General features: G+C 49.7%; 2 protein-coding genes and 1 long non-coding RNA gene across 8 annotated transcripts; 1 reads left to right on the plus strand and 2 right to left on the minus strand.

Moving 5' to 3' along the window:
* Positions 1-21,397: 21,397 nt before the first annotated feature.
* TBX5 (T-box transcription factor 5) lies at positions 21,398-157,426 on the minus strand. Of its 6 annotated transcripts, none has more exons than XM_030959250.1 (9): positions 157,326-157,426; positions 58,014-58,189; positions 55,832-55,926; positions 53,233-53,352; positions 52,098-52,245; positions 49,954-50,106; positions 41,686-41,777; positions 31,624-31,850; positions 21,398-23,249 (listed from the first exon to the last, which is right to left on the minus strand). In XM_030959250.1, the coding sequence occupies exons 2-9, from the start codon at positions 58,158-58,160 to the stop codon at positions 22,672-22,674; spliced, it is 1,560 nt and encodes a 519-aa protein (XP_030815110.1). In that variant the 5' UTR covers positions 58,161-58,189; positions 157,326-157,426; the 3' UTR covers positions 21,398-22,671. The 6 variants fall into 6 exon arrangements, with proteins under 6 accessions (XP_030815110.1, XP_030815109.1, XP_030815108.1 ...); XM_030959249.1 differs by lacking the exon at positions 157,326-157,426 and adding an exon at positions 85,701-85,785; XM_030959248.1 differs by lacking the exon at positions 157,326-157,426 and adding an exon at positions 65,541-65,570.
* Positions 49,385-51,242, plus strand: LOC115909722. Its single transcript, XR_004061165.1, has 3 exons — positions 49,385-49,431; positions 49,970-50,079; positions 50,832-51,242. It is a non-coding gene; the product is annotated as an uncharacterized LOC115909722 (long non-coding RNA).
* Positions 157,427-163,536: 6,110 nt separating the features above from the next.
* TBX3 (T-box transcription factor 3) lies at positions 163,537-174,708 on the minus strand. The gene is made up of 7 exons (XM_030958972.1): positions 174,135-174,708; positions 172,053-172,320; positions 170,667-170,813; positions 168,462-168,538; positions 166,932-167,089; positions 164,910-165,613; positions 163,537-164,337 (listed from the first exon to the last, which is right to left on the minus strand). Exons 1-7 carry the CDS (start codon positions 174,527-174,529, stop codon positions 163,891-163,893), a joined length of 2,196 nt encoding a protein of 731 aa, XP_030814832.1. The 5' UTR covers positions 174,530-174,708; the 3' UTR covers positions 163,537-163,890.
* Between the last annotated feature and the right edge of the window lie 111,448 nt (positions 174,709-286,156).

Here is a 286,156-nt window from a genome sequence, read left to right on the forward strand (position 1 = left end):
ATCTGGATCCCTCTGCTAGGATCTGCATCCCTTTCCTGGGATCTGCATCCCCACGTTGGGAATCTGCATCCCACTGCTGGGAACTGCATCCCTCTGCTAGGATCTGCATCCCTCTGCTGGGATCTGCATCCCCATGCTGGGATCTGCATCCCTGCTAGGATCTGCATCCCTCTGCTGGGATCTGCATCCCCATGCTGGGATCTGCATCCCTCTCCTTGAAATCTGCATCCCACTGTTGGGATCTGCATTTCTCTGATGGGATCTGAATCCCTCTGCTGGGAATTTGCATCCCACTGTTGGAGGATGCCCAGGTGCTTCTCTGGCCAGAGCTGTCCCTCCAGCTTTTCCCTCCCTGCTGCATGACCAAGCTCAGCACTGTTTCCATGTCAATGCTGGAGAAACCCGAGAACGCTCCGGCTTTGAGCGCTTCCATCCTGGCCTGCACAGAGTATCCCAGAAGAATGCAGCTGTCTCAGGCCAGGATCACTTTTGTAAAGCAGGAGATAGACTCTTTTCCTGATTTATTTATTCATTGCCTATAACAGCTTGTCCACAAACATCCCAGCTTGGTTAAATCTTTGACATGTAAAACATTTCCAGAAATTCTTGCTGCCAGCCGACAAGACAAATGGGGAAGACTTGGCTTTATTAATTTTTTTTTTTAAAGACTCCTCACTTTTCTTCTGTTTTCTCCTTTCTAGTGTGACTTTGTCTCTGGCTTTCCCAAAGCAAGGCACTCATTTATCAGGCTTGCAAATTCTTAGGGATTGGCAGACTCCGTGGCTTTTCCTCTTGGCTCGGCCCTGCAGCCACCATATGGAACGAGTTGCACATTTTCACTCCTTATCGGGGTTTAGGATGGAAATATTTCCTTGGTTCTTCTTGGGGCATTTCTGCAATTGCACACATGCTGTGAGTGTTTAACCCTGACACTGCTGCTGAGGAGCTGCTCCTGTTCAGATGCCAGCCAGGATTGAAGTGGGAATCATTTGCAGGGAGCTCTGCCAGTGGTTTGACTCTGCTCCTGGTTACAAATGGCTCCTTCAATAGTTTTGGTTGCAAATAGCTCCTTCAATAGTTTTGGAGTTCCGTGCACAGAGCAGAGGAGAAGCTGGCTTGCTGTCTGTCTGTCTGTCTGTCTCTCCGAAGAGACGACTCTCTCTCCCTCTGCACATTGAGCCAGTTTTGCTGCTGCGCTGTTGCAGCAGTGATGTCTGTGAAGGTAAGGAAAGCTATTCCCTCTCCATGCTGCCTTTATGAAGGTGGGTGACAGCTGAAGACACACAGCTTTTCAGGCACAGAACTTCCATGCACGAATCTCCCACTGCTCTGCATCTGCTGGGGGGTTTCTGTCTGCTCCCTGGGAAGCCACATCTCACTCAGGGTTTGTTCCAGCACAGGCCACCAGGCAGCCCAGCTGTGGTAAGAGGGGCTGAGCCCATCCAAGGCAGGCTCTCTGCATCCCTGGGGTACAAGTGCAGTGCTCAGGCTCACTGCTGGCCTGGCAAGCCCAGAGGAAGGTGAGGCAGGGTTGGATTGGAGCTCCAGCTCTCTCAATCCAGTCACATCCACAAACAGTATCAGGAGGTAACTTCTTCCACTGCCAGGGTGATGGTCCAAGACACTTCAGGAGATGCTGCAGCCAAGCCCAGCCCCAGGCAGAGACCAGGCATGGCTGCACCATTCCTGATTTACCACAGCTCTGCCCCAGTGAACAGGAGCAGGATCTCTCCTGCTCTCCCCTGTGCCCTTTCTCATGGCAGCAGCTCCTTTTTCTATTTAACTGTTGCTTCCAGCTCCACATCCAAGGCACAGATCTTTCCTCATCAGGCATCCAAGCCTAGAAACCCTTGGATAAGATCAGTGGTGACAGATGGGTGCACTTCTTTTCACAGCTTCAGCTGTACACCAATTTACACATTAAAAGGGAGCTGAAAATGAAGGATAAAGTCCCTAAATCTACAGAGAAGAATCACAGCAAAAATGAGAGACTAAATATGATGCAAGATCTTAAACCTCAGTGTCTCTTCCTCAGGGTCTCCTTCATGGAAGTGAGAATCTTCCACAACAAAGGCCTGGGGCTGGATCAGTGCAGATCTTGTTGCATTTGACAACTTGCTGCAGCTCAAATACATCACTGGACTCTGTAAATCCGGATTTTTACACTTGTCAGTTCTGCTTTTCTCATCCTATGTGGTTCCTGGCCACGTCCAGCCCAGTTCCCTGCTATCCCAAACCAGCCCACAGTGGTGGAATACACAGGCCTGCAGTGGGAAGGGAATTGAACACCACTTTTAGGCTCAGGAATGCTGCCAGGAGCTTGTAAAACAATATTATAAACAGAAAGCAGGCTCTGGTGTCCATAGATCTGAGATTGGTTATTCTTGGTCAAATTTCTTCCATATTATTATTATTATTATTATTAAATTACTTGGTTTGCTTGTCTGGCCTGTGAGGATTTCATGTGAGCCCCATGTTTTTCCATCAGGCTCAATGTGAGTCCCACGTTGATTTCCTTGTTCAATCCAGTGGTTTCAGCACTAGCTCCAGTGCCAGCACTTCACCTTTAGTGAGCATACATCACCATCAGTCTCCAGAGTTGTTAAAAACCCCAGGTTTCCATGGAAATCATTGCTGATACTTGTCTGCATGTCTGGTTTTCCTTTCTCTGTGCCCACAGTTAATGGAGTAGAAAAAAACCCGACGTGAATCCCAGTGTTTTAAAATTTCTCTCTTCGCAGTGGAAAGACAATAATGTGTAAAAAACTGAGAAGAGGGATGGAGTCTGATTTTCACATGCACAGCCCACGGCAGCTGCTTTTTCAGGAGCTGAAGCCCCACTGATGCTGTGGCCACAGAGGTGCTGCTTTCCTTGTCCTGTGTAAGAGGGACAGCAAGTGCAGAGTTTGCCTTTCTATTTTATCATATACACCAACAAATTTCCCTTCCTTTTGCCCCTTCAGGAGAGCAGAGCAATCTCAGATCTCCTTGGACATTTGGGCAAAGTCAGAGGGAAAAAAAACCAAAATAATTTCCAACTTTAACCTCCATTAGAGGAAGGCCAAATATTTTATTCATTCATTTATTCATCTTCATTCAACTTCCCACGTGTTGTCCCCTCCCAGTCCAGCCCCTCACACAGAGGGAGAGTTTGGGTTGATTCCTTGCAGGCAGATGGCATTTCCCCACCTCTGCAAGCCTGGAGGGGCACTGGTGGCACCGTCCAAGACAATTTTTCCCTCATGTTCAAAGGATTCATTTTCTAAATCACCTCCCAGCCCTTTCAGCAAACAGGAGGCTCTGAAAACACTCTGAAAGCTTCTCTTCATCTTGGTGCATCTGTTCTGTTTCTGCTCCATCTGGCCAGAGCACAGGTACACAGCCCAGCCCTGGCCTTTGGCCGACATGCTCCTTCCAAGGAATTTTTGGACGCTCAGTGAAAAATCCATCCAAAGCTCACTCTGCAAAGGGCTTTTATTTCCATTTGAGTCCACTTCAAGGGGCTGCAGTGGGCTTAGCGATGTTATTTTTGTTCCCCTTTCCAAAAGGATAGCAGAGCCATCCAAAGTTTGGATTTAGGGAATTATTGGGCAGCTGCTGAAAAGGAAAATAGGAGGAGCTGCCTCTCTTCCCTTGTGTCTCAGGAGCTGAGTCCTGACCACTAATTGTACACCAGATTAAGTCCTCACTGTCATTGCCTAATTCCAGCTCAGACTCCTGGCCTGACTTCACAGGGCTGGATGAGGCAGGAGCAGGAGCTGGCAGAGCCAAGGGATGCTGTTCTTCATCCAGCAGGAGGAACAGAGCTGTGGGAGTGACACTGGCACCTCCTGGAAGCAAGATGGGAATGCTGGCTGGGAGATGGCACCTTCAGGGAGCCAGCACAGAGGGCACAAGCTGCCACATCCCAGATAATTCCTGAAGTAGAGCTCCAGGTGGTTCAGGAGAGACAGAAGGAATCCTGTCTACCTGCAATTTAAAAACAAAATCATCATTCCAGTCCAGGAAGGACATTTCTGCCAACTTTCCTCCAGGATCTGAGTTCACAGAGCAGGTGTTTTGGCTTCCCACAAAGCACTTCAGGGAAGGAGTGGATGAGAAGTGTGGGAAACTGGAGAAGCCAAGGTTTTCCAGCAGGAAAGCTCCACAAGGAGGTTGGGAAGAGGAAAGAACCTCCAGCTTCACCCTTCTGTGCCTTTGCTGCCAACAGGGACACAGTGACACTGTGCCCCAGGGCTGGGGACAGGGCCAACAGGAGGGCTGGGGGCACCCTGGCAGCAAAGGCACAGAGAAAGAGGGAAGAGGAGGAGGAGGAGGAGGAGGAGGAGGAGGAGGAGGAGGTGAAGCACATCCATGTGCTGCAGATGAGAAACTTGAAGCTTGCTTTTCCAAAATAAACTCTTGGCCTTCCGAGGCTGACATCCTGCCTCCCAAAGAGCCAAGACAGGATTCCTCCCGTGGAACCAGCCACCCTTTCCATGCACAAAAACTCTCCTCTTTTTTCTCCCTCTCTGGGGCCAGAGGGGAGGAAGTCTTTAGTTCTAGATTCAAAACTGCCAATGGCTTTTCCAGGCCTGGGAGATGAGAGATCTCCCCACACAGAACACACAGCCTCTGCCACGACCTGGAATTAGACAGGAATTTCCTCTTTCAAGACCATTTCAACCACTTCCTTGTATTTTATTCTCCTGTCTTTGATCCTGGGTGGGGTGCAAGAGGGAGAACAAGGCTTGGATTGTAGCAGAGATTTAGGAAGCTCAGCTCCAGACTGAAGCACTTCTGATCAAACAGCAGCTGCCTCTTTGCTGCCCCACCCAACAGTGAATTTTACCTGTAGAACCCTTCCATGTCCCACAATTTTATATTTTGCTGAGTAGCTGATCGTGCCTGACTCTTGGTGACATCCAGGTTGTGAGGCAGCAGCTCATCCAAGCACAGAGGATTGGAGCCAGCTCCTCGAAAGCTTTTTTGTGGTTTTTACAGCAGCCATTCCCTTTTCCCTCATGAATTGCCTTTCCTGTTCATCTTTGAATGCAAGAAAAACCAAAACCATCTCAATTTTGACTCTGGAGCAATGTTTTTCTTTCTCTTCACTCACTTGGGCCAGCGAGAAAGTTTCCACAGATTTTCCCAGGTCTCTTCTTCGAAAACAGAGCAGAACAATTCATGGAAAGCAGTGCTTGTGTTGCCTGCTGCTGTTTGCTTTGGAGGGCAGGAGCGGGGTGGAAAAAGGAATTAGATATCCTCATGCAGCTATTGAGCTCCTGGATTCACCTCTGGAAAACAGCTGAGCAGGTGCAGCACTCAATTCACTGCTGGAAAATGAAAAAGCACAGGGGAATGAGCTCCACCCAGCACAGGAGCACTTCTGGGGAAGGCATCTCTCAGAACATCAAGCTAACTTTGATGCTAAGCACGTGCCCAGCAGCAGAGATGGTTTGAAATTTGTTGCAGACAGACACCATGATCTCATCCTATCTCATGGCCAAGGTCTGGATGTTCCCTTGAGGTTGAAATGAATGTTTGATGTTCAGTATTATGGAGTTTTACTGGTCTGTGGGAAAAGGTTTTGGCTTCACAGAGGCTCTGTCCCTGTCCTGAGTACCTCACCAAGAGCAGGGAAAGCCAAGAGTCTGGGAAGCCACATCTGCTGGAGAAGCTCCCTGCTCCATCCAGCTAACCAGTCTCTCTAGGTGCTGCTTTGGAAGGGTTTGTCATCTGAAATGAACAGTAAGAAAAAGCAACAGAGCCCATGAGGGGCCACAGGTGATGACCCAGCAGCCACCCAAAGCTCCTGCTCTCCCAACAGAAAGAGGAGTTTGTGTTTATCATTGCACCTGGATGATCATGGAACCTCCTGCTAAAGGATCCATAGGATGATTTGGGTTGGCAAGGACTTTAAAGCCCATCTCATCCCACCCCTGCCATGGCAGGGACACCTTCCACCATCCCAGGCTGCTCCCAGCCCCAGTGTCCATCCTGGCCTTGGGCACTGCCAGGGATCCAGGGGCAGCCCCAGCTGCTCTGTGCCAGGGAACGATTCCTCCTGCACACTCTGTATAATATCCATCATTTTTCTGACACTGGTGACTCCAGAGCTTCCTTCCACCTCAAATGGAAGGGAGGTCTGGCCCAAATTGCTCCAAAGCCTGGCTGTGCCAGTGGTCCCTGTGCTGTTCCCCCTGAGGCCTCAGCCCCAGCGAGTTTGGCGACAGCAGAGCTGCTGCAGCTTTGAGGAGCACATTGCCCCCGTGTCCATCACAAACCACAGAGAATTTGCTCTCACTTTGCTCCAGGGGGCTGCTGGAGCCCACAGCCAGGCCTGGGGGAAGCCTGGGCTCCTCTTGCAGAGCTCTATCTCTCTTTCTATTTCGAGTGCACTTTCAAGTGCAGGAGGCTGTGTGTCCTTATCACTTCCCAGCACCAGGGGCAGGCAGCCCTCAGCCCCTGCCAGAGCAGCATTTAGGAAACAGGCCGAGGGGACACGGTTTTTATTGTTGCTGTGATTATTATTGTCTTGTTGTTGACTTGTTCTCTGCTTTGAAGGAATGCAACCACCCCCAAGAGCAAATAGCAGAGGAGAAGCTGCATTTGTGTTGCTCCAGCCACTGTTTCCCATTTCTGTTTATCTTTCTGTCTCGGCCTACGAGAGGCTCTGAGCAGAAATCTGAGTCTGTGCCAGCTCCCTGTCCTCACCCAGAGCCAGAGCATTGTTTTGCGCTGCTGGGGCATCCCTACAAGCACCACATGCTCCCTCTGTGTTTTCTGCTGACCTGTGGAGCCTCCAGGAGCTGAAGGACACATGTTTATTTTTAAAAAAGCCTGGATGAGTTGCTTAAATTTGAGGCCGAAATTTTAAACTGCTTAAATTAGATGCCAAGGACTCCCACAGCCCTGAGTGCAAGAACCCCAGATCTCTCTCAGGGGCAGAGCTCTCTCTCTGGGCTGTTTTTGGGTTAAAGTTAATTCAGATAAAGTTAATTTTCAAGGAAAGCATTGGTGGGGAAGGGGTCACACTGCAGCCATCCCCTTCTGCCCTGGGAGAGCACTGCAGATCCTGGGACACACAAGGTGAAGGCTCCCAGGTGTATTCTGAGTGCTCAGAATCTTTTCCTGCAGGTTGATGGTTATGGTGCTTGTAGGAAAATGCAGGAGCTGGGTGCAAGAACAGGATGCAGCTACCAGGGACATTCCCCAGAAAAGCTTTATGGCCTCTGCTCTGTCTGGGGCTGCTCTGCCCAGGAACTGAGGCAAGGCAGCTGCACATGAACCCACCAGAGTGGGAATCTGCTGGAAAAGGCCCTTTCAGGTTGGAACGAAGATCAGGATACAGATCAGGACACAGATGACAGGTGACAGTTCTCAAACAGAGCTGTGAGCCCCAAAACACATCCCTGTTCCCTGTTCCTGAAAAGCTTTATGGCCTCTGCGCCATCTGAGCCTGCTCTGCCCAGGAACTGATGCAAGGCAGCTTCACAAGAGCCATGCCAGAGTGGGAATCTGCTGGAAAAACCCCTTTCAGGTTGGAATGGAGAGGATCAGGACACAGATGACAGGTGACAGTTCTCAAACAGAGCTGTGAGCCCCAAAACACATCCCTGTTCCCACTTAGAGCATGGCATTCCCCTCCTTTCCCTGTGAGATTCCCACATGCAGTTCTTTTCCTATAAAAATGTCTAAGTGCATCTTAAAAGCGCATGAGACCTTTGTGGCCTCCTTGGCAACTGCCTCCACCATCTGACTGTGCTGCCAGGGAAGAGTTTTGTCTGGAATTCCTTTTTTTTTCTAATGGTCTCACTGCCTTTGGACCTTCCCAACATGAGTATGGGCCATTGACCATGTGGAGTCTCTTCCTAAATGGAAAAACTTCAATTTAGGGGTTTAGGTACCTCCATCAAAGGGAACACTTTGGAAGTGGACTTATCCCAGTTCACAGGGCAGTGGGATCCCCCCTCACCACCACAAACCAAGGCAGACATTTTTTGGCATGCCAAGGTGATGCCATAGCTGTATCTGGCTGAAGTTCCAGTTGATTCCTTGCTCCAGGGAATATGGGAATATGTCCCACATTCTCCTGCTAGCTGTGGCTTTTATCCCACTGTAGCCTTAGAACTGAAGGCATCAGAAGATTTCTGGGATTTGTGAGGCAACTTTAGGCCTTCCTCCTTTCTCTTTTGTCCTAACAGCCTGGCTTTTCATTATGACCTAAAAGCCATTCTGATATTTCACTGGATGGCTTCAGAAGTGCCCATTTTTGTGCCAAAAGGAGAGATTATTGATCAGTGATTAAAGAGTTCTCATTGTTTAGGCTCTGGGGAGCAGAGCAGAAGGAAGCAGCAGGTACCTGGTGTGCAGTAAGAGCAGAAGTCCCTAAAGCTGCTGGCCTCTGCCTCACTCCCTTCTGGACACATCTCTCAAACCTCCACCTCCAAAAGAGAAATTCCAAGAGATACGACCTTATCAAAGGACAGGGAACACAGCCCAGCCCTTCTGATTGCCCAGAGAATTCCAAATGGCATGGAAACAAATAAAGGCAGAGATTACATTTCAGAAATCTCCACTGAGCCATTTGAAAGGCAGTGCATGTAGGGCTGCACATTCCAGACTCTCAAGCACTGCAAGCTCCAGGGATGCTCAAAATCCTTCATTTTGCCAACATTTATGAGGCATATCTTGAGGCCATTGATCACTCCCAAAAGCCAAAGTTATCAACCTCTCCTATCTGCTGCCTGTCTTTATCCAGCTGGAAAACACTGTGTGCTCATTTAAGCATCCTTCAGGCACGGTCTGGTTATTCATCACATCTTAAAAAGGGGAATTCAGTGCCTTGGCCACAGTGTAAGCACTTAAAAGAGCAGGGATGGATCTCTGCAGCTCCCAACAGCACCCCCTGATCCCAGCTCCACCATCCAACACACAGGGGAGCAAAAAAAAATAACCCAAAACTCAAAGGGGCCTCCTGGGAGTGAATCCCTAAAATAATCTTCTCCCAGCTGAAGCAGGGAGGATCCAAGCACAGGGAATTGCTCCCTGCTGCCAGGAAGGAGGAGCAGGAGTGACTGTTTTAGGTAAATAATTACACGGACAGACAGATGGAGACAGACAGATCTGTATTTCTATTTTTCCACACATGTTTGTATTGAGTTGGATGCACTGAGAGAATTCTCCAAGCAGGTTTCTGCCCCACAGCTTCTTTGACCTCTTTCTCTGTTTCCCCCTCTCTGAGTGAGTAATCTCCCTCATGGAACCTTATCAAGTGATGTTTGACAGTCTGGGAACTCGATTGCATCCAGGAGCTTTCTGTCCTGCACCATAGCAGCAATATCTCCCAAAAACTCCTACTAAAGCCAGGCCCACTCCTCATAAATCACAGGCACACATTGGCTGTCTCTTAATCAATCTTCCCCAGGTGTTCCCTCACTCAACCTCACCACCAGCATCTTGAGGCTTTTCCTGGAAATTCTATTATTTTTTTTTCCTAAAGCATGCTCAGGGCTTTTGGATTTTCTCTTTTCTCCCTGGTAATGTCCTGCTATCAATTTGCTTTTTGCAGAAGTCTCAAGGGTCCATAGGTACCTTCTACAAATGTCTGATGAGTTAGAAACTCCCCTCAAAAATATCATGTTGGAATCTCTACCTCTGTTTGGTTGCCCACCAATCAAGCAGATTAAAAAAAAAATTATAGATAACTTAAAATACTTTATATAAATATATAAAGTCAGCTCACTTCACTTTTTTTTCCCTGTCTCCACAACATCTCCAGGAGCACTTCCCTGGTAGCCAGACAAAGCTTTTCTTCTTAAAATAGTTTTTATTCTCCAGGAAGAAAAAGTGATTTTTCAACAGAATGATAATTTTTTACCTTAAATTACCTGGTCTATTTGAAGACAGTTGATAAATCACTAAAGAAGCAAAACACTTCTCTGCCTTGAATCATCTTGTAATGAAAAAGATTAATTTTGTCATAGCTTCATTGCTGGACAATTTTTTTTTTTGGCTTTTAAGTGTCTCATGAAAAACACACTGTTTGTAACAGGCCTGCTCCATTTCAGCTTGTAGAAAAATAATTTTAAAAAAATCAATGAAAGCATTTTAAATTTCTATTTTAGGTCTGAGCTCAGGCTTAGCAGCAGCCTGACAAAGCCATGCAGGGCTGGCTGAGGTCCAGCCAGCAGAGGGGACGGGCAGTGAAGGTCGTGGATGCTTGGAAAAGCTCCCAGAGACATCCCCCAAAATTCCCTGAGCTTCTCTGCCTAAACACACAAGGTGATACCAAAAAAACCCCATCCCTGAGAGAGCTTTGAGAGTCTTCCACAAAAACAAGTCAAGATATGCTCCATGGGTGCTCCTTGTCCATTGTCTCCGGCTTTTCCCTGTCTGCAGAGGCTCCTGGAGAACCCTCAGAGCACTGGGACGTCCCTGTGCCAGCACCTGAGCTGTCCCAGCCAGGGTCACAGAGCCCCTGGGCACAGGGGACGCTTCCCAGGGACATTTGAAGTGCTTGGGCACAGCCAGGGACCTTCTCCAGGGCTGCACGTGGTGCCCAGGCAGAGCCAGGAGCTTCCCAAATTCCTGTGCTCAGCTGGGACCAGCCAGGCCCTCCGCAGCGGTGTAAAACACAAAAAGTGGCACAAATCAGGGGGAAAAGCCCTTTTTGTGTGTTGTATCTATTGAACACCAAATGTTTGGGTCAAAAGCTGGACAATTGGCATTTCTCAGCTTGACTGTTTTGTTTTCTGGCTGAGAACAAACCCTGCTGTGCACAAAGTCACATCCCACTCCCCTTCTCTCACATGAGACCCCTGGAGCTGCCTGAAACCCCAACAACCTGAGCCTGTTTAGGATGTTTGAACAAACAGGATTTCCTAGAGGGAAAAAAGACCCCAATAAATCCTATTTCTAAGCAGCTTTAATAGAGAGCCCAGCTCCTCTGCAATGGAGCCTGTTGTGTCTGAAGTATCAGGCACTTGAGATAGGCCAGGGAAGTCGTGGTCCCTGCCCTTTTTATATCTATTGCCTAGTTCTGGAAAGCATCCTGTGAGGAGCCACTTGGACTTTAATAGGATGAATCATTGTTAAAACCAGCATGTGCTTGGAAATGTTTACATGAGGGGGCCTGAAGTGGAGATACCACGAGGAGAAAAAAAAGAAATTCAGCTGAAAGACACTCGTGTGGAGGGGTTCAGATCTGCTGGTTCCTTGTTTGAAATCCAAGTGTCACCTCAAGTGGAGAATTGCTAAACCCAGTGTTTGGGGATCTCCAGAAGTTCTTTCCCCTGCTGATAAATGACCCCAGGACCAGCAGTGCCTGATGCAGAGGGAGGGAATTCAAAGGAATCGACATCTCCTGGCTCTGGGAGCCATGGGATTATTCACCTGGTGGGAATGGCTCCTGGAAGGGGATAAACCTGCAATGTGAAGCCCCCAGAAATCACTGAAAAGCAGCAAAGAGCAGCAAAAGAGCAGCCTGGCAGTGCCTCCCTCCTGAAGAGCATCCAAAGCACAGCTATAACACAAATCTCACTCCAGCAAGTGATATTTTCCTCTGCCACCTGCCTTTAGGAGAAATTCCCATCATCCCCTCCCATTAATCCACGTTTTTCTTGCTTTATCTTCCACTCAAGGCATCACACTGAGTATCTGAGATCAGATAGAGCCTCGGGCCAAAGTTTAGGAAGCGTTTTGAGGCTGTTTCTTGCAGGCACACGTGTTATTTTTAAACACCATGTGCACCCAGGGTACTGCCAGATAGGCTGGGTATGTTTGAGGGCATGGTAGAACAAAGCTCCTGAGGGTTGGGGGTGAGATTCCCACTGACTCCAGCAGCTTTGAGATCAAACCCTGCAGGAGATAAACCTTAGGCCCCTCACAGACTGCTCTGGGATCTGGGAGCTTTGCCCTTGGCTTTGAGACTTTGAACCAGGGCCAAGCGATTGCAGCTCCTGGTTTAGGGGAAAAGGAAACAGAAAGGAACTACAGGCTTAAAGGATTAGAAGGAAGAGCTAAAAATAAAGTACCAGCAATGCCAGACCCCCAAATTTACTGCTTTCCTGCAAAGAGGATGGGTTTTCCTGTTGTTTTAGTGAGGGGAATCAGCTTTCTGCGTGACTTGGAAGAGCAGGACACCGAGGGAAAGCTGAGTGCTGTTACTCTGCAGGAGTTGTTCCTGTTGTTCTTCCTTCTTCCTGGAACTCATCCTCTGGCTGAACATGAAGAGCAAATGGGTCTTGGGGAGCATTTCTCAGCTACTTCAGCTGATTTCAGTGAAGGCTTGCAGCCCATCAGTGCCAAAAGATGGCACAGTTAAAGATAATTGTGTCACTGTCATATTTTCTGACAAATCCCCTTGCCCAGGAGTCTTCTCCTGGCAAGCTGAGAAGCCTCAGAGAAAAAAGGAAAACAATAATTATCTCATTTGCTTCTCCTGTGTTTTGCTGCTTTAGAATGTAATTAGATTGTTTATCCAACATGTGAATTATTTTAACTTAATGACCAATCATGGTCCAGCTATGTTGGGACTCAAGTTTTTAATTAGTACCTTGTTAAGCCTTCTGTAAGTATCCTTTCTCTATTCTTTAGTGTAGTTTTAGTATAGTATTCTTTAATATCATATCATAATAAATTAGCCTTCTAAGAACATGGAGTCAGATTCATTTCCTTCCTGCCATGGGGGACCCCGAAAATATTGGGCATTTCTGCTGGGGGAATATCCCTGCCTTGATTTTTCCTGCCGTGCTGCCCATCTCCTCCTGCCTTTTCCTTCAGCCCTACATTGTCCTTCCAATCTGGTTGATCCCCTCTTTTGAGCCCTGGATGACCTTTTTGGGGTTTTCCAGGTTCTATCTCCTACCCAGTCCTTTTCCAGGGACCACAGCTCAAGGAGAACAGGAGCAGGTGCCACTGGGACGGGCGATTGAGGCTCAACTTGAGGGAATTTTCTGGGAATGAAAGGAAAAGTTTGAGCGTGGCTCTCTGCTGCTCTGAGCACACAGTTGGCTCTTGAGAGGAAGCCCAACACTCAGCCCTAAAAACTCTACACACGCAGATATGTTACATATTTATCCGAGGCAGAAATTGGCCAGGAAATGGCTATAAAACACACATTTTGAATAAAAGGAGGGAGATTTATGGCTCTTTTGTGAATCTGAGTCATATCTCTCTGCATCCCCCAGGCAGGAATACTCTAATCACTAACATACCCCAAACATGGACGCACAGTGGGCCGGGAATTGCTTCCTTCTGGCCACAGCTCCAGCTAAAGACGTGATAGGGATTGAGCTACTTTATCTGACAGTTGGTAAATGAATTGCCAATTCATTCTGAGCTCGGAGGGGGAGTTTTTCCCCTTGAAAAAAAAGGGTCCTTTTATATATGTCTTTGATCAGGCAGGGCCTTGACAAATTATTTTCCAAGGAATTTCTTGAGCCCTAATGCCATGAGAAGGAGAAGGGGGGGTTGGGGGGGAAAAAAAGTATTTGCTCTCAAAGAGAAGCTTTTATGTCTCCAAAAATCACAGCAATGTAAAGGATTTTCTGCCATTTCCCCTCATCCCCTTGGCTTCAAGGGAGGCAGGCAGGTAGCTTGAGGATTTTTCCATGCCATGGAGGCCAGGAGGTGGATGGGGAGGAAGCAGTGCCAGCTCTCCCAGGCTGATCCCTCCCTGGTGAGGGGGAGCTCGGTGAGCTCCAGCACTGACTGAACATAAAGGTCAGGGCCATCAGTGACACTGAGAAAGAGCCCCTTCAGCACCAGCACGAGCCAGGGGAGCAGGGGACAGCTCAGGGTCGTGGCACCACAGAGCTGCTCCTTGCCACGAGTGCTTTGGAAAGGTTGGGAATCAAGGGAGCATCTCCCTGCCAGGGTCACTCCGAAGTGTGAGGAGAGAGCAGCGTTTGCTTGTCTCTTGCTGGAGTCTGGGGGGGATTTCCTGGCTTTGCCATTCTGTTCCTTTTATCCTACCATTTAATCCCTCTCCTCCAGGCGAGGATCATGTCCTTGATGGAATCCCAAGTGAGTTGCACAAGCCAGGTCTGGACAATGGCTGTGCTTTCTATTATCCCTAATGCACAAATCACTTATTCCCCTGTTATGGCACTCTTCTGTCCAGAAGGAGAACAGATCCCCACATTGAGCGCAGCGTTCAATTAATACATTTCTGCTACGCTGAACAACATCAGCATGGATTAAGCAAAAAAATAAATTAAAAAAAAACCCACATGACTTCTTTCTCTGACCTAACTCTGCCCATCTGTCTAAAAGAATATTCCTGGTGGAATTCCCAGTAGCAGCCCTGCTATGGACAAGACTGATGGATAAAACCTTCTGGTTAAGGAATAGTTGATGCAGGGAGTTAGGAGCAGCTAAATTTCCTCAAGAAACGGGCCACTGCAGCTGTGGTTTGGGACCTTCACAAGCTAAATTCAACCACCTTCAACAAAAAACCCAGAAGAATTTCAGGTTGAGTGTTGAGGATCCTCAGTGAAATGCCATTGAGCTTGGAGAGTTTCTCCAGCCAATTCGTTCTCACAATAGTGCCTGTCCAACTTTTCCTGGCTCCCAAACTCTCCAGGTGAAGCCCTAATTTAGGTTATATTTAGCTGCTGTCCCATCCCAGCCTGCTGCAGCTCTCAGGCAGAGTTACCTGTCCTGAAATTCTCCTGGAATCCTGTCCTCCTGGAAAGAGCAGGATTCAGCTAATGATCCAAGGAGGTTCTGCCCCATCCATCAATAACTGATCAAGCTATTAAAAAACCCTAAAAGCTGCCATGACCAGGGGAGAAAGGGCATCTCACTTTCCTGTACTTTATTAACAGCTGTGTCAGTTGAACAAAGATCCAAACAAACCAACCTTAAAAATAATCCCATATCACATTCAGGAATGCCCTAGAATGGTGATAATCCTGCTCAGACCCAGAGCTCCCTTCCTTATGGGTAAAAACTTTCAAGTAAAGGCACAGACTGAACCCCAGTGCCTGGAAGACAGTGGGGACATTTTTTATTATTATTTAAATTATATATTATATTAAATTATTATATTAAATATTATTATTGATAATTATTAAATCACATATTATATTAAATATTTTGGCTATGTTTTATTATTAAATAATAGTAAAAAATGAACAAATAATAATAATAGATAATTAATTATTAGATAATTAAATATATAGTAGCTGTATTATAACACAGCTAAGAATGAGTTGACTCTGTTTGGTTCCTGACTTCCCCATGTTTTATTCCTTCTTTGAATACTCCTTACAACTGAGCAACAAGTTGGGATGCTGGGGTGGCCAGCAGCAATATTTTATGCCAAAAATTATGCAGCTCTGATATTCCCAGAGGCAGCAAATAATAATGATAATGATGATGATAATAATGATGGTGATGATGATGATGATAATAATAATAGTAGTAGTAGTAGTAGTAATAATAATAATAATAATAATAATAATAATAATAATAGTAATAGTAATAATAATAATAGTAATAATAATGTGGTTTGACCTTGCCCAACAAAACCACATTTATGGATACAGGTACCCCCAAGCCCTCAGTCCCTTAAAGGGTTCACCGTGCACTGCTGCAGATGTTTGCCTCTTCCTCCCTCCCAGCTTAGGGCTGTACTTTCTGCTCATAATTCAAGCACCATTTATTGCCCTGAGTAGATTACAGCTCATTTCTTCAGGCTCTGGTAGCAGCAAACACCCCTGAGTGAGAGCAGTGCCCAGGTGACATCCACAGTGACCAAGTCCCATATTCTCACCGCATCCTTTCTTTTTCCTTTTACTCACTTGTGCTCCCAACAGAATCTCCACAAGGAGCTGATGCAAATCCTCCTCTAAACCTCAACCTCCTCTTCCCCTTGCCTTTAATCCCTGTGCTGGGAGGGCTCATCTAGGTGGGACACCTTGGGATTGTCTCCAAGGGGCTTTTCCCAGGTGTTCCCAGGAGAAGTTTGAGCCAGGACGTTCAAACCAACCCTTCTGATTGACTCTGGAAGATGTTGTACCTTTATTTCTTGCCTTTATTTGTCTCAGGAACACTTTAAAATCCACTTTTCTGTAGTTGAGTCCTTAAAGGTTCAGGGCAAAATCTCCAAATCCCACAGCCAGAACCAGGCACTGAGTCCGAAGGATTTGTTTCAACCAAAAAAAGGAAGTAGGAGATATTGGAGCCCCTGGGTGTGATGGATTCAAGTGAAATACATCCCTCTGAAATGACTTCAGATTGGAAAATTTCCTTGGAAATTTTAAAGGAGTAAAATCTAAATGTGAATGAAGTATTGCCCCTCTTTGGGGGTGGGAATTTATTCAAACCACTCTCGGAACATTTGCCACTCACTTCAACTTTGTCATTTTTATTTCTCAAAAAATAACACAGCAAAGGCATTGATTTTAAGAGAAAAATAATTTTAAAAAGCAAACAAACAAATTTAAAAGGCCCCAAAACGAAATATTTTTTGGCCCATGATGAGTTCCAGCTCCACCTCCCAAGTCATGGTTTCTCTGCCTCACTTTTTCTCTCCAGTAAAATCTTCCTCTTTACACTATGTTCTAAAATCAAACAAAAAATCAAAAACAGGGCAGTGGGGGAAAGACTCAGAATCCTTTGAGAACCTCATATATTCACTGGTGTCCAGGCGCTGGAAATTTTAAGAGAAAAAACGAAACCACACTTTTGCAAATCACATGAGACCCATCATAAAATTGTCAGAGTTGGCAGCACTGTAAAGTCTATGATATTGTGGGCTGGATTTATGGACAAGAATCCTGAGGCTTTGGGATATTTTTTTCCCTCAGCCCTCGAGGCACAACAGCAATTTTTGGGAGGCTGGCTCTGCTGTGGGAGCAGCCTGAGCAGCAGAGGGGTGACTTTGTCCCTTCCAAGCATCTCTGCCTGTAGGAAAAGCTTCACCAGCATAGATTTGGGGGCTGCTGGTGAGGAAAATTCATCTCAAAACCCACCCAGCACTGTGGCTGGTGAAACCTGAAATGTGGGGTGATTGATAGGGGCGGACAAAGAGCTCTCTGTGCCTCCCAGGGCATCAAAATCCTCCCCAGGTACCCGGCAGGGAGTGTTTGAGCCCAGGGAGGCAGCTGGAAAAACAGCATTGTGACCACAGGCTGGAATTGCTGCTCTCTCTTTCAGAGGTGTTCTCAGCATGGGTTGGGCTCTGTGCTCTGAGGAATTGCTCAGCCTGCCAGTGGGATTCACATTCTCTGAACCTGAGAGAAGCAGTGAGAGAAGCAGAGAAAAGAGTGATCAAAACCAATTCTTATCTCATTTGCTGTGCCTATGTTGTGCCAAAGTAGAATGCAATATGGAGATTCTTTACCCAAAGTGATGGTGTTTTGTTTCCTTGGCCTATCAGGGCCAGGCATGTGTCCAGACTGTTGGTCAGCAGACAGTCACAGGATTTTGTTCAGTTTAGTTCTTGGGCAGTTTCTGTTTAGCTGTAGTGTAATGTAGTATAGAATAATATAGTATAATAAAGTAATTAATTAGCCTTCTGATATCATGGAGTCCTCCACATCATTCCTCTCTTCCACAGGGGTTGCCTTGATTTACAATACCTGCCCTTGTTTATTCTGCTTCATCCCTAAAGGCCTGTTTGCCTTCTGCCTGCTGATGTCCCACGGCTCCTTTCCTCACCAGGTTCCCTGCTCATGGGGAGGAGGGGTCTCCACTGCCTTCTCCCCCCACCTCAGCAGCTCTCCTGCTCCTCTGGAGCTCCCTTTGGAGTCCAGGTCCCTCCTCACCCCGGGGTGAAGCTCTCCTGGACTCTGGTTCCATCATCCCTGTCCCCAGGCCTGGGGCAGGAGCAGCCCAGCCCCAGCCCAGCCCCAACACCCTCAGTGGGGTTTATGGAAAACACCAGAGGACTGTTTGGGGATGGTCCTCCTCGTGTTTCAAGGTTCTTATCAAAGAATCATGGAATGGCTTGTGTTGGAAGGGACCTTAAAACCCATCCAGTGGGCTTTAAGGTGTCCCCCATGGGCAGGGACACCTTCCACCATCCCAGGTGCTCCAAGCCCTGTCCAGCCTGGCCTTGGACACTGCCAGGGATCCAGGGGCTTCACTGGGCACCCTGTGCCAGGGCCCCACCACCCTCACAGGGAAGAATTGCCAGTTTAGCTCTGAGCAGGGTGAATTTTGCAAGCTCTTTGGTCCGATTCCTCCACTGACAAATGTAATTTTCCCCCTAATTTTGCTGTTTATTGTTATTGTCAGCATTATTACCATTGGCTAAGAAATAAATCCATAAGAAAAGAAATCCAAGAAATCACATCAAGCTCTTTGGAACATTAAAATCACAGTCAGAGGGAGAGGACAACCTTCTTCTTGACAGCTCCTGGTGTTGTTTTGGACCATCTGGGGAAAAGCAGAAGCTGAAGGTAGAGCAGGCACATCCACATCCAGGCTGGGATCACTTTTCCCTTCACATCCTGACTGCTCCCAGTCCTTCTCATGGAAATGGAATTGCCATATGGAAATGCCACGCTGACAAACTCCTTCAAAAGAGGGGGAAAAGGCTGTATTGGATCCTCCCACCACCTTTTCTTTGCCTTGATCCCAGATTTTACTGCTGTGACTGTCACCCCGATTTTTTAAGTTTTTCTAACCCTTCTGATTTTTACATTCTTGCAACAAACTTTCTCACACACTTTATGTAAATAACTTATTGTTTTGCATTCTTTTATGGAGGAGGAGAAATTTGATGGACTATTGGTTTGTCCAGTGTCATTGGAGAGGTGGCACTGTCACCCTCCAATCCACTGTCACTTTTGGAAATCTATAAATGCTGGAGTCAGAAATTAAAAATTCTTTCTTTACCTTGTGAGAGCTGCGTGTCCACGTCGTGTTATTTGGTGTCCTATAGTGACATGTGACAGGTGATGATTCTGCCACTGATGGCCTCCCTGCTCCTCATACCAATGTGGCTCCACAAGGCTGGATCCTCAGGGGTCTGCCTGGTTTTCCAACCCCAAAACCCATCACAGAATCTCAGCATAACCCCAAAGAGCCAAAACCAAACCTGAGGTGCTCTGAGGAAATGAGTGGAGTTGGAAGCTTGAGGCTTTCCTCCCAATGCTTAAGAAGTAATTTTCCAAGGGAGTTTAGTTTTCCTTAATCCTCTTTGAGATGCCTGGCAGGCATTTCTGGGGAGTCCTCTTTACTTCCAGGGTAACCACAGCCCCTGTAATGACATGGGAATCGCTTGGTGGGGATTAGATGATTACATGGTCAGCAGTGGGACAGCCAAGCTGGGAAAGGACAACTCAGATGACAGCTAAATAGAGTGTAATTGTTGTGTTCCTTAACTCAAAATGCAATTTACTCATCAATCTTGGAGCACTGCATGTTCTGTGTGATTTAATGCAACGTTTGGGTGATTCCCTGGGGGTGGCTCCATGCAGACAAAAAGCTTTGCGAGAATTGAGGTCCCAGCCCTGCCCCACATGTGGTGCCTGCATCTCCTTCTGCCCACAAATGTTGTTGATACCCAGGGCGAGCTCCAGCATCACATTTTGGCTGTGTCTGACCCAACAATCACAAAATGTTTTGCAAGCATGAAACAGTAAAAGCAGACATCCAAAAAAAGGAAGTTTTATTGGAGGCAGTGCTGGGAGAGGCCCAGAAGACCCCACATCCCTGGGACAGCAAGGTGGGAATTTCTCTGTGGAGTGACCCAACTGATCCTGGGTGGGAAATGCAGCACAGAGAGCCCCCAAGGCCTTGAGCATGCAGGCTCAGAGATAGAGATGGATAAAGTGCTTGACCTAAGCCCTTGGAGAAGGCTTGAAGGTTTAGGATAGGCTAGTGAAACAGACACAAAATAAGAATAAAGATTTGTAGTTTAAGCAGAAATACGTTTTAAGCAAGTAGATCTAGGCCTCATATAAGTGAACAAATATGCTAAGCAAGATAGTAGAATACAATTAAAGTTTAGCAACAGAACTTGTTATAGAGTTGATAAAAGGTAGAAGATACAGCAATAAGTTTCTGTAGAGTTATGTGATTGCATAGAAAAAGCTGCATTGGGGTAAATCATACAAAACAGCAATTAGCAATTGGTAATGAAGATGTTAGCAAGCTTTGTGGAAGATGGTGATTGGATAAGAAATCTATAAAAGACGTTGTAATGAGAATTATAATGGCTTCTGATGCAAGGCCTCTAATGTATGGCTTCCAAAGTGATGGCTTTGGATGTGACAACCTTACGGTCTCACCCTTCCAGGAGACTGATTTTGCAATAAACCATTTTTTAAACACCTCTTCAGCCAACCCCATCTTTCTGTGTGCTGAACAATCCTGCTGCCTTTCTGTGCCTTTGCAGGGTGTCCCTCAGTGTCCCCACCATGTGGGACAGGCTGGGGACACATCCTCAGCTCCTTCCCAGCACCTGGCCATGCTCTTCCTGAGGTGATCCTGGCCCAGGCTGGGGACACCTCCTGGGCTCCTTCCATGCTCTTCCTGAGGTGATCCTGACCAGGCTGGGGACACCTCCTTGGCTTCTTTCCTTCCGTGCTCTTCCTGCAGTGATCCTGGCTCAGCAGCCCCACAGAGCCAACCTTTCTGTTGGGCTTCCCAGCTTCGATCTCTTCATTGCTCTGGAGCTGATTTCCCCACCTGGTTTCCAGTTCCCAAAGCATCTCCCCTCCTTCACCAAGGCTAGGACACAACCCCACACCTCCCCTGGGCCAAACACCTCCCACCAGCCTCACTCCCCTGGGAACAGGGTGGAAGTTCCACCTCACTGGGGGTTCCCAATGCCACCCCAGCACCCACCAAGGTCACTTTGAAATCTGCCTTGATGGGAAGGTGACCCCAGGACAGCAGGGCCCTGGGGGACCCAGGCAGCTGGGAGCAAAGGCCACAGCTCGAACTCAAGCTCAGCCCATCCCTACCTTCCCCCCTGTGGTGTTGCACCTCCTCTGCTACAGCAGAAATCAATAAAAATTCAATTACAGGCATCAACTTGAAGCAAAAAAATCAGGTAAAACCACCCCAAACCTGAAAACACATTAAAAATAGGTGTGCACTCCCTTGCCATTGAGAGTGTGTGGTATTTGTTAGCCATAAATTGGCACACAAAAATGGGAGAGCACAGTTAGGTTGGGATTATTTTTTGCTCCTTAGCTCCATGGCTTTGGGTATTTGTCTGTGTTCCCTCCAAGGTCAGAATTCCCACACATTCCCACCCACATTCCCAGAGGCTGACACGCAGGTATACCTCTTTAGTTAATTAGAATTACTTTTAATTAAAAATATATGTAAATTATATAGAGTGTGCACAGCTTGGAGAGGAAAAAAAAAGAAGAAAAGAAAGCAAACTTCCATTTCAATAAAAATTTGAACCTCTTGGAATCAGAGCTGCTTTTGTGACATCATTGGAGTTATTGGAACTCCCACGTATAAATAAATAGGACCAGGAAATTTTACACCTGAAATATTCTGCAGTAGACATTTTTCCTTGCACAATTTTGCTTTTCCTTCTCTTTTTGCCTCCACTGCTCCCAGCCTCTCATGATCACTTTCTGCCCCTTTTAAACACATTTATTTAATATCTCACTTCACACACCCAGACTGATATCCCTTCTTTTTAATTTTTTTTTCCTTTTTCTTTTGGAGAGGAAGCAAAGGAACACAGGAGAAAATGAAAGCCTGGGATTGCAAACAAGCGTCATCATCGTTTTGGTGAGCAAACATTTTCCTCTCAGTGTCTGCATCCTCTCCCCCCTCTCCCCCTGTGGCAGCTGGCTCAGAGCCTGGCTTTCCACATGCTGGTAAAAATCCAGCAGGACTCAAGCTGGGGATGTTTGCAAGCTTGGAAATAACCCCATGCTTCTGTCAGAGATGGCTGAGGGACCAGGAAAGACCAGGAGATGGGAAGGGAAAAGGAGTGAGAGAATTACAAATGGGAAAGGAGATGAGGGGATGGTTTATGGAATGGTTCCTGGAGAGAATTTTGGGGAATTTGTAAGGAAACACAGCTCCCTGTGGGAGTAATTTCACTCTTGGTACAATGCCTGGGTGAGGTAGGTACTGGATTTATTTATTTGGGGTTCTCAGTACCTCTTTCTGTTGAAAAGTAAAGATAACACTACCTAAAAAAAAAACCAAGAAACACCACTCCAAAATTCACCCTTGGGAAAGAGGCCGGTGTCTTTTTCTTTTTTTTTTTTTCTGAGAAAATGGAAAGAAAAAATATATATTATTATTTATTATATAACATTGTCAACATCAACACCACAAAAAAAAAAAGTAACATCCTAATTGTTCTCATTCAAGCATTCTGACCGTGGTGAGAAAGGCAGCAGGAGTTTGGTGTCCCTTGGAGAACAAAAAGAGCAGAAGGGCAGGGAGGGGACGAGGGTGGTGGCAGCAACACAAACTGGGTGGGACCGTGGAGGGACAGAAGTGTGCTGGGCTGTTGGCTTTTCTTTTGAAACAAAAGAAAACAAAAGGGGGGTCAGGGCAAGTCACAGCGAGGCCGATGGCTCCCAGCCGTGGTTTCAGTCAGTGTCCGTCCCTCTCGAGTGCTGGTGGTGAACATTCACTTCAAGGAGTCTTGCAAAACGCTTTGTTATCAACAGGGGGATTCTTTTCCTTTTCCTTCTCCCGTTTGCTGGGATTTTCCCGTGGCTCTGGCATTCCCTGCCCCCCTGGTTAGCTGTTCTCACTCCACTCTGGCACCATCCCCACGCCGTGCACCGAGTGGTACTGGTGGGGCGACAGGGTTCGAGGCACGCCGTGGGAATACAGGAATTCCGCCGGCTGGAGGCTGCTGGGAGGGGACTGGATGCCCGTTTGAGGTCCACACTGCCTCACGATGGGCTGGTGAGAGCTTTGGTGCTGGAACATGCTGTGGGTGTCTGCGATTTGGGGCGACGTGTGGTTGGCCACGCTGCCCAGGCGGGGCATGAGCGGCCCCGAGGTGAAGTGGGCAGAGAAATGCTGGTAGGGTAACCTGTCCATGGGCTGCATGGCAGACACTGTGCAACTGCTGTACGAGGGCACGCTGGGCCACGTGTTACAGCTGATGTCCTCCAGGCTGGGCACGGGCTCCGTGGGCGGCGCCGAGCTGGCGTACATGCAGGCCTGGCGCTGCGCCGACTCAGTCCTGTACGACGTGTTCAGTCCCTGCTGCTGAGGGTAACTGGACCTGTAGAAAGGGTCCTCGTCTGCTGGAGAGGTTTCCATGTAGGGCTTCTTGTAGGGATGCTCGGTGGTGGAACATTCCTCATCTGTTGGGAGAGAAAAGTCCTGGTAGCCACCAATGATAACGTGCCCGCGGCTGTATGTCCCTCTCTGCAGGACAAGCTGACACTTCCCTTGGTGTAAATCCTCATCATTTCCCTGGAACTGATCTCATCTATCCTGTGGAAACCAAGCCTTGCACTTGGCCCTCTCTGCTAGAGTGGGGAAGTGATTATCCAGGAGCTCTGGGAGGCAAATCAAGATGCTGGAGGGATCCTGAGATTTTTCTTGCTTGGTGATCCCCCCACATGCTCCCCATCTCCTTCCTGCTGCCACTTTTACCTGAGGAACAACATCTGCCTGTGACCTCTGCACCTACCAGGATCCCCACTCTCCCCCCAGGAGCCTGAGAACTAATGCTGCCAACTCAAATCCTTTACAACAAAATATTTCCATGATAAAATATAAATGATTAAAAAAGACAAAAAAGGAGATCACAATAAAAATCCTCCCAAGAGAGCACCAGTGATGGCACGGTTGGGACAATCAGATTTGGAGTTTGACAGCCCCAGCCTTCAGCTGTGCCAAGGCAGCTGGGCACATAAATCCTCACAGGGCCGTGTGCTGGAGCCAAGGGGAACAAAGGAGAAAAGTAAATTTCACAGCTAGAAACAACAAGGCACATCTTGCAGAGCCCTTTGTTTCCTGCAGCATCCCAGGCCAGCAGAGGGAAGGAGATAAACAATTTAGGTGAAATCTCCAGGGTGAGGCCAAATGAATAAATGAATGTACACTTATTTATTCATTCACAGGGTCATCAAATGAAATCCAGCTCTGCTGGAATGGATGGCAAAATTCCCAGGGATGAGCACTTCACCAAGAGATTTTAAGGACAGTGTGGCAAGGGAAGGGGAGCTGTTCTGACATGGATTAACTTTGCTTCTTCAAAAACAAGATTTCTGGTGCAGGCAGGAAAACATCCCACTTGGTTAGAGCTGTCCTGGCTGCACCCTTTGAACAGGGGTCAGATTTGAAAGAAATTTGGAACAAGTTACCCTTTACAGTTTTTCTCCACTGACATGTTTTGGGCTGTAATTTTTTCCACCCCCAAAATACAGTGGGGAAACAAACCCCAAACAGTTGCCCAGAAAGGAGGACTGAGAGCATCTGCCCCACAAGAGGCACAGAGGCCAGGCTGCTCTGAGGGGAATGCTCATGTCACACCTTCAGCAGGGCAGGTGGGCAGCGCAGGCATCTTTTGTTTCTTCTAAACACACACATGCACATAACCCTTATAGCCCTGAACAGCCATGAGGGCTCTCCTGAAAGCTGCACCCTCTCTGCATGTAAAATAACCCCTTGCTCCCACCCAGGGGTCTTCCAAGTCCAGCTGGAGCAACTGCTGCTGTTCATCCTGATCCAACAATCCCACAAAGAGCAGGTCCTGAGGGACACCATGGGGACATCCCCACAGTGGTCCTTGGCTCTGTAATAGCGTAAATTCAGGTGGAAAGCCACAGTCCCATTTTGTTCTTCCTGACAACATCAAAGCCTGGCTCCTTCACCTCACCAATGGACAGCCCTGATTATCAAGTTTCTCCTCTGCCTTCTCTGTACATTGGGGTGGGAAGCAGGATGAGATAAAAGAGCAATTCCATCCCATGTTTGAAACCAGCTGAAACAATGAGCAGGGAGATGCAGGAATGTGTCATTGTCCTCAATCCAGCTCAGGTCCAGTTTTTGTAGGAGCAGGGGAAAGGATGGGGTGCCCTGAAAGCCAAAAGCTGGAGGCACAGGTCTAACCTCTCTCCTGATCTCAGCTCTATGACAGGAGGCACATCTGGAAGAGCAGCCTGAGCTGGAGCTTTTATGGACAGTGTAAAAAGTTTGGATTCCTGACCCACCGCTGAGTAATAAGAACACTGGGGTGGAAAAACAATGTCTTGTAAAATGCAGCATTGTTCTGCTAATAAAGTTTTCAGCATTAAACCGCATCACTCTGCTGGCACCAGAAATCATTGGCTTGGGGTTTGACTGTTTATTTTATTTTGATTTTTTTAAATATACAACACAAACCAGTCAAACTCTGTTTTTCCATGGTGTAAAACAGCCTGACTTACAACCTGAGCTTGCTGATTTTTCCATTTACCCCAGACATTTCACTGCCTGCCACAGCCCAGCTGGGCAGAGCTGCAGTGTCACAGAACCACTTCCAGAATCCATCACAGGTGAAGAGGAAACAACAAGCCAACCAGGATTTCAGTGGAAACCCCATAAGTGCCCTCTGTCCTTCTGTAAGCTCTCAGGATCACTCCTGGTCCCTCTAGAGCCAGGTTCCCTGATGTTTTATGTGGAAAGGGATTTTAAGGTGTGTATGGACCTTGTTCCCATTTCCAAACAGGACCTAGGCACTAACAAAGGATTCCAGGCTGCCCTAACAGCTTCTGCCTGTCCTCCTGCCCCTCCTCCCAGTGATTTTCCCATTTATGGAGCCTCAAAGTGCTAGAGAGGGAAGAGAATGGTCCATGTGCATCCTGAGGTGGGATGATGCAGAGCAGAGAGTCTCAGCTTGTGCTGCCTGGGGGATTTACAGCAGTCCAGGCTCTCTGGTCTTGTCCCACCCCTCCTCACAGAGGAGATCAGAGCCAGCACAGAGCAGATGGAGGGCATCCCCAGGGTGTGTGGAGCAGCTTTAGGGTGGAAAGGGGACGTCTTCAATGACAAAAGGAGCACAAGACCAACAGGTCTCTCATGCAATGCCAAAGGCTGCAGCTTCAATTCATCCTGGCTCTGGAGCCTGGACAGTGCAGCTCAAGCCTGTAACCCTGTCCCTGAAGGTCCTCTTACCTCCTCCTATCAACATAAGCAGACACTGGGGATATGTAACTGCCTGCTCAGGGTTTGATTCCCATGTTGGTTCCCTGACAGCAGCTCCTTGTCCTTTTCCAGGTGCCACTGAGCCCTCAGAGGAGCTGTTGGCTATCCTGAGAGATATCCTGACCATCTCCCCCTGTTGCTGCTATTCTTGGAAGCCAAGGGTGGTGATCAGCTCTAGGGAGCAGCCCCTCAATGCTGCACAAACCTCAAAAAGCAGGAGGTGCTGCCAAGCAGGGGGAGCTGCCAGAGCCAGGGAGAAGCTGCTCTGAAGTGAATCCAAGGAAAACGGAGCCTGAAGAATGGGCTGGAAACTGGCTCCCTCACAAGGAATTTGATGATCTATCTAATGAAGGAGCTTGAGTGAGAGCATGAGCGCTTCCAAGGTTTCCGGTATTTACTACTTCCAGCTGGGCTGTAAATACCACGCAAATGGCTTTTTAAATGGAATTTTCCCAATTCCGAGATTCGGGCCACATAGAATGAAATGCAAACATGGAAAGCCTCTGGACTTCAGGGTGTGCTGGGCCTCCCTCTTCCCCCTTGGTGTAAATCAGGAGAGCTCCTTCCCCACACATGACACTCATCTCCCCAGGGTGGAAGACAATGAAGAATGGGACATGACTCCTTTGGTTTTCAGAGCTCACCCACACTTCCAGGGCATTACAGGAGGTTCATCCTGACTTTGTCAGGGACACACAATGGGTGATTATCACTAACTCTGTTGTTTTATCCAGTCTGGATTCCAGCATGGATCTGGCACGAGCCTGGAGAGCCAATATCAGGCTGCCAGAGTGACAAAGTTTGTCCAAGAAGAAAAGGACAAGGCAGATTCAATCAAAATGAATGTCTCTAAAGGGAAAATAAGTCCTAAATCCTGGGACATGGAACCTAAGACATGCCAGCCATTCCAGCTATATCTCACTGTTTGTGATATGGCTGTGTTGTATTGAACACAACAGGGCTGTGGGACAGGGACAATCCAGCCCCCAAAAGCTGGAATCTTTTCCACAGGCAGCAAGCTGCCAGCACTCCCTGCAGAGGCACAGCAGGCGCCTCTGACAGGAGAAGGGGGTCAGAGAATGCGTCAGGTTGGAAGGGACCACAGTGGCTTATCTGGTCCAGCCTCCCTACTCCAGCAGGGTCATCCCAGAGCACACAGCACAGGATTGTGTCCAGAAAACTCTGGAATATCTCTAGACAGGAGACTCCACACCCTCCTGGGCATCCTGGCTGGAAAGGTGTCTTGCCTCAGTTCAGGTAGAACCTCCCAAGCATCAGTTCCTGCTTGCTGTCCTGCTGCTGGACACCATGGAGCAGAGCCTGGCCCATCCCCTGGCACCTCCCTGCAGACACTGATGGGGTCCCCTCTCAGCCAAGCCTGGCCCAGCTCCCTCAGCCTTTCCTCATTAGAGATATCAAACTACAGTGCCACAAGAGTGTGGCTGCTCAGCAAGAGATGGGTGCACCCCAGCTCCCTGAACATCTCCTCCCCATGCAGGGAGTCCCTTCCTCACCCTCAGTGTCCCACAGCCACCCTGCCCTGGGCTCCACTGCATCTCTCCAGCTGCAGCACAGCCTGAGCCTTGGCCATCTCATCTCATCTCCAAACATCAGCAGGGTGAGCAGTGTGTCCTCCAAGGAGATATCCCATGCCTGAGTTTTGTCCTACAGATTGTTTGAGTGAAAAAACAAAGCTGGGTGGGATGTGGGAGAAGTTGGTTCAGTCATCAAAGAGGTCTGTGCACACTGACAATGCCTGTTTCTTGAGGAGAAGGTGGAAAGGCATTGCTGTACCAGCACTGACCTCATCAGAGCAGGAAGGAGATGAAAAATGAATCCTTCCTCAGGGTGATGTCCAAGTTAGGGGGCTGAAGGACATGGTCCTCACCGGTTGGAGCCAGTGGATTCTGCCACATCCCTCTTCTCCCTCAGAATGCCAACTTGACAACTTTTATAACTTCCCCAGGGAGAGGCTGTTCCAGTTGCCTCCTGTTCAGCATCACAAGCATCCCAGAAATCTGCCAAGTGGTTGGGATTGTGTAAGGCTGGGAGGGAGTAGAGGTTTAGAGGGATGACTATTTAGTCATCAGGATATCTGAGAGAGAGGATAATACAAGGGAAAACAAGGCCCACTATCCTAACTGGGATATGGGGCTAAATGAAAGACACAAGGCAAGCTGCCTGCTGGTGAGGCCTTTTGGGCTTCTCCAAGCACAACAATGGGAGAGGGAGAGGTGGAGAACAACCAGAAAAAAAGACAAAGCTCCAACTGCTCTTTGTGTCAGCCTAAAAATCCACATCAAGAGCTGAGGGCACTCCTTGATGAGATCCAGGATTGGAGGTAGTCCATTCTCTCAAGACCAGTGACTGTCACATGCCATCAGCAATCCCAGTGTGGGGCTGGGATACAAGGCAGGATGACCCTTGTCATTCCCCATTCCTGGAACAGCAACCCCACTGCAGTGCACTGGGGTCATTCCCAATGCTGTGACCCTGCCCTCCCACCTGCACACCAGGAATCACCAGATTAGGAGCTCTGGGATGTGTCCTTCCTTCCTTCCTCAGCCAGGAGAGCATCACCTCCCTGAAGCAGGGGAGCCTTCAGAGATAACATCCCCTGCAGCTCTGCTGCTCTCCCCTAATGTAATTCCATATCAGATCTCCACAGTGAATCCATCTTGCCTTGACAGCTAAGAACAACACTGCCAGCCACAGAGACTTATCCTTGCCTTAGGTCACCAGGAAAGCAGCAGTTGAACAAGGTTCCTTTGAGTTGGGTGAACACAGACCTGTCCCTAAGTGAGTCTAACCCAAGGCTTGGCTCTGATTGAAGAGGAGGCAGAGAAAGTTCAGGAGATGTCAAAGCTGGAAGGAGACTGGCTTGGAATTCACCCCAGAAGATGCAGACAGCAGCTGGTGTCAAAGCCAGCTGAACTGCCCTCTGCCCCCGAGAGCACTTATCCGTAACCACAGCCTTGGGAAAGGAAATAATCCGCTTGAGATAAATCCTAAACTGCCTGAGGAGGAGCCAGTGCTTGGAGAGTGGATAGTCCAACACAATCAATAAGATTTCCACTCTAGAAAATGGACAGAGGGACTGTAGGAGCAGACAAACTCTTGCTTTTGTTTTCTGAGGTGGTGAGGCTTGATAACTGTTAAGCACAAACATAGGAAAGCAGGAGAACTATGAGGGAAAACTCAGAAATGAGAGACTGGAACAGCAAAAAAAAAAAAAGGAATATCATATATAGGATTATTTTCCCATGTCCAGCAAAGATCCTTGCTGGTGCTGGAAGGAAGTTCCACGCTCAGTGACATGAAACCTTGGATCACGCTCTAATTTATCCAACCCAAATCGCTCATCTCTAGTGAATTTTTTTTTTCCCTTTTAATTAATTTCACTTCGCAAAGAGCTGCTTGGCAGCCCAGGCTGGCTCTCTGGTTCCCATTAACTTTGTGTTTCTTTCCTCTAAGCCCTGGTGGCTGTTTTCCATTTACCAAAGGCACGGGGAGGGGAGAGCAGAAGGCTCAGGGAGGAGAGCGGAGGCTCAGGCTGCCGGGACACCCAGCCTCGAGGAAGAAGCCTCTGGTGTCGGGCAGGACGCTGCTCCTCTTTGATTAAAGCCTTTGGCGGCTCTGATAAAAGGCCCTTAACTGCTTGTGCCACTCAGGGCATGGCAGAGATAAGGAGGGGAGACGAGGCCTCGCTGGGCCTGTCCCCGCGCTGGGCCGCGCAGGCCACGAGGGCCGGGGAGCTTTATTCCAGGGCAGATAGCCGTGCCTTTTGTGACAATAAGAGGAAGTGAGATAATTGGGGGATTGAGGGAAACCACCCATGGAGACAGCACTTAGCGGGAATCCCGAAACTGGAAGGAAACCTCTGTTGGTTCCTTATCACGCTCCAACGCGGAGGCGAATGATGAATTGCCCCGCGGGGCAGGGACACGCAGCAGTCAGGGATTGTCCCAGGGGCTGGTTGTCATTTGGGCCCGCTTGTTTTGGTTAGTTTTGGAAAAGGGGGAAGAGCAGAGGTGAGAGCTCAGCTCCCAGGACAGAAGAGTTGAGAAAGGGCTCCCAGGAGCTGCAGCTCCCAGTGCTGAGGAGGGATCACCTTCCGCCACCAGCAGTGGGACTTTGCAGCACCCCAGCACCTCACCCCACAGCAGTGCAGCGGTTAAACAGGCCACACACCCCACCTCTGACCTGGGGGACACTTTGGGCATCTCGTTATTCCCTGCCTTACAGCCAGCATTCCCAATTCCAATCCCTGCTCTGGCTCATTCCATGTGAGCACAGTCACCTGGAGGGGACAGAAAATGCCACCTGTTTTCCACTGTTTACCCCAGGAAAATATTAGGATTTCTCAGGGATATTTTTTTACTTTGCATACCTGTACACAACCCATGTGCTCCTACAATATCTGGGGAATTCACCAAGGACGTGGGAGAGATTTCCACTGCCCTCCTGCCTCCTCTGCCAGCACTTCCCAGCCCTCCCTACCTTAGACTGTGTGTCTGCACATCCCAGTGCTCCAGGGGTTATGTTGCTAAAAATAATGACATGTGTCTGACTGATAGGGTGGTGCAGGGAAGTGGGAAGGGCTCTTCTGTGGGGAGAAATTCCTGCTGCCTTGGTGCTTGCTGCCTTCTGGTAGCTTCTCCATAGAGAAATCCCGAGAAGGGCAACAGGGTTGGCAGAAACCAGCCCCTGCCCACCCCTTGCTGCATCCAGCCCTGGAAATCCCCTGTTTGTTTCCAAGTAAAACTGATCTAAAGTTCTTGCTATCTCAGTCCTACAAGTGGTGCTGCATTGAAGCATTCCCACTGCTCTGGGAGAGGAGGGCAGAGACCACAGACCCCTCATGCCTGCCCAGAACAATTATCCCAGCACTATCAGGGGGCTGTTCACACCAGGATGAGCTAAGCAGTCATTGGAAAGCCCTCACAGTTTGATCCCTGAAGCTCTGTCAAAGCAGAAGGGAAGGACCATGGATATCATGGCTTTCAGTCCCAGGCACCCTTCATTAGCCTGAGCATTTCTGCAGACAGAAAATTGTCTCCCAACTGTGAGACAGCCCTGAGTTGAAAGCTGGGCAAAATACAAACTGTCAAGGTATCTCCACTTGGAGATTAACCCTGTCTGAGGGGCTGCAGATAAGTCATCTTTATCTCCAGCACCAGCTATCTTTCCAAATGTGGATTCATGGTGGGTGAAAGGCACTGCCAGCCCTCCAAACAACTCATTCCCAACCCAGCAGAAATGGGATTTTAGAGTTTCCCAGCCCACAACCCTCATGCCTTGCTCATCCTCCAGCATCATTTGTTGCGTGCTATTTTTGCCAAAATAGCGACTATTGGAGGAGGGAGACAAAGGAAAGTATTTTCTCACTGAATATCTAAAATACTCTCTTTCTTTCACTTTGATGTTTTTCTACCCACAAAAGCAGTTATCCTTGGAGCTGTCCAAGGGGAAACATCAGGAAACAATGCTGACAGTCACGTTGGGAGGGGGAAAACACGAAGCAGGGAGCAGGCAAGCTCTGACCTTTTCTCTTGGTGCAGTGGTAGATCTGGCCGTGCTCCTGGGAGATGGGGTAGGGGTTGGCAGGAGGCAGCAGGTCCTGGGAGGTGCTGGACACCCCGTTCTCACACTGGTACTGGGAGCCCAGGTTGGAGGAGGCAGAAAGGACCCTGGTCTCACCACTGAAGGGGCTGTGGTTTGAGGACACTTTTTGTCTCACTGTGCTCCTGGGAACAACCGGGTACTCTTTACTACAAGCAAAGAAACAGAAGAGAAACAAGTCAGCAAAGTAATCAATTAATAAATAGATCAGAGGATTAATAAATGAAGGCAGCACATTAGTGTCATGGAGTTTGTTTTGGCTTCCAGGGAAATGCAGATATCCCTCCCTGGAGGCTGCAGCCCTGTCACATTTTATCCATGCAGAACTTGTTATTCCCTTTCCTTTTAGTCCCCTTAAATTCATGCCTTTTCCACCACCACTATTTTATACACACACATAAAATACATAAATGCAGTTTCAGCAAAATAAACATGGTTTCTATTTACATATTGTAGCATTTATAAGCCACATACTGTTTGTAATGTATTTGCAATATGCACATGCATGTAAATACAACCAGCATTTCTGCCAAGATGACTTGGAAATTAATTAAATATTTAGGTCTACTTTTTTTCCCCTTATAGTAGTTGTCCCCATTCCTTTTGCCTGGAGTCTGTCAGCCTGCTTGCCCTGGATGGGGGATCCCTGCACCACAGACCAAGCTCAGAAAAGAGAAATAAATAAATCACTGAGATTTGATGCACACCAGAGCCTCAGCAGAGCCAGGATGGGAGGGAAAGCCTGGATTGTTCTCTTGCCCCCAGATCTGGTTTGAAGTCAGGATGCTTTGCCAACACAGGCTGGAAATCCCCTCTCCTCAAAGACCCTCTGGTGTTTTTTGGAGATGTTTCTCCAAACACATTGGCAATGTGACAACCCCAAAGATGATTACTTCTCTGCAAGGAGAGCTGAAGCTGAATACGGGGTCTCAGGCACTTCAGGTGAGGTAAAAATCTCCTCCTGAACCTAAAGGCTTGCTAAAATCCATAAAGATCAGGTAGTACAGCACCCCAAAGTGTCACCAGGCTCAGACCAGTCACAAAGTGCTGATTCCAACACAAGTTTTTTCCTCTGAGTCTGCAACCATTGGACCAAGCTGGCTTTGAGGTACCCCCTCACCTGTCCAAAATCATTGTGCTGGAGCTCCTTAAATGCCATCCACAGGCTCACCTGGCCACTTCCATGCAGAGGAAGAGCCCTGAACCTGCAGTGACATCCCTCAGGGAGGATCTATCACCGTAGAACTCAGGACTTATTTACAAAATTTAACAATAGCAATCATATAAACCTAGGCCAGCAGGGAGCTTTCATCCAAACCACTGCTGTGCTGGCTGCCAGAAACATCAGCAACCGAGCTGGAATGGAAGGGAAATTCACCCAGGAGCTCAAACCCAAAGAAATGTGGCTCTGGTTGGGCCATGAAAGCTTTCCCAAGCCCAGGAACTGGGGGCTTGCCAAGGACAGCCTGCTCCAAAGGTGGGGTTTCATCCCCTGGAAGCAGCATTTGCTCAGAAATAGAATCCAGGCTGTGCACGAGGAAGAAAAGACAGATGGATTGGGAGGAAGTAGAGATTTATCCCTTGGATAGTCAGGGCAGCAGTGGATGCCAGGATATGTGGTAGGATTCAGAGGACCTGCCTGTGGACACCCAGCACTTAATTCCACCAGGAGATTTAGCTGGAGCACAGCTTTGGTGGCTTCTGGGGAAGGTCAAGAGCTGTGGCCATCAAACCTCAGGGATTACCCTCAAATCTTCTAGGTTCTAAGGGATCTCCCAGCCCTCCCTGGTGATAGTTTTGAGCTGCCGGTTCCACCTTCACATCATGATCCTCAATGAAAACTGTACCAACAGAACACCCCTAAGCTGCATCCCCACCTTGTTTCCCTTCCAAGGAGATCACCTGCAAGGAGGTGACTCCTGGATGTGCCCTTAGCTCTCCTTCCAGAGGAGAGGCTGCATGGATTTGCTGGGTTCATCTCTCTTAGCCCCACACAACCAACATCCAATTCCCAAAAAATGACAGAGCCTCATGTTGTTTCCCAGTAGGAACATGAGAGCTCATAGGAGAAAGAGGGACATCTCATGGGATGGTGCCAGGGCATGTGACACTTAGGAACATCTTTCACTGGTAGATTTGGCCAAAACGGGTAAATCTGGATGAAATCCTGGAGGTGTTTTCCTCAGTGATTCCATGACCCTTTTAAAAGGATGTCTCTTCAGAACGTGATCTCCATGGGGGTTTCTGGCCATAAATTCTCAGTGGGACCCCATAAAGGTCAGGCTCTTGCTGTTCCAAGCCCCACACAAACACTGGGGATCCATCCCCACCCCGGATACTTCTCACCCAAACCAATAGAGAGCTGAGAGCAGGAAAAAGTGAACAACCTGATTACGGCTTTTATTTCTTGATGAAAAACTGTTTTCCTAGAATCATGAAGGTAGAAGAGACCTCCAAGGTCAAGTCCAACCTCTGATCAACACATTGCCAATTAAACCAGAGCACTGAGTGCCACATCCAAGTGGTGGACACTCCACCACTTCCATGGGCAGCCCATTCCAAGGCCTGACCACCCTTCCAGTGAAGAATTCCTCCTGGTGGCCAAAGGGAAGCTCAGCTCCTTTCAGGCCAAGCAGGAGCTGTTTGTCTGCAACGGCAATACTTGAACCCCAAGTGCCAGAGTACAGGGGTGTTGGGTTCCAGATTCCTTCCAGAATTTCCCAGGGAACAGGAGGATCTCCATGGCCAGAAGAGAGGGCTGTGGTGCTCTGGGGGATACAGCAGGAGCTGGGAGTCACTCAGGAGAGGGAACAGGTTGGAGTCAGCAAGTTTCCAAACAGCAATTCCCGGGAGGTATCGCAATAACTTCTCTCCAGACTGAAATATTTCCATTTCAGTCAAAACATGTTGGGTGCTATTTTTGCCAAAAATTCAGCTACTGCAGAAGGGAGATGAAGGAAAGTGTTTTCTCACTAAATATCCAAAATATTATTTTGCTTTCACTTTGATGTTTTTCAAAGCACAAAGGCCACTATCTCTGTAATTCTGCATATTCCTCCTTACAGGAGCTGAGCTGAAGTAAATCTTTTGTATCTTCTAAAGCAACAACCATCTCAAAATATTTCTATTTTTTCCTGAGCCCACTCAACATGTAGAGTGCACACCTATAATTTTTAAAGACTGAAGGACAAACTGAAATGGATCTTTTTTTTTCCTTAAAGTCACTATTCCTAAAGTAGTGATTGTCATCCTGAGCTATAGTTTAATAGAATGAAAAATTTGTCATATCCAGAAATTTTGCTGTCCAAAAAAAAAACCATAGCAAGGTAAGAAGAGGGGGAAAAATGTATTAAAGCTTGACTTAAGCAATGTAGGATATTGGCCACATAGCAAGGATGATGTTGTTGATGCTTCTGGTCCAGAACATTAGTTTTACATGGGGTGTTAATAGACTACTTTCATTTTTACATAAAAATTGCATAACTAAAAGAAGTTTTTTTTTTAAGTTCATTGGGAAAAGAATTTATGAGGAAAAACCTGTCCCTGGTCTATTTAAAGTCTGGTGGAAGCTAATAATGAATATTTAGTTACTATATTAAAATAGCAGAAGGGGACAGGGAGAAGCAGCACAAGATGCTGTGTAATATTTTGATTTTTGTTAAAATTTGGGAAAATAAATCATGGATGAGGTTCATAGATATTTGTGGTGAAGTCTGGACTCTGTTCTTGCCTCCACCTGGCCAGAGGTTTCCTAAATCCACAGGGCTGGACAGCAGCTCTGCAGAACTTCCCAGCAGCACCCACACTTCAAATTCCTCAGAGAACTCCCACCCCACAGATCAGGCCTGACAAGTGAATCCCTCCTGCAATCCCAAATCTCAAATCCCACCTCTGCCAGCTGCAATTAGAAACTCACTCTCATTTTCTCTCATGACAACTTCCACTTTCCCTGGCCAAGTGATGTTCTCACCACGGCAGACCCAAGAGTTTTGTAAGATCACCTCTGCCACCAACTCACAGCCCACAAAGAATGCAAAGGAATGAATTCAAGATGATTTTGCAATCTCGGAATCAGAAAACTTGTTGGCCACTATAAATTACTTATAAGTGGAAAAATTATAAATACAGACCTGCACAGAACAACATCCAATTCACTTTCTTGCTTATTACTACACTCTAAGAGCATAAAAGTTTTCCATATATTTTTGTGTGCAGACCTGAAGTTTCCTGATGTACCAGCCAAGGCATAGTAAATGAAGCTGCCAGAAAAAAAACTGGTTTAAAATCTCTTCAAAAATCCACAGTTTAGAATCAGGAAGATCCTGCATTGAAGCATCCAATCCCTACTGGCCCTAAATAAGTTATTTTAGAAGATGGTCCTGATATTTCTGCAACAAAACATTGGATACCTCAAGGCTTTCCAGAGCTGCTGTAGCTCATGGCAACAAGGCTTCCAAAGACTTATTAAATATCAGATCCCAAGGATGTGTTGGAGGTCAAGGTGAAGCATGACATGGGAAAGGATTTCCTTTCCATGTTTTTACAGCAGCCTTGGAAATCCCTGAACTTTCTAAATCTTGTTCACAATATCAAATCTTAGTGTAAAACCTGACCCAAGGATGAACACTGGGATTCCTCTCCACTCTTTCCAAATTTCCAGGAGATTTTAACTCCTCCTTGGGCAGTCCCAATAAAGGACAAATATTTGTCACCCCATCAGTGCTGTCCCCTCTACCCAGCACAGAATCAACCCCCAATTCCAGATGTGCAAACACAACTCAATGGCTTTGGGGTTTATAGCTCCCAGGCCACCAATTGTGGTCCTTCCTGCTGAGGCTCAAGAGGAGGGAAGAAGTGGAAGTCAGCCATAACAGACACAGCAAAAGGAAGAAGTGGGGAAAAAAGTGCCTGGAATAAACAGATCATCTCCCAGGGAAAAAAAAAATCAAACCAAACCCAGTTGTCAGTGTGCATTCATTTCAGCTGATTTCCAGCATATTGAAATAAAATTGAACCACTCTCAAGAGGCTGTCTGGAAGGGGATGAACTAGAGCAGGAAAGGAAATGGTAGGAGAGGAATTACGGAGGACTTCCTGCAGTCTCAGCCTCTGATTAAACACAACCCCTCTCTGTGTGGGGACTGTGGAGCAGCCCCACAGAGAGTAACACCCGAGACTGGGTGTGCAGCAGCACAAATCAAAATATCCACTGAGGAATATAAGAGTCTGTTCAGTGCCCCATTCTCCTCCAACACAGCAAATGTCCTGACCTTCCTGCCAGGACCTGAGGGGCTCCAAGATCCCTGGGCTGGGATGGGAATCTCAGGCAGCTGAACAAGGCCAAGTGCTGGCGCTGTGCTGGGCCAGTCCTGGGGTCAATCCAGGCTGGGGATGAAATGATGGAGCAGCCCTGGGAAGAAGGGATTGGGGGTGCTGGTGGGGGAGAGCTGGATGTGCCCCAGAGCCCAGAAACCTCCCATGTCCTGGGCTGCCTCCCCAGCATCAGGGGCAGAAGGGCAAGGGAGGGCTCTGCCCCATTCAGAGCTGCCCCAGCCCTGAGCCCAGCACAGGGAGGACCTGGAGCTGCTGGGGCAAATCCAGGAGGCACCAGGATGGTCAGAGGGATGGAGCAGCTCTGCTGGAAGAGCTGAGATTGCAAAATGTCTCTGGAAAAGAGAAGGTTCCAGGGTGACCTAAAGAGAGCTGGAGAGAGACTGTTTACAAAGGCCTGGAGTGACAGGAAAAGGGGAAATGGCTTCACATTGACAGAATAGGTTTAGATGGGATATTTGAAAAAAATCCACCCCTGTGAGGGTGGGCAGGCCCTGGCACAGGGTGCCCAGAGAAGCGGCGGGTGCCCCTGGAAGTGTCCAAAGCCAGGCTGGGCAGGGCTTGGAGCCACCTAGGATGTGGAAGGTGTCCCTGACCATGGCAGGGGGTGGGATGAGATGATCTTTAAGGTCCCTTCAACCCAAACCATTCCATGGTGATCCTGTGGTCTGTTAGCAACTCCTCTGAGCAGTGCAGCCCAAAGCCATCTCTGCAACCAACCCAAGAACCAGCAATGGAAAGAACCAGGTAGAGACCAAGAGCTTTCATTAGCAGAAATAAAAAGATAAATTTCTCCAAAGAAAGATGCTGGAGTAAGAGGAACACAAGAGGAGCTGGAGAATGGATGTGGGCCAGAGGCAGCACCTCACCCCTTCATGCTGGGCTGAGCTGCTGCTGATCAAACCCTGCTGCTGAGATCCCCAGAGGAAGGTCAGTGACAGAAACTGCAGCTACCCTGCGTTTCTTGAGTGGCTTTCTCACTTCAAAAAAGCTGTGAATAAGGCAGGTCTGCCCAGCTTCCCTTTGCATTTCATCTGAATTCTGTCAAATTCTGCAGAACACACTTCAACCAGGACCAGGAATATTTCCTGGGGGATGTGTGCTGGAGGAAAGCATCCCCTCCCCAGCAGAAGTTATAATGCCAAATCTCACACTGAAAACATTTCAGACAGAGGGTGACCCCTGGGAGAGTTCAGTGACAGAACCTGGGAAATGGAAGTGGATTAAAGATGCAGCGAGAGGACACAAGAAGAATGAGGTGGTTTGCAGCAGACCAAGACTGATATGCTCGAGTCAGCCTGGTGCCCACCAGTCCAACAGGATGTTGGAAAGCCAGGGAGCACCAGAGCTCATCCATTTCTTCTGCTGGCACCCCAAAATGCACTGTCATCTCTGTCACACTGGCTCTGACTCATGGAGCTGATTTTGTGTCCTCAGTGCCTGGCCCTGTTTCTGCTCTCTATGACACATGGGAATCTCTGGAATAATTCCTTTGGAGCCAAGAAGATTGCTGTGGATCAATGCCAAAGGCAGCAAACTGGCTCGTGATCCCTGACAGAGAAAACACAGCCACAATGTCAGACTGTGCTGTCACTCCTCCCTGTCATGTGCAGCATTCTGGATTTTTTTGTCACTTTTCAAGGGCTCAGAGTACCCATCCAGGGAGCCACCATTTCATGGCATCATCATCCCCCTTAAAACCTTCCCAACAGAACTTTCAAGGGTTGAACTGCATTAATTTACAAAATTATTTAAATTACAAAATAACCAGACTACCAGAAGCTCCTCAGCCCCCATAAGAACCACCACAGACAATGGGAGCTGGAGATGAGCAGCAAGAATTGGTTACAGGGTTGACCAGAATTGCTCCTTCACAGTGCTCCAGACCCACGCATGCAGTAAAACTCACATCCCTCTATGCATTTTCCTTCCTTTTTAATGTTTTGGGGTGTTTTTCCATAATCAATAAAATAAAAAACTCAATTTCATGCTCAGAAAATTGAAAGCTTTGAAAAACCTCCTCTTCCCAGAGGGTCCATCCTACCAAGGAGGCTGCTGAAGGCACCTCTTGTGCTTCAGGAAAGAAAGGCAGTGGGAGGAAAATGAACATTCACCGGAATTTGGATCTCTGTGGAGCTCGTGGCTCCTCTTTTTTAGTGCAATCCTCTGCTGCTGAAAGTCTTCATACCACTCCTGAGTGAAGTTCTACCTGGACAGACTTATTGCCATCTTTCTGGGAAATAAGAGGAAAAAACCAATATGGGAGGCCCTGGAAAGGAGAAAGCCATGGAGAGGGATGGACCCAAAGCCATGGTGAATGTCAGGTCAGCAGTTTCTGGTACAAAAGGCTCTGAACTGTTATAAAAATGTGGGGGTTTCCAGATACTTTTTTATAATGAAGGAACAGCACTAGACATGCATCCCACCATATTCTTCAAGGGCATAAATGGGCATAATTCCCCTAAATCCAGGATAGACTGACTGGTCCATCACTGGGAAACAATGTCATAAACATACATTTATATATTAAAATATGTAACATATTAATTTAATTACATTTTAATATATATTTATATGTTAAATCTATATAAACCCACAAAAGGCAGGGCATAGTTCTGCAACATTCTCAATCCTGAATGGTTCTTTATCTCATAGACACAACCTATTTTTTATAGCTACAATTTATTTATATATATAACTGATTTTATATATGGTTTTATATATTTTCATATATAATTTTGAATATATTCATATATCTACATAAAAAACCCACAAAGGTGGGCACATATTTGCAAGCTTGAATGGGTCTTTATTTTACTATAATCATCTTATCCTGCCCTCCCTTAAAAAAAAATGCCACCTTTGTAAAGGCACACAGCCGTTCCTCTGCTAAGTTATTAAAATGAACATCAGAAATGATCCAGTAAAGGCAAGGATTTTAACCCTTCCAGCCCTGCCAGGCCTGAGTGGGTGTATTTATATATTCCAAGTGTTTCTGTTCCCTGCATCAGCGACCGCAGCCCCTGCATAAAAATGCCAATCAATTTTTAGCACGGGCTCAGCGTGGCTTGATGCCATGCTCTTCATATGGCACTGAGCCCTTCCTAAGAGTCCTCCCTGTTCCACCTCCTCCCTCCTGCTCCAAAAAACCCCCCCCTTGAATCCAAACCTTCAAATCTTTCCAGTGGCTGTAATGAAAGGGTGGTTTGGCAGCAAAAAGAATATTGGCAGGGAGGAGAACACATCATCACTCAAGTTCCAGTAGAAGCTGGGAGACTGGCACGGGGTGGGGGGAGCTATTTCAAGGGGTAGTGCCACCATAAATAAATAAATATTGACAGATCCTGCCAGGATCTGTTGGAAAGGGCAGGCAGGGAACACAGGGCACATTCAGGAGCCCACGGAGAGGATTTCGATGCAGCAGATTAAGTTCTGCCTATACCTTTTTTATACATCTATCTTGGCTTTTCTGGGGCTGAGTATGAACATGTTTGTACACAGGAGGACGTTTGCCCAGTTTGGGTGCGTTCCAGGTGTGTTTTCAGGATTGCAGGAATTATTTGGTGCCTGACAGCACAATTTTCCTGGCTATGGAGAGCCACGCTCACATCATCAACTACAACAAGCAGAAGTGACCACCTACAGCTGGCTCCTGGGTGGGCAGTGGGAAAAACCCTCCCATCAGAAGGTCCCAAAGCAGGTCCCTCCAGCAGCAGCCAGAGAATAAAGGATCTGAGTGGCTCCTCCCCTCCTGGAAAATGCTCTATTGAGAATCTCCATCTGTCTTAGTTAGGATCGTGGGTATGGCACCATTCCTGCAAAACGTTTGCACCAGGAAGCAGCTTGACACATGGAGAAAGTTCCAAGTGAAGGGAAAAGCACGAAGTTAATTACCAGCAGGGCCTGACATTTAGAAAAGGACATTAAACAGGATTTTCAAACAAGATTTAGGCTTGCTTTTCAGCTTAAGTACTTGCAGCCAGACCCGAGATTCTAAAAGGCCTCCTCAGCCACCTGGCCCTGGAGATCCCAATATTTTCTAACATTTCCTTCTTCAACCTGAAACCACCACACCTCTGCTCCTGCTCTGCACATCCAGAACCGAGCAGGCAAACACTCCCCTCCTGCCAAAGCCCCTCCAAAGCCAGCAACAGCAGAGCACAGGACTCTCCACCACCACCTCCAGAGGCAGCTGGAGTAGGCTTAAAAACCCTACTCCCAAAACAAGGCTGGGAGCTTTGTCTTGAAAGCACTGTCACCTGGGAGAAAGGAACTCTCTGGTGGCCAGAGCTACTCCAAGTTTTTAATGGGTCTAAGTCCACGTGCAGCCTCAGAGAGGAGAGTTTAGTACAGAACTAAAGGTTGTTCTGGATGGGGATGTGTCTGAAAGAAATGCAAAGTCCCCGTGGCCAAGACAGCATCCTACAGGTGAGCTCCTGCCTCTGCCACCCAGCACTTAAGGAATTCCCCTGGGAGCAGAAGGTCCAGGATTTTGGCCCCATGTCCTGGGAATATTTCAGCAACCTGATGTAGAACACCCAAGCAGATGCCAAGGCAGGGAGTGACACCATGTCCTGGGTCAAGGATGTGCCAAGCAAAGCCCAGGTGGCTCTGGTGACCCTGGGAGGGTCCCCATGAGGGTGGCACACGTTACCTCTGCATCCTGGACATCCTGTGGAGCTCCATGTCGTCACTGCCACGGAAGCCTTTGGCAAAGGGGTTGTTCTCAATCTTCAGCTGGGTGATCTGAAAGGGAGGAAACACAGCAGGGTCATGCCAGGGACAGAGGGGACAGTGGTTATTAAACACAAGGCAGGTGGGATGGGAGGGAAAGTACAGCTTGCAGGAACTCCAGTCATCCCTCAGCTCAGGCACTGACCACTCCAGATGGGCCTTTCCCTGGAATGTTCCACAGGAAAAATATCTCCTGTCAACAGCCTCTTGCTTCTCCCAGCCTTGTCCCATAACTAACATGTGGGACTGCTCACACACATTTTTCTCTGGAGAAAATCTGCTTTCTGAGAGTTTCATTTGGCTATTGGGACAGAAAGGGCTTCACTGCTCAGAGGACCAGGGATGGAAGTTGGGTCTGAACAAATCCCAACAAGTATTTTCTCATCAATGCACAGGCAAGACCAAAACCTCCCCTCTCAGACCCTACACCCTCTCTCCCAGCCCAGTGAATCTCACCCTTTGGATGTTTCAGACCAGCTGAATGTGCTCCAGGTGCTCTGCATCTGCTGTCCTGCCCCACAGCTGGGAGCACTGCATAGACTCATTGCCTAAATTACTTTGAGGGCAACTTCACCTGTGACCATCAACCCAGGAGGAATTTTTGTCTCCCCATCACTTCCAGTTTGCTCTAACTGAGAGTCTAAAGTTTAGCCAGATTAATCCCCTCAGTCTCAACTTTGGTCCTCTTAAAACATCTAAATTTAACATTTAAAGCAGCTTCTAGACAGACCATGCCCTTACCCAAGGACTGTACTGCTCCAAGAGGTTCAATCCCTCCTGCACTACTTTTCCTGAGGGTTTTGGTTAGCAGGGCTTGTCATTTAAGCCAATATTCATTGTGGACCAGCAACACCCTCAGCTGCCTTGTGGATTTTGTAAAAACTCCCTCTGCCATGCCAAATCTGATGCAAATGCTTTGGTGCCTTGGCAGAAGAGGACTGAGCCTGGACCAGGTGTGATATTGCTGCAAAGCCCCAAAATTTGGGCAGAAGAGGGGAAATTTCCCTTTTTTTCCCTCTTTTCTCCATGCCTGCCTGGCAGTCTGAGCTCTCAGCAAGGACTCAGGAGAGACCCTTGCCCAGGAGGAAAGACAACCCCATTTTGCACTGGAGAGCTTCACACTCTCACCACGTTTTATGGAAACCCCATCCTTCCTTCCCATTGAGAGCTGGCCAAGGGGAAGGAAAGAGCTCAGGATCAAGGGAGGGAGAACAGAGAGAGGTTCATGCTCACAGAGTCAAGCACAAACAACCAGGCCCACCTCCCTGCCAAAATCCGGAGAGGAAAATCTGGCTTGCCCAGTGTCAATAGCAAACCTCGCCAGGTGTATGCACAACCAGATTATTTTGCTCTTTTCTTGTCTTTTTGCATATTTTTTTCCAAGGACCACTTGTTTATTTGCCATTTTTTGCCTCATTCAGCCCCAACTCCTCCCAGAGCCCCCCACCACACTTACACTTATCTCCACAGGCATTCCCATTAAATCAGGACCATACTTCAGCACATAAACAAGCCCTTGGCACTTTTGGCACTTTTTTTTTTTTTTGTCCCTCATTCCAGATTTCAAAGAGAAGGGTAAACAAACAATCTTTTGGGGTCAATTTGCCAGTTGAGCCATTCTCTAGCAATAAAACAGAGGTGCATTTTGTAATTAAAAGCCCTGAATTATTACACAACCAGCTGTGTATTTTGCAAAGCAACTGCCTATCGGTTTGAAGGTGGTGACTCTTCTAGAATGAATAATAGGCATTATTCAACATTTTGAATGTTCCTGAAGCCCTGTAAATGTAGGAGTTGTCCTCCCTTGCCGACCCCAATGGCAATATTTGCTCACATAAGTGAAGTCCTTCAGTGAGTGAGGATTTACAGGATTGGCACCAGCACACAAAGGCACAAAGGGCCGGATTCATCCCAACCTGACCGAAGGCATTTTAACCAAGGCGCCTGCACTGGGAGCCTCAGCTCCCTGCTGGAATCAAGGGAGGGACATCGGGACTGCCAGAGGGCTCTGGGGTGGGTGGCAGTGCCTTCACAGGTCCCCAGTGCACTCTGGTCACTGGAGGAGGAGCCAGCAGTGCTCCAGCCCCTCGTTTAAGCCCCTCAGTTGAATGCCCCGTTTGATTCTTCAAGCTTTTAATGACCCACAAAATAGCAGCCAAAATATCAAAATGGGACCTCAATATTGCAAATCTGGTGGTTTAGGAGAAGAGAAATTCCCTAACCCACACCAGGAACACACTTACAAGGAAAGGTGTTGATGCTGGTGGCCAAAAGCCCCAAGAGAATCACAGCCAACTTCAGCCTGCTTAAAATTAAGGATCTGCTGGATTGAAGGCATCTAAAACCCAGGGACTACAGGTTTAGAATTAATTCTCAGACCTTTGGTGTGTTTCAGGTGGATTGGACTCCCAGAACAAAGTTTCCCCATGTGACACCTCATGGCATCAGCCACCACAAAGCCAGGAGAGCCCAAGCCAGATTTAACAAAACCGTACACAACAAACTAAAAAACAGAGAAAAAGCTGGTGAATCCCTGCTTTAGCAAACAACCTGTGGAAGATATTTCATTTGGCCACTTTTTTTGCCTGACTTCCAAACTATTCCAGAGGTGGAAAAGCAAACTCAAGGGTGGAAATAACCTTCTTCTGGATCAGCTTTGCCACAGCAAAACTGAGTTTAATTGACTATAACTCACGGGGGGGCAGGGGGGGAGAAAAGCTGTCAGAAAGTCAAATGACAATTACCTCATGAAAAATAAAACAAAATACAACGTCCTGCGAGGTCATTAAGACAGAGTGCCCAGGGCAGAATTGTACAGCACAGGTTCAATAAAACTGAAGGGCTTTGTTTGTGTATTTGTTACTGACAGCAAAGTTTCACTGGTTCTGAAGCTGCCACAGACCCTTGGAGACCAGAGCTTTGCAGGGTGAAGCCTCCCAGATTTCCACTTTTCAGGGCTTGTCTGACCTATGGCTTCACCTTCACTTTAATGGGAAGTGACAGTTCCCAGTGGAATTGGGAATCCCAAAGGAATCCCTGGGCTGCTCCCCTGCACTCCTTTCTCTGGGCTAATTGGCCACAAAGCTCCTCTGCTGAGACCTTCCCAATAGCATCCTTAGCTCCAGCACGACAAAATCTAGCATTGCATGGAGTTAGGTTGAGGAAAGATGCTTTACTTCTTTTTCTTTTCCACAGACATGCATTTATATGGGATTTGTGCCTAAGGGCTCATGAATAGCATTATGGCCAAAATCAAAACTACCATTTTGTAGTATTTTTTATCAAGAACTTAATATTTTTCCTCAATTGTTTCTCACTTTAGAAGTTGGAACTAAGTTAAAACTTTGTCAGGGGGGATGTACTCCACACCAGGTGCTCTGGGCTTTATTTTATTTACGTATTTTGCTTGCAACTTCTTTTTTTTAAGCACTTAAGCTAAGGGAAAACACTTCACCCTGATCTTTTTGGGCTCTCCTGAAACTAAGAAAGGTTGGGCATTCTAGAAAAGGAATGTTCTGCAAGGAATGTGGATCCTGAATTTCTGAGTTCTCACTCAGGTCTACTTGGAGAACTTAAAACTGATTGGAGGGGGGAAAAAATCACCATTTAGTGATGAGAAGGTGCAGGTGATCACCCTTGAGAGGTGCAGAGCACTCATGGAGCTCCCCTCTCCGTGGGATCCAGTTCTCCCTGGCCTGCAGGTGCCCATGGTCCTGCTCAGGGTGGCACAGAGGGACCTGGAGCAGCTGTGCCAGGGCTGGAGCTGGCAGTGCTGGGAGCCACAGGAGCTGCAGAGCACAGAGACTTCTCTGCCAGGCTCTCACATGGCCCAGGTGGGGACCAAGGCAGGATGGAGGAGGAGTGGGAAGGAGAGAAACAGCTGCAGACAAGGTGGCTGCTGAGCCCAGGGACACCTGGGCCAGGCAGAGGAGCTGGATGGGGAGCTGGCACTCAGAGCCCCAGGAGGGGGGAGTTGCTGGCAGAGGGGAGAAGATGCTGAACCCAAAGCAGTGAAGGAAATGGGAGGTGCTGGGGTGAGACACAGGGGCTCACTGAGGAGCCTGCTGCCTGAACTGGGACACGGGGACCAAGGATGGGAACAGAGACCTGGCACAGAGTTCTGGGGTTAGGAGGTGAATCTGCAGGCAGGATGGATGCCAGATCCAGAGGGAGCCTTGGCCAAGCTTGAGGAGAGGGGCTGCTTTGAGGACCAAAAGGGTCCAGGGGCTCAGGGCTGGCTGAGCACCCCATCCCAGGGCTGGCAGGGAGCAGGGACAGGACTGGGGACAGAAGGAGACAAGGCTGGTTCAGCCAGAGTTGTGAAGGGCATGAGACCCCTGGAAGGAAGCACTGTCCCAGCAAGGCCTGGAACAGCAGTAAGGATCATGAGGAGCCCCAGAGAGGGTCAGGGAGAGAGCAGCAGCTCCCTGCCATCCTCAGGTGCCCCAGGGCTGCACAGAAGCCACCAGGGCTGGTGATGAAGAGGAGCTACTTAGTGTCACCTTGCTTAGCCCCAGGGATCTCTGTCTCTCCCAGCACTTGGGGGACCCCTCTTTGGAGAAGAGTCTGCCCTGGGTAAGGAGAGGGGCTGTCCCCTCTTGGCAGCCAGATGGAGAAACGCAGGGACCATGAGCCCAGGCAGGGCAGGGAGAGCCTGGGGACTGCGCAGGGGAATGCCATGAGATGCCAGCCAGGCCACCACAGTGGTGGCCTCTGCTGAAGGGGTGGAGGTGGCCACCTGCAACCTGAGACAGGGAAAATGGAGCTCTGAGGAGGAGAAAACACACCCAAGGACCTGCCCACCTCCAGCCCTCAAGGACAGTGACAAGAAGCCACATGCTCAGAGGGGACAGGCAGCTCTCCAGAACTCCCTGAGTGGAGCACCAGCTGACTCACCAGCATGACTTTAGCACTGGGTCTTTTTCTTCTCTTCCCTCTTTTTCGTCCCCTTTTCAGAGGAAGGATGAACCTCTGTATTCAGAAATCCCACCAGATACCTGGCAGTGAATCCAGTCTTCAGCCCTGCCCTGCCCCTCCTTGGTGAACGCAGCATTTCTGGGTGCCTGGAACATCCTAGCTGGGGCTAACATTTCCTTAAAAGAATTTTGGCTACCAAGAATGTTAAATAACTTAGGGTGGGGGAAAGAAAATCAGCATAAAACCGGATATCCTGAGGGGGGGAACCAATATAAAGCCCAAGCCCAGCTAAGGGGGAAAGTAGGTTGTAAAAATTAATGAGAATAATTGTTGTGAATTCTTGCTTTTGAAAGAACCCTCGTGAGGGGAGAACCTTAATTATTTCTGTCTATTAGGTTCATTTCCTGGTCCTAAGCAGAGAGCTCATACCTAATAAATATCAGCCAGTAACACAATGATTTAAGCTACAGCAAAATGGTGCTTAAGTGCAGGGAAAGTTAATATTTGGGAATCAACCTGATTGCAAGCACCCATTGTGTAAAGGGCAAGGAAATGAAATGTGCATGTGACCTTTTTTAACACTTCAGTATTTCTGGGGTGTTTTTAAGGGTAGCAGAGAGGGGGGAGGTGACCAATGGAGCTGCTGACAACCACCCTGAAAACTTCACCAAAATTCTCTTCATAGCTTAAGCCTCTTTTTGGGGAGTAGGGCTGAGGAGAGGGAGATCCCAGGGTGCTTAAATATCTTTTCAGGCTGTCTAAAATATCAGGGGAAATAAGCACAAGCCCTACATTGGGATTGCAGCTGTGCTCTTGAAATAAATTGACCTATCTGGAAGCAGGCAGGTATTTCTATAAGCTGTGTAAGCATGGACTCAAATGCATTTTGGGGTGAGTCACACAATTCATTCTGTAATAGAATTCAGCTCTAACAGAGCTCTTGAAACCTAAACCCCATGCAGGGATGAATTTTGTGTAAAATACATGGGTGTTTAAAACTCTGTGTAAAATATGTCAGAGGCTGGCTGGGGTGGATGGGAAAGATTGCATGAGGGATAAGCTACAGGTGAGAGAGAAAAATGGGAAAAAAAATCAGCAAGAGCTGGGGATACCCCACATGTAGGGGGTTGCCATCCTTTACGGGAGGGGGAATGCAGCATGTGTTACAAGAGCAAAATCTGGTTTTCCAAGCAACCTCAGCTGTGAAAGCTGAGCTCAGGTTTCAGCTGGTGGAAAAGACCCCAACTCACCCACCTCAGCTGGGAGATGTTTCTCCTTGGCATTTGCATCACCCCCAATATCATTCCCTGGCTGCACTGGGGTGAGCTCCAACTTTTATTCCCTTCCCTGCAGGGAGATGCCTTTTAGGGAAGATCATCCCCTGGTTTATTTTTATGGCTCTATCTTTCCCAGTTGGGATTTTATCTTGGGGCTCCAGCCACTCTTCCCCTGTTCCCCCCCTGACTCGAAGCAGCACAGGGAGGAATGTGTGTGTCAGGGGGCAGAGGGATGTCAGAGCCTGTAAAACGTGTCAGGGGTGTGTAAAATGTGTCCTGGTGTTTCTGTGGGGATTCCTGCCTGTGTCAGATACACAGATGTCATTTCTTATCACACAGATGTTGCTGATTTACAATCAAATATTCCTGCTCCTCCTAGCATGGCAGTTTTCCCAGACTACTGTACTTACATGTTCCTGCTTTGCTTTAGTTTTATTTGCATGATCATTTCTTTTCCTATAAACCAGCCCCATTTTTCTTCAAAGGAGAGCAGCTCCATTCACGTCTGTTTTGTGCTCGGGAAATGCCTTTAAAGCAGGCAGTGTGTCCTGTTTTATTAACTCCCACTTCTATTAATATTATATTCTTTCTGCAAATCCATCAAGCAGAAGTTAAACTTGATTTTATAGCATCCACAGTGGAGTTATAATTTAAGGCATAATTTGGCAAGGACTCGATTTGGATTGGGTTTGCTTGTCCCAACCATGCCAGCAGCTCCTATTTTAAAGGGCAGGGAAGTATTTTCCTTTCTCCCTAGTTATGGTGAAATACTCTTTCTTCTCCAGCCCAGCTCTGCTCTCTGCAGCTTGCTGGTCAGCTGATGATGGAGGAAATGCAATCATTTCACACAGCTTTAGGAACCTGCATTTCCAGGAAAGCATCCAGGATTTCTTTGGGGTGCTAAATGACTTTTCTCTGTTTGAGAAACAATTATTCTATCGGGTACAAAGGAGCCATCCTACCTGCCTGTACGTACAAGTTTATAATAAGTGCCTTTTATGTGATTAGGAGAGGAATTTGCTTTTTTGCTGAAAGAAATTGAGTTTTCATGGGGCTGTGGTGAGGGACAGTTGGTGAAAGATTCATCTGTGGAGAACCACCCTGCCTTCAACACTCAGCCTTCCTCCTCCTCCTCCCTGCTGGGTGGGGAAGCCCAAACCCAAGCAGGGAAGGAATGGGAGCAGCGACAGCACCAAGAAAACCGTAATTCCACCCAACCCAGCAGAAGGCAAACCCATCCCGTTATTCTCGTGCTTTGTTTGCCTGATCCCGGGGCTGAGCCTCCCTTTCCTGCCCGGGCCTCCCGGCTGCCGAGCCCGCAGCCCGCCGTGGGCAGCCGGGTTATCAGCGCCCGGCCGCGAGGGGAGCGCCCGGCTCCCTCCTCCAGATTAGGAGCCTTTGACCCACGGCGAGGGGGGGAAGATAAAGCAAACTTCCTCGGTTGGTCGTCTCCGTGTGAGCAAAGCATCCTGGTGAGCTCATTCCCCCCTCCCCGGCTCGTCCCGAGCCTGGCTTTGGATGCTTTGTGCGGCCAGGAATAACAGAGGGGATGGGGTGGGAGAGAGGAAAGGGGAAGGGAGGAGGAAAATGGGCGAGGGAGAGGAAAGGATGAGGAGAAAGGACAAGGGGACAAGGAGAGGAAGGAAAGAGGAAGAGAAAGGAGAAGGAAGGAAAGGAAAAGGAGAAAGGACAGTAGGACAAGGGGAGGAAAAAGAAGGGGACAGGGAGAGGAAAGAAAGGGGAAGAGAAAGGAGAAGGAAGGAAAGGAAAAGGGCAGGGAGGGGAGAGTAGGACAAGAAGGGACAAGGAGAAGAAAAGGAAGGGGACAAGGAAGCGGAGAAGGGGAAAGGAGAGGAAAAAGGAGAAGGAAAGAAGAGGAAAAGAAAAAGAGGAAGTGAAAGAAGAAGCAGGGAGGGAAGAGGGGCGGAGTGTCCTCAGGAAGAGGCAAGGAGCGGGATGCGGTTTGCGGGGCGGGGGCCGGCCCAGCCCCTCACCTTGTGGTTTTGGTAGGAGGTGACGGCGATGAAGGCAGTCTCCGGGAAGACGTGGGTGCAGAAGGCGGTGTTCTTGGAGCCGAAGCCGTTGTTCTCGTCCGCTTTCACGATGTGAAGCCGGGGCTGGTACTTGTGCATGGAGTTCAGGATGATCTGGGCAGGGGGAGAAGGAGAGGACATGCCGTGGGAATGGAGGGGGCACAGCACGGCGCATCCCCCTTCCAGGGCAGGAGGAGAAGGACGCACACCAACAGGAACCCGCAGCCCCTTCCCCAAAATGTTTGCCCTTTTCAGGAGCCCCTTCCCCAAAATGTTTGCCCCTTTCAGGAGCCCCTTCGAAGGGCAGAGGGAGGTGCTGGGGTAGGGACACGGATCTCTCCAGAAACTCGCCCGGGAGCCCAGCAGGGCCGGGAGGTGCTGTCAAAGGTTCTTCCTCACCTGCTCCTCACACACAAACCCCTGAGGGGCCAGAGATGCTCCCCCAACACCTGATGGGGGCATCTCAACACCCCCATCCCATCCCAGGGGGATAAAGAGCGAAGAAAGGGCGAGAGAAGAGAGCTGGGGGGATTTGGGGGTTTAGGGACATCCCTCCCGCCAGCCACCCGCACAGGACGGTGGCGGAGCCGGGAGGGGCTGTGGGGGGTTCCAGATAAAGAGCGGGCCCTGCTCGGTACCGGGTTAATCCCGGGGGAGGATGGGGGACGGCGGGGGGCCGCTCGGGCCCGATAATGACTGCCGGACCCTGGCGACAGAGAGACGCAGCGCGTCCCGCCGCCGCCTCCCCCGTCCCGGGGGTTTAAGCAAATTGCTTTGACATCCAGGAAAGTCGTAGACATCAACGGTGAACGATCTAATGGTTTTTAATTTCATTACAGCGACTCTAATTGAGAGGCTCCTGGCGCAGCTCCTCCTCTGAAGTCCCTTATTGTCCCTTCAGCGTCTTCGGTTTGTTTGGAGGGACTTTTTCCCCAGAGCCGCCTGTTCCCAGCGGGGATGCCTGGCCCCTTCCCCCCGGGCCGGATCCACCCCCCGGATCCCCAAAAGCACCCCCGGGGCTGGGATGGGTTCCCCCGGCTGCGCTGCTCCCCTCCCTCTTCCCGCAGGAAAGGTCCTGATCCCTGGGAAGCGGCCCCTGCAAACTCCTTCTGCAGCAGCTCCGTTAGAATTAAAATAAAATCCAAATTATAAAAAGAAAAAGGAAATCAACCCCCGCAAATGGAGGTGCAAAAGAGAGCTTGTAAATGATGCTCAGCATTGGGGTGGGCTCGGGACTCTGCTGGCTCCTCTCCCCCAAAGCCCTCTCACTTCTTGGCTACCACGTGGGCGAGGATTTAATAGCACAAAATTTATCATTAAAAAGCAGAGAAGAAGAAAAAAAAAAACAGCTTGGAAAAAATGAAACTGAAGTGTTGAAACGAGACTGGAGAAAAATCCACTCTTGGAAAGGGCTGGCAAGATCTGGAGTCACATATTCGTTCAATTATATATTTTATATATATATATACACACGTATATATATTTTATTCATACACGCACATATATATTTGCTCAGAGGAACTCGCATCTTTGGAGACCTTCGAAGGAGGGCTGCTCCTGGCTGCAGAATTCACACAAATTTTCACGGCCCCACAAGTCTCGCAAAGACTTTTTTAGCGCCCAAGAAGTTCTAGCGGGACTTCAATTTCTCTAATTGTCTTTAATTATTGTTACTTTTCTTTCTTTTTTTTTTTTTTTTCCTGATCGAGGGATCCACATCGTTTTAGATCCTATTTCCTCTGCTAATTGTGCCTGATTGATTTTACCTGTTAGGCAAATTCCCGGAGGCAGCGGGCGGATTTTAACGATTGGGGACTCCCCATGCGATTAAAATCAGTGACCAAATTCTCAGTGAAGCCAGGAGAGTTTCACCCACTCGCCAACTCCAGGCCCCGGGAATCTGCCATCAATTCGCACCAATTTAAGGTTTATGCTTCTATTTTTGGGGGGTCCTCAGTGGGGTTCATCCCGCTCTCTCAGGGGTGCAATAACACCCCAGCAGCCCTGGCTTTGAGGGTGGGTGACACTGGCTCGCCCTCGGTGGCAGGGGACACCCCCATGGGTGCTGGACAGCACGATGCCCTTGTCCCAGCCCCGGCACTTACATGTCCGAAGGGATCCAGGTGGTTGTTGGTGAGTTTGAGCTTCTGGAAGGAAACCAGCTGCCTCATCCAGTGCGCTCCGGTGGCGGGGGAGTCGGGGTGCACGTACAGCCTGCCGGGCATGGCCGGCTCTGCCTTGCCCGTCACCGACCTGCGGGGGACACGGGGCTGAGCTGCGGCCTCCTGGGGACGGCCCGTGGGCTCCTGCTCCCTTCAGTCCCCTCCCGTGGGCTCCTGCTCCCCGTCCGTCCCTTCCTGGGGCTCCTGATCCCGTCCATCCTTCTTTTGGGGCTCCCGCTCCCCGTCCATCCTCACTTGAGGTTCCTTCTCCCCCCTCCGTCCCTTCCTGGGGCTCCTGCTCCCTTCAGTCCACTCTTGGAGCTCGTGCTCTCGTCCATCCCCTCCCGTGGGCTCCTGCTCCCGGCCATGCCTTTCTGGGGCTCCTGCTCCCCATCTGCCCCCTCTTGGGGCTCCTGCTCCCCCGTCCGTCCCCTCCTGGGGCTCCTGCTCCCTTCAGCCTGGGTCGTGTCTTGTCCCAGCCTTGGGTTATCTGCCCCCTGGCTGTCCGCGCCCTGGGGCTCCTGCTCCCCGTTCGTCCCTTTCTGGGGATCCTGCTTCCCCATCCATCCCCTCCCGTGGGTTCCAGCTGCCCCTCCGTCCCCTCGCACCCAGGTACCCCGTGCAGGGGAGAAAAGGCATTTCCAGCAGGGCTGGCTCGGGGAATTACTGAGCTCTTTGGCACCTTTCCCGTCGGAGATGGCTCTCGCCGCTCGCCCGTTTAACCCCATCCTTCCCCCTTTCCCTAATTAACGGCCAGGAGTAAAAAAAAACAATCCTTAAAGATTTTCCTGCCCGGCGATATTCCCTTCCTTAATGTAATTAAACCATCAGCTCCACAATAGCAAATAACCTCATAGTCGAACAGAATTCGTTAATTGCGACAGAATTCCTGCGGTTTTTCCTTTTCTTTTCTGATGCATTTCTCTCCCGTTTCTCCCAGGAACACCCCACTACGCCCAGGTGAGGCTCCTGCAGCCCAACATTTTGCACGGAAAAAGAAGGACGAGCCGCTGATTGAAGGATTTCTCCCCCCCGGGCAGCCCCAGAGGTCTCGTCCGTGTCCCCCACGCGTGCCTACCATTTATTATCCGCGAATTTATATCTGTGGTCATCCGCCGGTACAATATCCATCAGCAGGATGTACTTCGTCTTTGGATTGAGTCCAGTGACCTTCACTTTGTAACTGGGGAACATTCGCCTGTTGAATAAATAAATAAATAAATAAAAACAAAGTTTGCCAAGGTGGTTTCGTGTGTGCGAGGAGGTGACATTGAGGGGAACATTTAACAAAAGGGTTAAACCCCGTTCCCGGGTGGATCTTCCCCACCGTCCCCTTGGCATGTGGGACAAGTTCGGGTGGTGCTGGGTCCCATCCAGGCGAACCGGGTGATTTATCAAAGCAAAATCGGAATTTCGAGGCTGGCGGGTTTGTTTATTCACCTCCTCGTGTATCTGTTAATCCATTCGTATTTTCACTAATTATTTATTTCACCAAAGTTTTAAATCTCCGGGTTTTTTTAACAAATCTGAGCGTGAGAACTTTTGGAAGCAAGTTACTTCCCTCCCTCCTTAAACTGCTGGAACAGGAGAGGAAATTTGCCAAAAAAAAGTTTTAAAATAAAAGTTATAATGTAGATACTCCTATAAAAATTATATTTATATATCTTTCTATAAATGTATATGCTTATAGAAATATGTTCTCATATATTACATATACAGAAATATAAACATTTAAAATACATTTATATGAACACCTCGAGGTTCTAGGGACAGATACAGAGCAAAAAAACCTGCACGCACTCAGGTGGAAGAGAAAATCCGTGAACAGCCGTGCGATCACCCCGAGACAGCAGCAAGCACACCTGACAAATCCTTGGAAACCCTCGGATACACACAAGGCAGGGACTTTTCGAAGTATTTTCCATTACTGCAAGGCAGGCACTTAAACCACTGCTGTTATTTTAGTTCGAGCTTTCCAAATATTTAAAAATAAAGCAGATGAAAATGGAGCCCTGGACTTAAAACACGCATAAACAACAAAAAATATATATAAAAAAAGTCCCACACCTCTAAAAATACCGCGCTCTTCTCCGAGGCTCGGGATCTTATCGCTGCCGTGGGGCACCTGGGCTGGGCTTTAATTCGGCTCTAAAAAGTTGTAGGGGGGGCGAAAAGCGCCCAACGAAGGAAGCGTGTGTTGAACTTAAACTTTTTAAAGGGAGAAGAAACCAAATTCCACCTGGAGATTAATCTGTAACTCCATGGAAAACACCTGAGCGGCGGGACCAGGGACTTCAACGAGAACCACGGGCAAGGATGTAAATAAGGAAACCGAGCCCGCATCTCCCCTCGAGCCCTGCCTGTAAATGTCTCTTTTATTGTTCTCCAAATGAGATCTCTGTCCACAGAGATTTTTGTTTGAAATTTCTGCAAGGTGGTTTCTGTCTCCCTTCGAGAGTTGGAATTTTTTTTTTGTCCCTGTGAACCGGGGTTTTTTTGGGGACATCCCAGCACCGACTCCATCCCATGTCCCCTTGGACACAAACCCTTTTCAAATCCATTTTTGCAGCAGCAAGGTTCAAGGGGAAGGCGAGATCTATTTGCTAAAACTTTATCCAACCAGCTCGATATTTATTATTCCCCTCTTCAGGCAAATTTTGGATGCCCAAAGCAAATACCAGCTGACAGAGCAAAATGAAAGTTTCATTCTGCCTTGTTGATTGCATCCCTACAATCTGAAACTATTCCTACACGTGGAGGATTTTTCTCTTTTCCTCCAAGAATTCTAATTGAAAATCACAACGAAAAATCCTCCCTCGGGCTGCCCCCAATTTGTTGATAGGACTGGAGAGACTTTTTTACTGCGTCTCGCTGGCCACTCTTCAATTTAACAACCTCCACCACGTTAATATCCAGGATAATGTTAAATCCCCTCAAAAATACCCTCGTCCGCATATAAATATCTGCGGATCAGGTTTACACAGCCGGTCATGGAATCGATTAAACCCCAATAAAGTTGGATTTGCGAGGCTGCATATTTTGCCGCACACCCACGCAGATAAACACCCGCATAGAAACACACCCACATGATATTTATTTGCGGACGCATCTATCTCTGCATCTAAACAGCTTTATTATCTCTCTATAAACAGTAGCTGAAGACCGCCTAAACTTTTAAAAGGGGTGAAGTGGCTGAGATGGGAATATTCGCTCCAGAGTGAGCAGAAATAAATAAAAAACTCTGTAAAATGGCATAAAACTTTGGGGGGAAGCAGAAGAGCCAAATTGCATTAATAATAAATAATAATAATAATGGCCCACCGAGCCGCTCTAAACAAAGTTTGCTTTCTGGCCAAGTGGTTGCAACTCGCGTTCGCCTGGAAAGTTTCCAAAGGCCTGAAGTCGGAATTAATGACCCAACTGTTCTGGTTGAGAAAGAAGCCAGAAGAAACAATTTCTGCCGCCTCTCTGCAGGCAGGGAGGGCTCTGCACGGCCGGGCAGTGACACACACACACACACACACACGCACACACACACACACACACACACGGGGGCTCGGACACGAGAGGTGCGACCGTCCCCGGGCCAGGGAGGTGCCCGGTGTCCCCCATCCAGGCGGGGGTGTCCCCCCGTCCCCGCAAACACCGAGGGGACCGCGGAGCCCCCCTGCTCTTACCTGCCGGCCTTTGTTATGATCATCTCTGTGCCCACTTCGTGGAACTTCAGCCACAGCTCGCGTTCGTGCAAAAACACCTTGATGCCCTCCATGCCCTGCGGAGCGGGGAGGCACAGAGCGTCAGCCCCGAGGGCAGCGGGGGCAGCCCCGAGCGGAGCGGGACAACCCCGAGCGGAGCGGGGACAGCCCTGAGGGGAGCGGGGACAGCCCCGAGGGCAGCGGGGACAGCCCCGAGGAGCGGGAGCCCCGAGGGACAGCCCCGAGCGGAGCGGGGACAGCCCCGAGCGGAGCGGGGACAGCCCCGAGGGCAGCGGGGACAGCCCTGAGGGGGGCAGGGAGCAGGGCGCCCGAGGGGCGGGGACAGCCCCGAGGGAGAGGCTGAGGGGAGCGGGGACAGCCCTGAGGGGAGCGGGGACAGGCCTGAGGGGAGCGGGGACAGCCCTGAGGGGAGCGGGGACAGCCCCGAGGGGAGCGGGGACAGCCCTGAGGGGAGCGGGGACAGCCCCGGGGAGCGAGCACAGGCCTGAGGGGAGAGGGGACAGCCCTGAGGCAGCGGGGACAGCCCGAGGACCGGGGACAACCCCGAGGGCAGCCGGGCCCCGCACGGCCCCGCCGGGAGCTGGCAGGGCAGGGCCGGGCTCTGCGGGCCGGAGCTCGGGGCATTCCCGGGATAAGCCTGCCCAAAGCCGGCCGGAGGGTTTGCAGGCCGGAGCGTTTGCAGGCCGCAGCGCGGGGATGCCGCTCAGGGCAGGCCTGGAGCGGGGTCCTGCGGGGCTCTGGGGCGGGGGCCGATGGCAGAGAGCCCCCGGAGCCGCTCCCACCGCATCCTCCCGGAGAAATCCCCGGCGCCCCGGCCCGGCCGCTCCCAGAGCCAAGCCGAGCAGACTGACACCGTCCCACGAGTGATTTACAGGCCAGAGCGGCGTGGCGTGTCACCCTGCTCCCCTCGGCCCCCGATTTTCTCTTTCCCACCCTGTGCTTGGGTCAGATGGCACCGTGGGGACAACGCATCCCTGCAGCCGGGCTGGGAGGCACAGGGGACACCCCCGGCCGAACCAAGCGCTTCTCCCCGTCACTAAAAATGCCCCTCAAACTTCGGGGATCGCTTTCTAAACTGGCCCTGCCGAGCCTTCTGGGCACCCCGTGGGCAGCGGGGTCCATCGCGGGTAGGTGCCGGGGGACCGCACAGCAGGGAGCGCGGTGAAAATCGTGAAAATCTCCTTTCCCCGCATTTCTGCCCTCCCTCCCCAGGGCTCCCAGCACGGGGAGAAGCCGAGGGCTGGCTCGGAGCACGGAGCCCACGCAGCGCCAGGGGGGCCTGTGCTGAGGGAGGGCATCAGGGACCCCCCAGGTGTCGCTCTGGGGGTGCCCACGCGTGGCTCAGCCTGCGCTGAGTGCCCGCTGTGCCCGCCCGGGGCTCCGAGGGGCGCACAGATGTGGATATGTACAAAATATACACATTTATATAGAAAGGCATCTCCGCCCTGTGGGTGCCCGCCCGTGCATTTGCCCACTCGCGCACGGACACTGGTGGGTGTGGGGGTGCCGCTGCAGGCCGGGCTCCCTTCGTTGTGTTTTGGGGTCCTGCTCCCCTCTTGCTCCTCTACACCCCCAAAACTCTCCCAGGCACATCCCCGCAGCTTTGGTGCTGGAGCACGACCTCAAATAACACGGCAGGAGGGTGAGCCCACGGCCAGGCGAGGCTTTACCCACGCGTGGGGCCTAAACTCGCCCAACCCCGCAGCTGGGGAGGGGGCAAACCGCGGGGAAAAGGGGGAAACGAGCGAATGGACCAGGGATGGGATGGGATGGGAAAGGGGGAAACACGCGAATGGACCAGGGATGGGGTGGAAAAGGGGGAAACGAGCGAATGGACCAGGGATGGGATGGGATGGGAAAGGGGGAAACACACGAATGGACCAGGGATGGGGTGGAAAAGGGGGAAACGAGCGAATGGACCAGGGATGGTGTGGGAAAGGGGGAAACGAGCGAGTGGAACAGGGATGGGGTGGAAAAGGGGGAAACGAGCGAGTGGAACAGGGATGGGGTGGGAAAGGGGCAAATAGAACAGGGATGGATGGAAAAGGGACAAATGAACGAGTGGAACAGGGATGGGGTGGGAAAGGGGCAATGAGCGAATAGAACAGGGATGGGGTGCAAGGGGAGCAGCGTGGGCGCTTACCTGCTGGGTGAAGGCTGCTTGGGGTGAGGTGGGGGACTTGCTGGTGTTCCCCAGCTGCGTGTCCTGCTTGCCCTCGGCCTGCAGCTCCTTGGCCTCCGGATCGGCCGGCGTGCTGGGCAGCCCGAAGCCTTCCTCGCTATCCGCCATGTTACGAGCTTCCTTCGCCGAATCCCCCACTGCAGGCACACGTCGGGAGAGAGCAGAGATAAGAGACGCACAAGTCAATGCTGACGTTTAATAAAAGATAGAGTTTGATCGGGCGGGGTGGCTCCGAGCGAGAGCAGCGCCGGCCGGGGCTGCCGCGACCATCCCAACACTCACTTTAACACTCACAAGGCCCTTTAACTTTGGGAGAGGGAGAAATAAAGACTTTTATTTATTATCGCAGCCCGCAAGGGATGATAGGATTTGGGGGGGGCTCGGGGGGGGTGTGGGGAGGGAGGGGAAGGGGGAGGCGGTATTATTGAATGCATCTTTTGGAAAAGGTAAACAGCGCGTTTTTCGGGCTGCCTGGCAGCACGCGGGGAGCGGGGCACCCCAGGGGCTGCGGAACGAGCAGCGAGGGGCACAAATGGCTCCGGAGCCCCCACCTCCAATCCCCCGACCTCCCGAGGCTTGGCCACCTCCAATTCCTCCCGAATCGCTGCGGCCCGGGGGGTTGAAACTCCCAAATTTGCTCGCAGGGAAGTGGAAGCGTTCACCCCGCTCCCGTTTGGAGCAGGAAAACACCACTGACACACGAGGCCACTTCTAGCACCCAATTCCCAAGGAAAAGTCAACTTTTTGCACCTCTTATAAAGCAGGGAAAATTTTAAAAGCCTGTTCTTCTCTTAGGCCGGGCAGTTACAAGAAAAGTAAAGGATGGACGAGAAAATTACAATATAAAAGTGCAAATAAATCAATCGGACAAACGCTGTGCGAGGTAACGAGGACTCGGGCTGGTGAACGGGGGATGGAATTGGGGCCGGAGTGAACTAAGCCAGAACATTTAGGATAAAACTGCACCAGCAGAGTAAACGAGCTTAAAAATTACAAGGTTTATATCTGATGTGAGTAACCGCAGTGAGTTTTAAAACTGTATTTTGACTTAGTTTTAAAGGCTCTATCAGGAATGGTAAAAGTTTCATAGCAACACACACAAAAAAGAAAAAACAAAACCCAAAAAGATAAAAGGCATTAAATGATCTGTTAGGTTTTTATTGTTTTTAAGGAGTTTGGAGTTTTAGCTGCTTTAAAAAATATTTCTTGCATGTTTCAAAAAAGGGGATTCAGTTTTGAAAGGCCAACCATATGGAGGCAATATTGGGTTTAAATACATGAGAATGTTTTTTAATGAGTTCTTCGCCCTGCAACGATATTTGAAAGCTGTTCAAAATCAAGCAGGGAGAGCGAGAAAAAGGCAATTCTCCTTTAAAAGCGAAGGAAAATTGGGAATGGAAGGGAGGGGGGAGAAAATGATCTTCCCCGCTAGTGGTGGGGAAGGCACACACGGACGGATATATCATTTAGAAGGACAAAAAGCGAGGGGACTGCAGGTCCGCACCCCTGGAGCTGCAGCTCGTGCAGGCACGGCCCGTGCCGGTCCCTCCCTCCTTCCCTCTCTTCCCAAAGGATTTTTCCCGGCCACAGAGCCGAGGGCGAAGCGAAAGCGCGGAAAGTGCGCGGGGCGCTGCGGGAGCCGCCGCGCCGGGCCCGGGCCCAGCCCGTGGGGGCAGAGCCGCAGCTCCAGGGACCATTTAAGGCTTTTCTCTTCCCCTCCTCCTCCTCCTCCTCTTTTTTTTTTTTTTTTTTTTCCTCCTGGACTGTTGTGGTGTCTTGTTTGTTTGGGTTTTTTTCCTTGCTTTGGGAAGTGCCGCTTATGCATTTTTTAATCGCTTTCCCTCCAGCTTGGAGCTATGGTTCCCCTAGAGCTGGCAAGGTTAGGGGGTAGAGCGAGGGAAAATAATAATAAAAAACACTAAAGCATGTTTATTAAAACAAAGAGGGACCCAGCCATGGCAGCGCAGCCCAGCCCAGCGAAGCCTCCTCGATGCTCTCCGTGCCCAGACATAATTAAGCAGATATAAAAATATTCATAATTTTAAAAACAGAGGGTGTGACCGCAAAAAATAACCCTACAACTAAGAGCATTTAGCGATCCGTGGCTTCTATTTTCTTTTTCTTTTTTTTTTTTTTTCCCCTTAAAAGAGCTTCTGAGAAGAAATGGAGCTTGACAGAACCAGGCCGCGGTGGCTGGATGAAAAATGCATCTCGCTTTGCTAAAGTAGCGCCGAGTGGGTTTGCGAGAGGAAAAAGCACAAGGAGGGGGGAAAATCTTAAAAAATAAAAATAAAATAAAATCAAATCACCACCCTCTGCTTTTATTCCGCCCCCCCCCAGCCCGAGGAGCGCTGGGCAGAGCAGCCCCCGCTGCTTTCCCCGCGCCTCCCGAGGCCTCGCGGTGCCCCCGGGCAGCCGCTCTCGCTGTGCCTCGCTCACGCACCCGCACACACGGAGGACAGACCGACCCCGACGGACAGACATGGCAATGGAAGAGCCGTTACCTTGCTCGTTGAGTTCCATGCAATCAATGCATCTCCACATATATAATGTGTGGCTCTATTTCCCCCGTTTGCAATGGAAATTACAATGGGATCAGGCTTCTCGTGTGCATATTTCCTTTTATTTATTTATATTTGCGGATCAGCATGTGAAAACCCAGCCTGGAAGAAAAAAATCTATCCAATGCAAGCCTGCTTCTCTCTGTCTGTCTCTCTCTCTCTCTCTCTCTCTCTGCTGCTCTCCAAACACTTCCAGGTTGTCAGACGCGCTAGAAAGGATCCTGAGACCAAGATAAAGCCCCCACCCCCACCCTTTTCTCAGCCTGATCTGATGCAGTTCTCCCCAGCCGACTCTTGCTGCTGCCCAGCTAAAAATAATTTAAAAATTAAAAATAGTAATTAAAAAATTAAAAAAAAAAAGAGAGAGAGAGAGCGCGAGAGGGCGAAAGAGCGGAAAAAGAAAACAGCACCCTCTTGGAAAAAAAAAAGAAGAAGAAGAAAAAAGTTTCTGGCGGCTGGTGAGCCCCGCTCCTCCGGGCAGGTTCGCGGCGCTGCCGCCGTGCGCGGAGCCGGGCGCGGGGCGCGGAGGAGCCGAGCGGAGCGCGGAGGTGACGTGGGCTCGTCCAGCTCCGCTCGCCAAGTGCCGGGACCCACTGCCCAACCAGCTGGGATCCTGCTCCGGAGAGACTCCCTCTCCCACAGCCCTCCCTCCCGCCCCCTCCCCCCCAAACCTCCTTTTCCAGCCTATTTTTCTGGCCGGCAAACAAGAACAAGGCACAAAGACAATCATCAAACTCCCCAGCAACCCTCCCCCTCTCCTTTACCTCCTTCCCCGCTCCCTCCCTCCTTCCCTCCCTCCCTCCTCCATCCATCTCTCCCAACCAAAGAGAAAATTCAGCGTCTGGGAATATCCTGCCCCCCAGCCCTAAATAGATCGCTGGCTGCGCTAACCTCGCGCCACCCCCAGTTCCCCCTCCCGCCCTCAAAGGCAGCCCGGAGGTGTGGATTTAAACCCGGCTCGAAATTTGCTGCTGCTCACAGAGGCCTTTTATTGGGGGGTGCGGGGTGTTCCCCTAAAATAGATTTTCCTAATGAGTGCAACCCCCCAAAAAAACCGCGGCGCAGCGGCACCGAAGGCCCCGGGCTGTGTGCGCGGAGCTGTGTCCCTTGTCCCCGCTTGCGGCCGCATCCAGGCTCCTTCCCCTGCCCTTTGCCATCCTCTTCCTCACCCCTGGCCGCGCTGCCACGGCCGAAGGCCGCAGCCCCCCGGAGCTCAAATAATCAAGCCGTCAGCGTGGAGAGGGGCTGGGGGTTTATCTGCATCTTCCTTCGCTCTCTCTCTCTTTTTTTTTTTTAATGTATTATTGGGAGGGTAAAGTTGAATAGGTCAGCGCAGGGTAAACAGCCTCCCTGTCGCATTCTGCAGGCTGAAGAGAACCAGATTGGCGAGGCGGATTTTTGATAAGACTCGGAATAAATGGCATGGTTCAGATCTGCTCTGCCCACCCTCCTCCTCCTCCTCCTGCTGCTGCCCCCACCCTCTGCTCGCCGCTCTGTCCCATCCAAAAAAAAAAAAAAATCCCTCACTCTTTTCTGCCTCTCAGACAATTTCTTTTTCTGTTGTTGTTTTTTTGGCGTTTCGAGGAAGTTTTCAGCAAATCCACCCTCGCTCCCAGCTCTCGCAGGGCGCGATAACACCGGAGCCCTCTGAAAGTTTGAGGTGAGGAAGGGGAAAGTCTGGGGGCTCTGAGCGGCTCTCGGGGAGGGGGGTGCGGCTGCGGGTGAAGTTTGGCATCTCCCAAACCTTTCCCATGTGCACGCCAGTCCCAGCAGCTACTTGAGAAGAAACAGCCAACAGTAAACGCTCGCAAATAACAATAATAAAATAACTGCACTTGTAGCCGCAAAGAATAAGCCAGAGAACGTTACTTAAACAAACAGAGCGAAGCTTGTCCCATATTTCATTATTTTTCGAGGGGAAAGGAGCTGTGGAGCCCTTCCAAACACAAATAAACCAGGCAGCAAAGCGGGCGCTCGTTGCCCTGCGGGGAAGGCGGCGAGGAAGCCCCGGCCTGGGGCGAGCGAGGGCTCCGAGGAGCCTTTCCCTGGCCTGGGCTGTGCTCCGAGAGGCGCAAACCCGGGGGGAAAGCGGGGAAAGGCAGTGGGAAAGGCGGGCAGGAGGTGCGGGAAAGCCGCGGAAACACGCGGGGAGCGCGGCCGGCCCCGCACCGCGCGTGTGCCACCAGCATCCCCGAAAGGACAGCGGGCTTTACTTAAAAAATACAAGCAAAAGCAACGAGGAGAATGGTTTCTGGCAGAGAAAAATAGCTTCCCTCCCCTGGGCGGAAAGGAAGGGAGAAGTGAAAATGCTGAAGTTCGGAAGAGCGAACCCGAGCACGGCCGCTGCCTAGAAAAGCACTCACCTCTCCAGTGCCAAACTAGCTCTCAAACACCTTGAAGACAAGTTGAAAACGATGCAAATAAATCGAATTTATTTCCGTCTGCAGGTTGGGGGGGGGGAGAGGAGTGGACAAGGAGGGAAAGCAAAAAAAAAAAAAAAAAAAAAAAAAAAAAAAAAAAAAGAAAGCAGCTGGGGAAAAAAAGAACGGCAAATTCAGGCTCCCCCAGGACTGGAAGGGCAAGGAGAGGAGCCTTCCAGCTCGAAGCCGGTTTGTGGTCTCAGACAAATTAAATATTACTGTTTATTACCAGCCATACTCGGATAAAATAAAGAGAGTTCAAGGCGATAGCTGCTATCTCACGAGCTTTGCTCCTATAGGACACGGAGACGTCACCAACCACGCAACTGGCCTATTCTGTCATGGTTGACTGCAGCAGTAATGGAAGGTTAATTTGTATTATTCTCCTCTTTTTAAAGCTCTATCAGGGAGATTCCTGTGCCTTTTTTTTTTTTTCCTCCCAAAAGAAATCCATTCGGTGAAATGCAAAATAACCGTGGCTGGGTGTGTGCGACCTCTATATGATGTATGTTTATATATATATAAATATAGATATTCACCAGGCAGACTTAGACATGCGGGTGTGAGGGGTTTTAGATCATATCCGAGCAGGCACGGAGCCGCTGGAAACGTCAGGGAAACCCCCTCATCCTCGAGCAGAAAAGGGAGAAAACAGAAGCAAAACTCCCTCTTCACTGCAATTTAAATAATCCAACGGGATTGGCATTATTCAGCTGAATTTCTTTTTCTAAACAAATAATTCAGTGAGAGTGAGCAGGAAACTTGTCCAATGAACTCTCAGGCGCCTCTGGAAGCAAGCACGCTGGGCTATATATAGTAAATGATAACCTGGTTATTTGCACGGATTCAAGTGTGCTTCGGGAACCAATTATTTGCTCTGATTAAATAAAAAAATATAAGGGAAAAAAAAGGGGAAAAAAAAGTAGCAAGTCCAGGCGATTATTTGCCAAATGAGATTGACATGGGGGAAAAAAAAAATCAAAACCCTCCAGATCCCTCCAAGTGCAGCCAGAGGCGCCGCTGGCGCTGCCCCGTGTCCCAGCTCTCCCTTAGTCTGGAGGAATTTTAGGATGCACACGCGGTGGTAGCAGGAAGATTTCACTCTAATTACAAAAAAAATTTTAAAAATAAAAGGAAAAAAATAAAAGGAAAAATAAAAGGAAAAAAATACACACACACATAGAGAGAAAAAGGTGCTAAAGCGTTTTTTCCTCCGACAGAAAAAGAGAGGTGGAGAAACAGGGAGCGAGGAATTAAAGAGCAGCAGCCAAGGAGAGCGAGGAGCCGTGCGGGAGCCAAGGTGAGTTCCCAGCGGGCATCGCCGCCCTGCCCGGGCCGAGGGGCTGAGGCAGCACCCCCGGCCCTGCCCTGAGCCCCCCGGGCCCGGCTCTGCGGGCTCCGGGGGAACCAGGCCCACAGGAAAAGCACCAGCAAGGATGGAGGAAAAAAATTATAATTAAGGGGGTTAGGGAGGAAAAGGCCCCTTTAACCCTGGTGCGCCCCGTTTGCTGGATCTGGCCGCGCTTGTCAGCTCGGCGTCCTCCCAAATGTCCGGGATGGAGGGAAAAAAAAAAAAACCCTGAGAGAAGGGAAAAACCCACCGAGGATGGTTCTCCGAGCGCCCAAGGTGCTGGCAGCGGAGCAGGATAGGACCTCACGTGAAATGAGAATTCAAATATTCTCCCCCGCAGCCGGCATCACCTCCTGGTGTCCCCTGAGGTCCCCCCCAGCCCTGCGGGACGGGAATCGCTGCCCCTGCCCGCTCCCGGCCTCCGCGGCTGGAGCAGCGCGGATCCCGCTGCTGCTGCTGCCGGCGAATGAGAACGGGGAGCATGAGGGGCCACAGAACCGGCACACGCGGGGATGCAGATAAAAGCACCCGAAAATACAGGTATTTAAGGGAAATACAGGTATTTAAGGGAAATGCAGGTATTTAAGTACAGATGTGCACATATGAGTGCGGACACCCCATTTGCAAACACTCCCCCGCACACGATGCCTCTTCTCTCAAGCCTTTAAGCGATTTTATATCCCATTATTCCATCTATTATTTATTTGGTATCTTTAGACTAAACGTGCAGCGTGACCGCACGAGTGCTGAGATCCAAGGGTTCCTCGTGAATAAACGCGGCTGTTTGTACACGGAAACACCCCCAGGCACAGCGCAAAAATCGCCTGTGTGGATGTGCAGGTGATGAGATCTTCACAAACACTTGCCCAACAGCTCGAGCCATCCCTGCCCCATCCCCTCTTGGTTTTATATGGATATTTCCATTTCACCCGGGGTTTAAAGAGGGATTTTTGGGTGCACACAAGCCTTAATCTGCCCCCACCCTCCTCACAGCTCAGTGGGAGTGGGCGCAAATCTGCGCGCCAGCAGAAGGCGGGCGAGCGACCAGCGTGGATGCGCCGCCTATGCACCCCATATATATAAATATATATTTATATATTATCTAGAAATACAAATTCTCCAGCAGCCACGGCCCCTAACACCGTGCGGCACTTACCTGGGTGGGGATGGCGGGTGCGTGGCTGTCCCCCCCCGAGTTTCCGTGCAGCCCTGCGGGTCTCGATCCTGGTTTTTCAGCTCCCCGGCAGCACCGCCCGGCCCCGGCGGGCTTTAGAGCCCCTCATGGCCGGAGCCCCGTGCAGGGTGTCCCTGGCTCTCCCCGGAGCTCTCTCCGTGCGGGATTTGCTGCAGGGAGGGGATGGATGGCCGGGGTGCTGGCTCGCAGTGGGGTCGAGGTGTCAGCAGTGAGAAATAGTGCCGAGCGTGAACTCGCTCTCCCCCCGCCCGCCCTCCACACCCCTTTAAAATCACTTTTTGGGTCGGCTTAACCAAATCGAAGAGATTTTTGCGTTTCTCTCGCGGCTGCTCGGCGGCCGCCCTGCCCAGGGACGCCCGGCTGGTCAAATACAGAGACATCAGCACTTGTGGCTTCCCAAAGCTCTTTTTTTTTGCTCCTTGCCATATTTTCAGAGAAAATCAGCTTCCTCCTAGCAGGGATTATTATTTTTCCTTTCCATTTTTAGATAATTTACTTCCCCTCTCGGACCAGTTCTCTCTTTGCCTTTATTTCCCTTTTGTTGGCCGCTTTTCGCTTTGGCGAAATACGCACCTGGGAGCAAACAAGTGTTTAAAATAATCCTCCTCTCTGGAAGCATTTTTGTCCATTCACTTATTGGGGTTTTTTTTAATATGTGTTGGATTTTTTTTTCCTCCCAATTTTTCCTATTTTCTTTCCCCTCAGTCATGGCGGCAGGGGCTGACTGCATTGATCTGAGAGCTGGTATCAACAAAATATTTGTATAAAAGTCCCGCCAATACAGTTCTGTCCTGTCATTATTTCCATTACAAAATCCTGCATTTAGTGCTGGAGAATTGCTTTAGACGAGCCTTCGGGGGTAGATACCTGGCTCGAGCTTTTTCTTTTTTTTTTTTTTTTTTTAATTACAGGTGAATAGGCGTTTTTCTTTTAAAGTTTGTGGTTTGGGCTGTTTTGGATTTGGGTTTTGTTGGTTTGTTGGGGTTCTTTTTCCCGCCCTTCTGGCTACCTTAAAAAAAAAAAAAAGTTTGCAATTAAAACCCTTTTCCCCTCCCTGAGCCCATTAATTTCCCAGGCGAGCTGCAGGCTTTAAAACAGTGACGAAAATGAAAAAGAAGGAGCGGGGCAGAGGCAGGGCTTGGCTTGGCGAGGCGCGGGCACGGCGCTGCCCTTCCGCACCTCCCACGCGTGGGGGTGAAAATCCCTTTTCCTCCTGGATCCCCAAATTCATCCCTAATGGAGCAGGAGGGATCCATTCCCTTTTCCCCGTTCGCTCCAAAAGGGAGAAAATTCTCTCAGGGAGGGGAGTCTGGGCAGACAGGGGTCCACCACTCCCTCCCCAGTTTTTCCCCATTTGCCCAGGAACAGAGGGAATTGGGCTGAATTTCTCTTTGTGCCCATTATCGTAGGGGATTTTTTGGCACGGGGTGCCCGTGGGATCCCCGCTCCAACCAGAGCGTCAATCAGGGCCTTATCTCAGCCTCGAGGAGAAAATAAAAGCTGATAAGGCCTTCTCTCCCTGGGAAGAAACGAAATGGGGGCAGAAAAGGGGAAATCCTCAGCGCCCTGTGCCTCTCCCTGAGAGCGATCCTGCCCTGACCTTGGAGGGGGTGGCAAAAGGAGCCCGATCCCGCAGGGTTTGAAGCAGGCACCGATAAAAGGCCCCACAGCATCACCTGTGGATGTTTTTCCTTCCCTCGCCCTCCCGGGCAGAGGAGCCCTGGGCGGGGGAGACCCCCCGGGCATCCCCAGTTTCCTCATCCCGGCCCAATTTCTTCCTCCCTTTCTCTCCAATTCATTTTTCTTCTCCTCTTTCCTCTTTTCCAAGCCCTGTCGCCTCTTTTCTTCCCCATTTTCCGTTTCTCCCCCATTTTCTCGCCCCCTGCCCTGAATAACGCCGGGCGACAGCGCAGCGCGGCCGCTCTGGGATACCCAGATTTTCCTTTGTATTCCCGGCTATCCGCGAATTTTGGGAGCGGGAGACGCTCCCAGGGAGATGGGGGGGTGGCTGTGGGCTCGGCCTTGGACGGGTATCATGACAGGCATCCTAAAATCCATTTTTATCTCTGCTGGAAAAACACAGATTATATCAATAACCCAAAGAGTTCTTGAGATTTCTTTTGTGTGCGTCTTCAGAAAATGTTAAATACTAAAAATGATCACAGAATGAATAGAAGAGAAAAAAATGAGCATTTCCCCTCTTGTTCCAGGGCTGGGTGAGGTCCCAAACTGCAACTTCAGGGCCCTGAGCTACCCGAGTGCAGAAGAGAAATGGGTTTTGGAGGGGCAGAGCCCCGCGGATTATCAGCGATATCTGGGAGCAGTGGGATGCCCTATCCTGCTTCCCGAAATGCCAGGGAGTTAATTCTGAGGGTAGCAGGTATCTTCTCTGGAGAGCTTTTCCACACAAACAGAAGTACGAATCGGGGCTGAATATTTGGGTGGTGCTCGGTGTGGTAAATCTGATTTTTTTTATAAACCCGCGTGTGCTTCCATCCGTACAATCCTATGGATTTATACCTGTTCCAAGGATATCAACAGTTCGTGTTGAAACGTGCTTCTCTGTCCTGTAAATTTGAGCGCAAAAAAATTCTGTTTTCACCCCACTGCAGAAAATTTCAGGAGCTCGTTTCGTTCCTGCCTGGGATTTTTGGGGTGCAGCCTGGCGTGTTTACCTGCCCCGTGTGTGTCTGCCAGGCTGCCACCACAGGGGCCGCGGGTTAATGCTTTTACCAGCCCATTTTGCCTTGAAAATCGTTCATTTCCAACGAAATATTCCTATTAGAGGGGAAAGGAGCGCTCGAATCTCTGCACAAAAAAAGGTCCCAAAAAAAGGAGCCCGGGTGGGACCTGCGGAGCCGAGCCCGGGTCCCCCCACAGGCTGCGGGCACAGGAGCCACCAACCTCCCCTCTCCGGGGGCTCGAGGAGCCGCCGTTCAAGACAATGTCTATTTTCTGTCATTAATAACTCGTTTCTTCCTTAAAAAAAAAAAAAAATCTCGTTTGGATCCAAGATTGTTTTTATGATTCAGTCGGACAAGACGGAACACATGTTAGTTTAAGCAGGTTCATGAAATAGCTGTAAATCAAATAAAGTTTACGAGTTTAGCAGGAAATACTGAAAAGATGAGGGGGAGGGAAAAAAAAAATCCGCCGAGGCAGAGAGCAGCAGGCTGAAATAGTCGGTGGAGTTTTGTCCTGCTCTGTGTTTCTCTCTGTTCTCTTGTGCATCTTGCCGATTAAAGGCCTCGAGACCCCGTGTTGGCGCCAAGTGGCATGTTATTAATCAGTTATCCCGAGGTTCAGTCCACAGAAGAGAGAAATTTAATCACCAGAAACCAGACCCGACATAAAAGAGAAATCTAAAATCAATTCCCTCCCGTCGTCCCGTCTCCCCCTCCCCTTCCCCACCTCCGAAGCGAGCAGAACGAGCAGGAGCAATCAAGATCGCGCTCCCTCTGCCTCTTAATTGCGGCGGGAGAACCGCAAATTTCTCCGAGCTTTCCCTCGAAAAGAAATTGAAAAAAAAATTAAAAAAAAAAAACTACAGAAAAAAATTCCCAAAGACCCGCAACAAGTTTGTCCTTGATCTCGCTATAAAAACGTGATGGGGGAGAAATATCCCAAGCGGAGCCTTTTATAACGGAACCGGGGGCTGTGGGGCGGGGAGGGTGCGGGTGCAAATCCCATTTATCGCGGGGGAAATGATCTTTGAAGGCTCCCAGGCCTGGCGGGGAGGGGTCCCCTCACCCCAGATGCCCCCCAGCCTCTGCCTCCTTCCCGCTGCCCGGGTTTGAGTCCAGGACGGGAATTCTGAGGGAAAGGGGAGGTCTGGCTTGGTGTCCCCCCAAAGCTGAAGGCGCTTGTGGACACCCCACTGTTCTCCCCACTCAGCCCTTCCTGCCAGGGCGTTTTGGGGTGGGAAATCCCAGATTTGGGTTAAAATAGGGAAATAAATCCTCGGCCCTCCTTGCTGGCCCGGCACAGGGCATGGAGGACGGTGCCACCCTCGGGGAAGGACCGGAGGTGACAGCAGGGCAGAAAGGATCAAAAAAAAACCCCCCAAAATAAGCTCGCTCGGAGTGCGGGGAAAAGGGAGAGCGGTGGGGATGGGCCCTGCAGCTTCCACGCGTGTTTCCATGGGGGTCACCTCGTCCCCGTTCCCTCCCGGCTGCCGGGGTCGCGCTTGTCCCCCCGGGCTGCCTGAAGGGCACCCGGAGGAGCCGAGAGCCGCCCCGGGGCTATATTTGGAAAAGAATTTGGAAACCCTTCCAGCAAATGTGTGCGAAAGGTACCGAGCCCCTTCCCCGAGCCCCCAAAGGGTCGCCCCACGCCCCGTGGCACCGCTGCTCCTCTCCATCCCCGGGTTTGTTCCTCGAAAGAGAAACCACCCCACAAAAACCCCAGCTCAAAGTTTCGCCTGCCCAAACCCCAAGAGAGGAGATTTCACCCCATGCCAGCCAAGGCTCTCACTCGGTGCCAGCCAGATTTGCTTGTTCTGCCCTAAAAAACAATAATAGCGGGATGGAGAACTGCGGGCCTGGATCTGGGGGGATGAAGGGCGAGGGGGGAGCAGCTGCCTCTCTGCCCTCTTTCCAACCCAGCAAAACCGCTTGTTTTTTTTTTTTTTTTTAACGAAAACCATATTTTCCCCGCATTTTTCTCTTCCCCAACAGCCTCTCAAAAACCTAGAAAGCAGCGCTGCGACTTGGGTTGCCTGATGGGTTTCTTTTCCCCCCTCCACGCTCTATCTGCTCGTTTTCCTACAGCCCAAACAGCCTGGAAACCACAGAAAAAATAATCAAAGTGCAGCATGTTTTCCCACAGTAGGAATTCATGTTAGCACTCTTTCCACGTCTTGATCCTCCATTTGCGTGCGGGGATCCGGGCGGAGATGCCTTCAGATGCACAGGCACAGATGCAGGAAGAGATTTTTGGGGTGTCCAAAAAACACCCAGCCCCAGCACGGCCTCGGGGGGAGGATGGATCCCCGTGGATCTGAGGATTTCCATGTAAATTCGGGAATTTCAGTGCACAAGGGGGAGTGCAGCCAGCTCCCACCCACCCACCCAGCAGCCCGTGCCTTCTCCGTGCCCAGGGTGCCCCTTCCCCACTCGGAATTGCCCCAGAAACTCCTCGGCTCCTCTGCCACCTGGCCGAGCCCCCCCATCAGCATCACACCGGGAAAAAAGGGTGAAAATAAAAGGAAAAGGGAAAATTTGGATTCTCCATCCAGGCAGACCGCGGCCAGGAGAGCTGGTGGGCTCCGGGGGGAAGAGAGGCGAGGGGAGAGGGCTCGTTCTGCGGCAGAAAAGGTTTTTCCAAACCCCCCTGGCTGTCAAGCCCATCCGAAACTCCTCCTCTGTCTGAGGAGCGGCTCCGCTCCCCCCTCCCGGCTCCCGCAGCTGGGCGGCGTAGGTAGCTCCAGATAAGTGAAAGTGGTATTTTTATAGGCTGATAAAAGGGACTTATCTCGGCTTTCCCGAATCTGACAAAGATTCCCTAATTGGTCATTTGCCCACAGCAGCCTTCCCCAGCCCAGGGCCCGCCTGACGCTATTTTCAGCCTCCAGCGGGGGTGTCGCGCCCCAGGTACCCCCTGGGCTGCTGCTCCCCGGCCTCTTCCCAAATCCAACCGGCAGCTCCTGCTGGCTCCCAGCCACCCGCACGGGCTGCGGGAGCCGGGGAATTCCCGCGTTCAGGAATCACAGAGTGCATCTCCCACACAGCATCATCTCACAGGGTGGCTGTGCCTCCGACCACCCTCTGTGTCCCGGCTCGGCACACCCACAATCTGATTATCCGGCCTTTTAGCGACACCAAATACATTTTATCACACAAATACGTTTTATCGGCTTGGAAAAAAAACATCCCTATCACATGTAAAGGCACATTCAAGCAGGCAAAAGCTCTGCACGGACAGAAAACGGGGGTGATGCTGAGTTCTGCTCCAAAGCTTCCTCCTCCAGCCTCCAGCTGCCAGGATGAGATGGAAAGGGAATCCCTGGGATTAAATACAAACGGCAAAGCAGAGAGAACCCACTTCCACCGCAGCTTCCCAGGCAGCCCAGGTCCCCCTGAAACAGGTTACAACCACCTCACCACCAGACTCTGCTCCACACATCAGCTGAGATTTTTTTTCCTTCCAATGCATTTTAGTCAGCAGACTACTAAAAACAAACAAACAAACAAACAAAAACCAACCAAACAAAAAAAACCGACCACAAAAATCCCCCCAAAACCACCAAAACCATGACAAAAACCCCCAAAAAACCAAACTGAGGAGGAGGAAACGCAGAGCTTGCAGCCAGTTGGCACCATAAGCCTTGAAGCGAGCTGGGAAGTCACCCACTAAACTTATTTCTCATTTTCCTTTTTTTTTCCTCTGTGGAAGGGGGAAGGGAATCTGGATTAACAGCCCATCTGACCTACCAGTGGTGTTGGGACATGAATCAAACACAATCAAAGGCCCCAGTGTCAGCATTGGCTTGACCCCTACCACTGCTCGGGCTGGGAGCTCGGCGGGGCCGGTCCTGGCCAGGGCAGGGTGAACCTTGCCCAGGGTTATTGGTGCCTGCCCAGGGCTCTGCCCAGCCCAGCCCAGCCCCTGGCTTGGGGCTGCAGCCACCTCAGCCCAGAGGGGTGCAGGGCCCGTGGGGATGGAGCCAGCTCTGCCCCACCATGGCAGGGTGGCCCCGCTCCTGAGTGAAAACAGATCCCCCCAAAGCATCCACTCCAAACCATGGGGAAGAGGAAGGGAGGTGTGGGCTTACAGGGGTTTTCAGTCATTTGGAGGGTTTTGTTTCTTTGTTTTTTCTTTTCATGCCTTTTTCCTTTCCAGGACTTTTTTGGTCTGATTTCCCCTTGATTTCCCCTGAGTGGGCAAGGCCCAGCCCAGTGGGAAAAGCCAAATCTCAGTGTCACCCTGGGGATTTGGGACTCACATCCCACAACGTGTCTCCAGACCCAGCCTTGAGCCTCAGCAGGTGCTGAAAAATGCTTTATTAAAGCCCAAATATCCCATGTCATCTTCAGACACAGGATGGCATCTTTAATACCCTTTTCCATCACAGAAAGGAGGAAAGAGGAGGACATCAATTATTCCTAAATGAGGTGTGCAGCAGAAGAGTTGTTTGTCTGTAGAGGCTGATATTGATAGGGGTATCTCAGGGAAAAAATCTGGTTATTTTTCGTTTCAGTGGACCTTCCCCACACTCAGACACAAAAATCAGTGAGGGATCATCAGCAGGGAAATCTGTTCTACCCTGGCTCTGCAGGAGCAGGCTCCAAAGGGGATGGACATGGTCCTGTCAAAGTTTCAAGCTCACCTTCCACTTAAATGTCATTTTTAATGGAAGTGGTGCAAGCTTCCCTTCTCTCCACCAAGCCCAACATGTGCTATTTTTATTTCTTGTGTGCACGCTTTAACTCAGCACTGACTTGTGCTTTTAACCTGTTGTTCCAAATATATAGAAATGAAATACTCCTATTAAAAAAAAAATAGATGCCAGCACTCTCTCCACAAGACTTGGCTCTCCAGCTTTACCAGGTGAGCTGGCATTAAATCCTGTTGCTGTATTTTCTGCAGCTGCTGGGTGAGAGAGGCTGATTTGGGAATGCCCAGTGAGAACTGGGTCTGCTGGATCTGCTGGTGCTCCTCCTGTCTCGAGAAGGGAGCCTGCAGCAAGGCTCCCATCAAAGCCAAGCTCAGCATGCTCAGAAATCAGCCTGAGAGGGAATTCAGAGTGGGGATGCCCACCCAGAGCAGATCTGGGGCCAGGCAGGACTGTGAAGCTGCAGCTGCTGGAGCAGCCTTGGGTATCGCTGCTGGACAGGCAGGGATGCTGCAAACACCGTGCTGGCCACAGCCCTCCCTCTGCCAAAGCTTTCCTGCCACCAGGTTCCAGTGGAAATTGGATTCCAGAGCCCAGCTGCTGCCCCAGCTGCCTGTGAGACACCTCCTGTGGCCAGAGAGGCTGCTCAGCTCAGCCAGAACAGAGCCCGAGGTCACAGGGATGGACAGGAGGACAGGAAGGACAGGAAGGACAGATCTCCCCATGGCAAACCCCACAGCTGCAGGGCCAAGACCTCACCCTAAGGATGATCCAGCCAGGATCATCCTGCCCCAAATGTTTGTCCATGAAATGGACAGAAAATAGATCTGAAAATACAGACCTGAACTTATCAGTTCTCTGCATGTGTCACGACAGAGCTGTGAGAAAACATCAAGAAGATTTGGTGTGGGATGCAAATTCCCACATTTCAGACAGTTTGGGAGGCCTTGGGTGCAAGAGCTGCTGCTCATCCTGGCCAGCAGAGTCCCAGATGGATCAGTGGTGTCTGTGCAGTCCCTAGTGCATGATGTCCTCATTGCACATCTGTCCTCAGGGCCAGCAGCACATCCCACACTTCCAGAGTTCCCCAAATCAGCATCCAGTCATGTGAGCCCTGATTCCTTTCCTAGGTAAGGCAAAATTTCAGGGTGTCTGACAGAAAATTCCAACACCTCTGTGTGATTTTGAGCCCTTTTTTGAAAAATTGTGAACCAATCTGTAAAATGACAGAGCAGTCTGATGCCTTTTGTGACACCATTTGGGTGGGAAAAGTGCTTTGAGATTTCATGGTGAACTCATCCTCACTGAAAACAAGGAATTTCAGCATCACAAAAAGGACAGGAAGAGAGCAAAACAACCTCCATCCATTCCCTCCCAGCCCCTCTTAATTCTATCCAGAGCACAGAGCTGGCTGCTTCAGCAAGGCTGGAAGCTCTAATTTGGATAAATCTTTCTGGCAAATGCTCTAAAATCCATCTGCTTCCACAGCCACGGTGGAACTGCAGCCTGAGATAGCTCTGGCTTCCACTGCTGCCTGAACTGAGAGCAGAGATTTCCCTTGATTTCCCTTGATTTTCCAGAGATTTCCCTTGCAATCAAAGGGTGGAAAAGAGAGAAACAGCCTTGGGACTGGAGGAAACAGGAGAAAATCTGCCTTGAGAACAAGTTCTTCAGGCTGGTTGGTCAGGCTGAAGCGGTGCTTGGGGTTTTTACAAGCCCAGTGCATCAGAGAGGGCTCCAGCAGAGGCACAGAGTGGCTGCTTTGTGCTCAACCAGCCACGATGGATCTCCAGCCCTGAGCCAGGTCCTCAGGCCAGGACCTTGAGGAAACCCTTCACAAAGCCTTGTTTCCCTTTCAGAAGCCTGACTTTGGTTCTAACCCATCAATCCAAGGCACCACAGCTGGCAGGGGACTCATGTAAGGAAAAAAAGCAGCTCCAGGGAAGTCAAACCTAATTTCCAAAAAATCCTGGGGTGTTACAGGGTTCTCCCTCCAGCACCAGCCAGGCTGAGGGGATGGAGATCCCTCACTCATCCCAGCATCTCTGCAAAGCTCTGCAGCCTTTCCAGTCCTCCTTCCATGGAAAGTCCTCAGTACACATTTGGAGCAGTTTACAGGATGATGATGACAATGTGTTTCTCCTAAATAAAATCCATTTTTAAAGAGTACATATGCAATTACTTTGTGTTTTGGCCTGTATTCAGGAAAGAATTTCCCCTCGGGTCAGATTTGGCAGGGACTGATGGGGTTTTCTTGCTTTTCCTCTGTAGGGTGGGCCATGGTCCACTTCCTAAGATGGTCTGGACATTTTCACCTCACAATTTCTCTGCTACTGCTGGGACCCAGGACACTGGCAATGCCCTTGATCTCTCCTGCATGTTCAAGGTTTTGTGGCTTTTGGTCTTTTGTACTAAGGGTCTTAAATTTGTTATAGGGTGTTGGGAAGTGTTTTATGGCCTGCAGCCTGCGGTGGATGTGCTGGGGACCCCTCTGGATTAAGCAGCTCTCCCATGGTCACCTGGAATTGTGAGAGCCTGTGCTCCATGAGGCAGGTGGGCCCTTGCCAGGCTCTGCCAGCCCTCCCTGATCCTGCAGGAGCAGGGCTCTGCCATGACTGCCAGGAGCTCCACCCCAGCAGGGTCAGCTGGGACATCTCCCCTCGCTCTCATTTGAGGTGTGACTCCCATAAACCAGGGTGAGAGGGGGGATTGGTTCCATAAACAAGGTGGAACTCCTGGGACTGGGAAATTACAGAACCTGCCCTCTGCTCCTGTCTTGCAGGACACTTCTCCTCCTCCAGACCACACTGGTTACTCCAGGCCCACCTGAAGTCAGAAGAAAGGGCTTTTATCTACTTTTGGAGCAGAGAATCCTGCATAGCTCATTCTTAAATCACTAAATTTCAGCCCAGGCAAAACCAATACCTGTGGATCAGGGAAACTTTAGGGTTGAGGCATCGTTCTAAAGCTCTGCCTGATCTGAGTTCTTCTGGGGCTCATGTTCCATTTACATCTCACCAGCACCAGCAATTTTGTTTAAATCTCCTTCAGATCCCTACAATCCCCCACTTAGCTCCAAAATCACATCCAGAAACACAAAATTTCCAGTGGATTTAGGACAGGATTGCTGGTGGGTTTGCCTGGGATCAAAGGCTGAGTGCTCAAGACCTTGGCCATGTCCTGAGCTCCACTGCTCAAACCGGCTCTGCACAGCCAGGAAATCTCCCCAACCTGGCACCAGAAACACCCCCTGCTACTAGACCCAATGTGCAGCACAGACCCATTTCCCCTTTATCCTCCAAAGAGAAAAACAAACAAGCACACAAATGCCAAAACGTTAACTACTCCCCAAATTACTCAGCCTTCTGCTAATTAGTCAAAATTTACAGCAGCTGCACTACTGGAAGTGAGCTCAGCCTTTAGCCCTGGAAATTCCTGGGGAGGATAATTTTCTACAGTTTTTCTGGACTTACAGAAATCTCCAGGAATGTTCCAATATACTAACTAACTTCAGCAGCATTTCTAAGCCTTCTTTATTCTGCTCCTGCTGGGGGAACCATGGAGCTCACAGGCATGAAATCCACGAGTGCCTTCCCTCTCAAAGGCTCCTGTACACAGCAAATCCAGGGATGTGCGTCCTGAGAACCACAGAGGAGAGGCTGTGGAGCTCTCTGCCTGCTGTTTACTCCTCATTCATCAGCTCTTCCTGACCTGCGCAGATCAATGCTCAGAGCCTGCCAGGGGTTCCCCACTTTTGGATTTTGTGTCCCAGTTTCCTGGTGGAATTAGCAAGCAGTGATGTTCTGTGTGCATCCTGAAGGCTGGGGCTCGACAGAACACAATGCAGTGTGGGGGTGTTTTGGGAGGATGAGCTCTAGATCTGTTTGTCACTGCTCTGGGTAATACAAGCCTGGATAACACCATAATTCACCAGGCTGAGAGTGCAGCATCCATCAGGGTTTGCCATCACCCACCTGCCTGATGGGTCTCAGCGAGACAACAGGGCTTCTGTAAGTAAAATGTAAATAAAATATAAATAAAATGTGACCACCCATCTGCCATGGCATTGCCCAGCAGATCATTTGGCCACACTGAGTCCCCAGCTATTCTAACAGACTTCCCTCCCTGAGTAATCCTCACCCATTTAGAACCCACTTTCTTCTCCAGAATGGGAGACAAGCTGATAAAAAACTCCTGTGTGCTCCAAGAGTGGATCCTGAGGAACAGCAGGTAGGCAGCCAGGTAGACAGACAGACAGACATGATGATAAGCCATACATCTGGCATGCGAGGATCATGGCAGTGGAATTACCATTCCCCAGCCAAGTTTCACGCTTTGGGGAGTTGTTTTGACATGCTGTCAATGCTGCACCAGAATAACCTGATTTATTTGCCCTGTTCTCTTTGAAAAGGTCTATTTGGTGCCATTTATTTTGCACTCACTTACTCGCCATCCTATCAGGAGGCGGGAGGTCAGCAGGGTCACTCCTGAGAGAGTATCACATTCTGTACAGAATAGAGAAAACTCTCCAAGTTAGTGGGAAGGGAAGAATTCATGCTGGGGCCTCCTTTCAGCCTCTGCTCTCCCACAGTGGACTCAGAGACCTCTTCCCTTCCCACATCCTTGCTCTTCCTTTCAGATGGAAAAGCCAGCTCCACTGTCACTGATATCCCACCAGTATCAATCCCTCCTCTGCTTCAGTTTTGCTTCATTTTCACCTCTGCTGATCCTTGGCTGGGAATTCTCAACATGTCCTTCATGTATCACACAATAAAACCCTTCAGTCTTTTCTGTCTTTGCATCTGAGATGGATGTCGGGTCCCAAGTGGCTGCCAGAGGAACTGGAGGCACAGCAGCAGACAGCAGAGAGATGCATTGCTCATTTCCACAGAGATCAGCATCATTACAACAGCCTGAGGCATTTTTAGGGATAAAATATCTGCTGAGTACCCATGCTGGTGTACACACACTTGCAAGCACAGTGCTCATGCTCGTGTCCAGTTTGGGTCAGTGGCCACACTGGGTTTGCTCTGGATGGCAAATCTCACATCCCTCCAGGCCCTCCTCAACTAGGCAGGAACCATGGAAGCAAAAAACGGTTGTGGCAACAGATCTGGGGCTGAACCCTGAACCCATTCTGAACCCACCCTGAACCTGCCAAGCACCACAGCAAAGTGAGCTCTGTGACCACAGTGCAGCAGCTCCAAAGGCAGATGACAGAATAGAGAAACCATCCCTGAGTTACAGGACCTTTTCCTTCTTCTGGAGCATGACATGGATGGGCCAGGAGTGGGAATAGTCAGAGCCTGATGGCTCCATCAGCAGCAGAAGGAGCAGCCCAGGGAAGCAGAGAGCACAGGCAGCAGTCCAAGGCACTGGAGCTCAGCAGCAGCAGCCCAGAGCTGCTCGGTAGCAAGGCAGGATCTCCCTCCCTCTGGATAAATCCTGTTTTATCACTGCCTCCCGCACACAACCTGCCTTTTGCACTCTTCCCATCGGTCAGGAGCGTTCCCTACACGAGGTTCTAACAGCACAGTTTCAGCTGGCACCTTTGCTTTGTTTAGCTCCTTAGCTGGGGAACATCGGGGCTGAGCGGGCATTAGCTCACGGAATAACAGAGCTCCGTGCACAGCTGAGAGGCAGCCCTTGACACTTGTCTCCTTCCATGCTCACAGCCCTGCACTCGTGCTGCTCCAGCCTGGAGGCCTCCATCCAGTTAATCACCCTCACACTTGATAGCTCCTGCCTGCCCCGCTGTGCTGGTGCTCCCAAACACACGGAGCTGCTCCTCCCCACCCAGGAGTGAGCAGCTCACAAGCCAGTGGAGCACTGCCAGAGTTATGTATGGATGAGATAAGCACGGGGGCAAAGCATCGGCATTTGTGCAAAGGCCTCCTTCCCCTCAGCAAAGGAGAAAAAATGACCTCATTGGCTCAAAAACCCCCCAAAAACCTCATTAAAAATAAGAAGCCACCAGTCAAAAGCAGAAAGAATATACTACTAGGAATAGAATTTTCTTTCTGTTTTTAGAAAGAATAGCAGCCCAGCAGGAGCAGTCCAAGAACCCAGGATCATGATCTAAAGTAACATAAAAATAGCCCCGGAGTCCAAGGGAAAAGAGGGAGATATTTCCAGCCTGCACGCTGCAGAATTCCCTCTGGAAACGCAGACGGGTTTGCTTCATTTCCTCTTCAGCTTTTGCTGAAATATCCAGCAGCACAAAAGCCCCCTCTCTGCACTGAGAACACAACTGTTGAGTGCATAAGCTCTCCCCACATCACACCAGGCACTTCTCCATTCAGCAACCAGCCTCCTTTGACTCCCATCCCTGCTTCACGAGGAGGGAAAGCTGAACTGAAGAGCTGAGCTTGACAGCCCTTTATTTGCAAACCTGCTTGTCTTTCAAAGGCATTTCAGCTAGAAAACTTCAGTGAATGAGAGAAGAAACCCCTCAGCAATTCCTGCATCTGTCCAGAGCCAGGACTTCCCCAGAGGAGGAAGGGAGCCCGTGGAAGAGGTTTCTCCTCCCGTTCCCTGCTGACACGGCCTCTTTCCCCGTTCCCACTATTCAGCCCGAGCTCTCCCACATCCTTATGTAAATTCCAGCTGCTTTTCCAGTCTCTCCTACCCAGACCTGTCTCAGCTTCCCCTCACTGAGGGCTGCTTGCAAAGCTGCCCAAGGACCATTTCCGAGTACATGTGCTCCTCTTAAATTAATGCAGTGGCTTAGAAGCAAACAAACAGAAAAAAATCAAAAAAAGAGAGGGAGGAAAAATGACAGCTGAGCTTACAGATGAGTTTGCAGGACATGAACTGGGAGGCAGGACTGATAACCAGCACTGTAAAACTTGGTTTTACAAGGGAGGGAGGTGTGGGCAGCCTTCCTCCCCATTTCACAGCCCGAGGAGCAGGAGGGGATGACGGCCACATTGTGGTAAAACAACCAGGCTGGTTGAGAACCCCAAACCAACCTCTCGAAGACAAGAATTGAGTGAATACTTCAGTACCCTGCTAATTACTCCTTTTATGATGGTGTTTCTGTTACCCCGAATGGAGGCTGCGAGGGGATTAGTAAATAACGCTTTCCTTTGTTAACCCCTGTCTACTTTTCGCTGCTCCGACACCCTCCAAGACAAACAGAAACCACGCGAATAAATAAAGGCTTCATTAGCTCCGCGAGGTGTCGGAACTCGAGCGCTGAGAGAACACCCGCAGGATTCCCTTTGCGGGATCTCTTCCCAGCAGGTCCCACAGTGACAGCAGAAAGGATCGCTGGGTGTTTGTCCTTCCTCTGGCAGGGTGACAACAGCTCCCGAGAGATGCAGGATGGATCTCTGCCCTGCCGAGCAGAGCACGTCCATCCTCCATCCACCTGAGCTCAGGGAAAGCCGCACGGGCTCACCCTCCTGCTGTGATCTCAGCCTGCTCCATCCACCTCCATCTCCCAGGATGAGCTCTGACAGCACCAAGCCCACCTCATCCAGGCTTTTTTCTCCATTCCCCACTCTGTATCGACATCCCAGCCCTGCTCCTTGCCAGTTTGCTCTTCCCTGGAGCGAGGCAAAGAGGGAAAAGGGAGTTTGAGTGCCCAAACCTCAAGGTCCTTCTGAGAGCTCTCTCCTGCCGCAGAAAGTCCCTTCATCTTCCCTGAGATTCACATAAAAGCGGTTGAGGTTAATATTGGAGAAGCCAAACTATAAACTGAGAATTAGGCTTTAGCCTAAATAAATCATCACCTCCGAGGCCGGGTCTGCAGCTGGGTGGGGAGGGAGGGGGGGAAGCCCCTTCGGACTTCCCGGGACGGGCAGAGAGGGGATGCGGCATTTAGGGGCTGAAAACGGGACAGGCAGAGAAGGGATGCGGCATTTAGGGGCTGAACACCCAGAGGCCTCATCCACGTTATGGGATCAACCTCCTCGCTGTTCCCCAGGGGGATCAGTGCTGGTTTTAGGGGGTTCCTCGAAGGAGAGCCCCCCTCCCCATCCCTGGCACCCCGGGGCCGCTTCCTCTCTCCCTGCGGGAAATGTCCCTCTAATGATTCCCCTGCCCCGCTGCTCTGCAGTTTGTCAAGCTGCCTGACTTCAAGCCATCCTGCATCTGTTTCGCCTAGAGAGCCACGCTCGCCTACATTTTAATAAACCCTATAATTTACACATTTCCCTCGTACCCTGTAATTTCACCACCCCGAGACGCGGCGAAGGGAGAAAGCGCAGAGCTGGGAGCAGCTTGCAGAGAGCACTGCCAGAGAATCGAGAAATAAGTAGAAGGGCTTAAATCTGCAGCAGTAAAATAATCCAGGGGAGGGAGCCAACAATGACTGAAAAATAAACATCTCCCCCTGCGAAAGCCCGCGGCCAGCCCCGCTCCTCGCAGCCTGGCGCTGCCAAGAGATCGGCTGCGCTGGGAAACGCGCCTGAGGACTCCAGGAAAAAAATGGATGTGGGTTATATGGACCCCTTTTATAAGGCAACTGTTAGCGGTAACTGAGTTTAAATTTATATGTTCAATAAAGCCTCTTCCCCCCCCCCCCACCCCTTTCCAAGTGCCAGAACCACTCAAGGAAGCCGACACACGCTTCCCATTTGAAAATGTGTTATTTGAGCATTTTTATTCCCCGCTTTTGTTCTCGGGGCTGCAGCCCCTCCGAAGGCGAGGGGGGGGGGGGCATTTCTGCGCCGAGATCAAAGCGGCTCCGTGTATACACACACTCGTGCAAATTATGTATTTGTGATCAAGTAACGCAGCATCAGGGAAAGCCAGGCGGGCATGTGGGAGAGTGAGATATTTACACAGGCCTGGCCAGAGGCAGAGGCATTATTTTAAGTGTTTTTCGCCGGTGCCAAATCATCTGTTCACATATCCGTGTGTGCGCGTAAAGATGATGGAGAGAGCAGCTCGCCAGAGCCAGGAAATTCAGCATTAACCCCCCCAATTCCCGAGTGTATCTTGCAGGGGTTCCTGACATCCCCCAAATCTGGGTGTCCCCGTTCAGCGAGTCACGGTCGCGCAGGACCCAGGACTGCAGCAGGTCACTCTCCCTTCCCCAGCGCAGCTTTACAGCCCACATAAATGGATGTATATATTTCCCCTATAAAGACACGACTTAACCAAAGGATCTCGGGTTCTTCGGCATCAGGGAGAATAAAAATTTTTTAAAAATTAAAAAAAAAAAAAAAGGGAAAAAGCGAAAAAAGACAAGAAAACTTCGCTGTGCCGCGCTCCCCAAACGGGAAACGAAACTCTGTCACTGGAGTCTCGGGGCTGGAAGGGTGGAAAGCAGAAGGTGAGAAGGGAGCACGGCGGGATCTCACGGGCTCTCCCTGCCTGTGAGGGATGGTTCCCTGCTGTCGGGGTTGCTCCCTCCTGTCTCTGCCAGCTGGACGAGCAGAAAAGCTCCCCCAGCCCACCCCGGCAGTGCCGGTGCAGCGGAGCCCATCCCGGGCAGCCCAGCAAAACCGGCTCGGAAAGAGGAGCCAAATCTGGCAGCGTGTTTACGATGTAAAATTCCGATAAAACTCGCACTGAAATGATTTCGAACTCAAGTCCGGGCGGGAAGGGCTCGAATCGATTGGAAATGTCCTTTCCAGATGGGTGGCTGCCGGAGGAGCCGGCGGGAGGCTGGGTGGGGAGAGCTCCCCCGGGGATTGTGAAGCTGAAATCTCCGCTCTGAGCCAGCGTGAAGCCTGGGAGGCGCGAACACAGCGGAGCAGCTCCAAAATGAGGCGCAAAATCGTGGAGAAACGGGGAGTGCCACCGAGCGAGGGGGGAAGGGGACCCCGATCCGCAGCGGGGCTGCCCGGGACAGGGACATGCAGCCCCGCGGAGCATCCCCGGCGCGGCTTCTCCCCCCGCTCCCCCCTTCTCCTTCCACTCAATCTGCATTATTATTAGCAGTATTTTATCCTAGGAAAAACAAACGTCTCCCTCCCTTCCCACCACACGCCGGGCTGGGGGGGTGAAGGGGTGGCAGGCCCAGATAACAAAGCAGCTGGTGTGGAACGAAGTTGTAAGGAAATAATTGATATGTAATAAGGCTGAGTGAATCTATCCCAAAGAAAATATTGCGTAAGCGGCTATGATTAAACATGCCCGGGCGAAAGGCGCTCTCATAAAGGAGTAATGGAGCTAAGGAAACAAATGATCATTGGGAATGTTAAACACAGAGGGGCATTTCATCACACAAACATAAATCCAGCTTGAAAGAGACTTAACGGGAAAAAAAAAAAAAAAAAAGCCCCCCTCCCCCGCCCCGTTACCCTCAGGTTGTGCGACCGACGCTGTTTGAAGATGCTGGAAGTGCGGGAGGGGGAGAGAGGGAGTTTGGAGGTCCCGCTGGAGAAGAGGGACCCGATCCTGCCTCATGGGTTCAGCAGACCCGAGCCTTCATCCACGCAGCCCCTCCGCTGCCCAGAGCTTCCTTTGGGTCACCCCCAGCCCCGCTTCCTCCATCCCCCCAATTCCCCGTTTCCCCCTCCCCACCACGGGATATCCCTGAGGAGGCAGCGCATCCCCTACCGAATCCCGGCACTTTCCCCATTTTTATTAAAAAACAAGAAAAGGAAAAAAAAATCCAATATCACCCCAGAGAAACGAGAAAAAAAAATTAAAAATAAACAAAATAAGAAAAATATAAATTGCCAGCGCCACGCTTCCTTTTCAGAGTGTTCTCCCGGATCAATCCCGTTTGCAAAGCCAAGGAGCGCGGCAGCACGGTGGGAAAGTGGCGGAGTTTATTCAGTTTATTGCAGAGCCAAAGCTTTGGGGCTGGCGGCTGTACAGAGGCAGCTTGGCCGCAGCCCTGGGCGGCAGGCACGGCCAGCCGGCCTCGCACACCCGGCAGCACTGAAATCATTCCCTGTCCCCTCTGCTTTCGGGGGAATTTTGGCTCAGGGAAAAGCAAGCCCAGCTCAGCTCCCTCCTGGCTGCAGCACCGGCTTGTTATGAAGCATTTAAACCTATTTAAATTATTATTATTGGGGCTTTTTCCTTCCTTTTCTAAGCCCAGCTGAGGTGGGTGTTCGCACCCACACGGGGCTGCCGTTCCCCCACGTCCGAGCTGCTTTTGGGGGCTTCAGGAATTTGTTTTCGTTCGAATTAAATCCGGGAAAGGAGAGGGGCGGGAGATATTTGTATAACAACTTGAAATAATTTACCCGAGAAAAAGGAAATCTGGGCAAGAGTTTATCAGGCAGTTCCCTTTGCCAGCATGTTTAAAATGTATAAGTAATTTTAAAGTGTGTCTTCACTTAATATATTTTCCCCTTTCTCCTTCAGATGACAAGGAAGACCAGTGATTGCAAGATGTCTACAGATAGCGCCCTTTAAGAGTTTCCACATTGTATGGTTGGGGGGAAAAAATGTGTTTGCGGTTCCTCCGTCCCTGCCGACAACTTTCTTAGTCTGGGTTTACGGCCCCTATTGTTCGGGCTGAAGGGCGGATTTAAATTACACCGTTCCCCCCAGCCAAAAGCGGGAGGGGGGAGAAATTCAGGAGCGTTCTAACGGGAGAGAAAAATATTTACTCTGAAAAAACTGGGGGACAAAAAGGGAACAAATTCCCCCAAACTGCGTCCGAAGTGACTCCCCGTAAATCCGGGTTTAACGGTGGGGCTGGGTTGGTTTTAATGAGATATTTTGGGGGGACATTGGAGAAAATCACTGAAAGTTTCGGGTTTTTTTTTTTTTTTTTTTGAGGAGGATTAAAGCGGTTTGTAGGGAATATGAGGAAGGCATCCCTGATTTTGGAAGACGAGTGTTGCGAGGGGAAGGAGCTGCCTGGCCTCGGGCAAAGCCCGGCTCCCGTTAGGCTCGGGATTAAAAACCAGCGATCGCTGCCAAATTAGAGCCGCTCGGGAGAGAAATTACAAGAGAAAAAAAGAAAACCCACCAAACTCACAACTTTTTCTTTTTATCTCCCCTATGAAAAAAGAGGCGAATTCCCTGTTTTCCACACAGAGAACATTTCTCTTTTCCTCTCCGCCTAATTTAAATCCCGAATCTCCCTCGCCCTGCACTTGCTGGGACAAACCCGGCGGTGTTTTTGGCCAGGGAGAGCTCCCGGGCGGGATTGAGTGTCTGGAGATTTTCCACAGGTCCTTCTCCATCTCGGGGATGTTTCATTGCTGATTTCCCCTTCGCCTTTTCAGAAGAGGGTGCGGGCAGCGCCCTCCAACTATCCCGAGCTCAAATCAAAGCTTTGAAAAACCTTTAAAGCCAAAGGAGGAGCGGGCCAGCTCATTCCTTCGGCTTCCTGGCCAGTATTAAGGTTATCTGGGGAAATTAGCCGGGGTTTCTGCAGCACGGAGCAGCCTCGCCAAGAGAAGGATGGAGAAAATTGCCCTGGGCTCCTGGAAAATCTATTTTTTTTCGGAGCAGGCAGCAGCGGCAGGCAGGGATTTGCTTGGGCACAAACACCTATAGCGGGATCAGGCTGCAGAAATCAAATTTCGCAGATCCATTTACCCACGGCTTTCCCACAGCAGCAGTCCAAGCCCTGAAATCGAGAGCAAAACGAGGCTCTTGAACTGCCAAATATTTGGTTAATTTGGCTGAGTTTAGGCGCAAACATCATTTAGGATCCTGAATTCATTTTATCCTCACACTGGCGAATATAAACCAGAAGTTACTCACGTTTTAGGCTTATTTAAAAGCCCGTCCTAAAACCAGCCCCCCCAAAACGGCGTGGCACTTGTTACCCTCGCTTTACAAATTCGATGTTAATTCTCCAGTCCCCGTTTTACTCCAAATCACCCCAGTGCAAATATTTTTTTCCCGATGTAACGATTTACCTCATTCCCACCACTGCTTTTCATTTTCGTGAACCTCGGGAGATGAGCGGGGAGGAACCTTGAAGCTCTCGGGCAACGGGAAAATCACCAAACCACATTTTATTCTGATGGATGATAATGATTAAAATGGAAAACAAATCAAACAACAATCCAAAACCAACTCAAAGATTTCGTTCATCCCCGTGTCTCCGAGTTGTTTCTGGGAGCTGAGGATGAATGAACCCCCTGCCCCTGGCACTTGCTCAAGATTCAGACACATTTTGTGTCACCCGATGGACACACAGAGCCCCCGGGCCGCGGTTCTGTGGTTTTAATTATTCACGGGGTAGGAGAGAAGCAGAAATAGAAAAGAAATATATATATATACACACAAAAGTATAGTTATATATATATATAAAAGTATAGTTATATTTTTATATATAATATAAATATGTGTATATTTCTTTGCTATTTCTGTATATGTATATATATGTATAGTTATATTTATTTATATATATATAAGTATAGCTATTTTAATATATATATATATAGTTATATATTTGTTTATATAGTTATATATTTATATTGTATATAAATATATTTATACTGATAGCTACTTTTTGGGCACAAGCAGATCCCTGGAAGGGCCGGGGAGGGGGTTCGGGTTCTCCAAACCCACGTGTGTTCCCATCCCGGCTCCCAGAGGGAATGGTGAGGGAATGGAGCGGGAATGGAGTGGGAATTGTGCAGGAATGGTGAGGGAATAGTGGGCAATGGAACGGGAATGGAACGGGAATTCTGTGGGAATGCCGCCGCCCCTCCGCATCCGGGCTGGCTCTCCCTGCTCGCCCCATCCCCACGGCGGGGAAGAGCCAGCCCCTCTCATTCCGTGCCAAGTTCCTAAATCACAGCGCCAAACAGCGCATTGGAAAATAAAACCAACCAGAAAACAATACATAAATAATATTTGAAAAAAAAAAAAAAAAAAACGCCAAAGCTTTGTGCTGTCTCCAATCAGGGGGTGCTGGATCCCACCGACCGCTCAGGGAAGGGGAGGTGGAGAAAGGGGATGGGGTTTTCTTTGATGAATTCCTAAACAACCCCTATTATTAATTTCTTCACCAACCAAGGGTGAATAGGGGCTCCAAATGGCAAGATTTGCTTTTCAAAGAGGAACGTGAAATCAAAACACCTGTTCTACATTAGCCCTCTCTCGCTTCCACCTCCCCTGTAAATGAAATTATTTAAATAATGAATATATATATATATATGAGAGAGAATAGGCGTATTGTTTTTCTCCCCTGCCATATGTGATCAGAGCTGGCACACCGGGTATCTCTTCAGGTGAATAAATTCATATTTATGAAGAATATGAAGAAGCGCCATGGTGAGTTCTACCAGAGCATCTTTAGGCACACTCACACCCAAAACTTCACGCCCAAACCTACCCCAAAATCCCCCCCGCCTCCTCATCCTCTGCTGGGGATGGCCAGCAAGCCCAGAAGAAGCAGTGATCAAACACTCCCAGTCTGTGCACCCCAATTTCCCTGCACACACGGGTGGCTCCCCAAACAAACCTCACTGCCCGCACGGGTGGGCCCTGCTGTGGGATCCACCCCACGCACATCAGGCCGTGCCCAGGGCCTCGGGGACCCCCCCATTCCCCATTCCCCATTCCCCATCCCCATCCCCATTCCCCATCCCCATTCCCCATCCCCATCCCCATCCCAGGTGCCATCCCTGGGTACCAGCCCAGCCCAGCCCAGCCCAGCCCAGGGGTGTCCCCAGGCGGGGCGGGCCGGGGGGGGCAGCGGAGCCCCTTTACCTTGGCGGGGGGCTCGGCAGAGCTCTCATGGATGCCGAGCAGCCCTGGCAGAGGGCCCGGCCGGCTCTCGGCCCTATTTCCGCTCGGAACTACGCGGGGACACTGCCCGGCCCGATAAGGTATCGCAGAGCCGCGCTCAGCGCCTCGCTGCGAGCTCCGCGGCCCCGGGCTGGGCCAGCGGGGAGATGTCGAGGCATTTCTGGGAATAATCACATCACACAAGTGCTTACATTCCGGCTTCCTTTCTCTTTATCCCTACCACCAAGTTTGAAGTCACACCTTCTACCGGATTGTTTAAGGTCTCGGGGTTGCAGGGGGGCGGCTGGCAGGGAAGGGGGGGGGTTGCTGGTTGTTAATCTCGAGGGTTCCTCCAGGCCAATAAAAGGAACGTGGTCAGAAATTTCTTCTTTTCCATAGAAACCTCTCATTCTCCCCCCCACCCCAACCCCTAACCCTTCCTGTTTGTTTTTTGGTTTTTTGTTTTTTTTTTTTTGCCTGGACTTCAGGTCCTGCAAATTGAGCTGCAAAGTTACAAAAAAGACTTTGTTTGCCCCATAGAGCCACGGAGGGGTCCTGGTGTACACACAGACCTTGTGGGAAATGCACCTGGAAAGGAGAATATGTAAAAATATTTTATCCACCTCCACTGGGACAGGTTTCCTGAAATGCAACTTTCAGGCCTTAAACCTGCAGCATCCAGGAGGTTTGATAAATGTGCTGATATGAAAAGGATTGTCAGTAAACACTGGGGTGTGTGCACACAAATACTTCTTTAAACATCTGGTACACACCATTTACATATCCAGGCATTGATCTTAATTAACTTGAGATCTTAAAAGCCTGAACAGGGGGATTTTGACTGGGAGATGGGTAAAAGCAGCTCTGGAAATTCACATTTTCCAGCAGAAAATCCACCAGAATCTCTTTCACTGGGCATTTTGCTCTGTTCCCCCTCTGCTCCCTGTCCAGATTGCTGTGGCTTTGTGCCACCACCTGTTGAGCTCTGAGCTCCCCTCATTGTCCCCTTCATTTGGATCTACTTGGGATTCCTAAAAATCAACCTGATCCCCCTGCTCATATCTCCTAGCAGGCACTGAGCTTGTGCAGCAAGCAGCAGCAGAAGACACAGAATGGTTTCTATATTTTCTTTTTTTCCTTAAGAATTCTGGGTTTTACTGCTTGACAAAAAGGCTGATTTTGGGACTGATGTTGAAGCATCCAGCACTGACACACTTCGAAAAGGTAAAATCAAGCAGATGGAGACAAGTGATTTCTGCCTGAGGGGCACTGTCAGAGGGCAAACCTTTGGCAGTGCCCTTGAGCCCCTTGTCACCCTTCCCATCCTTCATTTAGGTCACTTTTTTCATGCTGCAACCACCCTGGGACTGCCTCTTCTTTGTGCAGCTCTTGCACCAAACCAGACCCCCCCTCACAGAGAAATTCTGCTGTTTTCTAATAAATAACCAGAGCATGTGTGCACCATGCCTATGGTCACAGAAACTTGGCCTTTGGCTGGGATTTCTGGTTGTCACCTCCTGCCAGCAATAATAACAATAATAATAACAATAATAAGAATGTTGCTTTGTGGATTCAGAGCTGCCAGAAAGGCACCAAGCCAAGTGTTACACTTGTGGGAGGTATCTTGCAGAGTACTCCAAGGATCTTTTGTTAGGTCTGGCCTTATTTAATATTTTCATTAATGACCCAGTAAATGGATTACACAGCCCATTAATAAAATTGGCAGATGCTACCCAGTTAAGGGAGCTCATGAAAGGCAAGAGTAGATTAAAAAGGGAAAGCAAAATGACAGAGAAAAGCAGGAAGAAAGGACAGAGAAGGAGCCCAAAATTATTTGTGATGATGAAATTCAGGGAAAGGTGTCTGGAGGATCATTCAAACCCCAGATTCTTTAATTGTGGTTTTATCCACAATCCAGTAAAAATGAATTATTAGTCCCAGAGAGAGATGGGGCAGAAGGTGAGGCTGGAGCTTGCAGGGAGGGGTGGCAGGAGGGCAGGGACCACAGCAGGAGCGCTGCTCACACACGGAGTGGCACAGGGGACTGCACCCTCCTGCTGGCCAAAACTACCAGAGGGACACTGGAACACAACAAAAAGAGCTGCTGTGCTGAAAAGGGTAGGAGAGACCCTTAGTTTTGAGGGTAGGGTTCAACAGCAAGGCAGGGAAGCCCCCAGATATTTTGGGGTTCCCTGTGCTCCTAGCAGGTGTCATCAAATCAATCTGGATCAGTTGGAGTTTGGGAGAGTGGTGCAGGAGACACCAGATTGCATAAATAAGATAAATCTGACAATCTTGGAGCTTGGCTGCCCACTTTTCTCTCTCAGCTTTTCCAGGGGCATCTCATAGAGCTCTAAAAAAATAACGTAACCATGAGGGGTCTGTGAGGGGCTGCAGGAGGAGGAAAAGCACCTCATCAAAAATCTGGGATTCCACAGCTGAACCCTTCTCCAGAGCACTGGCAGCTGGTGGGATCCTGCTGGGTGAACAAGAACTTGGCCCAGGAAAGAGGACAAGACACAACAAAACGTGGGTAAATTAAACAATAAATGGGAAAATCCTCCCCAGGAATTCTGCTGGCCTGAGAAGGGTGGAAGGTGCTGCAATTCTCTGCTGCCCAGAGACTTAAAATGATGGAAAAAATCTCCTAATTGATCAGGTGTAAAGTGAAAATAGGGCAAAAAGAGGATGGACAATGGGTGTTTCTACCTCCCTTGGGTCCCATAGGAATTTCAGGAGGTGCAGAAGAGCAGTGTGGCCTTCCCAGTGCTTACACAGAGCAGCTCAGACCCTGAACAAACACACAGGGCTGGGGAGCCCCTCTGCCAGAACAGGTCTGTGGATTTAAACTGAGCCAGGGACATGACCACAAAGCACCAGATGTTCCAAGATGGAAATCAGAGTGGATCCAATGGCACCAGGAAAATTCTTACAGCACAGGCTGGGCTGAGGGTTTGATGCATTAAATACTCCAAGGCTTTGGGGTTGAGTTTGCCCTTCTTAGCAGTTTTACACAGATGAAATTCTCATGCCTTAAGCTTTTGCAGGTTATTGGGCAGAATTTTGGAGGATGTTATGCCAAGGATTGTAGCTTGCCCCAAACTGTCACCCTTTGTCCTAAATAACTATGATTCCACTACTTCCAAAGGGAAAGAAGGAATTAAACCCCAGCACTGGGTTCAGTTTACCACTGCTTTACACCTGTTTGACATCACAATCCTACCTGCTCCAAAGAATCAAACCTCTATTCTACTCCTGCCCATTTCATTTAGACACAGGTCCCTAAAATCCTGAGTATTTCAGCATTTCCTCTTTTCTTTCAGCACTTGCTGTTCACCTATTTGATTTTTTCACTTTCCACTGGGTCACCACTACAAAAATCTTGGCCAAACTATGTGAAGCCATGAATATGATTATGGCCTGCTAATGTAAACAGGCAGGAAGGGGTAAAATAGGTTGGTTTTGTGTGTGTGTGTGTGTGTGAGAGAGAGAGAGAAAGAAAGAGAGAGGGAGAAGGATCCAGATCCAGTTTATAAACATCCATCTCCAGTAATGAGTCCTCTAGGAAGAAATGAAAAATAGCCCAGGCCTGGTAAAGTCAATTAAGTTGCTTTTAAATAAGAGGTTACCCAGAGAGGCCAAGAGTTAACATGTAAAGGCTTATTGCCAGTGCTGTAAAAAATAAAAGGAGGCTTGAATATTTGAAGACATTTGGTTGCTATTATAAACAAGTGGATCTAATAGTGTGGGTACATTCATAGACTAACTGTAGAAGTTGGGCATCTTACAAGGACACATTGAAAGGAAAAAAACTCCAAGGTTCCCTGGCTAAATAATTCCAAATGGGTCATTATAAAACCACTGATACAACACGTGTGGTTGGGACCCAGGGCATTTATAAGGAAAGCTTTTCAAACCCCCCAATAATGAGCAGCTAACAACAAGAGCACAGCCAAAGGTGTGTGTAATCTGCAGGGAACACATGGCAAAGCTTTACCCTGCAAATTCTTCTAATGGCCTGGAGAGCAGATGGCCCTGACGCCACCTCCAGCCCTTTGCAAAATTCAACTGAGCTTTATCCCAGTGCTGGGATTTGGAATTGGATAAGGGAGCGCAGTGACAGCACCTTCCAGGGAGGGAAGGGCTCTACTCAAAGAGATGAGAAAAGGAATTAATGACAAAAGGAGAACATAGATGCTCCTCTTTTCTGCTCCAAAGCCCAGATTTTTCTCCTTGGGCCAAATCCCCATTTTTGGGGGGGTTTCAAGGAGATTACAGTGGGCTGGTAACACAATCTGGGCCAGCCCTGTAATTCCTGCAAAGACAAACAACCTGGACTTGGCACCCACACAGCAAAGTCACCTTCTCACAGAGGCCAGTGCTGACCCACTGACCCATTATAAAGACTAAGGCTTTTTTTTCTTTTTTTTAAATGAGCAATTCTGATATGGTGATGAGAAATTTCATATCTGTTTAGATTTTTTAAAATGTATTTGTAACTTTTAAAAGGTGCACATTATAAAATCTGTGTATATATGCAGAGGAGCTCCCCAGGATATCCCAAGCTGCCAACTCCTGCCTTTGGAAGCAGCAGAAATGCTGTTCTCTTCTCCAACTCCTGCAGGAACATTCCCACAGCATCCCATGCTGTGTGACATCCCTCCACTCCCATGGAGCTGCTTTTCCAAAGGAAAACATCTTAATTTGAGTGACAGACTTGACAAAGCCACAGCATCCCTCCCTAAAGGCAGATTCCAGAGATGGATCAGAAGTTCTGATCAGCACAGACCCTTCCTGTCCCAGCTCAGAGCTGGCCCTATCCCAACCATTCCTCCCCTCTCAGCCCACATTTAAATATCTCACACTCATCTTCAGATCATACAATTACAGAGAAGAGATGTGAAAGGGAGGTCCAAGCAGACACGAAGGACCACGTTTTATGATCCTAAAGAGGCAGAATGACCCTCAGTGAGGACGTTTTTAGGAGCATTGATATAAATTGGAGTTAAATATTAAGCTGCTCCTGACTATCCCACAGCAGCAGGACGTCTCTGCCCCTGTCAGAGCCAGAGGTGAGGCTCACATGGGAATTCCCAGGAGCCACAGCATCCCCACACAGGATCCAGCATCAGAATTCCTCATTTTGGAATGAAATTTTGAGCAACCTGTCCCTCAGCATGGATCCCTGAGCTGCTGCTCTGGCTCTGGTGATGCCTCAGCTTTAGCTTTTCTATTTTTCACATTCTGTGCTGCTTTAGTGTGTGGGTCTGAGCTTCATATCAGGGCATGGTGAGCTCTGTGCACAGAGCAGGGAGACAAAACAATTCCTGCTCCAGCTGGGGACCAAGGACAAATGATCCAAATCTCAGGCCCAGGAGCACAAACAATGGGGACTGAAGAGAGAAAAACAAGCAGGGTGGGACTTCATAACCTAAAGCTGTAAGTGGACAATGAACTCCAAGATGCAAATGGACCAGAACTGATCAAAGTGAGGGATCCTGTGACCAGCTGTGCATTTTGTGACCATTTTGGTTCACCCTGGGTGTAGCCCTGGCTGGGCTCTTGTGCTGCCCAAGGTGGATCCATTGAGGAGATCCTTTTAATAAATCCCTGCTTTACTCTTTAAAGAATATTTACTTTATCCTCTCTGTCCAGCCCCTGCTCTAGGTCAGCCTTCCCAAGGCATCCCTGGAGCTGATTTCCTGCGGGCTCAGCAAGCAGCAGGACAGGGATCAGGGCTGCCCTGCCCTTCCCCAGCCTCCCTGGCTCCCTGTCAGCTGCAGGGGATGGGAGAGCAGCAGGGACAGGCTCAGGGCAATGAACGTCACCAGGGGGAGGTGGGGGCAGAGTTCAGCAGCATTTCCTTCATCAGAGCCTCGATGGGGACAATTAACTCAGCACCTTGATGAGGAGAGTCCTGAGCCCCCCTGGCCCTCAGAGGGAGGGGGATTCCAGCAGGAAGCATTGTTCCATCGTGAGAACAGGTCACAGGGTCTGCCACTTTTATAAATTCTCCTCCATTTGCATATTGGAGCTAATTGTGCAATTACAGCTTTAGGTTATGAAGAAGTCGAATCCTTCTTGTTTTTCTCTCTTCAGCCCATGTTGTTTGTGCTCTTGAGCCTGAGATTTGTCTTTGGTCCCTAGACAGAGAAGGAATTGTTTTGTGCACAGAGCTCACCATCCCCTGATATGAAGCTCAGACCCACACACTAAAGCAGCACAGAATCTGAAAAATGGGAAAGCTAAAGCTGAGGCATCACCAGAGCCAGAGCAGCAGCTCAGGGATCCATGCTGAGGGAGATATTGTTCAAAATTTCACTCCCAAATGAGGAATTCTGATGCTGGATCCTGTGTGGGGATGCTGTGGCTCCTGGGAATTCCCATGTGAGCCTCACCTCTGGCTCTGGCAGGGCACAGGTGAGCAGCAAGGAGCGCCCAGAGCTGGGCAGACACTGCCTGGCTGCTCTCTGCAGTGTGGGATGGCAGAGGAGGAGGCAGGAGTGCAAACCTGCCTCTATTTGTTTAAGCCAGCAGTAAATTAATGCTGCAAATCTGCCAGGCTAACCCTGTGGTTTCAGGGAGATTTTTCTGGCTTTCTGGTCTGGGGTATTATACACACAGGTTTCCTTTCTAGCCCTTGATAAACACTTCTGACCAGCTACTCAGGAGGAGCAGGGTGGGGGGAGCATTCCCAAATCCCAGTGTGGAAACCCCGGGGCCTCCCCTCTCCTGTAAACAGTGCCCTTGTCACCAGAGCCCTGCACCTGGCTCCCAGGGTGCTTCCTGTGATTGGGGGGGGTCACCTGGCACTCAGCAGCACGGAGGGTCACCCTGGGTGTCAGCAGCTCTGTACCACCCCAGGGAAGCCCTGGAATTATTGATTAACTTGCTCCAGTGCTGCCAAAAGGGTCTGGAGGCACCGGGGTGAGAGTGTCCAGTCTGGGGAGATGCCAATGAAGAATCTCCATAAGATCCCTAAAATCTGGCTCCAGAAATTGCTCAGAGCCCCCCTGCTACCCCCCAGAGACCCCAGCAGCACCTCAAACCAGCAGGACCAGCCTGGAGCATGGTCTGGGCACTGCTGCACATCCAAAGCTGTGGTGAAGGGCTCCACCCTGCAGCAAACTTGGGGAATAAGGAACTAAATACACCCTCCTTTAATCTATTCTGTAGGTGAAAATCACTCTGTTTTAGGGATTTGCTCAGTGTTACAGGGTACAGGTCCTAAATTTGGGGTCATTCCCAAAGATGGCAGCTTGGTGCAGAACAAGTGCTCAGCCTGCTCCCCTGAGGGAAGGGGACGAGTCCTGCATGCCTGGACCTGCCTCCAGCAGCTGATTTATCTCTCTGATTCTCTCCATTCTCAGTTTTGGGGTGTCTGGTGCCATTTCCATGCTGTCACTCCTAGAAACAAAGTTCCTGTGCCTCCTGGATTTGGAACAACCCACTGGGTTCAGAGAATCCCCAGAGGAGCATCATTAGAAAAGCTGCACCCACAGCAACAAACCTCTGCACAGACAGCAGAAAATCCCTCTCAAGAACGAGTCTGACAGCCAAATTTCTTCATTTGTCCTTCCCAAACCTCTCTTTAAGGCCTGCTGTGGCAGGGGAGGTTGCTGAGGAGGGGGAGCTCACTCTGTGGAAGGGCTGCTCCACCCCTGCCCACGCTGAGAGCAGCCAGGAGGGACCAGAAACATGGAATAAAAACATTTACACAGCAGCCAGGAGGGACCACAGGGCAGAGCTGTCCTCCAGAAACATGGAATAATAAATTTACACAGAGCCACGGGGCACAGGGAGCTGAGATCCCACCAGTGGGGCAGGGAATGTCCTTGGGATGGTGGCAAACAGGGGGAAGGAGGTGCAGAAACTCCAGGTGGCTGCAGAGGGCTGGCACACAGCCCAGCAGGGAGCTGTCCCTCCATGCCAGCAGCCAGGCAAGCCCAGGGGGGTTCCTGGGCAGCTCCTTCTCCTCCCTTTTCCCTGGCACAAGCAGCCCAGCCTCCCTGGCATGGCTGGGGATGGAAATGCTCAGCGTGGCTGTGCTGATCCCAGGTGGGATCTGCCACTCTGTAAAACTCCTAATGTGAACCTCATCTCTTCTTTCCACACACACAGAGTGTCTCCTAAACCCCCCTTGTCACATCCCTGAGCAGGAAAGAGAAGAGAGAGATTTGTGAGAGTTACACTTTGGCTGCTGGGTTGGGCTGGAAGGAGCTGCATGGTCTCACAAATCCTTGGATTTTTGGGGACAGAAAACCTCTGTGGCACAAAAAATCATTTTGTGATGTTCAGATGTTTGAGATACTCAAACCTCATGGCTGGGAAGCCCTGCCTGGGTAGGGGAAGGAGCAGGAATGTATCTGTGCACGTGTGAGCATCATCCCTGTGCTGTGCCTGGGTTCCGTGCTCAGGTGGTGCACAGGGACATGGATGGCTCAGCCTCAGGGCCAGGCTGGCCCTTAAACCCCTGCTGTGAGCTTGTCTTTCCCCTCTGCAAAAGGGAGAGAAAAAAAACCCCTCTTGTATCAGCCAGGAGACAAAACCCACTTAGTATCACATCAAAAAAAAAAAAGGAAAAGTGCCCCTAGAGGGAGATCAGTCAGCGAGGGGCTGTCCCTGTGCTCCAGCTTGGATTAGATCCTGCAGCAGGGAATAAACAACTTTCACCTTGCTGTGACCCCAGGGATCCTCCAGCCCGCCTGGGCAGCTCTGCCAGAGTCCCATGGAGCTGCAGGAGCCTGGCGGGGAGCCCTGGCCGTGCCAAACCAGGAGCCCCCTGTGCCCTGGGATACCCAGGAGGGAGCCCTGGCCATGCCAAACCAGGAGCTCCCTGTGCCCTGGGATACCCAGGAGGGAGCCCTGGCCATGCCAAACCAGGAGCCCCTGTGCCCTGGGATACCCAGGAGGGAGCCCTGGCCATGCCAAACCAGGAGCCCCCTGTGCCCTGGGATACCCAGGAGGGAGCCCTGGCCATGCCAAACCAGGAGCCCCCTGTGCCCTGGGATACCCAGGAGGGAGCCCTGGCCATGCCAAACCAGGAGCCCCCTGTGCCCTGGGATACCCAGGAGGGAGCCCTGGCCATGCCAAACCAGGAGCCCCCTGTGCCCTGGGATACCCAGGAGGGAGTTCTGGCCGTGCCAAACCAGGAGCTCCCTGTGCCCTGGGATACCCAGGAGGGAGCCCTGGCCATGCCAAACCAGGAGCTCCCTGTGCCCTGGGATACCCAGGAGGGAGCCCTGGCCATGCCAAACCAGGAGCCCCCTGTGCCCTGGGATACCCAGGAGGGAGTTCTGGCCGTGCCAAACCAGGAGCCCCCTGTGCCCTGGGATACCCAGGAGGGAGTTCTGGCCGTGCCAAACCAGGAGCCCCCCTGGTCATGCCAAGCCAGCAGGGACCTGTGCCTGTATGGCCCCCAGCAGGCATCTCAACCCCGAGCTGCTTTTTTGACTGAAAATTGTATTTTTCTGCTGAAAATTATATTTTTTTCTGAAATACAGCCCGTGGAAGAAGGCAGGATTTTATTGTGCTTCACACAGAGATAAATAAAGTAATTTTGAGTCTCGGGGATGAAACAGGTATTAAATATTTGGCTTCCTGGCTGAGATACACGGATTCAATCTGCCTGGATTTTACTTCCAGGCTACTTGTCAGGCATCCTCCCCCAAGCCAAGGGGGAGGGATCCATCTGAGCCTCCAATTAAAGCCCAGCTCTCCTTAAAGGCACCATTGTAGGCAAAGGGGGAAGAAAAAGAAGAAGAAGAAAAAAAAGATAATTCTGTCAGCACAGACGTCTCCTACGCTGAGGGGTTTGCAAAGAAGTAACAGCTGAGCCTCTATGAGCCCATTTGCAAAGTTATGGACTGTAAATAAACAGAGCAGAGCAGTTCCCCCACCTAGGAGATACCACAAGGCAGTGGACAGCACTGACAAGCCCGAGCCCTGCTGTAACTGGCTTATCTTTCTAATCCTCTGGATTATTAATAGTAGTGGGGCTGTGATAGAGTCCAGAGGCCACCCCGTGACAGACACCACCGTGTGAAGCATCCCACAGACACACAGGGAGGGGCTGGCCCTGGCTCCCCAGAGCTCCTGGCCAGGAGGATGGGACAGGGCAGGCACAGGAGGATGAGGTGAGGAGCCTGAGACCACAGGGCACATCAGCAGCAGAGGAGAAAACAAATCTGCTCCCTCCCACACTCTTTGTCTAGCCCACCAAGCTCAGAGCAGCATCCTTGCTGCTATTGCTTCCCATTTTCACCCCCACAGTCCTTCAGCAACACAGAAAGGGTTGGAAAACACCTCCCTTGTCTTGGTCACACCAAAAGCACTCCAAGTCAGAGAAAGGATCAGAACCCTGTGGGATCAGCCATAAAGTGGCCAGCTCAGTGCCTGATCTGATGGAAAATCCAGTTTCTTTGCCATATTTCATGGAGTTAATCCACCATCAGCTCAGCTGAGCCTGCCCATCCCACAGGCAGACCCTGCTGGGTGTGAGCAGTCAGCTGCCCTGGGGATGGAGGGATGAGAGGCAGGGGACAAGGGAACAAGGGAACAGGGGGCATCCACGCAGTGGAAAAGGCTTTGACCACCTGCTGCCTTCCCAGGCTGACCTCAGAAGAGCTCCACCAGCATGGCAGTGTCACTGTCCCAAACCTCCTCCTGCCTTTTTCCTCAGCTCCCTCATCTGAAGAGCAAAACCTTCCTCCTCCTCAGCCCACCCCTCTCCACAGGGGCTGCCCTGGAGCTGAGCTGGGCCCTCAAGCCAGGCTCAAAGCTAAGGAGAAAAACAACAAAGCAAGCTCCATTCAACTGCTGCTGCTCACGGTGTGGGATGGGAGTCACTGCTCCACCTGGTGCTCCCTGCTTTCCTTCCTCCAAAACACCTGGAGCTGGTGGGATAGAGGGGCTGGGCCTGAGGAACAGCAGCAGCACAGAGCATCTGATGGGACACCAGGTCTGGGGTTCCTGATATGAGCAGAGCTGGAAGCATCGGCCCCTGCCATGGCCCTGCCCAGCCCTGGGGCTGATCCCATGGAAGGGCCACAGCACCTCATGGCTGAGCTTGAGGACAAGAAGGAAATGGATCAGGCAGGACAGATCCCTCTAGGATGAGGTTTTCAGGCCTTTCATCCCAGTTGGATGTCCCAAAGGAAAGCCTGAAGTTCAAGAGGAGCTGACATCAGTGTCAGCTCAGTGTCTCTGCTGTCTCCTGCCCACCTCTGTCCCACTCCCTGATTTAGAGGGAACCCTCATGCTCCAAGCTCTGCCCAGACCTCTGGCACCACAGGAACCTGGGGAAGAGGCCAGCCCTTCCCATGGGCAGATCTAATCTGCCCACAGGTGTGTCCCCACCTGGCTGCTGCTCTGCCACCACACTCTGGACACTGCTCCCACCCAGCTGATGGCTGAAATTCCACATTGCTCTCTCACTGCATCCTTCTGCCCAAAGCCAAGGCCCTGCTCCTAATCCACCGTCCCCAGGAGCATTTCCCCTTGCCTCCTGCTGGTTTAGTTTAGCTCCTGCCTGGATGCCCACAAAGCCCTGACTTTCCTGCTGGCTCAGGGCTGCTTGAGCAGTTTCCTCCAGAGGCAAATGGGTGCATTCAACAGAGCAATAAAATCCCAGAGACTTTCTGGGCATGGGGCCTAATCCAACTCCCAGGGAACACGAGGAGGAGGGTTTTGCTCTTCAAGTGAGGGGGCTGAGGGAAAAGGCAGGAGGAGGTTTGGGACAGTGACACTGCCATGCTGGTGGAACTCTTCTGAGGTCAGCACTGGGAAAGCAGCAAGTGGTAAAAGCCTTTTCCCCTGCTTGGATGCCCCCCTGTTCCCATTCATATTTTCTCAGTGCTACCTTGTGCTTCCTAAGCAAGCCATAAATTCAGTCATATGGGTTTTCTCTGTCCTACTTCTCTTTTTTTTTTTTTTTGACATCCATTTAATGACTTTTCTCTTTAATATATGGCAGGCCTTTTCCTTCTAAAATACCTGAGGTTTAGGACAGGTAGTAAATGGAGACCTCTCACAGAACCACTGGCCCAGAACCCAGTCTTATTGGCACTTAGAAAAGGAGATCCATTTTTCCCTCTCTGCTCTTCAATTAGCTGCAATGTTTGCCTTTAAAACATAAAATTAGAAGCCTTTTTTAGAGGCACAAAGCAATATTATACTGCAAAACACATTTTTATTCTCCCCTCCCTGCTACCAGTCCAGCACAGCAGATATATGAGACAGCTGGTTTCTTGGCACCGCTCTCTTCTGAAGATTTAGGGTCCAACTTGCAGTTCCTGTGAAAATAATGACCTCCCTTGCTCTTTGTAGGCCTGTGCTTGATCCTGCCCATATTAGCAGGACCTTTCAGGTCGAATACTACAGGATTTAGTGCTGGAGAGCAGAGGTACCCAGCAGGCAAACCTCTCTGAGTCCGTGCAGTGAATGCGCAGGTCAGCATTTCCCATGTACCTGAGAGCTGCTTTCTCAAGGAAAGGCTTCACACACCCACCCAGGTGTCTTCTCACTGAGGAATCAATAACAGGGGTGGAGAAGGCTCTGGGAGTGGGTGCCACAGGGATTGAGGTCCCAGGGATGCAGGACACAAGGCTGGGTGTAGTGCCAGCCCTGAGTGGTGCCAACCCCAACCCAGGGGCAGCCTCAGCCACCACTGCCTGATCACCACAAATCCCTGGGCCAGGAGCCACAGCCACAGCACCAGAGGGCTGCACACAGCCCACAGATCACAGGGTGGCCCCTCTTGGTTAGAAAAACCAGAGCACAACTTAGTGCTCCTGCTGAACTCCAGCACAGACACACAAACCCTTCCTGCTCTGCTCCCCCCTTTTGGATCCCCAGTCCAAAGAGCTCTGAGCCCATCCCTGCTCCAGGTAGGCAGCTTCAGCTCAAACCCCAGCAGCTGATGCTGTTGGCTCTGGAGATCTGTGCTTTGATTGCTGGGAGGCTGCAGAGCCCACCCAGACTTCTGCAAATCCCCAGTCGTGTGCTGTTACAAAGGTGAAGCCAACCCAGCTCAGAGGAACAGCTCAAATGTTTGTACTCATGATATCCAGCTGGTCCATGCCATTCTCCTCCTGGCATCAGCCTTGCTGTCACAAATTCATAAATAAACACCATCTAAGACAAAAAGCAGCTAACATTCATATTTTCTTAAAGTGGTTCAAATCAGCCACAGCACAGGAGAGTGAAAAATGTCCTGGGATGGCAGCTATTGATCTCAAGAGGCAGTGAATGGTGCTCCATGTTGGATCAAAGGGGAGCACGGAGCAGAGAAGAGCCACTTTCTCCACCACACACTGATGATTTTCCAGATGTCTCTTGTGGGAAATAATGGCACTCAGCACTGTTAACAAAAAGCAGCCAAATCACAGGAAAGGGAGGCTTGACTCTTTTATCTCACTGGTGTTACTCATCCATCTCTAGAGCAAGCTGATAGCAGAATGACTGATTCCAAAATTACAGGAAAGAGCAAAAAAGTCCATGAAAGCACTAAGAGGGATCAGCAGATGTACCTGCCCCTAGAATCCTGTCTGTGCCTCCAGTCCCTGTCTGCCTGCCTTATCTGCTGGGCTCTGGGCAGAGCAGCACAGCCAGGTCAGCAGAGCTGCAGGACCCCCGTGCTCCTGGAGAGCCCCCAGGAGAAAACAGGACATTGGCTCGATTGCCAGCTTCAAGTAACCAAAATCATCCCTCTTTCCCTTCTAAAAGAATTTCCCAGGATACAAAAAGCAGCTGATTTTCCTTAGTTTTTCTTTATTTTTACTGCTTTTCAAGTGCTGTTGCCTCTTTAGCCTGAAGTGGCAGGAGGGGACACCTCTGTCAGCCAAAACACCAAACCAAAAGACAGCAAAACCTGGGGGTGTTGGAACCTTTAAAGTCCCGTGATTCTGAGCTCCTCCACACTCTCTCTCTTCTACCAGCACCTGAGGGTTTGTTTGCAGGTAGCAGGAGGTGTTTTGTGCTGTGGATGCCCCAGGAACACTTGTGGGGCTGGATTTCCTGGGAATGCTGGGCTGAGGTGGCTCCTCTCAGCCCTTCTCCCCATCTAACATAAAGCAGGTGTTGTGCTCTGCCCCTCCCAAACCTTTTCAACTCCACCAAGTGCTTCAAGTCCCTGATTTTTGGGATACAGAGGGACTTTACTTTGATGCTCCAGCTCTTCTCTGGGGGGAAATGATCGAGGCAGCTCAAGTCCCATGCAGGTGGTGAGAGGAAAAGGGCTCGACTTTGGGGCTGTCCTCCTTGTCCTCACCCGGGTTTGGGAGGGTTCAGCACTTCTCCCTTTCTATTTAGGTGCTTCTGAGTGCCTGGAGAGGCATAAATTTACGTTTGCCCTTCCAAAGCCTTAGTGAGGAGCTTGACATTCAAGAGCTGGTTGAAAAAACATGGGATGTGTGTATGTGTGTGTGTGTTTGTGAACACTGCTCATTGAGAGCTCCGAGCTTTCCACTCCCTCTGAGTTGTTTTAAAACTATGCATTTTCCCCAAAACCATTCACCCAAACCAAACCAAACCGAGCAGGCTGTTTTCTGTCAAAGTCTCAAAAACACCAAGCCCGCTGTAAGACACGTCTTAAGAATCCCTCAATTAATGAAAATGTGAAATCCGAGGGAAAAAGAAAAATCTTCAGGAAAACTGAGGAGAAGTTAAAAACAACTCCTTCAGGAAAGAGAATTTTAATTAAAAATAATATCCCGGTGGATAATTTATGTTTCTACCTAAAGATTTAAATTGCAGAAGCAGCAAAGTAGATTTTTTTTTAACGCCATCAACATCCGAGAGTGGAAAACACCAGATTTCAAATTCATGTATTCTATATTTGAACATCTTGTTTCTATTTAACAGAATAGGCCTTTTTTTCTCCGGATTTTTCTCTTTTTTTGCCATTTTTCCCCCCCCCTTCCTTTATTTTTTTTTTTTAACCCAACATATAATTCATCCTAATATATTACAAATGGCACACTGAAAGAGCAAGCCCGGAAAATATTAATAATTGAATTCAAATGAGTTTTCCCTAAAAGTCTAGAATCGAGGGGAGAAATTCTTAAACGTATTTGCGAGTGGAAAATGGGGAGGAAAAAAAAATAATCGAGACAGAGAGATTTTTCCAGGCGTTCTGAGAAACGAACTGTGCTGTGTGGAGTCTCTCCGAGCATGACAGAAAGGGGATTAAAGCAGGTGACACTTTGAACTTAGCTTAGATAAGTGACCCTCAAAATCAACAGTCCAAAAGTTTAGTACACAGATTCCCTGGACACGTCTAGTCGGGTCTTCGTCAAAACCTTCCCGACTTCAGTAAGTCAAATTAAAATAAAGAAGACAGGTTGCTCGGGTTATCTCCTGCTATTGTTTTAGCCACTTATTAGCGCTAATGGACAATTAGTGGTCGGCGCAGATATTTTCTGCAATACGAGGCAAAGGGGATAATTCTTTGGTTGCTTCTGTGTGGGGGAAAATCTCATCTGTGGTCAAATGTATAAAAATAGCAGCCAGCAAAGAAGTGTGAAAGACACCAGTTAAACAGCCCGATTTCCAATTTCCAAAGAAGAATATAGTTGAAAACAGATCCGGCTACGGAGTTTTAAGGAATCCTCCCGATGCACTTGAAGCACAAGGAAGTCTGCACTTTATAAACAACCAAATATATGCTCGGGATAAAAGGCGAGGCTTTTTGAACTCCTAGCTGGCGTGTTAGGAAGACCTTTAATGACATTAGCAGTTCTTCAAACCCAGAAAGGCCACATTATTTCTGATCCTATATGGTCACCACATGTAGCTTTATAAAGAGGGGGAGAGAAAAAAAATATAGCAACAAAAAAAACCAAACAAAAAAAAAAAGCCCAAAAAACCCCGACCCTCTCTTCATGCCAATAAATAACTTGCCAGAAGAGAAAATATTTACCGCTGCTTTTCAAAATTCTTTACGCGTGCAGTAAAATCCTCCTCGGAGAAAATGAGCCCGTAAAGGAACCCGAGGCGTTTCCTCCGCGCTCTGCCGCGCCCGCTCCGCTCCCCTCTGGTCCCCCCTCGTTAACACCTCGGCCTTGGGGCTCTTCCCAACGCCAGAGAGGGATCCGGGATGCTCCCACACGGCGCATGGAATAAAAATAACAACCAGAATCAGAAGAAGAAGAGGAAGAAGAAGGGAGATGATACCTGAGGCTGAGCTGCGCGCTTTGCCTCCGCCGCCCGGCGCTGCTGCCCCGGGAGCAGGAGATATTAATGAAGTTATAATTGAGGGATAACAGACCCGGCAGCACCTTCCGTGCTCGGGCGGGCTGCCTCGCCTTCTTAAGCGGCGAAATAAAGCCGGGTTTAAAGCGAGGGGAGCGTTCCTCCCCCGCCAAGCCAAGGGTTCGGGAGGAAAAATTGTTATTCCCTGGCTCCGAGCGGCGGCACAAAACCTCCGAGCCCAGCCCCGCGCCTTTCAGGGAGATCAATGGTTTGTTTCTGTTTGGGGGGAACGCTTTCAAACAAACACACAATAAATCACCCCCGGCTCCCGGCCCGGCTGCTCTCGGCCCGCGGAACCGCTGCTGCTCCATTCCCATTCCCAGGGCACAGCGAGGGGATTGGAACAGCCCCGAGCAGCTCCAGGCACCGCGGGATGATGCTTCCCCCAAAGCTCTGCTCGCCCTCTTTTCCCTTCTTGCTCCAAACCCGCGTTTTCTAATCACGCTGCAGGTTTCTTTCTATATTTTCCCCTCTTAAATGGGCCAGATATGTGGGGTTTTTTGGTGCGCACGTGTACTTTAGGGTTTTTAATTATTATTATAAAGAATCTCCTTTTAATTATTATTTTTAAAAACGCCGAAGGACCCCAGCTTGAACCCAGCGGGATTTTAGCCCGGATCTCATCTTTCCCAAGCGGTGAAGTCCAGTGGGGAATTCACTCACTGCCGCCGCACGGGCAGCTCGAGAAATTGGTTTCTGCGAGGAAAAAACCCCAACAAACAAACCCCTGATCCGGCAGAAAACTTTATCCTGGCACCCAGACTGTTTTCCATCGAGTAATTCACCAGGTTGTCTTAGTACAAACGAGGGGAAAAAGTGTAAATATACATAACGAATTAAACAAAAAATTTCGGTAACCCGTGGAATTTTTGACCGTGCAAATAAACGCTGAGGGCAGGAGAAGGCGGTGGTGCGGCACAGGGCCTGTTATCCCTACGAGCTCACAAACAATTGTAGTTTCCCCCTTTTTCCTCATATCCAGCCCTAAAGTCTCTGCTCAGGGAGGGATCTGGGGGAGGACGGCGGCTCCGTCGCCTGGAGAGGAGAGACAGAGGCAGGCTCGGTGGGTAACAGCAGCCAGCACACACCTCCACGAATAATTCTTGATTTTCTAGTTATTATTTGCCCTTTTTATTTTTATTTCCCCTGAGCTCCAGCCCTCTCGTTTGGAGCCGCTCTCTCCACGACTGCCTGGACACAGGTTTGCTTTTTGCCTCTGTGTTCTTGGCTCCTATAAAATACTTACATTCCTATAAAATAATATTAATAATTATTAATACTATCCTTTCCTTGACAGACCGTCCGACCATCCTGCCAAGGCAAGAGCGCCCTGCTCCATCCCCGGCAGCTTCCCACGGCGGAATTCACTTTTCCTAAGGAATTTACAAACTCTAGATACCCCGGGCCAGGCTTTTTTTGTTTAATATTGCACAAACCTAAAGAAGGGCATGCCCCAAAACTTTACACTTCGAACGCTGTAAGCGTTAAGATTCTCTAAAGTTCTTTGCAGAAGCCCTAATTATTCAAATAGTAAATATTTCATTTATCCTCATGGTATTCTTCCTACGTTTAATTTTGTTTGGGGTTTGTTCTGTTCATTTTTCTCCTGAGTGAAAGGGATCCAGCCCCGGGAGCGCTGAGGTGACCCAGCCGAGGGCTGGGAAACCTTCATGGACAGTGCCTTGTTCCTTCCCAAATCCCAGTTCAGCCCAGCAAACTCTCCAGCTCCTCTCCAGGAACAGGAAAAAAGGGAGAAAAGCTCTTTGCCAAACTATTCGCCGGCGCACTTCAAAATAAATGAGTTGCCTACTAAAACTTAATGTTATACAAGATGTCTATTTGTCTATATTAGATTTTAAGCAGCTGTTCGCATGCTCAGATCCACTCCCCCTCCCGCAAATTTCACCGAAGAAGGGGGAAAGCAAAGAGATAAAACAGAGCGTTGTTTATTTTCCCGGCTGCGCTGGAGCGGAGCCTCCGCGCTCAGCCTGCGCCTCTGCGCACAACCAGCGCTTTGCCCAGAGCAGCCTTTAAATTGGTTCTTTGTTCCCTGAAGGGGAAAAAAAAAAAAAAAAAAGAAAAACCAACGGAGAGCCGGGGGAAAAGCAGACAAAAGAGGAGCCCCCGCGGGCCGGCCGCCTGTGTCTGGCCTTATCGAAAGCAGCGCTCAGAGGAGATAATTCGGGCCGTGAGAGTGGGGTGCTTTGGGCTTGGCTTGGGTTTTACCCCCCCTCCCACAGGCAGGCTCCCGGCACTGCTCTGCCCAGCTCAGCCGGGCCGTAAAAAGGGGAAAAAGCCAAAATTTCAGTCGTGAGAAATGAGTTTTACTGCTCGAAACGGCGCGGTTTGCCGGGGAGCAGCGGGTCGTGGAAAGCGACTCCCTCCTCCAAAACCCATCCCAAAATCTCGGCCCATTCCTCATCACAACACTCCTCTCTCAGTCTGGCTTTTTCCTGCTTCCTTTCCGTGTCTGTGGGACAAATCCTCAGGGAATGCAGCTCCCAAAGTGCAGAATGTCTGTCCCGGGATCAGCACGGGCTGTGCACGCTCGGTGCATCCCCACCCTACACACATATTTGCACATTTCCTGCCGTGTCCAGCTCTTCCACCACCATTTACTCCGCGTTTTCTCCATCCCTCATTCATCTCGCTTGCCAATTTAAACCGTTTTCCTTCAGCTGCAAGGATTCTTTTAATTTTTTTCCTATTTTTTTTAAAGGAAAAAGGTATTTTCCAAGCTGCTTTCAGGCAGCTCCGGATCTCGCCCTTCCCATCCTCTCCATTTTTCGCTTGGCAGGATTGGACCCCTAAAATTCTTCCCTCTCATTGTTGGATAATTAGAGAGCCGAGGTCTGGAGGGGATGGTAATAGGGGATTTTTTATTAAACCAACTGACATATCAAGGGGGGGCTGGGGAGGGGAAGATAAACTTGCCGACACACAAGCCCTTCTTCGGGGTTTTAAATATGCTTGCTCGAAGCCAAAATCTGTTGCTTTTTACTCGGAGAAAAAAAAAAAGAGAGGGAAAAAAAAAAAAGAAAAAACGAACAAACCAAACAACTACAAGCGGGAGGTTAATAGCTCAAATGAGAGAGTCGGGCACAGAACGCAGGATCGACTCCCTCCCCCCATTAAAAGCCTTAAACGACTTTACATTTTATACCCCGAGCCGAGTACTCAAGAACTCTGAGAGTGTTTGTAAGACTAGAAAGATCTATTGAGAGACTTTCTTCTTTTTTTCCTTTTTTTTTTTTTTTTTTAATAGCGTTTTAATGTTTCCCAAGACTTCATATTAACTCGAGAATCACTGCAGGTCGATTTGTAAGTGTCTGGACACTATAAAAGTGTTTGTAAAGCAAAGTCAGTTGCGTGCATTAAAATAAGGAGGTTCCTTTGTGAGATTTCATGCCAGGCCAGGAGCCCTTTTAAATGCTATTCAACTGCCTCATTAGAAGGAGCTAACAGGAGTCAGGCCTCCTCTTTAACCCCCCTCCGCCGTGTCCTCCCCTCAAATCAGCCCTTTAATACATAGACGGGCAGATTAGGGGCTTTTAAAAGCTGGCTCTGTCCCGGATAGCCGGTTTCCTATCCTGCTATTGTGACAGCTCTTCCCTGCTATCAATTACATCCCACCCCTCCAGCGGCTGCCCCGCAGCTCTGCCCGGCCATCGCTGCTGCTCTCCTCCGAGCAGCGAGGTGAACATCCCATCCCTTCCCATCCCATCCCTTCCTTTCTCCTCTCAGGCCCGCCAAAAAAAAAAAAAATTAAAAATAGTATGGCTGGCCCCGAAAATCCGTTTCCGAATAGATTAACAACCCCTCCTGTGTTAACACTAGCTCTGTTCTTTTTCTTATTAGATGGAGGAGATGAAGGAGGGGTGGGGGGGGGGAAGGTTGGTCACCATTATCTGCACTCCACATGTTCTCTGTGGGTATATATAAAATATAGGAATGGAGTCTCCTTTAAGTAGTCCTTTTATGACTTGTTTTAACAGAAAACACAGAAGAAGCCAATGTTTGATATTACAATATAAAACACATTTGTGGTATGCTAGGGGCTGGTTTGCTCCTGCCTCCTTCCCCCAGTTCTGCTCCTCACCCAAATCTGCTGCAGACCCCACTCCTCTGAGTCAAGTGGGCAAAACTTTCCACCTGAAATGGGGTCCTGCCTGCTCCAGAGCCAGCAGAGGCTCTTGAAAGACAATTTGGGCTTGTCTCTCACGCAAATATGAGCCTCCAGTTCTTTATTATTATTATTGCTACTAGGCATGATGTTGGAACCATAATTCTCCATTTCTATCAAGCTTGGGGTTCAAAAACCCTATTGGAGCCTCCTAGAACAGAACTACCTAAAAATCTGAAACCAAAGCCAAACATGTCCTAATAAAAACCAATCCAATACCAAACCCCTGGTCCATCATGACATAATAATTAAGAAAAACCCCAGGCTGGCCACAAATAGAGCCAAAAATGCCACGTATAGCCCTGGATGTGTGGGCAGAAGTGTCAATGATGAGAACCCGCTTGGGGCACTGGGTTTTGTGAAGGCTCCCAGGGCCGTGACTCAAGAGTGATGTTTCACAGAGGGTGAGGGCTCTTCTCTGCTCTGAAATTAAACTCAGCCTCCCTAGGAAAGGATCAGAATCCTGAGGTCTCCTCCTCTTATGCTGGGACAAGGATTTGAGGATGAAATTAGGGCCAATTGCAAGCCATTGGAAGGAAATGGGTTTGATGACATCAGGTGTTGGAGGAAAATCACTTTCCACCCAAGGGAGGAGGATCCCTGTCCCTGAGGAAGCCCCAAGAAGTTCAGACACCACAGAAGGATGACAGAGGACATTGGGGTAAAATAGAGCAGAATTTGCACTGATTCACCCCCAAAACTGGGCTAGTCCTGCAGTGGGAGGGGATCCTGGTGCAGGTGAAGTGTTACAGGCTGTGACAAATAACCAGCATTGGGGTTTATGCTGGCCCTAAAGAACAGCAGCCCTTCTTCACAGCCTTTCCAGTCCCCTGCCCTCACAGAGAAATAAAATTTCTGTTTTTCAGGGCAAAATATTCCTTTGTGTTCCTGCAAGCGCAGCCACCGAGCCCTGCTGACAGTCGTGTCTTAGCCTGAAGGTCCCAATTCAGCAATGCACCCCATCAGCAAAGCACTTCAGCACCTGCTTAACTTTGGGGCTGGATTAAAACAGCCTCCAGAACATGCTTTCAATTTATTAATAGTTTGAAGCAGCAGGAACACATTGCAGGGGGTGGAATTTAAAAAGCAGGCTGCACCAGGATCAGTATGGGGGGAGAGCAACATAATAATTAAAAAGATAATTATTTAGATGGGGAAAAAATGGATTAAAAAAATAAAAAGTATGAAAAAGTCTCCTAAAATAGATATATTTTAAAAGAAATGCCTGTGCCTGCCCCCTCCCCCATCAGCATATTTCAAGCACTTTGGATGTTTGTGTCTGTCTTCCTTTCAAGGAACCCTGAGCACATGAATGGGCAGAGCAGCAGAATGAATGGGACACTTCAAAGAAAATGAAAACCATTACTGGGAAATCTGTTTATAGAGAGAATGAATGATTATGAGAGAAGATGCCAGGAGAGAGAGAACACAAGTGAGGGTGCTCTCTGCACAGTGCACAACATAACTCAGGGGGGCTCAGACATCCCTTTAGCAGCACACCCTTGGATCAATGTAGGGTTAAAAACCTCCCCTTCCAAACTTCCCAGCAAGCCCAGAGCCCCCTCCAACCCCACAGGGAATGGCAGCATTCCCAAGCCCCCATGCACCTGCTCCTGAGCCCCCAGTGGGGTGATGCCCCCTCCCTCCCTCCCTCCCAATGTCAAGATAGGATATGAAAAGAAATTATTCCCATTGCCTGGTGCAGATGAGAAATGGATAAACAGCCCGTCACTCCTGTCCCAAGTGGGTAAACTCCATTTAGCCTCGACACCAGCGTGCTGAGACCCTGCCCTGGGAACTGCAGATTTTATCTGAACCTCACAGCACCAGCCCAGAGTCCCATCCATCTCCCCTGCTGCCTGTGCTCGGCCCGCAGAGCTCTCCCCACTGCATGAGCGCTGCTGGTGCAGGTTTCGTGCTGGTTTGGAGCTGGTTTGGTTCTGGCTTGGTGCTGATTTGGAGCTGGTTTGGTTCTGGCTTGGTGCTGATTTGGAGCTGATTTCAAGCTGGCTTGGTGCTGCTTTGGTGCAGGTTTGGCTCTGGCTTGGCACTGGCTTGGCTCTGGTTTGGCGCTGCTTTGGTACCGGCTTGGCTCTGGTTGGGTGCAGGTTTGGCACTGGTTTGGCTCTGGTTTGGCACTGGCTTGGCTCTGGTTTGGAGCTGGTTGGGCGTTAGTTTGGTTTGGCACTGGTTTGGCTCTGGTTTGGAGCTGGTTTGGTGCAGGTTTGGCTCTAGTTTAGCTCTGGCTTGGCTCTGGCTTAGTGCTGCTTTGGCCCTGGTTTGGCACCGGTTTGGCGCTGGTTTGGCTCAGGTTTGGCACCAGTTTGGCACTGTTTGATGCTAGTTTGGCTCTGGTTTGGCTCTGGCTTGGTTCTGGACCCGCATGCAGCCTCTTCTGAATCCATCCCACCCAACTGCTGGCAGGAAATCAGCACCTGGGCATTTCTTTTTGGGGAAAACAGGAATGCAGAGGGCTGGCTTTTCCCATCTGGGCACAGATGGAACAACCCGTGCAATCTTCCCCACAGATTTCCACACCTCCATTCAGCATCCAGAGGCAGAACAATCAGTCAGGCCCTATTTAGAACAGAGCCTTACCCCAGAGCGAGGAGATGGCAGCAGAAAACAGCCCTCAACCACCCCTGTTGTTTTTGGCACAGAGAGGCAGAAAATATTTGTCCTTCTTTGAATGCTAAGAATATTTGTACCATGAGCAGCGTGGATTTCACAGCGCTCTCAGGAGATGAACACCAGCATCCCTGGTGGTTTGCAGGACAGATGCAAACATCAGATCTCTGAGAGCTCCACCAGTGATGCCAGCACAGGATGGTGGAGCCACCAGTTTTTCCCAGTTTTTCTGATTTCTGCAGGAGAAAAATCCTTGCTAGATACACCCAGGAAAACAGAAGACCCCAAGGAAGATTGTTCCAATGTGAAGACACCAATCTGTGTTCCTTAGGGTCAGTTTAGCAAGGCAAGGGCAGAGCTGGGCCTCCAGGACCTCCAAGCAGCATGAAGCTCAAGGAAAAGCAATAACTGCCCTGGGAAATGCAGCTGGGAAGCTGCCTGGACACTTTCCTCAGAGCCTCTCCTGCCTTGGCATCCCCCTGTTCCTCCTCTCCCCATGGGATCTCACTTTGGCAGGGCACCAGAGCCCACCCAGCTCTTTGGGAGGAGCCTTTCCTATAGGCAGGCATCATCACCTCCCTGCCACTCCAGTCATCCTCCATTACATTTGGGCTTGAATAATGCAAAGTGAAGACTGAAACAGGCTGAGCTCCAGCAGGGCATGAAGGCAGCAGCACTGTGCCAGCAGCTTTCAGTGCCTCTGTGCTCCACCTGCGCCTCCCAGGGGAAGGACAGGGAGCACAAGGCACTGCTGGGTGGGCTCAGGGGGAGATTCCCACTTGCAGAGCTCATTTCTCACATAAAATCCCCCAGCCTCTTCCCAGAGCTGTAAGAATTTGGTCTATGGAGATATGTACCCACCAAGAGATTCTCACCTATTGTTATCTATTTAAATATTTGATTTACGGTGCCCATTTGTAGATGAAGCAGATAAAGTGCCCTTTCCATCTCTGTGCCAGATACACATGGGCACAAGGCATTAAATAAAAAAAAAAAAACAACACAGAACCCTGAAACAGCACTATTATCCCAATTCTTCTTCCACGTTTGGATGCTGGCTGCCAAAATCCACAATTCCTGTCCCAAGAAACAATTCCAGCTCTCTATAGAGTCCCTTTGGGTGCACTGACCATCAGCTGGTACCACACAACCAGTGCCAGTCCAACAGAAGAAGGCAGAAGGAAGCACAAACACTTCCCACTTTACCCCAGAGCCATCTCCCGCCGGGATCATCCAGCAGGGGTGACCACACAGGCGTGGGGAAAGCTGCCAGACAAAGCCCCACAATGCAAAGTCCTCAGCCCTCACTCCCTGGGTTTACCATGATGTCACCAAAGCCCACAGCCGTGTATTTATCTAACAGCAAGAAATGATTGGGAACCACAAGCTGCAAAATTATAAATATGTCTGGAGAGGTGACATCCTAACAAATGAGATGAGAGCAGAGCTCCTGTGACTTCTGTCGTCATCACAGACCCTGGGTGGATGCAGAATCCTGGATACAATTCCACAGCTTTTGTTGAGGGTGACTGTGTGGCTTTTTAAAAATCTTAAATAAAGAATTAAAGGCACTAGATCTGATTTCTCTCCATCACACTTGCCCTGGAATTGGTCAGCTCCCAATTTTATTTACTCTGTTCTCTGTATTTCAGGACTATCAACTCTTACCCTAAGATTATATTCTCAAAAGAAAGGAATAACAATTTAAGCTAATTAAGTAATTTTTTCTGCATGAAAACCATAAAAAGATATGAGCAATTTATTTGGTTTGTACATAAAGAGTTTCTGAAGAGGTTCAAAGAATGAGGAAAAGAGAAAGAAGTCAGATTTTATGTTAATTCAGGACTTTAGTTTCAATCTGACTAGAAGGAATGCTGAGCATCTCTGGGTTCCATTAGTCTGGGGGAAATACTTGAAGATTCAGGATTGCAAGCCACCCTTAAAAAAGTAAGGAATGGAGGAAAAATTTCCAGAAAGCCCAAATTTCTGGCATAGATGCCAAAACACAACTAGAAAAAAAAATCAGTGAAATCCAGGGTTGGAAATCACTTTAATCCCTGCAAATTTTATATTTGCATCCAAAGTCACTGAGGCATGTGGCTAACGCTGGGCTCGTGTGCTACTGCCAGAAAGCCTCAGAACAGACAGAAATCCACATTGCAGCAAAGTTCAGCAGGGATTGAGATGCCAAAACTTGTCCATCCTCCTTGGAAAGCCCAATTTGAAGTTGGAGAAGCAGCTCTGGAAGGCAGAGCTGGTCCTGCTGTAAACAGCAACATACCCAGGAGAAAACAAATTTCACTGCTCTCCCTCAGAGCTGGAGAGGGAGAGACTGGTGTGGGTGGCAGGAATTGGCCCAGGGCACAGCCCAAATCCTTTGTCCCAAGTCAGAGGAACACAGCTGGGTCCACATCCATGCAGGAAAGTGAATTTACTGACAACAGCTTTCCTTTTCTTACAAGGTTCTGGGTTGGTTTTTTCCTTTTTTTTTTCCAGTCCACAGAGCCAGTTCTGCAAGCCACATGCTGGCCTGAGTCTTGGGAGGCCAAAGCAGTATTTCCTTCCCCCCAAACAGACTTCCTATAGGAGACAGGGATGTCCTACAGCACCTCTGTCCAGGTAAGGAGCTCTGGCACGGGGAAAACAGGGATTAGAGCCACACAGTTTTGAGACCAAGCACTTCACAGGCATGAAAACCTGGGAATCTACAGCTGAAACATTGCAGGGCTTTTCTATTCCTACAGGCAGACAGCACCAAACTTCACCTCAAACCTCACAAAGGGTGGGTTTTTTGTTTGTTTTCCAGACCCCCAAGCCCCATCATTGCTTTTGATACAAACCAAAGGTTCAAACCCCTCCAAATGTGAGCAAAGCTTTGCTCCGAGATGCAAGCACCAAGGCTGGGGTTTTAATGGTGTATTTACTGATGAGGTGAAATATGAATCTGGTTTTGACTTTAAAAAGCCAATTGTATTTTGGGGGTGGAGGGAGGGGGGAAGGGGTGCTCTGACCTGACCCGCTAATCTCTTTTTCTTCCTTTAAAGTTGTCTTCTAAATCTGAACATTAAAGGTGATTAGATACCTAAGGGACTTCCCATGTCATTAGTTAATACTTTAGAGCTTGTTTTGGTTCCAGCTAGCAGTAATGCAGAGCCCTTTTGATAATACATCACCCTGCTCAAATATGCCTGCACAGTCTCCAGATGAAATACCCCACCCGTGTCTGCCTCTGCACAGCTCGCAGGGCTGAGGCTTGGAGACGAGTTTAATTTAAAGATGAGCCGCCCCTGGGCTGCCAGAGGAAATGGCGTGTCAGCTACGTCAAAAATAGATACTGTTGTGCAGATATATGGGGGGAGAGATGGACGCTGCCAGTGCTATCAATTACCTGGATTGCCTTTAAATGTCAAAGCAAATCCTCAGCCATTCCTTCTCTAAAACCTAAATCACTGAGAGAGACAAGGTCAACCCGAGCGGGCTGGAATGCTGCAGAGGGAAGCATGGACACGGCGTCGTGTGTGTGTGTGTGTGTGTGTGAGAGGGGATCATCTGTGTGCACACACGGGCTGGGGCAGCAGGAAAAGCACACTGCCTCAGGGGGTTCAGGTTCTGGGGCTTCAGGTGCCATCAAAAGCATCAGGTCCCAAAAGAAAGATCCTTTCCAATTCAGCAAAATTGGCCTCCTGTGCTAAACGTATAGGAAATTCTCCTGCTGCTCCTATTTTTGCATTGTTAAAGGCTTTTTCCCCTGTGGGGATATAGGTGCCTTTGACAGATTCAAAGCAACCCCACAAATGTGAAGTGGTTTTGGAGAAGGCCAGAGCAAGCTCTCTCTTTTCCCTCTTCTCTTTTCCCCTGTATCCTTTTCCCTCTTTTCCCTCTTCTATTTTTTCCCTGTATCCTTTTCCCTCTTTTCCCTCTTCTCTTTTTTCCCTGTATCCTTTTCCCTCTTCTCTTGTTTCCCTGTATCCTTTTCCCTCTTTTCCCCCTTCTCTTTTTTCCCTGTATCCTTTTCCCTCTTTTCCCTTTTTCTTGTATCCTTTTCCCTCTTGCTGCTATCAAATAATGCAATGTAACATATGTGCACCTACAAATCTGCATCCTTCAGGGCAGCCCTCCTGGGGAACAGCACAAAACCATCCCTTGGGAAGGGCCCCAGCCCTTTTGGGAACAGGATATGGGGAAATTGAGGACTGGGGGGAAAGGGGAAATCATCAAATCCTACAGGTGGGTAAATAAAAGGAGACAGGCTTTATTACAATAGAGAGGCAAAACATAAGGTTTAGGCTCAGTCTCTTAAGAAATGAGGTTTCTGCAGTCAGTCTGCACGTGGGATACATATATAAAATATAAATAAAACAAACATACTCATCTCCCACGTCTCCAATAACTTCCAAATTTGTTGGCCAATTCCAGCCCAGCTTGGTGGAAGGGGCAGAGGTCTTACAGTTCCTACAAGTTTTATGAAAATAGGGCCCTCTCCCGTGCCCTGAGACCTATTAATGCCCCACACTGAAAGAAATTGTTGAGATCACGTTGCAGCTTATTAGGAATATTATTAGACACCGGAGAATCCACAGGGGAGGGAGGAATATTAAGAAAGCCCCAACGGCAGGAAAAGATTCAGTTGGAGTTTGCACCTTCTCAGACACCAGAGGATCCAACCACAAGACACCAACTGCTTGAAACCCCCATTTCACTGCATCCCCTGCTAAGAACCACTTCTTTTACATAAAGATATTTTGTGTATTCCCAGCCCAGCCTCCTGTACCTGAGCCAGCCAATTAAGCCAAGCTGTAATTTACAGCTCCCTGCTTCCCTCTCCTTCTTCCTAGGAGGGATTTGTGAGCAATGCTGGGACACAGGGAGCAGGAATGTGCTCACAGGGTACATTTATCACCTGCATTTTCACCAGGGGCACTGATTTCTGTGCTCTTCTTCCTTCAACAGGATCATCTCCTCTAGATAACTCTGCAGGCCAGACGTACATTAAGCCCTGATTCCAGCATCCAAGAGCCCAGTCGCTTCCCAGGCATGGGATGGAGGGTAAAAATGTAAAGAATTCCAGATAAACACATTTGGAAAGCCACTTAAAGCTACTGGACAGATGAAGGCGAGGAAGGCAGGGGAATATTTTTGCAGTGAACAGACAAAGAGGGACATTGCTCATCTGTCAAAGCGTGTGAGCTGCTCTCCTGTTCCAGACATTGAGGTTTGGGCACTTTCAAACACCAAGGAGTAAGAAAAGGAGTCTTGAAAAGAGCAGGGAGGCCACAGGGAAGGTGGGGGACATGGATCAGCTCTACAGGAAGGCTTGCCTGGCAGCTGGCACTGGTTGAATCCCATTGGTCTGACAGATTTTGGGGGATACTCAGCATGAGTGGGAATAAGGCTCCCACTGCACAGAGGAACAAGCACTTTCTGTACCACACGGCCAAGAATGTCCCAAGACAAAGACAATCCACTTGGAAGGTTGCCCTCCCTTCCCAAAGGGATATAAAATAGCTGATAATAGATGAAATAAATAGATAAAATACAGTCCTGACCCACTCTCAATCCTACAAACCCATCTTACTGCATCATTGGAGCCTGCTTGTCTCCTTTCCTACCCATCCCCACAGCTCCATAGACACAGCTCTCTCCTTCCAGGGCTCCTTGTCCACTTCCACCAAGCTGGACTCCATTGGGTGGTTTGAGGGGAAAAGAGGGGAATTTTGAGTTTCCTTGCAGCTCTGCCAGCAGAGTCAGCATGATGGAGGTGGCTGGGGGGATGAGTCAAGCACTGGACAATGGCCTGAAGCAGAGCCAAGAGCTGGCCAATTCTGCTTTGACAAACACCTCCCCTTTCCCCCAAGTGGAGAATCCAAAGGTTATTGTGAGAAGCACCAGGCTGGGTGACCCCATGGGAACTGAGCCCCTGGGATCCCATCCTTCCCTTTCTCACCAATTTCCCCTGGTGTGCCTGGAAGCAGCCCCAGCCCAGCAGCTCTGCAAAGTGCAGCCAGAGCTGGTCAGAGGCACCTGCCCTGAGCACCCTGGGCTCTGTTCCAGCCTCCAGAAACCATTTGTGGGGTCAATGGGAAGTTCATCTGAGCCCTCAGGAGAGGGGAACTTACCCATCCAATTAACAGCTCAAACACTGCTGCTTCTCATCCCTGCAGCCTCCCAGTGCTGCTGGGGTCTCCATGAATAATTGATGGCCAGGTGGAGCTGTGGTTATCAGCATGAGTGCTGGGGAGAAACATCCAACCCTCGAGGAACAGCGAGTTCCTCCTTCCCTCCTCACACAGGAGCATCCAGACCCCTGCCTCCCTCCTGCACCTCCCTCCAGCCCTGGACACAGCCTCCCAGGATGGTCTACAAGCGTTTCATGGCTCAGTCCTGCAGTGGAGAAGTTGCAATTTCCCCAGGAATGCCTGGAATTTCCCCCTTTATGCAACACACGTTTGCAGGTTCTCGCTTTGATGAGGGAATATCTTCATTTTCCAGGGGAGTATTCCCACACACGTGCTGTCTCTTTGAACAACCCAAGCCACCACTCTAAACCCAAGGCAGATGAATTGCTCTTCCTCTTTTCTAGGGCCTTTAAAACTCTGAAATATTTTTTAAAGTGTGCATGTTTTGATTTAAACCTCACAGAGCAGGCTCTGTCTTTTCTTTGGTTACTTATTTGCCACTTAGCAGGAAGCGCTGGGTTTTGCCAACTGGAAAAAAACCCCTTATTTTTTATTGTTATTATTAAATTATCAAAGCTTCAACTTATTTTGCAAGCAAAAGTCCCATTTCTTGGTTTATTACCAGAAATGGGTGTTGCTTTAATGTTACATTATTTGATAAATGACTACATGAAGAGGGAGACATTTCAGACTTGGAACTGAAGATCCATGCTTTGGAAAAAAGATCTCTCCAGAGGTTATTTGTGCTTTCAGTTTTTAACAAATTGAGCAGCTTCAGGAAACTTCTCCATCCTGAGAGCTGGATTTTTGCTGGAATAAACTCAGCGCATTTAAAGATAATTAAAGGGGTGGTCAACAAAGTAACAGCACAAAGCTGCTTCTCTGCCTGAAGGGCTGCACAGTTTAGTGCAGCTCTCAATATTCTTCATCCTTGAAGGTCAAAAATATTGTCTCTGTGTGATACCTTGTGTTTTAAGTTTTTCTGTTCTGTCATGGTGTGCAGCTTTTAGCTTTATTTAAAGTGTTACTGGGATCTTTTCACAGGGTGTTGAAGACAAAACAATTCTGTTCTAGCTGGAGACTCAAGGACAAGCTCTGCAGACTTCAGGCCCAAAGCATCAACAATGTGAGAAGAGGAGGGCAGGCAAGCAAGAAAGGAGGATGAAATGACATCATTTGAAGCTATTGATCAGACAATTAACTCCTTTATGCAAATGGACTAAAACTTATAAAAATGTGAGATTTCATGACGAAACCCTCCTTTGCTTCCACCTTGGAGCCATCTGGGCAGAGCCACGATGAGGCTTAGCTACTGCCAGGGTGCGGCCTTTGAAGGCCCATCAATAAATGAAGGCTCATCAACAAATATTCACTTCATTCCTCTAAACTCCATCTAGCCTCCAGCTCCCCAAGGCATCACCCTACCTGCAAATCCTCATCCACATCCCTGCTCCACCCCCAGCTCACGGGCTCTAATTCCAAGACAAAAATCTTCTGCCAGATAAAATATTTCTTGAGCCTTCCCATCTGCTGATCTCCAAGCGTAGATCAGTGTTCAAACTGCACCGAGGTTTGCCTTGGCCTCAGCACAAATGTCAGGCAGAGGATGAAGTGAGAGACTTCCTAGGAACACATTCCAGCCCAGCCAAGCCATCATCCCAGCTCAACACACCAGCAACATCAGAAAGGCAGTGTCAGGAAGAGCTCAGAAAACACAATTCTCTGTCCAAAAGAGATCCCAAGCTGTTGATTTCATTTCCTCCTGATTTCACATTGGAAGGAAAAAATAAAAGACTTTGAGATATTTTGCAGAATGAAAATTCTGAGATATTCCAAGATAGAATTATTTACTTTAATGTGCAGCCCAAAAATCAGAATCCAATTGAGTCAGGATAAGGATAAGGCCAAAGTGAAAGGGCAAAATAAGCACTTTAATTTCAAACTGTTTCCAAATTTCCTCTGACACTCAGTTGAAGGAGGAGGATTTGTTCCTGCAGCACCTTCCATCACAGGCAAGACTGATTCTTAGGGAAACCTCTCCCTGTCACCCTTTGGGAGCAGGAAACCAAACATCCCCTGCTCAAAATAATTTCAGGGAAATGAGACAGAAATTGTAACCTCTCAACCAGGACAAAATACACAAAATACAATTTTGAAATTGTCTCAGTCCAGGGCCTTATCTCCAGAATTCAGGATACAAAAACCAGATTGTTCCCTGCAAGACCTGGGACTCTTAACAGGACTGAAGCAAGATGAGCAAAACTCAACAGACCTGTGAAAACTGCAGGAAAAAATTCTCCTGGCAGGAAAGAAACCCAGCACAGAGCAGCGATGCTGGGTGCGCTCCATTCCAGCCTTGCTTCAAGCTCCAATGATTTGGGATTCAAACGGAGGGGGAGAGGAGAGAAAGCTCCTTTCCCTGGTAATTCCAGGGATGGTTTGGGACCAGCCGAGGCATCGCCCCCAAATCCGCATCCTTCCAGTGCCCTCTCGTGGCTGCGGCTCCCGCTGCAGCCCCGGGGATGGGAATTCCAAGGGGACAGGGAATGGTCCTGGGGATGGGAATTCCAAGGGGACAGGGAATGGTTCTGGGGATGGGAATTCCAGAGGGGACACAGGGAATGGTTCTGGGGATGGGAATGGTCCCAGGGACGTGCATTCCAGAGGGGACACAGGGAATGGTTCTGGGGATGGGAATGGTCTCAGGGACGTGCATTCCAGAGGGGACACAGGAATAGTCCTGAGGATGGGAACTCCAGAGGGGACACAGGGAATGGTCCTGGGGATGGGAATGGCAGAGGGGACACAGGGAATGTCCCAGGGATTGGAATTCCAGAGGGGACACAGGGAATGTCCCAGGGATGTGGTTCCAGAGGAGACACAGGGAATGCCCAGGGATGGGAATTCCAGAGGGGACAGGGAACGTCCCAGGGATGGGAATGGTTCTGGGGATGTGCTTTCCAGAGGGGACAGGGAATGGTCAGGGAGGATGAACGTTCCAGAGGGGACAGGGAAGAGTCCTGGGGATGGGAATTCCAGAGGGGACACAGGGAATGGTCCCAGGGGACACAAGGAATGTCCCAGGGATGCCTGTTTCAGAGGGGACAGAAGGAATGTCCCAGGGATGTGCATTCCAAGGGGGACACAGGGAATTGTCCCAGGGATGGGAATTCCAGAGGGGACAGGAAATGGTCCCAGAGGGGACATGGAATGGTCCTGGGGATGTGGTTCCAGAGGGGACACAGGGAATGGTCCTGGGGATGTGCATTCCAGAGGGGACAGGGAGTGGTCCCAGGGATGCTCATTCCAAGAGAGACACAGGGAATGTCCCAGGTATGTGTGTTCCAGACGGGACACAGGGAATGGTCCCAGGCATGGGAATGGTCCCAGGGATGCAGATTCCAGAGGGGACACAGGGAATGTCCCAGGGATAGGAATGGTCCCAGGGATGCAGATTCCAGAGGGGACACAGGGAATGGTCCCAGGCATGGGAATGGTCCCAGGGATGCAGATTCCAGAGGGGACACAGGGAATGGTCCCAGGCATGGGAATGGTCCCAGGGATGCAGATTCCAGAGGGGACACAGGAAATGTCCCGGGGATGGGAATGGTCCCAGGGATGCAGATTCCAGAGGGGACACAGGGAATGTCCCAGGGATAGGAATGGTCCCAGGGATGTGCATTCCAGAGGGGACACAGGGAATAGTCCCAGAGGACACAGGAAATGGTCCCAGGGATGCTGGCAGGAGCTACTTCTTGCTTCAGGACAGCGACATCAGGGCCTGGATTCTGCCCTGAATCTTTACCCACACAACTCCTCCTCTCTGAGCAGGCTCATCTCTTTTCAGCCCAGCTTGGGGCCTCACCTCCCGCAGCAGTGACTTTTGGCACCTCGTTAAATCTCACATTAAAGCCTCTTTCCCACCTGCTTTCTGACAGAGGCAGCAAGGAACCAAAGCTCGTGCTGCTAATCCCTTCCTAAGCAGTAAGAATTTCACCGGGCACAAACCAGGATCCTCAAGGCAGGAAAAATGAGCCAATACCTTCAAATCATCGCCCCAGGCCGTGTCCCGTCACAAAACCCTTGTGCCAGGCCGTGTCCCCTCACAAAACCATCGCCCCGGGCCGTGTCCCCTCACAAAACCATCGCCCCGGGCCGTGTCCCCTCACAAAACCATCGCCCCAGGCCGTGTCCCCTCACAAAAACCTTGTGCCAGGCCGTGTCCCCTCACAAAACCCTTGTGCCAGGCCGTGCCCCCTCACAAAACCATTGCCCCAGGCCGTGTCCCCTCACAAAACCATCACCCCAGGCCGTGTCCCCTCACAAAACCATCGCCCCGGGCCGTGTCCCCTCACAAAACCATCACACTCCAGGCCGTGTCCCCTCACAAAACCATCGCCCCAGGCCATGTCCCCTCAGCCTCAGACAGGCTCCACACCTGGAGGAGCAGCAGATCTCCCTGAGGGAGGGGAGCCGGGATGATGCAGAGGCTGGGAATGTGGGAATGTGCCTTCAGAGGGCTCCCACCTCTCCAGGGAGGGCAGAGGCTGAGGACCACGAGCACAGGAGGTCCTGCAAGCACAGCCAGGTGCTGCCTTGGCTGAAGGGAGAGGCTGGGAAGGGATCCAGGGCTGAAAGTCTCCCCCAAGCCTGGCAGATCTGATAGATGGGCAGGGGCACAGCTTGTACATGCAGGGAGATGAAATAACACCATTTTTAAAGGGTTTGCTCTGGGCAGGATGGCAAGAAGGACCCACAGGATCTCCTTTTCTGCACAAGGACATTTTCTAAGACCCAGAGGCTCCTTTACCATTGTACCACATTCAAGTAACAATCTGGGTATGGGTTGCTTGGTTTTAAACACCTTGAATGCTGACCTTCAGTACAACCCAGTTCTTTTCCCAGGGGTTGTAACAGCATTCAGAGCCTTTCCCATGCATGATTTTGCCTGTTCTTTCAGCCTGTTTTGGTGACTTGCTCTATTTCCACAGCAGGCAGGCTTGAAAAGATAACCTGCCTCTGAATTTCCATTTAATTCTAGCAGTATCAGCATTATGGAATCCCCACTGAACTCTAAATGATCCCTCTGCTCCTCCAGATTCATGGCACAGTAATTCCAGACTAAATGTTAAGAGAACAGATTAAACCCAAACTTAATCCCATTCTGTTGGAAGTGTTTTATTTGAGATTTACCCCAGAAAGAGCAGACCCCTGTTCTCACCTAGCAGGAGTTCCCATGCTGAAAATCATCCCATGCCACCTCTCCTGGACGTGGCTTTTCCACACATACAGATCCAAATTCTCTCCGCAGTTCAAGTGTTTTATTCCCAAATATTATTTGCATTCATGATAACTGCAATTTACTCTTTGAAATAATCCACATTAATGCCAAGGGACTGAAAATGGGGGAAGAGAGTGGGAGCCACCCTAGGACAAGCTGTTTTCCTATCCAAAGACCCCAAGGAAACTCAGGAGAAGCAAAAAACTTCAGTTCCTTTTGGTTGCCCCCATTCTTGGCTCTTCCAGAAAGGGTCAGGGTGAATTTGGTTTTATTGCAGCACTTTTCTGACACCCTCCCCTCAGTGTGGAACAGGTCAGCTTTGCTTTGGGTCCTGCTGAATGGCAAAATCCTGCACAGGGGAAAGCAGGGACAAAGGATTGGGGTTTGGGTTTGTGCCTCTCATCTCATGCTCAGGTCCTGTAGGGCTGAAGGAAGGAGTGAATCCCTGGAATTAGACTATTTTAAGGATTATTTTTAGCTTCCCTCTCCTTTACCCCGACTCTCAGCAAGAAACAGGGAAAGCATCACATCCTTGTCTTTCCTCTGCCAGCTGGCAACACCTTGGCATCCCAAAATCCTCCACATTTCCCCTGAAATGCACAATTCCCTGTTGGACAGGGCTGGACATGGCCTTGTTCATCTGACCTGAATGCAGGACAGGACTCAGTGGGTGGAAAACCCAGGCACTCCACCCCTCAGCAGCTCTGCAGAGCCACACAAGCCCCAGATCCCAGGCCAGGTTGTCTTGAGGGACAAGAGGAAAACCCTCCCTGACACGAGGCTGTTTGCAGCCAGGAGGAGCAGGAGGGAGAAGAAGAGCTCAGCAGAGGCAGACCTGTACTGCCAGTTGTACAGCACTGTGCACAGAACTGAGCCTCAGGCTACACTCTCACTGCTCCCCACATCTCCCCGTTTTATGCATTTCTTCTGAACTTTGGTGCAGGATCTATTCCTCAGATCCAAATCCCTGCCTGAGGCACAGCAGGACAGAGTGAAAGTTCCTTTCTGAGGCTGGATTTCTCCATCTCCAGCCTGTTTGTGCTACCCCACCCACTTCCCAGCCCTTGCCAGGAACATGGGCTGCTGCAAGCTTGTTCTTGTGCAAGGCAGAACCCTGCAAATGGCAGGAAATGTGCTTTGTTCCCAAGTTCTGCCTCACTGAAGGCTGGAGGTGGATGTGCCCAGGGAAACCTGGCTTCAAACAGGTCACTGCCACATTCCCTGAGCCTTTTGCAGCCATGCAAAGCAGCCAGGGAGGAGAGGAGGTGCTCCCAGGCACTGCCAGGGAAGTGCTGGGGGCAGGAGGAAGAAAATGCTTCATTTGCAGCCCCTGCTCCCCTCTCCTGTGACAGGAGCAGCTATGTGACCTCAGCCGAGTCCCTGTGGTGTCACCAGACCCTCCAGAGGGTGAGAAAAGACCAAACCCTTCAGGACAGGCACTGTCCCACTCTGAATTCCATCCAGATTTCAAACCTGTCAGTGCCCAGCCCAAACAAGCTGGGATCACTTCTGAGGTAAAACTGTGCTGGTTGCAAATCCCTGCTGCCAGCCAGCTTGGGGAAGGAGGGGAAACATCCTTTAAGTGCCTGGTGAGGCTGGAATGTAGAGAAACAATGGGCAGATGAGCCCAGCCCCAGCAGCTCCCAGCACTTTGCCAGGCTTGCAGCTGGCACAGCCAGGCCAAGGTGTTTTCCTCTCCTGCTCCCAAAGCTGGGAGGGAGCAGACATTTCCTCACAGGGCCCCAGGCAGGCATTGCCAAGCTCCAGCTCACCCACAGCCCTTCCACCTCCCCTGCCAGCACAGAATTCCCAGGTGAGAGATGAAAAGCAAACCCCTTAAACCAGCTTGGAATTGGAGCCCTGTGAAAGCAGAGCTCCCAAAAGGGAATTTCTGTGCAGAGAGGGGCTTGAAGCAAGAGCCTTGGGACCAGAGCTGCTGCCAGGGACCCCAGCACCCCCTTGGGCTCTTCCCTTTGCAGCTGCCCATGTTCCATCTGTGCCATCCCTGCAGACTGAACCCCTGGTGGGGACAACAGACAATCCCAGGGACAAACTGCATCCATGGCAGAGGAACCAGAGAGGCCATGGATGCAGCACAAGGAGCACAAATACCAGGACACTGCGCTGGATTCTTATACCCAGCTTCTCTGAACATCTCTGCCTTTAATTCCATGATTTTAAATACTCCTCTACCCTCCCCACCCCATTCTGGGACTTGTAGCTTGGACAGCTGAGCAGAGCAGGGATTCCCAGGACAGAAACACCACCAGTGTCAGACTCCAGGTGTATTCTACACAAAGAGGAGGACAGATCCCCCTGGCTGCACAGCACAGGCACAAACAGGGAGAAGTTTCATTTAAAGAGATGCCTTGGGTACAAGCAGCATCACAATTCACCTCAAGGCTCTACTGTTCAGCCATGTGAGAAAATTCAAATGTTTAAAGGTCCAGGAGTTTCTTATTCAGATTCAGAGCTGGTTAACACCCCACTTTGGCAGGGTGCTCCCCAAATGGTGCTTTACCAGAGGACACTGGAAAAAGCACAATTCCCCCCATCCTCTCACCCACAGCTGCTCTTGCAGCAAATCCCCATCTCCTGCAGCTCTCCAGACACAGGTATGGGACCCACTGATGAAACTTTGGACATCTTCCCCTAACCACACTGCTTCAAAATAATCTAAGAGGCAGCAATCAAAGCTATTTTCATTTCCAGCTTCAAAGAGGATCCTCCAAACAAAAGGAAACACTTCAGTAAAGCATGTATAAACAGGGAGCATCTGGTCTTTCCCCAGCAGCTCTGAGCCTTGAGACAGAAATGCAAGAAAAGAGCTCCCAGGGAAATCAGGTAACAAATAAAATGTCTTGTGTGGGTACAGCTCTTCCTCAGAGCCCCTTGAGTGTTTCTGTGCTTCTTCCACAGAGGCAAAGCCCATGGAGAGCAGCACGCACCTGGCTCAGCCCATTGCATTTGTATCAGGAAAGCAGCTCTTTGTTCTCTGCATCAGGACCCAGCTGCTCCCCCAGGGACACAGATCCTGCAACTTAATGGAAATGCTCCTCTGGGTCAAGTGGCAGAGCCAACTGCTCCCTTAATGCAGCCAGCTTCATTTTGGGCAGGGAGGGAGGGGAATCAATTAAGAGCCCAAGAGCAGGGCAGCCTCCTGGTGAGCAGTCACCTGTCAGGGCTCACACCCAGCTTTTAGTGCACCCTCCACCCCACTGCTGCCACAGCTCTGCTGCAACCTCTGCCTCCATCTGCAGGGCCCACAAAGCTGCAGGGGGAAGCTGCAGCCCCACAAAAGCATTTGCTAAGCCAGCGGGGAAAGATAAATCCACTGACAGGGACAAAACCTGTCTGTGAATAAGACAGCAAATAGAAGCAACAGAGCACAGCCACAGGAAAGAAGCTTCTCTCTGGACAGAGACACTTTCCCCATCCATGATATCCTGACTGTGTTTTTGTTGTTTAAAATGCTGACCTCACAGAAGCTTCACAGCTTCATTTCTCCAGCTCTCTTACAAGTCAAAATGTTCACAACTCAATTACTCTAAATTAGCAGAGACCCCTCTGCCTCCGTGAACTCTGAGATCTCCAGGACAAAGCTGGACCACACCCCAACACTTTCACCTCCGGAGGGGCAGTTTGGAAACATCTCTAAAAATAACGAGCTCTGATTTTCTTCAAACAACCTTGAAATTCATATGGTGCTTGTCACAAAACCCCAGCAGCAAGTCCTAAGAGCACCAGGAGTGTTGCTACCTGCACTCCATCTTAACAACAGCAGTGTGGATGTGTATCTGAAAATGAACCAGTGATTAGCTCGTGGGTTCAAATTATCTGTGCCACCTAGCCCAGCTCCTGAAGCCAACTTCATTTTTAAAATGCTTTCAGCCCAGGTGGTTTCCAAACAGAGCAGTAAATCACTGATCAGAACTCATTTCACAATTAATTCTTTCTGTGGGACAAAGACTCCTTTGCTCTAAGTGAGGAGATCAGAACGTGGCCTGCAGGGCTCAGAGCTTGGGTAACACCTAGAAAATACCAATCCAGCCCTGCCATGAGCCTCATAAATAGTGATGAGCATGACAGAGGTGAGGAGCTATTACAGACACAGAAGGACTCAGGTGTGTTAAGCACAGCAAAGCTGTGAAGTGTATTAAGGGATTTCAAGGTGTTGCGGGCATTGCTGAAATGCAATTATCCAGGCAGAGCAGAGGGCAGCATCTGCTTGAGCAGCTGTAGATGCCAGGCTTTTAGGATACAGAATAACCATGGGATGGTTTGGCTTGGAAGGGACCTTAAAAACCCTCCAGCTCCAACCCCCTGCCTTAGGAAGAGGCTTAGTGAAGGTTTCATCCAATTCTTCGTCCATGAAGGTTTAATTCAATTAAAGCCAAAAAGTTATTTAATAAACCAGCAGCAGATTATCAAGACAAGGTGTGAAAACTGCTACAGCCTCTTCAGACTAAGTGTCAGGGAGGAGACAGAACCAGAGAACATAAAGGCAAAAAATGCCAGTGAAGAAACTAAATCCCCAATTCTTGTAGAAGTGTGAAGCTCTCCCACCTTTTTCTCCAAGGAAAACGAGCTCAGAAACTCTGTTTTAAGATTTCGCAGGAGTTCATGCTGAATTAAACCCATTCCTAAACTAACACAACTGCTTGTGATCATTCGCAAACATTTACATCCCCATTCTTGTTAAGAAGTGCCACTGAATTTGGTATGCTGTAAGAACTGACACCCACTGTGCCCAAGGGATCCCCCAAGTCACATTCAGTACCTCAGGGGCAATTTCTGCTGTAAAACTCTGGATTATATTATTTTGGTTTGGGATTTCCTGCCTCTTCAAGGTGAGGAAAGATGTGGAAAGCAGTAGAAGACCAGCAGTGGATAAAACCGTTCTGTGTGACAAATTAACAACACAGGAATTGCTGAACTGTCACAAATTCCACCCAGCAGGAGTCCCTGAAGCAGCCACTGACAGGGAGTCATGGGAGTTCAGCTGAAGAGACTAAATCAGAGCCTAAGACCACACAATCAAAGTTTTCACTATTTTTTTTTTAACCAAGACAAGCAACACTGTGCCAGTGTTTTGTGGGAAGAGATCCTGGGGTAGAAGCTGGACAGCCAAACCCAAAGCTGTGATCCAAAAGAACTCCTGAGTCGACACAGGAGCTCCTGATGCAGCTGAAAACATTTCCAGGAGTGTTTCCAGAGGCAGAACAGCTTCTGTCTGAGCAGCCCAGACCATACAGGAGCCCTACAGAGCAACACAGATGTGCTCTGAGGTCCTGGTCTGAAATCCCAATTTATCCTGGGGAGCCAGGCCTTCCACACACTGAACCTGGGAATCATTGTTGTACCTAGCTGGTGACCAAAACATCACCCAGTGTGTGGAGGAGCCTTTCTGAGGGAAATGGTTCAATGCTGGATGGAGCTGCAGCCTCCCTGAGCTTCACAGCTTGGGATTTTCCCATCTCTGTCCTTCATTCCCACTGAAGCCAATGAGCTTCCAGGGAAATTAAAGGCAACAGATTTTAACCCAACACCATTTTAACAGCAAATCCTGAATAATAAAACAACAGTCATTCCTCAGTCTGCTCTGTTTAAACCTTCCTGCTTTCCCTGCACATCAAAAATAGACTTGAGCTGCCACTGAAGGCTCTGGAGTTTTTAACAGAGCATCCAGCTCTGGGTGAAAGATTGCTCAAGTCCATTTAAGCACCATCTATCAGCAATTCCCACTGCATTGCCATTACATGCCCAGCACAATCCATCAGACTGGTGCTTCCAGCAGATCCATTCCAGCTTTCAGAGAGAAGGAGGCTCTGGATTCCCTGGAGCATCCACAGCTGGCCTCAGCCTCTTGCAGGATGTTTGCACTAATTGAAATTAAGACAATCATCAGACCATGGATTTGATTAGCAATGCTGCTGAGCCTCCCTGGCTTTCCCTCTCAATTCCCTCCCTCCCCAAACACAGAAGAGCAGAAAATGCCTTAGTCCAACTTCTATTTTTGTTAAAATGGATATTAGTCTTATTCCCACTAAAATTTGGAAACCCAGACAGGAGTTTCAGCATTAGGCAGGATGTAAAGAAATTCACTTCTTGCCAGGACTTTGTGTTTCTCTAATAACTTCAAGAAATGCAAAAAAACCCCACCTGAATGCAGAGCCAAAACACACCACTTGGTCTCACATGGGATCTGATCAAACATCCAAAGGCATCTGAAATTCCAGGAAGGCAGAGCTTCCTCATTCCTAAGCAAAACAGCAAAATGTACAGAAGGAATGAATTTCTTTCATTCCACATCCCTCATGATTTATCCCTGTGATCAATATAACCCAACAGTGCCTCAATATTCCAGGCACTTCCCTGCAGTCTATGGGAGACACAAGACACCATTCCAATAAAATATAATAAAACATGCTCAGCATTTGTTTGTTTGAAATTCAGAAGGGCTTTCAGATCTATCTGCTTCACCCATCTCCTCCAAAAGCCATAAATCTCCTCCAGCTAAACCAAACCATATTCCTACATTTCAATGCTAGGAGTGAGCTCAAAGACCAGAGGAATTTGCAAGCACCAGCCCTTTTCCTCCTTCCCAACATCCCCATGGCCTTTGACAAGTCTCAAAACTCCACCTTCCAGGAGCAGAGGGACTTCTTGTCTCCCACTTGGGAGATGTTTTTTGAAGGACATTTTGCTGCTGGTATTTGCACAAGAGCATGCTAGGGCTGAAAAGGATCTGACTTGATCCCAAAAAAATGCTATTAAAAGGCAGGGATATTCCATGCTTGCCTGGCACTCATCTGAAAAATCACCCTGAGCTGGGTGGAGGAAGTCACTGATAAACAGCCAGCCGATATCTGAAGCAGACAGCTGAGTATCAGATCCAGGCAAGCAACCATGAGCACAGGAATAGGGGAAAAAGATGGAATTCTGGGCAGTTCAGGCACAAGAAACAAGGAGCACATTGATCCTCCTTGCATTTCCCCCAAGGATCCTAAAATCCCATCACCAACCCTTCCTGAAAAAGCATCTTCTGGTGCCAAAGGTGATCCTGCAGAATGGCCCCATTCCAGGTGAAAGTGCTCCAAGGAGATAAGGCCTATCAGTTGGGAAAGGCAGGGTGAAATAGGATCCAAACCCAGGAGGCTCAGGGAGGGATGAGTCCATAAATCCTCCTTCTGCCAGAGCCTGGATGTGCCTCATCCCACTGGGCACAGCTCAAGGGGGGCATCAGCCATGAGGATGTGACTCCAAGGCTCATCCTGATGGGCAGCAATTAGCTCTGAGATGCTGGTGGCATCCCTGAGCAGATTTCAACCCCAGATTTTTAAAGGAAGGCAGAGATAACCTCCAGTGTTCAGACTTTGAACTCTTGGAAGATGCAGCTTCCTCCTGGAGAGCAGGAAGTGCCACCTAAAACGAGAAGGACACTGTGAAAGGAAGCCACTGGAATTAGTTTCAGAAGAAGGTTTAAACCCTCCCCACCCCATCTCAGAGCAGGAGGAGGGAAAGCCAAGAGCAGCAAACAGAACAAGGCAAGGAGAGCTTTGTGGATTTAAAGCGCTTTCACAACCCTGGAATACTTGGGCCTCCCTGAGGATCCATCATCCCTCTTGCAGATGAGCAGCAGTGAGGTGGTCTCCCCCTTCAGAGAGCTTTGGATGAGAACCAGCAGGAACATCATGTCTGAGCTTCAAGGACTGAGCCTTCCCCCAGGATTCATGGATGGCAGGGCCGAGCCAGAAGGATGCATTGAACAGTTGCTCAAGTTCTGGCACCTGCAGGGATTTCCTTGAGATAAAGTCCAACACAGGCAGGATTCAGATGTTGTGTAAATATTGTCAGCACTCTGGCAGAGCTCCCCTTTTTTATGATTTGTTTTACACAATCCCCAAGTGTTTCATAAACACTAATTCTATCTCCCTGTTCCTCTGAATGAGCAGAGTGCTCCACGCAGGAGGAAACCAAGGCAAAGTGAAGATCTGCTTCCCACCAGCAAGGTGAGCAGCCTGGGGGAGCTTTATCTCCTCTCACAAATGAGGCCCCCACCTGGCAGGAGGTGACATTTACTGGGATTTAGCACTGTTGCCAGCTCAAATATGATTTAAAATTTCCAGAGGCTGAACCCCGAGTCCAGCATTAGGAGCTCCTCACTGACAGCTTAATTTCTCCTGGACACAGAGGGAGCTTCCAGTATCTTGTCATAGACTGTTCCACCCATCTCCTCCAGCTGTGGATGGAGGTCCTGGGCCATAGATCCTCCCCCAGATCTTGCAGATATCTTCAAAGCAGTGACAGCACAACCAGTTCTGTCCCAGCACAGAGATTTCCCCTTTGCATTTTGCCCCAGTCCATAACTCCACCAGGCTGAAGGCATCACCTGGGTCCATATTTCCCTAAAGACTCTTCTGTCAATTCCTGTGAGCTTCCCAGGCCTCTTGGAGTGCCAGCAAATATCAAAAGAAGCAAGAGCATCACAAATGAGATCGGAGCTCAGGAGAGCACTCCCAGAATTTCCATGGGAGCACTGGTTCTGTGCAAAGCTTTTATTTTATGATTCATGACTAATTTGCAATAAACCCCAGCTTCAAGAAGTCACTTTGGTGCAGAGCACTCCTCTGTTTTCCATCCCCTGGTGCTGAGTCTAGAGCTGGGTGTTGATTGTCAGAGTGATGGGTATTGTGAAGATGAACTGAGAGATGAAACACAAAAAACATATTAAGGGAAGATAAATGGACACAATATCCTTGGCAAAGAGCAGGGCCTCAAGTCTTAACAACATGTTTCTTCATCACCTGCAAAAAGATGTTTCAACAGCTGGAGATAAGTGGAACATGACCAGTTCAGCTCTTTTCCTTCCCCTGGAGTCCAGGGAAGCAGCAGGGAGCAGTGCAAAACCACATCAGCTCACATCAGACACGCTGCCCACCACAGAAGGCATCTCAGAGCCAGTGGAGCGTGCTGAGGAGCACTGGGGACCTGCATTTGGACATGAAACCAACCTTTAAGAGGGGTTCAGAGGCAGCTCTGCTAAAAGGAAAATAAAACTATTGATTTTTGCTAAGGCTTGACAATTCCCCAGCAGCTCCCACCCCAGTTTCAGACAATAACCCAGAAACAAGCTGCCAGTGACAGGGGCACAGCCACAGCTCCAGTGCCAGCCCTGCTGGGATGTTTTAGCTCCCAGAGGGAGCTCCTTTCAAACTCCAGCACAAGCCAAGCATGGAAGACTACAGAAACCTGGAGGAAGGCTGGGATGCCACCTGAGCCCTGGGTTTGCAAGAAACCTTCAAAATACACCTTAAAGGGAATTACAGCTCACCCAAGGCTCCATATTTGAGCTTTAGTTCTAAGGAAAATGCCACAAGACATTCAATCCATTAAATCTGCTGCTGACTCTCTCTCTCATTTGCACTCCTGATCCCATTTTCCCTCTGATCCTGGTGATTTGGAAACAGCCTAAAGCTTCCCAGCACCTGCAGCACCAGGCTGTGCCACTGAGGACTCCAAAGCAGCCTGTGCCATGAAGCCAGCAGCTTTTAGCAGTGCCTGGGGCAGGACAAGGAATTGGACAGGAATTATTCATTCCCATTCCCTCCCATTTTTGCCCATTGCACTCCATGGGCAGCAATCCATAGCTTCTCCACCCCCTCCAGCCACATTTCTCAGCATCCCAGCCCTTCCTCCTGTTCCCAAATGATGGGAAAGCCCAGGGGGGAAGAGGAGAGTTTATCATTTATGGCTCTGCAATGCCTCTTAGGGACAAGAGTCTGCCACAACAGGCAAGCTCTGCACCACTAACCAGGGCTGTGAGCTCTCCAGAGACATCTGCCCCAAAATGTGGAGATAAAATACACCTAATTCAGCTGAGAGTAACTTAAAAATAGTCTTCCTATATCTGTGATACAGAGGGGAAATTCCATATGCTACATAATTTGATCTCAAAAAAGAAAAATAGTTTACAGTGTGGGAGAAATTCCTTTTTTACAGGAACAGGTTACACCTAAACAAGCTTGAGTAAGAGGAAAAAGGGATAAACAACTTCACCCTGACTGCAGAGCACAGCTGACAGGAGGTTTAATACTGGCATTTGGGCATCAAAATCTGCAAACATTTACTGTGCTCTGACATGAAAGCAGCAGGATTTGGGGCAGAGGTTATATTTTTATTATGCCTGGCACAAAAACCCCCTCCACTCTACAAAAGCATGAGAAAGATATTTAACAAGAGCAAGAAGCCAGGACAGACTGCTTGCATCAGATCCATCTCAGGGGCCCCCTGAACCACTGAAGACAAAATTTGCATCCTGAATTTCTTAATACTCACTTTATGGTCAAATTGAATAAACCCCAGAGATTTTCTGCTGCTACCCCCAGCAGTGTGGAATAAAAGGCTGTGCCAGCTCAGCAGGCAGGCTCCAGCTGGGCTCAGGACAGAGCATGTGCACACCAGTTTGCTCTCTAATTGGAGTGGTTTGTGGCATTGCACCTTACACAAGGATTAGACTCCTAAATTCCAAGCTCAGGCTTTGTTAGCAAGCCTTGGCCTAGCTTGTGGCAACAACCTCCCTTTACTCAGCATGAAGAGGAATTTGGAAAAGGCACCAAGAAGAAGAAAGCAAACCCAAGGAGGTCCAGCTACTGTGGGAAAAGTGAGTTTTAGACTCTTCCATCCACACACATCCAATCTTTCAGTGTCAGCAATACAAGCTGTGGGCTGAAAAATCCCAACTCAGCTTTGGCTTCTACCTGCCACTTCAAGAAAAATAATAAAACACATTGATATGGACAAGAAATAGCATCCACTTCTTTCTGTTTGAGTCATGAGGCAGAAAAGCTTGAATGTACCTTGAGAACAAAATCACAATAAACAGAGCATGTGGGAGGGATATTTTTAAGTCACAAAGAACCAGGTTTTGTAAACTCTTTTCTGAAAGATATATTGAAAAACCCTTTAAAAATCATGAACCATGACCTTGCTCTGCCCCTTGAATCCAGCCTGTCTGGAATGTTGAACACTTAGATTTGGATCCAGACAGGAACCAGCAGAGCAAAACTGCTGGAGAGAAGTTCCAATTGGTGACAAAAAGTGTTTCTAAGCTTTTGCCAATCAACACAAAGCCTCAGAGGTGTGGCTGTGCTCAGATGGCATCCCTCAAAAGCAGGCACTGCATCCTGCACAGGCTGAGGGGAAGCAAAGGAGCTCCTGGCCTGGGGAAATCACCATTCCTGATTTCTGCCCAGCCCAGGGACGGGGCAAACAAACTTCTCAGCGAAGATGCAATGTTGGGGTACCTGTTGCTGATTCCCCAACTTCTGGGACTCAGGCTGGGCCCTCCCAGGGGGGCTCCCCTGTCGGGGGACACCCTCCTGGAGTGGTTTTGTGTCAGGAAAGAGAGACCCACTGGATCTTTTCAGCCTTCAGGTTCTGGTTTATTGTTATCTTATCTAGAGTTTTGCACGCTGTCCACACCAGGCTCAGCGCACTGGAAAAGCACCACAAAAATGGCTAAAAATCTTTCATTACAAGGTCTTTCAAAGCTAAACTATCCAATTAAGAGCTGACACCTAGAATGTTTCCCTTTTTAACCCAATAACTAATCCCACAGAGCCTGCAATGGGGACTTTTCCACCCAATTACAAAATGCCACCCAAACCCATGAAGAAGAAGCATGAAGAAGAAACCCAGGATGACACCCTGTGCCCTCCATCTTGCTGCCATCCACAACATACTAAAAATCCCAAAACCTAAATTTCTCACCAAGTGATACACCTACACTACTCTCTATAATCTATTTCACACTTTTGTGGATTCTGGCCTATTCTGGAGTTTAAGAAACTTTCTCCACGAATGAGGGTCAAAGTCAGTGCTCCCCTGGGGGTCAGGGCCCCCCAGAGCAGACAGAGAAATATTCCCAGTGCCTTGGGTTTCACAATGCAAGACAGTCCCTTGCAAAAGGCAATATTTAGTACTTGCTGCTCACACGCCAGAGCACAGAGTAATCAAAGCAAAACCACAGCCAGGGAGTGACTCAAACTCTGGGAAGGGAATCCTGGCTCTGTGGGCTGCAAACACAGCCCAGCTCCACACAGGGGCCATGCTTTGAAAGCTCTGCATCAGAAAGGTGCTTTACACCTGCTATTTCCCTCTCTGGAAACCAAAGGACCACCCAGGCTGGCAGGCAGCTCTCCATCTTGAGAGCAATTTGAGAGATTTGTTTGTTCTGTTTTTCCTGCAGGACAGAGGGACACATGGCTTGTGGCACCAGGCAGCCTTCAAAAGCTTCCCCGCCATTCCAATTAATTCATCTCAAGGAAGGAAGAGCACACCAAAACAAAGCAGGCTCTGAGCAGAAATGCTGCCTCCAGGGAAGTTATGCTGCCTCCTCCTGCCTCCTCCATCTTATCCCTCCATAAAATTCAGCTTCAAGTCCTGACAAGCAGCACTTTGAATGTTCTGAGCTGCACAAAGCAGCAGGGTACACGTGCTCCAGAGCTGCCCCATCTCCTCCCCCTCTGCACCTCTGTTCACCCCAATTTCCAGGACACTAATTTAATGAAGATTAATGGGTACCCTCCAAACACACCGTATGCTATTTCTGGAAAAGAAGCATCACGTCATTTTCATATTAAAGGAGCATTTTTCCCCACCCTGAGCACATGAAGTTGAAAAGCTGCTCAGCACTTGGTGCCTGTTCCATTAAAGTCAGAGAAACCACTCTGGGCTTCACTTAAAAGTGGAACAACTCTGATTTTTCCATGGTATTTCCCCAGAAACAGCTGCATGTACAAGACTGCTGTAGGGTCTTAAGAGGCTGCAAAGGGAGGGAGAACACTTTAAATAACATCAGAATGACAGAATAAGCTAAAAATACAGCAACAAATAGATTAATATTTATCTTTGCCAAGGATTTTGTTGATGAGCAGTAGGATCACAAGCTGGATATTCAGATTCTGCTCCAAAGTTGACTGAAATTGTCAAAAAATTCATGGATTTCCCAGCATACAGCACAGGGGAGGAAAAACCAGGAGAAGCTGTTTATCAGCCAAGCTGCGTATAACCACAGATCTGAAACTCCTCATTGTCTAAGGGTGAGCTTAAACCATTCTTGCACTGGTCCCAGGTGTAAAGCAGCTTAACCTGGCTTTACTCAGGGTCTAGAGAAGCTGATACACATCAGATCCTCAGCCTTAAATAGGGGCTCACAGCCCCTTTAGGACTTTCTGTCCACTCCAACATCATCTGGGGGCTTGCAGAGAGCATAACTTGGCTATCAGGACTTCCTAGCCCTGTTTTCTCCCATTTTGACTCATCCCAATGCTAACACTTGCAAACATTCCTGCACCTTGCACCATTTCTAAATGGAGGACTAAAGAACAGAAAATTCCCTTGACTTTTCATCAAACTGCTTGTACATCTCCTTGCCTTGAAGCTACTTTGTACTTTAACCCACAGTCACTGGCCCACCACTGGGATTATTGTCCAGCTTTGCATCTTTTGGGAATTTTCACTATTCCTCCAGTTCTGGATCAGTCCCACACTTAGCCAAAGGGAAAAAAAAGTCTTTGCAATCTGCAACAACTTCATGATTTAGGACACAAAGCCTTGTTTCACTAAATCATTGCAGAGCAGCCCCAAGAGTGCCTATTGGGAATACACCAAATTCATATTTCTGTCATTTTCCCCATCCTGCATGTCCATATATCCATTTATCCTCATTTCATTAGCAAATCACCCCATCCATTTACTCAGCTATTTGTCAGTGGGGCTGTCACTTTAATTACCTCTGTCTACATGGATTGCTATTATTTATCTGTCTTGTTTGCAGCACAGCAGCCACCAAAACATCCCTCCCTGAGCTCAGACACTGATATTATCAGAGAGCCTGACCCAGGGAGCAAAGCTCTTAGCAAGACAAAGTGTTCCCAAGCACATTTGTGAATTTTCCTGTCTCCTCAAGAACTAACAGCAATGACACCCCTGAAAAGTCAGTCAGCAACACGCTCTGTACAGGACAGGGGTTTCAGCCCCACAGGGCAGACACAGCAGTGGGGCCTGGGCTCAGCAATGGGGTGTCCACTGCTGCAGACCATGGACACAGAGCTGAAGCAGCAGGGATGTCACAAAGAATTGGAATTCAGCAGCATTTGGGTCCCTCTCCACCTGCACAGAGCCTCTGAGATTTTTCTCACCTGGATCTGTAGGATTTGTGGTGGCACCACAGGGATGTCCCTCGCCCCATGGAATGTCCCTCTGAAAAGGTCCTGCACATTAACTCTCCTTAACTCTTCCCCTACTATCCCTGTCTCTGGAAGATTTTTGAAGCAGGCCTACAGAATTCCCCCTAAATTTTATTGGTAGAAACCTGCTGGAAAGGCTCCATAGGAGATCCTTTGTGTGCAGGAACTGCAGCCACCATTGCATTAGGGGGAGAGGGGGAATCCCTATTCCCTTTTCCAGGGAAGGGACCCTTTTTCCAGCACCTGTGACAGGGTTAATCTGTGCTGGAAGGGCAAGGAGCAGCTCCTCATGCACATGGCCTGTTCAGCCAGATTCCCTTCCACTGGCAGCACCAGCATCCCCCTGCCTGCCTGGGGTGCCTTCCTGCCTGCTCACCCCACAAATGAGCCTGGCTCAGACCTGTGACTGGGGGTGAGCACTGGGGAGACACCACCATCCCCAGCAGCTCCTTCCAGCCCTGTCTCAGCCCATGCACCACTCCTGTGGTGGTGGAACAGCAGCCAAAGGCCTACAAACCAAACCCTGACTCAAACCAAGAGAAACCACGAGAAAGCTGACAGCTCTTGGTGACAACAGAGCTCTGCAGCAGTGGAAAACAACTTGTTTTCCCTGAGGAAGAGCTCCAGGACTGTGGAAAACAACTTGCTTTCCCTGAGAAAGAGCTTTTAGGCCTTTTATTTGCCACCTATATAAACTGCTTTACACTGTTAGATAGCTTTCATTTTTCTCTCACAAACAATTTTTCCTGCATGTACACACACAGAGGTTTGAGTGACCAATTCATATAGAGTAACAATTTGTTACTGATAATTAGGGATAGGGGATGTTCTTAAAAACCCTATAAAAGGGGATGTGTGAAATAAACCAGGATGGATCCTTCCTGTTGCACTATAAAACGTGTCCTGCACCCTCCTTTATGGAGGGCCACACTTCCAGCCATGGAGCCATGGCCAGCACCAGCTGCACACCCCTTTAGGCCTTAGCAAGAGCCACTTGGAAGCCCTCAGGTGTGCCCAAACCAGCTCCCTCAACCTTTAAAACACAATTTGGGACAGATCCCCCTAATTCTGGCTGTAGCAGGCAGGCCCAAGGTGAGAGGAGCAGCCTGGACCCATCCATGGCTCAGCTGGCAGGCACAGCAGGGCCCACACACCTTTCCCACTGGCTTTTCCCAGCCTCCAGCACTCTGTGGTTACTCTTGCAGTGCTCACATGCACAGCCAGCCCACACATCCCAGCACAGATCTCTCTGAGTCCCACAGATGCTCTGTCTCCCCTTTCCTGATGTCAACATTGGCTGGGTCAGTGCCTCACACCCACAGGGCCCTGCTGGGGACATGGCCACGTTTTCTAAATGTCCTTTCCTTCTCTTAGGGTGCTGCATCCCAGCCAGATCTGTCCTCTAATGTGCTTCACAAAAAAACAAGATTAGTACAAGACACTTCCAGCTGCTGCTGACGGTGCAAAAACTCTAAATCCAGTGGAAGGTGTCCCTTAAATCTGGTGGGAATCTAAAAGGTGTCCTTGCCAATGGCAGGGGAATTGGAATTAAATTATATTCAAGGTCCCTTCCAACCCAAACAATTCCATGGTTCTGTCTCAGCAGGTATCAACAGTGAATTTTCTTCTCCCTGTGATCTCTGGGAGGGAAACACTTAAAACAGGAGGACTCCTGGAAATACCATCCCCTTCTCAAGCTCATCCAGCCCCTCAGGACAAACCTGAGGGCTCAAAGCAGAGACTAAAGGCCACAAGAAGGAGTCTGTCACAGGAACTGCTGAGATCAAGGGCACAGCCAGTGTCTGAGGTCCTTCAGAAGGTGGGAAATGCTCCTGACAGAAATGCTAAGCACCATCTGTGAGGCATGGAGAAGTGACAAGCTGCTCTTGCAGCAGCAGAGGATTTCACGTGCTCTGTTCCCCAGAGGTACATGCATGGGTGGAGGCTGAGAAAGAAAACCCTCAGCCCTGGAACAGTGGAGCGCTGCCAGGTGTGATGGGTTTGTGATAAGCTAAAAAACATCCATAAGCATTCGACTTCAAAAGCAGGGAAAGGAGGAGGGGAGCTGCAGGAGTCAAACGCCTGGGGCAGCCCATTTTCAGGCAGCTAAGGAACCTATTTTTAGCAAACCTGGGTACACCTACAGGAGCACTGAGGCTGGAAAGGAATTCTTCATTTTAACAGCCCCTTTCTCCACACCACTGTACAGGTGGCATTTCTACCGGAGCCACTCCAAGCCCTGTCCACAAGGAAAGCTTGTTTGGGACACATTCCCCCCAAATTAATAAAAATCAAGCCTTTATTGACAAAAGGCATTATTACCAAAATGTCATTGCAATGTAAGCTTCAGCCAGGGCCTCTGCTTTCCTCTCCATGACAGATTCCTGCCCACTTCCCATCCCCTGTAGTACTTTGCATTAGCCTGTGGGAAAAACAGCCAGAATTCCCAAGAGGGACCTCCAGCTACAATCTGCCATGGGAGACACAGCCCAGGTGGGAAACCTGTTCATGGAAAACAGGCACATGAGACACCTGAACTGCAACTCCTGCACCAGCTGCTTCAGGGGCCCTGCAAGGTGAATGAGGATCAGATCCAAATTGGTATTTTCAGACTTTTCTTCATATTAAAGACCCAGCAGCTGCAAAGGTTACAGCCCAAAAGTACATTCTCTGCTCAATCCAAAGGCAGTATTCCAGTTTTCTGTGGGATGAAGAGGATGAGGAAGGGCATGGTTTAGTCTGGGGGTTAAGGTGCTTGCTTTAGTCTTGTGTTTGCTTCCAGCTCAGGGGCACAAGACAGAGCAGTGGTAAAAAACCAGAGGCAGGTTACACACCCCAATATTGACCACTGCCAGCTGTCTGAATGGAATGAGAATCTGGCCAAAGGGTTGAACTGGAGGACACAATGGCTCTGCACAGACCCAGCAGAGATGGTGGCAGTGTCCCCAGAGCCCGAGGCTGGCACCCCCTTCCTCCTGCCCAGAATGTCACCAGCTGAGGGCACGCAGCCAACATCCCTCCCTGCCAGCAGTGCAAAACTTCAGGAGGCAACAATTCTTTTCCTTCCATAAGATGTCACCTCTCACTCCAAGGAGCCAACATCTTAATTTTAAAAACCCCAAAATCATAATAAACCTGGCAATAATCCTCTTTCCTCCTCCTCTGCACCTATCCATTGTTAGCTCAGTGCTGGAGTCCCCAGATATGAGCACGTGCTCCCAGAAATGAACTGCATTGAACAGTATTTCCAATCCTTCTATTTCAGCTAATCAAGAGAAATTCCAGTCCAAAATCTGCATTTCACACATAAAAAACCAATCCAAACTGATACTGATTTGCACCTTTATCCATGAAGTTGCCATATGGCCCCCCAAAAATCCCAGGATCTCCTTAGGGGAGCTGTCCCAGAGGGGTCTGAGATTCAGAAATGGTATGGATCATTTATCTGGCAGCCTTTATAACATCACAAATGGTTCAAAGAGCTGCCAGTCACAAATGCTTTGGGATTGCAGCCACCAGCTCAGTGGAGAAATTCTTTGAGGGCTGAACTCCCTCATATCCCTGGGACAACTTTTTTCCAGGTAAATTTTCATTTCTGCTGCTGCCACAAGACAGCTGACCCAAAATCCAGTGCAACATGGCTCTGCTCCACCCCACATCCTCAAGGTTGTTTCCTATGTTTCCAATTTCCAAAATTTGTGTAAGAAAAGCCCACAAAATAAACATTTGCCAAAAAAGCAAGCTACTGTTCTATGTCCTTTTGTACAGCTAGTGAAAAAGCAGAGGAGCAGTGATAGTGGAGAAGGTAAATGAGAAATAAAACCCACTCATTTTTCCTCCCAACTTTGCCATCAAAACCAATCTGGAACCAGCCCACCTTCCTCTGCCCACCACAAAGGAGGAGGACATTTTCTCCTCCTCCGAGGGAAACATTTCCAGGCAAACATTCCCCAGAAAATTTCTGTCTGTTCAAGTATTTCAAGATGGCAAAGAGAAATCATCTCTTGAAAGCCTGACAGCATCTCCCCCCCTGCTTTTAAATGAGCATTGTGGTTTCAACTCAGCATTTTTTTTTTTGCATGCTAGACACACACTTGGATGGCATCGTGTTTCCCAGCTGAAGCCAACCACATCCCTGCACCTGCATAGCCAACAGCAACAGGAGAAGGCTTCAGCAGCAGCCCAGATAGAGATCTATTCAAGCAGCTTTATTGATGTTAATGCAGTTACCTGGGATTTACACACACCTAAATCAGAGCACAGGTGGATGATAAATTCCTGCAACTGGTAACAAGGTAGGGGAGGCCAATTTCACCCCTGGTGTAACAGTGCTGATGTCAGAAGCCCTGCACCAAGCAGCAGCTGTGTTCATAAGCCACCCTAAGCAGGCAAATCAGTTTTTTTGCAAATAAACCTGCAAATTCACACAGCAGCCCTTGCTTGCTCCACCTTTGGGAGCCCACTACAAACTGATCATGTTTTAAGTTTGCTACTTTAAAGAATTGCCTTAAAATGACATTTTCAGGCTTGGGCATGGCAGTCATTTGGGCACAGTCACCTCTTCTCTCACAAAGCCTTCACCTTTGGACTGGCATCATTTTGAAGCCACATTTTGGGGAAGTAGAACACAAACTGGCCTTCAAAACCAGCTGCTGGTGTGACTGGGGCAGCTGGGGAGGGATTTCAGTCAGAGACAAGCCAAGGGCTGTGATGTTCCTGTGCTCATCCCTCAGCACACTGAGTGGCAATCAGGACACTTTGTGCCTTGCACTTGAAGCTTTTGCCCTCCTCAGAGTCCTTAAGAAGGGGTGACAGTGGCAGTGCTGGGTTGATGGTTGGACTTGATGATCTTAAAAGTGTCTTCCAACCTTGGTGACCCTGATAAGTGCCTCAGTGTTTTATCCCAGATGCAGAAGTCTATAAAGTCATCCCAGCCAGAGAAGCAAGGAAGTTTGCTTCCAGCAGGGATCAGCAGCACCCAAGGGATGAGCAGGAGCTGCTGATGCTCTCCAGGACCAGTTCCCCAGGAGGTCCTGAGGGTAAGGACAACCTCAGCAGCACAGACAGGAGCTGAGAAGGTCAGATATGCAGGAGAGATGGTAAATGGCCAAACCACACAGATTTAGGATACAAATCTGAGTTTTACAGCAAGACTTGGAAGTCAGACACTCGAGCAGGTGAGTCAGAGACATCTCTGCACAGATGACAGAAATCCAGGTTGTTGTTGGAATCTCAGGCTCCCAACCCTTCCCAATTTACAAGCAGGGGGCCTCGAGGTGTCCCTGCTTGGCCAGCAGGGTGTGAGCAGCGCCCAGAGACCACCACACACTCCCTGGGCTTAAGCTCCTGTTCCATGCTCATTGTTTGCCACCCTGCCATGACTAATCTGGATTTACAACCCGGAAAGCGGCAGGGAAATGGATCTGATCAAAAGGATGATCCTCACAGCCAGAGAACAAGAAAGAGCTGTGCAGCCAGTTGTTCCAGGACACTTAATCCATCAAGCCTTTGCCATTCTACCCTTGGGCTTAGGCTGAGTCAGTTGTGATTTGCTTAAAACCATGAGAATTCCCTCCTCCTCTCAAAAAAAAAAAACCAAACAAAAACCAACCCAGTTATAAAGTTTGTCAAGAAGTGGGGGGGAAAAAATACAGGGACTCACACTACACTTTTACATTCTGAGTCAGTGCTGGGGGGCAGCCAGCTGGCAGCTCTCCATCCAAGGTATCTCCAAGCTTCTGAAAGCCAAGGCAAACACTTGGTTTTATCTAAAAAAGGCTTTGCATCCAGCTGGGTAAATTTGCCCTTCTGCTGCCAGTCACACCTCAGGCCTACAGAAGTGAGGCTCAGTGTCTTTTAGGGCTACAGAAAGCCCTGGGCTGAGCCTTGCTGCAGGATCACCCCCCTGGCTGGGAGAAAGAGGGAATTTGGGGTGCACACACTTGTTTTAAAGAGAGGAAACAGATGTATCACAGCAGGGGCTGTGGCAGCAGCCAGAACCCTGACACCCATTTTTTATCTAATGAAGAGAGCAAGAGGAAATTCCTGGTTCAGAAGATGCTCGAGTGCCCCAATAAACAAGGTTTTATCCTCCTTCTATCCCATAAATCCAAACCTTTTCCATTTTGGGTCAATCACTTCCTCCAGCACTACAACCCAGATTTTACAGAGACCTTTCTCTTTCCATTCCCAGGAGCAGAGAATTTCCCTTGGCTTCTAGATCTAACACGAGCTGGGCTCAACCTTTCTGCACTGTTTTCCACCCTTTGGAAGTGATCCAAGATCCCCTGGACTCAGAGGTTTTACTCAGTTCTGGATAAGGACTTAAAGATGTTTTCTTGGTTTTTTTCCCCAGCAGAAGTCAGAACCACTTTGCTGTGGTTTTACAAGAGCCAGCTGGAGAAAGGCTGGATAACCAGACATCCCCAAACCCAGGGGAGTCCAAAGAAATCCCTGTTCATGGGCTTTTATGCCAGGTTATTCCATACAACTTTCCTTTTTTCCTTTTTTTTCAGCAAAGGGCTGTCTATAAGCCAGAAGTTCCTTTCCTCTTTATCTAATGATCAAGTTCCCTTTACAAGATCACTCAAAGACACTGACCAGATGTGCATTTTAACTGCAAGTTCGTGGGGAAAAATAAAACCATCTACTACAGAAGTATCAGGCAGGAAAACTGCTTATTTTGCAACATGGGATCAGTCTTTCCTCAGCTGCAGCCTTCTAGCTCATGTTCACCTTGAGCCTGGTTTTAGCAGAAGATTGAACAACAATCTGAGATAAGTAGGTTGCATTTACAGTAGAGATTTCCTGGAGCAGCAGGAAACATGAACACCTCATAACATCCCCAGAATCCCCTTCAGATGAGCCAGAAACAGATCCAGCACAGCTGTACAGCAAGCAGGCAGAGTTTCAGGGCTCTCAGAGCAAGGATGCCCTCAAACCTGAAACAGAATATTGCTTTCCATCACACTCACAGGAGAAACTCCTCCTGTCTTCTCCCCACAGAAGATAACTGAGAAGGAACTAATCCTTTAGTCACCAAAGCAAATAAAACCGATTTTAGAGTGGGCATTCAGGATTTTGTAGGTCAAGGGAAGAAAAAAAAAATCCTCAGTGTCCTTATAAGTATCTCATAAGTGCTATCACTGAGGAAAAAAATAATTATGGAAGACTTGAACCAAAAATCTATAATGGAATAATAGGATCATAAAGCAGTTTGGGTTGGAAGGGGCCTTAAAAATCCCTTAGCTCAACCCTTCTGCCATGGGCCAGGTAAGGAATTCACCTGAATTCTTTGCTCTTGTCTGGACCCAGAGATTTTTACCAGCCAGGCCTTTTCTCTGATTTCCTCCACCTCCTGGACAAACTCACATGCTCTCCTCTGTAACAGAGCAAGACTTAGACCAACGTACCCAAAAGTTACAGGCCACTTGAAAAACCTGCCCTAACACAAGTCTATTATTGTACACCCTGTTTACTTAAATTCATTCCCCAGCCTGGGAGACTTTGCACAAGGAAATTTACAGCTCGAATTAATAGAGCAAAATGTAAAACTGCTGGCTCTTGGCTGAGGCTGCAAGCAAGGGACAGGCACAGGTTGTGACTGGGGGTGTTTTCACAGGGCCACTGACACAGAATGTGTTTTCAGGGAGTATTTGTTTTAAATAAGGAAAGTTTATACAGCTTGAGAAAATTATTGGGAAGGAAATTAAATCTCGTTCTGGTGCTCTTCCGTCCCACCTTGACACTTGGAGCTCTCCTCCTCCCCCAGGGCTCGCTGAGGGCAGGTTTCACTCACAGAAAATTGCCTTCCTCCTGCACTCTGATTTACAGCCAGCTCGTGGGCCAGCCCTCTGCACCCACTGCAGGGAAAAAGGGGCAGGCAAGGCTCCTTTTCCCCCTCCCAGGCTGCAGTTTGGGGGTACATGGGGGGTTCATCCCCCTGAGAAACCACACAGGGATGGGTGGGACCCACCAGTCCTGATCCCCCAGGTGAGACTCCCCCAGTGCAGCAGGGCTGGGAGCACCAGCTTTCCTGCAAAGCAGGGAAGCCAAGGCTGGGAACAGCTCTGCTGAGGAAAGCATGGCCCTGGCAGCATGTTCCTGTTCCTCCAATTTCAAAATTTGTGTAAGAAAAGCCCACAAAATAAACATTTGCCAAAAAAAAAGCAAGCTACTGTTCTCTGTCCTTTTATACAGTTGGTGAAAGCAGAGGAGCAGTGATGGTGGAGGAGGTAAATGAGAAATAAAAGCCATTCCTTTTTCTTCCCAACTTTGCCATCAAAACCAATCTGGAACCAGCCCGCCTTCCTCTGCCCACCACAAAGGCATTCCTCCCTCCAGCACAGCCCATTCCTCCCTGCCCCAGGGCACAAAGCCCAACACGAGGCACAAACAGCCACAGAACAGGGGCCTGGCAGCACTCAAAGGGCTTCTCAGGTCCTTCTATCATCCCAAGAGTTTCCTCCCCACCTTGCTGTGGGATTACCAAGGGCTTCCACGACTTTTCACAAGGACAAGGGGGAATGGCTTCTCAGTGCCAGAGGGCAGGGTTAGATGGGAGATTGGGAAGGAATTGTTCCCTGGCAGGGTGGGCAGGCCCTGGCACAGGTGCTCAGAGCAGCTGGGGCTGCCCCTGGCAGTGCCCAAGGCCAGGCTGGGCAGGGCTTGGAGCACCCTGGGATAGTGGAGAGTGTCCCTGCCCATGGCAGAGGGTGGGATGAGATGGGCTTTAAAATTCCTTCCAATCCAGACAATTCTATGGCTGTGTGAATTTGGCAGCAAAGACTTGCACACTGGACACAGTTGCCATCATGTAGGGTGGGAAGGACACAGTCTATAATAATAAAAGGAACCATTTTAAGCAAGAGGACCCCAGGTTCCTCCAGGCACAGCCATCCTCCATCCCAAAGGGCCTGCTGAATATCCACTTCCCCTCCTACATCCATCACACACCACAGAATGCTCCCAAACTCCCCACAGTGCTAAAAGGCCTGAAATCCCAGACACCAAAAGCCTCAAGATGCACCTGCAGTCAGCTGGATGAGTTCCTACACACATCCTCCATAGCTCCTGCATCACAAGGGATCCAAACCCACCACTGCTGCCACTTGATAAACCCAGCAAGTCTGGGAATGAAATCCTCAGGGATGTGTTGGTAGGTTCAGCTCCCTGCTCCCACAAAACCAGTGAGCAGAGCCGTCATCCCAGTGCCTCAGCAGGGCCAGCACCCCACAGAACAGGTTCAGCTTGACTCCAGGTGCTCCCTTCTGCATTTCCCCTTCCAGAAATTCCTCCTGCCACAGGTAAAACAATCCTGGCTGAGCTCATCAGCAGGTGTCAGGCAGGGCACTGCACTTCCCATCACACAGGGCAGCACAGACACATTGACTCAGCAGGTACCTGCCATGCTGCAGCTGAGCCTCCCTGACAGAACAGCACCTAAATCCAGCACATCCCAGCTCTGCTCAATGCCCAGCCCAAAAGGGTTCAATAGCAGCTGTCAGTTTACCTGTCAGAAGGAATTTACTCAGTGAACAGCTATTTCTAAAGGATGATTTCTAGAAATGGGGCTGGGAGAGGAAAAAAGGCTCTGAATTGATATTTAGGGATGGGGAGGGGTAGGATGAAGATTTTCAGGGAAAAAGCTTCTGGCTGCAGATGCCAGGTGTGCCAGCCTTGTCAATCCTTTTCTGAGCCATGCTGAACTGGATTTATCCATGGCTACCCAGGGACTCTTCCTAGCAGGTGTTATTTCAGCTCATACTGGTTATGTGAAGACCAAAAAAAGGGGTATTTGTCCTGTGGTTCAAATCTGCATAAAATGTCCCAAACTGAATAAATTCTGTTGTGTCAGTTCAAACACAGGGATAGAAATCTGCACTTCTCCCTTGAAAGACCTGAGCTCTGTCCTGACAGCCCTTGGCCACACAACTCCAGCTTGTCCCAACCTGGGCTCAACCCTTCTGCACTGTTTTCCACTCTTTGGAAGTGATCCAATATTCCCCAGACTCAGAGGTTTTCCATTGGTTTTACCAAGTTCTAGATATGGGATTGAAGATGTTGTCTTGGTTTTTTCTTTTTTTTGGAAGGTTGGTTTGCTTCTTAAACCAAGGGGTCTTGTGGAGGAACCACATCTTCTCCTTGACCCATTCCCAAATCAAACTGCTCCTAAGAACTTTTGGATTCCCTCCTGTGCCCCATTGGTCCATCAGTAGTCACAACAGAGGGCCTTTTGTGTGTCCTCCAAAGAGCAAAGTCACAGAAGGGACCTGAGTCACTGCTCTGGAAGTCAGGAGGCAGCAGTGCCTCATAAATTCCAACAACCATGGCACAGGGTTTTCTCAGAGCGCCCAAAGCCTGATGAGTAATTAACTCTGACACCCTTAGGTGTTATTAATCCCACTAAACAGGGAGGAAACCTAGAAAGGAAACCAGACAAGCCGTTGGACTCATCCCAGTTTGCCTCAGGAGCAAAGCTTGGCTTGGAAGAGCAGTGCCACTTGCCCAGGGCCCCGCAGGAACTGCAGATCACAGGGGAGAGGACGCAGCTTCCCTGTCTGCAGGAGAGCAGGTACTTCCCCGGCTGGCCCGGGGGGAGCCTGCCCTGCAGCGCTCCCTGGCAGTGCTCACACCCGCCTGCAGCGCTGCAGAGCCTCCCAGAGCTCATTCCAGAGCACATTTGTGCCAGCACATCATCCCAGAACGCCGTGGCTCGGTGGCAGCTCCAGCCCTGGCTGTGCTTCCCCTCCTGAGCTGGCTCACACAGCAGCCATCCCCTCCTGGAAGGCCACCAGGCCAGGCTCACTCTGTGACATAGCCCTGCATGATTTTCCACCTCCCCAGGTTAGCAGTTTTTCCTATCTCCTCCATCAGAGAAGCTCCATTCATTAAATCCTCCCCAGGAGCTCATCAGCACAGCAGAGAGAAGCGCTGGATGATGCACAGCCTCTCACCCTCTCTGCTCCCCACAGGCTCAGTGTGGGGCAGCAGCCACAGCCCCTACATCCCCTCCTGAGCCATGGGCTCCCCTGAGCACAGCCACCACCCTTGCAGACCTTCCAGAGGACCTGGAGCTCTGTGGATGGGGACCTCAATATCTGTGACCCTCCATCCAGCTGCAGCAGCAGCAACCAGAACGAGACACTTGGAGCCCCAGGATGGTTTGGGTTGGAAGGGACCTTAAAGACCCCCTAGCTCCAACCCCCTTGCCATGGGCAGGGACACCAGGCTGCCCCAAGCCCCATCCAAAGGGAACACCTGGTGTCTCCCTCTAAAGTCAAGGCTTCCTTGTGCAGTAGGGGAAAGGAAAAGCACCTTGATCCCAAATACAAGGCAGTCCCCAAAGAGCAGCCCAAGCCCCACTATCCAGGCCAGCAGATCCCAGGGTTTGCTCATCACAGGGGTGATTTTGTCATTTATCCCAGTGTGGGCTGTTGGCTATGGCTGCCAGGTTGGCTGTAGATGGAAGGCGATGTTTGTGAGTTACCAGGGCCCCAAGAAACCTGGTTAGTTCTCCGACCTGAGGACTCAGAGCTTAGAGCCACCCTGATGTGCCAGCTCTGCTGGGCTGTCCCTCATTTCATGGAAAAGTGCCAAGATAGGGCACAGCACAGGGATAGGGAGCCAACACCATCTCAGGGACACAACATGAGGACAGGGAGTCCACAGCTGTCCCATGGGCTATCACACAGCGACAGGGAGCCCCCAGCAGCCCTGGGGACACAGGACAGGGGAGCCTACAGCAGTCCCAGGGGACACAGGATGGGGACATGGAGCCCCCAGCAGTTCCATGGGACACAGGACAGGGAGCCCCCAGCAGTCCCAGGGGACACAGAACTGGGACAGGGATCCCAGAGCAGCACCAGTGACCATCACACCGGCACAGGGAGCCCCCAGCAGCCCCAGGGACCATCACACCGGCACAGGGAGCCCCCAGCAGCCCCAGTGACCATCACACTGGCACAGGGAGCCCCCAGCAGCCCCAGGGACCATCACGCCGGCACAGGGAGCCCCCAGCAGCCCCAGTGACCATCACACTGGCACAGGGAGCCCCCAGCAGCCCCAGGGACCATCACGCCGGGACAAGGAGCCCCCAGCAGCCCCAGGGACCATCACTCCGGCACAGGGATCCCAGAGCAGCCCCAGGGACCATCACTCCGGCACAGGGAGCCCCCAGCAGCCCCAGGGACCATCACACCGGCACAGGGAGCCCCCAGCAGCCCCAGGGACCATCACACCGGGAAGGAAGAGCAGGGACCATCACTCCGGCACAGGGAGCCCCCAGCAGCCCCAGGGACCATCACGCCGGCACAGGGAGCCCCCAGCAGCCGTGCCGGGGGGCAGCCCAGCCGGGCACAGCCCGGGTTGCGCTCCCATGGCGCAGGAGGCAGCAGCAGGAGCCGGCAGAGATGAGCGGTGTGGGCGCCCCGGGCGCTGCCCAGCGGGGTCTCGGCGGTCGGACCGCGGCACCCCGGCCCTGCCCCCGGTGCCCGCTGCGTGCGGCTCGCTGCCCTCGCCGCTGCCCCGTCCCTTCTCCCTGGGGCCATCTAGCGGCACATCTCCATACAGAGCCCTGGAACAGCCGCGCCTCGCCCGGGCCGTATGCAAACCAGCTCTGAGAGCCTGCTCCGAACCCTTGTCGGTGTAGAACACGAAAGAATACGAGCGCACACCGCTGTTCTCGAGGTGAAGAAAAAAAGAAGTTTATTTTCTGACTCTAACATTTATGGTTTTCCAAAAGTGACAGTGCCACCTCTCCAATGACGCTGGACAAACCAACAGCCCCCATCAAATTTCTCCTCCTCCATAAAAGAATGCAAAACAATGAGTTATTTACAGAAAGTGTGTGAGAATGTTCGCTACAAGAATGTCAACATCAGAACACTTAGAAAATCTTTAAAAAAGCCAGGGTGACAAGTCCTCCTGCATCAGAGCGCACAGCAGCATCCCCACCTCGCCAGCCCCTCCTCTGACACACCAGGAGCAGCACACGCTCCCTTTCCCCCTCTGTCTAAGATCTTTATGAACACAGAAAGTTTTAATCCCAAAAAATGCTTTTACAAGGGTAGCAGGCTGGTTAATCACAAAGATACCATCCATGTTTCACAGCCTGGCATCTCACAGCCAAGCCAGAATAATCAGGACTAACTACAAGGTTTGGGGGTTTTTATCTCCATTAAAATTAAGGAGCTGAACACCTGTGCCTCTACACCCAGGATTTTTCCAAGTTGTATTTACCATAATGTGCATGTAGCTGTTCCCATGCACTAAGCCCTGCAAGGAAACCCCAGACCTTCTGCCTAAAGAGATTTCAATGAAATGAGCACTACAAATCCCACCCAAGCCTAGAAAAGCATTCCCTGATCTAGACAAGGTGCACCAGTATCAGATCAGTGAAATTCAAATCACTTCCCTCCCCACAGGAGCAGAGCCCTCACTGATGTGTCACCAGGGTGGCACAGGGGCTGAGGGAACCCTGCTCTGCACACAAAAATGCCACAAGGGCCATCACACACCATTCCCAAGGGGCTCCAGCCAGGCCTGCCCTTCATCTCCAGGAAGGGCTGGCAGCAGGGATTAGGAAACAGTTATTTGCAGAGCTCACCAGGGAAACAACACCATTTGTCTGGGCACAACCAGAGCCCAGAAAAACAACCAGAGGAGACCAAAACCATCCAGGGCTGTGTCCTGCCTGCCCTACCCTTGCTCTGCTCTCTCAGTGCCAAGACAGACACACATTTTGAGCCTTTTTTGTGTCCATTTGCCTATTGCAAACCCTTGACTGGCTCCTCAGCCCCCAGCTGTAAGACTTGGCCATAATGAGCACCCTCCTCTCCACCTGGGCCTGATGGGTCACCAGTGGATGGGGAGGGAGGGCAGCATTTACACCATGGACTGGCAACAGCTGTGCAGCTCGTTTCTTCTGCAAGGAGAATCAGCTCCTAATATTGTATATCTGGATATAAGTATAATTAAGCTTCCAGACTTTATGAAATTTAGGAAGTTACAGAATATCAGAACAGAACCCAGCCTAAAACATTGTGGTGTTCACTCCTACGTATAACATCTCGCTAGCAAATGAGTAATTCATCCAGTGCAGTAATTTTCCTGGAAAATCAATATTTCCTCAATCAAATATCTGGTATTGTCTTGTGACAAAGATGAACACATTCTTGTGACAACAGGCACAAGAAATATCTGCAGCTTTGAAGGTTCTGGTGGCATCCCACCCTTCCAACATCTTTCTTTTTCTATATTAAACCTTTAGAGGGGGTAACAGGTTGTTTTAAAGCCAAAGATCACACTTCCTGGGGAGAGTTTGTAAAAACCAGCATTTATTTCTACTCCATTTCAGCCTGGCCAGGACCATAGGCTCCCATCACAGCTTCCACGCTGTTCCTGGGTGCTGGGCCCTGCCTGAGCCTCCCCTGCAGCACCCAGAGCCCCAAGGGACAGCCACTATCAGCAGATGGCTGGCCCAGATTCACTGGGTGCGCCTTGCCAAGAGTGGAAAATTACACATGGATGCTGTACCTGACTGAGGTCCTTCAAAAGGAAAACCACTGTGGGGAGGTTGGGGACTTCTCACATAAGAAAGCAGGTGTCGAGCAGCCCAGCCAGGCTGGCAGATAATGCAGGATGATAAAAGGCTGCCAGGGCAGCCAGGGGCAGCATTCCACTCGTTTGTCAAGTTCCTTCCCTCCCAGCTATGCTCCTGATTCTGCAGCAGAATCTTTGCCACGCTGGTCCCTGGGTTTCAACATCCTCCCCAAACCCAGGGCTCCTCCTTTGTTCTGCAGCCAAGGAACTCCAAAAATCAAAGAGCAGAGAGACTGATAGGACAGGACCCCACGCACAACCCAAGCCATTTCCCACCTGCCTGCAGGGGCACTTTGGGACCAGCTCTCTGTGGGGACACACTGGCTCCTGGGGACCCAGAACCAGGTTGGGCTTGCTCAGGTCTAGCTTGAATCCCGCACACAAGCAAGGGTGAGTCTGGAAGAGTCCCAGCAAAGAGTAAAAGCAGCTCAGTTTGTGCACAGGCTCCATGGAAAACCTCAGACCCTGAGGTTTAATGCTCTGCCATGGATGGAAGTCCAGCCATGGATGGAGAGCAGCAGGCCCAGCATCAGCTGCAGGAGCAGGGAGGAGAAGCAGCTCCACAGGGAACCTCTGTGAGCCCTTCCCACATTTTCACACAGTCAGATGCCAGATTTGCACAGAGCAGCTGCTTTCTCCCCCACCCTTCAGCTCCATGTAAATCACACTGCTTCTGTCTCTGCTCATCCCACCAGCCCCCAGAGAAGCAGAAACCAGAAGTTCCAAGACCCTGGAGCCCTTTTGAGTCACAGGGAAGGCACATCTAACACATCTAAAACTCCCTCCAGGGAAACAACCCCCCCACAGCTCTTGAGGGGAGCCAGGAAATCACACAGCAACCATTTCCATCCGTGTCTACACCACGTCCCCCTCACTTCTCACAGTTTCCTACCTTCAGAAGGGTTCCAGAGCTCCCCATCATAGGTCCTCTCCCAAAAACATCTCAGAGCTCCTTCAACAGCACAGCTTTGAGGAACAATCCTTCCCTGGCCTGGATCAGGTATAAAAACTCAAGGCCTTCTTCTTCTTCCACACAGCAAATTCTCACTTTAATGGTCTCTTTATTGGCCACAGCTGGTTCTTGTTGAGCCTGATGGGCATTGCTTGCACCTGGGCATAGGAGGAGGGCAAGCACCACTCTAGGCAGGCAGTGAGTGCCCTCACAGAGGTGCCCACACTGTTCTGAGCAGTCCTGGCACTAAAATTCATGTGAAGCTCTCACCAGAGATGTGCTGGGTCCCACTCAGGGCTGGGGAGGCATCTGGGGCAATGTACAAGTGATGTGCCAAGAATACATGAGAATTTTCCTCTGAGTTTACAGACTGTGCCCTCCCCTCCATTTTTCTGTGGTAAATAGGATTTAGCCCCAAAAAGGGTGTTGTTTCTGTCCCACCTCATCTCAGTGCAAACACCAGGGTGTCCAAACTGCAGAGCAGCTGAGAAAGCAGCATCTTCCTCCAGTGTGACCACCAGGGTGCTCACCCAGCCCCGAGACATGGCCAGATCAGCCCCTGCCTGTTATTTCCCCCATCAATTGCCCACATCAGCATCTCCAAATCTGATGGAAACACTTTTTCCAATGGAAACCCTTTTCCAATGGAAACCTCCGTGCTCTTGGCGTGGCCTCAGCCCCTGATTGCACTGGGGTGATGTGATTTAAGAGGAAGCCGAAAAAGCAGCGATTGATTACCCGTAAAACAGGGTTCTAATCCAATAAATAAATGATAAATCAGCGTGTCTCCTCTTAGTGAGGAGCTGGAGACTCCGAGTTGCCCGGGAAGGAGCTGAACAGAATATCCATTATTCAAACCAATCGCAGCTACCCAAGTGGAAAGAACAGCTGTGCCTTCATGTTTCCTGACACTTCTCCTTGTTACACCACCCTCACTGAATGTGGAGTGATTTGGACTCGAGGTAACTCATTAAGGGAAGGCAGGGAAGGCCATTTTCCAGGTCTACTCATCCCTGTCAGTTCAGATCAGAACCCGACACCCAAGGAGCAAAATGGGGTTACTTGGATACACCTCCAATGGTTCCTGCTGCTCCCAGGGCAGGCTCTGCCCCTGCAGGGGAGGATTCCCCCACAGCTCTGCTCACACAGCTCTGTAGTGGATATTTTTGCCCCCAACAAGGGAGAGGAATGATGAGGAGGACTCCATCCTATCAGAAGGCTAATTAATTACTTTATTATACAATATTACATCTATATTACATTACATCTAAAGTGAATCTGCCAAGCACTCAGCTCTGCACTCCACTGCCCAGAATCTCCTGACTGTCACCCAACAATCCTCACACACACACACACACACCTGGCACTGATAGGCCAAGGAAGCAAAACACCATCACTGTGGGCAAACAATCTCCATACTGCATTCTACTTTGGCACAAATACAGGCCCAGCAAACGAGATGAGAATTGTTGTGATCATTCTCTGAAGTTCAGGGAATGTGAATCCCAGAAATATTCTTTACTTTTCTCTGTGAGGAGAAATGTGGCTACACAGCTCCATTAAGCATTTGTGATGCAGGACCACCATCCTACCCAGCACCATCTTCCCGTCCCACCACTCCTGGAAGCACTGAGCCTCCAAGAGTTTAAAACTCCTTCAGAAATGCCCCAGCCTGCTGGAACCTGGGAATTCCCTCCCACAAACCCCTGCCTGTCCCTGCCTTCCAAAGAGCCCTGACGCTGAGATGCACACACACAATTCAGAGCCTTAATGAGAGCACGCACCAGCCTGGGCACAGACAATGGGCATTTCTCATCACTCTTCAGACACAGCCAGAAAGTAGGACAGCACTTGATTTGGAAGCTCTTCTAGACCTGGAAAAACACTTCCCCCCAGGAGCCCTGGGATAAGGTCCCCTCTGAGTTCATCCCAAAGTTTCACTGGCTGCTCCAAGATTCTCAGGCAGGGCAAGTGTCTTCTTTTTTTGCTCTGGGAAGGTTTTCTTCCCCATTGTACACCCACTGCACATTAAAAAGCAATCAATATAATCTCCACGGTTTACCCTGAAGTTTGATGCATGTCTTCCTTGCTTTTACATCCTTGTTCTCACATTTTTGTGCCCCCCTTTGGTGTCAGCAAAGCCAGTTTATCTCTGGCCCAGAGCGAAGTGGTTTGTGTGAAATGGCAGTTTCTGGTGCAGAAGGGTTTTGTAATGAGGCAGGAGGCAGAAATCAGAGCTAAACCAAGGATATAATGAGGCAAAGTGCTTATGAAGGGTAGCTGTGTGTAAGAGAGAGTACAAGTGTAAGGCAAGCTGAAGGAGTACGAATGAAACTATGAAACAAAACATAAACACATTGGTTTTGTGCTTACTCGCACTGGGACCTGTCTGTGAGTGAGCAGGCAGAGAGCAAAGACAAAACCACGGGAGCAAAACAGCTCAGTAGATGTGACATGTGAGGGAGGGCATCAGAAACTCAAGGAGACAAAGCAAGGAGGGCTCTGCCACCCAAACCAGCCCATGGCACAGCCAGGAGGGTGACATTTGTGAAACCCCTGCGCTGCTCTCAGACTCAGCTACACTCACACACACCTGGAAAACCCTGGGAGGTTTCCTGCAAGAGTGCCAGGCCCAAAGCTGCTTCCCTCAGAATGCCCAGCACAAAGGTTCTCCTTTGGAGTGTGTGGAAGTCCCCAGGAGCCATTCTGGCCGTGCTGGGGGCAGCCCTGCCCTCCTGCTCTCCGGTGAGCAGAGCGAGGGGGTCACAGCATTTCCAGCCGTGCCTCTGTGTCCTCTGCCTCTGAGGAAGGAACACTTCCAATTCTGATCTTTTCCTTTTGGCCACTGCTGCTGGCATCCCCTTCATTCCTCATGCCCGGGCCCCTGGGGATGCCCAGGACCCCCTGACCCCACTGCTGCCCCTGCCAGCCCTGGGAAAGGCTCCTCGGGGGCTGCTGGAGCTGAGCCGTGCCCGAGCTGCTGAGCCGTGCCCCTGGAGCACCAAGGGTCACTATGACAAAATGAACATGGAGGTCCCCTCTCATTTCCTAGCACTTAGAAAAGAGGAATCGAACCTGCACTAGTAGAATCAAAACCCTCCATACTTCCCTTATATTACTTTCTGGTAAGGGCAGCTAAACAAGCTATCTGGCCCATACCCCAAAAATGATGGTTCAACTCCTTGCCCTGCTAATGAACCCGTGCTCCTGGAGCCGAGCCGTGCCGTGCCGAGCCGTGCCCGTGCCCGTGCTCCGAGCCGTGCCATGCCGAGCCGTGCCCCTGGAGCCGGGCCGTGCCGTGCCGGGCTGCTCCCGCCAGGTGGCGCCCCAGGAGCGGCTGAGGCAGCACCGGGCCCCGGGAGGGATCGGCCCCGCTCCCGGGATCGGCCCCGGCCTCGGGATCAGCCCGGCAGCGGCCGCGGGGACACCCCCAGCCCGCACGGAGCCCCCCTGTCCTCCTCCTGCCGGCTGCTGGCTCCGGGCATCCAGGTCCTGCCCTCTGCCGCGGTTTCATGATTCCCTAATTTCGCGATTTCCCGAATTCAGGACGAAATGAGCTGTGGCACGAGGATGGACCTTCGCCCTCCCCATCCCGACCCCGTCCCCCATCCATCCATCCCTTTCTCCATCCCTCTCTTCCTCCCTCCCTCCCTGCCCGGAGCCAGCCAGGCCAAGCGCTGCCGCCCCGTCCGTGCAGCCTCCCGACAGCAGAGGTTTGGAGCCGCGGGATGGCGAGCTGGGGGAAAGGGAGGACGGATTGGTTGTTTCTCTCTCGTCCCTTCCCCTGGTTAGATATTTGGCAGAGGGGACAAAGCAGAGCCGCCTGTGGAAGGGCTGTGAACACAAACACCGGGGACACTCACACCTGTTTCCCTCTCCTTGGTCAGGGACCCCAAATCTGTCCCGGGGTGACGGGGGAGCCTGGGGCTGCTCAGCGAACTGCTGTTGGCAGAGATGAATCTACCCAAAACACGCGACAGCAAAAGTATCGCTAAATGAATCCCAAACCCAGCGCTCCGAGCCTCCGAGCCCCATCCGGGCTGAGCTCGGCCAGGCGGGACTCAGCCGGGAAAGCCGGGGCCGGAGGGGATGCGGGGACAGGGCGCACCGTGCCCGGCGTCCCGCACCGCACGCGTCTGGTGTGGAGTGAAAAAAACGCGCTCACAGCCGCATTTCTTTACATCAACTTTATATAATCACGCACACACAAGTATTTGAGCTATATAAATATATGAAGTGTGTATAAAACTGCTTTCTGAATATCACGCGCAGAGAAAGCTGTGCATAAAGTGTCATCCAGCTGCAGAGCGGCTCTGGAGCTCCTGGAGCGGCCGTAACCACAGAGCTGCGAGCGGGCGAGCGCGGCCGGGCGGGTGTCCGCAGCTGCTGCCCGGCTGCACGCCCGGTCCCGGGGTCGGCGTCGCTCACCCGGCTGCTGCTGAACTCGGGTTTCTGGACTGGTTTGCCCCTCCGTTATTGTTACTATCGGTAAACGTTGCCATCCATTAAACAATGTCCCTGCTGGCCCAAGCGCCGCTTTTCCCGGGAGCGAACCCCTCGGGATGCGAACCAAACCCCGCTCGCTCGGACCAAAACCATTTTCGGAGGGGTCACCGCTCGCTGCGCTCCCACCCGCGTTCCCCCCGTGTTCCGCCAAGGAGCCCTCCCGAGACAGGTTATTCCTCCTCTTCTGGAAGGGTTCCTGTTGAAAAATCGGATTTAAAACAAACCAAAAAAGCCACAGGACCACCGCTACCACCGTGGGGCGGCTCTCGGCTTCACCCCCCCACTAATGACTGACGGCTGGTGCCACTGAGACAAATAAATACATCGTAAGGAGGGCAATGGGTCGCGAGTAGTTTTGGCCCTAAGGTGAGATTTAGCAATGACCGCCCATTAAAACGAGCTTTTCACTTTTCCTAGGGGTAGCCCCTACCCCCACCCGCTCCGGCAAGGGAAGCGAGGGAGCCTCCTGACCTGGTTTATAATTGTATTTAGGTTTGAAGGGTTTTTTTCTGCTTGCTTTTTTAGATCGGAGACGGGAGAAATGAAAACCGGCTGAAAAAGGACTCGGGAGAACGGAAGAATTAAAAAGCGTCCCTCGAAAATCCACGGGGAAGGCCAGGACTGGACAGCGAGGGAAAGCTGGAAAAATACATTTTCAAGAAACCTGTGGAAAATAAACCAGGAGCGGTCTCGGGGCAGAAGGGACAGAATCCTGCCGAAGATCGCGGTGACATCCCCGAGGGAGCGCGCTCGGGCAGCGCGGCGCCGGGGACCCCTTTCCTGCAGAGGGACCTAAAACGGGACTCCAGGAAAGCTTGGAGAAACCCCCCCAGCTCCCTCCCTGCCAGCTCCTCGTGCCCCAAGAACACCTCCTCGTTTTACCCCCCGTCAGTGCAGCCCCAGGGATGCTCCAGCCGGACCCCGCGGGCCCAGGCTCGGCCGGCCCCCCTGCCCGGAGCCGCTCCGCTCGTACCTTCCCTGGGAGGAGCAGGTCCGGGGGGAAAAGCACCGCTGGCTTTTTCTCTCGGGCTTATTTCCTTGATAACTTTATTTTGTGAGTGGCGCTCGGGCGGCTTGAAAGGAAATAAAGCTTGAAAGGACCTCGGGAAGGAGAGAAGCCAAAGGCAGAGGGGAGCTGCCCCGAGAGGGGGTCGGGGTGTCCGTGGGGTCGGGTCGGCTCCGCTCAGCCCAGCCCGCTCGGTGCTGGTTTGGTTTTTATTTGAGTGCTTTCTCTGGGAAGGTTTTTATGTGCGAGAGTGAGGGAAAGCTTCGTTTGGCGAGACCAAGGTGAAATTCAGCAGGAATTATGACCGCGGTTACCTGAGCTAAAGGTCGAACTCTGTTTCGGCTGAGAGCGTTTAGAAGTATAATAATTATTAAGCACTTATTCTAGAATAATCAGATCATAAAAAGCAAGAAACCAAAGAAAGAAAGAAAAGAGATGGATTACAAAGGGGAAAGCCCAAAGGTGGTGTCTGCGAGGTAGCTGCGGGTTGAGCTTCCACGAAGGAGGGTGGCAGATGAGGAAAGCGCGGCTCCGGAGCCCCGGCCCGGCCTCGGGGCTCACCCTGCCCGGAGCAGCCCCCGCGTCGGGGCGAGAGGATGGGGCCGGGAGCTCAAACAGCGCCTTGGACGGCCACTTCCAGCTCAAGGGCTTCGCCCCGCCGTGTTTTTACACGCCTTAATTGTTCCCTAATAATGCGGGGTTTGGGGAGAAGCACGTGGGAAGTTTGGGGTTGGCTGGGGAAAAAAAAAAATCAAAACACCAAAACAAAAATGCCAACAAGAAAAACCCCAAGGCATCGCCCTCCGGGGCTGCCTCCCTGGGAACCGCTGGGTTTTTTCTCCCCACCCGCAACCAAAAACCTTCAGGTGCAAAGGGAGATGGCTGCGCGGCGCCCAGGGCGGTACCGCGGAGCGAAGCCCAGAGCCCCAGGCTGGGATGTGCTGCCGGGGGTCTCTCCGCTCCCCCGGGACTCTCTGTACGTGGGGCACAGGATGAGGGCTCGGCGTTGCCACCGTGCCCCCGTGGGTTTCTCGGCGAGGCACGGCTGGAGGTGCCGAAGGAGGGAGGTTTCTCCCGCCCCGTTTCCCCCATCAGATGATTCCAGCGCCGCCGTCCCGGCGCCTCCAGCGCGGATCCGCCCGGCCGGCTGTCGCTCCCGGCCCGGTGACAGGGACCGGGGGGGCAGCGGGGCGGGCCCCGCACGCTGCCAAGCGCCAGCGCCTCGAGGCAATCGCCTCATCGGCCCATTTACCCTCCCGAGACGGCAAACAATCGCTCCGTCCGTCAGCCATCCCTCCGTCCGTCCGTCCGTCTCTCAGCCCTGGCCGGGGCCGCGCTCCGGTCACCCGCTGGCAGCGCCCCTCGCCCCGGGCGTGCCGGCAGGAGCTGGGCAGTGTCCCCCCGGGGAATGTCCCCCTGGGAGTGTCCCCGCACAGCCACGGGCACACTCAGGGGCTCGGAGTCCTCCCCATTTTGGGAAGCGCTCATCCGAGAGCGGCCCCGACCCCGCTGCCCACCGGGGGCTGCGGCTGGGGCTCCCACCCGGGACGGCGTGTGCGCTCCTGCAGACACACGGCTGCTAAATTTCAAGAAACCCCTCTATATTTTTAATTTTTCCCCCTTTTCTTTTCTCTTTCCTTCTCCTAAACTCTCTTTCTGCCTTCCCAAAATCGTTTCCCGGTGCAATCCTGCAGCCCGAGGCGAGGGAGGAGGCGCATGGTCCCCGCTTCCAAGATTTTTACGAACAATCGTTAAAGAAATCAAACTTTTTTTTTTCTTGTCTTTTTTTTTTTCCTTCCCTTGTGCAGAGGCCGGAGAGGTCCCTTTGATCTGCGAGGCCTGGCGTGCTCCGAGCCCGCACGCCGGCTGTTTGCGGGGAGGGGGCTCGGGAGCCTCCGAGCCGGGACATAAAAGGGGGGAAGAAAAAAAAAAAGACAAAAAAAAATCTTAAAAAAAAATTTAAAAGGGACGTTCAGGGTACGGGAGATCGACCGAAGGGCTTAAATATTTCATATTCCTGGAAGCTGTCAAGGCCAAAAACAACAACACGCCTCCCCCGGAGTGTTTGCAGAGGGCAGGAGCGTGTGTGCGTGCGAGGGACCGGGAGGCTGCGGGGGGGCGGGGGGTAGAGAGGGTCATAAATTTTCACTTGTAATCAATCAATAATTAACTAATAGCGGAGCGTGGGCCGAGCGCGCCGGCGACGGCGGGTGCCGGGCCCGCCGGGGTGTCGGTGTCGCGCTGCCCCCCGGGCGCTGCCGCTGCCGCTCCGGGGAGCGCTCCGGGCTCCTTCCATCCCCGCTCCTTCCAGCCCCGCGGGGCGGCCGCAGCCCCGCTTTCCCAGAGACTTTGGACTCGGAGCTAAAACTCCAGTGGGTTAAACTCAGCTCGGCTCCCAGCAGAGGCTGCGGGAGCCGCGCCGCGCTGCCCGCCCGGGATCGGGGGTGTGTGGGATGCTGGCTCCCCCCAGCACGCCCCGAGTTCCCCCGAGTTCGGGGCGTTCTGTGCCCCCTCCCGCGGGCCGTGGGTCCCCTCGGGGGTCTCGGGGCGCTGCTCGGGCTGCCCGAGAGGTGGCGCCGCCGCCCCGCCGGAGCCCCCCCGCCGCCGGCCACCCCCACCCAGCGCCGGGTCGCCTGCATCAGCCATAAAACCATTGAGGATATCAAGACAGGCGCCAGGTGAGTAATAGACAGGATAATCCACAGAGATTGCTCGCTGTTTACCTCCTTCCACAAGCGCCACAAGAGTTACTCATTAACGTTACTATATACAAATAAGATACACAGGAGATAAAGCCATTTGCAAGTCAGAGTTACACCTGCGGTACACGGATTTCTTGCAAGGGCATGGCGAGGGGGAGGTCAGCATTAGGCCCGTGGAAAAGTGGGGGTTTGAAGCAATCAGGCTGCACCCTCAGCCTTACAAAGAATAAATGGTGAGCTTGGGGCTGCGGCGCCCCAGGGCTGCCGGTGCCTGCCGGGCTTGCAGGGCGGCTCCTGGGCTGGCAGGACAGCGGGATGGGCAAGGGGGGCCTGGGGTGGGTGTCTGTTGCTTTTCTCTTGACCATCAGCAGTGAATTTTCTCCGCTCATACACAGATCAGAGCTGCTCTCCCCCTCTAAGAGCCGTTTGGGGGACCAGTAGCTGAGAGAGGGAAAATAATTGAGGTCCCTGCGTGATTGCTGAAGCCAAAGGGATGGGGGCGAGGGGCCGGGGTCTGTCATGGACCGGAGTCTTGGCGCTGCCGCTGAGGCCGGAGCTCAGCGCAGAGGGCAAAGCTGCTCCCCGGGCAGGGATGGCTGTCCCAGGGTCTGTCCTGCTCCCCTCGGCACCAGAGTCCCTGTCCCGGAGCGGCTCCAGCTCCCACCCGTGTGGAGGATCCGTGTGGAAGGCAGCTGGTGGGGCTGCAGCCTTCGGGCTGCCTGCACAGCCGCTGCCTCCTTCTTCGCGTGGATTAATTTTTTTTTCCCCTCATTTCTTTGGCCAGACCCGCCACCACCTCTATCCCTAAAAGCCCCTCCTCGGCCAGGCCAGCTCAGGGCAGCATCAGCTCAAGTGACATTTCCAGCAGCCGTCACCTTGGGCCATCCGAAGTTGGGGGAAGAAGAGGGAGACAAAAACTCCTGCTCAAACTCAGCCCAAACCTTTCTCCCGCTCAAACAGCGTGGATTTAAACAAAACCCCCATCCGCAAGCTGAAATAGGAAGGGTCCCCTTTCCCCACGAAGGGGAACAGTTTCATGTTCGTGGGGGAATTTTTAAATTAAAAAATCGATGGGGAAAAAAAAAAAACCAACTAAAAAAACCACAACTTCACGGCCACTTTTACCCCCTGGATCTCCCTTTATCTCGCCGGCGCAGGAACCGGGGGCCGCGGGCCGAGGGGCAGGCAGAGCATAAAACAGGATACAGGCTGGAAGTACATCCTTATAATATTTATTACTGGCGGACGATGAATCGCTTTTCAATATACGGGCCACTAACTGTTGAAGGGATGGGGGGAAAAAAAAATCTCATTAACAAGAAATATATATGTTCTGCTAAAGGATGTGCTCATAGACTGGCAGAGGTACAGCAGGGGCTGCCAGCGCTCCTCGGCTCTCCTCTCAGTGACCTCCCAGGCCACTGGTCCAGCCTGGATGTCTGTCCCCGTTCCAGCCGTTTTCCAGCTTAATCTCGATATATCACGAGCCTAAGGGCAAAAAGGGGCGATTCCAATAAAAGGGGGGGGGAAATAGATATTAAAAAACCATGTATTTCCAGGTGATAACTAACTGGGAAAGCCAAATCCTCTGGCCGGACGGGAGAGGAAAACGAGCCCAGCAGCAGCATCAACTCCTGAGCACTTTACCTGGAAACTTTGAAGGAGGGCTCTGCATTAAAATTTAACCGATCTATTCTCTAATTCTTCACTTTTGCGTTATTAATTTATGACAGATAAAAGCATAGCTGAGCCTTTCTCATTAACTTTTCAAACGCCACTTAATATTGTTCCATTAAAAGAGGTGACTTTAGTAGCCTCTGGATCGACTTTAAAAGCGAGAGGGATAAAGACGGAAAAGGTACATTAAACAGCTTGCTTAAAACTCGTCCTTCCCCCCCAACAATTCCAGTGACACCATCTCGACTGGTTCGTACTAGCTCCTTGCCGGAGAAATATCTTAATATCGGGAAGGGGAAAGGGGGTGGAGGAGAAAGGCAGAAGAGGGATATATATCTTTCAACCCCTCCATCCTCCCAGGCACTTCGGGGAGGGTTGGGGTGAAGGCATTTCACAGTACGCCCAAGACATTTCAATAAAAATTTATTGAAACTTCAGTGACTTTTAAAAGGGGGGGGGAAAAATTACAGAAAAAAAATAGCAAGAACTTCTCAACATTTATATAACACAAAATATACCTTCATTTTTTTTTCCTTTGAACCAGCTCTGAGCACCTGACTTTCAACCCAAGAAAATATGCACTCACTCAAACAAAGACAACAATAAGCACAGTAGTGAAACTCCATTGCGGGGTTGTTTTCTGGTGCACTGAGGAAACGGGCAAAAATAATAGAAAGTACAGAAAATCCTAGAATCTTCACCTCATTTTTTTTTCTCTCAAGCCACTGGAGAAGCCTGTTGTCGTGTATAAACATATATAATTTTGTGGTTGTTGACATTCTGAACACCGAAGAAATTGAGGATTAAAAGCTACCATGGTACACTGCTTTGTCTTTTTCTCTCTTTGAATTTTTTTAAGGTCTTTGAATAATTTGGTTTCTTTCTGCTTTGTCCTTTGCATTCAGCTGCTTGACCAAAGGACGAGGTTTTCCTGGGCTGAGCTCTGATTTAAAAACTGAGCCCTCACAAATGGGGGAATTTCTCCTCTGGGTCGGGATCTATGTTTAAAGGAATTACCAACTTGAAATGAAAACGACTAAAAATAAAAACAGAAGGAAACAAAAGAAGACCGCTGCAGTCGTATTTACAGAGATATGTACAATGTCAATAAATTAAAGTTTAATTTCGAGTATTCATATTCCACGTATTTACAAGAGTTATCAAATAATTACATAAATACTTTGTTTTAATAATAGTGTCCACTCTTTTCTTCTTCTCAGTATGTTAAACCTTGTTATTGCATATACAATTAAAGAGGGAAAGCTGTGATAAATCTACAGTCGAGCTACAGAGGTTTTTAGATAAAATAAATTCACTTTTTTTTTTCTTTCCAACTACACGTCTTATTTTTGTTGCTACAAGGGAGGATGTTTAAGGTAGAGGGACAAAGGTCTTATTTTTGTTTTTATTATTATTAATAATAATTTTTTCCCTGGGATTTGAAATGAGCATTAAAAATAAACAACAAAACCCCACTGAAATAAAAAATACCACCACCCCCCCTCAAAAAAAAAAAAAAAAGACTACTCTGGAACATGCAAAAAAAAAAAGCCACCAACTGGCTCTCAGACATCACAATAATATTTTAAACACACAGCTTCCCTTAATATCGACTAAGGGGGTTGTGGTTAACAACCCACCCAGGAAACAACTGTTGAAGAACCAATACGTGACTTACTTACACGCTTTTCTTTCGGAGAGAAAAAAAATCACTTCTCTTACTTTATTTTTATTCATAAGTTTGTTTGATTTTTTTTTGTTTTATTTTTTCTTTTAGGTTTTTTTTCTCTTTTTTTTTCTTTTTTTTTCCGGTGTATTTTGGTTTTGGGTTTAAGGTTTTTTTTTTTTACACTGGTAAAAAAGAAAATTAAAGGAGGATGCCACAAACCCCACCAGTGCCTCGATCCCTGTGAGGAGCCTCCGACCCAGCACTCCCCCATCCCCGACCCTTTTTTCCCTGCTCCACCAGATACCTTTTTGTTGCTAAACGCCGCGGGATTTTATATTAAAAAAAAAAATAGAAGTAGGGTGAAAAAAAAAACCAAAATAAAGAAGGGGGTAAAAAACAAACACTCGCGGGGTGGAGGATGTGGTTTCTTTCAAACAAAGTGCACTGCGAGACGGATTTGAAATGAGCTCCCGGAGGCCGGGGGTTACGGGGAGCCGCTGCGGGATCTGTCCTGCTTGGGGTCGAGCCCGCTGACCAGGCGCTGGATGTTCTGCAGTTCGCTGGTGGCCGCCTCCTTGTCCGCGCCCAGCTTGGGGGACAGGGACACGGAGCCGGACGAGAGCGTGGAGGAGCGGCTGGTGAGGTCCGAGGCGGAGTCCAGGGGCACGGAGCCGGGGCTGGCGCTCAGCCCGCCCGCCTTGGCCTCTCCGGAGCCGGCGGCCAGGCCGGGCAGGGCGGTGGTGAGGAGGCTGCTGCCGTCCGACAGCGGCACGGGCAGCGGGTAGGGGCTGTAGCGGAGCCGCGGCCGCACGGCGCTCAGGAACGGGTGCCGGTGCACCGAGCTGGAAGCGGCGCTGGAGGCGGCGGCCGCCGCCGCCATGTAGGTGTAGGGGTAGGGGAAAAGGCTGCCGAAGGGAGACATGGCCAGGCCCTGCGGGAGGGGAGGAGAGAGAGGAAAGGGTTACCGGCCCGCACGGCACCAGGTGCTCCCCGCGCACGCAGCTGCCGGGGATGAGAGCTGTGCTGCCGCTGCCCCGGCCAGAAACACGGGGGCGATGGGGCACACCCTGCCCGGGCTCTGCCCTGCACGGCCCCGCTCCCGCCGGGCGCCAAATGGCCGTGCGGTGTCTCTCCCCCACTCTCCCCCCGCACCGGGCGATTCTCTTGCGCCCTTTACCCGCAGGTCCAGCCCCCTCCCGCCCCGCAGGGCAGCCCCGGGCACATCCCCCCCGACAGCGGCTCCGCTCCGCAGGCCGGGACGCGCCCGGGCTCTGCAGGACAGCGGGGAGGGTGGGAGAGCTCAGGGAGATCACGCTGGGCCACCCTCCCAGCCCACAGCTTTCCCTCCTCCGACCTGCTGCCAAGCCCTGTGACCGGCCTCTGACAGGGGCACTGGGGGGACACGGACGCGGGGAATTGAAAGGAGGTGCCCGCTGCCCCCCTCCCCGTCCCCAGGCTCGGAGCTCCCCGGCCCGGAGGGGCGGCGCGGGGGAAACGCGGTACCTGTGAAGCCAGGACGTGCTGCTGCAGATGGAAAGGCAAAGCAGCCGCCGATGCTCCCGAGAGTCCCTGGGCCGCCGCCGTGGCCATGACCGTGTTGTCCAGTCCCGAGACCCCGGCGGACGCCCCGGAGACGGTGGCGAGGAGGGGCCCCATGCCCGCGGCCATGCCCGAGAAGGCTCCCCCCATGGCGAACTGCCCGGGGTGCAGCAGCAGCGGGTGCCCGTTCCCCAGCGGGTTGAAGAACTGCTGGCCGGCCAGGGCAGGGGGAAAGCCGAGGTTCTGCAAGTGTCCCTGGCTCAGGTGGGCCGTACTGTCGGTTTGGACCGTCAGGGGGGTGAAGGGCTCTTTCCCCAGCAGTCGGTTCTCATCTACTTTGGGGCCATCCCTGAGGGGGCTTTTCAGTTCCTCCCCGCTCAGGCTTCCCCCCCGGGTGCTGGAAGAGATGGTAGCCGGGCTGTGCCGGGAGTCCGGAGGGGCTTTCTCAGTCCTCTCTCGGCTCCGACTCCCTGCCGAGTCCCCAGGGAAGAAGTGGCTTTTGGAGGGGCTGCCGCCCTTGTCCCGGGGGTCGTCCCCGGCGGTGGCAGCAGAGCTGGCCGGCGCTGGGGTGGCGGCGGTGGTCGTGCTGATTTTGCCCGACTCGTTTCCTTCTAGCAAGGGATCGTCTTTGCTGTCTGCATCGCTGTCTCCCTCGCTGGGGCAGAGATCTGCAAGACAAAGGGGGCCCGGGGCTGGGATCCGGCACTGCACATCCCGAAATCCCCACCGGGCTGGGAGAGGGGGCAGAGACGCTTCCTGGCCGGCCAGAGGTTTGTGTGGAAATCCTTCCCTTTCTTTATTATTATATAAATAAATACAGCCCCCGGCTCCCCCCGCCCGCCCCGTCCAAGCCAGCCCGAGTTTTACACAACGCAGCAAATTTTGGCTGTGAAACAAAGCAGCGGCCCAGAGGAGCGACCACCCCAGCCGGGCGGGCCCGGGGCCAGCAGCTCTGCTCCCCGGGGCTCCCCGGGGCTGCCGCAGCCCCCAGGGACCCCCCTTCCCTCCCCAGCTGCAGCGGGGGTAGAGGAGGAATGGGACAGCAGCAACCTCGGGACAGGGCTGAAGGGCCTTGGGGATGAGTCTCCTATGAAGTTTTCCAAAGTTTTCATCCCTTTCAACGGGCAGACTTTGCAAAGGCACACAAAGACATCCCACAGCCGTCTTCATCACGGCCTGGGCCCCCCTTCTCCCCAAACACATGCAGGGCTTCGCTGGATTCCTCTGCACTTCATCTCCTAATTTCAGCGCCCCAGGTGCGAAGCTCTGCTTTGCTTTTCGGGTCCCCTCCCAGCTCCCCTCCCCTAAGCTCGGCAGGCCTTGAAAAAAAACGAGTAAAGCAACTACAAAAAGGAGGTTGTTTCCTCCTCCCCCTGCCCCCCCGGCCCGGGATGGATTAATACATACGAGAGAGCTGCAGACAGCTCCCAACCCCGCACGGAGAAACCCAGGGTGACTTTTCTATAACAAAGTTCGCGACTGTATCCAGGGGAAAGATCCTTCCTCTAGTAACAGATTCAGTGAGGGATATTAATGGAGTGACTCCAGTTTTGAACTTTTGCCCCGTGGTCTGTCTTTGCTCCCTTGACTCGGAGCTGGCTCCTTTCTGAACCAAGGAGGGGAGGGATGAATGTGCAGCAAGGGGAGAGGGAGGCCGGGGGGAAGAGGGAGAAGGAGAGGAAGAGCGAGGAAGGCAGAGAGAGGAGAGTGAGGGGGGAGAAGGGAGGAGAGGGAAAGACAAAAAGAAAGGAAGCAAGAAGAAGAGTTGAGGGCAAGAAGGAAAGAGAGGGCAGAAAAAGTAAAGAGAGAAAGAACAGAGAGAAGAGAGCAAAGAGACAAGACGTGAGAAAAGAAGGGAAGAGGGAAGGAAAGAAGGAAGGAAGGAAAACAGGCCAGTGCCAGAGGGCAGTGGCACAGGCCAGGGTTTGCCACCACAGAGCGGGCACCCAGGCTCTCCCAGAGGAGACCAGGGGCCACAGCTCTCACCTTTGAGGCTGGAGGTGCCCACGGCAGGCACGGCAGGACAGGAGGACTGGGCAAAGCACTTGAAGGCCGTCTGCTCATTGGACGACTCGTCCGAGGTGGGATTCTCCTTCTTCTGCCTCTCATCGTACACCCGCATGGACTGCAGGGTCAGCTGCTTCCTGCGGGCACAGAACCCGCTGGGAGAGGGTCCCCGGCGCCCCCCGCGACCCCCCCTGCTCCCCAGCCCCTCCTGCAGCTCCCATCGTGGCACCGGGAGCACGGGGGAATTCAGAGCCACGGTCCCCTCGAGGAGGAGAGCGCGTTTCTGGCAGGCAGGGCTTGGCTGCTAATGAGAGGAGATTTCTTGGAAGCGTGAGCAGCTCCTCAGCGAGGGCTGATATTAAAGACAAGGGGCGGAGGGGAGAGGGAAGCATTCCCTGGAGATTAGCTTTTAAAAGGCAAGGATGTTCCAGAGATATGAGCCATCTTAATGGTTGCTAAGATTGCTAGGAAGTGGTTATTTTGTTAGGCACTTTATGTAATCTTTTCACCAACAATTAACCCGGAGTAAAAAATCTATTTATATTTAGAGAAATTAGAAATCATTTCCGTCCTGTGGCTCCAGCGCTGGCTTTATTTTCACACTGATGGACAAGAGGAGCTGGCGTGTGCATGTTTGTGTGTGTGCTGGGCAGGGAGAGAGGCTTCTTGGTTTACACCACGTTCCCCCCACCTTTTTATTTTGTTGTTTGTTTGAAAAAAGAGAAACAGATCTATTTATTCATTATCTAACCCACTCCGCAAATGGCTAAAATATCCTGTCTCCCGTACCACAACAAAACAGACATATCCCCCATTAAAGGAAAAAAAATTGTCCTTTTTTTCTCTCTGTATTTTCTTCTTATATTAAAAATAAAAGTCTCGAGTCCCATTACAATGAGTTCTGTCCGCCTACCTGGGGCACAAACTCTGTCCTGCTGCTTTTGGAAAAAATAAAGCATCTTCTATCATTAATTACTTCCATATTCATGAGATACCTCTGTCCAAACAGTTCATTTCTGTGTTTCTCCTCTATTTCTGTGTTTCTCCTCCATTTCTGTGTTTATTTCTGTGTCTCTCCTCCATTTCTATATTTATTTCTCTGTTTCTCCTCCATTTTACTCTTTTCCAGGCAATCCTCAGAAAAATGCCAGAGGAGATTCAAGCAGTGCTCAGCCCTCCCTTGTCCCTCTCCTCCAATCCCAGATCCAAACTACACTGTAATATTCCCTCTCTAATTTGTAAGGGAAAGCTTTTTTCTAGCAATATTTGCTTAATGTACTGCATTCCCTTTGGCCAGCCATCCCCTGTGACGTGAAAACTAAACGTGGAAAGCAGGAAAGAATTCCCATGCAATCCGTTTGACGCTATTAACGCCAAGATCCTTATGGATTTTGGCGAGGGCAAGTGTGGTTTGGAGTCAAGGCAAGGTGATTTTGACCTCTGCTCGTGTTCTGAGCTTAACACATGCAAACCAAACTAGGCGCCTGTAAAGAATCGAGCCAGACTCACCTCTTTTCCCTCCTTCCATTCCCGGTGTCCCGAAAACCTTTGGCAAAGGGGTTGTTGTCAATTTTTAATTGCGTGATCTATAGGATAGAGAGAAAAAAAAAATAGCCAGGGGTTGGGGCAGAATGAGGAGATTTTTGTATTATAAAACAACAGCAAACCCTGCTCTTCCCAGTTCCCCTAGTGCTGGCAGGAGTAGGACAGGGCAGGGGGCAAAGGTCTCTGGATTTTGGGTGAATCCATGTGTTTTCCCGAGCTGTTTGGAGGCAGCTCGCCCCCAGTCCCCCGCTGGGCTGGCCGGTGACCCGGACCGTGGTGGCAATGAAAGAGCCCCGTGTTGCTGCCACCACCACATTGGAATTAATTGAGCCGTGCAATGAGATCCATGCAAGTTATGCCTGTGCTTAAAACTCTTTAAATACCATAATTAAACCGCAAAGGAATCATACCCACCCCCTCGCTATAATAAAATACTTTATATAATCGCATTATGCTCCCTGTGTGTTGGGGCGCCAGGGGTGCCAGGAGCCAGCTCATATTTTTTGGGGGGTTGTGTGCGGAAGTTTTTTGGTTTGGGTTTCCTCGGGGTTCGGGAATGGCTGTTGGGAGGGATGGGGGGGTGCGGGGCATCCCGCAATGCCGGGTGCCCGTGCCTACGATGCACGGAGCCGAATTCACAGCCCGGCCGGAATGTGAACAGGATGCGAGCAGTGGCAACGGGAACGCCGCCTCCCCGCTGCTCCATTCCCGGTCTCGGGCAGGGCTGCAAGCACAGCGACCCCCAGTTTAGGAGCAGAGGATGACCCCGAAAAGGAAACCCCTGAGTGCGGGCAGGAGCGACCTTGGCTCCCGAGTCACCCCCCGAGCCGCACACACCACGCACGGGAGCAGGAGGGAGCAGGAAAACCCCACTGCTAAAACCAGCGGGACTTTTAATCCAGGTGCTCCCGGCCGTGCCTTCTGCTCCCCCCGCGCCGAGCCGAGGGCTCCCCACCGCTTCCGCACGCCGCTTCCCAGCCGATTTCATGGCAATCACACAAATATGCTCATTTCTGTCCTTCAACCCAGCCGCCCCAGCTGATAGAGCGGGCCGGCCAGCCCTGCTGATAAGTCCCAAAGCAAAGTCTACTCTCTGTACACCCATTTTCTTTCAGATTCCTTGCAAGTGCCTGGCTGCAGAGAGAGAGGAAAATAGCCCGAGCCCCGAGGGGGAAGCGGTTTTTTGGAGACCGAGGGCAGAAGGGTACAGACCCCCCCTTTTCACCCCCGATTTTTTTACGGTGAAGGATGAGAGGGGCAGAGAGGGGCACAGGGGAACTGCAGCGAGCGGCGCTGCGCATCCAGAGCCTTGCGCTCCACACAGGCGAACGCAAAGTTGTAATTCACAGACAACAAAAAAATCAAAGCCTCTTTTTTGGCTCCTTCCCTTCCTTCCACTTGACTTAATAATCGTAAATTCGCCGTTTGCCACTCTCCCGAATATACCACCTTCATCGCAAGTGACAATAAACCAGCAGCAATGCAAAGGCAGCGTTTGCAGTGCTGCAAAACTTTCTCACACGGGCTTTTTCAGCCCTTCCAGCTAAATTCAAGCGAGATACCCCTCTCTGACCAGAGCATATTTCTGCACCACAAAAAATAATAAAACACTGCAGGATGCAAAAAAAAATCATAATATAATAATAATAGGAACCAGACGTGCACTCCAGCCTTATTGCCAATTGCTGTTAAAGGAGCTAAAACAGCACAAAGGCCAGGAAGAATTACAAAATCTCAGCCCCGCTGCTCTCCCCACTCTGTCTTTCGACACACGGAGCCGACTCTTTTTTATTAATTTTTTTTTTTCTGATGCATCTTAGATTGAATCCACACTAAGAGCAGCAAACCCCACCCCATCCCTTTCCTCATACTGGGGAGATATACTGGGGGGCCAAAAAGGCAGAAAACCCCTAAACATTCTCCCCCTCACCCCCAGTCCTCCCTCCTTTTAATTGCCTTCCCCGAGGTCGGCATTAGGAGAGTGCTCGACCCCCTCCCCCAGCGCCTTCCCCGAAGTTGGATCAAGGAGGTTTTGGGGGAAAAGATGAAGGGGGGGAGAGAGAGAGAGAAGAGCAGGATGGGCTTCGTGAGTTTTAAGGGAACAATGCAGAGTAAAAGTTCTCTTAAAAGCCAAAACACGTAAAACAAATCCTCTCTTAATCTCCTTACCTTATCATTCTGGTATGCGGTCACTGCGATGAATTCAGTCTCCGGGAAAACGTAGGTCCTGAACGTGCTGTAAGGAAGCTTGAGGATATCGTTGGCTCGGACGATGTGGAACCGGGGCTGGTACTTGTGCATGGAGTTTAAAATGGTCTGGGGGGGGGGGGCAGCGGCCGGCAGCAGAGAGGGCAGGAGGGGGGGAAAGAAGACGGTCAGCAGGAGCAACATTTCCCCCAGCCATCGACACTTTCTCCTCCTAATTTGCCTTCCCTCTTCTTCCTCCCCTCACTCCTCCTCCCCGCCAAGCACACTCCAAACACACGCACACGCCTCGCAGCATCCAACTAAAAGTACTGACAGCTCCAGCTCGCCGGGGTTAGGCTCTCGCTGGACCTCTCGAAGGAGAGGAGAGAAGGGGGAATCCCCTCAGAGCGCTGCTCGGAGAGGGGGAGAAGCTGTTTGGGCTCCGGCAGCAATGTCTTTTGATTTCAAAGTGTAAAAAAATAAAATGAAATCAAGTAAAGCAGGAGCAGCAGCTACAGTTGCAACACCACCACGAGAGCCTCGGCTCGGTCTAATTGCGTGCCCCAATTCACTTAAGGCCTTCTGCGAACGGCAAAAATGTATCGTCTAATCAAATCACAGCAGCAAATGCAATCTTCGGCACATTAGAGATCCCCTGGCCGTGGCCACCACCAGCAAGCCCCGGCTCCGAGGCGGAGGCTTTCCCAGGAATAGAAAGAAATGGCCAGGATCGACAGAGCACTTATCAGCAGGTTTGTTTGATTTCACTCTCAGGGTAAGTTTTTATCTCTGCACACCCGGTAAATGTAAAGGAGTGGATAGACATGAATGGGCAACTTGACCTCTGCTTTTGGTCCCTGTTTATTTTCACTCCAGCTTGCTTTACATTATCCAGATTAATATAGATTTAAACGTTTGCGTACTTAGGCCTTTAAGCCCTTTATACACATATGCATATCGTTTTCCTACGCTTAGAAAGTGTGATCGACTTTATTAAAAATATATATAGATATATAAAGTCACCGCAGCTCTGAGAAATATCGAGTTGCGCTGCACTGGAAATGTATCCCTGAAGTTAACGCTGCATGGCACGGGGAGGTTACAGAGTAAACTCCAGGCTTTAATCCTGACCCCAGCAGGAGGAAAAATCAAGGGCTGTTATAACCCGGACAGATGCCCGTCCCCGGGTGCGTGGGGAGGTCTTTCTGCCCCGTTTTCCCCTCATTTCGGCCGCCCGCCGGAGCTGCCAGCGGGACCTGCCCGGCCGAGCAGCCGCCGAGCTCCGGGCACACCCCCCCGGGACCCCCGCTCCGGCCGGGGGCGAGGGAGGGGAAAAGGGGGGCAAAGGAAGGTGTAAAAGGCACTCACAAATCCGTGCTTGTCAGAGATGTTGTTAGTGAGCTTCAGCTTGTGAAAGGTGACGACTTTGGACATCCATTGTTCGCCGGTGGCCGGGCTGTCCGGGTGGATGTACATTCTCTTTGGCATTTCAGGGTCAGCCTTGCCGGCTACCATCCACCGGGAATTATGGAATTTGTACCTACAATCATCAGCCGCCACAATATCCATCAATAAAATGTACTTGGCCTTTTTATCCAGTCCAGTGCATCTCACTTTAAATGGAGGAAACATTCTCCTATGGGCAGAGGGGGGAGGGAGGAAGTGGGGGGAAGAAAAGACAAGAGAAAAATAAAATGAAATTAATTACAGCGTTTAAATAAGCTTCTGGATTTTGGTAGTGTGTCTACCAAGCGACTTCTTCAGCTCTCATAAGCAGCAGAATCAGTCTGTGTCCAGCAAAAAGGTTTCTTCTCCTCCCCACCCCCCCCCCCCCCGCCCCAGCGAAAAGGTTTCCCAAATGCTTAAAAGTTGCAGGAGAAAATGGTCCCTGGATGGGAAAGGTACGCATTCCCTAGAAATCAGCAGGCGCCTACCTCTCTCTGCCATTCCTAAACAGCAAAGGCCCATTTGGGGCTCTCTGATCTCTCATTAGTTTCCTTTTTGCCTGCTAAACAAAGAAATGGGAGCTGATCGCGCCCCGATAAAATAAATCCTCTGAACTATTACAACCCAGGCTCCCGATAAAGTGAGGAGTTTTACACTTCGCAGACGAGAATAAAAAACCCCCGGCGAGGGCAGCGTGGCTGCCGGGGCTCTCCCCGTGCTCCGGCCAGCCGGGGATCCCCCCCTGTGCCGAGGGTTCTCTGCAATCCCCGCTCCCCTCCGCTCCCAGCTCCGGCTCCAAACTGCAACAGGATACCACAAATTTGCTGTTTATTATATCGAGTGGTTGGCATTCAGCAAATCTCAACTTAAAAGGAAACACATGACTTTGCAACATGTAAGAGCTCTTAATACTGGCCGAGGCTTTCACGCAAAAACTTTTGACCACAATTAACAGAAAAAACTTCGGGAAAGCAGTAAAACGGGCGAGGAGAATTTTTTTTTCCTCCTTGCTGCTTTTAGGGCTTCTATTTATTTTTTTCCCCTGAGCCCGTAGCCTGCAAGTGGTGCTTTGCAAATAGGCGAAGCTCCAGTAAGGCAGCTGAAGGCCATCTAAGAAGACTTTTCAGGAGTGGCTTCCTCGAGTAATTCTCCTGGCAAATCAGATGTGGGGAGTTTGGGAGGTTTCTCAGAGAGCCCCTTAGAAAAACACCCGGGTGCAAAGGAAGTTTTCACCCTACGTATCATCACAGCAATAGGTAGAGTTGTAAAGGAGTCCAGATGTCAATGAGTAGCGAATATAGAGAGAGATTTCAGACGGGTAAACCTATAAAAAGTAGAAATGCCGAGCGTGGACGCGCCGTGTGTGTTCATTCATTCCCACGTGAAGGTTACATAAATACAGGGACAGGCAGCGCGGAGCTGCAAACCCTTCCCTGCCACTCCTGCAGCGGCTGCAGGACGGCTGGGGAGTTTTGTCAGCTTTTCTGTACATTTCCAGACATAACCAGCCAGCACAAACACAGCCGAGATCCCAGCACAGGGAGAGGCACAGCCTGACACACCGAAGCTTATCTGCCCTCCTGCCCCACCAGCAGCCAGACGCCTCTCCAAAGGATTTTTCCTTCATTCCCCTTTCTTAAGGAAGAAAAACTGCGTGTAGCGAGGCTGAAAACCAGGCCATTCCCTTTGCCAACCCCAAATTAGTTTCTTCCTGCTCCCAGTCTTCTCCAGCAAGCATTAAGCTACTGAACCATGAAGGGACCCTCTCATCTCCTGCACACGCTCATGCTGAGCAGGGCCGGGTCGCGCTTGGGCTTTTCCCGGCAGCCTGGTGCCCCAGACGGGCTCGGATCTTCAGCTGCCTAAAGCTTCCCAGAGTTGCAGGTGAAAGGAGATTTACGGAGGAAACCGCCCGAGAGAGAGCCTTGCCCTGCTGGGGTGCAGAGACTGAGGGGTGGGGGATAGAGGGGGGGAAAAGGCACGAACCCCCCGACCCAGACCTACCTTCCCGATTTGGTAATCACCATCTCTGTGCCTCTTTTATGGAATTGCTCCCAAAGCTCTTTAGCTTCCAGATGCACTTTCGGATCGTCTTCTACCTCTTCTTCTGGCTCCAGAGTTTTTAAAGGCCTCAGATGGGCTGCTGCCTGGTGACCCAGGGAAGAAAAGGGAATACCAGTCTCTGCAGCCCCCACTAACTGATCCATGATGGGTTTAGCCAGAGCCCCGGGAAGGGACAGGGCGGCTGCCCCGTTGGGAGGCAAAGCCAGAGCCGGGAAGAAGGGAGGCTGATGTCCCAGCACAGCGCTCATGGCAAAGTCCGGTGCCCGGTGCGGTAAAAAGGGATGATAAGCCATGTTTGTCCCAGGGATTACTGGATCTCTCATCGGTAAATTCATCCACTCCACTCCTCGGTCTTCCTACTGCTGGAGTAGTCCCGGAGTGGTTTCTAACAGCACATCACGAAGAAGAAAAAATAAGATAATAACAATAACAGCAATAAAGCACCAAAAAAAAAAAAAAAAAGGGCTGGGGGAAACAAGCTCTAAACAGCACAGTACATGAGCGAGAGGCAGAACTTCTACAGCCTACAACTTCCCGAGCCGGGGCACATCCCCAGCCCTCGGGACAGCGGATTAACAGGATTGTTCATTATTAGTCTTGCTTTTTCTCGTGTTCTGTCTCAGAGGCTTTGTTTTGCTTTTTAGTTGTTTGCGTTTTTTTCCTGAGTGGAAGTCCTTGTGCTGGAAAGGAAAAGCCGAAGAAGGGAAGAAAAAAAATCCACCGGGTTCGCTGTCTGCTCCTGTTGCCGCAGAAGAGCTGGACAAGTCGAAATCCTTTTTTTTTTTTTCCTTCTTCTTTTTTTCTCTTAGTCCCAATCCCTCTTCTCTTCTTCCGTGGCGGAGGGTGACGGCTCGAAGCTGGGTTTTCTTTTAGGGTGGCTGGCTCTCTTCCCCCTCCCCCCCACCCCTCCACCTTTCCTCCGTACGGTCAGGCTGCAGAGCACAGGCTGGGGAAGGAGGGAAAGCAGAAAGAAGCAAACAAACCCACCCCCCCTCGCCGGTCGAGGAAGGCTCCTGAGCAACCTTCAGCAGCAAAAACTTGTAGGGAAATCTCGTTTCCGCCTCGCCTTCCTCACTCCCCAAGCAGGAGCTGGTCAGGGTGTCCTGATTTCCATCAGGATCTCTTCTTTCTTTCACCCTCCTCTTTTTTTTTTTAATTTATTTTTCCCCCTCTCTTTCTCTTTCGCTGTGCCTTAAAAAAAATCTGCCAGAATTATACTGTTGTCTCCATAAAAGAGAGAGAAAGTGAGAGGGAAAGAGAAAGGAAGAGAAAAAAGGGGGAGGGAGAAAGAGAGGAAAAGAGAAAGAGAGAGAAGAGAGAGGGAGAAGGAGCCTCTCGGCTCTGAGAATTCCCTGTGAGTCTGTGCTCTGCGTGCACCCGATCGTAGGGATGTGTTGTGGGTTACAGGGGAGCTGGAGCCGCCTTGATTGGCTCTTTGACGCTTTCGGACCAATTGTGAGGCTCCATAGGCGGGGTTCTGACAGCTCGGGTGGAGGGGGACAGCGCCGAGTTATAAAAAGAAGGTGTCGGAAACTGTAACGCTGCAGCAAAGCATCACTAGTACTTCGGGCCGTGTGAATATGTCAACATGATCAGAGGGGAGGGAGCAGGGAGGGAGGAGGGAAGGGGCCGGCAGCGCCCGCCTCTAGGGGGGTGCTGGGGGCCGCCTCGCCCCCCGGCCCCGGCCGCCCCGGCACTGCCCGGCCGCTCTCCCCCGGTAGGAGCTTCCCGGGCGCCGGCAGTGCGGGGGGCTCCACGCGTGGCGGTGGGGGGCTCCGGAGCTGCGTTCCCCCCTTCCCCAAACGCCGCCGGTACCGTAGCGGGGTCCCCCCGTGTCCCCCTCCCGGCCCGGAGCCACCTCGGGAGGCCGCCGCTCCGCGCTCCCATCCCCGCCGCTCCCCGCAGCCGCCGCGCTGGTGTCACCCCCCGGCCGCTGCCCCCGCGCCGTTTGTCCCCTCCCCGGCAAAGTTGCTTTCTTTAAACGACACCTCCGGGCCGGGAGCCGGGCGCTTTCCTTCCCCCCGCGAATCTGAGGGTGAGCTCCGGGTCTCGGGGGCGGCTCTGCGGCTCTTCCCCCGCTCGGAGCTCGGCTCCGGCTGCTCCACCGGCCGCGGCCGCCGCTGTTGTTGTGGTGGGCGGCTGGAGGCTGCGGCGGGCGGGCGGCGGCCGCCACTGGCTCAGCTCCGGCCCCGGCGGCTGCTGATAGAGGCGGGTGCGCGCAGGGAAGCGGGAGGCCACTGGAAAATGGGATTTCAATGTATTTATTATTCCTTTTTTTCTTTCTTTCTTTCTTTCTTTCTTTGGCGTTGCCGATTAAGGCCACTCGGCTGGCACCGGCGCCGACAGGGTTACGCTCCCACACCCCTCCTCTTCCACGAGGTACGCGGGGAGGAGACGGGAAGTGCGGCTTTCCCTGCGCCCGGGCCGGGCAGCGCCGGGCGGGGGGGGCCAGCTCCGGGTTAACCCGGGCTCGCATGGAGCCGGCCACCCCCCGGGGAAGGCGTCACGCGTGGGTCTGATCCCACCCCACGGAGAGGGAAGAGCCGGGCAGGATCCTCCTGGGAAGTTTCTGGGGAGATATACTCCTTTAGGGGGGTGCTGCTGGGTATGGGTGTGTGACAGTGCAGGGCAGCAGGAGGGGGCTTGGGACCGTGCGTGTCGTGGGCATGCAAGGCACGGAGCGCCCACGCGTGTCAGGCAGGGTATCCCAGCGCTGGGAGGTGCCGAATCACTAGCCTGCCCTGGGGAGGGAGCGGGGAATCTCCTGACGCCCCCCACCCTGCTTTAAACAGAGGAGGATAATCCTCCGGGAGCGGAGCGGGGGAGCGCGGGGGCTCGGCGCTGGCTGCGCGCAGATGGGAGCGGAACCTCTAAAGTGATTAGCTCTTCTAACATTGCATTTTTGACGCACATGGTTAAGAGCGCTTGGCGCCAGCTTGGTGAAGTCCCTGTAGTAACCAGCGTCTAGGATCGCTTTGCATTCACCAAAATATCTCCCCTTTAGTCGGGGGTGGGGGTGAAAAGAGGAGGAGGGAGGAAAGGAAGCGGGAGTAATGCGTTCAAAGAGGATGAGGGGGGGAAGTCTGATGTGTTTCACGAAGCCAGGAGCCTGGTTACCCGCGCAGCGCTCGGCTGCGCTGTGCGGCTGCTTATCGACCAAGAGAGCGAGTATTTCCAACCTCTGCTCAGAACCGGTTCTCGGGTCTTGCCGCGGTGGGAACCCCCAAAGCCTCTGCCTTCCCTTTATCAGCGTCCACAGCAAACGCCCGGCGGCCTCAAGAAGTTTGCTGCAATTTACCCCAACCGGGCCGCCGCTGTCTCACGGCGACCGGGAGGTGCCCGCGGGCTCCCGCGGGACAAGCGCTGCCGCCCCCGGCCCCGGCGCGCCCCGGGCCCCGCGCCCGCCCCGGCCGGAGCGCGCCCTCGGCGCCGCGGCACAAACCGGAGTCGCTGCCGCCCTCCGCGCCCGCCCCGCACCTTGCGCCGCGCTCCGCACCCACCCGCGCAAGAAAATAAAATGTTTGCCGCTCATGATTTCCAATTCCAGCGTCTGGCCTAATGGCGTGCAAACTTCCGCCAGTTCCGAGTGACCTCCCCGACGAAGCCCCCCGGAGACTCGTATTATGAAGGGAGGCTGCACTAATCTAAGATCAAAAGCGGGAAGGTGCGAACAGTCTTTGTCTCCCTTCGGCCGCCTCATTCCCCCTTCTGTGCGTGATAAATCTACCCTGGCGCCGACTGCGCGCTGGATGATTAATTTGCAAGCAAACAAAAGGGACCTGATGGCCAGCCATCTTAGTTAAATATTGGCCAGTGCTTCCAGCTACTTGTTAGCCTCCTCTTTGCCTGAAATAAATAAGCAAGGCGCAGAAGTAAATAAATAAGGAGACCCGCAGAAATGAATGACAAAGCGAAGGGATGGTAAGGGAGTAAGAAAAAAAAAAAAAAAAAAAAAAAGAAGAAGAGATCAGCGTGTCTGACGGTGAAGCGGGAGCGGGTGGAGGTGGGAATGGGGCTGGTGGCGGGGGGAGCCAGGGTGATAGCACGCCGAGATAGCCGGCTGCCCCCGCGCCTCCCGGCCTGTCTGCAGCCTGGGCTTGCACCAAGGCCGACACTATCTTGGCTCTTCAAAGAGGCATGAAAGGTCTCTGCTGTCTCCCCGGAGAGCGGCCAGGCCGGGGCTCTCTAATCTCGGAGCACAAGAGCTAAAGGCCAGGGCGGGGGGAGCGGCTCCCACCCTCCCCAGCTCTTCTTCACTCCACCATCGCCAGCACCTCCATGGGTTTTCCCCGGTTGAATCCAGACCCCGGGTCAGTGGTGGTTGAGCGGCTGGGAGAGCTCCGCTTCCTCGGATTTCACCCTCCTAAGCAACTTTTAGCGTTTGCACGAGAGCTCGGCGCTGCAGCGAGCAATCCCCGTGCGTATGTGTTGGAGGTGTGGGAGGAGAGAGGCTTTGGCTCTCTCCCGGTGGCCTGAAGAGCCAGCTGGAGGAAGGAGGCAAGAGGAAAATGAAGGCAGCCCAGCTTTCGGGCCCACACGTCCTCTCCCAGGCCTGCAGGAGCAGCTCCGAGGCGTGTGTGCGTGCGTGGAGGGGCTCTGAGTGCTCCATGGCCTCTGCCGAGATGCTGTGGGTGTGTGGCACCGGGAGGGATTCGTGCCCTGGGGCACGCCGCCAATCCCCGCTCCGACAGCAGCCCCTGAGGTGTCCCTGACACCCCCTCCATGTGCTGGGTGCTCTGCAGGAAAGAACAAGCCTCGGTGCGTGGCGAGCAGGGCCAACGTGCACAGCCTGAGTGGGGTTTTGCATCCTATCTATGCATTTCCTTATCGTGCTGCCTGTTCCAAGCATCCCCAGGGGCCCAGGCCCATCCTGCCTGCCAGCAGCTCTGCATCCTGCAGGATTTATCCCTCTCCTCCCTCCCTTTCCCACGGCGATGCAACCTCTGCTCCGTCTCCAGCCCTTCAGGAGGCAACACCCCGGCGTGGCCACGCTGTGTTTATCCCAAATAAAACGCAGCAGCGGGCTGGTTTACTTTGGCAGGTTTGCAGTAAATACTGGCTGGAGCACGGGGGGCATCTGGGGAGTGGTGATTACACGCTGATTCCGAGGGAAAGTGTGCCCAGCCCCGGGCAGGCCCTTCCCCAGCCCCACAAAAGGTGTCAGGAGATGGGGGCCGTGCTGACACAGATCCATCCCGGAGTGGCACGGCAGGCCACAAGTGTAATGGAGCAGCTCCCTCAGGGAGCTCGTCTATACACTTGGATTATACAAACTGCTGTGGGGAGAGTGGGGAATCACTGCAGCAGTTCTTTGCCTTGCCCTTTGGCAAAACACTTCCTCCAATTGCAAATTGGATTTCATGGAAAGCCTGGCCCAAAAACTTTAAAAAATAACCTGCCAGAGTCTAAAAAAGCATTGTGAGGCATTAAAAATATAAAGAATTAAATCTCCCCCGTCTCTCTCCGAGCAGGCTCAGCCCCATCGTGTCCCGCTGCAATCAAAGGGGCCATTCCCAGCTCTCTGAACAGAAGATCCCCACCAGGGGGATCAGGCCCCTTTCCCAACACAGCCGAGGTGAGTGAGGGCTTTGCAGAGTTGGGGGGAAACCCAGAGACAGCACTGCTTGTTGTAATACTGGGGGAAAAAAGAGAGGAAAGCACCACTTGGAGAGGTTTCTCCTCCAGCACCTCTCACTGGGATGCAATCCTCAGAGGAAGGCCCAGCCTGGTGGCAGCAGTGCAGCACTGAGTGTGGCAGGGCCAGGCAGTGCTGTCCCCCAGCACAGGTCACCACACTGAGCACATTGAGCAGCTCTTCACAGCCCCCAGCTCCCCTCGCTCCTCCTGGGCACCCAGAGCCTGCTGGCTCTGCTGGAAGCCCAAAACATCAGGGCTCCAGGCGCTCACATCACCAGCCCTGCCCCAGTTGCTCCCCTCCCCACAAGACCTGCGTTCATCTATCCCCATCCCAGCTGCTCTGGCATTCTCTAGTTGCCTCCACTTTGTCCTAGACTGGAAAAGAAAATAAAGGAGCACCCAGAGCTGCCTGCTGCAGCTCTCCCCTCTGCCTCGGGCCAGGCCCAGCCTCACCGACCAAGGCATGTCAGGGCACAGCAAGGTTTGGGGCTGGACCTCTTCCCTCCCAAGCTCACATCCCTTTTTACCTTTTCTGAGCCCTTTTTGAACCCTCAGCTTCTGCTTGCCATAAACCAACACCTTCTGCAGTCACAGATCTGGCGACCCTTTCCACTCCCTGGTCTTATTCTTCTCACCAATGTGCTGCTGGCAGAAACAAAATTAAAGTCCTGTTTCCTCCCTTGCCCTCTCTCCACCCATCCTCCTGCTTCCACCAGCGTTGGCCGAACAGAAATTGTAAATAGAGTTCACTATTTGGATAAGGCTTTTTTTTTTTTAATACCCGAGCCATACATCCAGTTTGCCACTCAGGAAGTCGCGCTAATTGTCCTTTCCTATAGTCAAACAGATCTATCTTTTCAATGCTGTCTTTGTGTCTCTGCGTGCGAGGCAGAAAGAGGGAACGAGTGGATACGTTTATTCAATTATTTAAACACACACACAACACAACAAGAGGGCCAAGGAGCGCCGGTTCCTCCCGCAGAAGCCCTCCAGCTCTCCAGACGCGGCATTGCCCCCCCACCTCCCCGCAGACGCAGTAGAACGAGGCACTCGAGAGCACCGGGCAAAGAAACCGATTTTATCTGCTTTGACCATCAGCCGTGTTCTTTAACAACCCAGAACCGGAGCCTTTCCCATCTCCACACGCCCCCCGGGCGTCTCCTCCGCGCCCCCGGCCCGGCGGGGCGGGCGCAGCTTCCCCCGGGGCTCGGAGCGGGGCCGGAGCCCGGGAGGGGCTGAGCGGCACCGGGCACACGGCAGACGGTGCCTGCAGGTCAAGGAGGGGAGCCGGGAGCCTCTGGCACCGCCACTGACACACGCTTTGCTCCCGCTTTCTTCAAGATGCCACCAAGTCACCCGGTCATCGATTGATACCTCGGGCGGGGGGAGGACCAGCTGTTGCAAAAGGACATGGTAAATCTAATAGGGGCTGCTGTCAATAAAGAAATGACAGGGAAGAAGAATCGGCTTCTTAAAGTCTGCTGAACTAACACTCATCATGCAGCCGCGGACACGTATTCTCCATCGAAGCCTGGTATCCATTACTATTTTCCTTACTAGGTTTCAATTAAAGAGCTGTAACCCCCACACGCACACCCCAAGGCAGGGCACACATGAAAGGGACGAGGAGGCAGCGGACAACTCCAGCCAGCCCCGAGCCTCTGACGTGCCCAAGCGAACTCCCCCGGCCCCGAGCGGCCGGGCCGGGGCAGAGCCGCGTCCCTGCGGGCAGCGGGACCCCGCACCGGCACCGCTCCCTCCCGCCACGGGCTGCAGGAACTAAAACTCCTAAAGGTGGATGTTCCCCGAGCATCTGGGCAGCTGAGGAGCTCGGGGCGCAGCCCTGAGCGCCCACAGCGTGACCGTGTTCCCAACAATTTCATTTCACTCTTCCACTTCGCGTGAAATAGATCCTAAATCATCCCCAGCTCAAAAAAAAAAAAAAAACCCAAAAAAAACCCAAAACCCAAACAACCAAAAGCCAAACAAACAAACAAACAAAAAGCCCAAAAAAACCCAAAACAAAACTTAACAAACTCCACAATTTTTTTTTTTTTTAAGTGAAAGACGGAAGAACTTTATTTATTTTTTTTCCAATGTCCCAGTTAGGAGGTTCGGGGCGGGAGGGGGAGGCTGGGAACGGGTTTTTTTTTTTCCTCTCGTGGAGCCCCTCTGTGCGTTTGACCCTTGGCATCTGCCTGCGAAGGGCGAGGGAAGGACTTCACCCGCCCTCCCTTCAAACGGGAGCTGCAAAAGGCGGCCGAAATGTGCCAACTCAGCCCTGGGAAACTTCTGGGTAGCGGCAAATTTCTCTAAAGAACTTGACCGCTTCGGTCAGCCTGAAACCATCACCCGACGTGCAGGGCAGGGGTCTGCGGGCTCCCTCGGAACGCCACTCCACGGGGTGTGATGGACCGAGAAAATCCTCTCCTCCTTCCCCACCGCTTCCACACTGTCCCCACTGCCAGGGGACACCTTCCTGCGGGGGCTGAGCCAGGAGTTCAGCTCCTCATCCCCGCTTTGGGGGTGCTGACAGCCCCGCCACCAGCCCCCGGCCCGTCGGGGCACCGGCTCTCGCTGCGCTTCACCAAAATCTCCTCTACACGCTCGCACATCCACGCACGATCCAGCAAAACCCTCCGGAGTTCATTTCCGTGGGGAGCACGACAAGATGGAAGTAAATAATAATAGTAATTAAAAAAAAAAAAGGCAGAAAAATAAATCAAGGGCTCCTCTCTGTCTCTGGGGCGTGGGAGGTTTTGTAGCGCAGTTTTATTTTAGTTTAGTATTTTGAACAAACTTCAGATTGATTTCCGGAAAGCGCAAACGCGCACACATGGGAAAGTGAAAAAACCGGTCCTTCGAGGTCATCTGAGAAGGGGAGACGGGATCTGTATCCTTCTTCCCCCCGCCCCCCCAAAAAAAAAAAGTAACAGAAGGGGAAAGATCCCATGTTTTTATAGTTTAAAAGTACTTTGAATTATTTGCTTTTAATGGCACACGTGGCTGCAGCAAAGCCGGGCTCTGCTTTCGATCTTGCACTTGCTCCTTGCTTTTCTGTACATGTATGCATGTGTGTGTATATACATCTCCAGGCTTTACAGCCCCATTTCACGGCCAGGTTTCTCTCTCCTCGTCTCTCCACCCTTTCCCCTGGACCAAAAACAAGTCCCAGGCCACTCTTGCGCCTACGGTAATTACTGTTCTGCTGGGATTCAGAAACGCGGGCAGAGCCGGCTTCTGCCACAGCGTTTCTCTGGAGCAGCAGGAGTGTTGCAAAAATTTATTAAACCCAGATGATCCGGGAGTTGGGGCAGACGGAAAAGATTTCCAATTAAAGCCGAGAGGAGCAGAATACAACCAGCTCCGCGTCGCAGGTGTAAACTGCATTTGTGCAGCTTTTGCTGCTCTTCCCGGAGCGGCTCCTTCCCTTTGCTCTAACTGGGGTTAGAGGGGAAAGGTTTGGGGTGTTTTTTTCCCGCAGGAGATTTTGCTAGGGAGCCATCGGGCTCGGCCCGGCGCCGGAGCATCTTTCCCCGCGGTCGATGCGCGCCTGGGCGGCTCGGTGCCGGCAGCCCCCGCGGGGCCACCGGCCGCCACCTCCTAGCCCTGAAAATTCCCTGCTCACCTGTTGCTTCAGCCGCTTCTTTAATGGCATGGGCTTAAGGGGAAGCTAAAACGCTCGCAAGCGGTCTCGGAAAAGCGGCGGCGGGAAGGAATGATTCCAGGTAGATGGAAGATGGGGGAGGATAAAACAGACGAGGAGCCGGGGCATCGCTCCTGATCCTCGGGGTAAGGAAGGAAATGCCCTCTCGCAGAGCACAGCCACTTTCTGCTCGTTTTGGTACCGCTTCTCGCGGGTGTTGGGAGCCTTAATTCCCCCCGAAAATTGGTTCCTTGTTCATCAGGAGTATTCAGGAGCCCAAATCACGTCGTGGTCCGTGGGAGTCACCCCCCTTAGACAGCTTTTTTCTCTTTAGAGTGAGGCTTGACACACACTCCGGGCTCGGGGCACTCAACTTTCTGATGTTTCAGTATAAATAAGGGGGAAAAGCATTAATGAATGTTTAATCCTTGTTTTCTTTAGATACCATTAGGACAATTGTCCGGACCCCGGGTCAGGGAAAAATGCTGTTCAGTGGAGACAGGAAGGCGACGGCTTGGAAGGAGAAGGGGGGATTTGAAGAGCGAATAAGTGGGTGCATAGTGCCTGGAGCTCACCTTCTGCAAAGACAAGGTGTGATTAATGTCCGACACTTGTGGAGCCGTTTGTCCCTGCCCTGCCTCACAAATCCTGCTGCTCGTCCCCCGACAGCGAAGCAAGCAGAGCAGATTGTGAAGCCTCTGCACACTGGGACGGGGGTGGGAGAGGGGGGAAAAGAGAAAGAACATACAACACAAGCCCGTCCCAAGAGCTGGAGTGGGCAGAGTATTACATGTACAAACATCCAAACAAGATTCGAGCAGTACAAAGCGTCGGAAAATCCAGAGCAGCCACATAAAAAGAGAAGTTAAGTAGGAAGTGGTGTAAAAGCGTTGTCATTTATTTTGCCTTCCCTTACAGATGTTCTGCATAAAGCCCTATCTTAATGAGACGGAGCGAGGGGAGGAGGGAGGGCTGAACACAGCGGGCGGGGAGGGGGCGCGGGGGTCCCGCCGAGGGCCGGGCTCGCCCCGCGGAGGCTCCGTGGGCTCCGGCCACGGGATGGCGCCGCGGCCACCGCCTCTCACCTGCCGGAGCGGGGCTCACCTGGGCGGCCCGGCTGCCCCAGCCCGGCCCGGGGCACCGCCAGGCCCGGCCCCGCCCGGCAGCGGCTGGAGCAGCGGCACCGCTCATCCGGAGGGATCGCAATAAAAGAGCTTTTAGAAGTGACAGCCAGGCGTTTATGGGCTGAGAGACAACGCGAGCCACGGGCACAGCATCGCTGCTCCCGCGCCGGGGACCCGCGGGTGACGCAGGATAACCTGTCCTGGAGGAGCGTGGGAGGAAGGAGGGAGAAGGGAAGAGTTTGGCCGCCGCTATTAGCAGCTCCTGAGCTCGCCAAGAGGGAGGAATAACGCGGCGGAGCAAGAGAAGCGCTGAGCTAAACTTAGGGACCGAGAAGGGAAGGATCCGTTCTTCAAAACAGCTGGACTAAAAATATTCACCCTCCCCCTCCAGACTGAAGGCTGGGTGAAGGTGTACGAGATCTAATATTTCAGGTGACATAAGAAGGGAGCAAACACCCTGCCAAAAGCATCTCTCATCCCGCACCACCTCCTCCTCCGAAATACAGTGACCATCCCGCGCCAAAAAAAACCCTCCAGCAAATAAATCCAAAGTCACGTCTCACTGTCACCCACCAGCCAAGAAAAAAAAGAAAAGAAATAAAATTCGCGTTTTATGAGCCCTGCTCGTCCTGATCAGACCAGGAGAGGAGCCGGTCGCCCCTCGTTGCCCCCTTCCCAGGGCAGGTGCGCCCACCGCCCAAGCACGATCCCACCGCGCAGCAAAGCGCCGGGGACAGTAGCTGGGTTTAAGCATAAAAAAGAGCCTGTTTGCTTCTTTATTAGCGTCGAGCCTACTCTAATTACGAGAAATCGCTGCTCTCGGGCTGAAACGACGTGTTGTCCTGTGCTTGTAAAATACATTTCAAGTAATTCTTTTCTGTCTATAAAATACAGCGTGTGTGTGGGGAATATAAATAAACTGCTGTCCATTTCTTTAATGCTATTTTAGCCAAATTGACTGGCCGGATTGGAATTCGACATAAAAGCTTTAGTTTGCAAAACATCCGCACTACAACGTCTGGGAGACAGGGCTTGAGCTCCAGCGCGACGGGCACGTTAACTGCATTAAAACCTCTCCATACATTTTCGAGCTTTTGCTTTTTTCCCCCTCTTGCAGCACATCCACCCGCTCTCCTCCCCGCCTCCGGGCGCCTGCGCCTGGTTTTCTCCAAATGAAGTATTTTACGTGATCGATGGAAGGAGTCATTTGGCCCATAATTAGGTCAATAAAATCAATGTTTATTCCTCTGATGGCCTGAAAGCTAATAAATTCCTCTTTTATATTCGCTCCCTCCGAAGATTAGAAACGAGCTGCCCCAGCCCCAGCGACAGCAGAGCGGGGTGGGCGGCAGCCCCGGCCGGCGGGGATCGCTCCGTTCCGCGCTCCCAGCCCGCCACCAGCCCAGCCCCTGGCACAAAAAAAAAGTTAATATTAAAGAAAAAAAAACCCTACTCCCATCCCTCCCCACTCGTGTTTATTTTTCAAGACAAGCCAATTTACAACACATCCAAATTGAGCACCCCGCCATCGCGCACACGCACGCTCCACTCCTGTCTCGCACATAACTTTATTTCGCTTGATTCCCTTTGGAGCCACTGTTAGTCATGGACACGCAAGGTTTGAAGGCGCCTTGGAGAAATCCTATTAGACTTGGAGAAAGTAAAGCTTTTGGGACAATGAAAACAAAACAAAACAAAACAAAGCCCCAACCCAAACCCGCGACAGTTTTATTTTTCACGCAGTAATAGCGAGGAAAAAGCATCGCGGTCCTAATCAGATCAATATAGAGACACACAAATCTTTGCAAAGGTTTAGCAGTTTACAGTGGGTTCCAGACCTTTGACATACATTGCGGATTAATTGGGCACTGTCAAGAGGGGGGAAGAGGAGGTGGGATTCCAGTTAATTAGTCGAGAAATGAATAAAAACTAAACATTATCGGAATTGTCTGCGGGTCCCGGTTTGTTAGTGGGGATTTGGGGATCAGCTTTTGTGTGCCGTAAATTGGATCTGAGTAGCGTGGTGCTGTCTTACACTGTCGTTTTGTGAACTGGCGACAGCTCGAGTCCATGGGAAAACTTAAAGGGAACCTGGGGCCGGTCACAGAGCCTCATTATCTCATGTCGGATACCATCTTTCGGGGAGAGCGTTTAATCAACAGTGGCACACAATCCTCCCCTCGCAACCTGGGCAGACCGCACCACCTTCCCTTCTCTCCGCCCCGCAAACGGCCCGAGAGAAATAAAAATAAGACTCCCCCTTTCCCGAGTGGGTGAAACCGCGCCAGGGGCTGGGAGGGGTGGCGGAGCTGCCGCTGCCCGCGGTGAGAGCCCGGCCGGGCACGTGGGGCTCCCAAGGCTGGGGGTCCGCACTGCCTCAGCCCTTGGAGCTTCTGCCTTCCCTCCCAGGGCCGGCCGGGGGGAGTTTTCCCCCCGCTGCCCACCCCGTTTCCCGGCCGCCCTGCCGACATTTCGGCTGCGCTTTCTCCCTCTCCCGGCCTGCTTTCCTCGGGGCAGTCGCGGCTTGTCCCCCGCTGGCTCCCAGGGCCGCCCCGCCGGGCAGCGCAGCCCTGCCGGCGTGTCCCCCGGCCGAGCAGGGGAGCTTCCCCTCGCTCTCAGTGAATTCCCTGGCACTCCTCCCTCCGCCTGCCCTGAAGGGTGCGGCTGGCAGAAGGAAGGGAGATGGGGAAAGAGCTGGGAACGAGAGAGGGATCCGCAGCACCTTCCCTCCAGTCCCAGGAGAGGAGTCCTCACGGGAGGAAAACCTCCAGCCCTGAAGGCGAAGGTTGCTCCCGCCGTGCCCCGAGCACGGGGGCTCCGGGCCGGGGGGAGCCGCACGCCGAGGTGGCCCCGGTTGTGCCCAGGACGGGAGCAGAGCCGGGATGGAGCGAGGGGAGCAGAGAGGGGGAGCCCTCAGCCCACGGGAACTCCCAGCTGGGTGCGGGTGGCCCCCTGAGCCGCTGTGCGGGCTCGCAGTGGGGACGGGACCCCTGTCAGGGGGTGCCGGGTCTCTGGAGAGATCCCTCGGGGGTCGCTCCGCGTAGCGAGCGGGACGAGGCCCGGGAGGATGAAGCTGTGGCAGGAGCCCGGGTCCAGATCCCTCAAGCATCCCGCGTGGGGCTGGGAGAGCCCGAGGGACGGACAGACGGACCTTGCCGAACGGTAAAATCCGCTGCACTTTGCTAGCTGTAGTTAGGGCGATCCCTGCCCTGCGGAGTACCCTAATCCTAACCCTAACCCCTCCTCCGGGGCTGAGCAAAGAACGGGCCCCGGGGACGCGAACTGCCCGCCCAGGATGGGCAGCAGCCCCCGGCGCTGCTACCGCGCTCCCGGCCGCCTCCCGGGGCTCCGGGGCCGCCGCTGCAAGTCCCCATCCCGGGAGGGACTTTGGCAGAAGGGAGGTCGCAGCATCCTCTCCCGGCGCAGGAATCCCTCCCGAGGAGGAGGAAGGCAAAACCCGCTGGGTTTTGAGGACAGGAAGGTTTGGAAAAGGAGCGCATCCCGGTCCGTGCCCGGGAGGTGCCTTCATCCCCCGCGCAGAGCCCGGAGCATCCCCGCTCTGCCCCGGCCTCCTCCGGGCCAGCAATTGGGTGTGCTTAAAATCAACCCGGCTAACGAGCCTGTTGTCCTCCTCACCCCACCCCCGCGTGTGAAACATTGTCATTGGGCGTCTAATATCTCCATCGCTTCCAGGGGGGAATGGAAAGAGGCTGCTCGAAAAAAGCCCCAGACAAAAGAAAGTGTGTGAACTCCCAGCGCCCGTATGCACAGCACAATGCAAAGCGGGTTAATATCAGTTAGCAGTTCTGCAGTGACCTGTAAAGTTGCCTCTCTGGAAAGATTCTTGATGTATTACTTAACATGGCTACACAGTTATCTGTCTCGGCATTAATGCGTCCATTAAATCACTGTTGAGTAGCATCAACCTACTCCCGAGTCTTTCCGTCCCCTGGGAATATGGTTTCTAAACAGGATCAAACATGTGATGCTGACAAGTCATGAGATAAGTTATAATTAATTAGAGTTTGCTACATCCACAGAATGGGTACTTGGGGGAGTGGGGATGGACCGGGCCATTAAGGACTTCAGCCCGGAGGGAGAATCTATAATATTGAGTTGGAAAACAAGAAGAAGTAATAATCAAAGGTGGCCGAAGAAAACTGCAAACCTTTAGCTTTCAGAACTCGGTCAAGATTAAAGTTGTTCTTGATGGGAAACACACCATCCACTCCTTAATGAAAACCATGGGGAGACCGATGCTGCGGATGGCTCCTTGAAGAGGGAGAGGAATCCTCGCTCCAGGTCCGAGGACAAAAATCAGCGGCACAATTTGCAAGAGGAAGGAGAGAGGAAGGAGCTGGGAGAAGGAGCCGCCTCGCCTGGCTGAGCAGCGCAGCCGCAGCCAGAGGTCACGTCTCCACCCGACACACACTTCGGGGTCGTTTCGCAGATGTTCCCCCGCTTCAGAGAGCCCCGGAGCATCCCCCTGCCTGCCCCAGAGCGCCCTGGAAGCTGCCGAAACCCCTCTCCTCCTGGCAGACAAATGGCCCCTCTTGCCCTGGGCTGGGGCCAGCCTGCAGCCCTCCCCCTGCCCTCCCTCCTGGAATGACAGTTAAAAATCAGACTGCAAACAAGTGGATTTTGGTCTGAGCTGTAATAGCCCTTATTTGTTTTGCTTTAACAAACAGCTGGAGGGGGGGGGATTTACTTTCAGGCTGGCTGTAAAAGCTCCACGCGGGAGGGGAAAGGCAGGGGACGGAGGTTAACCGGCGGCACGGGGTGTCTTTTCATGCCCTCTGCGAGTCAAAGCAATGGCTGGCTTTATTTGCTTGCTCTCTGCAACAAATGGGAGCCCTTCAGGTGAGAAGATGTTGGAAGGGTGGAATGACAGGACAGATTTACACCTGTCCTTACAGCCTACTCTGACAACCCCTATAGCCTACAGAAATGACCAGTGGTGCCGCGGAGTCTGGGGAAGTCAGCAGGTTCACTCGGCTTTTTTGATGCTTTTTCACTCTGTCCTCCCCCACCGCTGCCCCTCCTGCTTCTTTCTCCCTTTCCCTTGTGTTCTTACGGCACCACACGAAGCACGGAGGGCTGGACCCGACTGACAGGCTCCCGCAGCCACCCCGTGCCCCGGGAATATCCCAGCTGACCCCGGGAGCCCCTTCTCAGCACCTCCTCGGGCACACAGGGTGCTCAAGGTCTGCCTTTACCACACTCCGGCCTCCTGCTATGACCTCCTCCAACTCTCAGCTGTCCCCTGCCAGACAAGAAGGCAGAGAGGAGATAACCCCCCTTATGGCCTGTCTCCCCCCAAACATCCCACCTCGATGACAGAGCCTGTCCAGATGCCTCTGGAATCTGGCTGGACCCAGCTGCCATCTTCATCCCTGGAGAGGACAAAGGCTGCACTCTCCAACCCCCACCCCAAGGGGCTGTTGCCACCTCCTAGTGCCTGCTGAAAGCCTCCTCAGAGCCAGCTCTCGAGTGGGGAGGCTGCTGGAGCCAGGACCACTCAGCCCCATGTTCAGCACGCCTGGGAGGCTGCAGCCACTCCGGCTGAGGGCATGGGGGTTGGTGCTGAGGACCTCTGGAGAGGACTGGAATGTATTTCAGTAGCCCCTAGCCAAAAGCATCTTGTGAGCAAGCAGCACAGCCCAACATCTCATCACTCAGCATCATCAAACAGCGCCGAGCAGGACCTTGGGAGGCTCTGCTGCAGCATGGCTGCCTGAAGTTGCCTTCAAAGAGCAAAATGTAAAAGCCCCATGACATGGCAGCACATAACAGAAGTCTCCTGATGGATCCCACATGCCCTCCGTGCTCCCAGGACAGCTCCTGGGCAGCAGAGTGCTCAGGCACGGGGTGCACAGGTGTGGGACATCAGGCAGAGGAGAAACAACAGGTCCTAAGCTGCTCTCAGCATTTTCACTTCGTTAAGTGCCACATTCTGCTGGAGATCTCCAGCTGGATTCCTCCTCCTGCTACAGCAAGGGAGCCAAAGCCATCAGTTCTAACAAAAAAATAAAAGCCAGAGGTTTGTCATGTCTCTATTAAGCTCATTGCAGCAATGATTTCCCAATTACACAGAGCCAGTTTCAACAGAAAAGACTGGGAATGCCTCACGGGAGGACTCTTGACTGCCCCAGGCTAGGAAAGTGTAGAGAACCTGCCCCAGATGAGGCAAGTGTGGGGATTTGCAAACAGGTACCTCTGCTCATGGGACAGCCCTAAGCCCTGGAATGGGGTTATAGCCAGAGGCAAGCACTCGAGATTCCTCTAACATCTCTGGGAACATCTAAGGGTTCGGCACTTCTAAAAATCTCTTGAGGCTTCTTCAGATGCCTGGAGAGAGATTTCACAGCTTGTCTCCTCTTAATAGCTGAGTTTTTAGTCTCTGGCCAGAAAAATAGGCTGTGCAACTTCACTGTGCCTTCCTTAAGATAATTAGGATTACTAACTCACCATTTCACGTGTGATGCACACCATTGCTACACAGTAATCATGAGATAACATCGTTTGTGGTAACACTCATCCCTGTGAGGATGGCCAGGACATCACAAAGGGGTAACGGGGATGGAGAGAGGAGCTCAACCTCTCACAGCCTGGAAGGAGCTGGGATGCCTCTCCCTGCACTCCCTTGCACAGGCTGAGGCTTTCTGGGATGGTTCTGCCAAGGAAGACATTGCAGGAACTGAGGAGGCCAGGAATACCCTATGGAAACTCAAGAAGAAAGGTTTGTGTTTTCTCCTGTGCAATGTGAATATGCAGATGGATTTGCATGACTCCTCTGTGGAGTAAATGCCTTCCAGGGAAGATCCAAAGGTGCTCTTTGGGACTGGCACAGGAAGAGGATGGAGTACAAGACTATTTTGAATGACCTTTTTCCAGCCACACTGGAGCTCGTGGCTGATATTCCAAGGGAGGCATCGATCCAGGTGCATGACCATGAAGAGTTAATCTCCCCATGGAGGCCATTGCCATCCACCATTTCACACCCAGGGTGCATTACCTACATTTGGGGATCTGCCATCAACCCCACAGTCAAAGTCAAGGTCTCCTCCCCATTCCTTTAAATGCTCTGGGCCCTGCCTTTTAGAAAAATCCACTTCCCCGTCCTGTGTGCTGGGATCACTGGAGTTGGTCCCGGGGCAGGCAGTGGGGGCAGTGCTGCCAGCTGCCTTTGCTCGGTGAGAGACGCTGGCAGCACAACCACTTCTCACCTCCCTTCACCAAAGCCTGCCTGTGGCACCCTCCTGGTGGAAACCTTGTCCAGCAAGGGCTTCCCAGATGGCAATGTGTGCTGCCCTGCCAGGTCCCAAACATGCTGGAGTTCCTTCCCACTTCCCAGGGTACACACAAACATCCAGGGCACCCCAGGAGCGCTGGGTTTGCTGCTTCTCACCCAGACACAGCTGATCTGCATATATTCAATGACCACGTCTGGGAAGACTGCATGTGTTAAGGCCAGGCATAATTTCCAGGCATGGAAAAGGGTGTGCTCAGAAACCCCAGACATTTCCTAAGCCTACTCAAGACCTGCCATGATCAGATGGTTCACCCAGCCAAAGAAGTCCTGAAGATGGAGCACATGGCTGGGAAACATCAGATTTGGAGGGACTTAAGGACATTCAGAAGACACTTCCAAACGTGCAGTTTTTCTTGCATGACACACAGGGTCACTCTTGTCAACAAATATCCCATTTTAATATTTCATTAAACTTTCATGGTGTACTCTGAGTCCATGATATAGGCACAGTCAACAAATGTAAAAATCAATTCATCAGTCCCTGAGCAAATACCCAGTGAGAGAGAGAAAGGCTCCCATTAATTTCTCCAGACTTCAGGTCAAGCCCTAAATGTACAAAGATCAAAAGACCTGGAGATTAGCATTGAGCCAAGTCATCAGCAGTGGGATTTCCAAAGGCCATACTCAGCCCCTTGCAAGTAGATGGGTAAAAACACACTGACCCAAGATTTTTCAGTTCCCTTTTTTTTGTGCAGTGAGGCAACTTTGGATTTTATTTTTTATTTAAGAAAGGAAATGGTAAAAGAAGTTGTTTGCATTTTTCACCACAAGTAAGAGTTTTCCTCTAGACACTCACACATCACTCCAAAGTTCCTGAGAAGATGAGTGGCAGCCAAATTGCCTCACACCCTTTGCTCTTTGCACATCTCCCTGCCAGGTTTGTGCTGAGAACAGGTGGCTTTCACACCTAGCACATATTTGTGCTGGCTGAGTGTTAGCAGTGAAATCGAATCCTTTCCTCTGACCCAGGAATTTTGATGGCAGAGGGAAAGGTGGCTTGTTTGAGGGGGTGTGGCACTTCTTTCCACAGGAACATTTATCATTTCTCTGCTGAAAAAGAGACCAATAACCCACAGCCCGTGCCTGTTATTACCCTGTGAATTCAAAGGTGTCTCGTTTTTAATGGGCCCTTAGCAACAGCGCCAGCACCTCATCATTTATCATCTTGTGCTGACAACTTCCTTGATGCACAAAGCTCCTGAATGGCACCTCTGAAAGAGGTGTCAGCAGAATGAGCCGTGAGGGGTCTTGTAGCTTTTCCTGTAGTCAAGCAAAGGAAGACCCGAGGCGTGTTTATACCTTTGAACTGGAACTTCAGTCACAATATCAGACTCCCTGTGTCCTCCTCTCCAGCCCAGTGCCAGGCAGAGCACAGGGGAGGAAAACCAACCTCTGAAGGCCACATCTCCCTCTTCAAGAGGGATGGGACACAGCAGTGCAGGCAGGACAGCCCTGCTCCCATCACCTTCCCAAATCCAACCACCACTGGAGTCAGCACAGCTTGGAGATCCCCCTGCACAAGGCAGAGCTCGCCCAAACAACTTCTCCTCCTTCCCAAAGCAAAACAGAAACCAAGGGGTGAGTCACAGCTTTGACCTACAATTTGAAGCCTGCTTTTTTTCCCAGGGCTTCAAGGAAATCTCGTGTTAAATCCATAACTGAGTCCTAAGGGAGACAGGCAAAACATCCTCTGACACAGCTGACCTCCTTTCTCTCTCTCTCTCTCCTCGAGAAGATGTTTTTCAAGGAAAGAAGCCAAAAATTGAGTGTAGAGAAATGAACAGAGCTTGGCTGGGTTGATGGGGCTGAGCTGACTTTGGCCAGGCAGTGCTGCCTCCTAACCTGCTTCTATGCAAATCCCAGCAGCAGCAGCTGCAGCCTCACCCTGGCAAAGGCTGCTCTTCCCTCCTGGTTTGTGCAAATGCAGTCTTGCCACAAATCCATTTGCAATGGCCTTGAACGACAGCAGCTGATTTTGATGCTGGCAACAGTAAATCTTGCATTTTCCCCTTGGAGGGTTTGGCAGAGCCAGGCTGATTTCCTTCTCCAAACCTTGCCTGGCAAAAATTTCCCTATCTCATAGCCTCATACAAGCACAACACTCTGTAATTACCAGCTCCAGAGCCTTTCATTCAAGTGCCTTCAAGGACTTTAAAGAATTTTGACTTGGGGCCCCCTGGGGCAAAAGCCCAAGGATTGCTTTGCCCAATTTACTTATGAGTAAACTGAGGCACGGCAGAGGGAAACCTGTAATTTTCACGAGTCTGTTCATTGAGGATTCCTCGTTTTCCACACTCCCAACTCCAGAATGCCCTAAAGGCTTCAGTATTCAGGGCTGCTGAGCAGCCAAATATTTGGTGGAAGGATTCTGCAGCACTCCAGAAAGCCAATTCCATCCTTCTTCCAAACCACCCACTCAGAAAAAATCAGGGCATCCAAAACTGGCGGTTTGTGACACTCAGCTGATAATAGGGTATGCTATTAATGAGCCCCAAATCTCTCTGCACTTCCATTGAAGAGATATCTAGAGGGGAAAATAGGAAAGCAGGTAATAGCTTTCCCCTCTCCTGCCCAAGAGCTCAGTGTGCAGGCAGGAGGTGGGAGGGAAGGAGGAATTTCCAAGCAGCCCCACAGGAGGCTCAGAGCTGCTCCTTGCCAGGAGACACCTCAGGCCCACGCAGCACGTAGGGCCAGCAGAGCCCCACAGCATGGCCTGGCTCCCAGCACCCACAGCTCATCTCCCATTTCAATGAAATCCTATGGAGGCTCAGGCAGCAATTCTTCCCTCCTCTGTCCCCTTGTGGGGCTGTGCACAAGGGATGGACTCTGGTGAGTGGCGTCTGCAGCGTCCTCAGGGACACCAGGGATTGGTTTGTACCTGCTGTGGACACCAGGCAGCTGCTCCCAGTGTGGATCCTCTGGCCAGAAATGAAAGCTTGCTCCAATAACCATTGCTTTAGTGGGGGTCATTAATGGTCTCCTCCTCCATCCCACTGCCATCCATTCCCACAGAAGTTTTAGGAAACTTTCACCCTTTTTCCAACTTTGACTGAAACACCATTCAAAAGGTACTAGGGGGAGGGGATGGATGAGAAGGGCAAAGCCACTTCAACCTCCTTTTCCTGACAACTCTCTGAAGAAAAAGGAATAATTGTGTATGACCCACATGCAGCCAGAGAATAAGTTACAGGAAAGAATCCATCAAGGGGAAAAGGAGATTCAGATATTCAAGGAAAAGATTTCCAAGTTGACTTATGATTTTTCCTCCAGGATCTCATTGCAACAGGCACTGTGCAAACAGTGAGAGACAATTTCCTGCACTAGATATATTAAAATCTAAGCTGCAGAGACAGAAAGAGTGTGGGAGGGAAAATGGGAGGGTTGAGGAGAATTGAACTGACTCACCCTGGGTTACTTATCTGGTCAAGAATAGAGGCAGGGAGGAATAATCCAAGGCTCCAGAGTGCCAGTCCAACACTGTCCTTCAGACAAGGTTGCTCCTACCTATCCCTTTGATGTGCTCATAACAGCAGGGAGCAAGAGCCACCTCCTATCAAAATGAGAAGCCAGGCCACAGCCAAGGAGCAGCAAATGGAGAAATATCAAGAGAAGATTATCTGAGAATAAAGTGTCTGTCACCAGCAAAAACACGATGGTGTCACTTGTGGGCTGGGGTAAATCAGCACAGCTCCCCAGCAGCCAGGGCTCTGCTCACCAAACACCAGCAGGGTCTGCTCCACCTTATCAATCACCAGGGCCAGGAAGAGTAGAGGAGAGATGGGAGCTCAGTGAAAGCCATTCCTCAGTTAGGAGAGCACCAACCTGTGGTCCCAAGCCAGGGGTCTGGATGTGTTGGCCAAAGAGAGAGAGGGGTGATAAACAGAGAGAATAATGCCAAAATAGGAATGTAAATTAACCACCTTGAGTAAAGGAAAAGAAATGGGAATCCAGTCCTGCTAAAGGTGAATTAAACCTTTCCTATGCCTCTGAACCCCTGAAAGAGTTAACAAAATGGTAGGAAAAGTAGAACAGAGATTCTAATTTATGGAGAGGTTCAAAGGGCTTTTGATAAAGCCCTTCAGTAAAGTCTCTGAAGGAAATTTTATAATCATGGGGTTGGGAGATAAAGTGCTGTCATAGATTAAAAACTTGTTGAGACAGAAAACAGAGGAGAAGGAAATAAATGGCAAATGACCAGCATGGAAATAATTTAGGAGAGGTGTCCCCAGGATGAATTTGGAAAGTGGTTAACTGTAGTATGACTTTATGACTAATAGCAATTAGAGCTGGTAGAATAATAAACAGAAGCATGGTAACAACCTTGATCCTGTGCTCGTGTGCTGCAAAGAGTCTGATCTAGAACAACTCATTGCTCTTTTTGTGATTATTTCAGGAAAAAAAAACCTGGCACAAAACAACACCAAAGCCACATTGTTATTCCCATTCCTTCTCCCTGAAAGTAAACCCAGAAACATTTCAGCAACACCTCCCCATCCCCACACTCCCTGCACGGGCAGAGGTTTCCAGGAGCGCTCTGACACAAAATCCCTGGCAGCAGCAAAGCGGAGGAGCAGGATTTTTCTGGCCTTCGATTGCAATAAAGTTTTCAGTAATTCCCTCCCCCTCACTTCTCCCTCCCTTCACCTCCTGCCTTCCCTGAGCTTGTGACCCACGGGCTGAGAAACACCCATTGCAGAAAGGCAGCTTTGTGCTTTGCTGGCAGTGAAGAATTTGTAGTTAAGTTGGGCCTAGGTGAGAATTGCAAGGACCAGGAGGATCATACAGAGGGTGGGATACCTGGAAGTGCAGCTGAGCAGCAGCTGGGTGTCAGTCTAAGCTGGACTGCCCTAAGTCAGTGCCCTGAGTTGGAAAGGGGTGAGAGAAGGGGTCCTGCCACTCAGAACCTGCTCCCATCACTCCAGGGTGACCCCCAGCCTGGCAAGGAACTGAAAGCTGCCGTGCAAGGAGTGAGGAGGGGATTTCCTTGGCACTGAAGGGATTCTCCTGTGATCCCCAAGCACAAGGATTGCTGTGGCACCTCTTCCCAAAACAGGTGTAGGAAAGGTGATGGGAAATGCCTCTTCTTTTTCCCGCTTCCCAAACACAGGAGAACAACAACTACCTGGGATGTGTCCCATGTGCTCATTGCTTGCTCCCCACCTCAGCAGCTCTGCTCTGAGCCAGGCTTGGAAGAGACCCTTCCCACCAAGTCCAGCCCCTTGTTATCCACAGGAAAAAAAAAAAAAAAAAAAAAGAGGACAGTGTGGAGATGAACCAGATTGCACTGTACATTTCAACCAGCCTTTAATCAAGTCATGCCAGGATAATTGGGAAACAAATGAAAATTGATACATTTGAGGCAAGCTGAGAGCAGGGAAAGGCTGGATGCAGCTGCTGCATGGGCATGGAAGGATGCCCACAGTGGGTCCATGCCCTCCCCAGGGGGGAAGAGCAAGGCAGCTGCCTGATGGAGAGGGGAGAAGGTGCTTGGCACTTCAAAAGAACCGAGGTCTTTCTGTAGGGGAACGGCTGCAGGAATATTGATTGCACAAGATGGCTGGGTGCCTGCCTTGCCTTTGTGACTCTTCCTCTTTCTTTTTTTCCCTCCCCAGTGTGCCCACAATGGCAGCCCTTTTATGACAGAATGATTTCAGTGAGCCTAAACACAACGTGCCTTACAGCTGTAATTCTGGGACTCCTCGAGCATGAATCATATGATGCACAGAGCTGATAGTGGGGGCAGAGGCATTTGCTTCATTTCCAGACAGAGGGATGGAGTCAGGCTCCATCCGGCTGAACCAGTGCTTCCACTGCTCCTGCACCTTTTCCCAACCACCACAGAGCAGGGCCAGGTACCTGTGTGAGCCCTGTTTGCTGGAAACCACCTTCCTGAGCTGCTGTGCGACTCAGCAATCAGAGCTCAAGGCATTCCAGCCCCTGGTCTCTTGCAAAATCTCATGACCTTGTGGAGGCAAGGCCACAAAATTCACTGGTTTGACTTCATTCTCAGACTTTCATTGAGTTTGACTTGGGGAAAGGAAAAAAAGCCAAGAAAACATCCAATAACAAAACACAAAGCAGCAGAAATAAAAATAAAACCAAAGGGAGCAGAGTTTGCAGGGAGGGAAATCTCACTGCCCTTCCCTCCTGCCTGGAGCTTTGGCTGTTGGGGACTTTTTTTGGAAATATCCATCCATTCTTTTACTCCTTTCTAAGCCCAGCACATACAAACCCATCTATCTGGGCTTCCTGGAGAAAAAGCAGCAAAGAAAACCGTGGGATGAAGATTTGAGAGGCAGGGAAGGATCCAAGAGCACACACAGGTGCCCTCCAAGCAGGATTGAGCATTTCTTCAAAGCCCAACACACACTGGCATCCTTCCACTGACTTCAGAAAAACCATGTTCCCTCAGGACTGGATTCATTTTCTTTAAGCAAGTGCTCATAACAATTTTTTCCCTCTCTTTGGTGGAAACCAGCACTGTCCCCACCATCCTCCTGCTACACAACTCATCCCCAACCCTTCCCTTACGTTTTATTTACGTAGCCTCACTCAAGAGGTCACTGACGTAAAAAATACCCCATTTTCTCTATTTGTAGGTCATAAGATTTCACAGGTATGAGTGTCCTTTTATAGCAGAGGCAAACAGCTAGGAACAGTATTTTGATTGCCCTTTAAAACTTGCAATAAAGGTGTTAAAAGGAAAGAGTGTTTTTACGTGCCATGTCAAGCTCTAATCTACTCCATATCTCACACGCACGCTCTTCCAGCACACAGCAGTTGTTTCAAGTCTGTCTCCAGTGTTGTTTTTGTATTTTTTTCACTAAGTAGTGCTTGTATAACCAGCAAAGGGAAGGCAGAAAAGCTTATCTGCAGCTGGCTTTTTAAAGCAGCAATTCCATGTTGCTGTTCTCCTGCCCCAAGGAGTTACATGTGACGCTGCTATTGCCTTCCCATGGGATGTGATAAGAAAGTTTGGGCTCAAGTTACCAGCAGGAACACTGGTGACAGTGAACCTTTAGTGTCCTGCTAGTGAGGAGCCTGAGTTTGGCTGATCCGGGAAGCCCCAGCTCCAGTGCTCTGCTCTCTCCTGATCTGCCATGCAAAATGGGAGCAGGAGCTGGGGGCACGAGTCAAGCTGTGGGGTCCCAGCCTTGTCTCCAGCCCCATCTACAACACCAGAGGAGAATTAGGGGGCCTAGAACTGGAATCAGAGGAGACCAAGAGCTAAGCAAGACAGTGGGAAACACTTAGGAGGATAAGGCCGGGCTTTGTCTCCCTTTCACTCGGAGCTCCAGCAAGGCAGGGTGAGGAAACAAAATCCTTTTTTCCCCCTTTGGCTATTTGTCATGAAGCTGGGGGAGGAGGGCACTTAAATGCCATAAAACCATCCCCTAATCCCCCTCCCACCACAGAGAGAGCTGTCAGGGGTGCCTGTCTTCCCAAACTTGCTGGAGCCCACATGTGACACCTCCAAGGCTCAATTATCATTAGCTGAGATTGCCAAATGACTCCCAGAGCAGTCACATCCCCTCACCCCGAGCATCCTCTGTGCTCCTTGCCCCTACCCCTGCCCCAAGGCTGCCCCCAGCCTGTGCCAGTGCTGCCTCTGCTCCCTCCCTAGTCCGGCTTAAGAGCCACAAGGCAAACACGGTTCAACTCCTGATCGGCTTAAAAACAAACAATCGGCAACTCCCCTACAACAGGAGAGTCCAAACAAATAATTATCACCTCCCCCTTGACTCTGGCCAACGGGGCCACAGAGCTGGCTGCTCTTTCTGCTTCTGTGTGGTCTCTCCCTTATAGACAGGCCAACATAAAGGACTAAGTCACTGAAACTTAACGAGTTACTGCTCGTTAGCTGAGGAGCATTAACTGCCTGCCTGCTCCCTCCGGAGAGCTGGGACAGGCTCTTTGTGCTGGCAAAGAGCTGGGACAGCGTTTTCCAGCCTCACAGTCTAAGGTTGCTTTCTGAGAGGTTTGCAGAGGTGGCTGGAAAACAAACGACTTGTCACTGGGGTTCAACCACTAACTCGGGGATCCACAGCCAGTGGGGGGAAAAGCTGTGGAAGGGCTGGCAGAGGGAGGAATGGCTGGGCTGAGGGCATGCCTGGAGCAGGGACTGGGCTGGGGAGCACAGCTGAGGGCTGGTAACTCATGATGGGATTTAATGACATGCAACTACCTGTCCGTGCTGCTATTCCCAGGTGTGACACTGCGCCTGCAGCAGCCACCCTCTTCTACACCAAGCACAGAGGGGAAATAAATGAATAAACCAGCAATTAATATACCCATTCCACGGCAAATTTTCTACAATGCTGGAACCCCAAAGACAGAGGGTTTGTGGCTCTGCAGTAAAACCCAGCCCCAGCTATTTTTCATCTCCTTCTTTCGAGCGCTGCAAGCCGTGATGCTTTCAAAGCACTTTTTGTTTCAAAGCATCTTTTGAAGCACAGCAAATATTTTTTTAAGAAGGAAAAGGCCAGAAAAAAAAATGATGTGGGGTGAAAAGGGAAGGAGGAGGTGCTGCTCCGGGTGACTTCCCAGTGGGGATAGGGTAGGAGCAGCCCCACGGACAGTTAGTGAGGAGCACTGACAGGCTGTGGCTTGTCGGCGTGGCCCTGCCCTGTGTCAGCAGAGCTGTAACCAGATAATTACACTTCTCTCTCTCTCTTTCTCTGGACATTTTGCACAGAGGCAAAGCTCGAGGCACAAACCTAGAGCAAATTGCATGGTGGCATCTGTGTGCTAATAAGGTGTCTCTGTGTTTGAGAGCGTGAGAAATCAGCTGGCTGGGCTTTAAAAAGCAGGAGGATGGAGGGAGGACAAATGTCCCCGTTCATCCCAGGGGGATGTGGGTGCCCTGTGAAGGAAAATTTCCATCTGGGTTAACCCATCCTCACTCCAGACCCCTGTCCCACAGGTGGACTCAGGGCTGAACCTCCCAGTGCCAGTTCCTGAGGGTCTCAGACACAAATCCAGGGCTCTGGCTTGGGAATGTTACTGCAGCAGTGCTGCTTCCGCCAGGCTTCTGCTCAGAGGGATTTACCTTCACAGGCTCCCTCCCCATCAGCAAAGCTTTTGGAAAAAATACTAATAATAACTTCAGAACATTTGAGATATTTGGGTTGATGATTTTTTTACACAGTCTAACTTGGTTGGGATCTCTCATCTTCTGTAAAACACTACAGTTTTATCTCAGGGTGGAAATTTCATATGAAATCCAAATGTACTTTATGATTCCTTTCTGTTGCCAGCTCTTTTATTTTTAATAACTTCTAAGATCAACGAAGCAATGCTATTTTAGGCAAATGTTTTGTACAATCTGTCCAGATGTTCAAATACCAATACAGAAGTGCTCCAAGAAGAGAAGGTCCTCTCTTCTGTCCTTACAAGAAATATGTTTGCTATCACAAAATTAACAGACAACTCCCCCTTGGTGATCAGCAGAAGTAAGCATCAATTTTTATTTGTATTTTTGCAAGTCTTTCTCCATGCCATTTATCTAATGAACTCACCCCAAACAGCCTCTCCAACTGGTGCTGCACTATCATTTATACTGCTGAGCTAATAATTTAATTTTCATTGGGGAGCAGGGGGGGAGGAAGATGGAAGGAAAGAGATGATTTTACTAAATTGCTTCACTTTGGATAATGTTCATCCTCTGGCAATTTCTGATTTATAGCTACAGTTGGCATTTCCAGTTTCTTAGAAATTAATTCCTGTACTTTAAAGGAAGAAAAATACCTTGACTGAGCCCAAGACTGTGGGGTTTGTGATGGGGCTTGGCCAGGGCTGGGCTGGGCAGAGCCCCAGGCATGGGAGCAGTTTCTGCTCCTCCATCCCTGCTGCCGTGGGGATCCCCAGGGAGTGGTGGAAGGTCCCACCACTGGCACAGGGAGAGCTCAGCAGCTCCTCTGGGGCTGTGGGGAGGGAGTCACACCCCAAACATCCCAAAAACCCAGGTTGTCCAAGCTGACCCCCCTTCCCAGACCCCCAAGGTGGGGTGCTGGGAGCTGGCTGCCCCCTCCCTCCCTGGGGTCTCTCTCCTCCATGTCCTGCACTGCTCCTGGCCTGCTGCACGCTCTGGAGGAGAAAAGAGAAGAGAGAAAAACCCAACCAAGGTGCCATTAAAGTTAATTGTTTTTATTGCTGGTTTAACAGTGTCTTGTAAATCTTTTTATGACCCAGCCCAGGAACACCAGTGAGGCCTAAACTGGAGCTGGAGCAGGATGAGTAAGGGAGCAGGGACAGGGGAGTCACAGAATCCCCTGTTGGAATTGTTAAGGTTGGAAAAGCCCTCTAAGATCATCAAGTCCAGCCACTAACTCAGCACTGCCAGGTTCACCACTGGCACCCCAAGTGCCACATTCACACATTTTCAGAACACTCTCAGGGACACTAATTCTACCCCTTCCCCAGGGAGCTCCAGTACTTGACCACCCTTTCAGTGAAGAAATTTTTCCTATTATCCAATCTAAACCTCTCATGGCACAACTTAAGGCTGTGTCCTCTTGTTCTATTCCTTGAAGAGCAGCTCCTGCTCTGGTCTCCTCCTCTGAAAGCTGCAAGTGAGGTGGGATGTTTAGGGTCATGACGCCAAGAGTAGCTCTTGGCAGCACAGAAGAGGGTGGGATAAGTCCTAAAATATCCCCCAACCCTTCCCCACCCAGCCAAGTCCTGATCATCCCTTGTGCCCTGGCAGACGGCTCAGCTGAGCTCACCTAAGTTTGCACTGTCAGAAACACCTCAGGCTCCCACCCGTGTCCCTCCTGCCAGGGACACCTCACCGAGGTCCTTGCAGGGCACAGGAAAACCCCTTTGATCTTGCAGTACTTGCAAGGAGAAAGCTAATCCCATGTTGTGATGTAAGTACCAGATGCTTCTTGGAAGAATTATACTGGGGCACAGGGTTAATGCTCCGGCTTTTCTTTAAAGTGTCCTGTGGATTATTCCCCGATTAAAAGGATTGTTCCCCAAATGGCTGGAGTGTCAGCCTGGCTGTTGTTGTTGTTGCTGATACGTGGGGCAGGAGAAAGGACCTGGGGGGAACAGGGTGTTGGGATTTATTTGCAGCCTCAACAACCTTTTGCCCCCTCTTTGCCCGACCCCTCTTCTCCCATGTGAGCTCACCGAGGGTGGGTTGGCCACTGCTGGAGCTGCTCACCCAGGAGGGGAGGGAGTGAGGCTGGGAAAAGGGTGCTGGGAGGGTAGGGAAATATTTTCACCAGGTCTAAGGCATCAGGCATCCACCTTCAGAATGAATTCGTGCAGCAGGACACACACACATACACACACAGCGGTGAAAAGGGCTCAGCCCCCTGTGGAAAGCTGCACCCTGCCCCAAACCCCACATCATACCTGCTCAGCACAGGGACATGGAAGGAACGAAGGGGAAAAGAGAAGGGAATAATTTGTCTCTTTTACTCCCAAAGCTGCGGGTTCCCCCACACACCCCACGGAGAGCCACCCGCGGGGACAGCCGGCTGCTCTGTGCCTGCAGAGGTGTCCCCTGCCCGAGCTGCTCCCTCATTTCCTTCCTTACTCCCCATCTCCACTTTTTTTTTGTTGTTTTCTGCCGGTTTTGTGTCCCAGCCCAACCCGCATCCACCTCCCCATCGCCCGCATCCCTCCGACCCGAGCATCCTCGGAGGGGCCGGGGGTCGCTGCCGGAGCCGTGCGGGCGGGGGGGGCGATGGGCTCCGGCCCCGGGCACTGCCAGCCGGGCACCTCTTCCCCCGATCTCCGCTTAACCCACGACTGCTGCCAAAGAAAAAAGATCTCGGACTTAAAACGTTGCAAATGTCTCAAACCGGGACGGCGCCGGACTCGGGAGAGGGGGAAAGCATCATTTCCCACAAGCAGAGAACAGGCAGCAGCTCTGCAGAGGGACAAACACACCACCTCTCCCCAAAAGCACCGCGAAGGGGCCGCGGGGACCTCTCCGCTCTGGGGGATCAGCAGAAGAACAGCACCGCTGTGTCCGGATTGAGGAGCATCCCCACCTTTATTTCCGTAAACGAAATCGTCCCCTCCGAGGGGGGGACAGGAGCGCCCCTCCCGCCCGGGGCCGCCCGTGGCTCGTGTCTCCCGTGGGGGGCTCTGCCTTCCCCGGCCCCCGCTCCCACCTCCCTCGGCTCCTTCTCTGGGCATTTCCTCCCGCTCCGCTCCGTCCCTCTCTGCGGAGCAGGGATTTGGTGTCCCTCGGAACGCGGCTCCTTTACAGCGGGGGTGGAACCTCACCTCCCCACAGCGGGGCTGCTGTCCTGCCCTCCCCGAACCCTCCGGAACTGTCCCACGGCCCCCGCAGGGACAGCGGGATGTGCCGGGACGGGCCCGGGAGATGCTCCCAGAGCGCCGGGAATGGCCGGACCCGGCAGCGGCTCCGCAGGGAGCTGCCCCCAGCCCTGGCCCTTGGCTCCCTGGCTTTGCCTCCTGAACCTTTTCCACGTCCACGAGCGTTATCAGCGCCCAGGGCGAGCACCGCCTCCCCATCTGCATCGCTCTGCATGGCAATGGATCCATGAGCCCTGCAGAGAGCCGCAGCCTGCGACCCGAGAGTGCCAGATCACCCCCACTCTGCCCCTGTCCCGCACTGACCCCTTCCTCCTCTCCTCCAGGCTTCCCCCGCTTTGCTCTCCCGGTCTTTTCGGGGAGCTCGGGGGGTTTAAGGCTGTAAAAACATCCGCAGGGAAATGGGGAGACTCGACAGAAAACAGAGGGGATATCAAGGCTTGATAAAAAAGAGGAGAACCCCTCTTACATCCCGGCAGAGACTTTCAAAGCAAGCGGTTCCTCCTCAACTTGAACACATAAAGGACATTTTTTTCCACATTAAGTGTCGGGAAGGCAAAACCAGGGTCCATAACAGGGAAATTATAAAAGGAAGTAAATCCATCAAAGGAAATGCAATTGGGAATACAATTAAGCAGAGGGCTGGAAGGACACAAAAGGAGGGAGGATGGAGAGAGCTCTGCCGCTGAGTGACGATACGCAGGCTGCGAGGGAAAAACATCCCGGCAAATGCCATTTTCCAGGAGGCTCTGGGCAAGGAATAAAATCAATAGGAAGCCAGGGCGGCTTCCGAGAGGGGGGATGCGGGTGCTACAGCACCCTCACCCCAAGACTTGGAGGTTGTTTGGGGTTCAGTTTTGAAGCAAGTGGTAAAAAGCAACAAAATCGCTGGGTTTTGGTGGGGTTTTTTTTTTGGTGGGAGGGGGTGATGCTGGCGTAGGGGGTGAAAGCTCGGGGCATAGGGCAGCGCTGGGGACACGGGGGAAAATCCCCGCACCCAGCTCAGCCCCCACCGCAGCCACTCAAACTCCGTGGAAACGCTGCGAAGGGACGGAAGTGTCGCCCTGGCACCCAAAATTCAGCGTTTTCACCTCAACCCCCCGGGCCAGGTGTTCTGGAAAAGCCTCGGTTTTGCCCCCATCCCTTCTCCCCGCCGGTGTGCGAATTCCCGAGGATTTCGGTTGGAAAGGAAGCGGGGATGAATTAAAACTACCCAAACTCTTAAGGCAACGCTCACATCCCCACTTTTCCTTTCTTTATTTCCCCCCCGCCCCGAGGCGAGAGACAGGAAGGGCTGGATGGACGGTACTGAGAAAAGTGAGAAGGTTTTATGCGCTGTCATTAAAAAAACGCTAACCCAAACCCGAATTTTCTTTTGTTTGTAACACAAACTATAGCCCAGCTCTGGAAACTTAAGGAAGCCGCTTCTATTACTCTGTGCACCTATTTGTGCAGCCTCTAATTAACACATATACAAGCGCGGAGCCTTCCATGACATTTATTGTTCCGATCTTTCTGAAAAACAATAGATCTCCCGTCAGAATTTCCTATTCCTTGTGCTTCAAATCATCAGCGTTTCCACTGGGGGGGGAAAAATGTGTCAGGATAATCAGCGATTTTCAGCAGCAGTGATTTTTTTTCGATTGGGGGTTAAAAAAAAAGGAGGAAAACGAGCAAAGGTAGCATAAACACGCAATTATATTACGAGAATTTTTGCACAAATGAACTTAATGAGTAAAAAAAAATGTGTAGTTAAAGGCTTTGCCCCCTCACTGAACCAGATTAACAGTGTTTGTTGCTTTTCTAACTATACAAAACTGCAGTAATGAAAAATAATCTTGACATCATTTAACTTCCTTAAGGTATCTTCCCCCCGCAGACGCTTTCAGAGCTATTAAAAAGATGAGACGGGGTTGTATTGAGCTGTTACAACGCTCGCTTTGATCGGAATTAGGCTGAATCGCTTAATATCACAATTAAGGAAAGCTCCTATCAAAAAAAAAAAAAAAAAAAAAAAAAAATTCCTTAGTTCCTAGCATCAGCAAACTCCAGAATTCCCAGCACCAGCAGCTGGAGACGGACACCGAAAATTTGTGGACACAAAAGCTTTCAAACCCCTTTAATAGGAACTCGCTGGGGACCTCGGGGATCGGCGTCTCCACCTTCCCGCGGGGAGGTGACACCGCGTCCGAGCCAGTGCCACGGGGTGAAGCGACAGCGATTTTAGCTCCTTGTAGGAAATAAATGCGACCGGGGGCTCGGATATGAGCGGGAGCAGCTCCCGCAGCATCCCGGGGAGCCGCGGCAGCAGGGCGGGAGACGGAGGGAGCGGGAGGGAGCGGGAGGGAGCGGGAGGGACCGGGAGGGACCGGGGGGACCGGGAGGGACCGGGGGAACCCTCCCTGCGGACGGAGCGGGGTCTGCACCTCGGCTGCCCCGCTCACACCCCATCCGTGCCTTTGGGCAAGGATTCTCCAAACCCCGGCTGCTGTGGAGCTGCCAGGGGAGCGGGATGCGGTGCGTGAAGTGAAGGGATAAAGCGGCTGCTGGGAGTCTCCGGTCCTCCGGACATCTCCTGTGGGGAAAAACGTGTGGCAAGGATTGTCCTTCCACCCCCAGACTGGTGGCACAAGGTTTGCGGGGGGACTGGAGAGCAGCAGGGAAAAGCCCTTTGTGGGAAAGAAAGGAAAAGCCCCAAACAAACAAACAAACAAACAAAAAAAAAAGAGAAAGCAACAAAAAAGGAAACCAAAAAGAAAGGATAAAAAAGGAGCCAAAAACAAAAAAGAAAAAAGAAAGAAGGAATTTCAAATAAAAAGAGAAAAAGAAAAAAGAAGGAAAAGGAAAAAAAAAGACAACAACAAAAAAAGAAACAAAACCCAACCCCCAGTCCTTAGAAACACCCATATCACGCCACCCTCCCACTGCTTTCTGTAATCCAGGAGGAGAAGCCCAAGGAAATAAAAGGCGAGATCCAAAATCCCCCTCCCTGTGAACCCCCGGCCAAGGCTTGGCAGGCTGAGAGGGTGGAAAAGCAGCGAGCCAAAGGGGGACAGGGGTGTGAAGCACCGTGCAGGGCCCGGGCTGCTCCCCCCTGCTCTGCCCCCCTCCTGCCTCCTCCCGCTCCCTCTCCTCCAAGGAAAGTCACAAGGTAACCACGGCTGGCTGTAACCTAAGATCTGAGGATGGCTGCAGATTATTTTTACATGAAGGGCTGCCTGAAGATGCAAACGTGCCTTTGGATGAGTTCTGCACGCTGAGGTTTGACCAAGGCATGTGTGGCCATCCCCTGCTGAGTGTCCTGAGCTGCTGCTCGTGCACACACCCCACACACAAAACACCCCCCAAAAACACACACACACACACACACACAAGTGCAATCCCCAGGGCTTGTGCACTCAGACAGAGCACCCAAGGTATAAAAAGAAATTTAAGCTTCTGCTCTGAAACTGATCTCCCTTCCCCTGGATCACACTTTTGATCTAATTTGTTTCTCTGTCCAAATGACTTGGCTCAGCCTTCCCCCTGAAAATTCGGTGTACAGTTGACATCAATCATGTCTCAGTCCAGGGAGGGATAAGGATAGAATATCAGAGAGGTGACCATGCATGCCACATGATTCAAATCATCTCAGCATTGATTAATTGGGTTCAATCTGAGTTTCAGAATCATAACAACTGTTGTTCCCCTTCACATAACATCAACAGGGCCTTTAAAGCAGAGTATCCATTTACTCCAAGGCATGTGATGCATTAAGACCATCATCTTCTATTAAATCTTAAAGCCTGGATGAGTTTTAGACAAACTCAATTAGCTCAAGATGGCTCTGCAGTGATTAGACATTGTTGCCCCTTCCCCTTCATCAGGGATTTTTCTACCCCCTCTACTTTTTAATACAGGGCAAAGTACGTTCACATATGGAAGATGAGAGCATTCCTTGGGCTTGTCCTGTCTCTGCTCTGGCTGTGCAGGTAAAAGAAGGCAGATCCACCCTAAAACTTGTAAAGGAAATATTTCAAAAAAGCAGGATCCATTTTTTCTACTTGGACTTTAAGAAACCCATTTGGATACCTGGTGGCTGGGACACGAAGCTGTTAGCAAGAGGAAGAAGGAGCAGATGGAAAATGTGTTCTGAGCTGGCCAGGAGAAGATGGTACCTTGAGCTCTGAAGAATGGAGAGACAGGCAGGACTCCAAGCCCTTCTAAATGAAGGGCTATAAATAAATGAAGTTATCCCTGCCCCTATACCCAGGGAGGGGCTGTGCTTGGGTTAGAGAGTTGCTCATCAATTAACTACAGCAAAACCAGGGCAGAAACACTGCCTGGCTGGATGGGGGCTGAGCTGGGTTTGAGATGGAGACGACTTCTGCAATTCAGGTTTCCATATGGTAAGAAAGATGAGCCCTATTTGTGTGTGTTTGATTCTTATCTACCAGCTGGGATCACTCATCCGGGTTGTAACTGAAATAATAATGATTAAAGAAAAGCATGCCTGCCTTGTAATGTTGCAAGTATGGGCCTCCACATCACATATATTCAGCCCCGATTGAGGGATGACCTATCACAAACTCAGCCTTGAGCAATCAGAGGAATATCATCTCTAATTACTGTTTTGCAAGCTGAAACCCTATTAAGCACTTCCCTGTTGTGCCTATTATGACTGGTTCTACACTTAAAACAAAAGCATCCTTTTTTTTAATCGTTCCACTTTGCGTGGGAGCGAGAGGGCTCTGATTCAGCTCAGGGGTTGCTTTCTTTGGTTTGTTTTTTTTTTTTTTTCTTTCTATTTACTTACGAAGAAAAGCTCAGAGGCTCTGACTGCAGGGACTGAGATGACTGTTACATGAATAAGCCTTGTAGCAGGGACAATAAGTTGATTTAAGAACTGTGCTCAAATCAATCCCCTAATTTAAGGCACGAGTGTCTTCAAGGAGAGAATTTCCACAGCCAGACTTTTAAGGAAGTTTTGAAACAACTTGACTTGAAAGCTTTATCTGCTTTTAAAACTGCCTTGCTATGAGTATGCCAGCAATGAAAATGGATGTATAATTTTCCATATAAATGAACATATACTGGAACAAAGCACATGCAACAGGAGATCCTGATGAGGCAGAATACTGGGGACCACATCACCCTTCATGTGACAGACAAACCACTGACCCAAGGACATCATCACCCTGAGCTGTACAGATGATTTTTGGCTCTGATTTTACTGCTAGAAACAGGGGACTGGGGAATAAAACAACTCACAAGGAAATAACATCAAGCTCACTACTGGAAACTGAAGGTGGGAGACAGCAGCAAACATTCCAAAGGGACATCCAAGGGATGCTCAGCTCTGGGACCAGGATTCTGGAATAGGGAGATGTCACTGTGTTCACATAAATGAATCAAGTTAATTAATACAGCAAGTCACTGTGCTGACTTCAGCCAGAATTTCCAGCTGACTTGATCAAGTAACACTAACTGGTGTCCCAACACTCATTATTTTACTTTTCAGCCACTAAAGCAGAACCAGAGTTTTGCCATCTCTGCCTTTCACATAAAAAACCCCAAAACAATTCCACTTATTTCTTTCCAGGGATGAGCCACAGGGGGCAAACACTCCCCAGATACTGGAAGCCATCTGAAAGCAGTGGAATAAATCGATGGGTACACAAAGATGGACAAGTGCTGAGCTTTGGGCAGGTAACAAACTCAGCCAGAGCAGACACAGCTGGGTCTCCACCACTGAATTTGTACCAGACCTGTTGGACATCCCAAGGGGCAAAGCCAGCAGAGATCCCTCAGCCTGTGGCTCCTACAGACATGAGCACTGCTGGAGTATGGAAAAGATCATGAAAAAAGGAACTACTGCTAAAAACACCCAGCCCCAGCCATTTCTATAGATCACCCAGACTAGCAGATACTTCTGTGTTTGCTTTCTTGCTAGACAGACCCAGAGTTGCATCCCCTTGTGCCCAGAGGGCCTTGAGAAAAGAAACAGCTTAATTTGAGATCACCTTGGACAGAATGGCTGCTGATTCCCATTTTCCATGCGCACTGACAGAGACAGGGCTGGGGCACATTCCAAGGACACCAACTGTCCCTCACCTGCAGGAGAGGCTCCTCACAGGATTATATCCCCAGTCCAGCACTGGCACTGCCTCACCTGCCCAATTTAATGAGTCTGTGATGATGACAGGGCAGCAGCCACCCTTTCCTATGGAATTAAGTGCCTGGAGAATGATCTGCTCTCCCATGTAACAGGCAGGCATCTCCCTCAGCCCTTTATGCTCCCAGGGATGGAGGTCTCAGCTGGGTAAATCCTAATCCTGAGCCTTGCTGTGCTAAAACCCCAAACCTTTCTATTTCTTTTTTTTTCTCCCCCAAAAATTTACTTATAGAGGAGAAATTTCCCAAGTGCTGACACCACACGAAGAGGTTCTTCAGTCCCTGTAACACAAACCATCCATCTGTGTGGGGTGGATTCCTTGAGGGTTGTTTATTTTCTCTCACTTCTTTTTCCTGCTTTCCCATCAGCTGCCTGGCCCCTTCCTTAGGCAAAGTCTCAGCTGGGAAAGGGGAGATGGATCCATCCCTGAGAGCAGTGCTGTTATCTCCTGATCTGTGCTGGGAAGGGAGCACTGAGGCACCTGCGCTTCTCACTTTGGGACAATTCCTGGAGCCGAGCCCCACATTTTCCCCAGGATGATCCCCACTGTCCATGACCTCTGCAGGCTGGGAGTCCCCCCAGCAGGAATGGGATAAATCCTCCCAGTAGGCTCCTCCAAAGCAGCCGAAAGTGAGGAAACGAGAGAAGGAATGCACTGAACCAGACCTCGATTTGAACTTTTAAGTCTCTCTCTCACTAAACATAACTTTTCACTTTGAATTTCACTGATCCAGTAGCTACAAGGTAGGGAGGGAGAGCACAGGTGTAAGGATGTATCCATCCCTCTGGACTTTTTGGGAGCTCCAAACTCGTGGTGCCCCAACTTTCTTCTGCACCTCAATTCATTTAGCATTCACCAAGTGAGCTATTCCAGGAATGTGCAAGGATCAGTCCCCAGAAGAGCAGATTGAGAAGGGGGAGGTCACAGAGAAATGCAGCATTTCCCCAGCTCTCTAAAGCAGATTTCTATTCCCTGCCTTCCAGCCACCTTCCCCTACGTGACCCAAGAAGTTTCCCTAACAAAAATATAGATGTAACCTTATCTAAGCTAAGTGCAGCAAATGTACTATGGATAATGTGTAATTAATAACAGAAAAATAATGTTTCCCCTGTTATTAAATCAAGGTCTCCCCTGACCTCTCACCCTCATGTAAGTGCCTTTAGTTTTATGACAGCAAAGGACAAAGTTATTGTGCGTCCATATGTGCAGGCACATCCTGGCTGGCAAGGAGATCACCCAACCATTGCTGGAGTTAGTTCAGGGATTTTCCTTTTTTTTTTTATACTTTTAAGGTTAAAGAAAGAATTATTCCAGTAGTTGAAATGCTGTTTCGCCAGGGAATGAACTCAGTGCATGAAACTAATCTGGTCCCAGTGAGCAAAGCTGCAGCCCCAGGTCTCAGGGTAACAATCTTTATTTACACACTTGCACACGGGTGTGCACTGCTCTTGGGCTCCCTGATGCACTTCCAGGCTCAGATGGATGCTTGAGGAATGCATCAATATTTTCATTTACCTGCAGCAGGCAAAGAGAAAACAAAGAGCAGGCGAATTCCCTGGAAGGGCTCAGCATTTTTTTGGCTGTCTTGCAGTGAAACCTTCCCTGCTTACAAGACAGTGTTTCTTCCCTGGCTGCTTTTTTACTTTAATACTTTCAGAGGCTCAGCCCCCAGCCACCCCTGCTGAAAAAAATCTGGGTATATATGGGCAAAATTAACGAGTTTGGACCTGAAAGCCTATCAAGAGATTAAAGAAATTAATAAATAGGAGGCCAGCCTGGTTTTGTCAGCCCCCCCCTTCCCAAGGTGCTGCCTGGGGAATGCTGCCTCGCTCCAGAGGTCAGCGGGCTCCTCTGATCTGGGGCTTCCCTCCTGATTCATTGCATTTGATGCACAGCTCTTCCAGGAGTCAGCTCAGCAAAGCCCTGGGTTAATGGAAGCCACACCAGCTCCTAATCCAGTAGCTTTGAATTCTCCTGTTTGTGTTGGACGGGCCCTGAGTGAAGGCCCTGTCTGCCAGGGTCAGGGGTGCTCCTGTGAGCACCAGAGAAGGGGTGTGAACTCCAGGTCACTCATTTTCCACCAGTTCCTTTTCCTTCCAAGCACCCTGGGACCTGCTGCTCCCTAGGGACCGTGGCACAGACAGAGGGAAGGGACACAACCATGTCGCAGCCATCACAAAACATTTGGATGCACTTCCTTCTACTCCTGAGCTTATTTCATTGTCTAATTCAAGGCCCAGCCCAGAGCTGTGCCTCTCCCCTAAAGAGTTTTTTCTTTGCCATGATCTGAAGTGCTAAAAGATGTGGAAATGCTGAATTTCTTCAACAATTTCAGCTCTAAGGAGGTGGAAACCCATTTGCCTTGAACACACAGATGTGAGCCAGCTCCTGAATCTCAGAATTTATCCATTCAGCCTCTCTGGTTTAAAGGGAGAAACCTGTGCAGAGAGAAATGTGTCTTTTAAACAAGCACCACACAGGAGTGCTGCGATGGAAACACTCCTGTAACAGCAGGTATTCCCTGCATCCTCCTCCTCACAACATCCTGCCATCCTTTTTCCAGCTCTGCCTGCTAAAGGCTCAGTGAGGGCCCCGAGGTTTGGAGAGCAGGAGGGCACAGGAGGCTCCCTCCACCTTCCAGATCCATCACTCACATTTCATCACTGGAGCTGAATCCTGCTGTGTTCCTTGGACACATCAGGCTAGGAATACCTGCCCTGCACTTCCCTGGTGCCCTCCCTTCCCTCAGAACATGAGCTGAGGGTGTATCACTTTCTGGAGAGCCCAGCAAAGACTCTCCCAGCCCTAAAACCTGCTCCTGGGGCAGGGGACATCCATCTTTTCATTGGCATCTCACTTGAAGAAGAGTTTTTCCCAAAAGGTAAAGATGCAAGGAGCTAGGGGCTGGAAGTTTTGCTTGCTTGCCCTGCATTCCCAGGAGAACACAACATTTCAGAAGAGAGGGGAGCCTCCAAACCCAGGAAATGCTGGCAGCAGCCCAGCAGAGTCCAGAAGCAAACTGGTTTTGTACTGGTCAGGATAATATTCCAGTTGGCTGGTTAAAATGGGATTAGGGAGTCAGGACATCTCTCTCCAAACAGAGGAATGAAGGTGATGGGAAGAGTTAATCCCATCAACTTCCCCGCTGCTCTGTGGGTAAATCCCTCTTCACCTGGCTGTGGGATGCACCCACACACGCTCCCTTCCCACCAAAACCTGCATATAGATTTTATTTTAGACAGATATATTTATATAAAACACATCTATTATCTTTGCAAAGAATGCATTCCACAAACTATATTTACTGCTTTCATATCTCCTCAGTGCCCACACAGCACACGGACATGAGTGGCTGCAGCTGTGCTGAAAAAGGAACTTTCTGTCTTCAAAGTCACCACCAGGTCCCATAAATCTTAAAAATATTTCATGGATCACCAAAACAACCCCCCTACACACACAACAAGCTGCTTTCCAAGCACACAAATACTTTCAAGCTCAACGAAGTGTTTTGTTACAGTCAGGGCAAGTTCTTTTATCTGGGTTTGGAGCCTCTGTTCAATTATTTCTCTATGGATTCTCCCCTGAATTGAGTTCAAAAATGAAATAAAGTTTGTTCAGTCTGAAAACATCCAAATAATACATTTTGCAAGGAAACTCCCTATTCCTTTTTTTTTTTTGGGGGGAAGGAGGTGTTGTTTGTTTTTATTACATAAAATTTTTCCATCAGCACATTTTATGAGGGAGAAACCATTAAACAGCATTTTCTGATTCCAAACCCAATTGTGCTTCATTTCTTCTTTCTGCAGAGCTCAGTCCCTGAGACTGAGCATCCCTCCAGCACTCCTAAAAACCCCTCACCAAAAACTATGCACAAACCCAGCCAACTCCAGTTCAGAAATAAATCTGCTCTGTTTACTGATAAATATTTATTCAGATATTTACCAAGAAAACATGAAAGGCAAACCCAACATCTGTATTTCTAGTATTGCATGCTGGGGAATATCGCTGGGGAATATCACTGGGGACCAAGGAGAAGAGGGCAGCTTTGTGATCACCCCTGAATTTCCTTGTAAAAATCAGCTTTCCCCCTTTTAAATCAAAGAGGAAATTCTGATTTACTCCGGAGGCCATGGCATTTCTGTCAGCCAAGCTTTGCAGTCCTGTTCAGCTGCTCTGCAAAACATTCTGTTGTTATGGCTCAGAAAAAGCTGAACAATGAATTCCCATTCCCATGGGGAAAACCCAGTGTGGGGGTGATGGGGCCACCTCCTCCTGGGGCAGGGAACCTCTACCACGACATCCATATGGGACTTGCAGCCGTTTCCATTTACAAAAATGGCTTTTTTTCCCTTGACTTTAGGTGAGCTTCTTATTTCTGATTTATGGCACCAGTGAGAGCTGAGGGCTGGTCTGTGAGATGCTTTGCTGTACTTCTTCCTTTACTGGTGCTCCAGTAAAAAGAATGGAGCTGAGCAGAACTTTGCTGCAGCTCATTCTAGCAGATGAAACCGTGGTTACATGTGGATGGAGGGAATTAACAGCAGGGCTTCAAAAATATAATGATACAAATACAAATAAGAAAAGCATAGAAGGACAAAATGCTCATGAACCCACTGCAGAAATGCTTCTGAGCAAAGAACTCTGACAATTGTAAACCTCAAGACTGCAAAGTTTTATTCCTATACTCAGATTTAACTCTGCTTTCCCTGAGGTAGGAAATAGCTCCTGGTCTGAATTCAGTCTCTGGTCTGAAGGCTCAGAGCTGAAGCCTGACAATTCCCAAGAGCTTGAATATGCAGCAAATTAATGATTTTAGCTTGGGTACTGCACTTCCAAACACCAAACTGGAATTTTGTCTTGACTATAAATTGGCATTTGTCTTTCTGTACAACAAAAAAGCAGATTAATAGGCCTAGAAGAAACAAAGCCACCACTCACCAAAGTAACAGGAATAAGCAAGTAACCCAGTCAGAAATGACACACATTTTTGCAGGAAAGGGGGTTTTGTTTGTCTGCCACCAGCTCTGAAATGCTGCAAAGCCCAAGGAATGGCCTTGAACAAGAGTGAGAAGAATTGCCTTGGGCTTTCTTCAGGACTTTGGGGGATACAGGAAAAGAGAAAAGAAAGACAAATGATGAGTTGGCACCTGAAAACCTGCTCAGCTGTTGGCGCAGAGGAATGCAAAGGTGTTTTGTTTACTTTCACCATCGATTTCAGGAAGCTGGGAGGGCTGCTCAGAAAATGGTTCCCCAGCCTGAGCTCTGATGCAGTTCCAATAATAGGCAGCACAGGCAGAGGCTTAATCATCTTCAAACCATGCTCTGCTATGCCAGCTCTAAAGCTCTTGGCCCACAGGAGGACACAGTTAAGCTCCTGTTTAGCTGAAGAGCTGCAACAGGGCTTGAGGAGAGTTGTCCCAGAGCAGGGCAGAGCTGGGCCCTTGGGGTGCCAGGACTGGGACATTTGGGGCTGGGATGGACAGGCAGCTGGGAACCTCCCCTGGAAGGAGGGCTGTTAAATTACAAACACCTCCCACGTCTTGGGAACCACTTTTCCTATTTCTTGACTAATTTTTGAGCCTTAAAATGCACACCTACACCAGCTTTACACTGTGTTCCTACCTCCAGCACAGCATCCTTTCACTCCAAGGTGAAAATGAGGGGATATCTTTCGGGGAAGCATGGGATCCTCAGAGATCCTTTCATTTTCCCAGTAAGGTTTACAGCCTGATGCTCACCATCAACCTCCTAATTCCTGCTGGAGCTGAAAGAAGAGTTTGGTGGGCTCTGAAACCCCCTCCCCTCCAAGGGGACATGAATCCCTGGCCTCCAAGGAATGGTTGTAAGACATCTATGGCAATGCCCAGCTCCACTCCCGTGAAAAAAGCTTAAATTCCTCCATTTGTCTGCCCTGTAGGTGAATAAATAAATACATTTGGGATGCTTCTCTTTTGGTCCAAACCAAAGTGACCATCAGACTTGGGTAACCAGGGTTTCAAATCAAGCTACTGCCTCATTAATTGCACACATGAGTACATAAAGCAAATGTTTTGTTTAAACCTCTGTGAAAGATGTTTAAATGAACAGGTTTTACCTTTTCTTTGTGCTAGGATGGGAATACCCCCCTGGCTGGTTAATGCAGAGCAGCTGAGCCCTGGTAACTTGATCATGGGCCTGAACCTGGCTCAGGGACTGTCACACAACAAACAAAATACTGCAATAAGTCTTGTGGGCAGGGAAGAGCTGCGGCCAAAGGGCTCCCACCCTGCCCTGGCACCCAGCTCTGGGGAGGACAGATTTCCTTGATGCTCTTTTTGGGGAGGAGGAGGCTTTTTCTGACTTCTGAATTACACCAGCACAGGCAAAGAGACCTGACCCCCGCACTGGTCACCTCCAGGAGCGCAGGGCTCACCATCACTGAGCACCAGCAAAGCCAGAGCTGAGCAGCTAAACCACTGCTTTTCCCTTCAGTGCCCAACCAGACTAACTGAGTTCAGTATTTTCAACAGGAAGGATCTGTTCCAGCATCCAGACCAGTGCCAAGCATTTCAAAAAGGTGAAAAATATGTGCAAAAAACCACTCATAAATACCTCTGCTCAACCCAGGGCAAGCCAAGCAGACAGAAGCATGACATTCGTACAGCAAAAAATTCCAGGAAACAATTAATGCAGGATCCAGATCAAGAAAAATACCATCCCTAAGTCATACAGGTGGGAAAATCAGCAGGCAGGCAGCTCTCCTCCCTGGTGGCACTTGTCCACTGTGCTGTCACAAGTCCTGAGCCACCCTGAGCTCACCTGAACGGGTGCCAGGGGCTAGCAGGGAATGTTGGACACTGAAAAAAGCCAGGAGCCGTGGCCAGGCCGGCTCTCTCTTTTTCAGCTGTGCAATAACTCAGGGAAAGGGTGTCAAAAATAATGACCTGGCTGGGCTGGAGGAGGAAGGTTCGAAAGTTCAGCCTGGAAGTTCAGCCTGGACGTGGAGAGCCAGGGTTTCTGCAGGGAGAGTGACCATGACTGAAGGAAAGGCCAGGGGGAAAAATCCTCTTTTGCAGGAAGTGCTGTTGGGGTTGCTGGCAGAAAGGTGTGTCCAGGTGTTACTGAGCTTACTCCACAGGGCCAGGATTTGGGAGTGAGGATACAGCCTGGCTCCTAGCTCAAGACTGAGCTGTCTTGGTAGGGAGTGAAGGAAAAGGTGAGATTTTTGCTGGGCTGCTCCAGGCAGCTTTTGCAGTAGCACTACTGGTGAAAAGGGATTTTGGGATGCAGAAAGCAGCCCCTGCCCTGCAGCACTACCAACATGAAGGACAAGAACAGCACTGCTTCTGGGAAGGGCAGATGAAACCACCAGGAAAACCTCCCAACCTCCCTGATGGCAAAGCCAGTGTGGGTCACACCCCTCACCTGTCATTGGAGAAGGGGCCCAGATAACCTCATCCTACCACAAAGAGAGGCACTCCATCAATCCATGAAACCAAGTTCAGCATTAAATCCACCTTCTTGGCATGGGGAGATTTTCCCACCCTGGATAATGCATGGGGCATGCAGAGCAGGCAGATGCCATCACTTTGCTGCCTGTGATTATCCCACACAACACCCAAGTGCAGCCCCAGGTGCTGCACTGGAAAAAACTCCAGCCCCAAAAACTCTTCCAGCGTCAATGGGGTTTGGGAATTTGTGGGATCCCTGTCCCTGGAGGAGCAGAAACACCAACACCTCCTGCACAAACGCTCAGTGCCATCTTAATCTTGGGTCAGTTTCAGACAGATTTCCCCCATGCCATAGTTTGTATTTTTGGGTGCTGTGCATCTGCAGCACTCTCACCACCCTCAGCCCTTCCACCTAGAGAGGCAATTTCAAACGTGTGGTAGAAGGCACAGAAAGTACACAGACAAACTTGGAATTCCCCCAGCAGGGATGGGAAGGGCACCCCACCAAGTCAAGCAACCCAGCCCTAATTGCTGCTGCCACCCTCTCCTCTTCTCCCTTCAGCCTCACCATTAATATTTGAGATTACTGCAGATTTATTCGTTGAGATTTTGCCTTCCAGGAGAAGCTCTTATAGGATTAGGTGGCCTCACCACTGATTCAAAATAACTTTCCTCCCTCTTGGAAAGAGGACCTCCTAGTCCACCCTGGGCTCCTCTGTTTCAGTGGACTTCCCGAGCAGGGACAACGTTTGCAGGGGAAATGGAAAACCGAGCATCATTGGCGAGATTCAGAGGAAAGGAGGGTTTCACCTCTTTGAGACAAGTTGAAACCAACCCCTGTTGGCCTCTACCCCTCCAGAGGCTTCTCCACCATGCAGCCATGGGAGGCAAGCACAGACTGAGCAAAGGCTCCTCTCGCGAGCGCCCCTGCTCCTGTCGAACCCAGTGCCTTCCCTGCGGTGCAAGCGCTCAGCAGAGAGCAATTCCAGGCCCAACAAGATGCTACATGCAACGAGGATGAGATGTTTGATGAATCATTTTCAGAAAAGGGGATTTTTTCTTAATAATAACAAGAATTTACATCCTGCTGCAACACCTACAAGACAAACAAACAGAATGAAGTATCCATGAGCTCGGCACGCCACCCAGCTCCTATGAAATACTGCCTGGGAGGTGAGAACCCCTCTCATTTAGAGCCTAGCTAAGATCTGGCTATAAATAATCAGCAGGTGTCTTTAAGTAACACCATCTTCCAAAGTTAATATGGCTGAGCTTTATTTATGGTCAGTCCTGAAGAGCTGTGGTTAAAGTTAATAAAGGGCAAACGTGGAAATGTGGGTGTTTTGCTCATTTAGAGTAAAATATGTCCCCATCACTGGTGCATGTTCCTATTACTTTTGGAAAGTGTGAGGTCTGAAAACAGTAGGGAAAATTCCTGGAATACGTTTTGGTACAGGGCAGCTGTCTATACCAGCCCACCACAATGGGATCTGCAAACAAGAGGCATTATTGTGGTTTTGGAGCATCAATGATCTCATTTCTGATTTAACCAGGGCGACTGAGTCACAAACCACCAGCGGACGGAGAGAAAGGCTCTGAAATCCAGTGTTGCCCATCCTTGTCTAACTCACCTCATGCAAAAAAGGGCACTGAAAGTGGGGAAGCACCAGTTCTTCTGCCATCCACCCCCAATCATCTTTTATACCACTCTCCCAATTCTCATCAAGTGGAAGATCACTTGAAGAAGTAGCACTGGAGAAGATGGAATAAAAACTGACTTGAAGAAGTAGCACTGGAGAAGGTGGAATGAAAACTGACTTGTGCTGGGCTCCTCACTCTCAAGCAATGCCTCACATCACCACTGAGAAAACCATTAAAGAACTAAAAAAAATAATTAAAAGAAAAAATCACTCTGAACTCTCAAGCTTCTGTCTCAGCTGCTCAGCATTTCTACAGTGGGGCCCATCTGTTCCCATCTCCCTGGAAGCGGGTGGGGGGGAGTAATTGGGATATCTCCTCAGCAAGGAGATAAAAACCCCATGGAAGTGCCCAGAGCCGTGGAAAGGGGCTTCCCCCGCCACGGGCTGCGCTGACCAGCCCAGCCCAGCCGGGATGCTCCCACCCTCCAGTGCCTTTCAAACCTCTCCAAGTTCCAGCCAGCCTGCCAGATTTATGACGTGTTTCACTTTTTGAACATCCTTGGATCAGACTGGGGTGATGAAAGCCTGATAGCTCTGGAGATGGCTTTTTGTGCAGAGTATATAAAAAATATTGTCCCCCCCATATACACACACGCAATCCTCTTCTCCCTTCCCTTAAATGTCTCTCCACTGAAAACTTCAGCCAAGTCCACCCATGCCAAGAACCTTCCCACATGCCATTCCAGCCTCTGCTTTACTTAAAATTAATTCAGAGACATAGCACCAGGGACCACAGACTTTGCTGGGTCTTAATAAGACCACAAGGAATAGGAAAGAAAAAAAAAGGAAATAAAAGGAGGGGAAAACAAAAAGAAATATTGCAGCAGTTCTTGTAACTGAATCTGTTGGAGTTATAAGTGTGGTAAATGCATGTTCCTGCACTATTTGGACGTCTCTGCTTTGCCTTTAGCAGCTGCTGTAATAAACTTCCCAGAAAGTATTGGATTCACGGAAGTGTTACTAGAAACACTAACAGAAACCCATGGAAATGATGTCTCAATGAAGCCAATCAGGGAGATAATCCCGGCTACGATAAAGAGAAATTGAAACTTGGTTTTCTTGGCTGAGGGAGAAAATCAAAATTGCCCTCTGCATTTCAGGGTGGGGGAGGAAGAAAAGAAGGAGGGGGGGAGATCTAATTACAAGTGTCTTGAAATTCCTTCTGCATAAAGTTTCCTTAAAGAGCTGCCAGAAAGCAAACCCTGGGTGATGGCACTGGATGTGCTGCGCTCGGCCCAGCCGAAGCGCACGCGGCTCTGCCCCGCGATGACAAAACATTTAATTATGAGTGGCCCAATGTCTTCCACATTTGGAAACTGGATTCCTGACACACATAATGTACCCCATGCTGACACGACTATTTGGCAAAAGCTGAGCCTCTGATCTCACATTAATTGCTACACAAATATACTTATTGTGGGCATGAGTTTTATATGGCTGAAGCCTCCATTTGCACATGTTCACAATAAAAACACTCCCCCCCTCCAAATAACGATTAACTCCTTTTTTTTTTTTTATTTTTTGAGAGGATTTTTTTTTAGATGCAGTTTAATGGCATGAGAACTGTCTGTCGGCTTCCATTACCCCTTTGTTCTCATCGTGTCTCGCTTTATATGTATTTTTATAAGCCTTTTAAAAGGAAGTCTCCCTGTTCTTAATTCTTCCCTCTCTTTACTTTTGTTTTTATTGTAGGGCATCAATAGAAACAGAAAGATTTTGCTGGATTAAAGACACGGCTGTCACTTGAAAGCCAGTCCCCTGATAGAGATCTTGTAAGATCTCCCAGTTTCTTCCATCTAAGGCTTTTTGTGGGGAGACAGGAGGATGGGGACACATTTCCCCTTAAATCAGTGGCCGGAGGTGCAAGATATCCATCAGTCTGTGGGACTCACCCTTTCTCCTACCCAAGCCAGCTGAATGCACTCGAGCATCCGCAGGGATTGCTCCCTGGTGACATCATGGGCCTCTAAAGTCACAGCTCCCAGGATCTCCTGCATAAGAACAAAGGATGGCAGGGTGGTGTTCACAGGGCTTCCCTTTGGTGTGTCATCGCAGAAAGACCTGAGATCTTCACCCAATTTCCACTGAAGATCCCACAGAGGTAAACCAGGCTTTATCCTTGAGTCTTGCAGCCTTTGCCAAGCAAAGCAGCATCCAAACACCAAAATTCCCCCTTCTCCAACTACCCCACAGCACGTGGTAAACAGGCTGTGAACCACTGATTCTGGCTCTGCTGCTGATCCTCCCAGTGACCCTGAGCTTTTGAGTGAGCTCTCCTGATCCAGAGGCAAAGCAACAGCTGAGCAAAGCCATGAACGCCCACGAGGCTGGGGAAAATCCGAGAGTGCAGCAGGTTTGGAGATCCAAAGCTGAAGAAGCTGTTCAAGGCTCAGAGCTATCATTCCCATCACCCTGCTCAGAAGACTCCAAAACCCCTGTGGAGCACCAAAGGGGTTGCCAGCAGGTGAAAGTCCCCACATTCCCTACTTCCCAAAAAAATCTTTGCAGTGCACCAATGGCTGAGCTTTTTTTTTTCTTTCTTTCTCAGTACAAAGAAACTGTTTATTTAGAAAGATCAAGGAACCAAAAACACAGGGAAATGGTTTTTCTGCTGGGAAGGCAGCAAAGCATGCCCGGCCTCGCTGGCGTGTTCCTGCAGCGCTGCGGCAAATGCAGCGAGCTGGATGCAGCCTGCCTGCCTGCTTCCATGGCTAGTCCAAGAGCCATCAGCTCTTTCAAAGAATGACCAATTTGTTCCCTGGGGTGGCATTTCCTTATGATTCATCCCACTGTGCTGCAAGCTGGGTTGCAATCCCAGGAGGATACACTCACGTGCTGGACTCTGGGCTGCAGCGAGAGTTTCCGTGACCATCAAGACTTTTTTTTTTCCCTTCCAAGTGTTGCTCCGCCCCGTGTGGGTGCCAGGGCAGTTTTCCCACAAGCTGGATCTGCTTTTTGATGGAGAACTGTTGCTGTTACAACATTCAGAATGTGCAGAGTCATCCTTGTAATGGCCTCTTGGAGTGGAAATTGCATTAAAGAGCAGTGAGGAGGGGAAAAAAAAATTAAAACCCCTTAAATTCAGTGAGGCAGAAGTGTCTCCCTTGAGCAACAGGATGTCTTCTGTAAACACCAGGCTACCACAGCTGTCAGAGATCTGAAGTGCTGCATTAAAATATTTCATTTTATCATTGCTGAGACAGAGTGAGAAAGCTGAAGGGATCATTTCAGCCTTTCCTCTCCCCCTTGTGCTGCCAAAATCCCACCAAGAAGGGTGAAGCCTTGTTACTTTAATGGAAGTTCATTTTCCAAAGGGCAAGTCTGCCTCTAAAAAGGTTGCAGGCACTTCTCCCCCACGCACATCTACAAGGTTGCCAAGCCATAATTTTAACAGCAAATTTTTTATTTGCCTCTTTTTTTTGTCTTAAATCCCAACCACTTGGGATTTATGCAGTGCATGGGAAGCAGCTCTCCTGACGGGAGCGAGTTTTCACACACGGTGGTTGTGTGTGGTTCCAGCTTTTCTCTGCAAAGGAGTGGCCCAGGCACTGGCACACATGCAAGGAGAGCAAGATGAAGTATTTTTGGGTGCTCTGATTCTTTGGTATCTAATCAGGGTTGATGGCTGGGGCTGGCCATTGCTCACATCCAGCCGCCTGCCCAGCTCCAATAGCATCTGCAGCCTGGGAGCTCACACTTCATCTGCAGCATCCACAGCCCATTGGTGCAGTGGGAGGCTTCCAAACCATGAATTATCTTTCACAAGTCACTTATCACAGAGACACATTCATTCAACTGGACCCAACTCAGCTCTGTTGGCTGGAAGTTCAACTGAGGGCACACGCATTCACTATTTTATTTTTTCTTTTATTTGGACCATGCAATTTTGGTGTTACAGAGCCAGACATTAAGCTGGCTGATAGTCTGGTCCTGTGAAGCATTCTGAGTTGGCAAAGTTTTACTACTGATTTATGTGGCACAACAGCTCAGGGCCTGGGATGCATCCATAACATTCGTTCCATCTGTCGTCAATGCAGATTCTGTTCTCCACCACTCATGCTGGCAGGGCTTGATCTACTCTTGGTGAGGGGGGAGGAAAGGGGATGAGAGAAGAGGAACCTGAAGTCTCCCATTGGTGCCAATGGCTTCACAGGAGGCCTCGAGTTCTTCAGCTGCCTGTAAGCATTGTTGCTGTAGTGATAATCTTTGGCAGCCCATTTAGGAGGGGAAGGGAATGAGCGGCCGCACTGATTTTCAGGAGGATTTCAGAATCAATGTCCACCAACAGTCTCATTTCAGGCCCACACATGCCTGCACTAATAAAGGATAAAGGTCCAAAAAACCATTTAGTCCTCTTGGTCTCCTACCCTTGTTCCTTGCAGGCAGATGTCCTCTCTGATCAAACCACACACAACACTGACTCCTTTCAGAGCAGTTAAAACCCCACTAAACTGTGAGTTATCTTCCAAGAGTATGAGCAAGTCAGTCCAAGAAGCAAAGGGAACATTTATCTTGGGCACAACAAAAGCCTCCAATCTGCCCTGGAGATCTCTGGCACGCCTGGGGCTGGCTGAGGCTGACAGGGCTGGAAGCTCCATCCCCAGAGCAAGTGTTGAGCACCGCTCTGGGATTCACACTGAGCTGAGAGGCCTCTAGTGCTCAGAGACAGCTGAGGCATGAGCCAGGCTGCAAGCCAGGATGCTCTTCCCCCCTTCCCAAGACTGGGAGGGGTGGGGATAGTGCCCCCCCATGCACAACCTATGTCCAAGGCTTTGCTGAAACGCTGATGATGCGATTCACCCTGGAATTTTACCTTCTGGTTCCTCACTGTTCCAACGCCTCCGACATCTACAAAAAGCTGGAATTTCCTGCCAGCTCAGTGGTGCAATTTCAAATGCTTTTTGGTTTTCGACGGCGCTCTTTAATCTCCAGCCAGCTGGGCCCGTGCGTTAGCGTGAAGGCTGAAAGCTTCAGAGCTCTGGGCAGTCAGTTTTCCAAGGATCTCACCTGTGGGTGGAATGGTTTGCTGCAGCTCTGCGTTAAATTAAAAAGAAACGCACATGCAAGAACCATGTGTCTGAGCTGCTGTGTCCCCTCTGCTGTGCAGAGCTGTGCGCCAGCTCCAGGCTTCCCTTTCAGAGAGAGAGAGCTGCAGGTTTAGCTCCTGGTGCCAAGAAGGGCAAGGAGCAATTTGGAGCAGAGAGATGCAGGGGCTGGCAGGTGCGGCACGGCACGGTGCCATGAGGGCCTCCCCAGGCCCTCCATGGGGGAAGGATGGAAATCCAACCAACCTTTCTCTTTGGGAGGATACCTTTAAAGAGAATACATGCTTTCTCAAGGGTTGTCCCATTAGACAAGTGGATTTGATTCCCCTATTTCCCGTGAGAACTGTGAGAAAAGATCCCATCATAGACTCTGCTGAGCTGTTCGCAGCCTGCACCATCATGGGAGTCCTGCAGAGAAGAGCCTGCTGGCCACAGCAGAATGAGCACCCCTAACCTACACAAAGGCTTGCACAAGAACTTTCACAGCTCCAGACTATGGGGACCAGATCATCAGCTGATACAAGGTAACATAATTATTGAGAAATAAATAAATCGGGTCCAGCCCATATCACTCATGAATGTGCTCAAGGGAAAGAGACAGCTACAATCCATGTGATGGAATCACAGCAGAAATATTTGAGAGCTGGTCTTATGTGATAAACCAAAAAAAGTGCATGTCAGAGAAGAAAAGGAGGTAGGAAAAAGTCCTGTCCCCCGCTCATGCTACTATTTAAGAAAAAAATCTGTTTATTCAAAGAGATCTGACAAGGTCTACAGCAAAATGGATGAGGAGCTGAATATGTAAAAGAAATAACCATCACTGAAAATAAATTCAATTATTTGGTTTTGCTTAGAGAAGCAACAAAGTTTCTGACATGTTTGTTATTCAGTCTGTCATTAGAGCTGAAAGATGTCTCAATAATGTTGTAGTTACATTTTTAACATCCACTCTCCTCCAAGCAGTTTGCATATTTTCCACTACGTTAGCTGATGAAGCCATTAGTTACAGTTACTTAAAAATAAATGAGCTCTGTATTTTCCTTCCTCCACACTCCTCATCATGAAGCTCAACAGCAGGGGACGGGGGACAGGCAAGGGAATGCAAGGGAATGATTTGGTCTGTGATGAAACAACCCAACAATGATGGGAAATGCTCATGTTTGAGCGTGGAAGGCGAGGACAAATAAGAAAAAGCAGAAGCATCTCTTGTCAAGCAAGGAACTGATAAGGGCCTAAACAGCAGCAAAACAGGCAAAATGAAAACCATATTTGCTAAAGAAAGTGCAGTTGGGAGGTTAATGGCATCCAACTCAATCTAGCAGAGGCAGGGTGGAATTTTGTTGAGCGTGCTGATGTGTGCTCAGTTGGCAAAAGGAGTTTTAACTCGTGCTGTTCTTTCTGCTCTTTACCCCAATCCTCCCTCCTCCCTATAAAAAAAAGTACTGTCGTCAGTCAATTCTCATGAAAAGGTTCCTGTTTTTACCCATTACAGAAAAACAGGTAATTTTAATTCTTCTATCCCCTCTTTCCCAAAATTCAGCCATAAAAAAACCCCAAAGCAAAACCAACAGTTTGTGATTGGACCGTTGAAAAGCAGAATCTGCAAGCAATTTTGCTCTGTTAATTATGTTAAAAAAAAAAAGCAGATGATGTTTTCTGCCATGCAGAAAATAAAGGCACTAAATTTTCCCAACTATCTGTGAACTGCAGGAAAAAACCATGAGGGGTAGAGAGAAACCCAAGCATGCCAGGAAAAAGAACAAGTACATTGCACTAATAGGTCATTGGGCAATTCTAACTCAATCCAGGCTTCATTGCTGGATACAGATTTATCCAATATATTGACTATTGGGTTGTAAGAATGGCCCTTCACACCCAGCATGGAGCAAGACTCCAAGTGCTGCCTTCTCCAGATGAGGATATCCTACTGAGATCCAGTCAGCTCTGTTGAGCTGCTCTCATTTTTGAGCTGTCATTGGGAGCTTTATAAAAAAAAAATTTAAAAACTCCTTATTGCAACAAATAATCTTAATGTTGGCTTCCCAAGGTGTTCTTATGCAATAATCTGTGGGGTTTGGCAATAGATCCCCACACTACTGAATAAATCACCTCTGTCCAGGTGATGTTCTCAGCTCCTTCTAGACCACCAGTGACCACAGAGCAGCACCAGCCCCCTGTCCTGCCACAGCAGCAGGGCCTCTCCAGTCAAGAGGGAACCACAGGCTCCTCCATCAAACCATTAAATTATTTCTGTGAAGAAATCGGGATGAATTAAAAAACCAATCAGGGATGCTAAAAAAAACCCAACCCTACAGAATAGTGGCGGTCCAAATTATGGCTTGGCTGTCACTGTTTTATGGGTTTCTCCCCAGTTTCAGAGCACATGCTGCTGCCACATGTTGTTCAACAGCTGGGGCTTTCCAAATTGTTGTCTGGCAGTGGAAGATGGCACAACTTCCAGTGTGAGTTCTGGAGAACCAGGTCCTAACAAAGCTACGCTGCAAACCACTTTTAGAATGTTTGAGCATGCTTACAGCTATTATTTTAGAAATTTCCTTAATTGCAGAGGGAGATTTTGCTGGTTTTGAGAGTATTCCCCCCTCATAAAGTCTGTTCTGCTCAAGAGCAATGCAGCTCTGTCCTCTCTTTCCAGAGCAGCTAAACCCCAGGTTTCCACAGGCCCTCTAACCAGAGAGATGGGGCAGATTCCCAACAGTTGCATGTCAGACACTCTTCTTCCAGCTACATCCCATCACAAACACAGTCAGGACACGCTGTCCAGCCTTGGGAAACAGCTGGCAGCCCAAAGTGCCACGCTGAGTGCTGAGCAATTGTCCCAGTTCCCAAGGGACAGTTTGGGGGTCAGCCAGGCTCAGGCAGCGCGCACGATCCCACGCATGCGTCCTTCACCTCAACCGCACCCTCGGTGCTGGGGTGTGAGAATGCTCCATCCCCTCCAGCTAGTGGGGAATTCCCAAGCAGATGGTTAAACTGGATTTCCAGCTTCTCTGGAGCAGCAGAATGGGGGTAACTCATCAGGGTGGAGGTAGGGAGCCGGCTCACGTTGCCCAGTGCTTTGTGCCCTGGGCAAGTCACAGGTCTATCGGTCACCAGTTTCATTAACTGCAGGTGAGGTCACACCTTGGCATCTGCAGGGCACCTTGAGACCTTCACACGAGCCCAGTAATTATGCAGAAATACTGTATAAATAATGAACCACGCTGGGGAAATGCAGCACGTTTTCACTGGGGGAGTCACAGGCACCTTCTAGGAATGGGAGATTTGAACTTCACTGAAATCCCTGGGCAAGTGGGTACCTAATTTTCTTAGACCTTCTGAAGGTACTAGGTGTGTTAGCACTAACCTGTGAGCTCTGGTGCCTCTGGAGTTCAACAGCTCCTATGAGGCAGGAGCAGCAGGCAGCAGACTGAATGTTAAAGGCTTAAAACAAAGGTCTGTAAGTCAATAAAGTTCAACAAAATAAAGTCGCTCATTTTTTGCTGTCACTCACAGGCTGCTGCAGTGTTGACTCTGAAGGGTGGGAGAGAGGCAGAGGAACACACCGAACGTGAGCAGAGAGAATGAGACATCAAGGGGAGACCACAGCAGTGGACACAGCCCAGCCCTTGCTGACAGGTGTGGAAACAAAGTCGAGGATTTGGAATATATCCTGGAGCAGCGGTGCCAGCCAAGGACGGAAAATCTAGGGCCCTTTTGTCCCAGTCCTGGAAATCCTCCCCTCATATGGAGGTCTCCAGCAGCTGCTCCTTCTCATGGTGGGAGGAAGAGCAAGAGACAAAAAAAATCAAAACTCCCAAACACTGACAAATCTCTCTCTGCTTCAGCTCGGACCTTCCAGCTAGAGCTCAGTAACCCCCTGGAGAAAGCCCTTCCATCCTAGGCTGCAGCCATCGGCAAAACCTGATCAACTTCATGTAGTAAGAGCCAGGACAGAGAACCAGACAACCTGTCCTGTATTGATTATGCTGCTGGCCTCAGTATGCAGGTCTGGACCCAATTGTCCCTTCTTGTCCCCCTTCTATCCCCAAATCCAGAACAGGAGATAAGATGTATCCCTTTGAGTCCACCAGGGTGGATAGGAAGAAGAGAAGGCGAAGTTCTCCTGGTGCTTCATCCTTCCTTGGGCAGCAGCTCCATGGCATGGTCCTGTTCCTGCACATCCAGGCCACAGTCCTCATTATTGTCTCAGGAGCACCCATGAATGGAAAGGGCAATGCCCTCCCAACTCTCCACTACTTTGCTGTGTGGACATCTGGAAAGACTATGGAAATATGTTCTCTTGAGCCCCCAGGGCCTTTTTGCCTCTATTCTCAGCACTAAATTCTGGCTTGGGAAGATTTTCTCACAATATTTTCCATGTTCAGTGTGTAGAAGGGTACAAATATGTAATGTGTATAAAACCCCAAGGCTGGGTGGTTGGAAGGTTGGGGGGCTTCCCGCCCGTCCCCAGACTGATGTGACCAGGCCCATTTAGCATAACACCAAACAAACCTCACAGTCTTGAATTAAGACATCTTCCAAGAACAGTCCAACCCTCAAATATGGAGGGTGTCAGCACTGGAGGGGATTAAACACCCACATGCAGCTCTGAACCTCAGAACTGCAACTTCTGTTTGGATTTAGTCCTGCCCTGAGCCCATAAACAGGGATAGATCTTTTCAATCCATAACCAGACCATGGCCTAAGATCTTAGGCTGGGGTCAAAGTGCTACATGGATTCATATCAGCAGAGCTTTACACATCTATTCTAGCTGAGAATCTGGCCACTTATGACTGGAATAGCTTTCTGAAACGTATCCAACAGGAAATCCTAAATCAAGAACACTCTGCAGTTTCAGAAGATTCCTCTCCCTCGCATCCAAACCCAACTAAATGTTTTGCAACTTTTTCCATTTTAGGAATGAGAGTCTTTCTTCTCATATCTTCCTCTCCCTCCCAAACAAATAATCAAGTACACAGGAGCCCAAAATATTTTTCCCCTCTGCTCACTTTATCCAGCGACCTGAGACTGCAGCCAGCATGTTTAAAACTGGCCAGCTGTGCTCTGACCAGTTGACTTTGGAGGCCCAGCTGGGACAGCCAAACAGGCAATATTCCAACAGCAAACAAATGAGGCAACACCTTTGGAGAAGGGATCGAACCAGGGGAAATGGCCACGGTTCAATTCACAGCTTCCTGTTGCTTTTCCAGGGACAGCTGCTGGTGAAGGCCAGATTCTCAGCAGGAGTAAACTCGTCCTGCTGCTTCGAGTTCCCCAGCTCTGCACCAATTTTCACCACCTGAGAACACGGCACAACCTGGTTCACATTTGGGCTTTGCTCTGCTGCCTCCCTGTTATCATCCTACATCTACAAATAGCTGCACTAGGAAAGAGAAGGGGAATAACAACCAAAATTTGTCTAGTCCAGAAATGGTTTCCTGGAACTTAAGTGTTGGTTTTTTGGGGTTGGTTTTTTTTTTTTTTCTTTTCTGAAAGTAGATAAAGTTGTTCATTGTTTGTCTTGGCTGCCTATAAACTCATGCCGCTGAGAGCAGCCTTTGATCACAGGGCTATTGGGAGGCTGACCCTGGACAGCCAATCCGCTCCCTGCTCTTCCAGTCTCACCAACCCAGCCCTGACTTCCTTTTTCATAAAAAGCCATAAAAAAATTATACATACATTATCCAAGAGCCCTTGCAGCAGTCTAGGGATGCTGATCTAACTAGCTTACAGACAATTTCAATATCAGGCTATTCCCTTCCTCAAGGGCTTCTGTGACGGGAATGGGGAAGGAGGGAGTTTGTGATCTCAGATGTTCTGCCATGAGCAGCAGCAACTCCATCCAAACTTGCATCAGGGTGTATCCAACAAATCCCCTTTGAAAGGGGCAAACCATAGCCCTATAAAACACTGTCAGGAGTCTATTTCATGTTCTCTTTTCCCACTGAGAAGTTTCTGGACATTTGCGTAGGATTTCTGTGTTCCTGGGATCTGGTCAGAGCTCCCAGCTCTAGCTGGTTTCCTGCACATCCAGAACATTTTTGCAGCATGTGTTGCCCAACCGCAGAGGCTGCAGGCACAAAACACATTTTCTTCTGACACCTAGCAGGGAGTTTTTCTACATAAGTCCCCCTGTGTAATGTGACTCATTGCTCCCACACTTCATGGAAGCAGCATGCTTAGTTTATTCTAGCATACCCCGACCATATTCCCAAAGCACTGGATTTGCAAAGCTTGTGTAAACGATCTGGAGCGTGAGCACGAGCAGGGCAAAGCTTCCCAGCAATTCCCCACAGATGCCAGCTCAAGCCCTGTGTTCCTCCCCAGCAGAATGACATGAAAAAACAGTGCAGATGACCTGAGAGACACGGGGTAGTAAAAAAAAGAACTTTTAAGGAATAAGAGGTACTCATCTCTTTAATATCTTTTTCCCTGCCAGCATGAACCAGTGAACTCTGAAAGCTGGGGTGGCAGAATTGCCACAAGGCTGGGTTTATTAGCCACCTCCTTCATCAGGGGACTCAGATGATCTGATATGCATCAGATGATATCCAGAAGACTCAGGAGTCAAACTTCCAGGTCCTTTGTTCTTGGAGTCCTACACCACGCTCGAGCCATTAACATCTCCAGTCCAAAATCAGTCCCACCCACGTATGCAGCAGCACAATTACACTGGCTTAAGCAGCTCCACTGGTGCAGAAATACATGACTGTCAAGCCAACCTTTAGAGCAGAGTCAGGAACGAGACACGTTCTTGCTGTGCTTGTGTTTATCTGATACATTAGCTATGAAAATGATCAGACAAGCCAAACGTTCAGACTAACGTCTTGCTCTTGTGTCTGGCCACAGAGTGGAAAGTCAAGTTCCAGTTAGTTGTGGTCTGAACAGATGCAACAGGCAAAAAACAGCCAATTATTTCTAATTCTCAAATAATAATACCAGGGCAGTGGAGGGAAATATGTGACTGGTCTATAGTTTCTCAGAAAGCTTGCAGCAAGGCCAGGGAGAGAATGTGGTGGTTACATAAACTGGTTCGGCTCTGGCCATGACATTTTCCCCTTTCTTCCCAGTCACCTTCAAAACCCACAAATAGAGACTCAGGCCTCCCAATTTCTGAGAATCATAGAATGGTTTGGGTTGGGAGAGACCTTAAAGCCCATCCAGTGCCACACCCTGCCATGACAGGGATGCCTTCCACCATCCCAGGTGGCTCCAAGCCCTGTCCAGCCCGTCCTTGGACACTGCCAGGGATCCAGGGGCAGCCACAGCTTCTCTGGGCACCCTGTGCCAGGGCCTCACTACCCTTCCAGAGAACAATTCCTTCCCAATATCCCATCCATCCCTACCCTCTAGCAGTGGGAGCCATTCCCTGTGTCCTGTCCCTCCATCCCTTGTCACTAGTCCCTCTCCAGCTCTCCTGGAGCCCCTTTAGGCACTGGAAGGGGCTCTGAGCTCTCCCTGGAGCATTCTCCAGCTGAACACCCCCAGCTCTCAGCGCAGTTCCCTCAGTTAAGATGAAGCTTCACTGTCAGTCTGGGAGGGCACAGCTAAAAATCCCATGAGTCACATTCAGCTCTGCCTCTCTGGGGTATCCTGGCCATAGGAACATCTGTTGGGACCTGTGTGCTCACAGACTCAGTTCCAGTCATCCCTGCCACATTTTCTCCCACATATATCAAAACTCTTCCCAGCTCTTCTAAGAAAACTGGAAAAGTCACAAAACCTGCAACATATGACATCAGAGTTTAATACCAGCGTCCTAAAGTAGATGTGTGTCACAGAAAAATACCCAGAATGACAAAATACAAGCATCAATCAACCCCTTCCCAGGTCTTCTTTCTCCTGCAAGCAGTATTTTTGCTCTAACTCTTCTAGAATATTTACCCAAACCCCCCCCTTTAAAGGATCCAGCACTAGCCACGGCACCAGTATTTAATGGATAATTTGGATATCACAGCCCCATCATTGCCTCTTGGAAATCAAAATTATGGCTTATATGTCTTGAATACCTTGAGACTTTTTTAAGGTTGGGCATGCAATTCCTGTCAAGAGAGAGGCACATCCAAAATCCAACAAAATGAAGACATGTGAAGGGTCTGGCTGTAGGGACACCATGTCTAGGATTTTCATAAATACGTCTTTTTCTTGTTAGACTTTTACTAGCAGGTGCAACAATATAGGAAAAAAAGCCTAAATAATGTTCCCCACTGTTATTCCAGGGTGATGCTGCCATGACAGAGCACTCTTGTGCCACTCTCCTCATTTGCAATGTCATTGGCAAAGTCCCCCTAGATGACAACGGGGTCAGATGGTGACATTCGGAGCTCTGACCCTCCAGCTCCCTTTGGAACTCAGAGCCAGAGGGGCCAGAAGGAAAAAAGCTGCATTCCCTATCAGCTCTGGAGCTCCAGAGGGAGCTCAGCTGAGCAAGCCATGGGATGGAGAGCTGGGACCCTCCTAAGGACAGTGACACGATGGTCACTGTGAGACCTCACAGCTCCAAGGATTGAATGTCAGTTCCTAAAATAACGACCATCCAATCGAGGCATGGACAACTCACCAACCTAGAAATGGCCCAAAAGAGGCAAAAGGAAACCCAGAAATAAATATTCCCCTAAATCCCACTCTCTCCCTGAAACTCACACATGGAATGATGGTGCGTCTGAATTGCTCATGCCCTAGGAGACCAGGGCTTTGAGCTCCCTTCAAGAATTTTGGAAAGTATTATTGTGTTCTCTCTGCAGCAAGGATTGCTCACATGGGGCTCCGTTAGTCAGGTCTGTTTGGCACCAATGGGCTCATCCTAATCAAAACCCAAATGGCTCGGTTCAAAGCTGACAGAAAAGTTAACTCTGCCCCTCTACTACCAACAACAATGACTGGGGCCATGGGCATCAGATGGGAGAGGCTTGCAGGGGGCTGAGGGACCTCTAAGGTTCTGAGATTGAGAGCTGAGTTTAGAAGTTCCTCTGTCTTCAGTTACTGTAGGAAATCCAACAGAGATATTTAAGTGCAGGCAGAAATTGGGCAAGTCAAAGAAATGTCCTTTGATGGAGCTGGAGTCCATCTTTACCACTGTGGCAGTCAGGTTTAAGCATCTTTCTACTCCAAGGACATCATGTTACTTTTCCAAGACTTCCCTCATTCCTTCTCTCCAACTGTGCAGCATGGATTAACTGCAGTTTTAAGAATAAGGATCCTTTGGCTCCCTCTGGGACAGCCAGGTTCAGAGAAGGCGCTTCAAAAGGTATTTTTAGGATTCATAGTTTTTGGGAGCAGTTTTTGAAAGCCAACAAACAACTTAGACCTGACTGATGCCACAAACTGCTGGATGAACTCCTGGGCATCTGGGCAAGGGCTTGTTTCCAGTCACACACATCAACAAGGGAGCTGTATCATTTCCAGGCAGCTGAGAACTAACAAATCTCACTTCACTCAGCCAGGACAGCAGTGATCTGAGTCCAAAAGGAAATCTCTGCTCTACGCTCTGGTTTTCTCATCTGGAAAAAGAGGCACCGATCTCACAATCCTTAAGGAAATAATGCCACAAGCAGATCAAAAATAGATAGTACCAAATCAGCATTTTGTGATGCTACAGTTATGACAAAAGAGCAGCATGTCAATACAATTTCAAAGTGATGGAAAATACACTGACAGAAGCCTTTTAAAGTGTAACCGAGAAGAAAAAGGATGAAAAGACCAACCAGTTTCACATGAGGCGAAAACCAGGAATGCTCCCTCCTAAGCAAAACAAAACCACAAGTGAACTACAAGAGGGACCTGTTGTTTCAAATCTGAATGGAAAAATCAGACAACTCTCCCATGGCACTCATGGAGCAGAGGTTAAGAATGAGGGGCACAGCAGAAAGGGGAGATGCAAGATAAGCTGCTTAGATTCACATCTCCCCATTTCCTCCGCTTCGTAAGAACTGGGTCGTATTATAAACTTATGCAAATGTGTTTACTTTACATTTTATTTTGGTCTTAGCCATGCAGTTGTCAGCCTGTATCAACATGTCAGTCTGTTTGTGCAAACAATCATTCCTTCATGGAAGGATTTCAGTAAAAACAGACAAAATGTTATGACATGCGAGAAAACTTCCTAAACATGACAATAAAAGAAAAGCCACTAGAAGAGGATATGTTTTCCTTACCAATTACACAGCTTAAAACAAAAGGAATCACTCAGTGCTTTTTCTCTCCCCAAGGACAGGCAAGTATCAGATCACATCATGTGAGCTTTGATGAACCAACACACTGGGGTGGGATTTGTGGGGTGAGTGGAAGGAAAGAGAAATGGAGCCCATCAGCTGTGTCCATGTGCTCTCCAAGCCACCCAACACCATAAGCCTCTTCACCTCTTCCCCATAAAATATCCTCAGGTACTGGAGAGAAATGGAAACAGCCCCCTGCAGGTCAGCCGTGTCTGGAGAAATGTTAGCCCTGTTACAACTCTGTCAGTGCCTTGCAGAGGATCTAAGGAATGGGTGGAAGAGCCCATGGGAGGGATGGTTTGAGGGTGGGAAGGCATCTGCAGAGAGCAGGGGACAGGGCTGGACTGATCCATCAGTGTTCTGGTTGTCCTGGTGACAGCTCTTGGCCACTCTGCTTCCCCACTGATGTGCCAACATCTGGCCCTGCTCTATTGTGCTCTCCCTTTGTGCTGTACCCGACTGCCCATGCTCGCTCCTCCGCGCCCAGCCTGCAGGGGAAGGTGTGTGGGGTCACAGGGACAGAGCTGCAGGTCACAGGGACACAGCTGACACTCAGAGCTGGGCTCCAAAGCCTTGCAGGGAGATCCCCGGGTGATGAGCAGTGATGCTGGGCAATTCAGCACTGTGGGAATGCATGGATCACACTGGAGCTGAGATGCCCTCAGCAGGAGCCGTCACGCCCCATTTGGGATCCTTTCTCCCACCTTCACCACAAACACGACTTTATAAAACCTACATAAAAAATTCTGGACTCGTTCCTTACACAGTTCACCCAGATGAGGTGAAGTCTGAGGCCAAGCAGGGAAGGGAACCTGTCCCTTGATTTTTCCTGCTTGGAGGTGTGAATTCAGTCAGTCAGCAGCATCTGCTGCAGGAAAAAACCAGGAGAGAGTCTTTTCTTGCTCAAGAATTGACACTAAGGGGGAATCCTGAACATTAGGAATTGCACAGTGTAACAAGGGACAGGAGTACAGGGTTGAAGCTACAGCCACAACTGACCTCTGCAGCTGAAGCTCTGTCTTTCTGAGCCACTTCGCTATTCCCACAAACAAAGTTTTACCCCTGCAAGATTATGTTTACTGCACTGTTGTAAGGCAAAATAATAAGTGATAATTTAGGAGAAACAGACATTTCTCTACAAATTCCATAGAGCCTGGTGCAAACTCCAACATGCCTGGAGCTGCCAACTATTGAGACCCACGACCAGAGCCACCAAGGAACCACCCAGGCACTTGGCACAGGCCCCACTCTTGATGCAAGGTTGGGCTGTGAGTAAGGCGAGGAACGCACATCCACGGATGCCTTCAGCTAGGAAACACTGACTGAGGCCTCTCCATTACCCTGGGAGCTCTCAAAATCTTCCAACAAATAATTAAAACCATTCTGAGTGTGAAAGCACCCCCGTGTGAGACAGCAAACACGCTAGCACAGCTCCCAGCTTACCTCCTCTCTGCAGAGCTCTCCCGGACAGCTGGCACAGCCGGGATGCACCGGGATACACCCAGGGAACCACAGCCAGTCCTCCCCAGGGCTACTCCAGCTCCCAGGCAGCCGTGTCCTGCTGCAGCCCCAGCCCACTCCCGCTTCCCCTGGCACTGGGAACTGTGTGCTCTGTTCATCTGGAGCCTACAGAGGGCATTGTGGAGAATTCCCAAAGAATCCCCGTCCCAGCTGGTGAGTGGGTTGGATGAGCAATGGGGGTGAGCTGCGCTGTTGGCACTGCCAAGGCCTCTGGGGCAATGCCCTGGGGCAAGGAGCCACTGAGGGTGGGGGGAGCACCCAAGGGCTCATTCCCACAGGGAAACAGAGCCAAAGCAAGGAGAGCAGGAGGGTTATCCCTGCCCTGCCAGCAGCTCCTGTCTCTGTTGCAGGGGATTTCAGTGAACGTAATGAGAGTGGTGAGGGCACAGAGGCAGCTCTTGCAATCTTGTTATTGTCAGTGGGCTGGAGCTGCCTGGGGTCAGGAATCACTAATTAATTACAGAATGAGCTGTAGCTCTTGGGGCTCAGGTCCTGCACACACAGCTGGTGCAGGCACAATGGTGCAGCACAATGGTCTCCCTGCTCCCAGAGCCACGGCTCCAGCACAAATGTCCCAGCACTGGCATTCCTCAGGGCAGGCCTGAGTGCTCAGTGCACCTGCAGTGACCAGTCCTGGAGCCGGAGGGCCTGAGACAGCCAGGGTGCTCTCCTGGACTCAAGGATCCCATTTTTCCTTCTTGCTGAAACACCCAGCAAACTGTGGATGTGCTGTGCTCAGCTGGCAGCTGCCTTAAGTCTTGGAGCAAGGAAAGCTTTTTCAAGCTCTTCTTTAATGTTCATGAGAGTCCCCCAACACTACACAGAGGAGAAGGTAACTCCTGGGGGCAGGTAGCCTTTGTACCTTCCCGCCTTCTCCAGGACTGCTCTCAGGTGGTAGGAATAACTGGACTCAGGCACTGTCCACTCCACCAATGCATCATTCCCCACTCCTTCCACACATCTCCATGCCATTCAGACTAAGATGGGCTCTGCCCACGGCTGGCTCATCCCCAAGAGCACCTGCTCAAAAATAAGCTTAGCTACGAGCTGCTCATTTAATTCTCCATCTTATTATTTGAAACTTTCACAAGTTTTGTGAACAGATGAGACCAGGAGGGAGTTCAAAGAGCAAGCCAGTGAAAGCCACCTCATGCATCAGTCCAGCATGGCAGAGCCCAGGAAGGGAGTACCAGCATGATGCTTTTAAAGATCAAACTCAGCACATGGCTCATGCCCTTGGGTCCAAGAGCTGGCTGAAATGTAAAACAGTCCTAAGTCTCAGGGTTTGTCTCTGCAGTGCCCCCACAGCCATTTTTAAGACTTGGCCCATCCTCAGAACTGAAACTGCTACTGGTACTTGTGTTCCCAGCACATTATTAGCAGGAGAGGGCCTTGGCTTTTGCCCAGGCTCGCTGAGAACCTCTTATCACAAGAATCTAAATTAGAAAACTGGGACAAGACTTCAAAGTTATCGATAAAAGAAAGCAGTGACCTAATGTCATTTCAGTCTTCAGGCTATGCATTTCCATGGCAGGAATATTTATTTTGTATATTTTGAAATAAAATGTGTTCCTTTTCTAAATCAAGTCCTCAGAAAAACAGTAACACTTCACTTCTCAAAATAGTCTCATCTCTCCAGCATCACTTAAAATCTTTGGAGCTCAACATTAAGCTGGAGTTAGCAGTCACTGAAGTGAATAAAGTGCTTTTCTAGGGCAGCTGGAATAAGGAATTCTGGCTGCATCACTATTTCCCACTGAGGGACAAAAGCAGTTTTAATTATTTTGGTTCATCTTCCTGCCTCTTTCTGTGTCTGTGGGCTCCACTGTGCCCCTAAAATGTAACAGAGGTGAGATTTGAAGCAAGCCAGCCTTGTTTTCATGAGCTTTAGGAGCAGTCCCATGGCTCTGGGTTACCACCGAGGCTGCTGCTTCACCTGAATTAAGCCAGAACGAATGAACTTTACAGATACATTGTAGGGGCACTGCTTAATGATAAAAACCAAACACACCCTCTCAGAATGACCTTGCAAAGTATTTTAAAAGCAGAGCTCACAGTGCAAGGTAAGGCTTAAATTCCTGAGCCTCAGAGATGCTGGGAGAAGGAGGCAGCAGCTTCCTGTTGGTTTCTGATATAAACTGAGCCTTGCCTTGCTCCTGCTCTGTTGTTTTCTCCAAGTCTGCATATTATTTAATATCAGAGGGGAAGGCTGCAACCTGGCTGAGAAACTGCAGGAATTCAGAGTGACCTGGAGGGAATTACAAGAATGCTGCTTGCTGATCAGATTAAAAGGGAGAAGTGGCGGGGCTCCCAAAGGTCTTCTTATTCAACCTCTGCTGCCGACAATGCCGTGCTTTGTCTCTGCTCTGCTCTTTAAAATGATTCAGGTTACTGCACTGGAAGCATCGCTGCCTTGGGAGCCAGGCAGGAACACCTGGCAGGAGTGAGACTCAGGGTGGATACTCAAGTGCCAGCCCCAGCACATATTTTCGCTTCCCATTGTCTTTGATATGATCAAAACTCTGGCTTGTCCTTTCCTGAAAGAGCAATAGCATTTACACCTTTTCATTCATCCTCCTCAAGCCCAAGTTACAAACTGTGCTATGATGGAACCAGCTTTTTAGAGGTCTGGAAGATTTTTGAAATAATAGCTTGGTCTGGTCCCAGGGGGAGATTCACATCCTCAAGGAGTGAGGATGCACTCTCCTCATTTGGGTGTTTTTCCTCCTTATTTAGGGCCAAAGCACTGTATGGTACCTTTATACCCCTGCCTGCCTCCAGAAAGGACAAAGTGGCATTTATTGAGAATTGCCTCCCAAAAGACTTTATCCAAAGCAAATAAAGCAATTAGAGAGTCAGACATGAGTCTGGCCAGGTATGTTGCTGCTGAATTAAGCTGGCTTGGGAGACAGAAGGATGAAAAAGCAGCACTGGGCCAAACAGACAGATAGAAACAGAGGACAGTCTGCTATCACGGCTGTTCATATGTTAGATATGATGGGAAGAGCCTGGAGTGGCAGAGGTTGGTGTGACAGAAAGTTACACACATCTCAGTTTGAACAATTCCCCTGGCACTCTCAGAACTACAAACGTCAGGGTTTTGCCCCCCAGAATCCTTTTTAACACTAGGGGCCATTTAACTCTTTCAATGGAGCAAAATGCAGATGTCCAACAGTTCAACCTTAATGGCACCACTCACCAGGCACTTCCACTCTGCATCCACAGCTCAACACCTCTCGCTTGTGTCTCAAAGGAAACAATTAAAAAGTAGTAGTGACTATGTACTATTAGCAACTATGTGGTTCTGCTTATTTTCCTACTTGAAAGACAATCCCAGGATCCAGATATGTCCTGATTTAGGGAAACTCATCAAATCCTACTGCACGTCACAACTGTTCATGACTCACTGCTGCTCCTGAGCATCTCTCAAAGGCAGGGCAAGTTAAGCCAAATCCATCTCTCAAACCCCAGCAATGCAACTTCAGCAGGATAAATCTGACTCACTGAGCTGTTTGCCCAAGGCCAGGGGAATTAGGTTCACTTCCTCCTTGTCCTCAGTTCTCTCTCAAGCTACCCAACACATTGAGGTAGCAACTTTTGGTTGAGAACTCTTTGATCTTTGAAATTTCTGCTGTTTCCGTGGCGACACGTAAAACCTGCGTGATCCTGAATGAACCCTATTGTGTTCCTCCCATTGCCTCCTTCCCCAAATTACTCCTACCTGCTCATGTTAGCAAAGTGAGGCCCTCTCCACCTGCCTTGAGAGAAAGATTAACTACAGAAATTATCCACCCCTCCAAACTCCTGGAAAATGAAATAACTTAATGACTCGGAACAATCCCCTGAAGGAGGTAGGTAATTCTAGGGTTCATCTCCAGGATGAGGATGCTCTGGTTTACCAGCCACTCCCTCACCCCTGCCTCTTTCAAATGAATAAACAGAATATTTCCCTTGGTTCTGTTTTGATCCCTGCATCTGCATTGTTCCGGTTTCCACCATTAGTCTAATGAGCAAAATCAGCCTCACTCCATCCCTCTCTGCTCCAGAGGAGAGCTTTCAAGGGGGATAAATTGGCATTGAAGCAGGGTGTAAGTGGGTTGGAAATGCAGGGAGACAGGAACCTGGCTGCACATGGGGAGTTTGCTGTGCCAGCTGCCTCGGTGCTTCCTGGGGAAAGCGCGACTCTGGGCGAGCGGCACAGCAGGGCTTCGTCATTACCCACCCTGAAACTCAAGAGGGGGGAAAAGCAAAATCAAAGGAGAGCAGGAGGTGAAAAGAAGGCAAAAGGGTGCCTTCAGGGCTCCTTTCATGCAGCTCGCTTCACGACCCACCAGTCAAGGCTCCTAAGCAGGAACAGAGACACCATTCAGGACAAATCTGGATGTTATCCCAGGGCACCAGGGACACCACTAAAGGGAAAGTTTTGACAGGTGAAATGACCTTAATATAATTAGCCCTGCCAGCCCCTCCTTCCTCTGCCTCCTTCACCTTGCCATGAAAACGGTAGTCTGTTAATGAGATCCTTTTTCCCCCTGTAAGGCAACACCGCCGGCTCTCGGATCTTTTGCTCGCACATTTCAAACGGGACGTACATGATCTCCTCCAGCTTCACTCCCCCCTCCCACATCTCCAGATATTGTCATTGATTCTGCTGCTGCTGACTGGGGTGGGGGTGTTTTTTATGTTAGAGAAAAGGTTGAAAGGAACCCTGGTAATAGAATGATTTGGCCTGCAAGTCAAATCCCCCTTGATGAACAATCAGACACAAATGTCAATAACAATTAGATTGGCCGAGGGCTCCAGTCACTTAGGACTTCAGTTTTCCATCTACAGTGCTCCAAATGAAACCCTCAGTACTGTGATCTCCAAATCAAGTTTGGCATCAGGAATGAAAAGACATCAACAATAATAAAAGGCTGATGGCAGGAGAAGAGCAGACGACAGACAATAGGGTTGTGTGTGAGTGTGCACAGGGACATGCGCACACAGGGCGATGGAAATAAAAAAAGTGAGAGCTGATGCAAAAATCCATCAAGATATGAAATCAGCCCTGCCTAAAGAATGACCTAAACTGCCTCAGATTGTCCTCCCAGACAAGTTCTGCTCCTCTGGGCTTTAAAATTTCCACCTCCTGCTGTCCAACATATCAAGCACGGGAAGCGAACGAAGGGAAGAAAGCCCTTAAGTGCAGGCTGTATTTTTTCCTGTTCCTAAATTGTAAATATACAGTGGAGGCAAGAAATGCCCAATCTAATTAAGAGCAGTTGAATAGTATGGAGACAGGGTGCTCCCAATGGGAATGCTGCAGGTTAAAGAGGTTAAAAAGAGGAATGTTCAGCCTAATGAGGGAAGTTTAACATCGCGAGCACACTTTGCACTGGCAAGGCAGGCTGGAAAAAAAAGGATTAAAGACATGGAAGAGGCAACTCCACAGCAAGAGCAGGTGTGTGCTTGGCTTCAGCAGGGAGGGCAGGATGTTTTTAAGGTTTGCAGCTTGGGGCAGCCCCTCAAAACATGCTCCTGAAGGGATCCTGCATTGAAACCATGATCCTAAATGAAAAGCCAGCTTAGCTTGCCTTGCTTCCTTCTCCCTGCAAGTGTGGAGCTCTGAGAGGTGGCTGTGCCCCACCAGTCACCAGCAGCCCCTCAAGGCCTCTACTGGGGGTTCACCAAGCTGGGAGACAACAGGAAACACCCAGGCACACAGTGTTAACTCCACTAGCAGGGGTATTGCTTCCAGGGAGAGGCAACACCAAAACCATCTCAGTTCTTGGTCCACTGCACACAAACTGGAGCACATGGGGCTGAGTCTGAACTGGCTGGAAGGTACTGGAAGGGACTGGTCACTCTAGGCAGGAGTGACCCACAGCCTGGCCATGGCCCCAGCCACAGGGATGCTCCATCTCCCACCCCAAATGCTCTTCCCTTTCCAGCCCAGGCAGGGAGGGAAGCAGCAGGTCCCCTCATCTGAAGTGGCTGAGGCACTGGAATAGTGGCACATTGCCTGCACTCCTCTGCAGACACAGCCCTTGGCTCTGGGCTGCAGCACCTGAGGAGGGAGACAGGGAGATCTTGTGGGCAAACAGAAGAGAAATCACACTGCAGGGGAGAGACAAGCACCAGGTAAGGAGAAAAACCCCAGGGACTGGAGATGCTATCCAAGGGGATGTGAGAGGATGAAAGCCACCTCCACAGAGATGCCTGCAGGCTCTCATGCAAAGTGCAAAAGCCATTTCCTAGAATAGTTCTTATAGAGAGGGATATTTAGTCCTGCTGTTTGGCGATTTCTGATGGCACCTTAAGTGTCTTGTGGAGCACATGGCCCTGTGCTGCAGTAGGACCTTCCACCTGCTGCCAGCACCAGGGAACCAAAGATCTCCCACTCCCTCAGCTATATTTAGCCATAAAAAAGGACTAAATAAAACAGGAAGGCTGTAAGGTGCAGTCCTTAACTTCTGCAGCATCATTCCTTGATAAAGTACTCATTTTCCAGGTGAAATGACCCTCTCTTCCCTTTTCAGTGGAAAATACAATCCAATGCAGGTGCAGTGCCATTAGAGTGCTGCAGGACACACAGAAAGAAAAGAATGAATAAAGAACCTAAGAAGAATATTTTTTTGCTTTTCTAGGCTCGTTCTACTGAGAGTGTACTGAGCTTCTCACCAAGGCACAGTGACTAGGAGGAGGTTGGATTTGCCCTGCTTAGATGTGCAGATCTGGAGCTAATCCCTGTGTTGGGGCAGTCAGTCAGAGCCAGTGGAGCAAGAGGGCAAAGGGCTGAGGCCCACCAGAGAAATCACTTAACTGCTTTGCTTCTCTTTACCTCTACAGGCTTCACTGTGAATTCTTCCAATATAGTGTTAGCCTAAATTTCACTTGACTGAAAGCAGAGAAAACATCATTTTCATTTACTTAATTATTGCTGGAGTGAAACCTTTCTCAATAGGCTATGTGAGGGTCATGGACTTCAGCTAGGACAACATCCCCAAATCCCTTAGCTAGATGCACTGGCTAGTGGGGCACAGAGCCTGGTGGCAGCACACAGATCCCAGCCTCACCCTCCATAAGCTTTCAAGTCCTTTGGCATCTCCTATGGTTTCTGCAGCTGATTAGAGATGAAACAGGAGTACAGGAGTCCCAGCAGAAGAAAACTGTTTCCCTGGAGCCCCAGGAGGGAATTAAAAGACGCAACCAAACAAACTCAGAAAACAGAAAACATGAATTTGTGCAGAGCAAGCTGTTGGGGAGTGGCTCTGAGGATAAGGTTGGAGCTCCCACCCCCACAATCCCCCTGCTCCAGTCACCCAGTCCCTGTGCCAGGCAAGTGCTGGCCATGTGGGGATGGTGGTAGCCAGTCCATGTCCCCAGCCCATGTCCCCAGCCCCACAAGGGCCCCTGAGCAGCAGGCAGCTGGCCGGCAGACTGCTTGATGGCACGGCTGTGTCCCTGTTCCCTCGGCTGTGGCCGGGTGTCCCCGCTCACGTGGCAGCGGAGGGGAGGGATTGCAGCAGCTGGGGACAGGAGAGCCACCAACACACACGCACATGGACTCTGTCTCTCCCAGCATCAGGATCTCAGATCCCTACCAGCCCCTTGTCCCACTATGGGCTCAGCTCATCATCTCTGTTTAAAGGACTGTGCTTTTCCCCACCTCATCCCTGCGATAATGGCTGCAGCCCAAGGAAGTTAGTAAGGAATTCCTGGGATGTGGCTGTTGCTGCAAAAATAAAGTATCCGTTATTGCTAAAAAACTTTTTTCATCTTTGAGGGGAAAACACATACCACATGATTTCCAAAAAGGAGCTGGTCTGGTTTACAAATACAGTACATTAATAGCTTTGTAAACATTTATTCAGTATGACAGCTGACTGCAACATGTGGCATTAATTAGAAGACTCAGCAATGTAGCATATTAAGAGCTAAGTTAAATCTGAATTAGCTGGGTTTGTTGAGACTAAACACCCGTGGGGGAAGTCCTCGGATCTAATACATTATGACTCACTTGACACAGGAGACCCACAGGCCCAATTCCCAGTACACTGGGGGGCCCTTATTCATACTCCATCTCCACACAAGAGCTGCAAACTCTCAGGATCCCATAGATCAGAGGGTGTTGATGTTGGGACGTTGCGACAGAATGGGGTGCACACGTCCCTGGCTCCCAGCTCCCCGAACCTTCCCAAGGAGGGAGCGGATGGAGGCAGCAAGAGCTCCCTTCTCCTTTCCAGACACACAGAAAGAGTACAGACAGGAAGGGGAAGGATTTCACATTCCCTTGAGCCTAAGGATCTTGCTCAACACTCCCACACAGGCACCTTCCCAGGCATGGGTGACACAGCTTCTGCCGCATATGCTGCCGCCAAGAGCCCTCGGTGACGATGTGACGGCCCGGGGGGTCTCTATCACCAGTGCCATGAGCAGCTGGCTGGTGGCACTTCACCACTGAGCCAGCTCAAACCTGCACCCCGAGTTTCCTGCTCTGAAGTCAGCCAACAGCTTGTGTTTTGGCCCAGGGGATCGAGACACCTCCTGGCTCTGCTGCCTTGGCAGCATTTCAGGGCAGTGCTTTTAGAGGCTGCTACGGGGATGGCAAACCCACGGCTCTGGCTCCTCCCCCAACCTGTCCTGTGGCTCAGGGCACCACTGACCTCTCACTGCCTGCACCTGAAAAAGCACTGAGAAATACTGAGAAATACTTGCTGAAGTTGTCACCAGGACTGGGACAGCTGGCAAGGCCTTGGAAATGCATGAGATGCCTTGTGAGCATCCCGGTGTTGAGGGTTTCACCACAGCTGCCACAGGCTGAGCCAAGGCCAGCTCACAGCACCCACACGGGCCAAACACCAGCCACTGGACTACTTCTACCTCTCAGATCCATCTCTTGTGTCATTTGCATTATGTCAAATGCAGCTTGCTGACAGCCAGGAGATTTACATCAGAGAAGAACTTTTCTGACATTCAGCAAGACCAGAAGCAGTTCTCCATCCCAGATCAAAGCCAGAACCAGAAGGAATCGTGTAGCTGGGTGAAGGAGATGGACCAGCACAGACCAAAAGGGGTGCCACGTCTCAGCTGATCCCTGGTAACAAATACACCAAAACCTTGAAGTTTATATGAAAACCTGGTGTAAATGCACAGTCTACCATACACAGCCACAAGTATTCAGGACAAATGCAGGACAAACCACCTGGAGCTGTTGGAGTGAGTCCAGAGGAGGCCATGGAGATGCCCTGAGGGCTGGAGCTCCTCTGCTCTGGAGCCAGGCTGGGAGTGCTCACCTGGAGAGGAGAAGGCTCCAGGAAGAGCTCAGAGCCCCTTCCAGAGCCTAAAGGGGCTCCAGGAGAGCTGGAGACGGACTGGGGACAAGGGGTGGAGGGACAGCACAAGGGGGATTGGCCTTTTACTGCCAGAGGGCAGGGATAGATGAGATATTGGGAAGGAATTGTTCCCTGGGAGGGTGGTGAGATTGAGCAGCAGGGATGGAACACTCAGGGCAGGGCTGCTTTCACCTGACAGCTCTAAAGCCAGCTTTTTTTACCCTGGGTTCCCTACATTTGTGTGACTAGCAGCACACGTGAGAGCACCTCCAGAGGTGGTGCTGAGTCCCCACAGCCCTCACAATTCAATCCCTGGTTATAAGAACTGAGTAAAGCATCTCAAAGGCAATCCCATTATTATCTGTGGCAGTTTCAGCTTCTCAGGGACAGTATTGCTAATGCTAATTGCCAAAAGTAAATAAAATAAATCTCTGTGTGGGTCTGTCTTCTTCATTATCCTGGAAATCCTACCACTGTTATCCAAGTTTCTTCCCTTTCATCCCTTCACACAGAATTTTGTCCACAATAGATCTGCCAAAGGGAGAGTAAAACTACTAATGTGTCACATAGACAGCTATTTCCATAATTTAAGCCTCTTTGTTCTTATTAATGTTGCATCAAGGTATTGGCCTGCAACAATTGCTTTTGAAATGGGTCACCAATAAAATTGGAAAGCAGAGGACAAGAAAATAAGGAATATATTTATAACTAAACAAATTGTATCATCGTGTTTCTATTATAATCTGCATCTGAAATAATAGAAAAGTCTGGTCAAAAGTTGAATGTAGAGCAAAAATTTTTGAGATATCCACATTTCAAGTAATTGGCATGAAAAGCCCAAACCCTCAGATTTTGGGGATATGAAAAACTAATGAAAATAGTTTGTTGTGACCCCCTCCCCCAAATCCTTCTTCTTATTAAGAACTATCTAATTTCCACTTGAGTATTTCAAATGGAGCTCAGCTCTGTCATCCCTTATACAATATACAATGTGTACTATAATGGGAGGCAGAATTAAGTCAAGAGGAAGCTTTTCAACTTCTCCAAAAAGAAACATTTTGCTACATTCCAAATTTTTTCCAGCAGAATAAATTCTCACAGGAAAAAAAAATTCAATTGCTCTTAGAGTAGCTATTAGTAGGACTAAAAAACACCAACAATAATTCTCTTTCCATGGCTATTTCAACGCTACCTAGGTTTTGTACATGAATAGGGACTTCTCTAAAATAAAATAAAACAGAATGGCCAACTCCTGACTTTAACACAAATCTCTGGATATTGGCTATTTACTTAAAGACCCCAACTCCAGGAAACAAGTAATTACATGAGAGTCTCAGCTCTCATCAACAGAAGAACAAAGTTAAAAGAAGCAAATTTCCTTGCTGTGGTACAAGGAAAATCTTGAAAGTGTGACCCAAGTACATCCCAAATCCGCAAATTCAGAAGCCAAATAGACTTCTTGTGTATTAAATCTTACCAGTTTTAGATGCCTATCTCTTGATTCTGGAGCATTTTAATTTTTTTGCGTCTCCTCCTACCCTTTGCCAATACTTTTACAGAAATCGAGGTCTAAAGTGCAGTTCCCTTTGGAAGAGATGTTTGGAAATCCAGTAATTTCCCCACATTTTTCTGAAACAAAGAAAATAAATTTAAGAGTATCAGGAGGATGAAGCTGATTTCATTGTACCGTCAAACCTGTCATCCCTAAGTCTGAAGAATAAAATCTTATTCAACAGCTCAGCCCCAGTGCCAAGGAACAAATCTGCCAGTGGTAGCTCTGTGCCTAATAAAGCTCTTGAGCACAAACCTTCTCCAGGATCAGGATCTGGAGCCAAGGCCAGCACAGGGTCCAAGAGAGCCACATGGGACCACAGAGTGCCCTCAAACAGACCCACACAGCTCTGGCGATTCACCCAAGTGCCCCAGCAGGCTGGAGGTATTTTTTTTTAATGCAGCAACCGACTCACTTTGCAGTCAGAGGAAGCTTCTCACTCCAATGAAATACTGTAATAAAGTTGTTGAGCCTGGCTCTAGAAACAGCCATTTCCCTTGACCATAAAATACAGGCAAAAAATGTAGATCTTTGAGCAGATGTAAAGCACATTTAAGGTGCAATCTCTGTACATGGAGAGGAAATCTCCTCTGATGCCCAAAGTTAAGGGTGAGGAATCCTGCACACTGTGTTCATCCAGATGTGTGTGTGTCTATCTCTCTGACAAGCCTAAAAATTGAATCTGGATGAAATCAAAGATCTCAGAGTGACTAAAAGTTTCACATAAACTGTCAAAAAGGAAAACAAGATGCAAGCGTTACCATTTTCCCCCACTAATAAAACTCAATATCCAAAGCCCACATAGTGCCACTGGAATATGCTGGAGGTAGGAGTAAGGGTCTGGGAAACCAAGGAAAATGGGGAATGTATATATGGCTGTATATGGCTGAGCATACACAAATCGTCATTTTCCATATTACCAGGTCATTCCAGATGTTTAAGAAAGCCATAACACCATGAGATTTCCAGCAACACGTAGAGCCAGATCCCCTCTTTGTCGAGTGATACTGAGGGAGGTATTAGCCGAGCCTGCTTCAGTTTTACTCCTCCAGTCAGAGAGACCACATCGTGCTCTGATGCTTTAGAACACTGCCAGTACAACCAGAAGCCCATTCCAGCCCATCCCTTTCTCTAGGACCGTGGTGCTCCCACAGCGAAGCATGGCTGTGCCAGCGCTTGGAGGACTTGGGCCGAGTTCACTCGCGCGTGCGCCGCCCCACGCATTCAGCACAGCCCTGCCCTGGGAGGGGAAGGAGTTCCGGGCACGGAGCTGTTCCAACAACTCCTCCATGTGGGAGTGAATATTCTCTGCTGAAATGTCCCCTGACGCCCACGGCCATTTGCCTTCCTGTTGAGGAAGGGACTTCAATACAGTCCTGTTGCAATCCCTTCCCAGCCACCCAGCCCATTTGAGTACTGGTCCATCACTCTGGTTCATAGGAAACCCGGGAACCTCAAAGGTCAACCAGCTTCCCAAACTTCACAACCTCCCTCTGCACTGGTAACACTGAGTAAGAATCAACAAGGCTGTCCTTGCTATTGAAGCAGAGCTGTCCATCATAAACAGCTCCTTCTCCTCTGCTCCGATGGGTAAGAAGTTCAGTATTTTCTATTTTGATGGTCTTTAACACTGCAGTGTGAATCTCAAGATAGAAGCCAGAAAAATGTTACAATTGCAGAAGACTCAAAACCTAGAGAGTCAGGAGGTCTGGTTCTAATCTTCAGTTTAACACCAGGGTGTAACTCCAGGCAAGCCTGGGTTTCTTTTTCATTCTTTGATTGTTTTCACTGTAAGCTCTTTGGGGCAGGAACTGTGTCCCATTGTGTTGTTACAGGGTGTAGAACAATGGGCCCCTGACCTCAGCTAGGGAATCAAGAGATTACGAGAATTATTTAGAGGAAATCTGTGGTTAAACAAGGAATTGGAATCAGACCTCAAGTCCCCGTCAAGTGCCAGTACCAGATGAGTATCCTTTTTTTACCCTTCGTTAAAAAAAGTCATAATCCCCATTTATTGTTGTCCAACATTGACCATTTTTCACACATCTCTCTGCCTGCCCAACATCTAAAGAGCCTCCGCCTTCCCCTGGCTCTGCTGCCATGCTGGGGCAGAGCCTCTCACCCCGGCAGCCCCGGCGCTGGCACTGCAGCTCGTTCTGCTTCTGATAAAAAGGGTATCTGGGGAAGGAAGCACCAGAAGGAAATCAAAAGGAAATGCAAGGGCTCGCTGTGTTTGTGTGTGTGCATGGGATTCTTCAGCCGTACATCGGAAATTAATTCCAGCCAGGGTGAGCTCTGTGTGGTCTCACCAGCCATCCAAGTCAAACTTCAGCTCACCCCAGCTGCCAAGCAGAGTTGTGGAGGAGAAAAAGGTTCAAGACAACGTGGAAAAGGAACAAAGAAGCCAAAAAGAATGAGCTGGTGGTATTTTTTCCTCCAAGTTTTTCCTTTTTTTTATTTCCCTCTCTTTTTTTTTTTAAACAAACCACCTGGATTTTAAGATCTCCAGAATCCCATTAAAGGGCTTTTACTCCTTCATGAATTGGAGGCGTTTGATGAAAAGGGGTAAGGGGAAAGAAGTGTGTCTGCCTGTGGGAGGGGGAGAGGAGGGGGAAGAGGGGGAGATAATGGGGCATGGGAGCCCTTAATTTCTCCTGTCTCCCCTGCCGGTAATAGGGCTGGATGTAAACACTGCTCTGGTGAATGTTGGAGAGTGATTACAGGATAGCTGGGGAAGGAGGAAGCATTTTGAAACCACAAGTAGGAAAGCAGCTCTTTGATGGAGGGTTAGTAATTTCTTTTTTCTCCGTGCCCTCTTCCCTTGCACAGCAGCCCCTCTTCCCCTCCATCCTCCACCTTCTGTAAACACAGAGGCAGCAATTAGATGTGGGCCAATCTGTTAAACTTTGGGAGGCAAAGTGGGCTTGGCAGTTGCTCCCATTCCCTAGGATACAAAAGAAGAGGCTGATAACACTGGAATGGGCCTTCCTGCTCTTGGCTGTGGAGCAGCCCACAAGGAGCTGAAGAGGAGGGAAGGCACAAACAGCTGCCATGGAAAACATCATGGAGCAGGATGGACACAAAAAATGAAGACTGCATGTTCTCAGCAGGAATTGTCCAGGCACCAAAGTGCTGATGGCTGAGCAAGCAGCAGCTTTAGGGTATCCACCGACCTGGAAGGTCCAGAGACAGCCTTACCAGAGCAGGTCCACCCAAGCTAGAAGCTGCCTGGAAGGAACATCACCATCCCCTAACACCCAGATGGGCTCTAGAGCCTGATGTTCAACTTCTGGCCTGGGTAATTCAAATACTTTGCTCTGCCATGGTTTTCCCCATGTGCAATTTCCTCTGGAAAGAGCTTGAGTCCAGTGGTTGGAAAGAGCTGGGCATTACTTCCAGAACAAACCACCCATGGGGGAAAATCCCTCAGCAAAAACAAGTTGACCATCTGTCCTCAGACATGAGGGTTGCGTGTTCCTAAACACTGGGGATTTATATTCACAAAGAAAGGCAGAGAGAAGAGAAGGGGAAAGATTCCATCTTTCCAAGAGTTTTAGAAGATTTACAGCAAAATTCCCCATCTAAGTGCTGTGAGGGCTGTTCATTGCTACTCTGTGAGCCACACTCCTCCAGAGCACAGCTGGCAGGAGCACAATGTGCATCCCAAACCTACTGTTTGCTTTCCAGGACACATCAGAGAGCAGTTTTTCTTCCCTGAGCCAAGACCGCTCCCAGCCAAAAGCAGCGATTTTACAAGACCAGGGATGAATAGAGCCTTCAGGTCACTACTAACCACTCCAGAGACTTTAAGAGGAGTTAAATACCCCATTCTCCAAAATCCCATAGTTACTGGGTATCTAACTCCCCTCCAAAGCATTTCAGGTATCTCATAGGGTTATTCAACTCCTATACTCAGTTTTTAACTGAAGATACGCTTTAGCTACAAGATATAATTTTAATTAAATCTCTCGCTTAATGCATCCACCCCTTGACACTTAATACTTTGTGTGCCCCAGGTTGGTGGTGTTTCCTGGTATGACAGCACCACCACGAAAGCCTCCCTTTAAACAACTGTAAATGCTGAAGAGCACACATCCTGTACTAACCACGCATGGTTTACGAGCTGAAATAAATACACCAGACTGCTCTGGTACATGCACGGAGCATATCTATAAAAAGGTCATTATATTGCTATTGTTTATCCATGTAAGTTTGCTTAACCAACATATATAAATATAAGGCAGCCCAAAAGCTATTTATATGCTGTCCCTGAGCAGTCTTTTGTTAGGTCTCAATGCAAGAATTTATATATTAACTATAGGAACTGACCAAAATAGTGATAACATGAAAACTGATACAGAATGTCCTTCAGATGAGGTGGAACAATCCTGATATTCTCAGATTTCTACCCACTCCTCATCCTTCACATTGTTTTCCTTCTTTAACGTTCTCCTTAAACTCCTCGGTCTGTATATCTGCAAGATTTCATGCTATAATTAGAGATTTTCAACTCTATTGCACCCAAACCCCTCTTTAGTGACCATCAGCTTCAGCTTGCTGCTTTTGTGTCCACCAGCCCATGATTAAATTAGCCACCAAAAAACTCCCAGTTCTTAGATAACTTTTGAGACTTTGTCCCAGTTTTTATCTCTACAAAAGTCTCCTAGGCTCAGCAACAACCTAAGACTACGTGATGAACCTGAGACTGTGACGAAGCAGCACAGTTCTACACTGACAGTTCCCAACCTTCTTTCCTTTCCTTTACCCACTTCCTTCTCTCCCTGGGCCAGATAACTCCACCTCTTCCATCAGGACAGACCCTCTAATGGAGACTTAGACCTTCTTTCTCCCATTTTTACTGCTTGAAAATGTGATTTCCTGTCCTGGGAACCATCAACCCTGGGTGCAAGTCCGGCAGCACCCAGTCAGGCAGAGCAAAGCTGGTGGGGTGCAAGGGGACACCGCTTGACAGGCAGCAAATAAGACAGACACAGGCAGGGGCAAGTGAAGCTGTCCAAGGAAGTGCTGGAATGATCATCCCTGGAAGTCATAAAGACTGGACAGGGCTTGGAGTAACCTGAGATAGTGGAAGGTGTCCCTACCCAGCAGGGGGTGGAATTGGATGAGCTTTAAGGTCCCCAAACCATTCTATGCTCAAAAAGCACGTGGATGTGGCACCTGGGGACATTGTTTCAGTGGTGCACACGGTGGTGCTGGGTTAGCAGTTGGACTCAATGATCTCAGAGGCCTTTCCCAACACTGATAATTCCATGAAACAACTCAAAGCAGGCTTCCATGGGTGACACCCAGAAAGACAAAGAGCACCATCACACCAGAGCACAACTCAGGAGTTCCTGGAAAGCCACAACACCAGAGCCCTGCACTGCTCTCCCACCCCTCCAGGCTTCTCCACAGGAGCCACTGCATGGAATGGGCACAGGAGCCAGCAGGAAATGTGCTCCCCATCCTGCCACAGGTGCCACATCCTTATCACACTCCATCACACAACTCTGCTTTACCTTTTCCTCCGTCCAAAGTTGGCACATGGTCTAGTGCTGTTTTTGTTAATGAACAATCATGATTTAGCCATAAAACAGTAAATGGTGCCATGAGCTCATTAGACACTGACAACACCCTGAAGTTCAAGCATGTTATCTGCACCAGAATATTACAGGGTGTGCTTATCATTTGGGAGAAGCTGAGTTGTGGGCTCTTGGGAGGGTTCAAATGTCATCTGTGGAAGAGGAGGGGTGGAAGGCAGAGTAACTGGAGATGATCAATCTCAAAAAGGCAATAACTGCAAACTTAAGATATGAAAGCACATTAGTTCCCACAAATGGCTGAGGCTTAAACCCAAGCACAGTTACAGCCAGGAGGATACAGTCAGCCAAGGTGCTATAAAGGCGTGATGTTATTACTTCCAAGGGATGCCATTAAAACTCTGTTTACAAACCTAATGTGCCAGGGAATGGGTCAAGGAAAGAATTATTAGCAACAAAGCTATTTGATCTCTTTTATGATCCAATGAGTCATATCACTTCATACTCCAGAAGGTGAATAATGCAAACCTCAAGTCTGTTGATTTATATGTGTGTCCAGAATCCTGTGTTCTTTAACCCCAGATGCCCTCTTAAGTGTGATTCATCCTAAATCAAATGGAAGATTGGGTGCTATCAGCCACACTCTCCCCTCCCACTCACTAATTGAAAAGGTGATTGACATCCTGGTAGAATAAAATACCAGTGCCCAGTGATGGATGGCCAGGGCAGAGGATGGGGTCAAGATACAGGACTTGCAGATATAACTCTATCCTTCTCCCCAGATGGGATGGTCCCAGTTTCACCTAACACTCCCTCTGGAATGCTGGAAACGGAGTCACTGAATAATTTAGGCTGAAAGGGACCTCTGGAGGTCATCTGTCCATCTGGACACACTTAAGTAGGTCAGATCTGGGTGGATGGAAGAGCTTTCTTTTCATGACACACTCATTGCTGCAGCTTCACCACAGGCATGGGACCATGACCCAAACTGGTCAGAAACTGCAGCATAAAACTTCAGAGTCCAAATGGGACAAATCCTGGAATGTTCCTCAGTGGCATGCTCGTCTCAACAAAATCCTGGCATAAACCATTTGGCTTTCAGTGGAAAATCTGCTGCATTATCAATCACCTCAATCTCCCAGCTTCTAGGAAGTCTGGGCTTTAGGTTCCTACATCCCAGCAGGCTTTAGGACTGCATGAAAGATTGATCTGCAAGCAGAGCATCCTGTGTCCCCAGGGTAAGTGCAGAAAGGCCACTGGAAAGCAATTCTGAGCTCTGGGAAAAACACGAAGGATGCAAAATCCATTGTTGCTGTTCAGCAAGTTCCTCAAAAATGACTCAAGGTTACAAAAGAACTTTGAAGAGATTGCTTTGGATAATCTCATTATTTTACCAATATCATTATCAAAAAGCTAAATAGTCCTGAAATGTTAAGTTTTGCAAATTTTCTTCTTCTCCACTCATCTCTAAGACATTCAGGGCAATTCAAGAAAACACCAGTGAAATAATTTGAAGGAAACCAAAAGCCCTGTGTTTTCCAGCACATTCATAGTACCACGCATTTCACAAATACCTGGAAGCACATCCAAGCCTGGAGCTTTGGAAGAGTTTCCAAGATCCATGGCATGTTGTGTTGTGTATCCCTACCTGCCCAGCAGAGAAATCACTGCAGGTCATCCATGATCTTCATGTGTGCCTCACATTGTTGTGTACACACTGCACATTCCCTGCAGTCCTTAGAGCTTGAGGATGGGTGTGAAGCTGTTCCTGAGATGCTGGGAACACTTCTTTTTTGTAGACTTCAGACCAACCAAAAAACCCCCAAACCCAAACAGATCCATAGAATTTGCCAATGTTCAACCCCTGGAGCTCACCCAAAATTCAGACCAATGTCATGCTGTTCTTGTGATGGGTGAATGCACGATTCTATGGCATTGTGAGCAACATTCTCCATCACAATACAAAGTTTTGTTGTTATTTTTTCCACAGCTGAAGCCAGGAAGGAGAAGCTGGGCTGAAGGACCAAGGCCATGTTTAAACTCGAGCAGTTTATTAAGAAAGCTGAGCAACCAATCTGATACCTCCCTTCTGGCTTGCCAGTGCTTTTCATTTCCCTTCTCAAATCTATGTTCAGTCCTTCGATGTTTTCCTTTTGATAAGAAACTTCCACAAATCCAAGCGGAACAAAAATGTGGATAAGAGATGAGAGCTGTACTAAACATTGTTTTAGAGGAAGGTACTAAAGCAGTGGGATTAGATCATCTGAGCCTCACCACAGATCAGTAATGATCTACCTTCTACACCAGACCCAGTTTTTCAGGATGGAAACAAATCTGATATTTTAATTTTTAAAGTTTTCATCTGCATCCAAAACATCCATATCTCCTTGGGCTCATCCCTGCAATGTTCCACCAAACCCTGAAGTCAATATATTCCGATTTACATTACAATTAATCCACCTTTTAGACACCCAGTCAGAAAATGTGCTGATCTGCATGAACATATTACTTACTCATGAGACCATTTTACCCAGCTCATCAAGCACTGTCCACAATCTTCATAGCTGCAGTTGCTGCAGCATGCAATGTATCTCCAGCAGAAGTTTAGAAAATACAGGATCTTAAAGAATTTTCAATGAAAACTTACTCACAGACCACTTGTGGACAGGAATCCTGTATTACAATTTAGACCAGACGTAGACAGCTGTTGGCAACAGCCAATCTTCTTCTGCTAGTTTTCCTTAGTATCTTGAAAATGAGATCTATTCATTCTTGTCTGTCCTCAGAACTGGAAAATGAATCCTCTCTTTAGGATCCTCTTTACAAGCAGCAAAGCCCCCACAGTGCATAGCAGAACCCAGGAATTCCCACCTTAGTTAGAATCCAAAGCCATGGAGTTCCAGCTGGGAAGACTGGACACCAGTCCTATCTCTGTGCTGCTTGGCAGGACCACACATAAACAGGATTTAAATATTTATTTTCCCTTCACCATCTAATGTCAAACATAACAGCCACATGTAGCAGTTAACAACTGTGTTGTAAGATAATGAGCAAAGCCATTGCAAACTGGGCTTCAGATTTAACCTGCCTACAACACCATTGATCACTGCAAGTCACAAATTATGTCATTTCAGCAGGGGAGCTACTGCCAGCAGAAGGATTAGCAACATCAGTTGTAATGAGCCGCTTCATTTCCAAATAACATTTAGAAATTTACAGTGCCTGGAATTGTGATGATTAAATGGATAACAGAGTTAAATAGACCGGATATGGATCACTTCTAATTTTCCCCTTATATCCAGTAACCCATCATAAACTATCCTAAGTCCTTTGGTCTTCATTTCTCTCACACCAGACTATTTAAACAAAAAAAGATGATCAGTCATTGAAGTTATAGTGGTGGAAAACCAATGGGAGATAAGAAGCTGGCCACAAATTCCCAGACTTAGATGTCCTGTTTCCAATTCTGGCTATGTTGGGGAGAATTAAGAGAAATGCCAATGAAGTGACACAAAAGTGAAAAATTAAACCAGACCTACAGAACATGAATCTATGACTTTTTCTGATTATAGAGAGTCCATACTCATGTATCCAGTTTCACAAAATCATTATTCCCTATTCCCACGAGTACAGACTGGTCACATATCCAAAGACCAAGACCTCAGACAGAGCACAGCTGGTTTAAAAGAGTTGAAACAGGGTAATTATCTTTAAAAAGCAGAGATCTAAAGAGAAGTATTGATTTTGATGACTTTTTTTCCTAGAAATGTCAGAATGTTTGCTAGATTTCTGCATTATTTACCACAGTAAAAAAGTTCAAGCAGCTAATCCCCTTGACAAAGTGTCTTGGTAACATTAAATCCATTTTTTAAGTAGGCCTGTGGGACATGGGAAGTTTAGCATTTTATTCCAATTTGGAACAATCCCTTCCTCAAACTACAGAATTTCTGAGGGAGCAAAATTCCTCTTTGGTACTGTAAGAATCTATAAGTACAGAAGTACCTTCTGTACTACATTTGGCTACAGGGAGGTCTTTTACATGAGTTTCCAGCATTTCCTTTGCAGTTTGAGCCACTTAAGCAATTACAATGCTATTGTCTCTTTTTCTTTCTTTTTGCAATTCCACATCAAATCTGCAAACGCCTCCAAATGGAAGCTGTTGGTTCTGCTGCCATACCCTTCCTAAAGCACTAAAATTTGAAGTTCAGTTGCACAAAGTTTATTTCTGACAGAGTAGTTTGGGTCATTTTTAATCCAACACACCTACCCTAAGCTGTGACCTCCCCCAAATGGGCCAATCCACCTGGAAAAATCCATGCTTTGCTCTTTCTTTCCACATTAAAGTAATGACATAAAATAATCAGATGCTGGAATGTGTCTTGGCATGAACAACAAACACAGGCAGCTTTATTAGCTGTTTCCCTGGAAGAAAGCTCCAAAGACCCTCCACATATTCTCTAATGTGCACTGGGAATGACCTCAGCTCTTCCAGGCCAGGCCAGGGCAAAAACTCCTTTAAACATCTTTATAACTCACTGTATACTTTACTTCATTACTAGCAGGGAAGGATGGAAAAACACTCCCATTGCCTGGGAAACTTGTGGAAAGGGGAATGATGGATTGCAAAGGGGACTTGGCATGGTGGTGCCTCCCAAACCTCCTGCCACTGAGTGTGGGTTTCCTTCAGCTGGGAGTGTTTAACGGGCTGTGCTATTTCAGGGACAGAGAACCACTTGGGATCCCTGCAAATGGCTCTGCAGAACTGGAGGGTTGCATGGATGCTTCTCAGGTTTGGAGCTGCCAGATTTTTTGGGGGAAATACCCCAAGATATACTGATGTACCCTGGTTTGGGGTACAGCCTTGGGGTAAGACAGCCAGCAGCATTTCAGGATGGGTGTTTGATATTCTGGCAGGACATTACTGTCCAAGAGCCTCTGGCCAGAGCTGGGTGGCCTGGTCCAGCAGACCCCCACCACATCTCAGAAGGGACCATCCAGGTGCAGTTCCCTGGAGTTACTAGAGAGCAAACAAGGAAGCAGAGGGGTTTTGGAATAGGAGCTATCACCAGCTCTGCTTTCCTGGTGTCATCTGACTGTGCTGAGGAGCTGACAAGGACCTATGCAGATTCAGGGACAAAACCTGTTTTGTTCTATGAGGGCAAAATCCCAAGTGGGAGGAATTCACTCCCATCAGCCACACCTTGCACAGTGTCCAGGGAGAATTCCATTGTAAACAAGGATGACATCACCACAGGGAGGGATGCAGAAACATAGAAGAAGGAGAGAAACAAATTTGCATATGGTTTCAAGAGAGAAGAAAAAAGCAGATTCAGAGATAATCAGAAGAGCTGGGTCACAGTAAACAGAAAGCAGAGCAAGGCATAGAGCGAGACACAGAGCAGAGTCAGCTTTTTTTCAAGGAGCTGGGGTCAGCTGAACTCTGTGTCCATCAAAATTGATCACACTGACCAGGCAGGGCAAGTGCCAGCCAGGGCTGAAATCCTGCAAGAGCAGCTCTTGTTCAGAGGGGACAGCAGAGACAGCTCCAAACCCAGCCATCAGAAACCCTGGGAATCACTCACTGCATGCTGCTAGGGAGGGGCTGGACAGGAGTTGTGGCCAATGAGGACTTGAACAATAACAGACATGAAGCTGTGCTGCTTCTCAAGCCATTCATCAAGCAAGTCACCAGCACCTGGGCCCACTCTGTGGCTGATGTGGAATTCTTGCTCTGTCAGTGCCACCAGTACTTCTGTACCGGACTGAGAAATTCTTGTGCTGGTCACCACAGTTACATAACCTCTGCTAGCTGGAGAGGCTTCCAAGCTTTCTCTACCACTAGATCTTAAAAATACTTGGCAAAAGCAGTCAAATATTCCTGTTTATATTACAGATTGACAAGACTCTGCCATGGCTTCTCCAAGTTCACCCTGTCAGACCTAAGTCCAAGTCACAGTCCTGTGCTCTGACCAAAAATAAATTCCACCAAAATCTGCTGTAGGACAGTAAAAGAATGTGCTGGACCATGGGGTCACAAAATAAGGGATCACTTAGCAAAGCAACGCACTGGGAGATGAAGCCTGGTGATAGCTTCTGGCATTTCAGACAACCATAAAACCTTGAAAGCAAAGCCTTGTGCAGCCTGAATCCTGAAAGCTTCTTCAAAAGGAACATCACTGCCAGGGAGGGATGGACAGTTCCTTACAGAAGACTTACAAGACAGCAACTCCATTCTTTGAACCACGACTCCCCATAATATCAGTAAAACAGTAGCAATGACAAGTCTCAGTCTCTGGAGGGAGGTTTGGAAACCTTGAAGACTCCTCCTAAATGAAGCCTCAAAGTTCCAGTTTCTCCCCAAATTCCCAGTCCTCCGCATGCCCAAGATTTAAAAATAATAAAAAAAATAAATCCAACACTTGCATAAATAAAATATAAATGGCATCCTGTGTTCTCTCCCACACCCCATTCTTCCTCCCTCCTCTTTCCTCATTGTTCATTCAACAGGAAGTTGGCTTCACTGTGAGGTACACCAAGCCATCTGTCAAAAACATGGAAACAGTTAACAACGCACACAGAGGCTGGAACTACTTGTTACAGAGCCTATTTCAGGTCAGAACCATAGGCTGAGCTTTGGGAGAGCAACCCAAGCTGCAGAGCTGTGGCTGGTTAAACCAAATTCCAGCTTTTCCCTTCTGACAGAGGGAATGGCACTTTGCTGAAGTGGGAGCTCCTGTGGGATGCACCAAAGCTGACTGGAGAGCGCTCCGGGGAGAGAAGAATCCTCACAGCATTGGCACAGCAGAGCAGCTGAAGGAGTGTGGGCTAGTGGAACCCACAGATAATGCACAGACAAAGGTACAAGAGAATGGGACTGACATAGAAACACTTTTGGAAGTGTTTCTACTGGAAATAAAGGATAAGAATAAATTCTTAGGGATTTCTGAACTTCAGTGATCTTTGCAAAACCTCCATTCTGAAGTCAGACCAGCTCTGCTCTTTCAGTGTTGCTCTAGGCCAACTGTTGGGCTGTTGCCTGTGAATATGAGTGACTCCAAACAGAGCCTGAACTGGTCCCAAGATGGGAAAAGACAGATCTGTCTGATTTTGAAATGAGTGGTTTTGAAGCCACATCTTGATTCACTAGACCCTCCAAAGGAGGGGGAAGCATATCTGATTCGGAAGTGAAATCATGCATTAGGTTGAGTTGCTTGGCAGAACTTCCAGCAACATCATACATCTCATTCCCAGGCTGGAATATCCTACCTAGAAAGGAACCAGGAGGTCACTCTGCAGTTTTTAAGTCCTTGACCCTGCTTGAGGCCACCCAAAAGAGCTGCCAAGGAGCAATGGCTGCAGCAGCATTTGTTCTTCTTTCTTTCCAGAAAAAAAAAAGTGACCCCCATTTGCTCAGTGGTGGGAGAGAAGAGCCAGATGGCTGGACCTGAGCAAGGCACGCGACCCTGGAGGAGGAGACTGGGGGTGAAAGGTTCCATAAAACGATTACCAGGAAAACACACAACTGGAAACAAATGCTAATAAAAATTGCAACATTCGGAGATCAAACGCCTTAAATCATCACATTTCTTTAATTTAAAAATGCAGGATAAAAGAAACGAAAATGACTCTGCAGCACATTTAAGCCAACCCAGTATTTTCCAGGCATGTCCCTAATTTATTTCACAGCAGAGATTTTAAAGAGTAGTTATAAATTATCCCTAAACACAGAGGGAAGATTTGGGTTTATATGAGCACACCTAGAAAGTCATCCTCACCTTCAGAAACACCATCAACAAAAATCTTGTAGCATTAGAAAATATGCTTCATTCCAGAGCTTAAGTTAAAGGTATTTAAATCAGAATATTTCTATTTCCATTTCCTTTCAGGAGATTTCTATTAGCTTCAAACCTAGACAGCACCAAGAACCACAGTAACCCTTAGTTCAAAGGGTCTGGTAAGGAGCAGGACAAGTTGCCAAGGTTTGGGGAAGAACCACCAAAAATACCAGCCCTAGAGCTGTTCTCCAGATCAGGTTTTTGCCTTTTTTACAGTCAAAACAGAGAAGGAAAGATTTGGAGCTTTATGTTTCATTCAGCCTCAGAAAACCTTTTAAAGGTTTTCTCCAAGCCATGGGCATGTCAAACTCCTTGGGCATTTCAGAGACCCCTCTAGTCCAACCCCCCAGTTTGGGAGTTTCTCAGGGCTGCCCAGACTCTGCTCATCCCCCCAGTGCACAATGGTCATAAACAAACCCGAGGCCATGCTCTAAACATGAGCACTAAACAGAATTAATTGAAACAAAGCTTAACAAACAAAAATAAACCCAAAATGCACGACAGCATGTGGGAATTTGGGGCTAATCAGAACCAGCTCCCCTGTACTTCCAGCTCCCACTCAGTTTACAACCACTGAAAATGAAAACCTCTCCATTTTTAAGAAGCTACAATATTCTGATGACAATTTGTCTGAAGTCAAAGAGTAATTTTGTTGATCTTCCCCCCCAAGACATAAGCACCTCTGTACTTGAAGAAAAAGATAAAACCAGACTCTCATGGCATCTCTGGGACCTGGACAGGAGCCAGGATTGAACATGACCTGCTCCAAACTCCATGGGCTCACCTTTCTCAGGATTGACACCTAAAGCCCAACTCCTGTAGAACCTTCCTGTCCTTGCAGCAAGACACTTGCAAGCTCTTTTAGGATTCGGAAACTGTTTGATAATTCTGTAAAAGACACATTTACTCATGAATGGAGCACCAGATAGGCCACACCCTTCTGCTCTGCAGCACTGCACACGCTTGGGTCGCTGCTGAGGCCCATTTTGCCTTTCCAGTGGTCCCCAAGGAACACACCAAGCTTAGCATGGCATCAACACAAGCCAACATGAAACAAGGTGAGACTCCAGCTGGGCTCAGGTCTGTGCTCTGAATACATTGCAGGTGTAGTTTGTACCCTGCTCATCACCTAAACCCACATCTGAATGTTGCCCCTTTCCCTCTTATGCAGCATTGATGATTAGTTTTGATCTGACTGGAATGAAGGAGGGATTGTGTAACTGTCTCAAGAACAGCCCAGCCCTGGGAGCTGCCTGGCCTTATCTCTCCTCTGGCCCTTGTTTGAAGATGGAGATGAAACCTGAAGACTTCCAAGGCATGGTTTTCCAAACCAGTAAATAAGTCTTATTCATGTCTCCTTCCAGGCCCTTCCACATGCCCCAGGAGGATGGCAGAAGTCACAGGACCCTCATTTGTCACTTTTGTCATTTGTTTTTTTCCTCCAATGGCTCTCCTGCCTCTATCTAATCAGGGGGACGTTTCCTGTCTTTGTTCTCAACCATTCATCCTGCGGGAATGATGATTATCATCAAACAGCATTAAAATAGAAAGCCTGGAGCCAGCACCCAATTAGCTTGGAGTTAGGGAGCCCTGGAAAGGAGCAACGGAAGAGACCACAGACAGTCCAACTGGCAAAAATGGGCATTGAATTATGTGTCATTCAACCACAGCATCATCCCACCTTCAAAAACAAACCTGGGTTTCAAACCCAGCATGGGCCAAGCTTGGAACCAACAAACATCATGTACATGTGCAGTGTCCCCAGTCAGCCAGGAGAATGTTCCAAGTGCCATTCCATTCACCAGTTTAAACCTCACCAACTGGGAGACAACTGCCTCATCCAGATTTCCCAGTGTGGGAAATTATCCAAATTTCCTTCATGCATCAAATCCCTGCTGCCAGGAAGCCTCAGCAATTCTCTCCTGAAGTGAGGTAACAGAGAGGTCCAAAATAATCTGCACAGATTATTTTGTCCTGGATCCATATTAGAGAAAGACCCAAACCTACTTTTGCCTATTGTCTATTCCAGCTCCCCAGACAGATGCCATCCTTGTTAGAGATGGAAGAAATTCAAACTTGTACTTAGTTCACAAACATGAGTGAAGAACCAGTGACAAACTGGAAGACTCTTCCAGGCTGCTTAAAGACCATGAATAAGATGTGACCAAAGAATTTGGCTCACCAGTCATTTTTTCCTCCAAAAGCCAGGTAATATTTTTCCTTCCTAAGAGAATAAAACCCAGTATTTCTGGTGTCTCAGCAGCATGGAAGCAGCTGGACAGTAACAGGCCTGAGTCAGGATCCTGCTCTGGCTTGGGTGGGTTATGAATTTCTTCCTCAGAAATGTTGTCAGTAAACCTAAAATCACTTTGTATCAAAGACTTTTGAGGCAATGCTGCCATTTGAGAGCCCTGGAAACATGAAGTGTTGTTTATTACTTAGCTTAGCTGACCCAAGGATTTGCCTTCAAGTACAAAATTCCAATCCTTTACTGCAGAGATCCCAGGATGTGTGAATCACAACAGAAACTTCAAAATAACCTTGGGAGAGGCTGGAGCTGGAGAAAAGCTGCTCCTAACATCCCATATGGCAAAGACAGCCCAATCTGCAAACCCCTCTGCATCAATGGCTCTTGGCTCTGAGTCCCAGATATATTTTTGCTCATATTAGAGGCGTAAATAACAAATGTTCACTTCTGAGAAGTGGGGAAATTCAGACCCAGTCGTTGGCCTAACCCTTTGCTGATGACTGGAAAAGAACCAAGTGAGGTTTAAAAATACAAAATACGTTCATAATTTCAAAGTCTGCTCTTCTATGATTTTCAGTTTATTTGTTTTCCTTCTTCCAATAATTTTTTCCAGTTGCTAATTGGAGACTATTAAGAAAGGTTTAAAAAGTCCAACTCTGCATAGCTGAATTTTTTTTCCCTTGCTCATCTTTATACACCCTGGCGCCAAAGCCCGCGCTGGTGTAAATCATGTACTTGATGGGAACTTTACTCATTTATATCCAAAGGGAATCCGGTCTCCAGTGTCTCCAGATAATGATCTTGTTGTGTTTAATACTGCATAAACACATAGGATGATGCGTTCCCTGTCTTAAAAAAAAAGTTTGTTTAACTTTTTCTGTCTCATCTTTAGTCAGAATAGCAAACAACAGGAGGGAAGGGTGGAGAAAGAGTGAGATCCTAGCAATGAGATCATTCAGCACGGGGTCCGGTAAACTCCAGGGTGAGAAGTCTTTTAAACACAAATCTATCTCTGCAAAATCAATGGGAGGAAAAAAAAAAGAGAGGCTAAATTTAACCTTATTCTATTTAAAACCCGTGTGCAGCATCTCGCAGAACTGCATTACATAAACACAATTGTGTTATATTTACGGTTTGAAACAAAACACAAAACCCTCAACTGCAGGACTCCAAGTCCCACCCAGCCACGGCCTGGGTTTGCTGGAAGAGCTGTAAACAGGGAGCAGCCCTGGAGCCCAGTGCTGTGCCTGGCCCCATCCCAGCATCCATGGAGCAAATCCACTCTCCAGGAGCAAACAGCTCTCAGTCTGCCACATGGACTGGTTCTCTCAGGTGACCACCTTTCTTCAGGTGCAGTGAGCCAAAAATCCCACCCACCAGCAAGGTGGGAGTATGAAATGAAAGGCAGGCACCAGCCTCATCCAAACTGCTGCATACAACCCTTGCTCAGCCCCTTGGCACAATTTCCAGCCCTTCAGCAAACGGTGCTGGAGGTTTCCACAGCAGAAACACCATACCCCCCTGAAAATTCTTAGCTGGCCACTGAAACATCTGCTTGCCAGAGACACTCAGGCCCGTGTGTCACTGCTGCCTGAGTCACACGGAAGGTCGGTACCAGCTGCTCTCCTTGGGTTACACAATATTCAAGTGTACAACAGGGTGTGAACATCTGACACCCAACAGGCCCAGGCTGCAGAACCACAGCCATGGCTCCACTTCCCACAGCAGCCTTTGGACCCAGCGGTCACCAGGCAAGGGCTTCCCAAGGTGGCCAAAATGCTGGTGTGACTGGTGTGCGACCCGCGAGGCCACCTGTGGTTGTATCAAAATAAACCTTGACCAACGTGACGCAACAGGCTTGGCAGAGATGTTGGTGTAAATGCTGGCCCCACAGGCCACAAAAACCTTTTGCTAACTCAGGAGGATCTCTTTGGGAGAGGTGTACCAGGAAGCCCACAAAGCCCTATTTCTCCATCCTGCTGTCCTGGTTTTCCTACTCCAATTAACTCTGAAATCAGGTTGGATTTATAGAGGACTTTCATATTCAGACTCTGGCATAGGACAGAGAGGTTCCTCTCTCTGGCTCACTGGCACACGGACAATGAGCACCTTGTCTTCACTCCTGCCTCTTTGAAGCTCTGCTGGGGCTTGATGCACATTGGGTTTCCTTTTTTTATTAAAAAAAATTTAAAGATTACCTTAATTTTGCAAACACTATTCATTGCAAACAGCATTTTGGCTCCACCACTGCTCCCAAGTCAGGCTTTGTTTTCTTTCTCTGTTTAATTCCAGCCCTCTCACTTTTTTTGCAGTGCATGGGACCCAAAAGCACAACATTTGGGATCATTTCTTTCCAGTTAGCCTCTGCAGTTTCTACTCGAAGGAGGTATTCTGCAGCTGATGCTCAGCTCTGCTCCAGCTGTTTCAAGGCAAAAGAAGTGCCTAATGGGATCAGGGACCCGACCTTGGCACTCCAGGCATGTAAGCATTTAATTCTGCCACCCGATTTATAACCTACCAGACACTCTTGTGGTGATCCTACCTTGCAGCAGGATTGCAGCCACCAACACAGAGGTGAGAGATGCTGCTTTTTAAAAAGGCATCAGCTCTTTGGGGAAAAGCGGGAATCCAATTGTGAAGAAAATTAATTTCTTTTTTTGTCATCATTATCCTCAATATGAAAGAAATCTCAGACTGAATGACTAATCTGGCTCCAGCCAACACCGCCTCAGCTGCTGGCAGCAGGGAGGCAGCCTGGGAGGGGTGGAAGAAAGCAGAATGGTCCCAGATTCCTCTGCCAAGCAGGGAAATGCTGCCAGAGCAGGGGACCCCGGCAACCTTTCCTGGACAGGGTGGAGGGGGGCACTGAATTCCCCCAGAGGAGCAGAGCAGAAGCAGCTCCCTGTAGCTACAGCACCTTAGAAATGCATTCTTAGAGGAGTCCTGCAACCGGGGCTGGTGGCAGATGGTGTGAACACCAGCTAGAAACTCCAAGAGGAACCAAGCTCGGAGCAAGAAGGACAGATGGATGCACAGCAAGAATCCATGAATGTTTCACACACACACGCACGCTACAGCAGCCAGAGCTTCCCAAAACGCGGCTCCCTCCTTGACTTTAGGCTCTGGCTAAATAATGCTGCATTGTTTTGTATCAGGTTCTGCTCTTGCAGCCCTGCTGCGGCTCAGAAACAAAGGGGGCTTCATGCAGGACAAAAGGGGACTGTTCTACCTAATGAGGACCAGTTGAGAGGTATGGAGACAGCACCCTCTCCCCATCGGCTCATGGCTGTGAACAGCCCCTCCGACTAATGAAGAGCAGTTGAGAGGTGTGAGCAGAGGGAACAGGGATGTCCCTGAGCAGAGAGGGGCCCGGTCCCGAGGGACACCAGCGCTGCCACCGGCAGGGACAGCCCCAGAGGAGGGAACACGTTGAGGTTCATCTGTCACCATGATGGCTCCTGACCTGCCAACCTTGCAGGCCCTGCTCTCTGACCTCTGACTCTGACCTCTCCAAAGAGGCACTGGTGCTCAGCCAGAAGTCCCCTATTGACTACCTGTCAGAGGGCACCTGCTTAAGGAACCCCATAGAAATTAAAGTCACAAAATGAGTCACAAGGGACTGTTTGAGCTGGGAAGCCAGCATTAGTCCCTGGCTGGTAAACCAATCTCCCTAATTATCTGTCAGAAGAATCTCTCTTTTTTCTATTTTCTTTTCTTTCCCTCTTCCCCCTGCTACCCCCTTCCCAGTCCTCTCCTCTCTTTGACTTATTATCTTAATTTCACATTAACCAAAGGGATTAAAAGCACCTTGGGAGGGTAAAGGAGTGGAGGGGGGAGAGACAGAGGCTGAATAAAGAGAGACTTCAAGGCTTCCTTGTTGGGTCCTCACAGGAGCTTGGGCCAGGGGACCAGCAGCACCAGGACCAAGCCTGATTGTGTTTTCATGTCCAGCCCCCATGGCCACAACCCAGTCTGGTCTAAAAGAAAACAAACCCTCAGTGGGGCAGTGTAAACCAAGCCCTGTCCGAGGGAGGATGTGTGGCTGTTCCTCATTTCCCCACCCTCCTCCCCTGCAGCGTAATGTTGTACAGCTGCACCAGTGTCTTTGCTGGAGTTTCTCCCCTTGGGCACATGGCAAAGGGCTGTGGTGGTGCCCGGGGCATGGCCACACTCCAGGAGTTGCCCCCTGCTCCTGGCAGGATTTGGTCACACCGGAGCACTGCACAGGAAGTGGCACTGCCCCTGCACGGCTGGGGCTCAGCCCTGCAGCTGAGGTTGACTCCCAAGAATTCACTGGATGAAGATTAGCTGATTCACAACTCTGCTGATTTTTTTTTTCTTAAATAACATTAAAGCACAGGCACATTATGATTCACCAGGTCTGGATCTCTTTTCCTTTTTTTTTTAAGTTTATAGAATCATGGAATGGCTTGGATTGGGATGGACCTTAAAGCCCATGCAGTCCAACCTCTGCCATGGTCAGGGAGACCTTCCACTATCCCAGGGTGCCCCCACCCCCATCCAACCTGGCCTTGGACACTTCCAAGGATCAAGGGGCAGCCACAGCTTCTCTGGGCACCCTGTGCCAGGGCCTCACCACCCTCATAGAGGGGAATTTCTTCCCAATATCCAATGCAAATCTATTTGTGTTACATCTCAAGTTCATCAAGCACCACATTACCAAGATAGTGTTTAGAACAATGACAGCACTGCTGCTTTTTCAAACAAATACATCTTTTTTCTTTCCACATGGGAAAATTACGTTAATGGTAGTCACTTCCCTCAACCTCCAAGAAAGCCAAGCTAAAAACTGCACATCCATTCAGGTTCAAACAACCCCAGCAAATCAACCTAGAATTAGAGTGGAGATCAGATAAAACCTTTCCTAAAAATAAACAGCATCCTTTATCAGATCCCAAAATCCTTCCTGGAGAGCAGGACTGCATATCCCATACCTGCACCTTCCACAGCCAGTGATATTGAGTATGAGACAGAAACAACTCTCATGTCCAGCATTAAAAAGTTAATGGTTCAGAAAGACAATTAATTATGCTGGAGTGGCCAGATGCCTGATGGAATTCCGCGTTGAGCAGGATGCCTCCCAGACCCAAGCTGTCACCATTGCCAACCTATGCGGCTTTGATAGTGCCCAGTGCCTCCAGCAGAATGACACTGGAACATGGGCTGGTGAATTTTGCTTCCTGGGGAAATGGCTTCACCATTGTGAGGAAAGTTGTTCAGGGGCCCTCGGCCCTCGGTGGCCGGCTGCCTGCTGGAATTCTGAACAGAGCAGGATGCCTCCCAGACCCAAGCTGCCATTTCTGCCAATTCCACCTGCTTTGACAGTGCCAAGTGCCTCCTGCAAACTGACACCAGGAACCTGAGCTGGTGAGTTTTGTTTCCTGAGGAAATGGCCTGCAGAGTTGTTCAGGGGCCCGAGGCCCTGAGTGGCCAGCTGCCTGCCGGAATTCTGCATTGTGCCGAAAAACTGCCCCAACATGACTTCTTCCACAGCTTTTTTCTTTGAACCAGCCTTAGCCCAAAGCTGCTTTTCCTGCCTAGGGTTAGGGTTAGGGTTACACCTAGGGTTAGGGTTTTGAAACCACAAAGCCCAGAGCTACAGGCAAACTGCGGCTGAAAAAAGCATCCCAAGGTGAACAAATGGAACAAACTAACAAAATACCCAACGCTGGCTTGTAATTTTTTCTCAGTTTCAGTGGTCCCTTTGAGAAGTGAGGCCAGGTGGGTCTGACTGCCCTTCCTCGGAGGATCACATCCAAGGCTTTACAATAAAGCCAGCTAGCAGGGAATTTTCACATGGGTCTAGGTTTCATCAGGAACATTTTAGCCCAGTACTCCCTCCTAACCCCTCAGAAAGCCAGGACTGCATTTCAGTTGTATTCACAAATCTGGCTGTAACCCATGACTCCTGTTAAAAAGCCGAAGATTTAACGGTATCTAGCTCCACAGTTAGTCCCATTGGATTCCACAGGATTACTTCTGCAGCCAAGTACGAGCATTAAGTGTGAATAAAGACATCAAACTCCAGCCCTAAGTGTTGATGATTCATCGGCAGAATTCCTAGAAGAGAGGGAATCCGCACAACAGCCTCATAGCTGTGAAGTGACCTAACTAATATGTTGTTACACAGATAGTAAAGCTGCATCCACTGGGAGAAACGGGAAAAATATATTGCCTAGAGGGGATGTCACTGAAAGTGAGAAGGTTTCTTGCCCTGTTTCTGTGAGAGTCAGGGGCTGTCAAATGCTTCCTCATTCCTTCACAATGCGAGCCCCAGTACAGCTGAGGAGAGTCCTGCTGCTCTCTTCTGTCCAAGTGGAGGGGAAATGGGGAGCTGCGAATGGCACCAGCTGTTCCTCTCAGTTACCTGCAAGCAGAGCTGGATTAGGCAGGAGAAATGTATCTTTGTCTCCCTGCCCCAAACCATCACCACCAAGCAAATAAAAGCCAGCCCAAAGCACAGCTCCCAGAGCCAACGTTCCCTCATATCCAGATCTGGTATCTCTGGTCACACCACTCACCCCTTAATGAACCCATGAGGGTTTGGCCTCTCTTTTACTGGGTGAAAACATTTTCTCATGGTGAAATGATAAGGAAGCTTGATGCAATGGGCAACAAAGGACAAAGAAAAAATCCCAACAGAGGTGAAAAGACATTTTTCACATATTTTCTCCCTGTCATCTTCCAGGAAACTGATAAAACTGGTTTCAGATGTAATTTTCATTCAAAATGCAATCATATATCTTTGGATTGGGTAAACCCAAGCCTTGAGCACAGCAGAAAGAAAGAAGCATGTCCTGCTTAATGGCCCACAGCCCTGAGAAGAGACTGTAACCAAAGCCAGGGAAAAAAGCAGGAGATGTCCCTTTACCTTCCCCACCAGCACAAAGGAGATAAAGTGTCTTCAAAGAACTGTCTGTGCTTTCATTCACAGGTCTGTGGTTTTACTACAGGCACCTGCTGAGAAATTGTGTTGGCTGAGAAGCAAACAAATGCAGTGAATTCAGGAACACAGACAAGCAATTCAGCCTTGTAAATGGGAAAATCATCCTCTGGGGTTTGGTTTGGAAACATCGATGGACCTGGAAGCCAAAGAGTGAGCAACTAAAACTCATCTCGTGTCAGTGTAAGGAATCTTCACCTGTTTTTCACAGCTCACTATGCCTTTCTTCCCCATCAAGGACACTGAGGAAGGACCCTTTTTACCCTTCCAGGGAAACTTCATGCATTTAAACAAATAGTATTTAAATAAACCTCTAGAAATTGACTCTTGGGATGAAAAAATGGGAGACACTCAGCAGTCCCAAAGCTGGGGGAGCTGTGCTCCTCAAAGCCTTGAGAACATCTTTGTTTTAAACACTTCTGTGGTTCAAACCCCAAAAAACCACCATTGGCTTCAACCCAAGGTGAGTTTCCTGATGAGCAGGTCAGGGTTTTCACACCCTTGCCATAATCTCCAATGTGACTAAACTCACTTCAGATTCTGATTTGAGGAAAACTCAGCCAAAATTGTGAAGTTTTCCATGAAGCAGAAGTCCCAGAGCTTTTCATTAGGAAGAAAACCACATCTTTGCCATTCTGGTAAAAACAAAGCCCTGCCACGACAAGAACAACTCAGTCACAGTTTGGTGCTGAACACCAAAGCCCATAAAGTTCCTGCCCCAAGCTCTCTCTCTAAGTCATGGCTTAGGGAAGCCCCGCCCTACCCCTCCAAAGCCATGGTATCTGAATTCCTTCTGGAAGAGGCATCATCCATTCCCTCTAAAAGTGAGGTCACCAACTCCCTTGCCCAGTATAACACCAAAGAACTTACAGCAACACAGAAACCAGGATGAAGTGAAACGCTGCTGCTGAAATGACAAGACCCCAGTCCACTGAAACAAGAGCCTTTTGATGTTATGCAAACAAAACACTGAAAACCAAAGGAAGCCATGCCAATGTCAGCTGATGGGAAAATTAGTTGAAGCTGACACTCTTGGAAGATGTTTTGATTTTAGCCAAAATCTGGTTTTCCTTTTCAGTGTAACCTGTTACACTGAGCAGAGGGAGAAGAAAGGTTGGACCAGTTTTACTGGGAACATGCTCAACAAACCCACAATACTGTGCTGAATTTGGCCACAGAAATGTGAATACATCTTGGAGGGTCACTCCAAAACAATACAGGGTGCAAAGCTGGTTCCTATCCAAGGAGTCTGGAGTGAGTCAGGGCCACCTTTTGTCACCTTGTACCAGCCTGCATGGAAATCAGTAGGAATTTCTGTCATTCCAATAGTCAAATTGAGAAAATAATTTAAATACACATGTTGATGCTGACAGTCACACACCTTAAAACTCATTAGGAAGGGCAAAGCTGCACATTTTTTAAATCAAGCATTTGTGCACTTCCACTACCTCCAGTATTTTGGAAACAAGACAAGAAAAGACACAAAGAAGGGACCAGGAGCAGGATCTCTTCCCCGAATCCACAGCAGTGAGAAACAAATCCCCCAAGTCCAAGTGAAGAGTTAGAAATGACACTAAGGTGGGCAATTCCACCAGCTCAGATTTCTCCTGAAGTGTCCACTCAGCCAAAGTGTCTGTGTTTGGGTCTCAATTTCAGGACAGATGAAAAGTCAGGAGTAGCCAAGTGTCAAGGTTTGCACATCACAAGGAAAACAAGTGGAGCTCATGCCAAGGGAGAGCAAAGCAGCTGAATTAATGCTGCCTCAGCCAACTTACAATGCAAAGCTTCCAGGCTATGCAGGTTGGGTTTCCTGGCCTCAGTGATCTGTTTAAACTGCTTTTGCACATGTAAAAGGCCAGAACTGTCGCCTGTGCTCTGAGGATATGTGTTCCATTTGGCTTTTGGCTGCACAGTCTGAGCTGTTAGTTCCAGTTGCAGAAAGATGTGACTGGGGAAATCCCTGACAGGGAGCACCATGGAGGAAGAATTCACTGGCAAACTGAATTGCTGAGGGGCTCTGAGGCTTAAAGATGACCTTTATCTTCTGCCCAGAACCATGGGACTCAGTGTTCAGTGCCTCCAGAGTCCTGATTTTTTTGGAAAGGCTTGTGCAGAAAAGGCAAGTTTCCTTCCCTAGCCTACACTTGCATGTGTTGTGCTCCAATCTCTTGACTCAGGCTCAGCCTCGTGACCAAAAGGACACATGTCAACATCTGCACTGGGACCTCCCCAAGCCCTGTTCAGAGGCCTACAAAAGCAGCTCTGTCTGCATGAGGTACCCCAAACAGGGAACTGCCCTCCATCCTCCTGGGATTTCCCACTCCATTGCAGACACACAGCCAGCTCCATGCAGGGGAGCTGTGGCTCACTTCAGAAGCAAAGCCCTGAGTATTGTTACAGGTCTCTTCTGCCAGCCAGAGATGCTGGCAGAAAAACACACTAAGGCAAGAAGAAAACCATTCCAGAACCCTGAGTTGCTCAAGAAAAAGAGAACAGCAAGACTCCTGGTTGAGCACCTGAAGGATGCCTCCGAGCTGCCCAAGTCTTTGGGCCCAAGTCCCCACTCACTCTCCTTGTATGTTCCTCTGCAGCTCTCCATTCAGTTTGGGTTTTTTTGCGACTAAGAGTCCTCAGTCATCTCCCCAGTGGAGTGAATGATTCACATTCAAACTCTGAAGCGGGTTGAAAGCTGACTTGCAATGTAATGGATCCTCTTTCCCTCCTGGCTCAGGCTCCGGTGCTGCTGCAGAGCAGCTCCGCGCTCCATCTCCGGAGCGGCGCTGCTGCCTCGGCCGGGGCCATCCTCACCGTGCCCGTGGCTGGCACAGTGCTTTCGCCCTCAGGCATGTGCTAAAATTCCACCCAAGAATTCCACCTCTTGAATCAAGGCCAGACAGGTTCCCTCAGCCATTCCCAAAATGTGCACAGTGGCCAAGTGCTGAAAAGGTAAATGGTTAAATGGAATCTGGAGGGGGTTTTTATTTTTTTTCTTTTATTTTTTCTGTTGTCAGTGCCAAGTGATTGCCTAGCTCCTTAGTAAAAGAATAACAAAAACCCTGCAACAGGACGTGTTCCAAATCAGCCACACAGCACAGCAAATAAATTCAAACACACGGGATTCCTCCCCCCAACACTATAAATAATAAAAACAATATACCTCAGCTACAGAAACCAAACCAGGGCAGAAACAAACACGCCTTGAGCCGTACATTGATCTGTACATCTGAGTATCCATCATCCCTCTGCTTCCCTCTCTGTCTACTTTGGCATCTGGCATTAACCAGGTTCTGAGAGATGACCTTCAATTTGCTCACTCTAAAGCGAGTCTGGCGTGCCAGAGACTTAACAGATGATATACTTTGGCTCCAAGGAGTCAGTGCTCCAGAGCCTTTGAGCGTCCCACTCCAGCTCTGGGATAGAGCAGGACTAAGCGCAGGCACGTAATCCTTCTATCACGCCCCTTCGATCTTTTGGACTCCTGTGGTTATTTACTACCTGGTCTGGCTGCTGGGAAATCTGGGGAGGACTCAGAGCCTCCTGCGAGGACCCTCTGGAGTTGTGGTATGCCCCAGGCTATCTCCTGGATTATGGAGTTTCCATTGTGTTTTCTGGGGGAGATGGTGGGGGAGATTAACAGGAAAAACAGAGTCTCAAACGCTAGCCGCTGTCATGACTCACTGCTTGGCCCCGCCAGCCCCAGCAGCCCCCACCAAGGCCACAGCCCAGAGGCTCAGTTGCTCTTTGCTGTGGAGTTTGGGATCTTGGGATGTGCTGCATGGAGCCACAGGCTGTTGGGAAGGCTCAGACTTGTACCAGCTCCTCCAGCACCCACCTGAGCCAGGCATGGCTTATCCCAAACCACTTCCTTCCTTCCAGCCTCACTTGTAATTCCTCTCTCCCCCGAGCCTGCCTGAGAGAATTAATTCCCCTCACAAGGTAGGAGGGGAACTCTTCCATCTGTACACAGAGATGGAGAGAAAGAACATGACGTCCAGCCTAAAGCCCAAACTCTGGGAGTCATCTGCTCTGGCTGGGGATCAAAGGCTCCGTTCCATTTTTAACCACTGCCCTGCCCCACCTTACTACTGCAGTGCATCCAAGCATGTTTTCCCATCATTTCATTGTGTGCCAGAGGATAAACAAAAGCCACCCCCTCGGTCTGAGGAAAGGATGCATTCCTGAGAGCTGTGAACCCTCCTCACAGATAAGCGCCTTTCCCACTGCAGGCAGCCACAGCTACTGTAAACCTTGACCAGCCTGTTTTCCTGAGCTTACATGACAGAGTGGCAGGGCAAAGGAGATGGATGGTTTTATTTTTGTCAAGAGCAAATCTACAGATGTTGGTTTTAACCAAAAGAAAAAAAAAAAGCTCTGAGGGTGATTGAGAGGCAGTGGGAGGGGGAGAAAGAACAGCCCAGAGATACATAGGGACAAGTAATATATACAAAGTGCTTAAAAATAACGCCACTTGGAGCTGACATCATTTATTTACCCCTGGCCTGCTTGTGCCGGGCTCGGTGTGAGCGTGGAAAGGCCAGAAGGGCACAGGACACCCATCCCACTCACTGCCACTTGGGTGCAGAGATTCCTGTAGGGAACAGTTGACACCAGACTGCTCCCAAAGCCAGGGAATCCTCCTGTTAGACACGGGCTGGAACTCCCCAAAGCATGGGGGTAACTCGGGGATGCTCACGCCCCAACAGGGGCTGGTTCCTCCATGGATTGATGCTGATGTCGAGGGAGTCTCACCACAACCAGCCCCAGGGCTGGTAAAGGGTTATTAACCAGAGGATTAACCACATCTTCACCAGTTGTTCATCCCATCACCACAACTTGGAACACAAGCAACAAAATCTACACCTAAACACCTTTGTTAGGAGTCTCCTTGTTCCAAACTATGTCCTAACCATGAGTTCCCTAGAGCATAAAATGGAAAAGGACACATCCCTGAAGCAACAGCCTTTTGCAAGGTTTCCTCTGAGGGGCTGCTTTTAGATCCACAATGGAAGGAGCGAGGGCAGATGTCTTGAGGGAGAAACAGAGTGCACCAATGGTCTAAACCCATTACTGGACCGGGGTCAGCACCCACAAACTCCTGAATTTTTTATCTTGGAAGAGCTGCTCCTTCATTTGGTTTCTCCCTACCTCAGTTTTCCTAGTTGGAAATGGAGATGATGATGGTGCAGCCCTGTGCTAGATTCACATCCCAGATGCATTAATAAACAAATGCTTGTTAAAATGTGCTCTGTGTTCCACTTAGAAGCACTTTGGGGAGGGGCAGAAAAGCAGTGACATTATTTTAAACACAAAGCCCTGTGTCATAATGCCTTCCTTCTGTTGGCAAAACATAAATTTCCTGTACATCACAGCTTTGCTGAGGGGTGAGCATCTGAGGAGGAGGTCCTTGCAACAAAGCAGTATTCCTGGTGGACCACAGCACAAATGGAAGATCCCTACATAAACCCAGTGCTTCCCCACCTGGCATTTCTCGCACACTGCACGTGCCAGGACAGTACCTGATAGAGCTCCCAGCTAAAAGCAAATGGGATATTTCACTCTTAGACTCATCAAGCCGTGGGCAGAGGCTGCCAACAGGGCTGGCGAGCAGCCAGACTCTCTGGGGTGTTTGTGTGCGTCAGCCACAGATACCTGACTGCCAGGAAATGCACTGAGACCATCAACTCATTGCACATAAGCCATCAGATGGTAACAACTTTCAGTCACTGGTATTGACTTGAGCTGCAGTTGAAAAGGCACTGGTGAGATGAAAGGCTCTGTATCCCATTACTAATCCCCTGAGCTATCCAGTCCCCCAAATTTTGTGGAAGTTTTAAGTTTCACCATGAAATGTTCATAAAATGAAATGCACATTTGTTGCCAGCTCTACTTATTCCTACCCGAGCATTTCTTCAAGTTCCCTCCCTGGAAGCATTAGCAGCAAAAGCATTCTGCTGCTGCTGGAGGCAGCTTTTCTGCTCCCAGGAACATGGCATTCCCTTGGTCTTCTCTCCAGAATCCCTGGACAGCGGGCTACCTGCCTGCCCACAATGACACTTTTAGCTATCTATGCATCAGCAAACAATTCTCAGAGAGCTGCCAAGAAGTGAAAGCTTTTCTACAAACCCTCAGGGCCACAGATGGGTCTGGGTCCCACCCTGCAGCAGCCCAGGGTGCAACTCATGCTGCTGGGTAAGGCCAGCCCCCTCTTCTCCAGCACCCACTCCATGGCTGTGGCCTTGTGGGCACAGGCAGTGAGTTGCCATTGCATGTGTCATTCATCAGGGGATCTCCCTCACATTTTGGAGGCCTGTGTCACGCAGCTGGACTCCAGCAGAAGGCTGGGAACAATGTGGGAACACAGGCAGGAACATTCCCATCCCACCATCCCACTGGAAGGCCTTTTTTGGTTCTTTAACTTCTTTCCCCAGATCTCCCCCTGTCAAAGAGGAAGGCAAACACAATGCCTGTTAGCAGCAGTGAAATCTCTTACACATTTTCTGCAGCTCCAGACCAGGGGGCAAAGCCTGTCTGACATCACTGGCACGGCGTGGAGCATCCTCACACCCCTGCAAAGGCAGCTGCTAAATAAGAAACAGTCCCACGAAATATGGACACTGCAGGAACCAAACTGGGGTTGGAATATTGCTGCTCAAGAGAACAACCTCTTCCCAGGAAGAAAACGAGGAGCAAAACAGCCACAGGAAAAGCAACGGCCGCAACAGAACAGGATGAACAGTGTTACATCCATTGGGAGGCTTTTTTGGGAACACAGCATCCTCCCTTGAGGAAGGGTGAGAAACCTTCTGATAGTTGTTCAGCAAAGTGCTGTGGTCACTCACAGGAATTCTGCACATGCCCCAGGAATGCGTCACTGCCCACATCCACACGCACATCCCCAGCTCTCCGACTTCTCCGTGCAGACTCACAGCAAGGGAAAAGGAGAGAGAGCTCTAGTACAGCAACCCTGGCCCACCCTCTCCAGAGAAGGCCCCTCAACAATGCCCTTGAACCCAACAAAATGCCTTCTCTTTGCCCACACCCCTCTGATAAAAGCCACTCTGTGGTCACGATGCTCCTAGAAACACCCCTTTCATGGTTAAAAATGCTACACCTCCAAATTACAGCGTTTTGGGCTGCCTGCAAAGAAGTGGGCAGAGCTGATGACAACATTGAATTGAAACTGCCAAAAGCCAAGTGTTGGCAGGCTGGCTGCTGGACAAGTCACTCCAAAGGACCACACTCATCCTCCTTCACCCACAGCACACTCATGTAACCTCTCCCTGCTGGGGAGGAACTCACCACTGCCTCCTCACCTTCCTGCTGCTCTGACTATAATCCCTTGCTCCCTTCAGGATAAGATTTGGCAGTGATGAAAGTCTAGAATGGATCAGAACAGTAAGAAAAATATTTCTTCTTCACTGCTGGGCTCATTTTTCCCAGCATAAGCTGATTCAGGTTGCCCAGAGAGGTGGCAGATGCCCCATCCCTGGACGCATTCAAAGTTGGATGGGGCTCTGAACAACTCAACTTAGTGGAAGGTGTCCTGCTCACAGCAGGGGATTGGAACAAGATAATCTTTGGAGGTCCATCCCAATTCAAACCCTTCCGTGAGTCTATAATTTACTCAGCTCACCCTGTGGTGCAAGAACAGCATGAGAGAGCAGTGGGAATCCAGGAACAAGCCCAGGGCAGCTGCCTAAGGACGCCCTGGGCTGGATGTCATGGGAAACCCAATCCTTGAAGTGGTCCCTCACAACCAGTTGAAAACAATCTAAAAATCTGTGCTGCCACTCCTGATTCCTCCTCTCTTTCTCCTTCCCTCCCTCTTCTGTTGTAGCACCTGAAAAAGCAAACATGTGTGTGACCCCACCACAGAGAATATGGTTGGTTCTCCTCAAAATTACCAGATTTGAGTTTGGTGTAACATTCCAATTCCATAACACTTTAGGCAGCTATTTTACATGACTTTTAGAACCAACTCAGCTCCACAGCAGCTGATGGAGTTCTTTTCCTTGGTGTCAAAGATATTTAGAGCAGTGTCACCCTACAGAATCCCGTGTCCAATCCCACTCAAGAGCTCAGTGTGTTGAGGGATGGGTACACACGTCTGCACGAGGCTGGGGCCAGAGCCAAAACTCTCAGAGCAATGATATCAGCATCTGGCCCAGAGAGCAGTTTCACTGCTCCAGTGGTCGGAGCATTTCTCTGCTTCTCCAGTAGACTTGTGGCTCCTTGTGGAAAAGCCGTGGTTCCACAAACATTTCTCTCAGTGGTAAGCCCAGCTTATCCCATCACACTCCCCCTCCTTCCTCAATCACCAGCCACTCACTCCCAAATCCGGTTCACCCCTCAATTATGCCAATCCAACTATTTATGGAGCCACACGGCGAATCAGCCAAGGGAGCTGATCCTGCAAAAAATAAAATAACCCTGCGGAGAAGGAAAGAGAAAGAAAGAAAAAGCATTCAGTAAGAGGGGGCCTTAACAAGAACTACAAAAATCCATGGGGCAAGCTGGATTTTGAAAGGGTAACTCAGTATTGCAACTACTGCCCTGACATCTGTTTACTGTTATCCCAGCACAAGTGAGGTTCCGGATACCGGCACTACAGGGGCTGAGGCATAATAACGCGTGGCACTTGGCTTTTCTGCTCCTATTAGGGCTGATTACAACTGTCTGAGTTTCAGTGTTGTTGATCATGGCTGGCGCAGGGAAAGGGGGGCTTTCTGACTCTTGTAAGAAGAAAAGACTCAGGGAAAAGGTTTCACAAGGAGCTTTCAAATGTCTCATTTTAAGTACCTCACAGCTACGTTTTCCCACCCTGATTATCCAGTGGGTTTATCTTTAGGGAAAAATGCTGGGTTCATAAAACCCTGATCCCCCCCTGCTTTAATCTGTCCAGGTAAAGGGAGACATTTGGCACTGGAGCCATGGGGGAAACAAGAGGAGCGGAATGGAGCTCATAAGCAAATCACCAAAACAGAGCCCTTCAAAAACTGCATTTTTTCTTTGCATGAAAACGTTTGATATAAACATATACTACAGCCCCCACCCCTCCTCTCCATTTCCAAGGACACAGACTTTATTCTTTTAAGATAACAATAATGGATTTATGGAGTCATAAGGCTGACAAAAGATGTGAATTCACATTTTAGAGCCTACTAAACTTCTACTACTGAACATAAGGTTCTGCTCAGGTACTAGTCCATCAGCACTGTCCCACCCCACTCAGTGGGATCAGAAGCAGCTCTCTTAGCAGTGGGCAAACCTCCCTTCTGCTTGGAATTGGCAGCAGGAATCTGGTTGTGGAGAGACAAGAGGGAAAGACGGAAGGAGGGAATTTCTGTGTTGTGGGACACTTTCAATTTACTCGGTTTGATCTCCAAGTTTTCGTGGTCGTGCTGAACCAGATCATGTTTGAGTTTCACAAATGACTAGAAAGGGAAAGCTTGTTTGTTCTTCATTTTACCACGGAAATCTATGGCTACAATGCAAACATCAAGCAGCCAGAGCAAAGGAAGACGCCAGAAAACATCACCACATATTATCCCCCACAACAAACACTGGTTAGCAGGAAGCCACAACAACGACAGGCAGAGCGCAGTGGGGGTCTCCACAGCTACATGATAACCCAAAATCAGAACATGAAAACACAGTGGCCACAACAAACAAGCAGCCAAAGGCACAACAAGCACAAGAACAAACCCACCACCACACATCACAGGCAGAAATGATGGTGCTGTCTGTATCTCCATCACTGAGAGACACATCAAGCCACTGCCAGCCACATCCGCAGCACATCCCAGCATAGAACATTCCCAGTAACTCATCTCAGATGATCAGCCAAGAAATCATCCCATCTAGGAAAGAATTAAAGTGAAACTTTGGGATATTTACTACTGTTATCCCATAAAAAGAGGAAAACACATGTCCTGTGATAGCAAAACATTTGATGTGATTTGTCAGGGTCCCTGGCCAGCTTGGGAAATTAGGGACACATCAGCCAGTACATGAAGAGATGCTCCTGGTTTTCAGGCTTTGGATTTGAAGGAGAGATGGGTGACACAGTTGGGGAAACTCCTGAAGAAAGGGAAAAACCTGCCAGATAAGTACAATGATCACCTTCAAGAACACAGAAGGATGATGAGATACAGCAAAAAGACTTTAAATTATCATCAGCTGGGACTGACGAGACAGCTTACAGGTACCAATGAATACCTGGGGAGAAGCTGGGAATGAAGAGAATGAGCTGTGCAAGGAGCAGGCACTGAGTCACAGCAGTGACTCTTCCTGCTGAGTGTTTTACATGCTTGCAGTGGCAATAAAACTTCAGGGAAATACAAAAGGAAACAGGAAAACATTGTACACTGTTAAAAATATCATTTGAAGATTAACCAAAAAGGAAGAATGGAAACAGTAGAGTTTTTGCACCAAGTCTCAATAGTGGGAGAACAGAGTTCATGAGAGGTACAACCAAGGCATCCAAAGATCACAAGAAACATATTCTCCCCACCCCCAGAGACAACAACATATTAGAATTCATTAAATTATGAATTAAAATTTATCCATGCAATTTTACTGTATTCTGTAGCTTGAATCCATGTCATCAACCATGTAAAGGCTTCCTAGATCTGCTCCACAGCCTGGGCCTGTCTGCTGCAGGATGAAGGTGCCATGCCCCAGTGCCTTGTTCTCAGTCACAGAATCAGGAATTTCCCAAATTCAAAGCCTCCCTTTGCCACTGATGAAAATGGAAAAGTGACTGAACTGGCTATTGAATGAGAAGAGCAATATGTACCTGAGCTGTCAAAATTAATTTATTGTTTCAGCTGGGATTTCGGCTTTTATCAAAGCCATGACCATGCATGGCCAGTCAGTCTCTGGCCCCACATAAAATAAATGACAGGATCCTTTCTCTGGTCTTTGATAAAGCAGGCAAAAGGTCAGAATGGTCCAGTAACCTGTACAAACCATTTCTCCAAGGTTCAGTCAGAGGAAAGTCCCTGACATTAGCAACCCAGTGGTTCACTCTGTGCCGAGCCCAGAGAGCTTGGGCAGCAAAGCAAAGTCTGGCTGAATTGTTCCTTCCTCCCTTTGGGGCTGGAGGGTGGACACCACCCAAAGGGGGGCAGTGGTGGGATGGTCTCCCCTTCACACTCCAACACTCCATGTCCTTATTCTCCTTATTCTATTTTTTATCTACTGCAAAGTTCCCTCCTTTCCTTCCTTCTGCGGTGGATCCCTTGCCTAGAACAAGGGATGTGACTCATGGTGGCATCAAGAGATTCCAAGAAGAGGATTTCTTTAAAATGCTCAGCATTTCATAAAGTTCCCTGCACTGCTCTCAAAGTGACCCCAGGATCCCAACCTGATCCTGGCAGCTGAGTCTCCAGCTCCACCACACTGACCAGGCAAATTGTCCTCCACCACCACTGGGATTCCACTGGAGATCATCAAGTGCAACCTCAGTAGCTCAATCTGGGGAAGTGGTCACAGCCCCAAGGGTGCCAGAGCTCAGGAAGAATCTGGACAACTCTCAGGCACAGGGTGAAATTGTTGGGGTGTCCAGTCAGGGTTGAACTTGATGACCTTGTGGTCCCTTCCAGCTCAGGACATTTTGTGAATCTGGTCTGCCAACAGCAGTGGCTCATTCACAACTGTAGGCAAGGCCACAGGACTCTGCACATTGCACCTTGTAGGGAAAGCACTTGACCCCATTCACTGGATATTCCCAGCTCCCCTGCTCCACAGACAGCATTTAAGTCCCCAAAAGTCACACATAGCTCAAAGCAGGTGAGTGATGGCCCTGAAACACAACTGAGCGATTTTTACAGCAGCCTTGCTGCTACAGCTGAACATTTGTTAAACATTTCCCCCATGACCTCTGTTTTTGCAGGGGTTCCCAGCTCTTGGTGCCAGCCCAGCCTCCTGAACACGTGCTGGAGCAGTCAGAGGGGATGAGATCACAGAAGGCCAGGCCAGTTTGGGATGCTTGTGTCCAGCTGCCAGATTGGCAGCGGTGTCTGCTGCAAGCAGAAGCCACTCCTCGCACCGGCTCTTGGCTCCCCTGCTATCAGGAACACTTAATCTGATTTTCCTCTCCTCTAGACTGCCAGGATTTTAGGGTAAGGCAAACTGTCCTGGACAAAAGCATAACCCAGGCTTATAAACGAAGTGTGGCATGAAGGGAGTGATGTCTGGCCAGCCTTTTGGTACTGCTTTATATGGACATAACAAAGCTTGGCCAAGGAGGACATGGGATGCTGAAGTCCAGAACGAGAGACAAAAGGTCAAATTCTTTCCCTCATGAATGAGATTTCCAGGTGGTAGAAGAGTCTAAAGTATTTAATTCAATTTGTGTAAGTTTTGTAACAGAAGTCATTCATGTAAGGAAAGCCAAGGCAGGTGGGTCAGGAATTAGACACATCTCCACACGTCCTCATAATCTGCTTGGGCCACATTTCCCAAAAGCTTGGGAAGAGATCCCAGTGAACTGGGGACAAGCCCTCAAGCCAGCCAAAATGTGAGGTCTAGGGCCAAGGTTCAGTTTAAGACCAAAGCTCGTCCCACCTCCAAACTTTGGCAGAAATGCAAGGACTCTGAGCCTTTAGAAACAAACCCATCCCAGGCTGGCTGGACAGCCACCGAGAGGTGTTGCTGTCCTGGAAGATGCCACCAGCATGGACTGGCAGTTTTCTTTTTGCAGTCAGAGTGAGAAGGCCAGGGCAGATCAGCCCAGAGGATCTGGGACAGACACCTGTGGGAGGCTGCAGCCCATGGCACCCTGAGCACATCCAGCTCACCTGGAGAACAGAGGGAGCCCAGAGTGAGCTGCTGGATGCAGAGATTCCCACAGCACAGATGTTTCTGTGGGCCCAGACAAATCAGCCCAAGCTGGCACATGAGCAACTTGTGCATTTTCACAGATAAAATACCAACATCCCAATTTAGCAGCTTTAGAGCCTCTTGCATCACTTAAATGGGCTCTGAGAGAGCTGGAGAGGGGCTTTAGACAAGGGCCTGCAGTGACAAGACAAGAGGAAATGGTTTTAAACTGAAGGAGGGGAAATTTAGATGGGATATTGGGAAGGAATTCTCCCTGTGAGGGTGGTGAGCCCCTAGCACAGGTGCTCAGAGAAGCTGTGGCTGTCCCTGGATCCCTGGCAATGTCCAAGGCCAGGTTGGATGGGGCTTGGAACAGCCTGAGATAGTGGAAGGTGTCCCTGCCCATGGCAGGAAGTGGAACTGGAAGTCCCCTCCAACCCAAACCAGTCTGGGATTTAACAGCAGTTTTCCTGGTAAGACTTTGGCCCAACCCAGCAATTTACAGAACTTGGCAAGATCTGGCCCAGTATCTCTTTGAGATTGATTAACTTGACACAAATGACAAGATCATGGTCCGTATAGCTGTACACCACGTGACTTCCCACATTTGACCTTTTTGGGGTTTTTTAGATTAAATAACAATGCAGAATATGAATAAGGGAAAAACCTCTCCTCCAGTGTCTGCACTGAGCTTTTAGAACGTGCTATTTTTAGATGTCCTCCTGCCACTTGCAGCTTTATAATATAAATGATTGCTCTGGGCATCTTGGAGTAAAACAAATTAATTTTGTGAAGAAAAAAAAAGTGATTTCCAGTGACTTTGTAACAGCATTTGACAGTCGAATAACTCAGGGCTTGCAGTCCCCAAGTGCCCATTGACACAGAAGTCAGAGCTGGCTTCCAGTGCATGAGAACTCTGAAAGGCACAGAATAACACCGTAAAAACATGTTTTTTCAAACTAAATAAATGACATCCTGTAATGCAAAAAACAGTTTGCAAACTCACACACATCTGCCCCATTACTCCCCTCACTCTCACACTCACTCGCTCTCCCTTCCAGAAAATCTATTTATTTCTCCCACTGCTCTCAGGATGTTTTGTTTCTTGTTTATCTATAAGCATATCCACTAATAGCTTTGGGAGATCGTGTGATTAGACCTATGTGGATTTTTTTTCCTGCACTGCTTTTTATGGAAAAAGAAAAATCTTTCAGGATGAAAATATATCACAAATGCACATTGATATTGCTGACCTAGCAGGTTGTTATTCCTATTTTCTGCTAAATCCCAACCCATCAAATTGGAAAATTTCAACACCTCCATAAATAAAACTTCTATTTGAAAATATTCCTTCTTTGGTTTTTTCCCCCTTGAATAGCTTTAAACAGCATTAAAAGTTAGCAATATCACAACTGTAGCAGGCACAAAAGAAAATTTAGTCCTCTTTGGTGTTTTTAATGTTCATTCTAAATTAATTGCTCGAAGTTTTTTTCAATTGCCCATATACTGAATTATTTTATACAGATTTATAATTTTTTGATTGCTGCTGCCCAACACCAGGTACAAACCAGAAGCTGAAGGCAGTGCCACAAACTCCTTCTCAAAGGATGGGTAGAAAAATGAACACCAAGAACATGAAGCGGAGCCTTGCTCTTTATAAACGAGTTGCACTGACACAAGCACCACAAGCCTGACAGGTCCCAGCAGCAAGGGGGAAATTCAGCACTGAGACCTGGAGATTCAGATGAAAATGCAGCAGGCAAAGCTCAGCACTTGTGACCAGGTCTGCAGTGGGCACAAGGATGGAGCTGAGCTGGCAGCATCCTCTCATCACACACAGGGCAAATTGCTCCAAAAACATGGGCAGCAGAATAAGAAACATCATTATCCACTGCTGGTAGGTACTGGTGAGACCATATCTTGACTAGAGGTTCCACTTTTTGGGTCCAGCCCCTCAACACTCCTACAGTTCCGTGATCCTTTCCCTTGGCCAAAGCTGCCCATCATGGAGACACAGCACTGACAGAGCTCAGCAAACAGAGCTAGGGGCACAACAGAGGGACTGAGGCCAGGCTCCAAATGTGGAAAAAGGGGAGGAGAGGGGGAAAAGAAAAAAAAGCTCAAGAATGTACCACTGCAAACACTGTTTTAATTACCAGCGTGAGCAGCCGCTGCACGACACGCACGGAGCACATGGGCTCCGCACGCAGCCGGAGCCACGGCACTGGAAGGAAGAGCCGGGTCCCAGCAGCCAGCACAGCTCAGGGGGCTGCCAGCACAGCTCAGGGAGTTGGCAAGCATGGCACATCACCTGTGCTGAGTTGGGGACAGTGGCACATCCAGTGGCCGCAGGGCTCCAGCCATGACCCCTCATCTACATGAGCCTTCCCTGCTCCCTGGGCTTCTCCACCATGCATGTTCCTGCACTTCTGACTCTCCCAACCTGGAGAAGTGCCTGCCTTTGATTTTATTATATCACTATATTTCTATTCTATCACTATTGTATCACTATATTTCTATTCTATCACTATATATCTACAGGGATCACAAATTTTTGAAGCCAGAAATTCTGAAGACAACACCTATCATCCATTTTACTTCTCCTCTATTTGTGGAGTAATCCCCAAATCAACACAAATCTTCCAAATTCAAAATACCGATAGATCAGGGTGTTTGGAGATCTTCCATTGGATGTGTTGCCAGGTGGAAAAAAAAGAAGAAAAAATGCCAGATGCAATAGAGACAAACCATGAATTATTTTTTTTAACTTTGAGATTGGGAAACTCCAACCCCATCTCCAGCTGGCAGGGAAAGAGAGAAACACGTGTATTTTATCAAAGAGGTGTCTATTTTGCTTTGGCTTTCGAAATGTCATTTAAACAACACACCCCAAATTGAAACCCTCCAGTTCTGTACTCTTGGATGCAACTGTCCCTGCTGACCTCAGAAATGTGCAGGTTCCTGGCTCTTATCTGTCAGTGGTGCTCCTGCATCCACGGATCCATATAGCCATATATCCATATCTATATACAGATGTTATCTAGCTCTCACATCCACCAAGTGTCGAAATACACCCGATATTCTTTCTCCTCTTTTTCACTGGGAACAAGATAACAGGTAGGCAGACAGAGGAACACGTGTAGAACATTAGCTCTGGGTCCCTGTAAGCTTATCTTATCAGTTTAGTCTAAATCTCAGTGCCTTTTGCTCTGGATTGCAAGCGAGCCCAAGCTTTAATTTGGAAAATGTGGCATTGGGAAGAGAACCCTGACATTTGGCTGAGAGCTCAGGAGCAGGGCTATCAGCTCCCTAATGAAACCACAGCCTAAAAGGACAAAAAAGCTGCCTGTCCCCTGAAATCCAGCAGAGAAATCCAAGGGTTGAAAGGGAAAGAAATGGCTTGGGATAAAATGGGAAGTTTTAGATCTCGCAGGAGGAATGCTGCCGAAAATGAGAACCATTTGAAAGCTCTGGGGGTTATGAAGTGGAATTCCCACTCATACAGTACACAAGAGTTATTAAGTGTGTATATGAGACTCCTGTTTTACTTCATGTACATGATTATTTTATACAGGGAAGTTTGGAAAGAATTATAGACTGAG

This window comes from Camarhynchus parvulus, chromosome 15, assembly GCF_901933205.1.
Source record: "Camarhynchus parvulus chromosome 15, STF_HiC, whole genome shotgun sequence".
NCBI classification, from domain to species: Eukaryota; Metazoa; Chordata; class Aves; order Passeriformes; family Thraupidae; genus Camarhynchus; species Camarhynchus parvulus.

Bases quoted from the DNA above. Each gene is read 5' to 3' on its own strand.
- TBX5 (XM_030959244.1), bottom strand. From the start codon at position 60,596: ATGTGGAGATGCATTGATTGCATGGAACTCAACGAGCAAG. The intron at 53,353-55,831 runs GTAAGAGCAGGG...TTTATTCAACAG, and splicing joins ATCATAACAAAGGCCGGCAG to GCGAATGTTCCCCAGTTACA. The intron at 52,246-53,232 runs GTAGGCACGCGT...TGTCCCCCGCAG, and splicing joins AAATTCGCGGATAATAAATG to GTCGGTGACGGGCAAGGCAG.
- TBX3 (XM_030958972.1), bottom strand. From the start codon at position 174,529: ATGAATTTACCGATGAGAGATCCAGTAATCCCTGGGACAAACATGGCT. The intron at 168,539-170,666 runs GTAAGGAGATTA...TCTATCCTATAG, and splicing joins CCGCATACCAGAATGATAAG to ATCACGCAATTAAAAATTGA. The intron at 167,090-168,461 runs GTGAGTCTGGCT...CTGTGCCCGCAG, and splicing joins AATGGAAGGAGGGAAAAGAG to GAAGCAGCTGACCCTGCAGT.